General features: G+C 39.9%; 2 protein-coding genes, 2 long non-coding RNA genes and 2 pseudogenes across 12 annotated transcripts in view; 3 read left to right on the plus strand and 3 right to left on the minus strand.

Annotated features, from left to right (window-relative positions):
- The window catches only part of Pign (phosphatidylinositol glycan anchor biosynthesis class N), a 236883-nt gene extending 229146 nt beyond the window's left edge, over positions 1-7737 (plus strand). The window contains exon 30 of the mRNA XM_087191856.1: positions 7704-7737. Within this exon, the coding sequence (XP_087047982.1) occupies positions 7704-7722 (19 nt within the window). The 3' untranslated portion in view covers positions 7723-7737. The remainder of the gene's footprint in view (positions 1-7703) is intronic.
- A 13142-nt stretch (positions 7738-20879) lies between these two features.
- On the plus strand, positions 20880-24255 carry LOC101717710 (importin subunit alpha-1 pseudogene; annotated as a pseudogene).
- A 52197-nt stretch (positions 24256-76452) lies between these two features.
- On the plus strand, positions 76453-200073 carry Rnf152 (ring finger protein 152). Of its 9 annotated transcripts, XM_087191879.1 has the most exons (4): positions 111167-111456; positions 112587-112694; positions 114215-114833; positions 192089-200073. In XM_087191879.1, the coding sequence occupies exon 4, from the start codon at positions 192241-192243 to the stop codon at positions 192850-192852; it is 612 nt and encodes a 203-aa protein (XP_087048005.1). In that variant the 5' UTR covers positions 111167-111456; positions 112587-112694; positions 114215-114833; positions 192089-192240; the 3' UTR covers positions 192853-200073. The 9 variants fall into 9 exon arrangements, with proteins under 9 accessions (XP_087048025.1, XP_087048031.1, XP_087048020.1 ...); XM_087191899.1 differs by lacking the exons at positions 111167-111456; positions 112587-112694; positions 114215-114833 and adding exons at positions 76453-76760; positions 77251-77332; XM_087191905.1 differs by lacking the exons at positions 111167-111456; positions 112587-112694; positions 114215-114833 and adding exons at positions 76453-76760; positions 77254-77332.
- Positions 168636-185743, minus strand: LOC110344625 (uncharacterized). Its single transcript, XR_002387295.2, has 4 exons — positions 185580-185743; positions 184538-184887; positions 181450-181829; positions 168636-168858 (listed from the first exon to the last, which is right to left on the minus strand). It is a non-coding gene; the product is annotated as an uncharacterized LOC110344625 (long non-coding RNA).
- Positions 200074-203296: 3223 nt separating the features above from the next.
- Positions 203297-226090, minus strand: LOC147830049 (uncharacterized). Its single transcript, XR_015443275.1, has 4 exons — positions 225547-226090; positions 217533-217633; positions 204344-204366; positions 203297-203535 (listed from the first exon to the last, which is right to left on the minus strand). It is a non-coding gene; the product is annotated as an uncharacterized LOC147830049 (long non-coding RNA).
- A 12041-nt stretch (positions 226091-238131) lies between these two features.
- Positions 238132-239163, minus strand: LOC101717373 (ribulose-phosphate 3-epimerase-like; annotated as a pseudogene).
- Between the last annotated feature and the right edge of the window lie 25825 nt (positions 239164-264988).

Raw genomic sequence — 264988 nt, forward strand, 5'->3', positions numbered from 1 at the left:
AGGAGCAGGAGAAGGACAAGGAGGAGGAGGACAAGGAGGAGGAGGAGGACAAGGAGGAGGAGGAGGAGGACAAGGAGAAGGAGGAGGACAAGGAGGAGGAGGAGGGGAAGAAGAAGTTTTCCATTTTGCCTTGGAGGAGAAACTCCAGTTTTTGCTTTTGCCTTTGCACATTTGTTTCCAGTTTCTTCAGCCTTCCAATGCAGACCCTTTGGCTTCTTGACACAGACTAGCACTGAACTCTGAAGTGAGCTCCAGGCCTTTGACTTTTAACTGGATCCTCCAACTCTCCAGTGCATAAACAGCCATTTTGCATTCAGCCCCAATTCCACAGACAGCTATTGTAAGCCTAGTTAGTAAATCCTTTATATAGTCATACTGTGTTTCCCTGAAAATAATACCTAACCAGAAAATAAGCTCTAATCATTACCTTGGTGATGATCAGTGTCATGCAGAAGATTATACCTCACTATCCTCTTGCTTGGTGACTACTCTGTAATGGTAGGTAAGGCAAGGTGATTAGGGCTGGCATTTTTATCTCAGTTTTCAAGGCTGATTATTTTCTGGTTAAGTCTTATTTGGGGGGAAACAAGATCTATATAATGAAATTCATTCCTCTAGTGAACCCTAACTGATACACTCCAGTACCTTTGACTTTAGTCCCATGGCTTCATACACTGGCCCCTTAGGCCTTCCTTTGAAATCTGGATGGAAGCCTCCCTTACCCCACAACTCTTGTATCTTGTTTGATGATAAAAATCAACATTCTGTGGACCATACCAAGGTCTGCTGTCAACAAGAGCAGTAGCCAGGCCCCCTTGGACCATGGAAGCAATGGCCATTTAAGTGACTGGATGACTGAGAACAGTGAAATGAATCCCAGGGAACCAATTCCGTACAAGGCCCTTCTGGAGCAGGGGTTCCAGGGTCTCTCTTCTCAAATGAAAGGTTTGTACTTTTGCACCCTTGAACCTGCATTAATGGAGTCTTGCTGATTTCTGAGATGACCTTTCAAAGCAACTTTCTTTGTGTTCCTATGAAAAATACTTGGCTTCTTTTAAATGGCACTAATCTCTTCAGCAGCCATACTTCCTTTGACCCCAACTTTACACATACCTCCTTCTGGGTCAAATTTTAAGATTTTAAAATTTTTTCTGTTCTGCCTTTGTCCCTAATTTTCACAATAAATCTGGCTAAAAACATCCAGCAGTATTCATGCCACAGTTTGAATGCTGGCCTGTCTTGAAATTTCTTCTACCAGATTAATTAGTCCACTACCCTTAATCTCGGCTTCCTGAAAGTCTCAGAGCACAGACAAAATGTGGAAAAATTTCCTGCCAGAGTATAACACACATGACTTCTAGTCTAATTGCCAATGAAATCCTTATTTGTAACTGAAACCTGAGTTTGGCCTTTACTGTATGAATTACTATCAGCATTCTGGTCTTGAGTCCAAAAGCTTCTAAACCACGTGGTCAGGAACAGTCACAGCAACTATCCTACTTCTTTTCTCTGTTAGTCAGCTTTTCTCTTGCTGAGATACAATATCTGATACACACAACATAAAAGGAAGAAGTTTAATTTGGTTCAGGGTTTCAGGAAATTCAATCTGTCCCCAAGGTTGGCTGTCTCCAAGATGGAACATCATGGCAGAAAGGCATGGCAGAGGAAAGCGGCTTGGTTCACAGTTGCCAGGAAGTAGAGCAAGAGAAGAGAGAGGAAGAGGTGAGAGAAAAGACAAAGACCCCAGGTCACACCTATATGATATACCTAGAAGTGTGCCTCACCAATTCTTCAGACCAATCCCAATTTCAGTCAAGTTGATACTCTACCCTAATTGCCACAGCTAAATTTTATGTCATTACATTTTGCTACAATAAACAAATTTAAAAAACCAAATAAATAAATGCAAAGAAGCAAGAAAGAGCAAAAAAACCCCCAAAAAACAAAAACCAAAGAGAAGCAAAATTAATGATAAGCACATAATAAGAGAGATTTAATTATCAATACATACAATAGCCTAAATGTTTCAGTTAAAAGAAAAAGATTATCAAACAGGACTTAAAAGAAAAAAGAAAATCCAATTACAAGGTGTTTTCAAGGGACTCCAGAGGATATAGATAGAAAAATAAGCCATGTAAATAATGAACAAACAACAAAATCTAGGATAAATGTGAATATATAGCAAAGTATACTCAATATGCAAAGTAAAATTTGAAAAACTTTAAAAAGTAAGTTATCCATAATCATAGATGTAAATCTTTAGAAAAAAACCTCTTTCTAAGAGACAAAGGCTGAAACTGAAGAATTAATCACCCATCTCAAGAAGTTAGAAAGTATAAATAACATAGAAGCAACAAGAGCAGAAAGCAATAAAGCAGAAAGCAAATATATAATAAAGGAGACCAACAAAGCCAGAGTTGATTCTCAAAGACTCATAAAATTTAAATCCCCTTGTAATATGGGTCTATTATAAAAAGAGAGAAGGCACATATAACCAACAGTGGGTCATCATTACCTATCAAATAGGCTTTAAAATGATAAGACAACACTATCAATATTACATATAATAAACTTGAATATTTAGATGAAGTAGATAAATTCCTAGAAATATACAACTTACCAAAGCTGAAATGATGATATAGAGAACCTGCATATTTCTGAGCATTAAAAAAATTGAATCCGTTATTAACATCAGCACAAAGAAAACATTAAGCTCTGGTGGATTTACTTGTGAGTTCTATCACCTATTAGGGAAGAAATGAAAACAATCTTTTGTAAAAAATACGTAAAGCAAGAAGACTTCCTAATGTATTTTATGAGGCAAGTGTAAGCTGGGGGTGCATTTACTGGGGACTGAACCTAGGGTTCACTACATTTCCTATCCTTTGTATTTTGAGACAGGGTCTTGCTAATCCATCAAGTTGCCTAAGCGGGGCTCAAAAACTTGTGATCCTCCTGCTTCAGTCTCCTAGAGGGTGAGATTACAGGTGTGCACCACCACCCTGATGAAACAAACACAATCTTGATATCAAAATTCTATAGACTTAACAACAACAGAAAGGAAAATTACAGACCCATTTCACTATGAACATACATGCAAGCAATATAAATAAAATGCCAGCTAAGTCTAGCAACATGTAAAGAATGACACATCACAACAAAGTAAGATTTATTCTATAATTGCAAGGTTTGTTTACCAAACAAAAATTAACAATGTAATTGGCTTACTAACCGAGTAGAGAAGAAAAGTGACCATCTAAAGAGATGCAAAAATGGTATTTTATGAAACACCCATTCATGATAAAAAGCTCATCTCTGTGCATTGTCCAGTTGGAGAAATTATTTTTTACAAATTCACATTGCATTGTATCTCAGCTTCCTTTTCTTTCCACTGGGTTATGCTAAACTGGGTTCTTGTGCTGCTTTTAAATCTTATCCTTTCAATTTGTCTATCTGTTGTTCTCTAAGGATGAGCCCCAGTCTTTATAGTCCTTTTTTTTTTTTTTGGTACCAGGAATCAAACTCGGGTCCTTGCACCGCAGGCAGTGAAACCACTGAGCTAAATCCCCTGCCCCAGTCTTTATAGTTCTTTGTGGTTGAGTCTAAGGGACTCAACCTTGGGGTCTTGACCACAAGAGCAGATGTGTTATCAGTTTGTTTCTCCTTTTATCTTGCTCACCTGTAAGATCACATTTATCAATTTAAGTCTTTTCTGGTTTCTTCTTTTTCCTCTCCACACCGCTCCTCCTCCTTGTCTTCCTGCTCCTCTTCCTCTCCCTCCTCTTCCTCCTCTTCTTCCACTTCCTTCTCCTCCTCCCATTCTTCATTTTTGTCTTCATCCTTGTTTTCTTCTGTCTTGTGTTTGGTTCTCCACAGACTGAAAGGGGCCATTCTGCTGATTGCTTAAGAAGAAATCAGTCGCTTATAGCAAAAGTGCTGCCAGGAAAGCTTACCCAGTAGAAGCAACAGGCCCCTTTCTCTGGCCCACAGTTGCTGGGCCTGGGACAAAATGGCCATTTTTAATGTGCAGACGCTGCAGGTCACCCCTCTAATGGCAGCTGTCCCAGCAGAAAAGCTCTTTATAGCACCATTAAATGGTTTGGCTTCTTTCCTTCTCACTATGTGTAGATTACTTTTGTGCTTCCAAAAATCCTTAATGAAAACACTCTTAGCCTTGGTAACAAAAAAATCAACACAATTGATCATTTTGGCAGATTTTATTGGCCAACTTTTAAAGTTCAAACATTCCTGATGAGAGGAGCATCCTTCAGTTGAGAAAATGCACACATGCTGGTGATTAAGCTCAGTGGTTCCGGTGCCTGCCTCACAAGCAAAAGGTCCAGAGTTCGATCACTGGTACCAAAAAAAAAAAAAAATGCACACATCGTTAAGAACTAAGGCATCAGAATGAGAACTCTCCTCATTTTTAGGTCAACATTCTCAAATTTTAGCATGCATTTGCATGGTGTGGAGGGGTTGCTAATGCAGTTTTATCTGGGCTCTCCCTCAGTGCTTCTAATTCAATAGATGCTATGGACTATTGTGTGCCCCCAAATTCATATGCTGGAGTTTTAACCCCTGTCTTAGTTATTTTTCTTGTTGCTGAGACAAAATGTCTGATACCCAGAGTTAAAGAGGGAAAAGTTTATTTGGCTTACAGTTTGCAGAGGTTTCAGTCCATAATTGGCTGGCTCTGAGGCAGGGAGACAGAGGGGCAACAACAGTTCATGGTGGTAGAAGACAACAAAAGCAACTAGGGAATTTAACAGGTCTTTCTGGCCCTTTTATCTTATCCAGACTACTTAGGGAGGGCAGCACTCACGCCCTTAATCCTAGTGCCCTTGATCCTAGCATTGTACCATGAATCAATTCCAGCATCACACACTCTAGATCCAGCCACCTCTGCAAAAGCCCCACCTATGACCACATGAGGCTTTGAGGGGACAGACACAAACCATAGCAACCCCAAAGTCATAGATATCTGAAGGTAGGGCTTTTAAGGATGTCATTAAAGTTAAATGAGGGGCAAGGATTTAGCTCAGTGGTGCCGCTGCCTGCCTTGAAAGTGCAAGGTCCTGAGTTCGATCCTGCTACCAAAAAAAAAGTTAAATGAGGTCATAAGGGTAGATCTTCATCCAGTAGGAATCACATCCTTATAAAAAGAGAAAGGGACACCAGATCCCCTTCTCTCTCTCTCTCTCACAGAACAAAGGCCAAATGAGGCCACAGTGAAAAGCTGACTCTCTACAACCCAGCAAGAAAAGCCTCACCAGAAACCAATCCTGATGGTGACTTGATCTTGGCCTTCCAGCCTCTAGAACAATGAGAAAATACATTTCTGATGTTTTAACAACACTGTGTGTAATATTCTCTTTGGCAACCCCACCAGAATAAGCAGTCAGTCTAGGGTAGAGCCTGAGGGTTTGCATTTGTAACAGATTGTGTTACAGATTGTGTGATGTTTCTCTACTGTGGCTTGGCTACAGCTGATTCAGGAATCACACTTTGAGAGCCACTTTTCAGATCTGACTGGCTGTCACCTTGATAGCCTTTAGTTGTAGTTTAGATGTCTTTAAAAAAAAGTAACTTCTTCTATTTCATCCCTTTGGAATTTAAGAACCAACAGACTGGGCCAGGTTCTGCTGCCTGCCTCGCAAGCACAAGGACCCGAGTTCGATCCCTGATACCAAAAAAAAAAGAACCAGTGGACTTGTTCCCCATTCTCTGTCTCTTGACAATACATCCCCTTTCTTGTCTCCTTCCTCCTGGATGTCAAGAGAAGAGCCCATAGGATTTGGGTGTCCTGTTGTTTAGATACAGAGTTGACAGTGAAAGCAAAAAAAATTGATATTATACATTTTTGTGATTTGCAATAGAGAATTTGGGTTTCTTATCTGGACATGGGCCACAGGTAATTTTTAAATTATATAAAATTTTATACACGCAGACACACACACGCACATGCACACAAGCACACATTCTGTCAGTAGAAAAGAAAAATGCTGCTCAAAGCTGGAATAGGACATCAGATCATAATTCATACCTGACTGTTATGTCTGGTTTTAGTTCTAACTCTCAAAATTTTAGATTTTGCTCTGTCAAATGGATGTGATACATCTGTTTAAACTCTGCCATCTCTGGTACCTACCTCTACTCTGTGACCATCTTTGCTCACAATTTGCTCTCTCATCTCTCATGACCTTAAAGGGAAGAGAAAAGTAGTGTGTGTGATCAGAGAAGAGGAATTATGGGCATCAGAAGCTGTTGAACTTAAAACCTTTTTTTCCAGACAGGTTGACAAACTGAATTGCTTAAATATGTTGAATCTCCTTACATTATGCCACCAAAGCAATATTTTCACAGATATTTTAAATAATTTGAAACCTAGAGTGGGGTTCAGTAATACATATGTTAGTAGAGTAAAAGAGGAGCATCCAGTTGCCCTCCTCTTGTGTTTTGTCTAATTTATTTCAATATTAATAATATGCACATCATATTCCCAAAGGCCACACATTTATGTATGAGCTGATTTGGGGTTACCTTTTTTTTTTTTTTTTTCTTTTTTGGTACCAGGGATTGAACTTGGGTCCCTGCGCTTGCCCAGCAGGCACCGAAACCGCTGAGCTAAATCCCTGGCCCTGGGGTTACCTTTTAAAAGATCTCCTGTTTCCTTTTCTAAAAGATGAATTAAAGACATCCTTTCTGAGGCAGGAGTAAGTAGTCATTAAACTGACTCAAACTGACCAATTCTTTTAACAGGGATACTTCTAAGAAAATAGATACTAATATTTTCTTCAAGTAATTATTATTGAAATTATTTTCTGAAATTCAGTGCCTTCTAAAAGACTGTCAGCAAATACCACATCATGTCTGGAAATCATAAAAGTAGAGAGCATACTGGTTACCAGGGCCTGGCAAAGTGAATGGGGGAAGGGAGACATTAGTCAACTGGTACTTAGTTTTAACTACATAGGACAAATAAATTCAACTGATATATTGCACAGCAGGGTAACTACAGTTAATACTAATGTACTGGATATTTTTAAATTTCTGAAAGAGTAGATTTCAATTGTTCTTACCATAAAGAAAGGACAAGGATGTGCGGTGATAAGTAGGTTAATTAGCTTAATTCAATCATTCCACAATGTATATATGTATCATAACATCACATTGCACCCCATAAATGTATACAGTTGTCAATTAAAATTTTTTTAAATGTAAAAGTAAGTCTTAGGATTCAGTGAATTTAAATTAATATTTTTAAACGAAAATATCTGGACTAATAATACTTAGAGAAACCTAGGGGTGGGAAATCGCCCAAGACATTTAGCTGTAGCTCAGTGATAGAGCACTTAACCTGGCATGTGCAAGGCCCTGGATTTGATCCCTAGTACTGCAAAACAAAACAAAACACCAGTCTTTTGAAAAATGTTATTTTCCAAAACACCAAAACACACACACACACACACACACACACACACACACACACCCTCTAAGTCTCTTTGAGGAAACTTCTGCTAAGTCTTCTGAGCAGAAAGATAATTTACAAAAAATCCCTTTTCTCAATGTTTCCTGTGCTTCCTGCTCCTCCTGTATGTGTCTGTTGATTGCTCTTTTGTGCCATCCTGTACGTTTTTGTTCTTCTTTCCCAAATTCCTCTCCCATCTTGCCTTCTGACTCACAACTCTCTCTTCTGTTTTCAGCCTTCCAGAAACACTTTAGAGATAAACTAGCAATGATGAGTGTCTTCCAAAGGGAAGGATGTACAATACGAAAGGAACATTTGGAGTGTGTGATGGGTGGATAAAAGGTAAGAAAGAGGGGAGCACAATAGCTCAGAGGTGAAACAACGTATTTCTGTCAACAGTTGAATGGATAAATGAATTGCAATATATCTGTGGCCTGGAATACTACTCAGTTATAAAAAAGGAATGAAGAACTAATACATGTCATAATATAGATGAATCTCAAAAATATTACACTTTAAGTTAAAGAAGCCAGGCACGAAAGATCACATCTTTTATGATTTTATAATAATTATCCCAAATAGATAAATCCATAGTGACAGAAGAAAGATTGAGTTTCCATTGTCAGAAGGATGAAGGGAAGGAAAGATAACTGCTTAATAGGTATAAGTTTTACTTTGGAGCACTGGAAATATTGGAACTAGATAGAGGTGATGTTTCTACAACATTATGAATGTCCTAAATAACACTAAATTGTTCACTATAAGATGGTTAATATTATGTAAATGAGTCTTACTTCAAAATTTTAAAAAAATTTGTAAAGATGGAAAATGATTCATCAAAATTTCTAATCCCACTTTTGTTAGATGTTATAAGCCTCATATGCACTTTTCTCTTTAGTTGTATCTCAAAGTTCTATAGTTAATTTAGATACTATACCTCAAAGAATGGTCCTGTGTTGGCCTCCAAATTTTATTAAGTATTGTATGAGTCTTTAATAAAATAGCCCTAATAACAATGGGAATAATAAAATCATCCTATGAGTCAGTGATAAAACTAGGAATGGATCCCAAGGAGCATTACCTTTTAATCTCTTCTAAATTCTGTTGATATCTCTCCCTGTCCCTGAAACTTCTGACATAATTGAAGATGACTTATCAAATGATGTCATGCACTCAACCAGGAGAAAGAGCACAGAGGGGCCTTGAATGTAGGTTGTGAATCGCCATGTTCTCTGAGGCTGCTGTATCAGACTCAGTGTTGCACTTGGCAAAACTGTGAAGCAACGTAAAATTTGTCTGAGCTGCTCTTAACTCCCTCTTTTCAGTATGCCTTGGGCCCTCTCCACAATTGTCCTATCCTTTAGGCATCTAAAGAGAGCTTCTGTACCTAACCTGCTGCTTTTCATCCGTAGTCATCACTATTTTTAAAAGCTGACATCATATCTCCCTGAGAGTAAATTTTGCATAAGTATTTCCGAACAATATCGTTGGCAATCTCTTCCTTTTGATATCAGCCCTGGATACTTTCACAGTGTTGCTGGGTGCTCTGAGGGTCCACAGTCCACTTGGTGCTTGAGGGAGGACATGCTGGAGTGATCCACCATTGCAAATCACCATCAGATTGAAGGTCTAGGTAACACTAAGGAGAAGTACTTAAACATAGTCAGGGTAGCCTAGCAAGTAAACCAATGAACAGACTAAATTGCAAATGAGAAAGGTCTATGAAAGTGACTAAGATTCTAGCTTGAACTTTGGCCAGAGGAAAATTGCTGAGTTTCTGCATCTAAAAGAATAAAGAATTGTGAGCCAGTTTGGACTACATCCACTTAAACTCTAAAACAGTTCATTCTCAGGGAGTTTATGAGCCACTCCTGTATCCTCTTCCCCATACCACATGGTATTCTCCTATAACATGAACCCACATTATCCACACTTATGAAGATCACGAAGGTGGGGCACCAGACAATGAATAGATAGCCAAGGTAGAATCAGAAAAGTGGATCTCTGTGTTTGCAAATAATCTTCACTTTGTTGGTCCAACCTCTTTTTACAACTTCAAAGACAGGAAGCATACCCCAGTTCCAAGCCTTGCACCTCTGGCAGTCCTCACTTTCTAAGAACACAAAGTGTTCAGTGTTGGATGATCTCGTCAGTGAGAAGTTAGCTGCGGAAAGCAATTCTAGGTAACAGAGACATGGCAGGGGGTATCACAACCCCCAACCTGCAACTGTACTACAAAGCTACTGTGATAAAAACAGCATGGTACTGGCAAAGAAACAGGCTTGAGGACCAGTGGAACAGATTAGAAGATGCAGAAACAATGCCAGACACACTCAGCCATCTCATCTTCGACAAAGGAGCCAAACACCCTCACTGGAGGAAAGATAGCCTCTTTAATAAATGGTGCTGGAAAAATGGGGCTTCAACTTGCCAAAGATTAAAACTAGACCTGTATCTCTGACCATGCACTAAACTAAAATCAAAATGGATTCAAGATCTAAATATTAAAATAGAAACTCTGAACCAGTTGGAACAGAGGTTAGGTAGAACCCTTGAAGACATCGGTGTAGGAAAAGATTTTATGAACAAAACCTCAGTTGCCCGTGAACTAGCACAAACAATCAACAAATGGGATCTCTTCTTATTAAAAAGCTTCTTCACAGCAAGAGAAACCACCAGCAGTGTGAAGAGACAACCCACAATGTGGGAAAAAATCTTCACCTGCTCTTCCTCAGACAAAAGTCTACTATCTCGAATCTATAAAGAACTTAAAAAGATCAGACCTCCCAAATTTAAAGACCCAATCCAAAAATGGGCATCTGAAATGAACAGACATTTCTCAGACAAAGAAGTAGAAATAGCAAATAAATACATGAAAAAATGTTCAACGTCACTGGTCATTCGAGAGATGCAAATGAAAACAACGCTGACATTCCACCTCACTCCAGAAAGAATGGCTGCTATCATGAGATCAACCAATAACAAGTGCTGGCGGGGCTGTGGGGAAAGAGGAACCCTGCTCCACTGCTGGTGGGAGTGTAGACTGGTGCAAGCACTGTGGAAATCAGTATGGAGATACCTCAAAGAACTAGGACTGGAAGTCCCATTTGACCTCGTTATTCCACTGCTGGGGATCTTCCCCCCAAAATTAAAAGAGTCATACCACAGTGATATATGTGCACCCATGTTCATAGCAGCGCAGTTTGTAATAGCTAAAACTTGGAAACAGCCCAAATGCCCATCAACTGGAGACTGGATAAAGAAAATGTGTTTTTTTTAATAAAATGGAGTACTACTCAGCCATAAAAAATGAGAAATTAGAGACATTTATAGCTAAGTGGATGCACATTGAGGCAATACTCTTAAGTGAAATAAATAGGACACAGATGTGTAAATACTGAATAGTTTCTCTGGTGTGAGAAACTGAAAGTGTAAATAAGGACTAAATGTATAATAGGTCATGTGAAATAGGAAGAAAAGGGGCAAAGGGGAAGGAAGTGGGAGGGCTAAGGGAAAGGATAGAAGGGAATGGGATTAATATGAGAAAAAGAAAAAATGGAAACAAAGTCTTTGTAGATAGGGAGGGCTGGAGGGGTTGAAGGGAGGGCTGGGCAAGGGTGAAAAACAAGAACCAAGAGAGACTATGTAAAGGTGCAAATTTCCAATGATGAATGTCATTATATTGTATACCTAAAATGTACCAATGATTAGAATGAATAATCGATAATGTAAAATAGGAAGAAAAGGTCCAAAGGGGTAGGGGTAGTGGGAGGGGCAGGAGAAAGGAAAGAAGGGAAAGGAAAAAATGATGAGAAATGGAAAAAATGGAAATAAAGTCTTTGTAAATAGGGAAGGGTGGAGGGGGTGAAGGGAGAGCTAGGAATGGGGAAAAAATAAGAACCAAGATGCATTATATAAAGGTACAATTCCCAATGAGAAATGTAATTGTGTTGTATACCTACAATGTACCAATAAAAGAATTTAATACAAAAAAATAAATAATAAGAAGAAGAAGTTAGCTGCGGGTCAGCCAAAGATGACCTTGGAGCTTTGTCAGCTCTGGGTTGCTTCTCAGGCACTTCGGCTTGCATCATGCTCTGCCCATTCCTGTCAGATCCCGACTATGACCCAAAGAGAAGTTGGAGCAAAAATATACAGGCCTACCTCTTACTCCTCATTTTCCTGTGTTTTAAAGCCAAAATAGGAAAATGTCCAAAAAATGTGGACAAAGTAGTTATGTAAACATATCTTCCTGAACTCCTTTCAGGTTCCTATCCCTTTAATGCAACTTACAACACTCTTCTCTGTATTTTCCTAGTATTTCATCTTGAATACTTGGCATTGATTTTTTAAAATCTTCTTTGGGGATAAGGACTATGTTTTTCCCCTTCTTATTTTCAATATTTATTTTTCTATGTGAAGTTCAATCTTTTGGGGAAAGTTTCTTGGTCTGTGTTTGGGAAAATTACTTTTGGGGCTGGTGCCAAAACTCTGGGTGACTTTGAAGTCCAGACAGCACCAAACTAAACATGGTCACAGCCCTATTGCTGCTGTTTGTGGAAGTGTTGGTTACAGTCAGTGCCTCTAAGCAGGTGCAGGGACTCTTCGGAAATTAGATTAGTCCTAGTGAGTAACTCAACAATATCACATGAATAAGATGATTTTGAATACTCTGAGATGAGCATTTGTAAATATGTTTTAAATTTATAAAATAGCATACACTAAAGAAGTGAAGTAAATTTTTTTCAATTTTTTATATCATTTCAGGATAATTTAGGGGTCCAACTTATAACAGTTTGGGTGGATAAATTTTGTAGAATTTTTGGTAAGGAAAATTATTTGATATTGTTCAGGGTGCAGTGGTGCTGGTACTTGAGAATGATTTGCTTTGGGGGCAATTTAGTTCCTTTGCCAGATTCTTAAGACATTATTTTGAGAACTTATTAAGGAAACTTATCTATAACATGGATAAAAAGAAAAATTAAGAAATGCACTACTCTTTCTGAATTTGTTAAACAATTTTCCTTATATTTGTTTCTACTCTCCTGCACTTGTCATGTAGAATGGTACTGCTACTGTACCTCACAACCCAAATCCTGGCATAGTTAAGGCCTGAAAGAATAAAATATCTTCAGACTTAATAGAGGACAATGACTGAATTAGTATGGTTACATCCAGGTTTTCAGAGAAAATAAGTTTGTGTAATCTTCCTCATGTTTCTGAGCTGTGATCATCAGTGATTTAGGTTTAATATTATACCTGGTGACTTCCTTATCTATTGCTGCATAACAAATTGCCCCAAATTTAGCAACTTAAAACATGTATCCCATCACAGATTTTGTGGATTAGGAACCATGTCTCTCTCATGAGATTGTACTTGTCAGCCAGGCTGCAGTCGCCTGAAGGCTCGACTGGGGCTGGAGAATCCACTTCTGAGCAAACTCACCTTCAAGGGTGGCAAGTTGATGCCAGTTGTTGGCAGAAAGCCTCCATTCCTTATCCTGCAGACTTCTCCATAGGGCAGTTTGAGTGTCCTCCCATCATGGCAGCTGGGTTCTCCCAAAGTAATTGATTCAAGAATAACAGAAATGCAATGTCATTCAGGTCACAGACCATCAGCCCTGCCATCCTCTGCATTGCACAGGCCAGCCCTATCCATGTTGGGGACAGATACACACAGAAGGATGTAAGCACCAGGAGGCAGGTCCATTGGGGGCCATCTTAGACACTGGCTACCTGGTCTCATTACTTTGTGTCAGGTAAAAGGTCGAAGACCAAGACCAGACCAGGCCACAACAAGCCTTTATTAGGGGAACAAATCTGCCGGGCTGTCTCTGACCAAAGGAGAGACAAAAGCAATATGGCAGGGAGTCTTTTACAGAGACTGGGGTGGGGTTTGTAGGGCCTGAGGTGAGGATGAGTGAGGTAGTGACTAGGGAATGGAGGAGCCGGTGACATCACTAGGTGGTAGGAGGTGAGCAAGTATTAGGTTACTCTCTAGGCAGGAACAGGGGCATGCTGGGAAGAAGGGTTTGTTCTTAGGTGGGAGCAACCATCTTGGCATGACATCACACAGGGGAGGGGGCAAGGCACCATAGGAAGAGGGCAGCTACTATACCTAATAGCTGCTGAGGTAGTAGGAGACATATCACCTTGGAGTAGTTAAAAACTTAAGAAAGCATCTATTTTGTGGGTTTCTTTGTGGACAATAGACTTGTTCCCAAGGGCCTAGTAATGTCTCTGAATGGCTTCCTGGGTTTTTCCCCAAGCCTCTGAAAAGTCCTTCTATGGCTGGACTCCAGCACTGAAACTCCCCAGAATCAGAACATGACAAAGTTGGAAAGGTCAAAAATGGTCTGTCTATGTCTCCCTCCTTTTGTAATAAAGAACTACCATTATTTTCAAGGCCAATCTAAGATATTTCTTAGGCTAGTTACCTATGATAGCCTATAACCTGTAGATCAAAGTGAGGGGGCTCTGGAAATTTCCTTTAGTGACTTGGACTACTAAGATCCAGAAGGTTGAGAGTTCAAGAGTTACCTTCACACCCCTTCATTTTTTATTTTAAAGATTTGTTGATATTTGCAACACTGCATACTCTGCATGCCCAGGCCCTGACGTAGAGAATCAGCTTTGAATAAGGAGATAGCAAAATGCCAGGTGGTCTTTGATGCCAGGACTGTAGAGGTGGTGAAGCACTAGAGGTGGGCTTATTCCACAGTTTAGCCCCACATGTGCTCCTCCAACTATTTCTACAGGGTTGTCAATCATACCACTGGCTGGTGGAAGAATGGACCAAATCTCTCTTGCTCAAATCTATCCTTCCTCAGGCTCTCCCTGTCAATTTTCTAAACCAGCTGTCTTGTCTACACAGAGTCCATGGATCCTGTGTTCCTTAGCTCAGAGCTGTCCATTCATGCATGACTTTCAGCAAGGTCAGCTGAATAGAAAAGGAACTCACTTCTTTAGGTTTGAACAAATAGTGTAAAGCTAAACGGTGAGTAATTGTATTTGTTGAAAGAGTGCGACTTTAGCAAAGTATCAGACCTAAGATATAAAGCTTTTAGCTTTCCTTTTTTGGTTTTCTTTTCTGTTTGCTTTTTCTTGGTGCTGGAACCCAGGGCCTTGAACATGCTAAGTGTGTGCTTTACCACTGAGCTACACCATCAGTTGAAGGTTTTCTTTTTTAGAATAATATTTGACTTGTTTTGCCCTTTCTCCTCAGCCTATACTTTGCAGTTATATATGTTAATTCTGTACTGAATGTTGACATACTGTCCACCTTATGGAAAAACTACAGCTCCTACTGTTGAGGCACTAATCTATTGACTAATGATACTACCTATGTATGTTCTGCTTGGGCCAACTGCAGAAAAGTTTAAGCCTGTGTTGTTTCAGGAGAAGAGCTATTAAATTGCTAGAATAGATGATTTATAGTTGGAATTCATTAAACTTGTTTCTCCTTCAATATCTAAGCTAAACAGATATTTTTGACCATGTTTTGCTGGCATTTTCCCATCCATTTGGATATGGGCCATAGGTATCCCCTCTTATAAAGAACTTTGAAAATATGACTTGAAATAATGCAGACTTGCATCATTTTTAGCTGTTTGGCAAAGTAACCTGACAAATGTGAGACTTGAAGATTTCAAACTGTTGGCAATAATAAGACCTTCTGTTTTCAGGAACACTGTCAGACTTTAGGTCTTGTTGTTCTGCTTAAATTATACCAGATACTAGCAATATTTCTAAGAGTAGCTCCTAAGTGGTATCTGATGATGTGTGTGTGTGTGTGTGTGTGTGTGTGTGTGAGAGAGAGAGAGAAAGAGAGAGAGAGAGAGAGAAATAGAGACAGAGAAAAAGGAAGACAGAGACAGACTTACAGAAAGAAATAGAAATGTAAGAGATACAGAGAAACACAAGGAGACAGACACACAGAGAAAAATATATATGGAGAGAGATAGGAGAGAGAGGGGACAGAGTAGGAGTTGACTGCAACTCATGGAAGACTTTGGAATTCTTAAAAGCAAATGATACTTATTGTCTGATCATTAAGAAGTTGTTTGAGGGGATGGGGATTTAGCTCAGTGGTTCCGCCGCCTGCCTCACAAGTGCAAGGACCTGAGTTCAATCCCCAGTACCAAAAAAAAAAAAAAAAGAAGTTGTTGTTAATGTCAGAGAAGGCCATAGAACAGCGGCAGTGAACCTATGGCAAGCATGCCAAATCAGGTTGTTTGTATCATTGAAAGCTGTAAAAGGTTTGCCATCACTGCTATAGAATGAAAAGTAAATGTCAACATTGAAAGGTCATAGGATAAAGGGAAGGCAACATCCTTACTAAAAACAAAAAGATTCTCAGAAAATCTGCTTGGTGGTCAAGAGTTTCTGGCAGCCAGAGACTAGAGAATGTACACTTCCCAGGAGAGGCAGCGTTGGCTTGGGAGGCGAGGGGCTGGGAGGTGTTCCTGAAGGATATGGTCTTGTGCCCTGACACCCTCCACCCCACCCCAGCTGAGGAGTTTCTCTGTAGTGGAGGTGAAATGTGCTCCCAGCAAACACCTTGTAGCTTTTCACTCACCCAGTGGGAACAAAAATAAGCCCTGAAAACCCAGATGAGCTGATGAAGTGGGGTCACATTCACAATGGGCTTGGGAATGAGAAAACAAAAGCTAGCCAAAGGGAAAAGATCCAGGAGATATTACAGAACCAAGAAACAGAGGGAGTGAATCAATAAATGTTGGTGGATGCTGTCAGTAAAAAATGAAGATGACAATATTTGCTTCATCTCAGATTGAAAAAGACTATAAAATGACATGAGATGACATACACTTTTGTACTTTTTTTTTCTGAGCTGGGGATTGAATCCAGGGTCTTGTGTATGCTTGGCAAGTGCCCTCAGTGAGCTACATCTACAGCCCTTTTTATTTTATTTTTTTGGTACCGGGGATCGAATTTGGGTCCTTGCTCTTTCGAGGCAGGGGGTGGAGCCACTGAGCTAAATCCCCGCCCCTCCAACCCTTTTTGTTTTTATTTTTATTTTACTTTGAGATAGGGTCTTGCTAAATTGCCTCCCATGAACTTGCCATCCTCCTGCCTCAGCTTCCCAAGTGACTGGGATTATAAGTGTGCATCACTGTGCACAGCTTGTAACATGAATTTAATTTTAACTTTCTACAGGGGCTTAAGGTCTTTGTAGAAGTAAACATGTGACAGAAGGATGAGAATTTGCAAATGCCTGATTGACAAGCCATTTGCAGCACAGACCCTATGCCTTGCTGCCTCTGCACCATGGGCAATGAGACTTGGAGATTGCAAACAGTTACCTTGTTCCTAATCCCATATTTGATTTTCCTGGGATAGTGAGTGACTGAGTAATAGAAAAACTTGAAAATTTCATAGACCCTATGATTTCAGGGGTAGGTGAAGCGAAGATTTTCAAAGAGAAGAAAACATTGAGAAGTCATTACCAGCACTGCCTGCTTTATATAGTGGCTCCATTGCCCCCCCAGTTTTGTTCCCTGGGATACCCTGAATGTATTGGTTGATTAAAAATCACAACAATGACAGTTTGTTGCAGATGTGTCTTCTAGATGGAGATGTGACAAGCTATTAGTCACTCATATATTAGCAAGAGGTAGATTATGCAGACCAACTGGAAGATATTGATTACACTGAAGCGATGGATGTATGTTTTGGAATCCCCTGAGGAGCAGATGTGTGACTGGAGCATGGATCATTTTGGGGAGATGAGACAACCCTGGGTAGATCCTGAAGTAGGAGTCGTATGGAAGCTCAAGAACCTGGAGATTAGATTTGAGGTAGAATGGCAAAAAGGCAAACAGTCTCAAGAAACTTCTCCAGGTCACCCTTAGAAATATTTTCGATGTCACTCTTACTCTAAATACAAGAAAGGAATTCACTCCCTTCTATACTCTTCTGGTTCTGCTAGTCTCTTTCCTGGGACCCACAGTTCAGAATGCCCCATGCTGTAGGTACTAATTTTCCTTCACTGAAAATGCTCAAACCTGCCCAGCATGTCCTTCCAGCTTTCTTTCTTTCTTTTTTTTTTTTTTTTTCGGTACTGGAGATCAAACTTAGGACCTTGCACTTGCCAGGCAGGAGCAGCACCACTGAGCTAAATCCCTGGCCCAGCTTTATTTCTTATATACCTCTCAAAGCTATTCAATTCCTCCACCTCTAACACAGTTCTCTGTGAGTACTCTTCCTTTAATGTCTCCTAGGAGGTCTGCCCATATCAACTCAAACCCCGTCTGGTCCACTCTCTATGTTGTGGTCACTATTTGAAAGACAAATCTAGTTGTATCACCATCACCTAGCACTCCCACCCTCCCCACTTTAATGTTTTCTTATTTTTCTTACAATATAGCCTAAAATCTTATTAAGGCTTGAAAGGTCTCGTCTTGCCTATGTTTTGTACTTCTCATAAATGCTATTATTTGGTCTCTGCACTCCAGCCACATTGGCTTTCTTCAATTCCTGACTCTGTTGCCATCTGTCCCAGAGCCTTAGCACATGGTACCCTCCTTGCCTTTTGCCTTTGTCCTCAGATCAAGTCATTTCCTTAGGCAGTGCTTCTCTGTTCCTGCTGCTTGTACCATGTACCTCTCCCTTGTACTTACTATGTACATTTGTATTTATTTCTGTGCTTGTGTGATCAGTGTCTGTGTTCTGCAACATAGTGGATAGAACTTGGTCAAATGTTCTATAAGGGTTTGCTGTCTTTTTTTTTTTTGGTACCGGGGATCGAACTTGGGTCCTTGCACTTGTGCAACAGGTGGCGAAAGGGTTTGCTGTCTTTACCTGTTGTTAGATCCCAAATGCTCAGCATACTACCTGCCTTAGCATGAGAAGCTCTCAATAAATGTAAGGAAACCAATCTGATAATACTATTTTATTCCACAGCATGAATAATGATAGTACCTTAATCCCCTTAGAGTACAGGTTCTTGCTTGAGGTTCTTGTAGCTTATAAACTTCCAGAAAATGTGCACAAACATTTCTGCAGTTAGAATTTTCTGAGAGAAAACAGGCATACCTTTTAACATATCCTCAGAGGGGTCTATGAACTTGTGCTCTTCCTCCCAAAAAGTTATTAACAATAAGCCTGGAGTTACTTGGATTTTTAAAGGAATTCCCCCCCTACCCAATGAACCTTAAGTAACAGATATGTGTCAAGCACACACAAGACAAGGAGCGGCCAAGGCCGAGGGCTGACTGATTAGACTCATAAATACACAAGGACACACTCTCAGTTTTCTAGTTACATGGAGGATGAGAGGAAGATTAACCACTTTTAGTTTCTCATGGTCCTTACCCTGTACACAAAAGAGGATGATACTGAAACAGAGCAGTGCCCTGTTGCCGACCACTCAATCCTTCCTACCCAGCATCTCAGTGGATTTATAGTCTGCAGGAGGGAACCCTCAGACCTCTTCAGAAGCGGGGAGGTGATGAGAAATTGTCTCAATACAGCTTCCCAGGAGGATGGGGGTGTGGGTGGGGGAGTGAGGGGATGGAAGTGAATTCCCAAGGTGGACCCTAAGGCACTTTGCCAAGACTCAGAGTAGCTCATTGTCTCTAGGACACAAAAGGGAACCTATTTCTTTCCAATATGTTAACAATGGAGAGTGAATGTTCCTAGGCAAGGTGAGAGTGGATAGGCTATTTCTAACTGTGCTTCTCCCATGTAGTCAACTGCTTACTTTTCATTTCTTTAAACATTTAGAATCTCTAAAAAATTCAAATGTTCTTTATTGTTTTTGACCCCGTAATGGTTCTCAGGACAGTAGCAGTGAACCAGAGCCACGTAGTTGTAAGAATAAAACTTTTCTGGATCCAGGGCTGGCACTATTAGGGAGGGGGACTGCAGGGAGGAATGGTGCATTTCTAACAGTTGCTTTAAAATGAACTTTTCAAAAGTGGAAAGTTGTTTGTGTTTAAGAGACAGCCCTGGGGTAGGGGAAGCAGACTGGTTTTGCTGTTGATTCTGTACAGTGGTGATGATTCATGGGTCCATGGATGAAAATTCTGCCTCTTCCCTGGCTCTGGTGGGCTCAATGAAACAAGGCTTCCTGAGAAGCAGTGGAGCTTGGAGAAGATGCAAATTGAGTTCTCTTACAGTAAATGGACTTAGCCCCAGGTTATAAGCAGCCCACACTCTGATTTAATAAGCTGGAAAGTTGGTACTTCTTAGTGATGAGCAGACTTCTAAGGAAATGAAACCAATTCATGAGTTTTACTTCATTTGTTCTATAGCAGAAAACACCCTGACTAGTGATCAGAATAGTGGTGGGTAATGTCTTGGAACCAAGTGACAAGTTAAAAAAAAAAAAAAGACTTAGGAATCAGACTAATTCTCTACCCTACATTTTAGCTGATCGAATCTTGGTCTCTCTCTTCACAGGACAGTGTGTGAGCCCTTACCTAATCGAGAAAGAAGGTGACTGGGAGAGGGATATAGCTTAGTGGCACAGTGCTTGCCTGGCAAGTGCAAGGTCCTGAGTGCGATCCCCGGTAACAAAAAAGAAGAAAGGTGACTGGCTGCTCCATGAAATGCATCTCTCTCTGAGGAGCGTAATCAGTTCCTCCTTTATCAGGAGGCATGGTTCATGTTTAAAGACATTAGGAATGTTATTAGTAACAAACCTAGAAGTATTTTTTGAATATTCATTGTAAGATTTTTTTTTTATGGGAACTCAGCAGACTTTCTCCAGTAGAAATAAATGCCCATGCATTTTTGACCAAATGCCCCATGTCTATCAGGTTTAACCATATACAAAAGCTATAGAAAGTATTGTGAAGTATCATATTTTCTTGGATAATAGGTAAATGGCAAAAAGAATTAACTTGTGGTACTGAAGAAGAACCTAAAGCACAAATCTGTTGAGTGCTTAAGGCAGTGTCACCATGTCCCTAGGATGCTGGTGATGGGGCTGGTCAAGCTCTTTAGGGCCTTCTATCCAGAAACCTAAAGGCTCTCATAAAGGAATCTGGGCTTCTACAGAGTCAGTTGAGTGACTTTCTCAATAACGCTTCTGGTTAAAAAAAATAATAATAATGCTTCTGGTGAGAAAGCAATGGACGTTTTTTAATTTTTTTTGAGACAGGGTCTTGCTATGCAGTTCAGGCTGGGCTCGAACTCGCTATGTAGCCAGGCTGGCCTCAAATTCATGATGATCCTGCTGCCTCAGCCTCCCAAGTGCTGGGGTTACAAGCATGCACCATCATGTCTGGCTGAAAGCAATGGATATTAAACCAAAAGATTGTTTAAAATTTAAGAATGATGATATAACAATGACCACCCCCGGGTGACTTGTTCTTTAATTCTCCCTCCCTTTGCCTGGTATTCTAAATTGTAAAGAAAAGTCACACCCAAATGATTAAGATGTTAACTGCTTGACCCACTCTTGGCTCTTCTTGGAGTTCCTGATATGTCATCTTTAGCAGGTAGTTACTTAAGTAATCTTACCAGGACACTTTCAAACCTCTGCCCCAACAAGAATCCTGCACCCCCGTTAGATGCTGTTGAGCAAATTCTTCCTACTTTGGTTTGTCTCCTGCATCACAATGATCTGGAAGTATTAACAGATACTTGCTGGGCTATTTCTTATCTTATGGATGGTCCAAATGAACGCATTGAAATGGTTGTAAAAATGGGGACTGTGCCCCATCTGATGAAGCTTCTAGGATCAAATGAATTGCCAATTATGACTCCCGCACTAAGAGCCATAGGGAATATTGCCACTGGAACAGATGAACAGACTCAGATTGTGATAGATGCAGGAGCACTTGCTGTCTTTCCCAGCCTGCTCACCCACCCCAAAACCAGTATTCAGAAGGAAGCTACCTGGACAATGTCAAACATCACAGCTGGCTGTCAGGACCAGATACAGCAAGTTGTGAATCATGGATTAATCCCATTCATCATCAGTGTCCTCTCTAAGGCAGACTTAAGACACAAAAGGACGCTGTGTGGGCTGTGACCAACTACACAAGTGGTGGGACAGTTGAACAGATTGTCTGTCTCGTTCACTGTGGTATAATAGAACCATTGGTGAACCTCTTAACTGCAAAGATACGAAAATTATTCTGGTTATTCTGGATGCCATTTCAAATATCTTCCAGGCTGCTGAGAAACTAAGTGAAACTGAGAAGCTTAGTATAATGATTGAAGAATGTGGTGGCTTGGACAAAATTGAAGCTCTACAGAACCATGAAAATGAGTCTGTGTACAAGGCCTCATTAAACTTGATTGAGAAGTATTTCTCAGCAGACGAAGAAGAAGATCAAAATGTTGTGCCAGAAACGACCTCTGAAGGCTATACCTTCCAAGTTCAGGATGGGGCTTCTGGTACCTTTAACTTCTAGATGGTGCAGCTGAGGAAGGCATCAAATTTTTGTTGTGTACTATGTTTGGTATAAGTTTGTCTTCTGTTTCTCTACTAAGGACTCTTTTAAAATTTTTTTTTTTTGGTACCGGGGATCAAACTCAGGACCTTGCGCTTGCAATGCAGGCAGCAGAACAACTGAGCTAAATCCCCAGCCCAGAACTCTTTTTAAATGTGGTTTGTTATTGTAGAATTTTGTACAATGAAACTATACTTGAACAGTTCCAAACTGTACATACTGTATGAAGCTTATCCTCTGAAGGGGTTTCTTATTTCTATGTGGAATTTCATATTTTGCAGTGTCCTGTAAATAAAGATTAAATTCCAAAAAAAAGGATGTTAACTGCTAAGTAATCTTTCTTTAGATTTACAGAACCCAGAACATCTGGTGACCTTTAGATAACATCAGAATGTGTAAAACCCTTCCTTATTCTCTACCCTGTGCATCAGCTAACAAAGCATGTAAACTGCTGTGATGTTTAATTTCCAGAAAATTGTTTAAAGAATTACAGGAACTAGCCCCAGGAGATCAAGGTAAATTGCAATGTTCCAACTAGAGTAAAATTTAAAAAAACATGCCCTGGATGTTGAAGACCCTGCTCAACATTTCCTGCACTTTGTCCCTTGTATCTCCTTTCACTCCTCTCACGCCTAATGCCAGTGCTCCTATAAAAGCCTTTTTTGGGTACCTGAGTTACTAAAATGGTGCGTGTGTGTGTGTGTGTGTGTGTGTGTGTGTGTGTGTAGTGCGTGTGATAGCATCCATATACTCAAGGTGCAACCCCTTGAATACATCTGATTTCTTTCCCACCAACTCTCTTTTTTTGAGTATTGGCTTTCAAGCGGTGACCAGACAGACTAGGTTTGAAAACTGATAGCTCCCCGGCCACGAAAAGGGCCCCAGCAGTTCTATTTACTCAAAATGGCCCCTCAAACTCAAAATGAGTCTTGTCGGGGAATCGAAAGTAACTCCTAACAGGAAAAGGAAACTTACTGCACCCCGCCTCCTTTACATCAGAAAGTTTTCCCGCCTCAAAATTTAAACCTGCCAATCAGTTCCACCTTCGTCACTAGCACCCACCTATTCCCCCCCCCCCCATGCTCTTCCAAACCCTTATAAACCTCACCCCTACCGGGTTCACTCTCTCGACATTGTTCGAGGCAGGCTGGCAGCTCTTTCCCACCAATAAAGCTTTACCTCAGGTGCTCCTGTTTCCAGCTCATTTTCTTTGAAAAACAATGACATGAATTGGAAACTCAAGCCCTGGGTTCTTAAATGCTTTCTAAGATACAACCTTGTCTTCTGTTTTTTTACCTGTTAAATGGGAATATAATTCTTCTGTCTTTCAAAGATGTGATAGAGCCAAATAATTAATATAAATCATTTTTGCAAATATAAAACTGATGTAAAGAAAGAATACTATTACTAACGTTGCATAGCCTGTGAAGAGAATTAATGTGGAAAAAGAAAGCTATTATATTTAAATGGTTAAAAATGAGTAGCACTTCCTTTCTGTCTGGATTTTAATTTAAGCCTGGGGATTTATAAGAGAAAACATCTGACTGAGCATGGACAAGGACAATTATTTGGAGAGAAAAAATATGATTTTGAAATGAATGCCCAATGCCCATGCTCCAAAGGCACAGCTAGGTTGAGAGAACACCATCTGGTCTCCAGGGAGGACAAATGCTGAGCTTTCCTTGCTACTGATCTATTGCATGAGGCAAAAATAAAACACAGGTGACTGTTTCCCTCAGATATTAGGGATATTGTAAGGGATCTTGCCAGTAGAAGGAAACTGATAGAAAAAAATTCCTCTGCTCACATTAAAAAATGCTGCCCACTGAAGTGAATATCCATAGCAGTTACCTCAGTACAGCCTTGCACATAAGCTTACCAAAGGATATCTTTAAATTCTCCCCTTTTCCATTTTAAGCCTCCCAATTCTACTGCCTAACGCAGAGACAGCATCCCTGTACTCATATGTGCACACAGACTCAGACTAAAACTTAATAATTGAAAACCCAAATCGAATAGGAGAGCATGAGTCACTGGCCCGGCAGGGTGGATCTATGGGAAGAAACAAGCACAAGAGATGCGTCTGCAGCCGGGGATAACTCTGAGACCAGAGTCTGACCCCCTCCTCCCCGCTGTGATTTCTTTGGCTCAAGGGTTTTGCATTTCTGTTCCAATTCAGGTTCCATCATGTTCAGTGACTCATGAACGCTTCACAAATTAGTGCATGGATATTAATCAAGGAAAAGGAACTGAATAAAAAATAAAGCAGATGGCAAACTAGGCGGGGCCTCTTCCAAGGGCTGCTGCAGAGTCGTAGCAGCAGGGTCTGCAGGTCACATGCCATTGGGCTGGGCAAGTGATTCCAGATGGGGATGGTGAGAGGGACAGGGGGGATGGGCAGGGGGATGGGCAGGGAAATGCCAGACCACATCTGCTGTCTCGATGGCAATCATGCTGTAGTGTTGTGGTCACAACAGGGAGAGAAAAACCACAGACCAGCTGGGTGGACGTAGGAATTGTGCACTCTGGCTGTGTCCCAGCACTTTTGATATAGGTGGAAGAGATGTAACTCTCAAACCTGATAGTTATCTGAAACTAGAGTTTGTGTTCTCTAAAATCAAAGAATGAATTCTAGGAACAATGGAAGTTAAGAGTAGGAAAAATTTATTGAGAGAAAGAAAGCTTCTGTCTAAGAGAAACAGAAAGGGGACTGGAAAGTGAGTTGCCTGCTCACCCAACTTCTCAAAGGTGTTTTATGGGACAAAGCCACAAGGTGAGGTGGATTCAAGGTGGGACAAAACTAGTCAACTGGTAAAATTACAAGTACAGTTGCTTAGGTAATGTTGATTAAATGGGGATTCAATGAGGAAATAAGTCACATACCAAACGTACATTTTCGGTGGTAAGGAGTGGGTCAGGGATCTTTCTTGGAAGATCTCGGTCCCCCACCCAGGTTATTGATACCTATTTAGAATATCAATCACTGCTATTTATCCTATATGGGTGTGGTAATTTCTCTCCTTTTACAGTGCTGGCCTAAAGTGAATGTGTCTTGATTGTCCTCTATGCTGGCTCTTTGACTGTTCTCCATGTTGGCTCCTTGAGGCCCAGCCCTGTCCAACTGCCTACAAGATATCTAATTAACTTACTTATCTGCAATATTTCCATGGGGGGATACAGGTGGATGGACAGGGGATCAGCCATCACCTGGGAGAGGCTGCAGCAGCCTTGGGTAATCTTGGGTCTATTCACTGAGCCTTGTGGCCAGGGAGGGAGACCCCCACCCACTCTGAGAGATAATTTAGAGCTAATGTGTGTGGGTAATAGGCTTCTAAAATCCATTTAAAAGATGTAACTTCTATAGGTAAAGGTCTGCACAGTAACAGTTGATAAATTTTTGCATATGCATACACCTCTGTAAACAACCATTCTCTGACCCCACACCCCTCATCTCCCCTCCGTCCATAAGAGCATCCAGAGTCCATCCCTTCCTGGTGTTTGCCATCACAGACTAATTTTGCCTGTCTTTGACTTTCATGTAAATGGATTTCATATACTTAACAATACATACTCATTGGGTCTGCCTTTTTCACTCAGCATTACTTACTTGAGATGTGTCCTTGCTGATGGACACACTAGTAAATAATAATCTGAAGGCATGCTCTTCCCTTCCTTTGGTACTTATTTCACTTTGAGGTTGATGCTATGTGTTAAGAGGATAGGTGTCATAATATGTAAATCCTAAGCTGAAAGACAAGAAGCTCTGTATAACAAATATCTGACAGTGCGCCCCTAAGGGTAGAACAATCCAGGATCATGTCACAATTGAGCCGACCTCTTTTTCTTGCGTAGTTTTTATTGTGTGTGCTTCTCGGCCACCTGCCACAGCATGTAGCTTTCCTCCAGCCTAGCAAAGGTGGCCTTTTGTTCCCAAAGAGTCAGAGCTGCTACTGGCTAAATCACAGGGTGGTTAAGGCTGTGATTGAAATTTAGGAGACAGCATTCAATGTCACCTTTGATGATCTAAAATTGCATACAAGGTAAACTGGAGCTCCTCCATTTAGATGGCACACAGAGGCTCATTTTTGGATTGTGTTCTCCTAGGGTCTCGCTGCAGTTGACTGATGTTATTAAACTTTAAGGACCCCTCTCAGAAGAATGTTTTGCTCTGAATAGCAGTGTTCTCGGGGAGATGGTGACCTGATGACCTCCCACAATTGAATCTCTTTTATTTTATAGAGAATCTGAAGTGCTCATCATTAAGCTGACCAAGAATAGCTGCCTGGATTTTTCCTTTTCTACTTTAGCACATTCCAGGGAACTGGGGACTATGCTTCCTGAGCATAACCGGGACATGAGCTTCTGGCATTGTAATGAGATGAAGGATGCACAGAGCAAAACTCACAGGTGCTGCCCAAGGAGAAATGCTGCATCCTTAAGCATGTTGCACTGAGAGTTCCTTTACTTTGTGTCAGGTAAAAGGGCCGAAGACCAAGACCAGACCAGGCCACAACATCTGCCGGGCTATCTCTGAACAAAGGAGAGACAAAAGCAATACGGCTGGGGGCACGGAGAGTCTTTTAAAGAGACAGGGGTGGGGTTTGTAGGGGCTGAGGTGGGGTTGAGTGAGGTAGTGATCAGGGAGTGGAGGAGCCGGTGACGTCACTAGGTGGTAGGAGGTGAGCAAGTATTAGGTTACTTTCTAGGCAGGAACAGGGGCATGCTGGGAAGAAGGGTTTATTCCTTGGTGGGAGCAACCATCTTGGCATGATGTCACACAGGGGAGGGGGCAAGGCACCATAGGAAGAGGGCAGCTACTATACATAATAGCTGCTGAGGTGGTGGGAGACCTATCAATTTGTAAGTATAAAATAAACATCCTCTAAATCACCATGGGGAAAAGAGTATCAAAATAAATGGAAGGCAGTGTATGTCATTACAGTTAAATAGGTAAATTGTTTAAAGCAAAAAAAAAACAGATCTGCTTTTGCAGGATCCTGCACCTGCATACCAGCCACCCTAAAGACCCAATTAACCCCCAAGTGCCGTTAACAACCCCTGTGTGCTCCCTCCAAAGACAGCACTGGCTCAAGCCTGTGGCTTTAAGGCCCTGGGGCGGGGGTGGGGGCAGCAGCCACAACAAGGACATTGCAACAAGGACTTGTGGAAAGTGCCGAGTGAGGTATTCGCAGCTACAGAAGGGTCGAGTTTGAATGTCTATTTATTAAAGTGTGGCGAGTCTCTGCAAATTTCAATAAACTAACAGATACAAGTATTTTGAAAAAACAAGGAAAAGTAAACTTGAAAAAAGGTAAAGGTATTGTAGAATCGGTGAGTTAATTAGATATCTTATAGGCAGTTGGACAGGGCTGGGCCTCAAGGAGCCAACATGGAGAACAGTCAAAGAGCCAGCATGGAGAACAATCAAGATACATTCACCAAAGGCCAGCACTGTAAAAAGGGAGAAATTACCACACCTATGTAGGATAAATACCAGCGATTGATATTCTAAATAGGTATCGATCACTTGGGTGGGGGACCAAAATCTTCCAAGAAAGATCCCTGACCCACTCCTTACAACCAAAAATCCTTGCTCATTCCTTATACACTTGCTACATGACTTGTTTCCCCATTGGATCCCCATTTAATCAATATTACCTAAGCAACTGTACATGTAATCTTACCAGTTGACTATAGTTTTGTCCCACCTTGAACCTACCTCATCTTGTGGCTTTGTCCCATAAAACACCTTTGAGAAGCAGGGTGAGCTGGCAACCCATTTTCCAGTACCTTTTCTGCTTCTCTTAGACAGAAGCTATCTTTTGGTACTGGGAATTGAACTCAGGACCTTGCCCTTGCCAGGCAGAAGTGGCACCACTGAGCTACACAGCCCAGTGAGCTATCTTTCTCTCAATAAATTTTTGCTACTCTTAACCTCCTTTGTTCCTAGAATTCATTCTTCGATTTTAGAGAACATGAATTCGCATTTTAGATATCTAGCAGGTTTGGGAGTTGCATCTATTCCCCCTATATCAAAGGGAATCAGATACTGACCTTCCATGTAAAAAAATAATAAAGGAAGAAAAGTTTCAGATTAAAGTTGATCAAATTATGCCAGGCATGATGGCACATGCCTGTAATCCCAGAATGATCACTGCAAGTTTGAGGCCAGCCTGGGGTACATAGCAAGACTGGCTTCAAAATAAATAAATAAATAAATAAATAAATAAAAATAAAGTTGATCAAATTACATCACTGTACTTTGTTCTTGGTGGAAACTGACTTTTTCACAGGATCATCATACCCACATATGGCACTTAGGCATTTTGAAAGTCAGAGATAAAGCCATCTTTTGTTTAGGGAGTAAGCAGGGTTAAAGAAATTATTCAAGCCTTTATTATATTGGGAACCAGACAAAGAAGGACCCCAATATTTTTGGTTTATGTCAGGGAGCAAACTTTTTTTCTTTTTCATTTTCACAATTGTGCTATGTCGTATCCTTAGTCATAATGGAGACAGAACGAAGTATCAGTTTTGCTTCTCTAAAGCCTTTCTAGTCCAAGTCTCTGCTCCTAAGGTCAGATTTGACCACATAAAATGCTTGGTGATTTTCTGATTCAGTGTCATCAATTCAATGTTTTGTTTTATTTGATGAGTTTTATTTTCATAAAAGTAATGAGTTTAAAAGAAGAGTACTTTTACCAATAAACTTAATGAAAAAAAAAAACAATTACAGAGGAGTAGATAGGCATACAGATTGCTTCTTGAGTGATATGGCATTATGTCTACTGTTCTGATATTTTGCTATAGGAATCTACTCCATTTTCTACAAATAAAGCACTTCTCTTGTTACATTAAAAAAAAAAAAAAAAAGAGTTGGGACTGTCCAGAGGCCTTCTTAAACCTCTAGGGCTTAAGACCTTTATGTCTCAGAGACATTTCGTTTTCCCTGTCAGTTTGTTCACTGAGATCAGGAACTGAGAACGTTCATTTCCTTTCCACCTGGCTTTACCCAACACACTTCTAATTGGTGGGTGTAACCAAGGCCTGACCTTTCCCTGACATTGGCTTGTCTGTCAGGTTCGTGAGCTGCCTCGGAGGTAGGAGTTCATGAGCAATGGGGCTGATGGCAGGCTAGATTCAAGGAAAGACACTCAAGGCCTTATTTCCATATATATTAAGGCATCCTTGGGCTTGTCTCACCTAATTAGATGAGATTTCTGGCATGTCATGGCCATAATTTAATTTACTCAATTACACCCTGGTTGGAAAAAAACATATTCTTTAACTTATGCAAATAGTATTATGGTTATAGAGGGTGAATGACTAATAGAGGCACTTTCATAATATTTAACCATTGCTATGATGTCTTGCCTTATAAATTTTTTTTGTAAAAATCACCATTTTTACGTTTCCCATTATGATTTAACTTACATGCTATATTAAGATCTCTCGTAGAATTCCCTCCCCGACAAATCCAGAGGATTCATTTGGAGCAAGATACCATTTAAAGAGGGTTTTCATATGAGTTTGAAGACATGTTACCTGTTAAATTGAGAGTCAGTGCTAAATTAAAAAGAAATAAAAGAGGGCCAGAGATTTAGCTCAGTGGCACCGTGCCTGCCTGGCAAGCACAAGGTCCTGAGTTAGATTCCTGATACGGGGGGGGGGGGGATAAAAGGGTTTCCCCTCATATATCTATTTAAAATAGAACACCAAGTGATATAGGAGATAGGGCTGGCAAAGCTGGCTGGGAAAATGAGCAGGACCTGTCAATTACAAGATCCCAGGACAATGCCAGGACTCGTATTTGGAACTTCTGAGCTCCCAGCGATGTGGATGGCATAAAAGAAGACCAGACACCACAGGAAGCTTGCTATTGTGACTTCCCATGATAGTCCACCCTGCAATGCAGCGTGTACTTTAATTTTTGCTTTTTCCTTATTTTTCTCTTGTTTGGCCCAAGTTTGTTCTGCAGTGGTAATTTCTACCATGCCCACTCACCCATCCCTTTTCAAATAAACTTTTAGCACTGTTTTTGGCTTGTCTCGTCAAATTCTTTGTTTGAGGCAAAAGGACCTGCGATACTTTTGATTGTGAACCATTTCTTTTTTGGGGGGTTCCGGGGATCGAATTCAGGTCCTTGTGCTTCCAAGGCAGGTGGCGGAACCACTGAACTAAATCTGCAGCCCTGGAAACCATTTCTAAAGGCACAATAACACAATAACTCAACAACACAAGCAGAATTAAATCAATTCATTTTACTCACCTAGTCCTTGGGAATTAATTTGTATTTTGTTGATCTTAGACTAAATAGTCTTTCCACAAAGTTAGCTGCTTTTGTTTTGTTTTGTTTTTTTGGTACTGGGGATCGAACTCGGATCCTTGTGCTTGTGAGGCAGGCGCCAGGACCACTGAGCTAAATCCCCGGCCAAAGTTATCTGCTTCTGTGGGAGAAAGTTTCTGGTCCTGATTTGGCTTTTATTCTGGTGCCACAGTTTGTGAATACAGTCAGCTTATAGTAGGGAGTTGGTCCTGTGAGTATTCATTGTAGGCTCAGCTGTCAAGGGTATCTGGTTCAGTCCTTTACTGTGATAGGGAAAAGTTTTAGATAACTTAGTAGACTGAATATTAAGGTAGTTGTAGAAGCAAAATAAGTAATGTGTTCCTTTAAGATTTGCTTTTTGGGTAACTCTCTTTGTTTAAGGTGACAGTAATCTGACTCTTTAACCAGTAACTTCATTAACCTAACAAAGTTGCAATAGCTGGGTGAATTTACAATGTTTATATGCCTATCTTGTGTCTGGGACTTGTAAATAGGAATTGAAATTATATTTACATATCAAAGACCACTAGGGATGAGATAATGGCTAAAAAAAGGATATAAAAAGGGAAATGCTGAACAAAGGGGTGTGGATACTAACCAAATCTGTTTCTGGTGGTCCCACCCACTTGCAAGTAGAACTTTTATTATTTTACCTGAATTCTGTGTCTCCATCTATTTCTTTCCTAGATTTCTGGAACAACTGAGGCTTTTCTGATATTTTTTTCAGTTCTTTCAGTTTCTGATTTGTTCTTATGACACAGATCATTAAGTGAGTACAGGAAAAGCAGAAAATAGTTTGGCTAATGAGACGCAAAAAGTTCTGGTTAATTTGCTGTAATAATCATAATGTCAAAATGTACAGCCGGGGATTTAGCTCAGTGGTTTTGCTGCCTGCTGCGCAAGCATTAAGGACCCGAGTTCAATCCCTGGTACCAAAAAAAAAAAAAAAAAAAAAAAATGTACAGAGGTAAAACTTTCTATGACAGTGATGGCAAAACTTTTAGAAACATAGTGCCCAAACTGCAGCCCCAGACCCACACACTGCAATTAAACCTGAATACTGAGGTTTCAGTTTAGAAAAAAACAACTTATATAACTTGTGATATTGCAGAGAGGGTTCTGGGTACCCTCTGCATGCAGCACATGAGCTGTAGGTTTGCCATCATGGCTCTAAGAGGTGCAATAGCAATTGATATATAAGGATTTAGCTAATGCTTACTCTGGCATAGGAACATATAAACAATGAGAATACTGTCAAATATCCAGGGTCTTTATACCTGTGTGTCCTGATGGTTATGGATTGACAAGTGTTTACAGAGAAAATCAAAATGTTGTTTAAAATTATCCTATTTAAGGACAGGCACTCCTATTTTTGAACTTAGCATGAACATGAGATGTTTCTGACATAAAACTATAATTACTTAAACATTTATCTTAATATCATTTAATTTATATATAATTAATGTAGAGAGGATTAGGTTCTGTTTTTAACTTGCTGGCTTTTCATATTGTGGATATCTGTTGAATTTATTAAAATGGGACAATGCCAGATTATTTGTATCATCTCTTCTTTTAATAAGATGAGAAATTAAATTTTTGTGATACCCAGTAAACATCTGGATAACTCCAAAGGTAAATGATAGATAATTTTACAATTTTGACATTCTGATTTTGAGTTTTGAATGTAGAGAACATAATAACAGAAGGAGTTGTCAGAGCGGATATGAGCATTTGTCATAGATGCCTGAAGACAAGAAATGTTTTCAAGCAATATTTAAAGAAGGCACAGCAATAAGTAAACTTGATTATTAGGAACTTTCAAAACTGGAGACCTGTTAGAATGAATTAAAAAGTATGACAAAAACAAGTCACAGAATATTTTCTTAAGAAAAGAACTACTAATACATGTGGGCACAGAATGTTTTTAGCTGTTTGCTTTTTTCATTCTTTCTTTGAAAAAAAATTAATATATTTCTTGTCTTTTTTGAGCTCATCATAACAGGTATTTTAATCCCTGCTCTGGCTAGTAAGTTTATGCATCCATTTATTTATTTATTTTGGCTGTATTTATTAATTTAAATTAATTTTTAAAAATTAGTACATAGGGCCGGGGATTTAGCTCAGTGGTTTTGTTGCCTGCTGCACAAGCACAAGGACCCAAGTTCGATCCCTGGTACAAAAAAAAAAAAAAAATTAGTACATATTTGTCACGCATAACAAACACATTCATCATAGAGAATTTTAACCTGTATTAATATATCTTGATTCTTCTTTTTTTCCTATTCCTCTCTCCTCCCTTCAGCCCTTCTTCCCCTCTCCATTTACAAAAGCTTTGTTTTCATTTTTTCCCATCCATTCTCTTTTTTTTTACCTTTTACCTTCCTTTCCTCCCTTCTCCCCCCCCCCTTGCTCCCATTCTCATTGGAACATTTTTATTTATTTATTTTTTTGGTTCAGGGGATCGAACTTAGGTCCTTGTGCTTGCACAGCAGGCGGCAAAACCACTGAGCTAAATCCCCCGCCCTGAACATTTTTATTTTTGCTTTCTAAACTTGCAATATAATCTCAGATTGTCTTCTATATCCTTTTTTCCATGTTCTGGTCCAACCAATTCTTTCTTATATTTAAAATTTTTTATTAGTACATGTTTGCGGTATATAATGATTACATTCCTCATGGAGAATTTGTGCATGTACATAACATATTTTAATTATTTTTTGTCCCTTTCTCCTTCCTTCCCTCCAACCTTTCTTTCCCTCCCCATTTACAAAAGCTCTATTTTTATTATTTTTCCTTCAATTGTTTTTTTTCTTTAAATCCTTTCCTTCCCTCCTCCTCACATCTCTTGTTCCCTTCCCATTTGAACAAGTTCTTCCTACTTCTTAATATCTATCCTCCATTTTGCTGCTTATTTATATGTTGGGTTCTCACACAAGAGAAACAATTAAACTTGTTTGTCTGATTTATTTCACTTAAGATTACATCCATTTACCTAAAACTGTCTCAAGTTTATCCTTCTTAATGGCACATTAGTACTCCATTGTATATAAATACCACATTTTCTTTATCCATTCATCTGTTGATGGGCATATGAGCTGTTTCTGAAATTTAGCTATTACAAATTGTACTGCTATAAACACGGGCATGCATGTATCACTGCAGTATGATGACTTTAGTTTTTGGAAAGATACCTAGAAGAAGAATACCTGGGTCAAATAGAACTTCTAGTTTTAGTTTTTTTGAGGAATCTCCATATCGATTGTACTAATTTACACTCCCACCAGCAGTGAAGAAAGGTTCTCTTTTCCCCACAGCCTTGCCAGTATTTGTTATCGGTTGATTTCTTGATGATAGCCATTCTTTCTGGCATGAGATAAAATCACAGTGTTTTAATTTACATTTCTTGATTGAATGTAATGATGAGCATTTTTTCATGTATTTATTGGCCATTTGTCTATCTTCATCTGGAGAAGTATTTATTTCAGATGTCTAGTTTTAAATTATGTCTGTAAATTTGGGAGATCTAATATTTTTGAGTTATTTATATATTCCAAATATTAGTCCTCTGTCTGAGGAGTAGATAACAAAACAATTTTTTTTTTTTTTTGGTACCGGGGATTGAACTCGGGTCCTTGCTCTTGCACAGAAGGCGGCAAAACCACTGAGCTAAATCCCCATCCCCGGCCTGCAAAAAAATTTTTTCCTATTCTTTAGGTTATCTTTTAACTCTGCTGTTGGTCTCCTTTACTGGGCAAATGCTTTTTTTATGTACCAGGGATCGAACTCAGGACCTTGTGCTTTTGAGGCAGGCTTGGTAGCACTGAGCTAAATCCGACCTCTGTGCAGATACTTTTTAATTTGATATGACCCCATTTGTTGATTCTTTGTAATATTTTCTGTGCAAGCAGGGTTTTGGCACAACTAATTTTATTTAAGACAAAAATAAAATGGGACTGGGGATTTAGCTCAGTGGCACCACGCCTGCCTCAAAACCACATGGTCCTGAGTTCAGTCCCTGGTACTGTAAATAATTAATTAATTAATTAATTAAAACGTACCCATTGTCTCAAATAAGTATCTCCCTATAATTAGCTAAATCTTTGAAAAGCTTCTTAGAGTAATAAATTTATACTTTCAAACTTTTCTTTTTTTGTGGCACTGGGAATTAAAGCCAAGGCTTTCAGATTGCTCTACATCATCAGTCCCACTCATGTTTTTGAAAAATTTTAAGAGAGTCTCACCAAGCTACCCAGACTGGGCTTAAACTTATGATTCTCTTATCTTGGTCTCCCAGATATATACCAATTTTTAACACGCTAACTGATAGTAAGAGTATATGAAGAGCGTTTCAGGTAGGCAAGATAGATAATAATAAATTAATTTACTATTACTTCAAATCCTTAAAGTTCACTTCTGATTCTAGAAATGCTTTTTGAAGTACATATTGCAGAGAAATAAATTTGTCAGATAACTAATTAATGAAGAAATGATTTTTTTAACACATGAACCTGGAAGCCACGCATGGTGGTGCAGACCAGTAATCCCAGCATTTGGGAGGCTAAGGTAGAAGGATCGCCATGAGTTTGAGGCCAGCCTGGGCCATAGTGAGTTCAAGGCTGGCTTGAACTACATACCAAGACACTGTCTCAAAAAACAAAAACAAAAACAAAACAAAAAAAACCCAAAACAAACAAACAAACCAAAAAAGCAGGAACAATTGGATATTTACATGCAAAAACATGAAGCTGGATCCATATTTCACACCATATACAAAAAATTAATCCCTAATCAACCAGCAACATAAATATGAGTCAAAATTATAAAATTCTTAGGAAAAAAATGTAGGAGTAAATCTCTGTGACCTAGGATTTGGCAATGGGTTCTTATTGATATGACATTGAAAGTATAAGCACCAGAAAACAAAATAGATACTCTGGATTTTATCAAAATTAAAAATATTTGTCAAAAACTTCTGGGAAGATGGTGGAGCAGCAACAAATAAGCCTCTCTGAGATGTGGAATTTAGGTGCTGGAATATAACAACTCTGGGAAGAAAAGAAGGAGGGGGATAGATCGCCAGGATGCAGGAAGGGAATACTGGAGCCCACAGAGAAAGTGAAGAGATAGACCTCGATGCAGAAAAAGGAAGTAGCCAACTGCACTTTCTCCCTGATGCCTAGCTTGTGGTATGAGACAGGAGGCTCAAATCTACAGAGACATAGTGAGGGCAGGGACTCCAGAGGCTTCCAGGGAGAAACACACCAGTGGATAAAGGGCACATAGAAAGAGTTACTCAGAGTCATGTGACCAAAGTGTGACCTCTGTAGGTGCTGGGCTCGAAGAGGACTGGCTACCCTCTAAGAGTCTGTCCATGAGGGAAAAAACACCTTAATCTGAACTATTTGGTACAAGGACTCTGCCCTGGCTCCTAGCCAAATCTGAGTGCTGACTCTAAGACACATATGCCTTATTGGCATGAGGCCACCTTTGTGTAACATGCTACATAAGATAGCAAGGAAAAAGGATCCAAGTTTGATCCCCGCCCCCCAGGAAAAAAAGAAAAAAAAAGATAGCAAGGAAAAAGTGCACTTTGGGAGACTCTTAGAACTGCATGCAGGGATTCTGCCTAATGGGATCCTGACCAGCCACGGTCTTGGGATTTCCCAGTTGTCCTCGGGTATTGAGCTGAGTTGCTACCCAGACTGGTGATATATTAGAATTGTATACAGGACTTCTTTGCCCAGCAGATCCTGACCAACTGCCCTTTCGGGGCTCCCCTAGTTGTCCTCGGGTGTTGAGCCAAGTTGCTAGCCCAGCTGGTAATGTATTACTTCTATCTGTCATACTTTCTTCTTACTATTCTTATTGCTTAACCTTGTAGTAAAGCTATCTTTACTTTTGCTTTTGTGTGGCATGATGTGACTTTTGTCATGGATCAAACTTCAATCTAACTAAGTGGTGCACTCAAGTAGCTTGTTATTGACCCTTGCTACAACAGTGGAACAGAGCAGTGGATGCTGTGAGCTACAATAGCTGGTGGGTGACTTCAGGGAGGGTGCTTGGCCAAATGCCATTTTAGAGAGGGTCAGCTGAACCTGGGACTTGGAACAGCTATGGGTTCATTTCATCTCAGGGCTCCCAGTGACTGGGTGAGGGACAATTGTGGGAGATGTCCAGGGTCAGGGAGCAGAGCACAGGCCAGCAAGAGACACCCAGAGTGTGGTAGACTGAACAACTCAGGCTCCAATCCCACAACCAGAGGCTAAGCTCAGCCTGGACTTCTGTGGAGTTGAAAGCACAAGAATCAGCACCCTGCACTATTCGTACTGCAGGCTTGATGAGATCATCCAGCATGGACCTGGGCTCTGTCTGCCTCCTTTGTCTGCCAGTGACAGCAGAGAGGGGCTCTGAATTGGACACTAACACAAAACCATAGTCCCAGAAGGTAATGGCAGGCTTGAAAACACAGAGAAATTTATTTTTTTTGCTTTTGGTTTTTTTTTTCTTCCATGATTGTTTCTTTCTGTTTTTTTCATGAGTGTGAACATTGTTTTTCATTTCTTAATTTTGTTTTGTTCTTGTTTTTTCCTTCTTTCTTCTCCCCTATCTTCTTCACCATTTTATCAAAGCTTGATCAACCTTCCTTTGTCCTTCAGCCTTATTTCTAATTCTGTCTCTTCTTTTATTTCTCTATTTTCTCCTCTTATCCCTTTTAAATTTTCTTCTTTTGGGGGGGGGGATCACTGTATTGAGGGGATACTTACTGTATCTAATTTTCTGATTTGTTTTACATTTTGTGATATAACTATAAATCTTGTGCCAGTGGTTAAAGGTGGCAAATTAAAAGTTATCACAGTTGGTCATTTTCTAGACTGTGCTTGATGTTATTGTTATTACTGATTATACTACTTTAGCCAAGGTGACATAGTTGCTGTGATCAATTGTTCTTCTTTGTACATCAATATTAAGATTATGTGGGGATCATAAACATCATAGTCTAGTGTCAAAAAGCAGGTGCCAGGCCAAATAGGCAGCAATCTCTCATTCCTAATAAATTGAAGATGCAGGCTCTTGGGACAGACTCAAAAGTCAAAAGCTAGCTACACCTAGAAGATATCTCTAAAAAGTAGTCATTTCCTACAGAGGTGTTGTTATTAGTAATAAAGCTACCTGCTATAAGCAGTTTAAAAGCATTAACAGAGAAAACAAATTTAAAAAATAAAAAATGAGAAAACATGGAAGCAAGATGCAGTCCTAGACCTCCAGCTTTACCAAGGCAAATTCATGGGGCACTGAGGTGGAGGAAAACAAAAGGCACCCATCTGAATTTTCTGATATAGTTTCAGTGGAAATAACAAAGCAGATGAGTGAGTCCCTAAAAAGAAAAATCAAAAATAATTAAACAGATAACTAAAGCAATTGGAAAGAACTGGATTCCACAAAACAGATTCAAACAGATATCCAGGAGATTAAAAATTCTACTGAATGCCTCCATCCCAGGCTCCTAGGTTTTTGGGTGTGTTTTTTTTTTTTTTGGTACCAGGGATCGAACTTGGGCCCTTACCTTGCGAGGCAGGCGGTAGAACCACTGAGCTAAATCCCCGGCCCTGTCCCAGGCTCCTAGGGCAGAGAAGCTCAGCCGGTCCCAGCACCTGAAAGGAACCTCCTCTGCTGCCATCCCAGGCTCCTAGGGCAGAGAAGCTGAGCCGCGTGGGCTTCAGAAGCCTCCCCCCCCCCGTGGAAATGAGAAGACACATAAACAAGCCTCAAAAACAGACTTCCAGATCACCTACAGCAACCCCAAAGGGAAACGAGATGAAACACTATGATACTCAACCACCTGGACTCTCTGAACTGGCAACAAAAGAGGACCTGGGAAAAATGAAATCAGAAATAATTACTCAGATAACAGCAAAGATTTTGCTCATGGTGCAAGACATGATTAATAAATCTAGAGAGGACACAGATAAAAAAAATTGAGGATCTGAGGAACATGATGGAATCCCAACATAGGAAACAAATGGAATCCATAAAACAGATACAGATTTCCAAGAGATTAAAAACTCTATTGAAAGTCTGTGCGGCAGAATGAACCAATGTGAGGACAGAATTTCACATATAGAAGATAAGATTGCAATTAGTAAGGAGGAAAAGAAAAATTGCTTTAAAATTGTGAGGGAACATGAGAAATCAATCCAGCAGCTGCTGGACGATGCCAAGAAGAATAACATAAGACTGATTGGAGTCAATGAAGAAAGAGGAGAGAGTGCAGATGACATAAAAAAACTCTTCACAGAAGTGATGAAAGAAAACTTCCCAAGCAGGGGAAAAGAACTTGACATACAGATAAGTGAGGCATATAGGAATCCAGCTAGCCTTAATCAAAAAAAAATCTACACATAGGCATATAATATTAGGATTCCAGAAATCCAACAGAAGAACAAAATTCTACAAGCAGTGAGAGAAAAGAAACAAATCACATACAAAGGAAAGCCCATCAGAATCACAGCAGACTTCTCAATGCAAACCCTCAAGGCAAGAAGAGCTTGGAGTGATGTATTTCAAGCCCTAAAGGAAAACAACCTCCAATCCAGATTGATGTACCCTGCAAAACTATCTTCCAAAATTGATGGAGAAATAAGATACTTTCATGATAAAGAGCACTTCAGGAACTTCATGAATACCAAACCGGCACTCCAAAAAATTTTAGACAATACCCTAGGGAAAGACAATGAGGATCACAACCCCAGGAAACCCAGCAGAATGAATCCATTGGGCATGACAAATTAAATGCAAAGGGAGAGAATCCAACAAAAAGAAAAAGTCACAGCAAGGCTTTTAAAACTTTTAACTTCATCTTCCTAATGATTGTATAATTCATTCTTATTATTGTACTGATTAGTCTTTTTCTGATTCTAGAGTTGCACATCATTCCTTGTGCTACATTGGCTATTTATCATCTTATGTCTACATTTTAATTGGGTTGTCTATTAATGAGCTCTAAGAATTCTTTATATATTCTGGTCATAGGTTATATGTATTGTAAATATGGTCTGTTTAAGGACTACTTTTCATTTTAATGATGTCATTTAAAGACCTAAATTTTGATGGAATCTCATTTATCAATTTTTTTCTTTTATACATCATTGATTTTTGTATCCTAGGTAGTTCTTGCCTACCCTGAATTCATAAATATTTTCCCTTATAATTTCTTCTTAAGGGCCAGGGGTTTAGCTCAGTGGTTCTGGTGCCTGCCTCACAAGCGCAAGGTCCCGAGTTCAATCCCCAGTACCAAAAAAAAAAAACCCCCGAAAATCAATAATTTCTTCTTCAAGTTTTATACTTTTAGGCTTTCTTATTTAGGTTCATAGATCCCTTCAAGTTATTTTAGTGTATGGAAAAAAAGGGTTGAGGTTAATTTTTTATATACGGATACCAGGTGTTCTAGTGCCATTTGCTGAAAACACTATTTCTTCCTTGGTTCTTGAATTGAGTTTATATTCTATAAAATGCTAATGTTAAATAATCTTTCAAAAGATTATTGTTATTATTATATATTATTATTATTATAATGTTAATAATCTTTCAGTGGACCATATATGTGTGGTTCTATTTCTAGATTCTCTGTTTTATTCAAGTGATCTATATGTCTTTCCTTACACCAACACTGCCTTGATTACTGTAGCTTTAGAAGTCTTAAAATTAGGTACTAAATGTCTTCCAACACTGTTTTTGTTTTTTTTTAAACTTTTCTAGGTCCTTTGTACTCCTACATAACTTTTAAATTTCAATATCCAATTCTTCATTTATAGCAAGTATACACAGACCTGAATTTTTTATATATACCTTGTGTTTTCTAATCCTGCTAAATTCAAGTACAAGTTCTAGGGGCTCCTAGAGATTTCTTAGTATTTTCTCTGTAGATGATCATTTCATCTACATATAAAGATTTTGCTTCTGCCATGTCAATCCTATCCTAGTTGTGTCATTTTATTGCCAGACTATTTTGGTGGGGACTAGGTTTCAAAGTTTAATGGACAGATAAAGAGTAAGCATATCTGCCCTTGTTCCCCACCTTAAGGAGAAAGCATTGTATCTTCTCCATTCATATAAGGCGTTCTCGCTGGAAGTATGGAGTACATGTCTTTAATCTGTTGAGAAGGTTCTGTTCTACTTCTAGTCTCCTGATAGCTTTTACCATGAACAGCTGTGGAATTCAGTCCAATACTTTTTCTCCAACTAGTGACAGGATCATATGGCTTTTTGCTTTCCTCTGTTAAAATGATGACTTTTGGGGGTGGATCTTCCAATGCTGAACCAACACTGCCATCCCTATAACAAAACCACTTTCTACATCCTGCCAGATCTGACTTCCAATAGTTTGTTTTGTTAAACAAATTTCTATCCCTGTTCATACTTTTTTCTTCTATTATCTTTATCCAGTTTTAGGATTAACACAATGTTGAGTTCCTAAAATGAGGGGAGAAGTGTTCCTTCTTTTTTCTGCTTTAATTGTTTGATATAATTTATCAGTTAAAATGTTTATGAGCCTGCTGTTGTCATATAGGTAGGTTATCCAGCTAGGAATATACTTTCTTTAATAGGAGCTATTCCAATTTTATATTTCCTCCAGAGTTAGTTTCATTAATTTGTCTCCCAAGTTATTTCTTAGAAGTTGTCAAATTGCTGGGGATTTAGCTCAGTGGTTTCGCTGCCTGCTGTGCAAGCGCAAAGACCCGAGTTCGATCCCTGGTACCAAAAAAAAAAAAAAAAAAGAAGTTGTCAAATTTATTTCAAAAAAGATTTGTGTAATATGCTTTCTGTATCCTTTTAAATTCTGTAAAATCTGTGGTAATGTCTCCTAGATCTTAATATTGTAATTTAAAAATGTATAACTGATATTGTGTAACAGGAAGAAAAGGTCTAAAAGAGCAGGGGAATTGGGAGGGGTAGGGGAAGGGAAAAAAAGGAAAGGAAAAAATATGAGAAGAGGAAAAAAATGGAAACAAGGTCTTTGCAAATAGGGAAGGGTGGAGCGGGTGAAGGGAGGGCAAGGGAAGGGGAAAAAATAAGAACCAAGAGACTCATGTAATAGTATAAGATCCCAATGATGAATGTAACTGTATTTTATACCTAAAATGTACCAATAAAGTTAATGGGGGGGGGGAGAAAAAAATTCTACTGAAAGTATATGCAGTGGGATCATCCAATGAGAATACAGAATATCAGACCTAGAGGATAGGTTTAGGGTTAGCGATCATTAAATGAAAAACTTCTTAAAAATAGCAAAGGCCAGGAGTGATCGTTCATCCTTGAAATCCCAGAATTTGGGAGGCTGAGGCAGGAGGATCACCATGAGTTCAAGGCCAGCTTCAACTACATAGGAAGACCTTATTTCAAAAAACCAAACCAGGGCTGGGGATTTAGCTCAGTGGTTTCGCCACCTGGTGCGCAAGTGCAAGGACCTGAGTTTGATCCCCAGTACCAAAAAACCCCCCAAAACACAAAAACCAAAAAAACCCCAAACAAAACACCCCAAAACAAAACAAAACAAAAAAAACAGAAAGGAAATAAAAGGGACCAACAGTAGGAAATTAACATGACAAGGATGTGTCGATACATATCAATTATAACCATCAATGTAAATGGTCTCTATTCACCAATAAAAAGAAACAGTTTGGCAGAATGGATTTTAAAAGATCCAATAAAATGCTGCATACAAGAAACACATTTAACTCAAAAAGAAATTTATAGACTGAAAGTTAAAGGATGCAAAACAGTATTCCATGTGACAGGAACCTGGAAAAAAACAAGAGTAGCTGTTATTTACAGGCAAAGTGGATTTCAAGCCAAGACTGATCAGAAGATACAAAAAAGTGCCACGAGCCAAGCCTAAAGATGGCCCTTTGTCTCCTCCCTGCTCCCTTTCTCTTCCATAGATTAGAGAGTCAGGCACACTCATATTGTAGACCCTGGATGGCACAGCCCTGGGAGACAGTTACATCGTATCCTTCCCTGTTCCCTTCCTGCGCATGCCCCCATCAGGAAACAATCACACTATGTTCTGCCTAGACCACAAAGGCCACATAGCTCTATTTGCCCTGCCTTCTCTTCCTGTTTGCCTTCCACTATAAATAAAGAGCGCCTGGCGCTCCAAGTGGCCATTAGCTCCTGACAAGCAAGCTATGGTTCCACCTGGTCCCAAACTTCAAGAATACTTGTAGTTTCTTCATTTCTTCTTCATCTCCCACTGCTCTCCCCGGCTTTGGACCCTCTGCTGTGCAGGTCGTGGCAAAAAAGATCATTTCATACTTGTTAAGGGACAATTGAAGAGGAAGAGATAACAATCATAATATATATGCACCAAGTACTGATGCACCCAACTATATAAAACAAACACTAATTGATGTGAAAAATTAGATGAGCACCAATGCAGTTATAATGGAGGAACTCAATACCCCATTTTCACAAATAGACAGATCAGCTAGACAAAAAAATCAACAAAGAAATATCAGAAGCGAACCCAATCTTTGAACAAATGGACTTAGTACATATCTACAGAGTGTTCCACCCCACAACAACAGAATACACATTCCTCTCAGCGGCGGATGGGACTTTCTCCAAAACAGACCACACACTAACTCATAGAACAGGCTTAAGTAAATGCAAAAAAATTGAAATTATACCATGCATATTATTGATCATAGTGCAGTGAAATTGGAAATAAGTGGCAAAAGGAACCACAAAAACTACATAAACACAGGGAAATTAAATAACATCCTCCTGAACAACAAATGAGTCACAGAAAAAATTAAAGAAGAAATTAGACAGTTTCTACAATTAAATGGTAATACCAATACAACATATCAGAATTTATGGGATGCAATGAAAACGGTCCTACAAGGGAAATTTATAGCAGTGAATTCCTATATCAGAAAAACAGAGCAAGATCAAATAAACATAAATAAATAAACAAATGAACAACATAAATAATCAAATAAACAAATAAATAACCTAATGTTAAGCTTCTAGAAAAAGAAGAGCAAGTCAAGCCCAAAGCTCATATGAGGGAGGAAATTATAAAGATCAGAGCAGAAATTAATGCATGCAGACTAAGAAAACAATACAAGAATCAATAAATTGATGAGTTGGTTCTTTGAAAGATTAAATAAAATTGACAAACTTTTAGGCAATCTTACTAAAAAAAATTTAAAAAGGAAACAAAAGGGGCCGGGGATTTAACTCAGTGGTTTCGCCGCCTGCTGCGCAAGTGCAAGGACCCGAGTTTGATCCCCAGTACTAAAAAAAAAAAAAAAATCAATAGCATTCCCATACATGAATAGCAAACTCATTGAGAAATTAGGGAAACAACACCTTTCACTATAGCATCCAAAAAAATGAAATACTTAGGAATCAATCTAATGAAGCGAAAGACCCATATACTGAAAAACTACACTACTCTGAAAAAAGAGGTCAAAGAGGATGTCAGTAAATTGAAACATATCTCCTATTCTCGGATATGCAGAACCAATTTGGTGCAAATGGCCATACTGCCAAAACTATTATGCAGCTTTAATGCAGTCCCAATCAAAATACCAATAGTGTACCTCACAGAACTAGAGAAAAGAATCCTAAAATTCATATGGAATCAGAAGAGACCTATAATAGTAAAAGAAATTATGGACAACAAAGGCCTCACAATCCTTGATTTGAAGTCATATTACAAAGCTACTGTGATTAAAAACAGCATGGTGAGGCAGGAGATTTAGCTCAGTGGTGCCATGACTGCCTTGCAAGTGCAAGATACTGAATTTGATCCCTGGTACTGCTAAATAAATAAATAAATAAGTTAATTAATTAATTAAAAACAGCATGGTATTGGCAAAAAAACAGACCTGAAGACCAATGGAAGAGAATAGAAGATGCAGAGAGAACTCCAACACTCAGCTACTTTATCTTTGACAAAGGGGCCAAACAACTTCACTGGAAGAAAGAAAGCCTCTTTAATAAATGGTGCTAGGGAAACTGACTTCCTACATGCTAAAGATTAAACCTAGATCCATTTCTCTCACCATGCAGTAAACTAAAATCAAAATGGATAGAAGACCTAAATATTAAAACAGAAACACTTAATCTGCTAGAAGTCAGAATAGGTAGAACTCTTGAAAACATAGGTATAGCCAAAGATTTTGTGAAAAAAACCCTGATCACACAGGAAATATTACAAAGAATCAACAACTAGGATCACATCATTCTAAAGGGCTTTTGTACAACAAAAGAAACCACCAGCATAGTAAAGAGAAAACATGCAGAATGGGAAAAAAATTTTTACCAGCTGTTTCTTAGATAAAAGATCAATATCTAGACTATAAAGAACTCAAAAAAATCAGACCCTCCCAAGTTTAAAGACCCAATCAAAAATGGGCAGGGATGGGGATTTAGCTCAGTGGTTCTGGTGCCTGCCTAGCAAGTGCAAGGTCCCGAGTTCGATCCCTGGTACCCATAAAAAGAAAAAAAGGGCATCTAAAATGAATAGACACTTCTCAGATGAAGAAGTACAAACCATAAATAAATATATAAAAAATGTTCAACCTCTGATCATTTGAGAAATGCAAATTAAAACAACACTGTGATCCCATCCCACTCTGAAAAGAACGGCTATTTTCAAATCACCCAATAACAAACGCTGGAGAATCTGTGGGAAAAAGAAACCTTTTTCCACAGTTGGTTGGAGTGTAAATTGGTACAACCAATATGGATATCAGTATGGATATTCCTCAAAAAACTAAAACTAGAGGTTCCATTTGACCCAGCAATTCCCCTTCTAGGTATCTTCCTTAAAGAATTAAAAGCATCATACCACAGCTATATATACACACCCAAGTTTATAGCAGCACAATTTATAATAGCCAAATCTTGGAAACAGACCAGGTGCCTATCAATGGATGAATGGATAAATAAAATGTGATATTTATATACAATGGAATACCATTCTACCATAAAGAATTATAAATTTGAGATATTTTTAGGTAAATGGATGCACCTTGAGAAGATAATTTTAAATGAAATAAATTGAGCACACATGTTTAAATATCAGATTGTTTCTCTTATGTAAGAAATACAAAGGGTAAAATATTGGAAAGTAGGAAGAAAATGTTCAAATGGGAAAGGGAATGAGGGAGGAAGAGAGGGAAGAGAAGGGAGGGAATAGGAATAAAATATTTAAAAAGAATGGAAGGAAAACAACAAAAACAAAGTTTTGTAAAGGGAGAGGGGAAGAAAGATTAAAAAGAAGAGCAGAATGAGAAAAAAAAGAATTAGGCTATATTATATACATGTATAAATTCTGTATGATGAATGTGATCATTATGTATGTCAAAAGTGTATCAACACAATTAATTTTTAAAATTGCACATCAAAGTATATTATCTAGGACGTGAAAAGACAATCTACAGAATGGGAGAAAATATTTGTAATCATTTATTTGCTTACTGTAGTATCCAAGAAATTAAAAAAATGTTCAGAACTCAACAACAACAGAGAACCCAATTAAAGAATACACTGAGCTACATCATCAGTCCCACCCCCCCTTTCTGAAAAATTTTAAGACAGAGTCTCACCAAGTTGCCCAGGCTGGGCTTAAAATTATGATCCTCTCGCCTAACCTCCCAGATATACATCAAAACTATGAGACTTGAAATAGACATTTAAAGATATACAAATGGCCAAAAACAACAACAACAAAAAACACATGAAAAGAAGCTAAACAGGGGCAGAGGATTTATTTCAGTGGAACTGCACCTGCCTTGCAAGAGCAAAGTACTGTGTTCGACCTCCAAAACCACACACACACACACAAAAAAGAAGCTAAATATTATTAGTCGTTAAGGAAATGTGAATCAAAACCACAGTATGATACTACCTTATACCTACTAGGATAGCTAAATAAGAGGACGGGAAAAAACATAGAAAATAATAAATATTGGCAAGCATATGTTGAAATTAGAATCCTTGTACTTTGCTAGTGAGAATATAAAATGGTGGGGCCATTATGAAAAACAATTTGTGTTACCTGATAAAGTCAAACACAGAATTACCATATGTCTCAACAGTTCTACTTCTGGGTATACACTCCAAAAGTTGCAAACAAGCACTCAAACAAATACTTGTACATGAGCCAGGGATTTAGCTCAGTGGTTCTGGCACCTGGTCTCAAGCACAAGGTCCCGAGTTTGATCCTCGGTACCAAAAACGAAAACAAAACGAACAAAAAAATACTTGTAGCTTGTAAATGAAGCTTTGCAACAACACTCTTCACAATAACCAAAGGGTGGAAATAATGCAAATGTTACTTGGGAGGAACAGAAGTGGCTGTATACACATTTTCTTTTTTGGCCGGGGATTTAGCTCAGTGGTTTCGCTGCCTGCTGCGCAAGCACAAGGACCCGAGTTCGATCCCCAGTACCAAAAAAAAAAAAATACACATTTTCTTTTTGGGGGTGATGGAAGTCCCATTTATTTTGGAACTACATAAGGAGGCGCTTGTACAGCATTGTGAATGTAATAAATACCAATGAATTTTATACTTTAAAATGATTAATTTTATATTGTGAATTTTACCTCAATTAAAAATATAGGGCTTTTGGGCCGGGGATTTAGCTCAGTGGTTCCAGTGCCTGCCTTGCAAGCACAAGGTCCAGAGTTCAATCCCCCGTACCCGCCCCCCAAAATATATAGGGCTTTCATACACATGTGTATCTGTATATCTATCTCCTACGTATGTGTTCCCATATATTTTTTACTAAGTTTTAACATAAATAAACCTCTTTATTTATTTTTTGTTAAATTACCTTTTAATATAGTATATTATAGGGCCGGGGCTTTAGCTCAGTGGCTCTGCTACCTGCCTCAAAAGCGCAAGGACCCAAGTTCGATCCCCGGTGCCAAAAAAAAAAAAAAAAGAAAAGAAAAACAAAAAATATAGTATATTATCTACAACAAGGTAATCTTAGGGGTCCGTCCCTCCCCTCACCCGTACCAGGGATTGAACTCAGGATCCCGCCAGGCAGGTGTGGTGCCACTGAGCTAAATCCCTGGCCCAATCTTAGGGGTCTTAAGACTTATTTCTCTCTCTACTACTTGATAATCTAACTAGTGAGATGTATATTTCTGAAGTTGATAAACTAAAATATATTCTTGCTGGCTGCAAATTAGAATTGAAGATTTAGCTCAGTGTTTGCCTAGCATGTACAGGGCCCTTAATTCAATCCCCAGCACTGCCCCGACACTTCATCTTCAGTGGTAAGTAAAAATGAATAAAAACATTTTTAAGGGCCAGGGATTTAGCTCAGTGGTTCCGCTGCCTGTCTCACAAGTGCAAGGTCCTGAGTTAGATCCCCGGTACCAAAAAAGAAAAAAAAAATTTTCAGTGACCTTTTTTCTAGTTGTATAGTGTTTCATTTCAGGTATGATATGATGCATCTTACTGTTTATCTATGATTCTCTCTTAGTCTTGCTGTTCTTGTTGGAAAGCTTAGCTTCCTATGAAACCAGTTCCATGTTTAGATGGCCGTTGTTCTAGAAACTCCAGTTGAGGTAGCAGTGTCCAGCCTGGCCTTTGCAACTGTGACGCGAGCAGAGGGATTTCCTGGCCAGCCTGCAAAGCTCTTCTTCCTGTTCTGCTCATATGCGAGCAACTTCAGAGATGATGTGTAGGTTGCCTATAGGAGCCACTTCAAGTTTTGCGTCTCTTCTCAATCGACCTGCTCTTGCTGGCTTTTTAGAGTTCTCAGTTCTTTGTGTTTCTCCAGACATTTCAGTCATTGTAAGCAGGAGACATAGCTGGGCATGGTGGGAAACTCCTGTAACCCCAGTAACTCAGGAGGCTGAGGCAGGAGGATCGCTGAGAGTTCAAGGCAAGCCTGGACTACATAGCAAAATTCTTTAGCTCCTGCAGCGCCTGGCTCTGTGCCTGTCTCTACATGCGCATCACAGCTGCCTAAATAAACCTCTTTAAAGGACATTAGCCACTATAATTCATTCAGTTGAACAAATAACTTTATATTTTATAATATTGATAACTTTCCTGACTCATAAAACTTCAAAGCACCAAGACTAATTAGGCTTTTCTTGAGAAACAAACTCAATATTTGTAGAAATTAGAATATTACTTTTCATTTGTGATAAAATTGGGAAGAAATACAATTGCTTTAAATTAAAATTTGCCCCATACATAAGACTATATCTTAAGCTTTTAAAATAGATTTGTACTTTACTACTATCTTTACAAACAAAAAATGTATTGAAAATTCCTTCAAAATTTTTTTTTCAGCACTAGAGATTGAACCCAGTGCCTTCTCATGAGCTACATCTCAGGCCTTCTTTTTTTCTATTTTTTTTTTTTTTATGTTCATTTTGTGACAGGGTCTCACTAAGTTGCTAAATTGCCTGGATTGGGCTTGAATTTGCAATCCTCCTGTCTCAGCTTCCCAGAGTGCTGAGAATTCAGGCATGTGCCATCACACCTAGTACTATTAAAATTTTTTTAAATTTTGTTTTCAGTTCCTTCACAACCCTTTGCTTTTTGTTCTGTAACCCCCTTTTTTTTTGGTACTGGGGATCAAACTCAGAACCTTGTAAGGCAGGTGCATTGTTACAGAGCTAAATCTCTGGTCCTATCCCTATAGCCTTTTAACATGACCATTATTTTTTTTCTTTGAGTTACTCTTTTTTGTTCCTTTGAGGTATAGCTTCAGCAAGCTTCTGAAGTTTTTTTTCTTAAAGACCCATCACATTAAAAGTATTAAATTTATTCTCCACCTTCTTTTGTAACTATTTTAAAATTTAAGTCTTTAAAATTATCATTTTAAACTATATATATAATTGTCTTAGTTTCTTGATGCCAATCCAGACAAGTGCTCTGCTAAATATAAGTAACTCTATAATGTAAGTTACTGACTTTTCTTTCTGATAACATATCTGACTGAACTAGTTGTCTCTCAGAATACATACAAAATGAAAGATCTTCAGAATCAATCTCTGAAAGTTCTTTGAGAGGAGAGGAGAGAGAAAAAGAAGAGATGGGGTAGCCAATAAATGCAGAATGGAGTGAACTATAAGAGTGATTAATTACTTTTGTTTTACAAGAAAAGAAAAAAATTTTTTTCATGCACAAAGAAAATAGCAGCTTCGGTCTTCTACCTTCATTAGAGCTCAAATTAAGCACGTAACATAAAGCTTACAGGTTCAGCCACTGCAGATCTCACAAGGCCATTTGCTTTCCTAGGAGACCAAGGAATTTTCTTGTGTGACTTGAGCTTGCAGGACAGGTCACTTTGGTGTGATAGCCACAGCCCAGTTTCCCCAGAGAATGAAAGATTTGCCTAGGCAAGTCTGTCCCCAGGTAGTCTTCATTTGGGTACCAGGGATCGAACTCGGGTCCTTGGGCTTGCTGGGCAGGCAGTGGAACCACTGAGCTAAATCCCTGGCCAGGGTAGTCTTCATTTGACACTTGAAAATTAGCTTGTTACAAGTTAGACACTTTTTTGTACACGGCCTGATGGTTCTTTATATATCAAATCTTTTTTTTTTTTTTTTGGTACTAGGGATCGAACTCGGGACCTTGTGCTTGTAAGGCAGGTGCCAGAATATATATCAAATCTTTTTTTTATATATCAAATCTTAATGCCACCTTAGAATATTTTAAAAACGTGTCTAAAATGTTTGTACTAACATTTCAACAACAGAAGGTAACAGAATCTCCAAATCAAATAGACAAACAAAAAAGACAGACAAGCCAGATGCTCTGTTATTTGCCACCTGATAGAGACCAGAATGTAGATTTTTCACCTTTTAGCCATTAATGGAGAATCAGTTATTTCCCTTGTCAAACTACAACTTAAACCATCCTCCATCCAGAAATAGAAATAGCTACAAAACCAGAGTTAGGAGGAAAATCAAATACAGAAAACGGCAATGATAGTACAGCTCTATTGCTGCATTAAATTTATTTTGGAAATGAAAATTTAACAAAACGGTTCTTGTTTTAAACAGCAGATGATGTAAGCACAGCTCTTAGGTGGAGTATTTTAGTTAGCTCAGGTGAAAATGAGAGTAAAAGAAATTTGATTTTAGAAAATTAAGATAGTAAATATGCTCATGTTTATTATCTTGAGGGCTATAACTAGGCAGAGTGACTATTATTTTTGGCTTTCTTCATCGCACAAGGGTTTCTTTTTTCCTGTATTATGTCAAGTATTTAACTAAGATGGAAGAAAGAGAATGACAGATTTGTGGAGATGACAGTATGCACAGTTTCATCTTGCAAGTTCCCCAAAGGACTGGCAAGTTCAGAAATTGAGGCAGTGCAGCAGGTAGCTATTGTGACTCAACTGGATCTTTTTGGGCAGTGCTTCCCAGTCCTGATGGTGCATTAAAATTCCCAAGAAATGTTTAGAAAATAACACTTCTCAGGCCTCAGCTCTGGAGAATGTGATTTGATTTGTCTGGGGTGAGGCCTGAATATTAGTGTATTTTTTTAAGCTTCCCGATCAATTTTCCATGCAGCCAGGTTTCAGTACCAGCCTCTACTGCCCCAAGTTTGCACAGGATTACCAGTCCACCTAGAGGTGGTTTAGCTAAGCTTCTGGGTTATAGTGTATGCTCTTTAACCTGCATCAACATATTTTCCCAGTCTTGCTGGAGACACAGGAAACCAAATTACTGTTCTCATTTATAAACTTAAACTGGGATACCCTAAGGGAAGTGGAAAGAGTCTAGCCCTCTGAGCTGGAGAAATTTGTTTGGCTACACATTTTATTTTATTTTATTATTTTATATTTTATTTTATTTTATTTTGAGGCAAGTTCTAGCTATGTAGCTCAGGCTGGCCTTGAACTCATTATGTAGCCCAGGGGGACCTCAAAAGTGTGTCGATCCTCCTGTCTCAGCCTCTCGAGTGCTAGGATTAGAGGCATGTGCCACCGTGCCTGGCTGGCTACACATATTTAAACTAGGAAAAATCATTTCTCAAAATCCACCAACCATTTTTTCCTGAGCTTTGAAATGGATTTCTACCTTTCTGCAGGAACTTCGTATTTGCTCATTGAGACCCACACACATGTTTGGTTATCTATTCTGTATCACTTGTATTGAGGCTTATATCTTCCTTCTGGAGGAGAATATGGAAAGAGATGAGCCTTGGGAAAGCTTGAATGCCACACTTCTCAGAACATGTGCCATGGCACAGTTGTCCATTGAAAAAAGAAATCCGCATTTAGCTAACTCCGAGAGATATTGTATATGGCTCTTCTAGAGATTCATTATGCACCTTAACATTTTCTGGGGTCTGAAAAATCCTACATGAATGAAATCAGCAATTAGCAAGAATTCTCCTTTCCTTCCTTGCTTCCCTTCCCTTCCTTCCTTTCTTCCTTCCTTCCTTCTGATGTACAAGATGAAATACTGATGCTAGCTTAGAATATTTCTGAAACATGTCTCACTTCATTTTACAGGATGTTTGTACTAACATTTCACAGTGAAACATTTTCAGTGTTTTTTGGGGGTTTTTTTTTGGTACCAGGGACCGAACTCGGAATCTTGCGCTTTCAAGGCAGGCGCTGGAAACACTGAGCTAAATCCCTGGCTTCAGTGTATTGTTTTTTTTTTTTTTGATACCAGGGATTGAACTTGGGTCCTTGAGGTTGCGAGGCAGGCAGTGTTACCAGTGAGCTAAATCCCCAGCCCATTTCAGTGTATTGTTGAAATTACTTTTATCTTCTAAATCATTTTGGTGACAAATGGCTTGCAAGATTATAAATGTATCATGAGATAGTAATGTCCAGACAACAGCAACCTTAAACAAAATTCATAATATGTTCTGGAAAAAGTCAGCCAGTTATGGCTTGCATCTAGCTGTGCCCGAAAAGCCTCATGCTGTCTTTTTCAGAGGTGGCTGGATCTAGAGTATTTGACTGATTCATGATGTCCTGCTGGGATTAAGGGTGTGTGATTACTAAATCAGTCCACTGACTGGTTTGGAACCACCCTAATCCCAGTAGCCTAGATAGAGTATAAAAGGGGCAGAAAAAAGCTGTGAAGGCCCCTTGTGGCTTTTGCTACCTTCTGGCTGCCATGAACTATTTCTCCTTTCCAAGGCCTATCTGCCATAACACCATCCCTTAAAGGCAGCCATTAAGGACTGAAACCTCAACAAACTGGGGGCTAAATAAACCTTTCCGCCTTTAATTTTGAGTGTTGGGTGTTTTGTTTCAGCAATGAGAGAAAAGTAACTAAGACACCAGAGACACGGACTTGAAGAAATGCTATTGTGAGTATTATCGTTATTGCAAGTGATTTTTATTAAACCACTATCTTCATACTTTTGACATTTGTCCAAAGAATTAATTGTTGTGAGTTAATTAGTCTCCATGCATTCATTCACTGAGTGCTTTCTGAGTGCAAAAACCTACACTAGAGGATAAAATAATGAGCAAAATCATTCCCGCTCTTAAAGTCTCCAGTCTAGTTAGTAAGAGTGCATACAAACAGGAGCAGTAAACATATAGAAAAACAACTGAGCTAAGTGATCGAGGCTATGATACTTTGTGTTTTAGGCCTGCAGACCAAAGAAGGAGTCATAGGAAGGTGTGTCAATCAGAAAAGAGAAAAGATGAGGCCTGCTCCCCTTGCCCTTTCTTTTTGTGATGCTACGGATGGAACCTAGGGCTTTGCACGTGCTAAACAAGTGCTCTACTGCTGAGCTATACCATCAACCCCCAAAAGATGAATTTTTAAAGATAAACAGTGGCATTTACAGATAAGATAAATAAACATCTATGGAACAGGGATCATGGTTTCTGTCCTATTATCTAAGAGAAAGGAATAAAAACACTGGGCTCCTAAATGGCAGTACACAGCCCAAACCTGCATTTCTTTATGAAACTCATATGGGAGGCAAGTATTTTTCTACAGGCTCAGGATATAATGCACCAGAACTAGGAAGCAGTTTAAAGACCATAACAAGGAAATTGAATTGGAGCACTCTCTAACCCTTTCAAGATGTTGATAACTTCCTAATTTAGTATGAAGAAGGTGAAATTGTCATAGGTGAGAGAAGGGCTCACTCTTTCCTGGCTCCTGAAATGTCTATAGTCAATGTGTTTGGGAGCAAGTTTGATGTTTGAGTGAAGAAAAATAGTGGCAAACACCTGTGCAGTGAGCAGGGCATGGGGAGAGGAGAGGGAGAATTAGGAGAAAGGGAAAAAGTTTTCCTATTTGCATCCTTATGTCATCACAATTCTGGTCCAAAGGAAAATTCAGGAAGGACTTGTGAGCTCTTAATGTATTGGTTTTTCCAAGCAGTTTCACATGTGAGATGCTAAAAAATTGCTATGCTGTTCTCAACAAAAGATGTTGAATCAGATGAAGAAAAGAATTATAAGCTGCTGTTGGGTCATTATTAGGAAGAGAATGGAGACAGCAGATTACTGAGAGCTTAGTCTTTCTGTTTCTTTGAAGAAGATTTCCCCAAAATCACAGACAACAGGACAAAATGATACTTAAAAAATCAGTTTGTAAATTATTCTAAGACTCCTCTTAGTGCCCAGTATACTAAATCCTTCATCAAGGCTATGGTAAATTCAGATTTTGGGACCACCTTAATTCATTCCCTGGAGCTTTCTCTTTGAACAGCTTCAATGCTGGAAAATCTTCCTCCTTTAAAGAGTTAGTCTGAGAATTAAAGGGGATAATATTTCTAAAGCACTTCATGCTATTCCTGGCCTCAAAGAAGTAGAAAGCCCTGTGGTTTCTTGACAAGTATTAACATTAGATTTGAGTTTTTGCAAGCATTGAAAAGTAATTTAGAGGAAGTCTGATGAATAAGGAGGGAGTGAAGCCAATACATGGCATTTGGAGATTGACATGCAGGCAAAAATGGTGAGGTTATTTCATGTGGCTCATAAACTGAATGTGAAAGGTTATATTTCACTGAATGATGCTCAATGGATAAAAGAAAGCTTTGAAAATATCTCAAGAAAATACTTCTGTATGCTCAGGTAACAAGATTCATGTTTATGTGTACATTCTGGTGGACTTTCTGCAAAGTATCACCTGGTATTTAAGTGGGAATCCAGGGACTTGGAGTGTCACTCAGTGGCAGAACTCTTGCTTAGCATGTGCAAGGCCCTAGGTTTGATCCCCAGCTCCACAAAAAAAAGAAAACAAAATTTGTTTAATTTTAAAAGGGGGAAAAAATTTAAAAGGAGAATCCATAAAAGTCAGAGAAGTTCTCTGTTGCTGAGAGGAGTTGGAGTGGGGATAAGGGTTAGACTGGAGAAACCAAACAATAAAACCTCAGGATGAGCTTGGTGCTGAGGCTGTAGTTGCAACAGGTGCATTAATTCTCCTTGCTTCTCCCTGGAGCCTTTTGGGAATACAGAACAATGTTGCCTTCTCTGATGAACAAGACCAGGGTAACTGCCTCCAAAGGCAGCCTCTCTTTTACCTTTGAGGGGTAAGTAGTATGGGGTGTGAGACACACCTGGACTTTTGTTCTGGCTCTACCATATCCTAGCAACTGGGCAATTATTTAGTCATTTTGGATTCATTTATCTTTCCTAAAAATTAGAGTAGTTAACACATTCTTCAAAGGACTTACTGATTTTGTTTTCACTTTTTATTATGAAAATTTTAAACATTTCAAAACAAAAGAGAATAGTATATATGATGTATTCTCATGTATTCTCAATCCTGCCTCAACCCCTAGATACCTTGAGCTGATATTTTTTTTCTATATTCTGCTCATCACCCCCCCCCTCTGGATTATTATAAATTAAATCTCAGACAGCATGTCATTTAATCCACGAATGTTTCAGTGTGAATTCTAAAACATAGGTCTCTTAAAAACTACTGTAACAATTCCTTTATCACACTAAAAATTTGATCGGATATCCAGTGTCAAATATTAGCTACTCAATGTTTACATTTCCCCAGTGGCTGCACATACTTTTTTTTTTTGGCACTGGGGATCAAACTCCGGTCCTTGCACTTGCAAGGCAGGCGGCAGAACCACTGAGCTAAATCCCCAGCCCTGCATATACTTTTAACAGTTGTTTAAAACTTTAGCACAATACTGGGCCAGGGATTTAGCTCAGTGGTGCTGCCACCTGCCTCACAAGCGCAAGGTCCTGAGTTCAGTTCCCAGAACCAAAAAAAAACAACCCTTTAACATAATACTTTTAACAATTGAAATAAAAAATGTAACAAAGTCCATAGATTGCAATTGGTTTATATTTCTTATGGCTTTTTTTTTTTTTTTGGTACCAGAGATCGAACTCAGGACCTTGCGCTTGCAAGGCAGGTGGCGGAACCACTGAACTAAATCCCCGGCTCTTATGGCTTTTTTTAGCTAAAGGTTTCCTCTCCCTCTTGTTTCATCTTCTTGCAATTTCTTTCTTTCTTTTTTTTAAATTGAGTAAATCCTTCTAAAGTTTGTCATTTTTCTTGTAGTTTCCCACATCAGGATGTTTTAGAATATAATTTTATTTTTAAATAAATAATTTTTAAATTTTAGTATAAGTGCTGCCGAACCGAGCACATAAATAATTTTTTAAAATTATTGCTTAGGTGTGATGAGGCCAACAGATGAAGAGACCACTCCCTGGAAAGATGGTTTTTCCTCATAGTTCACAAGAGGAAGGAAGCAACAAGGAAGCACAGCGTCAGGCAGGAGGTGGAGAGTGTGTGAGGGAAACATGGGCCAGGACTTCACTGTGGTTTCCAGGAGAAAGGCAGGGCAGATTAAGCATGCTTAAGATTGGCTGGCTTGGATAATTTATTGGGCTCTGGGGCGATATCTCTAGTGTTTGGTACCTGGCCTTGGGGTAATTAGGGCAGGAGAATATTGGCTTGGTAAGAAAGCCCAAAGGAAGATATGTGCCTCTCTCTCTCTCTCTCTCTCTCTCTCTCTGTGTGTGTGTGTGTGTGTGTGTGTGTGTGTGTGTGTGTGTGTGAGTAGATACAGCTCTGGATTATTGGTTTACATGTAAAATGCATGCTTCAAAGCAAGTTGTTTACTGTCTCTAGGAATTGAGTAACCCTGGGACGGACTATCACCTATGATCAGTAAAGATCCAGATATCAAAAGATCAGCTTTTGCCTATTGCATCCCAATGATGCTATTTTATATCTTTCTTTGTCAGCTGTATTTTTTTTTTTTTTTGGTACCGGAGATTGAACTCGGGTCCTTGGGCTTGCACAGCAGGCGGTGAAACCACTGAGCTAAATCCCCAGCCCTGTCAGCTGTATTTTTTATAAATTGATAATAAAATACACAGGCCTGATTGAAGTCAAGTTCTATTTTTTGTAACTCTCCTCACAAAGAATGTAATAACCAATCATCAGTGAGCAATGACTAGGTTCGTTATTTGCTTAGAAATTGCAAAAGAATGATATTGTATTGTATCATTCCTTCTTTATAAGCAGGGTAATTTTTTTCTGTAAAGAGAAATTTGTCCCTATCTAATTTTGGAAACCTAGAGAAATAGTTTATATAGTAAATGTAGGTCAAATGCTTTATTCTTTCCTTTTGCTTAAATGTTTAAAAAAATTATGTGTTGAAATATACCTTCTCTGAAAGTGACCAGTGGGTTTGTTTCATAGGCTTAAACATATTTGTTCTATCTCATCTATTACAGTTATTACTCTTGTTAATGATGAAATTGTATCATTTTTGGCCACTGGGAGCTTGAGTTTGCTCTTGACTCAATTTGCTATGATAGCAGTGGTCTGATAATGGTCTGTTTTGGGATGAGAATGATTCCAGGTTCATATCATACATTTCCAATCCAAGATCTAGAATCAGCCATATCTCCAAGAGGACTTGATCCTTCTATTTTTTATGACCCTTAGGCAATCTCAGTCTTGACATACAGGAAGAACAACTGATTAACACAATCATGTCACCTTGGCTAAAGTAGTACAATCAACGATAACAATAGTATCAAATACAGCCTAGAGGGCCTGGGATTTAGCTTAGAGGTTCTGCACCCTGCCTCACAAGTGCAAGCCTAAGGTCCGAGTTAGATCTCTCATACCAAATCAAAAACAAACAAACAAACAAAACAGCCTAGAAAATGACAAATTTTGTTAACTATTAGTTTGCCACCTTTAACTGTATGAACTACATTTGTGATTATGTAACAAAATCTAAAATGAACCAGAAAATTATATGCAATAAATAGGCCCTTAATATTGTGATTTTTACCCTTAGGGGAGAAGATTTAAAAGGGGTTGGGGGAAAAATAGAGAAATAGAAGAAGAGGGCCAGGGATTTAGTTCAGTGGTTCTGGTACCTGCCTCGAATGCGCAAGGTCCCGAGTTCGATCCCCAGTACCAAAAAAAAAAAAAAAAAAGAAGAAATAGAAGAAGAGGAAGAGATTAGAAGCAAGGCTGCAGGACAAATAAAGATCATATAAACTTTGGGAAACTGGTCAAGAAGACAGGAAGGAAAGAGCAAGGAAGAAATAAAAACAAGAACAGAACAGAACAACAACAACAAAAAAACTAAAAACCTGTTCCATAAAGAAAAAAACAAGAACAAGAACCAGAAAAGAGGAAAAAAAAGAAAAGGAAAAAGAAAAAGAAAAAAGTCAACTTCAAGGCATGTCTCTGTTGTCACTGGTAGACCACATGGGTAGACAGAGTCCAGGGCCAAATTGATTAATCCCAGCAAGCCAGCTGTAGCTTTGTGCTGGGGTGGTAGATGATCCCAGCCAGCCTGCACCTGTAGCTTCACTGAAGTTCAGGCTGGTTTCTGGCCCTGAGGCTGGAACTGGATTTTTTGAGCCTGCAACAGTCCCTGTGTCTCCTGCTGGCTTGAACTTGTCTCTCTGTCAATTTGAACTCTGCTCCCTGACCTCCTGAACTCAGTACCCTTACCAAGACACTGGGAGTCACTAAATGGAGTTGGCACATAGCAGTTAGGAGTTCTGAGCTCAGCTGGCCCCTCTCTCTAAGATGGCTATCAGCCAATTATCCTCTTCTGGGTAATGTCTGAACCTGAATAATTCACCAGCCACTGCAGTCTGCTGTGTAGGCCTCTGCAGCTGTGAGTATTTACCATACAACTGCAGGTTCGACCTGACGTTCCCACACTGAGTCCAGGCTCTCGGAGAAAGTGCTGCTTGCTATCTCCCTCCTCTTCTTAAAGTCTCTTTTCTCACTCTCTCCATGGACTTCATTTCTCGCTTCGGATCTTTCCTGGGTCCCGGAATCCCACTCCCTGCTTCTTCTCCTCATGCCACTGTATTCCAGGATCAGCACACCAAATCTTGGAGAGACTTTCTCTGCAGCTCATCACTCTGCCATCTTCTTATTTTGTTGTTGTTGTTTGGTTTTTTGAGACAGAGTTTTACTATAACTTGAACTCACTATGTAGCCCAGGCTGGCTTCAAACTCATGGCAATCCTCCTGCCTCAGCCTCCCCAGTGATGGAATTACAGGTATGAGCCACCACACCCAGCTTCTTCCTATTTTTTATTAGGTTTATTTATTGGTACATGTTTGTAGCACATAACGATTATGTTCACTGTGGGTAGCTGGTTCATGTACATGACCTTTCTTAATTCTTTTTTAAAATCACATTTCCTTTTCTTTCCTTCCCTCCCCCTCCCTGCATCTCTTGGACACTTTCACTCAAATATAAAGGGCCGGAGATTGAGCTCAGTGGTTCTGCCACGTACCTCACAAGTACAAGCTCCCGAGTTCAATCCCTGATACCAAAAACAAAACAAAACAAAACAAAAACCCCAAAAAATCATATACACACACACACACACACACACACATATATATGGTATACATACATATATATATGTATATATGTATGTATACATCCTCCCTGCCATGAAAATACCTTATTCCTCTATCAATTTTGAAGGAAAGTTTTGCAGGGTACATAAATTGGGATTGGAAGTCATTATCTTTTCGCGCTTGAAACATTTTACCCCAAGCCCTCCTAGCTTTTAAGGCTTGCTTTACAAAGTCTTTTGTACTTCTAATGGGTTTACTCTTCATGTGATTCATTGCATTTCTCTAACAACTTTTAAGATTTTGTCTCTGTGGGCCAGGGATTTAGCTCAGTGTTTCTGATGCCTGCATTGCAAGCACAAGGTCCGGAGTTCAATCCCTGGTACCAAAAAAAAAAAAAAAGATTTTTGTCTCTGTGATAAACTTCTGGTACTTTGATTATAATGTAGCATGGAGAGGTGTTTTTTTGTTTTTGCTTTTTGTCATGGTTATTTGGACTTCTATATGCCTCATTTATCTGTATGTTTATTTCTTTCCCTATGCTTGGGAAGTTTTTTGCTATTACTTCTGTAGACAGGTTTTTTAAAATGCCATTTGTCCTACCTTCTGATTTTCACTTATTCCAGTTATTCTAAGTCTTTACATTGTCTAGTAACTGTTAGATTCATTTTCATGTTGCCTTATTGCTTTTCAGGTGTCTTTGAGTAGTTGATCTTTGAAAGCATCCCTGTGTTCTGATCCTGAAATTCTTTCCTAACACTGGTTGCTTCTGCTGATCATACTTTCAATAAATTTTTAATTTCCTGGATTTCTGATTGAAATTTTCATAGATTCTAATTCTTTGCTAAACTGGTCATTCATGTCTTATATCATTTTGTTTAGGTCAACTAGCTTTTTATTAATGACTTCTGAAAGCTCCTGGATCATTTTGGTTAATACTTCCAGTATATGTTTAATTATATTTTCTGTGATCCCACTGAGCACTTCTTTGATTTGTTTTCTGACCTCTGTTATCTTTTCAAGTAATTCGCGTGTGTAGCTTATGCTATTCTTCCCCATGATCCCTTCTAGATTCTCTTTGGGAGTTTTGGGAGGCATTTTGTTGCCTCGTCTTCTCATGGTTCTGTTGTTTTTTCTTTCTTTGTTTTGTGCTGAAGTTTGTGCACAGAAGTGCTATAAAGTGGAAAGACTTTTTTTTTTTTGGTACTAGGGATGGAATTTGGGTCCTTGCACTTTCGAGGCAGGTGGTGGCACCACTGAGCTAAATCCCCAGCAGAATGATTTTGTTGCTAGTATAAAGATCACTAGTTAGTCTGCTAGTCAGTGGTGTACTTTGGGGATGGTTAACTATAGGCTTTTTTCTCGGCCTCAAGATTCAACCACTTTGGTTAATTTGGGAGGGGAGAATGCAGCGTAACTGGCCCCACACTTAGTTTTCTGGAAATGTACCCCAGTATTGTTAATGTCACAAAAGGCTATCTGGGTGTTGCTATCCAGAGAAAATCATTAATAATAACAATTATGTGATGGACAGTATCAAGCAAATCAGCTGCAGTAGTATCATCCAAGAAAAACTGTATATTGTGTGTGTTGTTTTGGTTTTTTTTGGTACCGGGGATCAAACTCGGGACCTTGTGCTTTGGAGGCAGGCGCCAGAACCACTGAGCTAAATTCTCAGCAAGAAAAACTGTATATTAACATACCATAATAACTAATTATATACTACCCTAAACCCTAGAGAAGAGATCCACAATTACAATGCAAACACTAAGACAATACAGGCATTGAGTTACAGCTAATATATAAATGCAATAGCTAAATAAATGCAGGAGCTGTATCTCTGATAATGGTAGAAAAGAATTCGGCCATAATTTTATAGACTTTACTATCTAAAGATTAATGAAACTTATTAGTCTGTTCTTTTTTTTTTTTTTTTTTTGGTACCAGGGATTGAACTCAGGTCCTTGCGCATGCACAGCAGGCAGCTAAATCACTGAGCTAAATCCCCGGCCCAAGATTAATAAAACTTAATGGTTACACTATTAAAGATATAGGGGTTTGGGAATGGTGGAAGTCAAAAAGAAAAATTTGAAACCTTAAGCTATAGGATATGAGAAGGAGGAGAATGAAATGGGACAAAGGCTCCTTTGGAAATAGAAGGATGTTTATAGCATTAGGTAAAGGTAACACAAAAAAGGTAAGATAAAAATAAGAGAGAAAATTAAACATAAAAATTAGAAGGAAGAAGAGGAAAAAAGAAAGAAAAAAGAGATAGCAAAAAAAGCAAGGAACCATTCCCACTTGGCAAGTGCAAGGTCTTGAGTTCAATTCCCAATACCAGGGGGGGGAAAAAAAGGAAGGAAAAGGACAAAGGAAAATATCACAAACCTCAATAAATTAGTGAAAGAGAAAGAGAAAATGAAAGGAGGGGGAAAGAAATTTCTCTGTGATTTTGAATATGTGATTTTCTTCCAGTATTTGCAGTTTTGGGATCTTGCAATTATCTGTTTTCTCCAAGGCTCCTCTGATTTTCCCATGCTGTGGCAGTATCCAAGTCCAGATGTGTCCCTGTTCACGGTGGTAGATATAGAAGGCATCCAGACCTTAGCTACAGGAGCCACCAGGAGCTAGGGTGAGGGCTCAAATACTCAATGTTGAGCCTTTCAAATTTAGAGCAAGTCAGGCTGTGTCTGAGCCACAGGGTGTGGAATCAAGTTCAGCTCAAAACTTCACATGGGTCTCTTTCCAGCCGGTTTCCTGACCACGGCTGTCTCATATGGCTATCTGTTACCCAGACATTGTGGGAGGTAACACTGGGAACCCTGAAGTGAAGTTGACCTGTGACTGCTCTGAGTTTCAGGTTCAAACACTTAATCCTTTCCTGGAAGGATGCCCGAGCCTATGCTCTCTCCAGGGACATAGTGGGCACCTGGACTGGGATGACTCAACTACCACTGCCTGTGGAAGGCCTCCCATGGGAGCAGAAGTCTGTGCTATCCTTACAGATCACAGCAGCCACTGGTCTGTTCCACTGCCATGTTTCTGCCTAGGGCCCACTGGAGTCCCCAGCATTTGTTTCTGCAAGTTCAGTCTCCCTTTCGGGAAAGCCACAAGTTTGGCAATGGGGAGAAAGTCCAGACGATTTTGTTCCCTTTTCTTTGTAGTGTTTTGTCGCTTCAATTTCTCTCTAGCTTTTTTTGGTTGATTTCTTGGTAGCAGCCATTCTTTCTGGGGTGAGGTGGAATCTCAGTGTTGTTTTCATCTGCATCTCTCGAATGACCAGTGATGTTGAACATTTTTTCATATACTTATTTGCTGCTTTTACTTCTTTGTCTGAGAAATGTTTGTTCATTTCAGATGCCCATTTTTGAATTGGGTCTTTGAATTTGGGAGGTCTAATTTTTTTCACTTCTTTATATATTCTAGATAGTAGTCCTTTGTCTGAGGAACAGCTGCTAACAATTTTTTCCCACATTGTAGGTTGTCTCTTAGCTCTGTTGCTGGTTTCTCTTGCAGAAGCTTTTTAATAAGATGAGATCCTAGTTGTTGATTTTTTGTGCTAGTTCCCGTGCTACTGAGGTTTTATTCATAATCTCTTTAGCTTTTAATTTTCCTGTCAGTACCTTCCCAGTTCTTGTGGAGCTACTTCTTCTTCTTCTTCTTTTTTTCCTTCTTTCTCAGGTTATTATTTACTAGTGTCAGAATTCTGAATCTCAGAGAGGCTGAGCTGCTGCCCATCAACCACTCCACCATTTTCCAAGCCAAGGGGCCTTGTTCCTTTTAATGGAAGGTGTAACCATACCATAACTTTATTGCTTTTCAGTGCTGATTGCTTCTTAGTTGGTCATTGTTTTAATGTCTTTTTGGTGGACTGAGAAAAAAAGGTTTGTAAACAATGGCTTGACATCTTCATTAGGTTTCTGACTTTTTCTTCTTTCCTCAGATATTTTTTCCTTTCGATGTGGTTGTTGAATTCATACAGATACTTTCAACTCAAATTCTCAGCTATTTTTCTTCGCTTCTTCAATTATACCTCTGATCACCTTTTTTGGTGCTAAAAATCATGGTTCCCAACTCAACCCACATATTTACTCATTTTTTAAATCTCAAAATATACAAACAGTCTTGGAATAATAATTGCAATACTACTGCCAACAAGGTGATAACTGAAAACAGTTTAATTTTTAACAGTTTTTTTTGTCTTGAGGTTATATTTTACTAAAATCTGTTCATTTAAATTTTGGACTCACTGAAATAATCCTTTTCTGTGTGTTCATGCTGCTAGCTTGATTCCCCACTAACTAGCTCATTCATTTGCTTCATTTTGCTTTATCTTTCAAAGATTACATACTTTTAAAATCTAGGTTTGGTATATAGTCAAGGTATATTCAGAGAAGTTTAGCTTTTATTTTTATCCCAGCCTTTTTCACTCTGTTCCCTCTGTTTTCATTGTCTTAGTTTTTGGTTTATTTTTACTCTTTGTTTGTTTCTTTTTTTTTTTTTTTAGTATCGGTAGGTTTTAAAAATATAAGCAAATATTCAATCCCTTCTCCTCTTCTAAGATAAAGGTAACATACTATATACATTGCTTCTTTTTATCTTGTGTATGCTAAAGAACACTTCACAGGAATATTCAACTTATGAAATAAAATAGGGGTTCCTTATCCATAATTCCCAAATCCTCAAAGCTTTGGAAACCCACAAGTTTATTATAACTTGCAGCAAACTCATTTAGAAAAAAATCAGATATAAACATAAAATTATTCATCTATATTTTTACTTATTTTTATTATGTTTCTGATGCTGAGATGTTTAATAAATATTTTATACATACTGTTACCAGTTTTGGGGTGGAATGTTACCAGGTTTTGAGGTATTGGAGTCTCCTTCTGGAAGTGGTGTCTAGGTTCTTTTCGTCCTGAGAAAATAATTGGTCAATACAAGCACAAACAGTAGGAAAGGTTTATTAATGATAGGAAAAGATATAGGGTCTGCAGAGAGAGTTTGGGCTAAGTAAAAGTAGAAAAAGAAGTATACCCTACAGCGTGAGGGTGGACTACCATGCAAGAAAGAACACAGGGGCCAAAACTCAATGTGGACCGTCCTTTTTGTATCACCCACTCTTTAGGCTGATGCCAGGTCTAGGCCATCCTATTAAAAACTTCCTTGAATTTGTGAGAAATCCAAATGCAGGGCTTTGGGAACTGTTGTGTGCATGTATCCTGGGATTTTGTAATTAACAGGTCAGACCTACTTTACCAGTCAGCTTTGTCATACCTTAATCTCCTATCTCAGTACCTCTATGGAAGTGTTAAATATAGCAGCCAGGTGTGCACAGTGGCACATGTTTGTCATCCCAGAATTGCTATGAGTTCGAGGCCAGCTTGGCTTACATAGTGAATGCAAGGCCAGCCTGAATTACAAAGAAGCTATATATATATATATCACCATTCAAAACTTGAAAATGATGTTTGGAAACATATTTGGCTCCAAGAATTTCAGATAAAGCATTCTGAACCTGATATATACATATATATATATATATGTAAAATTCATCAGTACATTTCAGTCACCTTCTCCCACCTCTTGCTTTCAGAGTTTTTAAAAATTTTTTTGGTACTGGGGATCGAACTTGGGTCCTTGCGCTTGTGCAGCAGGCAGGGAAACCACTGAGCTAAATCCCTGGCCCTCTTTCAGAAGTTCTTTTATTTTTCCATATAATTTATTTTATTTTATTTTTTTCCCCATTAAGTTTATTGGTACATTTTCAGTATAAAATACAGTTACATTCATCATTGGGATCTTGCACCATTACATGAGTATCTTGGTTCTTATTTTTTTCCCCATTCCCCTGCTCTCCCTTCACCCCCTCCATCCTTCCCTATTTGCAAAGATTTTGTTTCCATTCTTTTTCTTTTCTCATATGTTTTCCTTTCCCTTTTTTCCTTTCCCCTACTGCTCCCACTTCCCCTGCACCTTTAGACCTTTTCTTCCTGTTACACAATTTCAATTATACATTTTTTAAATTGCAATGTCAAGATCTAGGAGACATTACTACAGATTTTACAGAATTTAAAAGGATATAGAAAGCATATTTCAAAAATCTGTTTTGAAACAAATTTGACAACTTCTAAGAAGTACCTTGGAAGACAAATTAATGAAACTAACTCTGGAGGAAATATAAAATTGGAATAGCACCTATTAAAGAAAGTATATTCCTAGCTGGAAAACCTACCTATATGACAACAGCAGGCTCATAAACATTTTAACTGATAAATTATATCAAACAATTAAAGCAGAAAAAAGAAGGAACACTTCTCCCCTCATTTTAGGAACTCAACATTGTGTTAATCCTAAAACTGGATAAAGATAATAGAAGAAAAAAGTATGAACAGGGATAGAAATTTGTTTAACAAAACAAACTATTGGAAGTCAGATCTGGCAGGATGTAGAAAGTGGTTTTGTTATAGGGATGGCAGTGTTGGTTCAGCATTGGAAGATCCACCCCCAAAAGTCATCATTTTAACAGAGGACAGGAAAAAGCCATATGATCCTTGTTGTGCCCAGATCGCGAAGTCCCAAAGACCACCAGGAAGCCAATTCCTATGTAAACACACGAGGGCCATTTATTCAAGCTTGAGCAGGGGCTCCCAACCATCACTGATGCAGCGGATCAGAATTGAGAGCCCCGAATTTCAAATTAGTGGGGTTTTTATTGTGGTTACAGCGAGGTTTGGAGATTTTCCACTTAGCAGTTACATGATTGGTTGGCATTTAGCAAGCATGAAGTGTATATTTCTGATTGGCTAGGCCCATCGAGGGTTTGAGGGGCGGTTACATGTAGGTTTTACGGGGGAAAAGAGGGACAAAGGTTAGTGGTTGACTGTCACGTACTGATGGTCAGCACATTGACAGATTGTTCTATAGATAGTGGGCCTGGAACGTTCATTTCCTGGGCACACAGATGGTTGAGTAATTAACTTAGGAACTTTGCTTCATTACAGATTGTGTCTTTTGTCCCAGAGCAAGCACATTTTAACCATTAATTTGTGAGGACAATAGAGACTAGGGGAAGAGTGGATTTTAGCAAAATGGAGTCACTTTGGTCTCACATTCCCCCCTTCTCATGATGCTATAGAGGGCCAATCATGGGCCTCTGGGGGTTAATTCTATTAGGTCTGTAGAGACTAGCTGGTATTGGGACCTGAGTACCATCAGCTGTACAGTGTTAATGCGTTCTCTGATGAACGAGACTAATCTATTGAGTATACACGTTCCAAGCGTTAACAGTAGTAACAGAATAAGCAAGGGGCCCAGTAGCGTAGAGATCAGAGTAGTCAGCCATGGGGAGGATTTAAACCAGGATTCAAACCAATTTTGAGTTTGTTCTCGTCCTCCCTCTGGACAGATGTAGAATGGGGTGACTTGTAAAACGGCTCTTTGGACTGGGTGACTACACCTGGGGGCAGAGGAGGTCAGCATTTTTATATCACAATCATTGATATTTTTTCCACATTCAGGTTTTCCCTTTGATTTTGCTTCCCAATCCCTGATATCCCATGTTCCTGCTGCTAGTAGGCACACCTTCTGTCAATGTCTCCGGACAAAGACCCAGTCTCCTGGTTGATAGCGATGGGGCTCGGGAGGTGGTCCGGACTCATACAGGGCCTTTAATTTAGGCCAGATGTCCTCGTGAACATGCTGGAGGCTTTTTAAGGAAAATAACAGTTTTTGATCATCGAGCTCAGTGAGCACTTTGGACTGAGGATTAGGGATAATGGGAGGGGGTACACCAAACATGATTTCAAAGGGAGTCAGTCCCATCTTATAGGGAGAATTGTGTACCCTATAGAGGGCAAAAGGTAGGAGAGCCACCCAGTCACCACCAGTCTCTAAGGTTAATTTAGTTAAGGTCTCTTTTAGGGTCCTGTTCATTCTCTCTACCTGTCCTGAACTCTGGGGCCTGTATGCCCAATGTAATTTCCAGTCTGCCCCCAGTACCCGTGCTAAACCTTGACTCACCTTGGAGATGAAGGTGGGTCCATTGTCTGACCCTAACATTACTGGGAAACCATACCTTGGCAAGATGTCTTCTAGTAACTTCTTAGCCACAACTTGTGCCATCTCATGTTTGATGGGGAAGGCCTCTGTCCATCCTGAAAAAGTATCTACAAAAACTAGCAGATACTTGTAACCATATCTCCCAGGTTTTACCTCAGTAAAGTCCAATTCCCAGTATGCTCCAGGTCGGTTTCCTCTCAGCCTATTGCCTGGGTTGGCTTTATTGTGGGTAGCATTTGTCAATTGATAGGCTTTGCAGGTGGCAACGATATGCTCAATTTTGGAGTTAGCATCTCGAATCTTTATTTCAGCATGTCTCAGGAGGTCTTGCATTTTTCGAGTGCCCATGTGGGTGGCCCAGTGCATTTTGGAGAGAACTTGTTCTCCTAGTGCTTCAGGCAGGATGACTTTACAATCAGAGGATTTCCACCACCCATTGAGGCACTGGGGCATAGGTAATTGTTTCATCCACCTTAAGTCTTCTTCAGTATACTGGAGTTTTTCTGGCAAGGCAGCACTTCCTGGATCAGGCAGCTGATTGGTTAGGGTTAAATCAGCCTCTAGGGCTACCTTTCGGGCTGTCTGATCAGCTAGGTTATTTCCTCTAGCAACTGGAGTGTCGCCTTTTTGGTGCCCTGGGCAATGAATAATGGCCAATTTCTTTGGTAGCCAGAGGGCCGTCAAAAGGGCAAGGATCTCTTCTTGTTTTTGATAGTCCTTCCCTCTGCCGTCGATAGTCCTCTCTCCCTGTAGATGGCCCCATGGATGTGCGCGGTGGCAAAGGCATACCGGCTGTCTGTATATATGTTTAGCTTTTGGCCCTGCCCCAGAGTCAATGCTTTGGTCAGAGCTATGAGCTCCGCCCATTGTGCCGAGGTCCCGGTGGGCAATGGTTCCGCCCAAATGACCTCAGTCTCTGTCACCACAGCTGCCCCGGTGTACCTGCAGCCATCCTGAACAAAGCTGTTCCCATCAGTATACCAGGTATTTTCAGCATCTGGCCATGGCTGGTCTCTCAGATCAGCTCAAGTCCCATGTACCTGAGCCAGGATGTCAGCACAGTCGTGGAGTGGAGTTTCTAAGTCCGGGTCTGGCAACAGTGTAGCTGGATTCAAGGCAGCCGGGGTCTGAAAAACAACTTGGGCTGGGTTTAGGACTAAACTCTGGTAGTGGGTCAGGCGGGCGTTACTGAGCTATCGATCCGGAGGCTGTTTTAGGACTCCCTCAATAGCGTGGGGGGTGGTCACGTACAGTTCTTGGCCCAGTGTCAACTTGTCAGCATCTTTGACCATCAGGGCCACTCCCGCGGTCATCCTCAAACATGGGGGCCATCCGGACGCAACTGGATCGAGTTTTTTTGATAGGTACGCCACTGGGCGGCACCATGGCCCTAGGTATTGGACTAATACCACTTTAGCGACGCCTTTGTTCTCATCAACATACAGGTGAAAGGGCTTGGTTATATCCGGCAGGCCCAGAGCAGGCGCCGACAGCAAGGAGGTCTTTATCTGATCAAATGATTTCTGTAGTTTTTCAGTCCATTGGAAGGTCTGATTGTCTTTAGTTACCTCATAAAGGGATCTTGCCAGTTCTGCGAACCTCAGTATCCATAAGTGGCAGAAGCCAGCTGACCCCAAGAATTCTCTGACTTTTCGAGGGGAGTTGGACGCAGGTATTTTAAGAACTGTCTCTTTTCTGGTGCCAGACAGCCATCTCTGTCCCTTTTTAAGTATGTAACCCAAGTAGCTCACTTCAGACTTGCAGATTTGGGCCTTTTTGGCTGACGCCTGGTACCTCAACTTTCCGATGGTGGCCAGGAGTCCTTTAGTTCCCTCAAGGCAGACCTCCTGGGTTTCAGCTGCTATGAGAAGATCATCTACATATTGTAACAAGGTTAGCTGGGGGTTTTGAAGGTGGAACTCACCCAAGTCTTCATGTAGAGCCTCGTCAAAGACGGTGGGGGAATTTTTGAACCCCTGAGGCAGTCGAGTCCAAGTTAGCTGTCCATTGAGGCCTTGTTCAGGATCCCTCCACTCAAAGGTGAAGATGTGTTGGCTCTTGGGCACCAACAGAAGGCTGAAGAAGGCATCTTTCAGGTCTAGGACTGTATACCATTGATGACTCGGTGGCAGGGAACTCAAAAGGGTATAAGGGTCAGGTACCGTGGGGTGAATGTCCATAGCCCTCTTATTCACTTCATGGAGGTCCTGTACTGGTCGGTAGTCATTTGAGTGTGGCTTCTGCACCAGTAACAAGGGGGTATTCCAGGCCAATTGACAAGGCCTTAGTATCCCTTGTGCTAGTAACCTCCTAATGTGTGGGGTTATTCCCTGTCGGGCTTCTAGGGACATAGGATATTGGCAGACATGGACAGGGTCTGTTCCTGGCTTTAAGTCTATATATATAGGTGGTCTGTGTACAGCCAGCCCCATGCCCCCAGTTTCAGCCCAGGCTTGCGGGAACATTGCAAGCCATTTGTCCATCTCAGGGCTTGGTGGAGATGGCCCTTGATGTAACCGATATTCATCTTCTATGCTTACAGTTAACACTTGGATTGGTTTGCCTTCTTGATTAAGGACTTCTGTACCCCCTGGTTGGAAATGAATTTGGGCTCCCAACTTAGTGAGCAAATCTCTCCTGAGTAATGGGTACGGGCAATCGGGAATGATCATGAACGAGTGGGTTACCTGGCCCACTCCCAAGTCTACCGTTCTTTGGGTAGTCCATGAATATTTTTTCATGCCTGTGGCTCCTTGAACCCAGGAATTTTTATCAGAAACATGGCCATGAGGTTCAAGTAGGACCGAATGTTGAGCTCCTGTATCCACTAGGAACTCAACAGGTCTCCCCTCCACTTTTAGGGTTACCCTGGGCTTGTGGAGGGGTGCTGAACCCCATCTCCCCTAGTCACTCAGTTCATCTATAACCAGGATGGGGGCCTTGGGGTGACTTCCCGGCTTTTTAGGGCATTCTCTGGCCCAATGGCCTTCCTCTTTGCAATAAGCACACTGGTTCTTTCCCAATCGGGGGCGATCTCTATATTCCCCCTTACCTTGTCCTTCTGTTGCAATCTTTCTCAGATGACGTTCACCTTCCTTTGGCTCTCCCACAGTGGTAGCAAGAAGGATCTGAGCTAGGTTCCTAGTTTGCCGATCACCAGCCTTTGCCTGTTTTTCTTCTGCAGTCTCTCTATTGTTATATACTCTATCTGCCACTGCCACTAAGTCCTGAATACTTTTTTTTCTCCTAATCTGTCTACTTTTTGTAACTTTCTCCTGATATCTGGTCCAGCTTGCTTGACAAAATGCATAATGACAGCCACCTTAGCCTCCACGGCTTCTGGATCCATGGGAGTAAATCTGCTGAAGGCCTCTAGGATCCTCTCTAGAAAGGCTGCTGGACTTTCATCTTTGCCCTGCTGAACATCTCCTACTTTGACCAAATTGGTGGGCTTCCGAGCAGCCACTTTGAGACCTCCCAGCAGAGTCTGGCAGTAAACCCGGAGTCTCTCTTTACCTTCTGCCGTATTGAAGTCCCATTCGGGTCGGGACAAGGGAAAGGAAGTGTTGATGGTGTCAACATTGGTGGTGGGTTGACCATTGTCACCAGGAACCAATTTCCTGGCTTCATTTTGGATTCTTTCTCGCTCCTCTGTGGTAAACAGGATCTGGAGGAGCTGTTGACAATCATCCCAGGTGGGCTGATGGGTGAACAAGACAGTTTCTAACAATTGGATTAGATCTCTGGGATTATCAGAAAACTTGGCATGCTGGGTATGCCAGTTATAAAGGTCACTAGTGGCAAAGGGCCAATATTGGAGAGGCTGATTGCCATGCTCATCAGGGGGTCCAATCGTCCTCAATGGGAGGATGGTGGAATCCGCTGGTCCTGCCGGAGAGGCCACGCGGTGGTTACGGGTGTTTTGGGCAGGGCCGTCTCCACCAGCGGCTCCCGCTGGAGCTTGTATCTCCTCACCCACCGCCACTGCCGGGGCTTCTCCCTCCGCCCTCGCTGGCATGGTGGGAGCGGAGGAGAGGGTTGTGGGTAGTAGGGAGGGGGAAAAAGAAGATCTTCGTTGGTTCCCCCTTGAAGAACTGGGTAAAGCAGCGCAGTGGGTTTGGTTTGTCTTTTCCAGTCATCTCCTTGGGTGATTTTCTCACGCACCGCTAGGACTACTGTTGCAGGCAGCTGTTTCTGTGGCGACAAAAAGGGCTTGACCCAAGAGGGTGGGTCCTGTACCAAGTTTTCCCAGGTAACGATGTATAGTACCTGGTCAGAATGTCCTGTTCGGGAATGAAAAATAATCTCTTTGACTTTTCTGATCATTTCTAGATCAAATGTACCCTCCAGTGGCCAGTTTATTTTAAGGGCTGGCCATTCTAAGCTACAAAGAGTGGCTAATTTTCCCTTTTTAACCTCTAGACTCAAATTATGTTCTCATTTTCTAACTTCTCTGAAATGACCTGTTATCAAGGAAAGGGAGGTAGTCACAGTCTGTCCCATGTCTCTCAGTCAGATAACAATAAAACACAATAGACAAGCAACCGAGCCAAGTAGATAAACAGAAAGCAAGACAAAAAAGTCCTCCACTCGATCGGAGGCAAAACTCTCGGGGCACTCCATCCCCTTCAGGAGGGTCTGGAACGTCTTCCAAGCCCGGGTTGGCGGCCTGCCAGTGCGTCCGCTTAGACCTTTTGCCGACCTATTCAGAAAATGGGCCCCAAATTACCGATCATAGGCAATTTATGGACACAGAGACACTTAACAGCTGGCGTTGACCCTCCGGTTTGGGGGTCCTAGGGGTCTTGGGGATCCCGGACGAGCCCCCAAATGTTGTGCCCAGATCACGAAGTCCCAAAGACCACCAGGAAGCCGATTCCAATGTAAGCACACGAGGGCCGTTTATTCAAGCTAGAGCAGGGGATCCCAACAGTCACCGACGCAGCAGATCAGAATTGAGAGCCCCGAATTTCAAATTAGTGGGGTTTTTATTGTGGTTACAGTGAGGTTTGGAGATTTTCCACTTAGCAGTTACATGATTGGTTGGCATTTAGCAAGCATGAAGTGTATATTTCTGATTGGCTAGGCCCATCGAGGGTTTGAGGGGCGGTTACATGTAGGTTTTACGGGGGAAAAGAGGGACAAAGGTTAGTGGTCAACTGTCACGTACTGATGGTCAGCACATTGACAGATTGTTCTATAGATAGTGGACCTGGAACGTTCATTTCCTGGGCAAACAGATGGTTGAGTAATTAACTTAGGAACTTTGCTTCATTACAGATTGTGTCTTTTGTCCCAGAGCAAGCACATTTTAACCATTAATTTGTGAGGACAATAGAGACTAGGGGAAGAGTGGATTTTAGCAAAATGGAGTCGCTTTGGTCTCACAATCCTGTCACTAGTTGGAGAAAAAGTATTGGACTAAATTCTACAGCTGTTCATGGTAAAAGCTATCAGGAGACTAGAAGTAGAACAGAAACTTCTCAACAGATTAAAGACATGTACTCCATACTTCCAGTGAGAACACCTTATACAAATGGAGACTTCTCCTTAAGGTGAGGAACAAGGGCAGATATGCTTACTCTTTATCTGTCCATTAAACTTTGAAACCTAGTCCCCACCAAAATAGTCTGGCAATGAAATGACACAATTAGGATAGGATTGGCAGGGTAGATGCAAAATCTTTTGTTTTTTTTGGTACCAGGGATCGAACTCAGGTCCTTGCACTTGCACAGCAGGCAGCAAAACCACTGAGCTAAATCCCTGGCCCAAGAAGCAAAATCTTTATATGTAGATCATCTACAGGGAAAATACTAAGAAATCTCTAGGAGGCCCTAGAATTTGTATTTGAATTTAGCAGGATTAGAAAACACAAGGTATATATAAAAATTCAGGTCTGTGTATACTTGCTATAAATGAAGAATTGGATATTGAAATTTAAAAGTTATGTAGGATTTAGCTCAGTGGTTCCATTGCCTGCCTTACAGGTGCAAGGTCCCGAGTTTGATCCCAGGTACCAAAAAAAAAAAAAAGTTGTGTAGGAGTACAAAGGATTTAGAAAAGTTTAAAAAAAAACAAAAACAGTGTTGGAAGACATTTAGTACCTAATTTTAAGACTTCTTCTAAAGCTACAGTAATCAAGGCAGTGTTGGAGTAAGGAAAGACATATAGATCATCTTTCAGGGTTTTTAAAAGAATTGTGACTAAATTCTCAGCCTCTTGTTTCAGTATATCTAGGTAAATAATCTGATTCTTACAATACTATTTGGATGGGAACCAAAAATACTTGGGTTTTCCTGGTTCAGACAATGTTGGGTGGGGTTCTAAAACTTCCTGCTAGGTGAGGAGATTTCAAGGGCAGCATTTGTTTTTTTTTGTTGTTTTTTTTTTTGTTTTGGTACCAGGGATGGAACTCGGGTCTTTGGGTCTTTGCGCTTGCATAGCAGGTGGTAAAACCACTGAGCTAAATCCCCAGCCCTCAAGGGCAGCATTTCTGGTTCAAGATTTAGAAGATTTATATTAATATTTTTCAATTTTAAAATAACGATGAAGAATGGCATTACAATTTTTAATTTTTATTGGTACCAATTTGCATTATAGAATGATTACATGTCCCATGGAGTGTTGGTACACATACAGCACATCCTCAGTCCTTTTTTCATCCCCTACCCTCTCCTCTCTTCCCTACCCTCCATCTCTTCCTCCCCTTCTTTTTGCAAACATCTATGTCCCTATTTCCTTTTATCTAACTTTAATTTTGCTTTTTTTTTTTTTGGTACCCAGGATCGAACTCGGGTCCTTGCGCTTGCGAGGCAGGCGACGGAACCACTGGGCTAAATCCCCAGCCCAAATTTTGCTTTTTAATTAGTCATGCATTGGGTTTCTTATAGGAATTTTAAAGAAAAACCTGCATTTTTTTTAAGAGACATGAGAAGGATTTATTAGAGATAGACAATAAGACACACTCAAGAACAGAGTGTGGTGCTCAGAGACAGGACACAGTTGGGAATTTGTGTCTTTGGGTGAGGAAATCTGTGGCATTTGATAATCTATAGTCTTAATCTTACCTAGTGGGTGGTAGGGGCTGGCCCACTTATAGTGAGATAATGGTCCATTCATATGGGGAAATCCTAAAAAGTGGTCTATTTACAGGTGAATGAGCAACCTTTCCAAGTAAAAAGAGAACAGCAAACCCCTTTGTGGAAGGGTAAAAAAGAGTTGCCCAGGTTTACTAAATTTTGGAAGAAGAGAAAGAGAAAGAAAAAACAAATAACAAGCAACAAACAAACCAAAACTTGGCTTGTGTCTTGAAGCTGCAGTTTCTATATTTTCACAGAAATCCCAGACTTTGTCAACCTCATGGAATTTCTACTGGAAAGATCATAGAATCATTGGTGACAAACATGTGGTGCGTGAGCCCCAGCTGGCTGTTTATATCATTGAAAGCTCTAGAAGTTTCACCATCCCTGTATAGGTCATTGCTGGCAAATGTCTTTCAGAAAATCCAGATTAACCGGGACTTAACAAGAATGTTTTGCTAACTTTGCCTGTCACTTTGATGAGGAACCATTAGTTTTATGGTGTATATAGCAGGCAAGTATGAACTGTAATTACTACACTGCCCTTTTTTATTGAAAAGTGGTTTTCAGAATTATTGCATTATAAGCTTTATTTGAGAAGCAACAGCAGACTGAATCTTCTTCCTGTGATGCTTGTTCACTCTTATAATACTCGCTGCCTCTACTGTGTAAGAACGATGTGTCTGTGTCCTTTTGACAGAACCATTAGACTAGCTCTGGATAATAAACTGTGAGTAGAGATGACATGGGCCTCTTACGGGAACAAGCCTGAATAGAGTTTATCATTTTCTATGTGCTCTTTTTTGTCTGCCAAAAGACTGGCCAGGACTAAGATAGAAACTTCTCCCCTCGTCTGGGTAGTAGGGTGAGGATGATGTGGCATAATGCCATGGCTACTCTGTGAGGGACATACGGCCTGAGAGAGAAATAAGCCACTGAGGTTTGGGGGTGTGTAGGGTACCACAGCATAACCTAATCTACTGACTGATGACCTTGCTAGACTCACACAGCCAGCGGTTTGCTGCCACAAGGAGCTCCAGTTTTTACTAGGAGAAAACAATTATCCTTTCTGATTTCCTAAAGCTCACTTTTACTACCTATTCTAATTTTCAAAAAACTTACAACCCTTCATTAATGTTCATGAAGTTCTTCCGGATCCTACGTATATCACAAATATTAAGTACTTAAGCACTAGTATCTTCAGATATAGCAAATTTGAAGTATTATAAATATTCTCACCATGAGAACAGGTGGCTGAGAGTTTAGTAATCTAGGAAGTAGAAGAAAAATGAAAAGGAGGCAAGAAGCATATCATGGTGGATGAATTTGTTGGGTATTTTAATTTCTTTTGCTCTGATCTGACAGGGAGGACTTTTGAAAGAAAGATGCTTCCATCAATCTCTTCCATTTCTTCACCAGAATAAAAAAAAAAATAGGGGCTGGGGAATTAGCTCAGTGGTTCTGCCACCTGTCTTGCAAGCGCAAGGTCCCGAGTTCGATCCCCAGTACCAAAAAAAAAAAAAAAAAATAGGAAAGTTTCATCTCATGGAAAAAAGGAAAAGACCATTCTCAGGATGGAATTTTTAAAAGATTAGTTTGGGCATGACATCTTTTTGTTCTCATATGTTCATTTGAATAAATTGAGTATGAGGGTTGAAGCCCCCACCCTTTCCTTCTCCTTTTTGTTTCTTTCCTTTCTTTAAAAGAAAACTTCTAGGGCTAAGCTATCATGCTACAGTCCAAGACCATAGATGAGGTATGTTATAAAGGCCTTTGTAGCTCAGGGAGTGACAACTCTTTGAATTCTAAAGCCTCATGGATCAAGTAACTGTAGGGCTCCTGCATATTTGTTCTAGTATCTGTGATTCTTTGAGGAAATCAGTTAAGCACTGGAGATGGTGTGATAATCAGTAATATAGTTTAGAGTCCTCTGTTATCAAAAAGACATTGATTCAGTGTGTCACATGCCAGGAACATTTTGCTTCTGTTTTGTATTGAGAAATACCCTCAGTTAAAATAAAATTGTATATATGTCAACAGGATTCAATAAATACTTATTGAGCGCCTATTTTATATATATGCCAGACTTTAACACTCATCATCAAAATAAGCAGTTTAGAGTAGCTGTAGGTTTGGCTCAAGGGTCTTGGACCCAACCTATAATTACAGAACAATGGAAGAGATTGGAATAAACTGTTGAAAAGCCTTGCTGGGTGTGGTGGTGCTGAGGCAGGAGGATTGTAGAGAGTTGAGGGCCAGCCAGGGCTACATAATTAGTTCCAGGGCAGCTTGAACTGAATTTATGCCGTGAGATCCTGTCTTAAACAAACAAACAAACAACCTATTAATTTGGGTTGGCTTAAAAATCTGAATTTAAAATGTGAAATGGAGAAGCAAAAAGACCCATAGGGAAGAATCCAAATAGAAGAGGGTCAAACTGTGCACTAGGGTGGTGGCTTCTGGATCTTCAGAAAGTTTTGGATGATTTATCAGTTTGGGAGCAGCAAAGAGGTACAGAGGATCAGAGGTACGGACCCACCCGCTGAGATCTCCTGAACTCACTAACTCTCCTTGAGAACTTTTATTACCAGGTAAAACATGCATTTCTTTTGAAGGATAATTATAGTACAGTGCCAATAATGAGTCATATTCTAATTGATGTGGAAGCTCCAAATAATGCAGAGAAAAAAATTTAAAGGATATAGAGCATATACATTTAAACTAACCACCAGCATTCTATTCCATTCTGTAGTTCTGTAGGAAAAAAATATCTTTGATTCTTTCCTAGTGTCAGTATGAATTCAATTTCTTAGTCACCTATAATTTGAGGATGGCAAAGTATCCTTTCCTTTCCATCAGCTTTTCTCAGCTTGTAGATGTTTGAACGAGTATGAAGAAATAAATTCTGGCAAGCAATAACTTGCAACTGCAGCTGTTTCCGTTGTTTGGGGAAAAAAGAAAACAGCGTAAATTCAGTCCACCACGAGGAGAAGCCTATTGGCTGTTGTTAGGAAAGCAGGATTGAGGAGCAAAGACTGGCTCTCCACCCAGCCTAATCTACTGTTTTATTACTTCCCGAAGCAGTATTGGGTTTGTTTCTGACGCTTTTGCTCACAGAGCACCGAAGACAGGAAGGCATTTTCATGGACAACAACCAAATCAGGTAAGTTTTGCATATTATTATTATTACAAGGTCATTTAGGGAAGGGGCTGGGAAAAGAAAAACAAAAAAGATCATTAATGAAAAGATATCAGAATAAAGCCTTAACTGCCTCTGCCTTCCATTTCAAGTAAGGTTGTATAGCTCTTGAGGACAAGGTCTCAGAGAGCTGTTATTGATGAGGTTTATGTCCTGGTAAGCATGGCTATAAGCAGGCTCAGATGGCACTTACCTTGCTGAGATTTGAGGTGAGGTGAGGTAGGTTAAATCACATACAATTCAAGGAACAGTAATGGAAAGTTCTTGATAAATGATTTAGAATTTTATTAAGAACAGAAGAAAACAGACTTTGGGGAGGAAAAAAAAAGTCACAGGGAAGAATCCTGCCACTTTCAGGTAAAAAGCTGCCAATCTGTGGTGATCTCACAAGACCAAGTGGTCTTGCATGCATTAGTTACCAATTATTGTGAGACTAATCACAACACAGCACCTTAGAAAACCCCAAACATCTGCCAACAGTGTCCAAGGGTTAGGAACTCAGATGTGGCTTTGCTGGTGGTTTAGGCTCAAGGAATCTCCTGAGATTGCCATCCAGAGGCCACCAGGTCCCTGGTCCTGAGTGGGAGGACCTGCTTTTAATTTTAAGGTCACTCTCTCACATAGCTCTGTGCAGGAGGCCTGAGCTCTTGCCATGTGGGTTTCTCCACAGGCAGCTGGAGTGTCTCACTGCATGGCAGCCAGCTCTCCCGAAAAGGCCTGATCCCAGAGAGTGAGTGAGGCCACAGGCCCTTTATGATCCTATTCTTGGAAATCTCATGGGGTCACTCTGTTGAAGTACATACACAAGAGAGGAAAATTAGGCTCAATATTCTGAAGGCAGGACTACCAAACAATGCCTGGACATATTTGAAAATGACTACAGTAATGCATCACAGGAAAATAATTTTTGTCATTTTATGGCAAAAAGCTGTTTTTGATTATTTAACAGGAATAATTGTCCATTTATTGTCTGTAATTTAGCCTTAGGTCAATCTTCCTTTGCTTATATAACAGGTTACCAAAGAAGAACCTTCTTTTAGGCAAAAAGTGACTATGAAAGAGTGAATGTGTCTGGCATTTTAAAAGAAATTGGGATTTCTCAGTGGATTTACCTAAGCTGCCTTAGAGCAGCACCATGCCTACTCCTTCTGCTTTCAGGCTAAATCTGATTATGCTTATGTTAACCTTCTACCTTTGATCAAGGATAGTACCTGTTCTGTGTTGTGTGTGTACTTTCTGGGACTAGAAATTTAGAGAGAAGTGCTGTCATGTTCAATGTTAAGAAAACAAAACCCACTCATCAGATAATGAGGTTGGATGTGACCTGTAGTTGGGCTGGCTGAGCTGTGGGCAGAACTCTGGAGAACCTAGAGCATTAGATGTGGAGAATGCATTGCCTGTATTCCCATGGGCCTCACCAGTGCAGTGCAGGCTAGCTGATTTCCTGCTGTCAGTTTCTGCATCTCTTTACTTGATGGCTTTCTTTAGAAGCTGAGCCTGGTCTGCCAGTGCATATTCATGCTCCTCACAGAGGCCCTCAACATAACTGATGGGGGTGAGTGTGTAAGTCCCCAGCTCCCTCATCCCCAGGGGAGCTAACTCAGAGCCATGTGAGTTCTTGACTTCTCAAAGTTTCCCAGAAGAATTGTGCTGCAGCTGCCCATGATAGTAACTGGGTTGACAATACAGACTTTACTGGCTGCCTTTCCTTCACTCTCTATTCTCTATTTCCTTACTGGTGTTTTCTAGTACCACCTTTCAAACTGCTGTGTTTGAACAAATCTTTCAGAATCAGCTCCTTAGGGAACCCAAATTAAGACAGTGGATGATGGGCCAGGGATTTCGCTCAGTGGTGCTGCCACCTGCCTCACAAGCTCAAGGTTCCGAGTTTGATTCCCCATATCAAAAAAAAAAAAAAAGACAATGGATGACATGACCACTGTCATGGATGTTCGCCTTGTGGAAGAATGATTAGATTTATTACTCAAAAGGGAGACTTAAGAGCCTGGTGTGGTGACCCACAGCTATAATCCTAGGACCTGGCAGGCTGAGACCAGAAGATTGCTGTGAGTTCGAGGCCAACCTGGGCTACATAGTGAGACCTTGTCTCAAAAAACCAAAAAACTAGGCCGGGGATTTAGCTCAGTGGTGCTGCCGCCTGCCTCGCAAACGCAAGGTCCCAAGTTCCATCCCCAGTACAACCCACCCCCCGCAAAAACCCCTAAAAAAACAAAATGGGCCGGGGATTTAGCTCAGTGGTTCCAGCACCTGCCTGGCAAGTGCAAGGTCCTGAGTTCGATCCTGGTACCAAAAAACAAAACAAAACAAAACAAAACAAAAAAACCACAAAGAAAGGGAGACTTACGATCAACAAATTATAATTATTAGGAGACTGTAATTTAGCCTGTGAAAGAATTCTATAAAAATCCAAGTTTCCTAAAAATGGAATGAGCTGCCTTGGGAATCAATACAATGTCACAGTCACTGGGTGTGTTTGTGTAGACTGATTAACCACTAGGGATGTGTGTTTGATACAGAGCCTAAACTAACTGACTTCCAAGATCAGAGGTGGATTTACTGTCAAGCTAATTTTTGGTCTGCTCTTACCCAGTATCTTTCCTTTTTAGTTCCTAGCAATGTGTTTGTAAGGCAGGGCATTTCTGTAATTCGAACATCTTTGAACCACAGTTGATTAAGACTACTGTCTGTTTCCTCTCCAATTTAATTTTATTTATCAGAATTTTAGAGTTTGTAGTTAACACTTGTGTGGCAATGCTGGGTATGAATATATCTGCGTGAAGTTGCGTGTTTTTCTGTATCCTGACACATTGGATTGAATTTTAGCATATCTGACACATTTTGTCAAGTGTGGTGATTCCAGATGAAACGGCATGCAAAAGTGCCACCAACACAGCACATTTGCTTGCAAAATCAAGTGACAATAACAAAAAAGAAGCTTTGGTAACAAAGCTCATACAGAGAGAGTAATTTGACAGCACAATTATGTCACTATATACAATGTAACAGCAATTATGAAAGTATTTTAACTTAACTTTTTATGTTTCTGAATTTTAAGCTTCATTTTTAATATTTTTAAGTAATTATGAACTGACCAAAAAATTTAAATATGACAGGAAGGAATTATCTTAGTGGCAACACAAACCATCAACCAAAAGATAAGTGTTGTAGCATTCTCAGCTTTTACTGATATGTCTATAGGCAGAGTAAATGAGGAGGGAATAAAAATGATCAAAATGTGATATGTATGTACCAATTCCCCTAAATGCAGGTAATATTATGTGTCACTGACATATACTAATGAAAAGTTTTAAAAAGAAAATATATAACCTGCTTGGAATTCTCACTGGAAATACTCATTTTGCATTCATAATTTACATTAATAATGGGACCTTTCTATTTCTTTTACTTAACAGAACCCATATATAATAAGAATCTATTTCTGCCTGGTTCTTTTTGATTCTGAGGTTCTGCGTCATGAATCCTTCTAAAAGCTGCATGGCAACCATGTTTTTTAGCTTTTTGATTCGAAATATTTGGTAGAGTAGAATAATGAAAAGTGTGACCTTTTAGCTCGTAAATGGAGAGAAAATTCCCAGTCACTCTTAAAATAGAAAGTCAAGGCTGGAGAGCCCCTCTATCTCTCTATGTTTTCATTCCCTTGTCAACCTAGAGGGACAATTGTTTTGAATGCCTACATACACATTCTACAAAGAATTTTATAAACTAAATGAACTCTATAAGTGTGTTGCCAGTAAAAGTGAAAGTAAATGGTTAAACTATTCTTTTGAATGCTTTCTAAGTTGTAAAATTGTCCCAAGCATGCAACACAATTGATGATCATACAAGTACATATGTTGATATTAATCCGAATGATCAGCATGAGGAGAAAACTGAACAGAAAGACAAAATTAAAATTAGCCAGTTACAAAATGGATTAAACATTCCCTGATTTCAAAGGCATAAGATTATGTTAGTCTATTGGAAGAGTCAGCAAACTATGGCTGTCAGCCATATCTGTTCTTATTTCATTTTGTAAATAAAGCATTATTAAAACAACCATACTCATACTTATTTACACATTATCTATTGTCTATGGCTGTTTCATGGTACAACTGCAGAGTTGGAATGACAGACTGTGTATTCCGTGAAGCCTCAAATATCTGGCCCCTATATAGAAAAGTTTCCCAACCCTCAGGTTAGAGAAAATCTTTGGACTGCATAGGTCTCTGGAAGTTCGTGACGAGGATAAATAAAGGGGGAAAATCCTTTTTCTATTAAAAAAAAATATTGAAATGCCACTCATTTATTCCAAAAATCTGGCTGTGGAGAACAGTTAACAAAATTCATTTTGTCTTCCCTGGATGCTTGGGAAATGTGTACCTCTGTCTCAGTTTCCTGTTTCTGAGGTTCCATTCTCTCTCTCTTTTTTTTTTTGGTACTGGGGATCGAACTCGAGTCCTTCTGCTTGCGAGGCAGGTGGTGGCAACACTGAGCTAAATCCCTGGCCCCTTTCCTGTATCTCTGTCCAAATTCTTCTTAAGGACATTAGTCATTGGACTAGGGCCCAACCTAGGCAGTATGACCTCATCTTAACTTGACTGCATCTACAAAGACCCTATTTTCCAAATCAAGTCACATTATCAGGTATTGAGAGCTGAAAATTGAGCTTAACTTTTTAGGGTACACAATTCAACTCACAGCAGTGACCATGAGCATATTTTGGGGTGGTGACAGGGAGGATATGCTTCTCTAAACAAACCTGCTCTGACCTTAGACAAGTGATTGAGCATCTTTTATCAGTTCCCTTGTCTGCACCATCTGTAAAATGAGGAAATTGGGCAAAATGCTTGCTTAGATCCCTCAGCCTTCACATTTGATGATTTCATAGCATACATCACACTGCAGATTGGCAGAAGTGGAATTCACAAAGTCTTCCTGTGATTTGTAACTGACATAATGAAAGGACTTACAGCACCTGGCTTGCAAAGGTGGAGATCACCAGGGTGGGTTTGCTCTCTGAGCTCCCCTGTTCCAGGGATAGCTCCCCCATAACAACCTTCAGTGGTGGGGAACCTTTTCATATCAAAATGGTTCCCTCTTTCTTTCATCCCTAAATCACTGATGTTAAATTTTATTTTCATTTCTACAAAAATTGCCTCCATCTTAGTAGATCGCTTTAGGGTCCATCTTTATTTCAATACCTACTTTTAACAACTTTTTTTTTTCTATTTCTTTTGGTACCGAGGATCAAACTCGGTCCTTGCGCTTGCTGGGCAGGCAGCAGAACCATTGAGCTAAATTCCTAGCCCGACAACTTTTTTTTCCTTAAATTCCTTTATTGGTACATTTTAGGTAAACAATACATTTACATTTATCATTGGGTGCTTGTACCTGTACATGATGTATCTTGGTTCTTATTTTTTCCCCATTACCTGTGTGCCCTTCACCCCCTCCACCCTTCCCTATTTACATAGATTTCATTTCCATTTTTTTTCTTTTCTCATAATTTTTCCTTTCCCTCCTTCCCTTTCCCCTTCCCCTCCCACCATCCCTACCCCTTTGGACCTTTTCTTCCTATTTCAAATTATCAGTTATTCATTTTAATCATTTTAATTCTAATTTACACTTTCAGCTTCTCACACTAGAGAAACTATTTGGTATTTACACATGTGTGTTGTATTTATTTCACTTAAGATTATGGCCTCAATATGTATTCATTTAGTTATAAATGTCTCTAGTTCCTCATTCTTTATGGCTAAGCAGTACTCCATTTTATAAAAAAACCCCACATCTTCTTTATCCAGTTTCCAGTTGATGGGCACTTGGGCTTCTTCCAAGCTTTAGCTATTACAAACTGTGCTGCTATAAACATGGGTGCACATATATCACTGTGGTATGATTCTTTTAATTCTTTTGGGAAGATACCCAGCAGGGGAATAGCTGGGTTAAATGGACCTCTAGTCCTAGTTCTTTGAGGTGTCTCCATAGTGATTTCCACAGTGGTTGCACCAGTCTACACTCCCACCAACAATGGAGAAGGGTTCCTTTCTCCCCACACCCCTGCTAGCATTTGTTATTGGTTGATTTCTTGATAGCAGCCATTCTTTCTGGGGTGAGGTGGAATCTCAGTGTTGTTTTCATCTCCATTTCTCGAATGACCAGTGATGTTGAACATTTTTTCATATATTTATTTGCTGCTCTTAATTCTTTGTCTGAGAAATGTCTGTTCATTTCAGATGCCCATTTTTGAATTGGGTTTTTGAGTTTGGGGGTCTGATTTTTTTCAGTTCTTTATATATTCCAGATAGTAGTCCTTTGTCTAAGGTACAGCTGCTAAAATTTTTTCCCACATTGTAGGTGGTCTCTTAGCTCTGTTGGTGATTTCTCTTGCAGTGCAGAAGCTTTTTAATAAGATGATATCCCAGTTGTTGATTCTTAGTGCTAGTTCATGTGCTACTGAGGTTCTGTTCATAAAGTCTTTTCCTATGCCAATGTCTTCAAGAGTTCTACCTTGGGTCGGGGATTTAGCTCAGTGGTTTTGCTGCCTGCTGCGCAAGCACAAGGACCCGAGTTTGATCCCCGGTACCAAACAACAACAACAACAACAACAACAAAGAGTTCTACCTAACTTATCTTCCAGCAGGTTTCATGTTTCTGTGTTAATCTTTAGATCTTTTTTTTTTTTTGGATGATACCAAAGTATTTGTTGTAAATGTAGTGGCAAATATACTGAGAGTTATCGTTAAAAAGGAACTAGAAAATTACACATGTTGAAAGTATGTGCTTCTTTCCTGCCACCTTTAGGTTATGGCTAGTACCAACATTTTAGGTAAAACACTTAATGGAATGGTCCATTTTCACATAATTTCATGACTGTATCTTCATCTTAATTTTAAAGCAGTTGACCATAGATTTCAGTATCAATTATTATTCTGTCTTTATCAATTCTGTAATGATCTGTAGAATCTTGTCATTTTCAAGGGACACCTTTGGATTTTCAAGCTTTTTTCTTAAAACAGAGTCAATGAGAGAGAACTCTTAGCTGCTTGAAAATGACAGCTATCTTTACAGGGGCCTAATATTTAGATCTTTAATCCACTTCGATCTTAGTTTAGTGCATGGTGATAGGTATGGGTCTAGTTCTAATCTTTGGCAGGTTGAAATCCCCGACAACTTTTTTTTAATAAACTGGATCCTGTTATGTAGTTCAGGCTGGCCTTGAACTCACTATGTAGCCAGGCTGGCCTCAAACTCACAGAAATCCTTCTGTCTCAGCCTTCCATGTGCTGAGACTGCATACATGTGACATCAAAACCAACTTTTTGACAACTTTTGAACTCTGTTAAAAGCCAGGATAGGGCTGGGAATTTGGCTCAGTGGTTGGGCTGCCTGCCTCGCAAGCGCAAGGACCCGAGTTCGATCCCTGGTACCAAAAAAAAAAGCCAGGATAAAACAGTTTGCTGCTTTTTTGTTGTTGTTATTTTACGGGAAAGCCTGCACAGAGGGCTTTGGATATGTTTGCATTTATCCTAAATCTTTAGAGAGCCAACACTTCCTGTGAGACTATTAATGTTCATGTAATTTATTGGCTAAAAATGGACCTAGAAGGTGGGTATGGTGGCACATGCCTGTAATTCCAGCTCTTAGGAGGCTGATGGAGGAGGATTACCTAGAGTTCAAGGCCAGCCTGGGCTACGTAGTGAGTTCAGGGCCAGCCTGAACTGCATAACAAGACCATGTCTCAAAAAACCCAATATGGGCTGGGGATTTAGCTCAGTGGTTTCGCAGCCTGCTTCACACATGCAAGGACCCGAGTTCGATCCCTGGTACCAAAAAAAAAAACCAACAAAAAAACCCCCGAATAAATAAATAAATAAATAAATAAATATTCACATCTTATTTGAACCTGAAATGTGTGTGTGGGGAATCCTTCACTCTAGCAAACACTTCACAAAGAAAAATATTTGTTTTATACTTACAGAGCAATAGAAACTATTTTATAGTCTGGAAAAAGCCTTAGGCCCTAAGGCTTAGGGTCTCCCTATAGCATTATTGTTAAATAACTTTTAAATGTTAGTGCTCTTGGATTCTTAGAAGTTGCAGTTTTTATTATGAATGATGCCATTACCTAGGAAAGAACCACCAGAAGCACATTCTTTGTGAGGATTATATTGAATATAGCACAAAAGTATAGATTTTTCTGTATACATGCATTAAACAACCTAAATTAGCCAAATTGGTTATGCACGTTTTGAAAAATAGCCAAATTAAGGAGTTTGCTGTATTAATATTTCTAGTATCTGTTCTCTGTATTATATATCCTAAGAACTACATTTTAGGGCCGGGGATTTAGCTCAGTGGTTCCGGCACCTGCATCGCAAGCGCAAGGTCCCGAGTTTGATCCCCAGTGCCAAAAAACACGAAGAGACCCAAACAACAACAACAACAACAACAACAACAAAAGGCTACATGGAAAAATGTTCAACATCACTGGTCATTCAAGAGATACAAATGAAAACAACACTGAGCTTCCACCTCACCCCAGAAAGAATGGCTGCTATCAAGAAATCAACCAACAGCAAATGCTGGTGAGGCTGTGGGGAAAGAGGAACCCTGCTCCACTGCTGGTGGGAGTGTAGACTGGTGCAAGCACTGTGGAAATCAGTACAGAGATACCTCAAAGAACTAGGACTGGAAGTCCCACTTGACCCTGCTATTCCCCTGCTGGGGATCTTCCCCAAAGAATTAAAAGAATCATACCACAGTGATATATGTGCACCCATGTTCATAGCAGCACAGTTTGTAATAGCTAAAACTTGGAAACAGCCCAAATGCCCATCAACTGGAGACTGGATAAAGAAAATGTGGTTTTTTAAATAAAATGGAGTACTACTCAGGCATAAAAAATGAGAAATTAGAGACATTTATAGCTAAATGGGTGCACATTGGGGTGATACTCTTAAGTGAAATAAATAGGACACACATGTGTAAATACCAAATAGTTTCTCTGGTGTGAGAAACTGAAAGTGTAAATAAGGACCAAAAGGTATAATAGATAATGTGAAATAGGATGAAAAGGGGCAAAGGGGAAGTGGGAGGGCTAGGGGAAAGGATAGAAGGGAATGGGATTAATATGAGAAAATGGAAAAATAGGAACAAAATCTTTGTAAATAGGGAGGAATGGAGGGGTTGAAGGGAAGGCTGGGCAAGGGTGAAAGATGGGAACCAAGAGAGACTATGTAAAGGTGCAAATTTCCAATGATGAATGTCATTATATTGTATACCTAAAATGTACCAATGATTAGAATGAATAATCGATAATGCAAAATAGGAAGAAAAGGTCCAAAGGGGTAGGGTTAGTGGTAGAGGCAGGGGAAAGGAAAGAAGGGAAAGGAAAAAATGATGAGAAATGGAAAAAATGGAAATAAAGTCTTTGTAAATAGGGAAGGGTGGAGGGGGTGAAGGGAGGGCTAGGAATGGGGAAAAAATAAGAACCAAGATGCATCATGTAAAGGTACAAGTTCCCAATGAGAAATGTAATTGTGTTGTATACCTAAAATGTACCAATAAAAGAATTTAAGAAAAAAAAAGGAACTACATTTTACCTTTCTTTTTGTAAGTGTGGCTTAATATAATACTAACAGTCAAAATAGAAATTTAGAATTTTAATTGAGTATAATAAAGTACCTGGGAACCCAATAATGAATAAAACTCATGACTGTTATTAACTTGATTTGTTAGGAAAGGGTTTGCAAAAGTAAAGTTCATAGTGTTTTCCCCTAATTTAACACTGATTATGAATTAGTGGCATCAGAATTAATGGGGTTTTATTTGGAGTGTAACTTTAGTTTTTTAAGAATTTATTTCATGAATATTAAAATTTTGTGGTTATACTCAGGATGTCTATGATAAGTGAAAATGCTCATTCACACTAACACTAACCCAAGGAATCCCTCTGAGGATTGTATTGTCCGGGGCATGGTTTTTACACACATGCCTAACTCTTTTATCATTTGAATCATTGTAGGTTATTTTCATGCCAAGTCAGTGGTTTGTCCTTCAGCAATCTGCTGCCTCATAATGGCTGGAAAACAGAGTGGTGCAAAGCAAAGAGCTGGCAACTGGTCACAGGCTTGTGTTCAATGTTATTTTCACAGTTTACTACCATAGCATGTAACCTTGGCTTTCTTTGAACTTCTCTAGCCTTGGGTTCTTCATCTGTAAAATGGGCCCATCTTTGCAGAAGTGTTAACAGGACCAAATGAAGAAGTAAAAATGATAAGGATGTGATATTTATATGCACTAATTCCTCATTATGATTGTCTTTATTATGTATATAAACATATACTGTACTGCTAATAAAGAGGGGAATATTTATTTATTCATTTTAAATACATTCTCATTTCTATTTATTTATTTATTTATTTATTTATTTATTTATTTATTTATGGTACCGGAGATCGAACTCGGGTCCTTGTGCTTGCAAGGCGGCAGAACCACTGAGTTAAATCCCCGGCCCCGGGGGATATATATATATATATATTTTTTTTTTTTTTTTGATACTAGGGATCAAACTCGAGACCTTGTGCTTTCGAGGTAGGCAGTGGCACCACTGAGCTAAATTCCCCGCCCAGCCCAGGGGATATTTAAATAAAGAAAATTAAATTTAAAAACAGAACTGAATGAGATAAAGCAGGAACAGCAGTCTTTAAGATATTGTGGGCATGTTAGTCCGTGGGATTAACTAGGTCCAGGCCTGACTCTCCTCCTTCTGGCAGTAGCTAGCACTCTTAACTATCCTATAGGAAATCTTTGCGGAACAAAACTGCACATTGTTATGTGCACTGGCGTTCATGGAGGAAAAGGAAATGGGCCTCATTTTATCTTACTTAGTTGGTTTGGATTAGATAAACTCAGAGCCTTTTGATTTGAGGTTTAATAGATGAACCTATGTAGTATTTGGTTTTTGCCAAGGTTACTGGCACAGAACTCCTAAAATTCTCAGAATTCCCTGAGTGATAAGACCCCTAGGAGCATCTCTTGCTATTCAGTGGAGGCTGAAAGTTTGGAACTTTGGAGCTTTTGGAACTTTCAGCCCCATTTCTGGACCCCAAAGGAAAGAGAAGGGCTGGAAACTGAATTCAATCACCAAGAGACAATGATTTAATCAGACATGCCTGTGTAATGAAACTTCCATTAAAATCTCTAAACAATGGAGTGCAGAAAGCTTCCAAGTGGGTGAATACATCCATATGTGGCATGGATGGTGCATTTCAATGCCACAAGGACAGAGGTGCTTGGACTAGGGACCCTTTCAGACCTTCCTCTATGCACCTCTTTATTTGGCTATTCATTTGTTTTCTTTGTAGTGTTCCCTGAGTTCTGCAAGTCATTCTAGAGAATTACTGAAACTGAAAGGAAGGGCCATGTAGTAAGCACATTGTAGTCAGGTTGGACTGAAGGGTGAGTATTGGAGGCATCTCATATGCCTCAGGTATGTGATGTGAGGTCAGTCTTGCTTTCAGGACTGAACCCTTCAACTTCTGGAGTCTGATGCTTGCCTCTAGGCAGTTAGTGTCAGAACTGAATCCAATGGTTGGATGCCCAGTTGGTGTTGAATAATCAAAGAATCTGACAGCCTATTGAGTTCATTTCTGGTAAGTTTTACAACTTATCAGGTCTAAGTGCCAGGAAGGGGTAGTGATGTGTTTCTTGCCAGAGATCTCTACAATGCATGTACAATGCCACTGGGGGCAGTGGACATCTTCCTCCTTTGGATTGTCATTGCCAGTATGGCCTAGATGAGCAACTATAGGGTCAAGAGTGGAGAAAATAGGGAAATTGGTTACTGTTGCCAAGGGGATCCCTTGAACTGCCAAAGGGAAGATATAAGACACATGCAATCACAGGTACAAAACTTAGCAGGACAGATTCTCAGATGTGTTCAAAACATTACCCAATCCAGTCTGAAAATATTCCCCTTGTCCCAGGATTTTCTCATTCACTGCAAATTCTTTTTTGAAGTTGTCAAGGTACATCAAACATATAAATAAGCAAATAAATACATCTCTTCTTTATTATCTTATATAATATCACTAGGATTAATCTCGTTCCAAGGAGCTTCCCTGCCCTCAAGAATCATTGTCAACTCCTGTAGTTCTTATTTTCAATTTTAAAATGCTTTTTCACAAGCCATTGTCTTTTAGGTGCTGGGTCTATGAAGCAAAATTAATTTATAGTATTTGCCTCCTTTTTGTGGCATCTGCTCAGCCCTGTAAAGTTGGATGTGAGGGGACATGTGTTGTTAGAATAGTCCCTGAGAACTAAAAATGTTTTCCAGCTTGTAAATTGCTTTTTGTTTATTTAATTATGTCTTTCACAGACTATATATTCAACATATGCCTCCTGGGACTTTTATACATTAACAATTCAAAAACCACTGACCTATAATCATATTAAAATTCCCATTTTATCTCCAGTTTACCCATAATAGAATCCTCTTACATGACTCAGGCAGAAGCCTTATGAATATATCATCTTGTCTCTACAATACTAGTGTTTTATGGAGAAGCTAGAGATGGTAAAATCAAATTGTAGTCATTTTATTATTGCAAATGCTTTCATTATCAAACATTTGCAAAACATTCCAAGTTTCATTAGTGCATCTATTAGCCATCAGCTGATTTTTTTTTCTTTTGGTCAGGATTACTGACCCTTTCAACACAAGAAAACAAATCCAGTGCACAGTGAAAGAAACTGTCCAGGTTCCTGGCAGGTGACGAATGAATCCTGAAGGTCTCAGTGATTCCAAATACAGAGCCCTTTCCACAGTAACCTAAAGGGGTGGCATGCATCATTTCACCAGTTTGTCCTCTCCAAAAGTGGTTTAAGCTTGAGACATTTGAAGTGTTTGCTGAAATTTGTTTCTCCAGCTAAACTTTGTCCTTATTAATCTTTGAGGTTAGTCTGTTGGCCTATCTCCAAGTGGAGAACTGAAAGCGTTTGTTTAAAACAACAATGACACTGTCTGCCAGGTTTTGATTATCCAAACAAGTCATATTGTCATGCTAATGACAGCATGATCTACATTTTATTCAGTTTTATTGGAAATTTTTTTTTAAAGAGAAAAAAGGGAGACATTTAAAGCTGCAGCTACATAGGGCCATTTTGGTCAGTCTCTGGGTGGCTATTTAGACTTTTCAACAGTTATTATGGTTGATTTTTGCACAATTATTTGGATCACCATGTGGTTAAGCCAGTTTAATCATTATAACTGCTGACAGGGTAGACCATGTAGCAGTACATTTATTTTGGCCATGTTCGGACAAATGAGGCTATGCTTTAAGGATAGATAATTAGGGGTGTTTTTGTCTGTTTGTTGGTTGGATTTTTTGTTTGTTTTGTATTTTGAGACAAGGTCTTGCTTTGTAGTGCAGGCTGACCTTGAACTCACTAAGTAGCCCAGGTTGGCCTCAAACTCGTGGTGATCCTTCTGCCTCAGCCTCCCTAGTGCTGGGATTATAGGAGTGTACCACCATGCCAGGTTTTTTTTTTTTAATGTAATAATCTCAGTGGATACAAACCAGACCTGGAGTTTTTTTTGTTTTGTTTTGTTTTGTTTTTTCCCTTCATGGCTTTGTTGATCTCTGCTCCTTGACCCATAATAGTACCTGGGGTAGGTCTCATGGTTTCCTAGTGCCTTTCAGTTATAAGAACAATCTCACTTAGGTAGCTATGACTTTCAGGAGTTAAAATGTTCCCTCTAGCCCACATCAAGACTTGTCTCCCATTCCACCCAGAGCTTCCTTTTACCCCACAATCAGCCACCCATGGTTAGGGACACAGCAGAAAGGCTGACCTCCTTTCTTTGTCCTCCACAGCTTCTGAAGACTCTCCTCAGCCTCTGGGAGAGGCTCTTCCGCCGGCCTCCACTTCTGGGCCGGAGGAAGCTCTTGCACTGCTACCAGGAATTTTCTCCAATTATCTTTCTCATTGGTTATATTTCTTAATAAGCTATAGGTAGATTTCAGGGGATTTTCTCTGGTTAGTTTCATCACTGGGGCTGTCCTCAAATCATATGAAGAACAGTCTCATTAAACATCTTTTTACAGATACATATGTCACGGCACAGGTAGATTTCAGTGTAGAAAGTTCACTTCATATGATCAGAGAGCTCTTCATAGACAAACATTATCCCTAAAAGTTCTTTACTGTAAAGAAAAGACTATGGAAAGTGAATAGAAAAGAATATTGAATATTGAGCTTTGAAAACTGTTATTTTTTCCCTTACATTGCCCACCCCCTGTTGGGAGCAATGCTACCTAATTCAAGGGAAAAATCATTTGAGTAGGCCTAGTTCTCCTGCCTACAGCCCAGCTAGGACATTCCAGACATACATGCATTTTGGCCTCGGATCACAACTGAGACCTCAGTGATCCCCGGATGCTGTAATGCTCCAGGACAAGACCACACCTGCGGGAGACGCCAGGGAGGAACCAAATCTTCATCTGCATAGTTCCTCCTTGTTCTTAGATTTCCACTGCCCCCCAGTCTTTTGTTACACCTTGTTTATCCCAAGGTGAAGTACTGAACTCTGCATTTCACTGGTTAGATTTGTTTCCCCATGTAGTAAATAAAAGGTGCTGCAAGCTAGGAGGTCTTTGTCTTTGCTGCCCAGAGCAGCACTGATCAGGCCCAAAGCTCAGCTTCTTGTCTCATTTGTCTATTCGCCGTGTGCTGCCGTGGCTGGCAGGAGACTAGGACTCACTACAGAGGTTCTAGTAACGTCCCCTTCCCCTGTTCCCTACACCCCCCCCCACCTTGAGAATTGAACCCAGGGCCTTTGCACTGAGCCCAGCCCTTTTTACATTTTTTCTTTTGAAGTAAGGTCTCTCTAAGTCTCTAAATTACACAGGCTCTGCTTGAATTTACAGACTTCCTGCCCCAGCTTCCAATAGGGCTGGGATTATAGGTGTGTGCCACGGCTTCCAGCTCTGTCTTCTTCTGAAGTTGTCTGCTTTATGCACATGGTGAGATGACACTGGTGTCTACATTGACCCTGGGTGGTTCCTACTCACTAGAGACAGGATTGGGGCCATGTCTCCTCTCTGGACCTGCCCTAGAGAGAGTGTGGTCTGAGTGATGTGAAGAGGAATCCTAAGCTTTGTATTCTCTCTCTTTTAATTTGTTTACATTTTCATTTAACCAGTCTGATGGGAACATTTAACGTGAATGATTTTTGAAGAATGTAATCTGGAAAATTCAATTAGTTAGTGCCTGGAAGGGTTTTGAAGATTAAAATGCTGCAGAGAAATGTGTTTATTATTAAAATTAAATACATGTTTTCTCTGTGCAATTAAATTGTATTGTCAAAAGGGTTTGTATAACTCTTCAAAACACATTTTGTGTTATTTTTGTTTCATCTTTTCCTAATTCCCCTAGGCAGAGTTAGATACTATTTTCCTCTGTTGCTCATATGACTGTTTCCTTACACCCTCATTTTAGATAGTTGTAATTTGGTTTGATTTCATTTCAAATAACATTTATAAAGTGAAACTAGGTGCTAGGTATTTTGCACGCGCGCATGTAAGGATGATCACCCATAAACTGTAATGCAATTAGTTCCACAATAAGAACAAAACTCAAAGGAGTCAGTTGTGAGGGGGACCCATCATTATTCCAGGTACTGAAGAGTTCAAGGAAGAATGACTTTGGGTGCATTTAAATTAACTATGAAAACTCTCAGCAAAACTGTCTTTTCTCTTCCTTTCCTTTCAGATCTTTGAGAAAGTGTCCTCCTCCTCATTCTCAGGGAAGAGAAATAACAAAAAACTGTAGTAGCAAAATTTTCCTTTCACTAGCTTTGCCCTTGAACTTGGTGAGCACAGTTCTGCAAATTGGCAATCTTTCGTAGGTTTCTAGGCTGCTCAAGTTTCCAGCAAGTGGGCCAAATGTGATGACAATCTTCTTCCTGTCAGTTTTCTTCACTTTGTCAGAACTCAGTTGTTTACTGAGGAGTTGATTCTGAATATCCAGCAGTTGATGTTCAAGGGGAAAAAATGGATGGTAAGGAACAGCACTCTCTTACACAGTCATTGCAAGTACAAGAACTAAAAAAAATCAAAGGTTTGACTTGTACTGTTGGGAGTGTTAGCAGAGATTTTAGGTACGTAGGTATGCATGTGTGTATGTGTGTATGTATGTGTATATGTGTATGTATGTAGTACTGGGGATTGAACCCAGGGCCTCTTGTATACTACACAAGCTCTCTACCACTTTTATTTTATATTTCGTACTGGGGATCGAACTCGGGTCCTTGCCAAGCGGTGAAACCCCTGAGCTAAATCCTCAGCTCTACCACTTTTAAATTAAAAAAAAAAAAAATTAAAGGATATTAAATTAAACTTAGCCAAAAAGTGTATATTATTATTGAAATATAGAGGGCAAGATGATAAAAACCCTTGTCTTTGTTAAAAATGCAGGATACATGAGGCATATTTATTATTGAAACTTTGGATTATGCACATGATGATGAAAATGTCTTTTTGTTTACTTATCTATAAACATTTCATAGCCTATTAAAAGCTCCTCAGAAACAGAAAGACTTTTTGAGCCATTTTGGTGAGGCAGCAAGTTTGCTACAATATGGGATTAACTCAGGGTAAAAGACCAATAAAATAAATAAATGATTAAAGAGGGAGAAAAGAAGGTGTAGAGAAGGACTACAACATGAGTGGAGTACTTTGCATTTCTAAATCATGCTCTAAGATAGTTATAGAAGTTACAAATTTTCATCCTTGAGAAACTGAAATCTATCAAGTTCTGGAGCCTTTTTTTGAGAACTAGATGTTTGATTTTTATTTTGTTGTTATTGCTGTAGTTATTTTTCCATTTCTGGTTTCAATTGTGGAAGTCTATCTTAGAAAATAAGCAGATTTTGAAATTTATTAGCATAGAGTTGAACATGATATAAGAATTACATACACAGGGCTGGGGATTTAGCTCAGTGGTTCCGGCGCCTGCCTCGCAAGCTCAAGGTCCTGAGTTCGATCCCCTGTACCAAAAAAAAAAAGAATTACATATACAGGTCTTTGTTAATCTATTTTTTTCCCCCTGGTACCAGGATGGAACTCAAGACCTTGTGCTCGCGAGACAGGCGCAGTGCCATTGAGCTAAATCTCCAGGGCTGTTAATCTATGTAATGTTCCTCCATAGTAGTTGTTGCATATTTTACCACTACTAATTTGTGTAATTTCTGTTGATTTTCTTCATTTAATTTTTCAGACATGATTTACTTTGCTTATTTTTTCCTCTAATATAATGCTCTTAGATTCTTATTATATGAGGGATTTTTAAAACTTCTATTATTTTTTTCTTTTTTATTATAGGAGTCTTCTACAGCCAAATGATTAGTTTTGCTTGTTTTATTTTTTTATTTTTTTGAGACAGGGTCTCACTAAGTAGTTCAGGCTAGGGCCGGGGATTTAGTTCAGTGGTGTCACCACCTGCCTTGCAAGCGCAAGGTCCTGAGTTCAATCCTGCATCAGCCTCTAGTTTTGCTTTTTTAAACCTTTCTGGAATTACAATGAAAGCTTTTAAAGTTTAATTTGTTTCTAGGTTCAATTTTGGCCAAATTCCTTTTTATTTATTTATTTATTTAATTTAATTTAATTTAATTTTTTGGTACTGGGGATCGAACTCTGGTCCTTGCACTTGTGCAGCAGGCGGCGAAACCACTGAGCTAAATCCCTAGCACTTACTTTACATTTTTATAGTAGCATAATAGGATGTGTATTATGCTTACTTATACATATAAATATATGTGTGCTGGGCCAGGGATTGAGCTCAGTGGTTCCAGCGCCTGCCTTGCAAGCGCAAGGTCCTGAGTTCAATCCCTGGTACCAAAAAAAAAAAAAAAAATATATATATATATATATATATATATATATATATATATATATATATGTGTGTGCCTTTATATGTGTGTGTGTGTGTATATATATATATATATATATGCACATCCATTAGAGTTATATCTATTTCCACATATACCATTTATCCATGTCCATATATTTGTAACAATCCATTTGAATTAGTCAGATATTCCTAGACTTTTCTCAAAACTCTGTAGTTTCTTTCTCCTTTCCATGTACACATTTAGGTCTCCACTGGTCTTAAATACTCTTCTCTCCCAGCTGGTACTTCTTTGAGGCAGTCCTGCCTCTTACCTCACCTGCACAAAAGCATTTAGAAGTGACAGCTACAATCATAAGCTCTGGTACCTTGCTCTTTGCTTCCTCCTGACCTTCCTAAAATTCAAACCTTTAATCATTCACTGAGACTCACTCAGGCAGGCGGCAGAGAAATGATCCGATGAGATCCAAGATCTGAAGGAGTTGTGCTGAGGTTGAATTCCGAAGCTCACATGGAGGTTCTTTGACTTGGCTTGGAGAAGACAGCTCTGTCCCAAGGCTATTTCTGAGGCCTGGAGAACAAAGGCAGAGTAATGGATTTGGGAGCAAAGGCTTCATTATGCTCTGACCAAGAGGTGAGAGCAGGGAGGGGAAAGGGCAGCCTGACAAGTCTGAGCATTTCAGGCCTGGAGGGTGGAAGAATAGAGCAAGCCCGATCCCCCAGAGGCTGGAAGAGGGAAACTGCCGGAAACTTTAGTCCTTTGAGCCGGGACTACTTGGTACCCAAAGAAGGCTATCCAGAGGCTTGCCTGACAATGTGCAGCTGTCAGATTTTATACCCAGGGTCAAGGTCCTGTTTCCTTTCCACTTACTTGCAGGTTGCACAGCTGTTTCTGTGTACTCTGGCGATTCAGACAGTGAATCGGATTCAGGTGATTCGGATAGTGTTACAGAGTGTGCTTTTCTGTGAGTAATCTCTTCCTTCATGTGACACCAAATATTTTAAGTCAAAGATGTAATCCAAAGAGTTTTCTAATTTATAAGCAGCAAATACAGTAGTCAATATATACATTTATTTATTGTGCTCTCCTGCAGAAGAAATGGATAATTATAAAATGGGTCATGGATGGAATAAGTGGGGGTTTCTTCTGTAAAAACCGACCCCAGTACCCCACCTTCCCTCTGTTTGGAACTTAAGGCTTGCCCTTCCCTCTCACCTGTCCATCCCGGCAGCCTTGCTCTTGCTATTCATGCTAGGCTTCTCCCAGCCTCTAAAAGTCATGGCTCCATGTATTTGCACATTTGCCTCTTTCTTTCTGACATGCCCTTGAAGCCTGTCTACGTTGACATCTCAGAAACTGCAAGACCAAGCTCCATAGGACTTTTAAAAATAATCCTAGCATCACCGGGTGTGGTGGTGCATGCCTGTAATCCCAGCACTCAGAAGGCTGAGGCAGGAGGATCACCAGGCCAGCCTAGGGTCGAGGTAGTGAGAACCAAATAGTGAGTTTGAGGCCAGCCTGAACTATATAGCAAGACTCTGTCTCTAAAAACAAAACAAAACAAAAATATATATTTAAAAAAAATAATTCTGGCAGTCACAAGCTCAAACTAACTTTTAGCAAATGAAAGTAACTAAATTCAGAGGGGCTGTGACTTCAGAGAATACGAGAACTCAGGTGAAGTCACCAGGACGGGCTTCCCCTCTGCAGCTACTTCTTCTACTGGGATTTCCGTCTCTGTGTCATGGGCGAGATGGCCAGAGTTAGGCTCCCTCCAGGCTGGCTTGTTCATAATCTCAGGACAAAGGAACTCTTTTCTCTTGGTTCCAGAACAAATCTCCTAGGAATGATGCATATTACCCTAGCTTCTTGTTATAGACGGTATGCATGCATCCACTTGTTTAAACAGGCTTTTGAAAGAAAAGTTTATTGCAGTTAACAGAGACTAAAATCAGACAGATTCTAGCAGATAGCTGGGAAAATCAGAGTTTATTACATCCCTGTGTGGATGGGCTGACATTGGGAGCGAGATCCAATTACATGGTCAGAGAGACATGGCGTCCAGAGCTTGTCCCTGATTCCTTGGTGACAAGAAGAACTCATCTCTACCCAAACCATAAAAAGAGGAGCCGTGTTACTAGAAGACAGAAAATGATGTTGGGTAGACAGAAACAGCAAAGGCGAAACATTCCACATGAAACCTTTTTTGGCTCCTTATATTATTTCCATCCCTGCTCTCCTAGTGTGTTTCCTTCATTTCTCTAGTATGGTACCTAATACACTGTACAGCAACACCTGTCTATTTGTTTTCCTTTGCTATTTGTGGAATTAATTATTTTTATCTATTGTGTAATACCTGCACATCCTTACAGAATATAAAAATGAATTAAAGTGTAAAAGTTTGAGGGTAGGGAAGATTATGGTAAGTGCATGAGGCAGCAAATTAAATATATCCACAAAATTCTATAATACTCTTTCCATCAAAATGTAGAACTTAGAGGCCAGGAATGTAGCTCAGTGATAGAGCGTTTGTCTAGCATGCATGAGGCCTCTTTAACCCTCTCCTCAGATCAAGAAAAGTGGAAACTAATGTCTGTTTTTGGATATGGGCTATGTTAGTGACACACTTCTAGTGAACAGAATAAAAAGGAAATAAGGGTACGCAACTTAGGAAATTAGATATTCAAAAAAGCATGTGGCCTGCCTCTCTTTTTTTTTTCTGCCTCTCTTTCTCTGTCACTCAGGGGCAGTGGAGTGGAGGGGCTTATGTGACAAGGGGCTGAAGCCTTGTGCTTCAGAGCCAGTGAGGACCAGAGCCATCCTAACAGCTATGTGAGTGAGTCATCTCCAGTCCCAGTCAAACTTTCAGACCATGGCAGCCCCAGCTGATGTCTAGCAACCTCCTGAGAGGCCCTGAGCCAAACCACCTGGCCTCACCCACTCCTGTGTTCCTAACCCCAGGAGCTGCCAGAGATGATAAATGTTTGATTTTTTTTCAGCTGATAAATCAGAGGATGATTTGTTACACAGCAATAGATAACTGTTATAGCAAATAAGAGCTTTACAAATAAATGCACTGAGGGTTAAAGAAAGGAGAGATGACATCCACACAGGAGGAAGACAGTTGGAAAGTCTCCAAATGAGAGGCAGCATTGTGGATGTATCAGAGGATTGGACAAATACATGCATGTGCAGAAGAGAAGGAGTGTTGCAGGGAAAAGAACAAAGAGCCAGAACAGTGAAAGTCAAGTTCAGAGACCAAGGGCCGTCTTAGTTATTTGTATCTATGCTATGAGTATGAAACTCCTGTGGGAGAAGAGATAGGAAAAGTGGGTTGCACTGAAAAGCAGAGCCCCAGTGAGCTTCCTCTTTCTCACCCAAATCCCTAAGGACTGTTGTTTGCTACCATTTAGTCCTTGGACCACTGCTCTTTCTTTATGGAATTACTTTGTAAGCCAATCCACATCTAACATTTTAACCAGTTTCTACTGAATTCTTTAAGATCCAACCAGACCTAACTGGTGATTTCATCTCACCTTTCCAATTGCTTGCTGATTTCTGCCCGCACATGCTGCCAGTACCTCAAAAACTTTATTATCTCCTAAATTCATCTTACCCTCCATCCTCCCTTAACAGACCACCTTAAATCTCAACAATGGCCCTGCTACCATGGACACCATTCATGGACCATTCACCTGGGTATAGTTGTGCTAACCCAAGAAGAAAACAAATTTCACAGGATGTTTCCAAGCACAGAATTTCATAGCTCTGAATGGAAGTCAATGCATACTGCTATCTTTAGAGTTAGCTACCCCTCAACTCCCCCTGAAGGATATATATTTGTCACACACACATGTGCAAACGGGTTCCATATGTGGAATAATTGTTTTTGATCACAACTAAAATAGCAATTTTGGGGCCGGATTTAGCTCAGTGGTTCTGCCGCCTGCCTTGCAAGCACAAGGTCCCGAGTTCGATCCCCGGTTCCAAAAACAAAAACAAAAAAACTCTACTAAAATAGCAATTTTCCTTTTATTTCTATCCTGAATACAGCCATTCCCATGTGTACGTGTATTCACACTGGACCACAGAGATGAGATTATAGAGAAGCTTTGTCCCTCAGGCTAAAGACTATGTCATCATTTTGCAATTTCTCTGTAATTTGTTGTCAAGTCTCATCAATTTTTCGTCCCCATTGTCTGTTGTCTTCAGGACCTGCCTTATGGCCAAGTTGTGCTGCAACTAAAGGTGGTTAACCCAGCCACAAATTAGAACCCCCTAATTAGCTTTGAAAAACTCCCTCCTCTGGGCCTCACCCAAGACTAATTAAATTGGACCATCTGGGGTGGCGCCTAGACACCTCATTGTTTAAAAGTTTATCCAGTTTTACATACTGCTGTATAGTCAGGGTGGAGGAGAAGCGGCTTGCCTGTGCTGACCAGCACTCCCACCTGGGAAATCATTCACACTTTCTGAGAATCAATTTGTAATTCTATAAAATGTGATACTTCCCAAGTATTGAAGCAGTAAATGAAACCGTGTTGTGAAAGGGCAGGATGCATGTAAAGAGTGAGGCACTATCATTGTAATTATCGCACTTTTACAGCTACCAGTCTAATTCTAGTCCTAAATCACCTGTGCAGAGACTGGGGAGCTAGCTTTTTGAGGTGCATTTCTTGCCACCAGTATCTCCACTCTCCAATTAATCTGCATGAGACCCAAGTCAACTTTTCTAATTGTCCTTTTGTTAAAAAATTCTTCAGCTTTTCATTTCTACCAAATTGAGCCCACCAGCCTACACCTCCTCAAGTCAAAACCCAAACTACTTTTCTAACCTTACTTTCTGTTTCCTAAATATGCTGCATATCTTAGTCTGTTTTCTGTTGCCAAAACAGAATACCCGAGACTGGCTTATAGAAAAAAGTTTATTTTGGCTCATAGTTGTGGAGACTGGAAAGTCCAACATAAGGCAACTGCCTCTGATAAGGGCCTTGTGGTCCTTTACTCATGGCAGTGATAATTAATTGACTCCAGAAGAATTAAAGCAGTCCTGTAAGAGGGGCACTAATCCTTTTTAATGATCTAATCACCTTAAAAAGGCCTTGCTTCCCAACCCTGTTAGACTGGGGACCAAATTTCAACATGGATTTTGTAGGGGACAAACCACATCCAAATCATAATAGTCCATGTGCATCTATCCAATTACCATCAGCCAGCCAGCCAATAAACATTTGAGTTCCCATTGTGTGACAGCATCATGCTAGAACTGTGGGAAAAACAAAGATGAATCAAGAAATTGACTATCTTGAAGCTCATAGAATTGGTTAGTTTTAGTTAAATATAACCCCTAAGTCATCTTTAATTTCCCCATGTCTCCTCCTCTGTGCTCTTCTAATGTACAGATGGTTCTTAACTAAAAAAACTTTAAAAAATGAAAAGACAAAATACTTAATGGAAATAATCTTCCAGGCTTTTGAAGATTACAATAGTTGGCAGGGCTGGCTTTCATGGATGTGTGACCTATATGGTCTCACAGGGCTCCACACTCAAAGGAGCTAATGTTCGACTTAATGCTCTGCTGTTGGAAGTAGATAATATAAAGTTTAAGAGTAGCTTTTTAATGAAGCAAAACAAATATAAAGCTGGGAAGTTAAGGTGGAGCTGGAACTGAGTATACTGCATTAGAAAGCATGTCAGGATGTCCAATTTCCCTACTAAAAATTGCCCACAAATGTGATTTTAGGTTTCTAGCAGCCGTGGTTAGAAGGAAGGAATGAACAGTTGTAAGATATTAATCATGATCTGATCCGTGGTTAGAGAAAAGCACAAGTATCCCTGAGACAGAAATGTCTTTTGTGGGTCTTCACAATTGAGACGTGCTAAAATGTTCTTTAGGGACATTAGGTTCTATGCAATGAACCCAGCAACAAGTGTCACCAGGCCAGTTCTTTTAATATATCTCACACCAGGGACCGGGGATTTAGCTCAGTGGTGCCATTGCTTGCCTTATAAGCACAAGGTCCTGAGTTCAATCCCCAGTACCGCAAAAAAAAACCCCCTCAGAACAACAACAATAACAATATATCTCACACCAGTGGCCACACAGGATTTAGTAAAACTGCTTAGCACAGACTTGCACATGGGAAGGGCTCTGTAAATCTGTGTCAAATGCACAAATGAATGAATGACTATGGGGGTGGGGTGGGGAATGAGACTAGTGAATCTATATGGCTCTGACTTCTGACTTAATTCAGGGATAGCTTTTAGAGTATTTTGAAGTATGGACAGATTCCATATTTAGAGAATTCTCCCAAAGGAATGTTATTTATAAGCTGGGCACAGCAATGGATACCAATAATCCCAGCACTTGGGAGGCTGAAGCAGAAAGAATTCAAGGGCAGCCTGGGCTACACGGAAAGGGTCTGTCTAAAAACAAATCAAAACAAAACAACTTTTTATTTGCATATCAGAGGACAGTATCAACACAGTAAAAAAGCCTCATAAAAGGGGAGAAAATATTTGCAAAACACATATCTGATAACATATTAAAATCCAGGTTGTGTAAAAAAACTAAGACTCAATAAGAATGAAAACCACAACAAACAACTGACTCCAGAAAAGGGCAAATGTTTTGAATAGATATTTCTCCAAGGAATATATATAAATGGTTAATAAGCACACAGAAAGAAGTTCAATATCTACAATCATTACAGCAAATGAAAACAAAACCACAGTGAGATACCATTTCCTATCTATTGAGATGGCTATGATCTCTCTCTCTCTCTCCCTCTCTCTCCCTCTCTCTCTCTCTCTCCCTCTCTCTCTCCAGAAAAGAAGTACATGTATTGATGAGGATATGTAGAAACTGGAATTTGCGCAGTGTGGTGGGAATTTAAAATGGTATTGCTGGTGTAGAAAGCAGTATGGTAGTTCCTCAAAAATTTGAAAATAGAATTTCCGTATGGTCCAGCAATTCCTCTTCTATGTATAGAACCAAAAGAAATGAAGGCACAGACTCGAACACCCATGTGCAAAGCACCATTATTCATAAAAGCTGGTAATGGTAACTGAAATGCCCTTCAGTAGAGGAATGGATTTTAAAAATGGGCATATTGGGCTGGGGATGAAGCTCAGTGGTGGCACGCCTCTCTGGCAAGTGCAAGATCCTGAGTTCAATGCGGGGGCAGGGGGAGATGACGTGGTATATTAATGGAATATTATTCAGCCTTAAAATGGAAGGAATTCTGACAACTGCTACAACATGGGCCCTTAAAAACATTAGGCTAAATGAAACAAGACAAATGCAAAAGGGAAAGAACTGTACAAATTTAACTTATATGAGGTAGTTACAGAAATTAAATTCATACAGACAGACAGTAGAATAGTGGTTGTCAGGGTCAGGGAGAGGCACAAGGAATTGTTAAATAGATAGAGAGTTTCAAGTCGGGCATGGTGGCATGCTCCTGTAATGCCTTGGGAGGCCGAGGCATGCAGATTGCTATGGGTTTGAGGCCAGTGTGGTCTACATAGTGAGTTCAAGTCCAGCCTGAACTATAAAGCAAGACCTTGTCTCAAAACACACACACACACACACACACACACACACACACACAGATAGATACATAGATAGTTTCAATATGGGATGATGAAACAGTTCTGAGCTGGATAACAATTGAACAATAATGTGAATATACTTAACAAAAGTTGGACTAAATACTTAAAATAGTTAAAACAGTAACTTTTATGTATATTTTACCCAAATCTCAATAAAAAGAAAAACTAAATGCTGTTTCTGTGGAGCATTTGAAACTCTACATGGAAGTAAATTTGAAGTTATTAGTTTCTAACAATGTTATATCTAAATACATCTCTTACTGTGGAAAATCAAAGCATATTTGTAGAAGTGGCATATCAAGATCAGTTCAATTGCACATAGCAGAAAGCAATGTAAAATGGCTTAAACAAAAAAGGGATTTAATATCTTACAAAGTGAGAAAAAGAGGGAAAGCACTTTCTGAGTTGGTCAACTCAGGCCAACTGATGTCCTCAGTCTGGATTCTTCACTTTCCTCCTGTTAGAGTCCTCCTTATGGAGACACCCTCCTTGTTCAGAGATGGTCGCCACCGTTCTGGCATCATGTGCAGACTAGATAATATCCAGCTGTAGAAGAGCAGCTGCTACTTTGTCCATCTCCCTTTGACAGTGAAGACCCCTTCTCTGGAAAGCTTGCAGCCAACATCTTCTCATGCTTTATTGTCCAGAACTGGGTCACACTTTCATCCTTGTACCAACCAGTGACACAAAAAATGATGCCACCATTGGTGACCGTGTGACTAGTTAGGGTGGTCCAAAGTATGTAGGGTGGAGTGAACACTGGAACAAAAGAAGAAGTTTGCCACATGGAAGAACAAAATAGAATGATCAGTAGTTCATAGTCAAACCTTAAAGGTTATTAAAAATATGATGTACTGCACAACTTACATATATATCTCTGAGTTTCAATTCCCATAACTGTGACTTGAGAGTAGCAATATCCCTTCAACTGGTTGGCAGGGAAGATTAAATGAGATAAATACTTGCAACACATATAATATACTGACTTATACACATTACTGTACTGAACATTATTTCATTACTGACATACACAATTTATGCTTCATAAATGAGAGTTATTGCTATTTTTCTTCTCACAAATGTGTGAATGTGCCATTGTTTGGTTATCTTCTTTAGCTTACCCATTCAGATAAATATTCAGTGAATAAACAGCACCAAGATAATAAGCCACCATGGCTTATAGAATCCAATCCCTGTGAATAAGAGTCTTTACATGTATTAGATTGCTCAGATTGCCATAACAAAATTCCACAAGAATAGGTGACTTAAACGAGGTCTGAGATCAAGGTATTGGAAGGGTTGGTATCTCCTGAGGACTATGAGTAAAGGATATATTCTAGGTTTATAGATGGTTGTCTGTTTCCTTTGACTTTACATCATCTTCCCTCTGTATTTATGTCAATTTCCCCTTCTTGTATGAACATTAGTCATTTTGGATTAGGGCCCACCTTAATGGTCTTATTTTAACTTTATTCTGTAAAGACCCTATCTTCAACTATGGTCACATCCTGAGTACTAGAGGTTGGAACTTCAACATGTGAATTTTGAGGGCACCATTCAATCCATAACAAAGAGTATAAGGACCCTTTAAATAAGAACTGATATTGGGAAGTCTATATTTCTGTAAAGCCAGGGTAACAATTCTTATGTCAATCATATCTCTTTACCTTACCTATACCCACTTCCCTCTCTGACCTTTTTATTTTATTTAAGTGGATTTGGAAATAATCTCAAATCCCACTCTGGCTGATCTAGAGTAACTGAGTATAACAGATTTGTGAGGAAACAACTTAGAGATAATTTCTTTAAAGGAGCTGTAGGAAGCATGACCCTGGAAAGTGGAATGGAAAACCCTGATTGTAATCACAAGTGAACAATTATTAAGTACTTACTGTGTGCAGAGCAGGAGCACTCTATTTTGCAGTGATGCTGTGAGGTGGGTATGTGTTGGTAGATGAAGTGAACAAACTATAGTTCCAGCCTTTAGGAATTTACTTATACTACAGATGTGTGGACTGCTAACTATGATGTAAAGTAGCACAGGAAGTACAAACTGAAAGACTAAACAATGGGTCAGAAGGATGCAGAATGGTAAAAGTGACTATGATTGGAGAAATCCGAGTGATTTTTATTGGAGAGAAAGGTGAAAGACAGAGATGTAAATGTCTTTAGAAACTTTGAAAGTACTGGTTCTTTGAGGATTGACAATTATAAATGTAGGTTATGAAGCTGCATAGGAAAGGTACAGAAAATTTGAGGATAAGGAAGAGCAGATTTGTTTAAAATGTTGGAAGAGATTTGGGGCCCTGCAGTGTGACGAGCCACAGTGTTAGGCTTAGAAATTATGTGCTGAACCTCAGCTAAAATAAGAATAGCTTGGAAGGGACTGAGAGGCATTTTAGACCAAATCAAGTGGAACTGCCTGGATGCTGTGGTCTATAGAAGGTATGAGTGCAGCAATTAAGGGGAAGTGCTTTGGATTCAGAAGACCTGGGGTAAGACTATGTTCAATGTTTACTGGTCACAACTCAATGGGACAGTTGTTTATTTATTTATTTATTTATTTATGGTACCGGGGATCGAACTCAGAACCTTGTGCTTGCGAGGCAGGAGGCGGAACCACTGAGCTAAATCTCTAGCCCAATGGGACAGTTGTTTAAAGGGTCTAGATACTAGTGTCCTCATCTGTAAAGTAGAAATGTTCTTATTGTTTCTAAGGTTCTTGCAAGTACGTGAGGAAATGCTATAGGTCTGGTTAGCAACACAATCTGGTAACCAGACTCAAAAAATGTTCATCAATAAAAGAGCAGTTATTGTAATTTATTGATTCAGATATGGTTGAAATCCCGAAGTTTCTGTGTCCTGTAGAAGAATAATTTGTTTTTGTTTTTTTGACACAGGGCCTGGCTTTGTAATTCAGGCTGGCTGTGAACTCACTATGTAGCCCAGGCTGGCCTCAAACTCTCGGCAATCTTCCTGCCTCAGCCTCTTGAGTGCTGGGATTACAGGCGGGTGACACTATTCCCGGCTTGTAGAAGAATAATTTGTATTCTCAACAACAATCAAATATATGTACAAGCCAAACTGCTGCCAACATTAAAGAGTGACAGAGTCAGAAGGAGAAAGGTTGAAAGGTCTGTCTGTGTGTGTGGGTCTTCACCCTTGCCCAGCACTCTCCACCAACAAGGAAAGGAGGAAAGAAATAGCAGAGGGAGGAGATTAAGGCAAGAAAAGGGAGAGAGTGTGTGGAGTGTCCCACTAGGCATTGCTCTGCTCTGGATCTCTGTAAGGATCTGACCCGCGGCGGCCACAGCCAGTGGTTGCCACTTTTCCTCCTGACCACTAGAGGGTGCTCTGACCAGATCCTCTACAGTAGATAGAACAGTTGATAACGGATGGAATTCTGGCTGGAGCCAGGTCTGGACTTGGAGCAGGCACAGGAGCTCCAAGTCTGCTTTTGCTAAGCTCCAGGTTAAGAAGGGAGTACAGAAGATTGAGTCCTGCAGGGACTGCAGTCACCTTCTGGGGATCAGGCAGGGAAGGCATTGGATTCACATCTGGGTATTAAAAAATGGTGGTGGAACCTTCTGGTTCTTTTGTTTTCCACCTGACTCAGAGCAGTGCCACTGTACTCTGTGGAGTAGTGGACAAATGAAGGGAGGAGCCGTGTAGATGCCAGGAACCAATCAGCCGATGGAAAGGATTAAGGAGATAAGAGGAAACACCCGGGTGAACAAAAAGTAGGGGTACACCTAGAGCGGAGGTGACTAGGACAGATGATAATGTTGGGGGATAGTGGGGTGAGAGGGAAACTATACATTCCCTTCCCTGGCTGACCACATATGGTCACTCCAACTCACTAGGTAGTGAGAACAGTGTCTCACATTGATTATACTAGGAAAGAAGTTCTGCTTATGATGATTTCCCTCTACCATACATACAGAAGAGATACCAGGAATTATTGGTGGAAATGAGGATTTTATTCAACCTCAAACTGCATAAACATAAGAAAACAGCTATTGAGAAGAGTGTCCAGAAGAGTTGGGCATTATAGGCTAAGCTGGCATTTAGTCAAGATATTATAATGTCTAGGGGGCCGAGGATTTAGCTCGGTGGTTCTGGTGCCTGCTGTGCGAGCGCAGCGTCCAGAGGTCGATCCCCAGTACAAAAAAAAAAAAAAGATATTATAATGTCTATATGGGTTATATCATTATAAAAGATATTATAATATAAAATAAAAGATATAATATAATATAAAAGATATTATAATATTATAAATAATCTATATTTATATCATTATAAAAGATATTATAATGTCTATATGGGTTGTTTATGGTCAGCGTCTAAACCGATGGGTAGACCTTTATGTCTACTTATGGATAGACAACTCTGACCAGCTGCTTTGGAATGTGTGTTGTGCATGTCAAAGATGAGGCTAAAAGAATAGGAATGCTTTGTTCAATGCATCACTACTTTTAGAAAAGCAATCCAAGATATAGTTTCTATTGAAATCCTTTGGGATTGCTAAAATACTTCAGTATTTTGTCCCAGATGATATTTAATTGTCCTTAGCTAGCACTGGCTTCTAAATACTGTAAGTAAGAGGCAATATGTCAAACGTAGTACCTCTCTCACTCAGAACACCATACCAGAACAGCAAATCTGTTGGGACTGATGTACAGCCCTAAAATAAAAATGTTTTGACATGTGTGCTTTCTTTAGCAGTCATTTTTTTTTTTGGTACCGGGGATCGAACTCAGGTCCTTGCGCTTGCACAGCAGGCGGTGAAACCACTGAGCTAAATCCTGGGCCCTAGCAGTCATTATTAGTAAATTATCTTTGATCATATATGCTTAGAGACTTTTAAGAATTTTTTTAGATTATACATATTTTAAGGGAAAAATAAATTTGTAGCTCAATTTGGCTTAAATGTCTATTAGGAGGGATGACAATGTGATTGGTTAAAGACATTTCTTTGTCTTTTCATTAACAGCCTGCAAAAGCTGTCTAAACGTGAGCCCCCACTCTAATGTGTGTAATCAGTTTTACTGAGGTATCATTTACATACCATAAAACTCACTTGTTTTAAGTGTAGAATTTCTTGACTTTTAGTAGATTTACTGGGTTGTACAATTATCACCATAAATCAGTTTTATGATGCAATTTTAGCATGTAAAACCAAATATGTTGAACAGAAACTCAACCAGAGCATCAAGATGGATGTGCAGCACTGATCAGGGTTTGCTTGTTTCTTCCTCCCAATTCCTCTCCCTTTTTTCCTTCTTGCCTCCCACCCTTCTCCCTATTCTTAGTGTGGTGAGTGCTGAAGATACAGGTTGAAAGATGATCCCTGCCATCAAAGACCAGGAAAACAGTCACAAAAGCTATAGAAGGGATCATCACATTCTCTTGTGAAAAAGTCATCCCTGATAGAGGGATTGCCCTGGATATTATGTGATCACACTTTTCTCAGCCCAACCCTAGGTTCTCTGAGATTTAAGAGCTCAGCTCAGCTGGGCATGGGGGCAAACGCCTGTAATCCCAGTACCCGGGAGGCTAAGGCAGGAGGAAAGTTCCAGGCCAGCCTGGACTACATAGTGAGTTCAGGGCCAGCCTGAATTACGAAGAGAGACCCTGCCTCAAAAAAAAAAAAAAAAAAAAGAGCTCAGCTCAACAAACATTTATTGGGCATCTGGGCTCCACGCTGTGTGTGCAAAGATGAATAAGAATTCATCTTTGCACAGATGTAAGCAGCTTTGTAGCAACCTCAGGTGATTCAGCATCCATCCATCAATGTTATGGATCTGACTAACCTTGTGACCCAGTTCCAGTATCTGGACTCTGCCTGTAGCCAAATGCAAACTTGCTGGTACCATCTCTGATAATAGGAATGGTCTTTTCCTTATTTCTTGCAGTCTGTTACCTCCTTTCCTTCAGGTCTGACCTCCAAAGGTACCTTCTCGAGGTCTTTTCTGGCCACCCACCTAAAATACCCCTACAGATTTCATTTCCTCCTTCTCTGCTTTATTTTGCCCTTTACATTCTTCACTGTCCAACACACAATTTATTTTATGTATTTACTATGTCATGTACTGTTGCTTCTTCCATTAGAAGGTAAGTTCTGTGAGTGCAAGAATTTGAGTGTTTTCTTCTCTGTCCTGTCCCTCCCAGTCAGGACACAGTCTATACTCCATCGATATTGGTTGTAGGAATTTATGAATATTTGGAGCTTTATCTTGGTCTCCAGTGCTAGGAATCCCTTCTCATAACTAACTCGGTTCTTCCGGAGCTGGGGGACTGCCTTGATTCTGTCTCTCTTATATAGCAGTGGTGCCTCAGTCTGGAGGCTGATGGCAGCTTTTCTGAGCAATACTTTCCAGCTTGCAGCTCTGAGGATAGCCTGGTCCTAGCTGCCTTGTTCTGGAACTTTCTCCCTGAAGAATCTGTTGTGACATGTTCTAGCTTGTTCTTCCCTGACTCAAACTGTTGCTGCCTGCCTGGCCTCCAAGGAATCTTAAGAACTGGCCCATCCTGGTCTGCCCCAGTTAATTAACCTTCTCTGTGTGACAGCTTTACAAGACAGGACAGAAGGCAGAACACCCATGAATCCTCTGCGAATTAAAATACCAGCCAGTGAAAATGAATAAGGGTGGAGGTATTTACCCTACACATCCTTAATGCTTGTTACCCTCCCCCCCACAAAACTGTCTTTAAAAAACTGCTGAAAAAAGAGTTGAAACATTTTTGGAATAATTACTGAACCCTGAAATGAGCTTCTTAAAAGCAATCTTGAAAATTACTCTTATATAATCATAATATTTCTAGGCTGAACTTTCTGGTAAAATTTTGAGATATTATAACTCACCTTCCTCGTTCCAAGCTTGTGGTCAACACTTGAGTTGTTCAATACCTGGATTAACCTCATTAATTTTTCTTTCCTGCCCTAAACTTGAGACCTAAAAACAAGTCCTTGCAAACTTACCTTAGGATTCTAAGACATTCATATAGCTTTCATGCCTCTCTTATGTACAACAGAGGTTTTCTCTTGGTGTGGGGAGGAAAATACTTTAATTGAGATCCCAGAGAGCACTGATCCCTTCAAGTTTTATCTGTCTCCAGGTAGTGGTTTTGGGCATTTGCTTAATAAAAACCCATTTGGAAACATCATTAACAGGTTGTATTTGTGGGACAGGACAAGAAGGACCAGGTGAGAACATTATGAATTTTAGTAGGTTTCACTGTACTTGCAACCTAAAGGAAAGGGCTTCCTTGGCTACCAGAGGAGGGAACATGGGGACCCAGGATATCAGGACGGCTTCCTTCCACCTGCTGAGATGAGGCTCCCTGCTCTGTGGGATAAGGAGCTGAATCCTGGGGCCTTGGTGTGAGTCTGGGACCTAGGAAAGTGGGCAGGCTTAACTTAGCCAGAGTCAAGAGTTTTAGGTTTTCATTCTGTAAGGAAATCGGTTAGAAGGCATAAGAGGGTATGGAAACCATCTCCTACAAGATACTTTCCTCCTCCATTCCCCGATCACAGTTAACTAAAGAAGTAGGCTTCGTCTTTAAATTTTCTTAGTAGGGGGGAAACAAGACATTCTAAGCATGTCCCTAAGGCAGGTTTTGTTTTTGCAGTGCTGGAATCAAGTCCAAGGCCTTCAAGCGCTTTACCACTGAGCTACACTTCCAGCCCAGAAGTTAGGTTATAAGGTGAACCACAGGGTGGGTTCCGAGGTCTCAGTGGTTCTCGAAACCCCCAGGACATGCAAGTTTCTGCTCCCTTATTCTCGGTGCCCCAGCCCCCTGCGGGGTGCAGGCATGCAGTCGTCCATTCGGGCCTCTTCGGATGTATCCTCCCCTCCACAAAAGCTGAATCTCGCCCCGACTGGACCACGTGAACTTTTAGGGGTATCCAGAAGTGTCTGCAGTGACACGGACCCAGGGTAGTTTCTGGAAACGCGATGGCCACGACTCTTCCTCCTCCGTCCTGCCTCTCTAGCCCACCTCCTGCGCCTCCTTTCACACCTGGTTCCGGCTCGGGTCCTGCTCCCCAGTGGTGGTTAAAGCCGACCTCTAGGTGCACGTGTAGAGTGGGCCCTTGGGGGCAAGGCCGATGGGGAGCGCGAGGGTGGGAGCAGCTTCTCATCCCGGGAGGGGGGACGGACAGACAGAAGTGCGGGCCGAACGGAGGGAGGGGGTGGAGCCGCCGGAGAGGGGCGGTGCCGCGGGAGCCGAGCCCGGCCTTCCACCCCCACCCCCTTCGGTGCCTTATCCTCGGCGGTGACACAAAAAGCTCCCGCGCGGTGCCGAGCGCCTGGCGGCGGTGTCCGACCGGGGACACGGAGGGCAGAGGGCAGGTGGGAGCGCAGCCCGGAGGGCCGGGCCGGGAGCTGGGCTGCAAGCACCGCCCCGCAGCCCGAGACGGGAGGAGCAGGTGGCCGCTGGCCTGCGGCGAGCGTGGGGCTGAGCTGGGCGGGCGCCGGGACCCCCAGCGATGCTGCCGTCGCCCGTGTAGCGACCGCCGAGCTCGCTGCGGAGAAAGGTCGGTGACTTTCGATTTGTTGCCTTGCTCTGCACCCTCCCGGGTCTCGCGCTGAGGGAAGGGCGCAAAAGGGTTCGTGCGCCCTCGCGGCGCCTGCACCCAGGCAAGTGGGAAAGGGCTGCTGCCGCCTGCTGTATTTGGGGGTGTCTTGTGGACAGTGAGTGGGGTGCGGGGCCGCGGAAGCCCCGGGGAAGGCAGCGCGGGGCCTGGCGGGCCGCAGGGGCGGTGGTCCCGGGAGTTGCGTTTCTCCCGGGCGCTGGCGGAGTTGGGCGCGCGGCTGGGGCGGGGGAGCGGCGCTGCCGGCGGCTCCGCCGAGTCCTCGGATGCCCCCTGGAGCTCCGGCCCGAGGGAGCCTCCTCGTGCCCGCGCCGCGCGCGCCCCAGCTGCGCCCCGAGCCCGCACACGCCCCCGCCGGTCCCTTCCTAGTCCCCTAGTTTAGCACCTTCCCCACTCCTAGAAGTTGTCCCGGGACCCCTCCTGGGAAATGAGGGCGCAGTGGCCTCGGGGTCTTTGTGCGCACAGGCGCGCCTGGGGCGTTTGCTCCTGGAAGGACGGCTGCAGGACAAAGCCGGCTGGACTCGTGGGGCGCTGCTTGGACCACGGCGATCCTTGATACCGCCTGCAGTGGGGGTGTGGTGGGGGGAGTGCCGGGCGCTTTTGGAAGTAGGGAAATCGGCAAAACAGTGACAGCGACTTGATGAGGTGGCGGGCAGGAACAGAGGATGCTCCTGAATGCAGCGCTACTGTGTGTGTCTGGGCGGATGGCCAGGCGCCCGGCTTCCCATTTGACCGGGTTTACCTAGTGTATTTTGCTAGCGTTATCTTTGCCCCGAGATGGTTTTCTCCAGCCTGTCTGATTCCTTTCTGAGGGATTACTGTTGCTACCATAGAGGCTTTGCCACAGAGAACTTAGGGGCGGGGGAGACTGCGGAGGAGAGGAGATGTGGTTATTTATCCTAGAGAGACAATTAGGAGTCGTTACGCCCCTTCCTTGCTTCGCCACCCCTTCACACCTCAGCCCTTTCCTCCCAGTGGACCCACCCCGGCACCGCACCGCTGGTCTGGGAGGGTGCTTGGATTTCTTTCTGTGCTGCGTATAACTAACCCTTTCTGCATGTATTCCACTGCAGGCTGAACAAAGCTCAGTCTCAGTTGTGTTTCCTGCTTCGCAAATGCTTATCATTTCCACTTGATGTCATCATGCAGAAGGGGTGAAAGGGACTCAATGACAGATTCAGGTAACCCCCAGGAATCTGGGTAGCCGCCTGGGTGTCTCTGGGTCATTTGGGCCCACAGTGCTGGGGCTGCTTGGGTGGTTTCAGCATCAGCGTTATTCCCATCTGTGTGAAGGGGTGGGGGCTGCTGAAACCCCTGCGGCAGAGAAGAAATTGCAAATGACTTCAAACCTTCCTTTTGAAGAAGTCATTTGGGCAAGGTGTGGGCATTGGGGTTTGTATAAAGTACACCTGATTGACGGGAGTATTGATACGGTCAGTACACAGGCAGTTGGATGTGAATGTGGTTCTTATCTGTACTAATATTTTGACTTCAGTCTGTAGGTGGGGTATCATTTGTTGAAAGGTGTGGTAAGGCTGATATTGCAAGGCTGACTCTAAATTTGACCAGTACTTAATCAAGATATTGGTCAAATACAGTGACCTTCTTATGAAATAATGTTTCCCCCCATCCCTTAACTGTAATAGTGTTTATAATATCAAGAGAGCCGTGTTTGCAGTAAGTTGCTGGGAGGTGGCAGGGAGGACTGTTAGAAGAGCATAAAAAGAAGAGAGGAAAAAGAAGCTTTAGTTAAGTTTCCATTTAGATAGCCATGAACCATTAGACTCTCATTCTGCAATTTATCTTTAGGTTGTTCTTTAAAAAAACAAAACAAAAAACCAAAACACCTCTGGTCTGTTCTTTTTTTTCCAAGGATAGTTTTGATGTCCACCTAACCAGATCTGGGGTTATCTTCATAGAGTGCAATGCAAATGTAACCTTCAGACTTATCAGGACACCTTGGCATTGGGATTCTCTCCTAGAGGGCAGAGCCCTGCACATCCTACACAAATAGCAGGGAATGAGCATGGATATGGATATGGAAATGGACTCGGGCTTTTCTTAAAGGAAGACAGATTGCTGAGGTCCAAAGGTGATTAGAGCTCTTCTTTGCACTGCAGCAGCGGCAGTACAGTGAAGTATATGGCAAATTCACTTTACCATTTCCCCCAAATCTCTTGAAAAACAGTTTAAAAACTTGAAGGATTTGTTATTCACCTCTGGGGTAGTTTTGTTTTGAAAGGTGACTCTAAAAACAGAAGTGACACTAACATTTATCCTTCTACTGAAAGCATTCAGGAACCACTCAGAGAAGCAGATGAGTTATCAGGTCCCAGCTGAAACAAAGGCCAGTGCTTTGGAAAGATAAGATTAGCAATACGGTGGTAGGATATAGGTATTTTGACAACTGATTTTTATGTCAGCAATAATGCTGGGTGTGTACTGTTTTTGCTGCAAGAAGAAAGCCCATGTGATGGGATAATAGGGACTATAATAATGCAATAGAAACAAGGGTGTGGTTTTTTTCAAACAAAAAATAAATACCTCACACACAAAATTCCACATGGGAAAACAGCTGCCTGCACATGTAAATACACGTCCAAGAACAAAGATAGCCACAATGCACTGTTAGGTTTCAAATTGTGTCAGTGGTAAGTCATGGTATAAGTGTTGTATTGAGGCCTAATTTATTTTATTTCAGAAGGAGACTTCCCACTGCAAGATGACTGCAGCAGTATGTTTAGGTTTAGGTTGGATCAGCACTGGAGGTATTAGACTGACCTTTGGATCCAGTGCTTTTCTACATCGTTCATTCATTCAGCAGATGTTTGTCGGGCCCTGGATAGATGATGGACTCTGTGAGAGGTGCCAGGGGTTGGGAGCGTGGGGTAGAGGCACAAAAATGTATCACCTGCAGAGAACTTATACAGAAATGGAGAAACGGAGAGCTGCTCAGAATGATGTTCAGTGAAAGCTTCAGAGAGATGAACAGAGTGGGATTGGACCTCCGAAGAGGGGGAATGTGCTCATCCAGCATCTACTTGAATGCCTCTTCTACTGGGGAGCTCTTTACTACTTAAATGTCTGGGCCTATAATCAGGTGTCCTTTTCTTTACTGTCTTTGAATGCTTCAGCTGAATTCCACAGGAATGGTCAGGCTCCATCATTGTTGGGAGGTCATTCTCTTTCTGTCTATGGTGTCAATCAACACCCTCTCCTTTTTGTTTGGAACCAGAGATTGAACTCAGGACCTGGCGCTTTTGAGGCGGGTGCAGTTCCACTGAGCTAAATCCCCAGCCCTACAACCTCTACTTTTTAAGGTGTGGTTCAGTCCTTGCTGTACTTAAATTTTGAAATAAATTGTGCTTTTCTGTATTATCTAATTTAGAAAACAGATTGGGGTGAGGGCTTTTGTGGATTTCCCTTACTGTTTTTTAGACAGAGATATATTATCAAGATAGGGTAGATTATGCTGCAGTAACAACTATGGGCCTTGGCCATCTTGCAACCTTAGAAGGGAAATGCTGTGGGGTATCACTCTAGCAATTGTGGGTTTCTATCCAAAAGTGAATTATGTGGTTCCACCCCAAAAGCAATCATAGGACCACATAGCCACAGTTCATTATTCTTTTATAGGTACAGGTGAGCAGCACTAGGGACTTCCACAGTGATCTGGCCCTCAGAAAATTCTAAAGCGTGTCCAACAGGACCTGGCTTAGTGATTGGAAGTTTTGGGTATTCTACAAGCATTGATTAAATGAATGAATAATGATGATGTTAAAAATCTGGTCCTTTCCCAAATGCGAATTTGCCAATATGTTAATGTGGGATTTATTAACATGATTGCATACTGGTCATCAAATAAAGAAAGCTACAACCCTCTCTTTGCCTGTTTTGAGCACTGGTTTACTCTGAAACAATGGACCAGTAGGTATTTCCAAGGCCAATGCTAGGAGGTTGCATGCCCAGCATTATGTAATAGATGTAGCTTAAAGACTTTCTTTTCTTTACCATCTGCTTCTTGTCTTAGACTTCCTGAGTTTGTTGTAACAGCCCAGTGTAGAAGAAGAGTGGCAGGTGGGCCTAGCGTCACCCAGGAAACAACCTCTTGCAGCCAGGATGGGGGCTGGTGGTGGGGGTGGTTCAACAACCAAGACTAGAAGGGGCAGAAATAGGGTTAGGGTAATTGTAGGTCATCTTTTTATTAAGTAGAAAAAGCAGTTTAGACAAGAAGCTTCTTCTGGTCATAGGACTAATAGCACACTCAGAGAGGTCTAGAACATTCATGGTTCCATCAGCAACCAGGTTGGCTTCGAAGGTGGTAAGTTTTAAACCCTTCCTTGCCATACTCTTCCTGAAGACAACTGAAGGCTGTGGAATAGGTGTTGCAAGCAGGTGTGGGCCAAGCAGTTGACAACTTGTAGAGAGACATCATTTTGAAAAGAGCTGGTCACCTAAATATATTTATTCACATTAAGATAACTGCATGCACAGATTAGAATTTTAAAGTTTTGATAAGTACTTTAAGCATAACCATGGAATTTAACAAATTGCTTCTGGCTCAGTAATCACCTTGGCAAAAATAATTTTTATAGATATCTCTGTATATGGAAATGACACACAAACTAAGTTAGTCTCCAAGTCACGGTGGTTGAAAGGACACTGGTATTAGCCTGACAACCTAAAGGCCACTTTATGGTCCAACTTACTTTGAGTGGTAAGATATTGCACCCAAGGGCATTCTGATTAAAGAGATAAGCAGCTTCCAGAACAGATGTGGACCATCCAAGAACCAGTTCAAGGCCTGGGGTTGGGCTGGGAGTGAGCAGAGACTGAGCCAGAAAGAAAAGGAAGTCATGAAGGGCCAATCTTGAAGTATATTTGGGAAGCACCAAAATGCATTTCTATGTTTTGTGTGGCTTCTGAGTCTTTACCTCATAAATGTCATGCTAGAGCCAGCTGTTCATGGGGAGGACACTTGTGCTCTGAATGTGATCCCCTTGGCACTGCCTGTCACAATGTCACAGTAACTAGAAAAGCGGGAGGTGGTGGTTTTCCTGTTCTTTTTTGTGGCTTCTCCAGTTATGCTATGAGTGTCAGTAGTCTACCTCCACGATGGAAATCACAGTTCAGATGAAATAAATCCTTGTTTTGTGTTTCAGAATTTTTCTGTTTCTAATTGATCTACTGTCATGGTAGGATTTAAGGAGAGGCCTCAAGCAGGGTATACATGGCCCACATTTCTCTTGGATGATTCTTGCGGTCCATGGTTTCCTGGCCTAGACCACATAGGGATGCTGAGGTGCGGGCAGTGTGTTCTTTCTAGAGCTGTGGAAGCCACTTGTGATCTATTGGGAGTGGAAAGGATGAATTGGAAAAGATTCCTTATTTACCAGTTGACATATTGATTCCTGCATAAATAAAAGTCAGTGTAAACATTCTGCATGATAAAACTTGCTCTACTTTAAAACAATTTTTTACTTTTATCAGTACATGTTTGCGGTACATAATGATTACATTCATCAAGGGGAGTTGATGCGTATGTACACAACACATTTAATTCCTCTCTTATCCACTTCCCCTTCTCATCCCCCCATCTCTTGGTCCTCTTCCCATCTACCTAGGATCTATCCTTCTGTTTCCAATTACCTTTTATTTTTCTCTTTATTTATACTTAGGGTTTCTCTCTCTTTTAAAAAATAGTATGGGAGATTGAATGCAGTGCCTTAACTTCTGCTAGTCAAGCCCTCTACCACTGAGCTACATCTCCAGCCTGAAACTCCTCTAACATTGAACAGGCTTCCTGGGGTAGCAGACCTTCAAGCAGAGCAAGGCTGATCAAGTGAAGATGTACCCTACATAGTGGGGTCAAAGTGGTGACAAGGTGGACTCTCCAGGTGCTGTGTTTGTGCTTGTGTTTTCTTGTTCTACTCCTTCCTTCCCATCTCATTCCCACCTACCAAGAAAATATGACTTTATTGGCTCATTGATAAATGCAGATAACTGCACTCACTGATAATCACACTTCCCACTGAGGTTAGACGAGTTGATGAGGTTTTCATAACAGCTTTGATAGATACTGTGGAAATAGGGAGCTTTATTGTCATCAGCTACTCTCCTTGATAACAGCCCACACATTCCTTTAATTTCCATTCCCGCTGTTACATCCTAACCAGGAATCTTATTTATCCCTGGGCAGTTATCATGGGTACGTTCGCTTCGTGACTCTTGCACCTCCACTATTACCTGTCCTTTTAGACTAGAAGGCTGTTTTAATAGACATCCCCTCCCTAGATAACCTTTGGTTTACCAATTCTGGGGTTTTGTTTGTTTTTGTTTTTTTGAGGGGGAGGAATCTTATATAGTCTCTCTTTTAGAGTTTTCCGCATTGTGACCCCCTCCCCCCCAACTTCCTTTCCAATTTTGACTTTTATCCTGCTTGACTTTAAAACTCCATGTTAGTTAGGAAAGTTAATCCACTGTTCATCCAAGATGCTTTGCATAGCCTCATTCCTAGTTCTAGCACATTCTGTGGCCTGAAATGTCCTTGCCTTCTCATCCATGGTTAGAGGCTCTTAAGTCTTCTAAAACACTTAACTGGATCACTTTGGCCCCTAGCAATCCCTTATGACTTCAGAATTCTCTGCGAAAATTGCCTTCATCTCATCTCATGATCATGGTATTTCCCCAGCAAGGTAAGTATTCCATCTCATTTCATTCAACATTCTTTCATTTATGCCTATTTATTCATTCATTCTACAAAGAGCATTTATATTATCACCTAAGATTGAAATGTCTTTCTGATTAATTGCAAAGAACAGAAACTCACTCAAGCTAGTTCCCAGAACAGGAGCTGCATTGAAAAGGCATCCTAGGACATCTTCTGTCATAGAGCCACATATCCCTAGAGCCTGACTCTTTCAGCCATTGCTCAGCCCGGACATACCCTGCTATGGGAGAGAGATTCAGTTTTACCCCAGGAGTCCTTCAGGCCACAGATGTAGCAACTGTGAGCTGCAGGATGTCAGTTCCCTTGAAAGCTCCTTCCAAGATGAAGACTGGGTGAGGTTCAACCCCGTTTTGTACTTGCCACCATGTTAATGTATAGGAAAGGTTCAATAATCATTGATGAATCTTTGATAACAGAAAACCTTCTTCACTTACTCTGATAGAATTAAAGACACTATTGGCTTAAAGTCTTTAAAGTTAAGAAGACAAAAACTTTAAGAGCTTCCTGTTTGCATTAATAATGATTAAATGTTGGGTCAAATTTGAATTACCAGGCCGCTCTGTGCACACCAATTCAATGGTTGGGAGGTAAGCATTCTAACTGAATGTGATTCTAGCAAAATTAACAGAATTAGTTGTTATTGATAGTCTATTTTTCAGCTTCTTTTTGCTGCTACTTTACAAACACACAAAATGAAAAAGAAAGAAAGAAAATCCTTTTTTGTTGACATATAACAACTAGCATTAGGACTTCCCATGCCACCAAGCCACCTCACAGTTCTAATGGAGCAAGCTGTGATGAGAGTTTGACATTGCTGGATGACAATTGCTGTAACTGACTGTCACTTCTCACCCACAGTTACCTTGTGGGCATAAATACCTTTGTGAAACACACCTGTCCCATCTTGCCTCTTTTGATTTTCTACCATTCATTCACATGGTAGAAACTCTTTGACACTCAAAAAGCTTGATCATTATGGAGAATGTTACTATGAAAGGGGAATGTATTCAGCTGCTTGGAGAAATGATCAGCAATATATTAATGCTAAAAACATCCTCAGTTTGAATCATAGTGAATGGAGCTGAAATAAACAATTCTCAAAAACAGTCTTGGCCATGGTATCCTTTTTCAGTTGTCACTTTAGGGTAGGTTTGCAAATTGCTTCCCTAATAATATGAGATTAAAGTGGATAAATCTCTAAACTTTGGAGAATTTCCCCTTTGTTGCATGAGGCATAAGGATTACTGATATTTTAGGTGAGCAGTAGGTACTTCACCTATATAGGTAGAGGTAGTCTATGCTGGGGTGAATGCCCTTCCTTGCACTCCTGCTCCATGACACTGATGACACTACAGAAACCCACATAGGGACCATCTAGTCACCCATCATGGTGGGTAAAAGTGGTTTTGAAACAAGAGTGTCAGTGAATAAAGCAAATGTATTTATTATGTTGATTCAAATATTGAGTGCTTATTCTTTGTCAGGCACAGTTGTAGCCAAAATGTGCATCATGCAATAGCTGGATGTGTGTACCTAACACATAATTGATTTTATTTTTTTGTATTGGCCAGTCTAAAGTGGGAAGGAATAAATAAATGTACCTAAAACTTTTCTCTTAACTCTTGATTCCTTAATATATATCTTATTTGCTCCTAATTCAGTTGAGTGGTTAAAGAGATGGATGGCATTTTAAAAGTGAGGTGATTTTGGGTTCTTCCTCACCTCTGCCATATGATTGTGAGTAAATAAAGTCTGAGCATTGGTTTCTTTTTTTTTTTTTTTTTTGGTACCAAGGCTCGAACTCGGGTCCTTGCACTTGCGCAGCAGGCAGCTAAACCTCTGAGTTAAATCCCTGGCCCTGGTTTCTTTGGCTGTAAAATGGAGAATCAACCTCATTGAGTAGTTGCAAGAATAAGAGAAATAATTCATCCACTGTGCTTCATGTGTTACCCCACACATCATGCGCACTAAATAAATTGCTATTTATTAATTCTTGTTGTTTTCAGCATCTACTATCTGCAAGTCAATGCTCTCTTCTGGAAATAACAGTTCGAATAGGCCTAGTCTAACCTGAAGCAGCCCTTAAACTAGCTAAGAAGATAACTACATCTACATAATCACAGCCCTTGTTTATGTGAGGATTTCTTTTGTACCTCATTGTCACTAAAGCCTTTTCATTGGAAAATCTTCCAATGAAAGACTGAAACTTTGCTTAAACAGTTTGGAGTTTAGGGCTAGGGATTTAGCTCAGTGGCGCTGCGAGCAGTGTGAAGAGTTAACTTGAACCTGTCTTCAAAGATCCCAGAGTCTTCTGTGGCCTCACCCTACCCAGGCCAAGTGGAGGATGTCCTGCAATGGACTCCCCTTTCCTGGGGTCTGGTTTCTTGGAGGTAGGGTGATCCCTATATCGCCCCACAATTAGGAATACCAAGGTCATGGAATTTGAAAATCACGACAGTTCCAGGAAAACTGGCCACCCTACTTAGGGGTCCTGTCTTGTTCTGTGGTCATTGTGTCCAGGGACACAGGCATCCCATGGCCAGGCACGAGGAAATAGCATTAGGGGAAGAAGAAGAAGAGGGAAGGACACAGACTGACTTTGTAAATCTTTTGATTTATGAATCTGTGGGTTAGAGTGAGGTCTTTTTTTTTTTTTTTTTCCATTACTACTTTTTTTGGTACCAGGGATTGAACTCAGGACCTTGTGCTTGCAAGGCAGGCGGTGGTACCACTGAGCTAAATCCCTGGCTCAAGAAAAGAAATTTTAATAAAGACAAAGAAAGTAGACTATTCAATAAATACGAGTATACAGCATAATACGAAATTAACGAGATGTTTTAGAAATCCCTCTAAACATTTATCATTGCTGTGCTTGTCAAGGTTGTTGCACAGGCAGTGCTTGGTGCACAGCAGACATTCAGTGAAGACTTTCAGAATCAATTTATTCCTCAGAATTCCTTGATACTTGGAATGAACCCAGGGGTTTCATGCTGGCCTAGGTTTCCAACCCTTTTTTATTTTGAGACAGGGCCTCCCTGAGTCTCTTAAGTTGCCTAAGCTGAACTTGCAGTCCTCCTGTCTCAGTTTCCCAGAGTTCTGGGATTATAGACATGAGCCACTACAGTGGCTCAGAGGTAAGGTTGAAGCCTGCACAGGGAAGCTGGAGGAGCCCCTGGGACCTGTGTTTCAGTTTAGTCTGCAGTGCTGTTTTTTTTCAAGACAGGGTCTTGCTCTGTAGTTCAGGCTGGCCTTGACCTCACTGTGTAGCCCAGGTTGTGCTCAGACTTGTAGCCCTCCTCCTGACTCAGCCTCCCAAGTGCTGGGATTACAGGTGTGTACCACCATACCCAGCTAGTGATTTTTGAAGAGTTGTTGATTATTGTCTGGTTTGAACCAGTCTATGCTTTACTCTCTTTGAGCTCTTCTATAGTGGATCTGAAGATGCATATACCAAATACATTTTGGGTTTCTTCTTGCACTGATATCTGGAGTGCATTCATGTATGAACCTGTGCTCTTTTTTTCTTCTTGGAACCATATGATTCTTGCAGTTGAACTGCTTTGTCTTTTGTTTGCAGCCAGGATGCTTCTGGAACCCATTAGTATTGTAAACATGACAGGAGTCTGGGCTGGCCTGAAAGTACCACATACATAGTACCTAGGGCTTTCTTCCTAAATGTGCAAAGGGAGTTTGTGATGCGCCTGTCATACCAAGAGGAGGTAGGGAAGGGAATCAGGCTTGGCTCCATACTGTGGCAGAGATGTGGGATTGATGAAAGCTGATAAGGCCTTGGACATGTCTCAGAGTCTCCTAGTATTGCACTGATGCCTCAGATGTTCATCCTTTGTTTTCCTTTTCTCTTAGGAAGTTGAACTGTTTATCTAGGGTTGGGGGTTTTTGGCAACAGAACTGGCAGCAAATTGCCAGCAACAATAGTTTGTTGGTTGCCAGCTCTGAAACTCATGCACATAGCATGTGAAGGCAACTGTGAGACACTTATGTCATCTGTTTCCCATGTAATCATTATGCACACTGAGACACCATATTCACTGTGTTGCTGATGAGCTGGATTTCTTCATAGTCTATTACTTCACCTAAGAGAAAGGTAAATAGCTTCTTTATGGAAGGGGGATCTTTGAGGCACACAATGCATTTAATAAATTGCTTTTATTTCTATACACAGAATACTCAATATTAGTTTGAAGAGTTAGTATTTCTGTGCAATCAGTAATTTCCTTTTCTTTCCAGTGGGGGAGTCAGGTCTATTAAAATTAATTGTTCATATACCCTTGGGTTTATAACAAAATAATAAATAAAGTATTTGAGAATTGCATCTCAAGGCAGTCACCCTGCTCTACAACTTATTTGTTAATTTACAAGGAAAAAAATGTCTTCACTAAAAAGGGAAAAAGAGTGTCAGGTCTCAGAATCCATTTCATCTTATATGTGCAGCCTGTCGACAGAGATGCTAAACCCTTTTTCTACTGTGTTTCTTAGAATAAAATTCTCTTGAGGCCAGAGGCCAGACCTCCTATGCAATGGAAATTGAAAAAGAGATGCCATCCGGACGATTTAGAATTCCTTGTAAATTAGAAAGGCAGTGATAATCACTTTCCAAATGTAAACCTGACTCAGCCTAGCTCTAGTTGCCTCAGCTTTTATTTGACTCCCTGTCTCTTGCAAAGGGCAATGCTGCTGGGTTCCTTACCACTTTTAGTAAAGGTGAATATGGTTTCACTTACCCTGAAATCCTAAGGATGCATTGTCTGCCTGCTGTCCAGAATTCCTACCTCTCCATCCCGGGAAGCAGGTGTGAACCTCTTCGTTGTCCTGCAGGTTCTGAAGCCTGCTTCCCGCATTTATTTCTCTCTTGAGATTCTGACTTACAAAGAAACAATTTTTTTCCTTTTTGAGGCTTTTTAGTGAGAGGTGACTGTGTTGTTAGATATAATCTAGAGTACTTAAGGGCTGAATACACCTGGTTTCCCCTGAAGCTGACCAAAGTGAAAATAAGGGTGGAGAGACAATGGCTTGAGGGAGTGAGAGTGAAGAGATAGATGATTGGAGGTAAAGAATTATGTAGGACTATATGGTAACTTTAAATTCAAGTTTGATTTCAAAATCAAGGACAACTGCTGTTTACTTGGTGATGTTAGCTTCATAAGTAAACACATCTTGCTCAGAGCAAGTGGAAGTTGTTCACTAGTGATGTTCTATAAAATGACAGGGAAGGTTGCCAAATACGTTTCTTCCCAGTGTTGGATTCTATAACATGTTTCATAATAGCAGAAACAATGTTGGAGGGTGAGGAGAGAACTGTCGTACAGATCTAATAGTGTTTATTACATGCTTTAGGCATTTTGAGCTGAAACTGCTTTAAGCACATTGGGAGGTGGGGAACTGGGAAAGGCCAGGTAGATTGGCCCAGGTTACTGGGAGCGGGGTAGTTACGGTGGAGTGGGATGTGGCCCTGGCAGTGTGGTTTAGCCTGTCTCCTCACCTACTGCTGTGAGCTACACTCATCCAGGATAAAGGAGTGAAAGAAGCGGAAACTCTTTAAAAAAAAAGTTTAACAAAACATGAGGTATGGTCAGAAACTACAGTAAATGTTGAAAGCTTGAAAAAGATATTACTGTAAAAGACACATTGACATTAACCGCCCTCAAAATACTCCATCACTCTTTAAACACATCCCATCATTCTTGCCACTTTCTAAAGCAGTTCTGGACGTCCTCTTTCCTGTCTTTAGTTATGTTGTGGTGGCTGCCTCAGTGTCTTGAATTGTTTCAAAATACTCACCATTAGTGGTCATTTTGATTTTGGGAAGAGTCAGAAGTTGCAGAATATCATATCCAGTGAATAAGGTGAATGAAAGAAGGTACACTGTGATGATTTCATTTCATAGAAATTGCCATAAATGTTTGATCAATAGGAGGTGATCAAAAACTACAGGGATGTTTCAGTTTTAAAAAATTTATTACAGTTAAAGACACATTGCCTTTAATCCTCAAAATTCTCCAAATATTCCCCCTCACTTCAAACACACTTATCCAGCCCGTCATTCTTGGCAATGTATCTTATACTGTCATAGTTTTTTTTTTTTTAAACATTCATTGCATTCTGTCCCTTGTAGCATATGACAGGATCTGACTTCGTGAGCAAAGGTGGATGGTTTTGGTCACCCATCTGCCAGTGTTGTTTGAAAGGGTTGGTGTCGAGTCCTTTAGGGAGATTTATAGTGAGATTCCACTGAGTCTGAGCTTTGGCCTGTGCTGTCTGATGCTTTTTGTCTGAAGTCTTGGGTAGGAGTTGCTTCTGGAAGGTCACTGGACTGAAAGCCCGTGTATGTTGTGGAGTGAGAGATTCCATCAGAGGCTGGGAGCTATGACTTTCATGACTGTATTGCTAAAAAATTATATTTGAACAAAGAAGAATTTTTACAATCCTCCTCTTTTAATGACTGTTTTTCTGCATACCATAAAGTAGAATAAATCCTGCTTTTTTGCGGCTCCATTCCTTTGTTCACAGGGTTCACGTTTTCTGGAACATTGCATCTCCCTGCCCTGCCTTGGTCCCTTCCCTGAAGCACGTGTGGATGGAACCCTGTAGGTATGTGCCCCAGCAGAATTATTTTGTATCCATTTATTCTTTGAAATCCCACTTCCTCTGTGTGATAATTCTGTGTATGGTTGTCTCCCCTGATTCACTGTGAATTCATTGACTGTTGTTAAGACCTTGACTTTTTAAGCAGTTGTAATACATGAATGGAGAAAGGAATTAACAGACCAATGTAAAACTATTTTTTAGTTTATGTGCTGCCAAAGTGAGCACTGTAAAACTATTTTTTAAATAAAAAAATATTGACACATAGGTTTGCTGGAATTGATTAGTATGTATGTTAATGGAAAGTGATGATAGGCCTGAGTGTGAACATGTTATATGATTGTGTCAGAGACTGATGAGATGTTTAACAAAATCTTAGCATGTTGACATTTGGGGCTGGATAATTCTTTGTTGCAGGGAGACGGTCCTCTGCACTGTGGTATGTTTAGTAGCATCCTTGGACTCTGCCCATTAGATTCCAGTTGCTCTGGGTGTGACAATCAGAGATGTGTCCACACATTGCCAAATATTGCTTGGGAGGTGTAATCCTCACAGTTGATAAGCACTGTACTAGACCACTTCCTGAATATAGGTGAGGCCACATGATTGGTTGTTGCCTATGGAATGTATATGGACATTGGAGGAAGTACAGACTGGATGCCTTCCATGCTCACTCTCCTTCAAATCTGCTGGCCACTTTCAGGGGGTCAGGGGAGCTCTCTGAGGTCCTAGGGTATGATGGAGCCACAGATAGGAGGAGCCTGGAAAGGAAAAAACCCTAGCTGCCTTGGGATGCAATGTGAAGAAGAGATAAACCATTCATACGTTAGGCCACTGAGACATTGAGGTGTTTGTTTTGGTAGTCAGTCTACCCTAACCTTCCCTGACATTTGGGATGAAAGGATGTACCCAAAGCAGCCATGCCAGTTGATTCCATGTATAAGGAAAAATGGAGATTTCAGCCATCCATGGGAAGGACAGAGTTTTTTTGTTTGTACTTGTGTGCTTGTGTCAGCCTTATTGATATAATTCTTGCAATTCCTACATTTTATCTAAAAGTAAGATAATGATAAAATGTGAAGCTATTATTCCAACTACTCTAATAATTTCTTTTTTAAAAATTAATTTTATTGGTACATTTTAGGTATACAATATAATGGCATTCATCATTGGAAATTTGCACCTTTACATAATCCATCTTGGTTCTTATTTTTCCCCCTTCCCCTGCCCTCCCTTCAACCCCTCCAGCCCTCCCTATCTACAAAGAGTGTGTTTCCACTTTTTCATTTTCTCATATTAATTCCATTCCCTTCTTTCCTTTCCCCTACCCCTCCTACTTCCCCTTTCCCTTTGCATCTTTTCCTATTTCACATTATCTATCACACCTTTTAGTCCGTATTTACACTTTCATTTTCTGACACTAGAGAAACTATTCTGTATTTACACATGTGTGTCCTATTAATTTCACTTAAGAGTATAGCCTCAGTGTGCATCCATTTAGCTATAAATGTCGCTAGTTTCTTGTTCTTTATGGCTGAGTAATATTCCATTTTATAAAAAAAACACATTTTCTGTCCAGTCTCCAGTTGGGTTGCTTCCAAGTTTTAGCTATCACAACCTGTGCTGTTATGAACATGAGTGCACATATATCACTGTGCTATGATTCTTTTAATTCTTGAGAGATACCCAGCAAGGGAATAGCTGGGTTAAATGAGACCTCTTATCTTAGTTCTTTGAAGTATCTCCATACTGATTTCCACAGTGTTTGTGCCAGTCTACACTCCCACCAACAATGGAGAAGGGTTCCTTTTCCCCCACAGCCCTGCCAGCATTTGTTATTGGTTGATTTCTTGATAATAGCCATTCTTTCTGGGATGTGGTGGAATCTCAGTTTTGATTTCATTTGCATATCTCTAATGACCAATGATGTTGAATGTTTTTTCATGTTTATTTGCTCTTTCCACATCTTTATCTGAGAAATATCTGTTCATTTCAGATGCCCATTTTTGTATTGGGTCTTTAAATTTGGGAGGTCTGATTGTTTTTAACTTATTTATTTATTTATTTATTTGGTATTGGAGATCGAACTCAGGACCTTGCGCTTTCGAGCCAGGCGCTGGAACCACTGAGCTAAATCCCCAGCCCTTGTTGCTTATTTTTTGTCTAGTTGATCTAGCTATTTGTGACAGTGGGGTATTGAGGTCCCCCACTACTATTGTCTTAGTGCTTACATGATTTTTCACGTCTATTAGTATTTGTTTTATTAGTTGGGCACCTATGTTTGGTGCATATATATTTATGATTGTCATCTCTTCCTGTTGGATTTTCTCCTTTACAAGGATGCAGTGTCCTTCTTTGTCTTTCTTAATGAGTGTTGGTTTGAAATCCACTTGATCTGCAGAGGATAGCTACTCCTTCTTTTCAGTTTCCTGTCACATGGAGTATTGTTTTCCACCCTTTAAATTTCAGTCTATGAGTTTCTTTTTTTGAATTCAGTGTGTTTCTTGTATGCAGCATATTGTTGGATCTTGCTTCTTGACCCATTCTGTGAGTCTATTTCTTTTGATTGGTGAATTGAGACCATTAACATTGATGATTATAACTGATATGTATTGACTTATCCATGTCATGACTTTTTGTTTTTGTTGGATTCTCCCCCTTTGGGTTTAATTTCTTATCGTGCCCAATGGATTCATTTTGCAGGTCTTCCTGGGGTTGTGATCCTCATTGTCTTTTCCTAGGATATTGTCTAAAATTTTTTGGAGTGCTGGTTTGGTATTCATGAAGTTCCGCAGGTGCTCTTTGTCATGAAAGTATCTTCTTTCTCCATCAATTTTGAGAGATAGTTTTGCAGGGTACATCAATCTGGGTTGGAGGTTGTTGATTGTTTTCCTTTAGGGCTGGAAATACATCACTCCAAGCTCTTCTTGACTTGTGGATTTGAGCTGAGAAGTCTGCTGTGATTCTGATGGCCTTTCCTTTGTAAGTAATTTGTTTCTTTTCTCTAACTGCTTGTAGAATTTTGTTCTTCTGTTGTGTTTCTGGAATCTTAACTATTATATGCCTATGTGTAAATTTTTTTTGATCAAGGCTAGTTGGAGTCCTATATGCCTCACTTTTCTGTACATCAAGCTCTTATCTTTATGTCAAGTTCTTTTCCCCTATTTGGGAAGTTTTCTGCCATAACTTCTGTGAATAGTTTTTGTGTGTCATCTGCACTCTCTCCTCTTTCTTCATTGACTCCAATCAGTCTGATGTTATTCTTCCTTGCATCTAGCTTCAGGATGGATTTCTCGTGGTCCCTTACTACTTTTAAGAAATTTTTCTTTTCCTGGTCACTAATTGTCATCCTATCTTCTATATCTGAAATTCTATCCTTACATTGGCTCATTCTGCTGTGTACACTTTCAATGGAGTTTTTAATCTCCTGGAAATCTGTTTGCATCTGTTTTATGGATTCTATTTGTTTCCTTTATTGGGATTCCATCATGTCTCTCAGTTCCTCTATTTTTTAAAATTTTATCTGTGTCCACTCTAGATTTATTAATCATGTCTTGTACTATGGGCACAATCTCTGCTGTTATCTGAGCAGTTATTTCTAATTTCATTTTTTCCAGGTCCTCTTTCTTTGCCAGTTCAGAGAGTCCAAGTGGTTGAGAATCAGATTGTTCCATCTCGCTGCCCTTTGGGGTTGCCTTAGATGATCTGGATGTCTGGTTTTGAGACTTGTTTACGTGTCTTCTCATTTCAATAGATGCAGCCTGCTGTGCCTTTGTTGAGGCAACTTTTTGCTCACCCAGTGGTCTTGAATTCTCAGCAAGCCACTGAACAGCCTTTTACTCTGCTGCTCGCCAGTATGCCAGTTCCTGGGTTCAGAGTGCTGGCCTTCTGGATACCTGAGCTGACCTGTTTTCTGGGCGGGCTTTTGTCTGGGGCCTGTGTACATTTGGATGGTATCTAGGTGTGCCTTCTGCTGGGGCCCCTATGTAGCTGTTGTCTGGGAGGGGCTTTGGCTCCGACCTGTGCACCCCAATTCCTGTTGTCTGTGCAGGCTTTGGCTAGAGTCTCCACACACTTATCAATGGTATTGGTCAAGCCTCCTTGTATTGCTTGTGTGCCTGTGTAGCTGTGTTCCAGGCGAGTCCTTGGCTGTGGCCAATGGTATGGCAGGCCTCTGGCTGAAGCTTGTGCACCTGTGCAGCTCTTTTGTGGCTGGGCTTTGGCTTGCCTGGGAGTGCAGGAGCCTCTGAGATTGGGGCAGAGCCTGGCTGGGATCCGTCTGCAGCCATGCTGGTCTGGGCCTCACAGCTGCTTCCTGGGATCTGTGAGCTCTTATCAATGGTATGCCCTCTAAGAATCTGGATATGTGAATAACAAGCAGCTTTAAGCTATAAATACTTTTAGTAAAAAGTAATAAAACATCAAGTGTACTAGCAGTTTTTATTTCACTGTGTATATATATGTGTGTATCTGTAGCATAAGATGAGGTTGAGATATTTGTGACAATGTAGATTTAATGCATTTTAAACAGTTTTTGGGAAAAAATTTGACAGTGGTTGATAACCTGTAGTCACAGCAGTTCCCCACATCATTAATAAATAAATCACTGTATATTATGACAGTCTTTGAAATGGACTCTTACATGCTTAGCCCAGCTGAATGCTGTGGATTAGTGTCCTTTAAAAATCCCAAAGCCACCAGACCAAATGCAGTGGACATTTCTTTTGCAGCCGTTGTATTTGTGGTTATGCCTTCTCCACAGAACCACAGACCAAAAAGTGTAAGTCAAATGGTTTTCTTTGATATCCACCTGGATGATAACAGCAAAGTTGTTTGTGGGAGGTAGTGCCTATTTGTGGATGAGCTCTTCCGATGGCTGAAAAATTTGTGTTTGGCTCAGTGGTCTTACGTGACTGTTCTGTTTGGACAGGGTTTAGTCCATTGTGCAAAAGGACCATCACCTCAGTGAATTTTACCCTTACCTGTCTGTCAGTCAGAATCCCTGCCAGGAAACACAGTATTTCTGTCTTGATGATAAGATGGTAAAAGCTCTTTTTCTAGTAAAAATCCTGTGAGGCATCTTAACTGCCAAATGTCTGAGTATAGTAGTTTTTTTTCCTCCCACATAAAACATTTTCACAATAGTGAAAATAAGAATAGCTAACACTCATGGCACCAATTGTGTGTGAGGCTCTAAGTGTTTTGCATGCAGTATGTGCGTAATCCTCGTACCAACCCTACAGGGAAAGGCAGAGGTACTATTAATATCTATGTTGTGCAGGTGAAGAAAATGAGGCACAGAGAGGCAGAATGGCTCTGCCAAAGTCACAAATGAGCCCCAGAAGGGTGTAATGACTCTTCCAAGGTCAGAAAAGCCAGGGCTGGAATTAGAAGCCAACAACATGGCTCCAGAGCCAATGATAGAGACCTTTGCAGAATACGGCCTCGACCTTTTATTCTGTTAAAGAGACTCACTTTCTTGAGATTTCCTGTGTATTTTTATCACCTCAACTAACATCTGTATGTGATAATTAAAAAGGTCTTGGTATTATTGATTTATTTTTGTATGGGTTCCATATAATGTCCCAACTTAGCTATCAGCTGATGCTCTTGTATTGTCCATAACTCTTGACATAGCAATTAATGTCAGAACGAGCAAGTTAGCATGTTGATTTATTTTTCATACCAAGAGGTTACCTTGCAGGAGAAAGAGCTTGCACACAAAGGATGTAAATACCAGATGGTAAAGTATGAAATGGTATTGGAGTTTAGAGGGGCAAAGATTACTTCCTGCTAGAGGATTTAGAATGACTCCATGGAAAAGTAGCCTCTGACAACATCTGTAAGGAGAGATAGTAAATTACTGGGAAATATAGGCAGATAGGAATGAATTTCCAGTCTAGGAGTCAACTCAGCAACAGTGTGTTAGTAGGAGAGGGTAAGTCCTATCTTTCAACAACAAATAATGCTTTATAACTGAAGCATGGAGTATGGGAGTGGAAATGGTATGAGAAAGGATGGTAAAGACGGATGGGAAGGGGCCCTTGGGTTTGTTTGGGAGGAAGCCATTGATGGTTTGCGGCTTGAAGGAAGATGTGACTGAGTTAAGCTGTTTTTAGAAGCTTAATCCAGCAGTGATCAATATAGACTGGACCAGGAGGGGAGACCACAAGGATCCAGAGAAGGGTGCAGCAAAGACCGAGCCCAGGGCAGGGTGGCAAGAGTGAGAAGGGCAAAGGGATGCATGAGACATTCAGAGACAAAATTAGTAGAATTTTGGAGAGGTGAAGGTAAATAAATTTTTAAGTTTGAGGCATTGAGTGAATAATGTTAACAAATATGAAATTGCAGGGACAAGATCAATTTGGGAGAAATCAAGAGTTCACTTTGGAAAAGAGCATTGAGTAGAGTGGTTAGAGCTGCTCCTCAGAGAGTCCATGCCCAGATGGCTGTTAGGAATCTGAGGCCGAATCTCAGGTGCTGACAGGGAGAGAGACCCTCAAGAGAGCTGGGAGTGGAAGGACATAGGTTGAAAGGCCGGTAGCAGGAAAAAACAAAAAATTGCTTTTCAGAACAGAGGATACATGCATTGAAAATTAACAGTGGTGTGTTACTTAAAGTTATGGCATAGCTGAATTTATATCTATTATTCCAAAATTGCTTATGATTTCTCATGGAATTAAAATACCTTATGTGCACAGGGACTCTTCTAGATGGTGTCCTGCCTGGAACAGAGGGAATCTGGTTGCAAGACCCTCTTGCCATCCAAACTGGTTATCTCACCAGACTTCAGTGATGCCCAGGCTGTTGGCTCATTTAGAATGCCCACCTCCCCTTCTTCCTCTGTCGTCCCATTGAAATCTTCTTTCAATACTCCACTCTAAATCCCTGGTGATTTCCAGCTAACAATGACCTCTGTTGCTTTCAGTGTCTTGCAGATCATAGCCTGTTTCCTGGGCACAGCCAGCTGCTGACCTGGGATGGGCATGGGCTCTTTGAAGCCTGAGTCTACCTGATTCATATTTGCATTCCAGGCACCTAGCTTATTCTTTTCACTTTTAAATGTTGGCATGAATGATTATCTGTCTCCAGCTAGTTAGTTCTTAGTCACTTTGAGGATTGCACTTATGTAATGTTTTTTAATCTCCTGCACTATTTTGGATATAGTATCTTCAGTGGTACTGGTTAATTGAAAGCTGTATCATCAAAAAACTTTCTTAGCTGGGTGTAGTGGTACATGCCTATAATTTTAGTACTAAGAGGAGGCTAATGCAGGAGAATGAGGCCAGTCTGGGCTGCAGAGTGAGAACCTTTCACAAACAAATAAACAGACAATCAAGCACAACAAACAAATTCTCTTTCCTTTTTGTGTACAACAACTACATCTTGATAACTGAATCTTGTATCTGTAATCAGAAGTCTAACATTTTGGCTTAATTTATATGAACCAATATATATAATACAATTTTTGTTGGGACAGGGTCTCACTATGTAGTTCAGGCTGGCCTTGAGCTTACCATGTAGCCAGGCTAGCCTCAAATTTGCAGCAGTCCTCCTGCCTCAGCCTCCCAAGGAGTGCTGGAATTACAGAAATGTACCACCATCCCTGGCCTACTATTTGAGATATACTGACATTTTTCTTCTCATTGCTGGTGGTCAAATTCGAGGCCTTGATTATGCTAAGCAGTTGCTCTACTATTGAGTTGCACCCTAGCCCAATTATCTTGACTAATACTTCTCTTTGGTCAAAGTGCTGCTAAAATGTGACAGTAACGAAGTTGCAGTACTGGGGCAAATATCTATGTAGTTTTGCCTTTTTAAAGCTGTTAGGGGAAGTTTCAGGAATTGAAATAATGCTCAGCCTCTAACAGATATAACAGCAGTAAGTCTGACATTAGTTTTTTTATTTCTGAAATTAAGTTAATTAGACAAAATTCACTTAGTATAGTATAAGGAATAATGAATGAACAGAATGAAACAACATTTATTAAGACAGTTTAGGAAAATACTCTGGGGAATGCAGAGGCTTTAATTTTCCCTTTGTGAGATTTGTTTACTAATAAATTCTCAGCTCCATCAGCCTCATCAAACTCTCAGGGGCCAGCCTGTTTTCTTAGAAAATAAACATACTTTTCTTGGGTTACAGAGAAATACATTTTATTCCTTCAGAGACTGTATTAGACAGACTGCTGTTCAAAACTAACTTTTGAATAATCAAAGTGTATTTTGTTTTCAGAATAAGAAGCAAACGGCAGCAGTAAGTCTCAACCATGTTTTAAGAATGGAGATTGCAAAGTTCTGAGTAAAAATATACAGATTAAATATCTTTGGGATTTGTACTTTTTTTTTTGGTACTCGGGATCAAACGCAGGACCTTGTGCTTGCAAGGCAGGCGCAGTGCCACTGAGCTAAATCCCTTGCCCTGGGATTTGTACTTTTTTTTTTTCTGGTACCAGGGATAGAACTCAGTCCTTGCCGCTTGCACAGCAGGCAGTGAAACCACTGAGCTAAATCCCCGCCGGCGATTTGTACTTTTATAAGCTAACAAAACAATTGCTAGCAGGTACTTCGGAGCAGAAATTCCCAAACACTTTGTGAAGCCCTACTACGTAAGTTACCCAATTTAATTCTCACAATAATTTAAGAATGTATTCTGCCTTTATCCTTGTTTTCTGATTGGGTAGGTAGAAGGCAGAGTGAACTTTATTAGCCTGGTTAAAATTGCTCTAGTAAGTGGCAAAACCAGGTCAAAACTGCAAATGAGATCAGTAGTAGCATTGATACACAGCTCTTTGTAATACAGTGGTCTTTCAAAACTTTGTAGTGGTTATTAAAAAGTATCAATAAAAAGAAGTTGCTATGGAAACAAAATAAGCTAACAATAACCTTTAGTAATTATTTGCTTCAAGGTAATTATTGTTACAAAGATGAACATGGTATTTTAAAATGAGGTATTAAAAATTTTGGGAGTTTAGTTCTAGTCACTCATACTCTAGTAATAATAGAGCTGTAATTAATTATCTTATTGGCTATCTTGTTTCTACACCAGAAATTCATCTGGAAATTATAGTGCAACAAAGAGCTGCTAAAATCATGATGGTGGTAATTATAGCAATGACATAATTGTGGAAGTAGAAAATGAAGTTATTTTGAGGGACGTCTACTTCAGTAGAATGGCAAGTGCTTTTCCAATGTAGGGCAAGCCAGAAAGGAAAGAGGCCAAATTTGTGACATATCGTGGAAATGGGTGGGGTTTCTGGAATATATTGAAAATTAAAAATTCGTACTGTTCAGAGTTAATTCAGAGTTTTTATTATTGTCAAGACCACTAGCAATGTTTTTGGCTCTGATAATAAGTTTTCCCACAATGTTAGTCTCTCCATAGAATGAGGAGAGACTTCAGCCATCAGCTTTGCTACCCTACCCATCCTAATTCAGGATTGCTTCTCATGAGAGGGTTAACTTTTGCCTTGATCGTATCTAGGTGTGAGGGTCTTACCACCTATCTCCTGAGTACATTGTTTCCATTTTGTAGTTGGGAAACCCTGAGACTAAAAAAGGTCCCTCTGTAGACCAAGGTGTAACTCCAAGATGAGTCTTCAATTGTTTCTGATAGAATAAGCCATCCTGTTCAGGTTTTGGAAGTCCACCGGAGCTTCTAATAGCTTAGGGCCACCTGCTGACAAATCTGCTGTGCAAGTCCACCAGCATGCAGGGCATCCATGAGTTTACCATCAGAGATTCATGTCTTGCAGTGTGATAACAACATGAATTTTGTTCTTTTCTGGGCCCTGGGTGATATGGTTTCTCTGCTTCTTATCAGCCCTGTGATCCTGAGTAAATTACTTGGCCTTGCTGAGCCTCTGTGTGCTCATTTAAGACAAAGCACATCTAGGGAGGTCAAGGGAGATTAATACTGATAATGGACGTGCTGGAGCACTGGGAAGGTACCTGGTGCTGGTGTAAGTAAAGCCGGGGGGATAGGGGAATTTAGGCAGATAGGGCACTGGTCCTGAATAGTTAAGTAAACCAAAAGTCAGTGCCTAAGTAAATTAGCATGCCAAAACAGATTATCAGGGCCTAATGTAATGCAAGAGACAAAAGAGCAGGTACTTAACCAAATGGAAGACCTGGGAGGAAGTAAAATGCAAATTAAGCAGCTTGCTTTCTGGACATCAAAGGCCTACATGCACCCAGGAGCATCCCTGCTTTCTGCCATGTACACTGGTCCCCAAAACTGTATAAAAACCCAGTAGGTCTAAATAAACATCTATGACATCTGCTTTCTAGAACACTCCTCTCTGACTGTCAGAGATCTTCTCTTTCTTGCTTTGTATTAAAAACACATATGGCCATTCCCCTCCAGTTGCCATTTGCTGTTTTGTTGGCTTCAGTCTTTGTTGCCCCCAAAAAAGATCCGATATCCAGTTACACAAGTATTGTATACTTGTTATCTTATTGATTTTTTTTTTTTTTCCAGTACCAGGGATCAAACTCAGGACCTTGCACTTGTGAGGCAGGCATGGTGCAGCTGAGCTAAATCCCTGGCCATATTATTGAATTCGCAGAACAGTAGTTGGAGGTAGGAACCAGAGCAGGCCCAGAGAAATGCAATGGTGGTCTGAGGTCAGAAGCTGGTTTGTAGACAATTCAGTGGGAATCATCAGTTTCTTTTGGGCTTTATGTCCAGGTGCCCTGTGCTGAAATGACAGCGCTCTAATGAAGGGAAACATGCTCACTTCCAGGAGGTTGTAGGAATTAATTATTTGAATCTAGTGTTGAACAGCCCCTCTGAAAAGCAAGTACCAGGCCTTGGGATACCAAGACTCAGGATGGGGGCCAGGACTGTCTGATAGAGGGAACTGAGTAGGAACATAATCCCCCACGTGTGGGCTGGGTGAACCTCAGATGAACACATGGGCCCTGAAAGAAGGGTGGTGCTCAATGCCACCCAGACCATTTTGCCTTGGACTGGAGCTGGCCCCTTCCCCGGGCTTCACTTGTTTTGTTAGCCCTGAAGAAGTGAGGTCTACAGACTATGGGAGGAGAATAGGACTTCCTACCTTTTTCTTTCATGTTTAACTTTAAAAGAACTCTTCTCTTTCACTCCACATCTAAAAACAGGAGCAAAAAACAAAACAAAACAAAACAAAAAAAACCAGTCTCAGAACAAAACCTAAAAGGGGTAGGACTTGGGCCAACATAGAGACACTGTAGCAGATTTTGGAGTCCCTGAATTGGCGGGAGTTTGTTGTCTTAAGGCACAGACAGCCAGGGAGTGAAGTGACAGGCGTGGTCCCTCTCTTCCTGGGATGCAGGAAAACTACAGCCAGCATGGGTCCCAAGTTTAAAAAAAGCCATGTGGGAGATAAAGACAGGAAATGTATCAGACCTGAAGATTTACACAAATGCCATGCTTTGTATATTTACAGTAATAAATCCCACACGCAGATGCAGTTGCCAGCAAAGCCTGTTCCTCTTTGGAGTACACAGGCCACGTTGCAGCTGCTGTGGAATTTGACCTTCAAAGGCTTCTGCCCTACCGCACCGCAGCCTCTTTATTATAATCCTAAAAGCAGGGGATTAGTGATAAACGTGGGTTCAGTGAAATATTATTTCCTCGAAATTATTCTCTTTATTATTAAAAAGTGCTATTTCCATATTTTTAAATTATTTCTTCCCAAGAAAGGGTGAGATTTGGAAGAAATGGGAATACTTTTTCAGATATAGCAAGGAATATTGTGAGCTGGTGGACTGGTCCATGCTTTCCTCCGTGGATTGGACTCGGGGTGAACAAGCCTAACGAATAAACCTTTGTGAAAATGTTTCTAGTAAATCCTACTCATGCTGTTTCTCTTGTTTCCTATCCAAAGGACATCTGCTTATGAACTTCCTCATTTTGTCTTTATGGCATTGTTGTGCCGAGTGAGTGGAGGTGGAAGTAGTTGGTGGAAGTAGCTTGTCTGAAGTCTTAGCAATGACGAGTTTCAGATGTGGATGTGTGTAAAGTAAACCTGAACAAATGTTTATATAGATTTGTGAAGCAGGTTTCTGAATGCTTACTGTATGCTGTCCGTTGTGAAGGTGCCTGGGACATTCCACACTTAGTTCCTTCCAGTGACAGAGTCTGGTAAAGGTGAGGACACACTGTCCTATTCGCAAGCCACATTTATTCAAAGTAGGAGTCATTTTTTTTTTTTTTTTTTTGTATCCCAGAAGATAGATCTTTACTAAAGACAGAAACATTTGAGTTACTTGGAAGTATGAATAGAAGGCCCTGAATGCCTTTTGACCCTAACCTAGTTGTTGTGTGTAGAGTTAGCATCATTAAGTAGGGTTTTGTGATCATTGGAGTTATTAGGACCGGATATTAAGCTGGACATGGTGACACATCCCTCTACTCTTGGGCACTCTGGGAGACAGAAGCAAGGGAATCGCAAGTTTAAGCTTGGCCACTCAGTGATGCAGGAAGAGCATCCCCCCAAAAAGAAAAATTTAAAAAGGGCTGGGGACATAGCCCTTGGTTTTATCCCCAGTAGCCCCCCACCCCCACACACGGAAGAAAAAGGACTAGATGTTACTTTAGCTTGTCCTACTTCAAAAGAAATGGCAAGTTTAGGAAATTCATGGAACACACAAGATTACCTGCAAGACATTTTGAATATTCTAAATATCTTTTTTGATAACCTCAAGTGTTTATGAAAAACCTGAATGATGACTGTCTTAATTATTATATTTAATCATTAAAGTGGAACCCTGAGAACTTCAAGTGCAGGCAATTTGTTACTAATCCAATTTTCCAGCACATGTGAAGTTCATGGATGTTCTCGATCTTTTCATGATGTTGGCTTTGTCACACCTGTCCCTGACTGCTCTTTATCTTTGCTGTGTATACCTATAAGGCAAAATACTGATTTGTGCTTTGCATATGTTTACGGATGGCTTCAAAGTTCCATTTAAAGCCCATACTTAATCTGGTGACCTGCAGTGGCCTTCCTGGGTCCGTAAAACAAATATCATATTAAATCAGTTTTTCTCACCTTCTTAAAATATTATCAGCCTCCTAGGGGCAGTGTAGACACCTGGCTCCCTCCTTGCAACACCATTTGAGGTGACTCGGTCTTTCACAGAGCAAAGTTTTCTGTCACTCCTGTCACTCCTCAAAGCTAGCACACATGTACAGAACAAGTCACAGACTGCCGAGGCCTGGGCCTGTTGCAAGTGTTGTTATGGCCTTACAGCACACACCTGGGTTGGTGCCTGGGCTTTGCTCCCAGAGGAAAGCATTTTTGAAATGTTCCCGAATATTTCTCTTTCCTCTTGTTTATTCAGAGTCTTGAGAGTAGCTACAACTGGAGGTCACATGCCTGGTGTCACTCTCAGTGTCACTAGGAAGTAATGATAAAAGGATGAGGGTGTGCTATGGGAGCACACAGGGAGAAGGGACACCCAAGGGAGCTATGAGGACCTGAGGAGTAGCGACAGAGGGAATAGCATGTGCAAATAGTTTGGGAAAGCTACGGACAGGGCAGATGGAGGGTGTTATGGCTTGTATCTAGATGCCCCCTGAAGCCTCATGCAGTCAGAGGTGGAGTTCGAAGATGGCTAGATTAAGGTGTGTGAATGTGGATTAAGTGTGTGGTACTGGGTTTAAGGATGCGGATAATGGGAAGCCCCACCCTGGTGTGGGTGGCACCATCCAAAATAGTTTTAGCCTGGATGGTATAAAAGGGAAAAGGAGGCTTGCTGCTTACTGCTGATGATGCTGTTGCTGCTACTTGCTTCCTTCTGCCTGCCACACCATGAACTGTTTCTTATCTGTGATCCTCCTCTGCTATGCCATGTGGTCTTGGAGCCAGCCGACTGTGGACTGAAACCTCTACTAAGCAGAAATAAACCTTTCCTCTTTTAACTCTTTGTGTTTAGGTATTTTGTCCCAGCAATGAGAAAAATAACTTAAGACAGAGGTGTGGTCAGATGAGGCCAGCGGTGTAAAAAAGTCAAAAAGACCCACAGACCATGCAGGGGTATGTGGGACCACTCCATTGGTATAAAGAACCAGTAATCCCTGTGAAGCTGTGATGTGGCATCACCAGATAGAGAGGTGGGCAGAAGGTGTGCTGTGAATCTTTGCCGTTATTTGCTATCCCTTTGCTGCTAGCTCCTGACCTGCAATACAGAGATGATAAGGATGTTCCCTTGAGTTGTCCTGAGGCTAAACAATTCATGATATGTGAAGCACCAGGCATGGAATAGTGGTCCCTGAGGGCCACCCCGCTCTGACTTGTCACTTGGGAGCAGTCGACAGGATGATTGGAGTCTGGGAGAGCTTGGACACAAGGGACCCACTCTGTAGGGCTTTTGTGAGAGAGAATCTAGGCAGTGGTTCCCATGTTGGTAGCCCCTGTCACATGGACCTCAGAGCTCCTTGGGAGGAGGGGGCTGTGATCAGGAATGTCCTTGTTGCTCCTCCACCCCAGAGGCTGTGAACCCAGGCAGTGAGAGGAATGCATCTGGGAATCTTTAGAATAACCTGGGCTTGATGACATTTAGGGATTGTTGTATCATTTTTTGAAACATGGTTACTCTAGTGCATATTGGTTAAATAGAGATACGTAACTGAACCCAGCTAGCCAGACTCCCTTGAAAATCAAGAGAAAAATTGCCATATTTCTAGAGTTTTGGTAGGTTTCTTGGGGTATTTGCCTTCACCTTAAAACTCCTTTGGTTTGTTATGACTCAACTCTAATATTTGGAAAACTCTTTTGAGGCACAAACGTGTTCATTCTATATGACTCTTTGTGGGTAATAGAGACTAAGTACCAAAGTCCCCAATGGGATGGAGGCTGCTAGCCGGGGATTATCTAGGCCTTGCATTTAGCCAGTTTGCAAAACAATTCAACAAAGTCTATAAAGGCAGTGGGGGAAAATAGTACTGCTTTTTTGTGCTGCCAACCAGGTTTGTCACAAGGATTAGTAATTTAGATAGGAACAGCCATGAATCACTGCTTAGAGTTTTGCATTTAATTTTATCCTGGAAGCAATTTCCTTTCAAATTTTTGAGCTGTAGTTATCATTAATGAATTAAACATTATGAAACCCAGAGAACTACTAATTCATTCTGAAATAAGTAGACATTTAAATCTGAAAAAGAAACCTTAAATTTCTTCAGTGGTGTTTACTATTTTCAGGCTGACAAAATCTGGGATGGCATTTTGTAGATGTAGTTTTCCAGAAGGGCTAATGGTAGATACGGGGTATATGTGCCTGCAACTCGGCTGCAAGTTTTAGGTTATGATACTGTGACACAGTAAGACACATATATTTGTCTTCATCTCTAGTCCCTGGCACAGAACCCCTAAACCCCTTGTGATTTCCTGAGTGATAGAGGTAGCAGGAACATTTTTGATAATATGCTTGGTCTTTGTTCTTGACACAGATGTTCTAAAACTTATGAGATTTCCCAAGTTACAGGGATGAGAGGATCATCTTTTCTTATTCATCATAGACTCCTTTCAGGTATTCAAAGTTTAGAGTTTATGCTAATAGAGTAACTCTTGGTGGGCTCCTAAGTGGCTTCAGGATGGGTTGGTCACCAGAGGAAGCAGCCAACCATGTTATTAGAACCTTGCGACTTTCAGCTCCAACCCTGGGGCTGCTGGGAGGGTGGAAGGGCTAAAATTGAGTTAATTACCAGTGGCCAGTTGTTCAATCAGCTGTCCTATGTATTGGAACCTCCATAAAATTCCTAATGGTGGGGTTGGAAGGCTTCTAATTGGTGTAGATGCTGGGGGGGGGGGAGCATGCCACCTTGAGAGAGGGTGATAGGAACTCTGTGTGCCCCTCTCCTCCACACCTTACCTTTTGTATCTGTCCCATTTCACTGTTCTGGGTTCTATCCTGTATATTAAATCAGTAACAGTAAATAAACTATTCCTGAGCTCTTTGAGCCTTTGTTTTTTAGCAAATGATTGAACTTAGGGGGGAGTTGAGGGAAGCTCCAATTTATAGGCTGTAAGTCAGAAATATAGGGGGCCTGGGACTTGTGTTTAGTATCTGAATTAGAGACAGTCTTATGGAACTGAGGTTTACCCTGTGTGTCTGCAGTAACTCTGGGTAGTTAGTGTCACAATTGAGTTGAATCACTTGGATACCTTGTTTGGTGTCCAGGGAGTTGTTTGTGACAAAGTCTACATAGTGAGTGTCTGAGTATTATGGGGGTAGAAACAGATCACAGCAGTAAGGGTCATAAAACACGACTGGGTGTTTTTCAGATAGAGACAGATTAAAATATACAGAAAGGGTAGCTGACTAGAAGCAGAGCTCTCCACCCAGGTGTCTTACCTCTGGTGCTTTTCCACTTAACCCTTTCAGACCAGCTTGATCCTGGGGCCATTGCCAGTGTGCTCCTGTTCTGCCTCTTTGCAAACCCTTACCAAAGGTCACTTTGGGGAAAGAATTCATCTTGTCCTCAAGTATAATTGGGCACTTGCCAGTCAATACTTGTATTAGTTACTTTTCTCTCATTGCTGAGACAAAATACATGACATCCAAAATTTTTTTTTCCTGTTAAGTTTATTGGTACATTTTAGGTATAAAATACAGTGACATTCATCATTGGAATCTTGTACCATTACATGAGTATCTTGGTTCTTATTTTTTTCCCCATTCCCCTGCCCTCCCTTCACCCCCTTCACCTTTCCCTATTTGCAAAGATTTTGTTTCCATTTTTTCTTTTCTTAAATTTTTCTTTTCCTTTCTTTTCTTTCCCCTGCCTCTCCCACTTCCCCTGTTCCTTTAGACCCTTTCTTCCTATTGCACAGTATCATTTATACATTTTTAAAAGTACAATATCAAGATCTAGGAGACATTACCACAGATTTTACAGAATTTAAAAGGACATAGAAAGCATATTTCAAAAATATTTTTTGAAATAAATTTGACAACTTCTAAGAAGTACCTTGGAAGACAAATTAATGAAACTAACTCTGGAGGAAATATAAAATTGGAATAGCACCTATTAAAGAAAGTATATTCCTAGCTTGAAAACCTACCTTTATGACAACAACAGGCTCATATACATTTTAACTGATAAATTATATCAAACATTTAAAGCAGAAAAAAGAAGGAGCACTTTTCCCCTCATTTTAGGAAATCAACATTGTGCTAATACTAAAACTGGATAAAGATAATAGAAAAGTATGAACATAGATAGAAATTTGTTTAATAAAACAAACTATTAGAGGTCAGATCTGGCAGTATGTAGAAAGTGGTTTTATTATAGAGATGGCAGTATTGGTTCAGCATTGGAAGATCCATCCCCAAAAGTCATCATTTTAACAGAGGAAAGGAAAAAGCCATATGATCCTGTCAGTAATTGCAGAAAAAGTATTGAACTACATTCTACAGCTTTTCATGGTAAAAGCTATCAGGAGACTAGAAGTAGAACAGAACCTTCTCAACAGATCAAAGACATGTACTCCATACTTCCAGCAAAAATGCCTTATATGAATGGAGAAGATACAATGCTTTCTTCCTCAGGTAGGGAACAAGGGCAGATATACCTACTCTTCATCTGTCCATTAAACTTTGAAACCTAGGGCCAAACCAAAATAGTCTGGCAATAAAATGACACAATTAGGATAGGATTGGCAAGGTAGTAGTAAAATCTTTATATGTAGATGAAATGATCAACTACAGAGAAAATACTAAGAAATCTCTAGGAGCCTCTATAACTTGTATTTGAATTTAGTAGGATTAGAAAACACAAAGTATATATAAAAATTCAGGTCTGTGTATACTTGCTGTAAATGAAGAATTGGATATTGAAATTTAAAAGTTATATAGGAGTACAAAGGACCTAGAAAAGTAAAAAGAAAAAAAAAGTGTTGGAAGACATTTAGTACCTAATTTTAAGACTTCCTCTAAAGCTACAGTAATCAAGGCAGTGTTGGTGTAAGGAAAGACATATAGATCATTGGAATAAAACAGAGAATCTAAAAATAGAACCACACATATATGGTCCACTGAGTTTTGAAAGATTATTTAACATTAGCGTTTTATAAGAACATAAACTCAATTCAAGAGCAGAGGAAAAGATAGTGTTTTTAGCAAATGGTACTAGAACACCTGGTATCCATATGTAAAAAATTAACCTCAGCCCTTTATTTCCATACATAAAAATAACTAGAAAGGATCTTTGAACCTAAATATGAAAGACTAAAACTATAAAACTTTAAGAAGAAATTATAAGGGAAAATGTTTATGAATTTAGGGTAGGTAAGAATTTCCTAGGATATAAAAAACATGATGTATAAAAGAAAAAAATTGATAAATGAGATTCCATAAAAATTTAGAACTTTAAATGACATGGTTAAAATGAAAAGTAAGGCCAGGGATTTAGCTCAGTGGTTTTGCCGCCTGCTGCAAGGACCTGAGTTTGATCCCCAGTAACAAAAAAAAAAAGAAAAAAAGAAAAAGAAAAGTAGTTCTTAAGAAGACCACATTTATAATGCATATAACCTATGACCAGAATATATAAAGAACTCTTGCAGCTCATTAATAGACAAGCCAATTAAAGAGTAGACACAAGAAGATAATAAATAGCCAGTACAGCACAAGGAAGGGTATGCAGCACTAGAATCAGAAAAATACTAATCAGTACAATAACAAGACTGAACTATACACTCATTAGGGAGATAAAGTTAAAAGTTTTAAAAGAACAAATGTCAGCTTAGTTGTGAACCAGTTAGAACTTTCTAATACTGCTAATGTGAATGTAAAATGATAAAACCATTTTGGAAAACAATATAGAAATTTCTTGTATTACTGTTAAGAACCAACAGTCCTGTTCTTAAGTTTTTACTTGAGAGGAATGAAAACACATGTTCATGATAGATTTGTAAATAAAAGTTGACAATCCCTTCTCTGAAATTCTTGGGACCAGAGTGTTTCAGATTTTCATTTGAAATCCACTTGATCTGCAAAGAGGTTAGCTACTCCTTCTTTTTCCTTTGTGGGGGTGGTCCCTGTCACATGGAGTATTGTTTTCCACTCTTTAACTTTCAGACTATGAGTTTCTTTTTCAATTAAATGTGTTTCTTGTATGCAGCATATTGTTGGATCTTGCTTCTTGACCCATTCTGCCAGTCTATTTCTTTTGATTGCTAAATTGAGACCATTAACATTGATGGATATAACTCATAAATATTGAGTTATCATTGTCATGACTTTTTCTTTTTGTTGGATTCTCCCCCTTTGGGTTTAATTTCTTGTCGTACCCAACAGATTAATTCTGCTTGGGTTCCTGGGGTTGTGATCCTTATTGTCTTTTCCTAGGATATTGGCTAAAATTTTTTGGAGTGCTGGTTTGGTATTCATGAAGTTCCTAAGGTGCTCTTTGTCATGAAAGTATATTATTTCTCCACCAATTTTGAAAGATCGTTTTCCAGGGTGCATCAACCTGGGTTGGAGGCTGTTTTCTTTTCGGGCTTGAAAGACATCATTCCAAGCTCTTCTTGCCTTGAGGGGTTTGCATTGAGAAGTCTGCTGTGATTCTGATGGGCTTTCCTTTGAATGTGATTTTTTTCTTTTCTTTAACTGCTTGTAGAACTTTGTTCTCCTGTTCGGTTTTTGGAATCTTAACAATTATATGCCTATGTGTAGATTTTTTTTGATCAAGGCTAGTTGGAGTCCTATATGCCTCACTTATCTGTTTGTCAAGTTCTTTTCCCCTGCTTGGGAAGTTTTCTGCCATCACTTCTGTGAACAGTTTTTTTATGTCATCTGCACTCTCTCTTCTTTCTTCATTGACTCTGATCAGTCTTATGTTATTCTTTTTTGCATCGTCTAGCAGTTGCTGGATTGATTTCTCATGGTCCCTTACAATATTAAAGCAATTTTTCTTTTCCTGGTCACTAATTGCAATCTTTTCTTCTATATCTGAAATTCTATCCTCACATTGGTTCATTCTGCTATTCAGAGTTTTTAATCTCTTGGAAATCTGTATCTGTTTTATGGATTCCATTTGTGTCCTTTGTTGGGATTCCATCATGTTCCTCAGTTTCTCTATTTTTTTTATCTGTGTCTTCTCTAGATTTAGTAATCATATCTTGCACTATGGGCACAATCTCTGCTGTTATCTGAGAAATTATTTCTGATTTTATTTTTTCCAGATCCTCTTTCGTTGCCAGTTGAGGGAATCCAGGTGGTTGAGTATCAGAGTATTCCATCTCGTTTTCCTTTGGGGTTGCTTTAGGTGATCTGGAAGTCTGGTTTTGAGACTTATTTACGCGTCTTCTTATTTTGACGGAGGTAGGGGGGAGAATGTTGCTGGCACCCGTGGCTCACCTCCTGTGCGCTCGGGGAGGGGGTGTTATGGTGGCCCGCAAGCCTCCTCCTGGGTGCTGGGAGCAGCTCACCTCCTGTGTGCTCCTTCCTCTTTTATTTGAAACAATTGGTTTTAGCAGAAGTACTGAGGTAGAAATTTGATCATCCTCTGTCCTTCTGCTTGGTGAATGAGTACATAGTGACTTTTGATTAGTGGTGATGACTGGGACCACCAACACTTGTCTATAATATGGGTTATGGCTTCAGGACACCAAATGAGCCCCCTATGGGTTCGAAAGTGCCTCTTTTGCCCTCCTGGAGTAATTGACATCACCTGGTACATAAGAAACAGGGTTTCCTCAGATATGATCTATGAAGTAGGAAGAAAGGCAGGTGACTCTGGGGTTCATTTTGGTTTTGCCCTTGCCTTCCCCACTGAAGTTAACACACATTTTTTATTAAATTGGGATCTCAGCTTTCTCATCTCTGTGAAAATAGGGAAATTTGCTGTATCACGATGTCTGCAAGGAAATTAATAGGTTGCTGTATGCCAGCTGCTGGCAGACCTCAAGTAAATAGGGAGGGTGGTCATGAGAACAGCCACTCTCTAGCTTCATCCTCACAGGATCAAACAATGTCAGTTGCGATAGAGGGACTTAGTAAGGATAAAGTCTGCCTCGCAAGCACAAGGTCCTGAGTTCGATCCCCAGCACCAAAAAAAAAAGAGAATAAAGTCTGTCATGTCCAAGGTCCACTGAGGAGCTGCTGGTGTTGATCTCAGGGCTTAGGAAAGAATGTCAGAATCTTGCCTCGCAGGAGCCCTGGGTGGAACGTGGTCTGCTGGTCAAAAGGAGGAGAGTTTCGGTGTGCACATCCTTCCGGGTAGAAAGTTGCTAAAGTCTAGGGAGGGCTGAGGATTTGGCTCAGTGGTTTCCAGGCCTGCTGTGCAAGTGCAAGGACCTGAGTTTGATCCCCAGTAGCAAAAAAAAAAAAGACTCATTTGGGCTGGGGATTTAGCTCAGTGGCTCCAGCACTTGCCTTGCCAGCACAAGGTCCTGAGTTGGATCCCCAGTACCAAAAAATAATAAAAATAATAATAATAATAAAGTCTAGGGAGATGGCATAGGGGACTATTTCAAAAGGTGGCAATCTCAGGGACAGGCTCCTTGTCCTAGGGGACAGGGGTCCTGGCGAGACAGGTCCAGGTGGCTTGAGGACAGGAGGGGCTGGCAGGAGTCTGACGAGCTCCACACCTAGAGAGCAAGGAGCCAAGAAAGCACTCAAGTGCTGAGGAGCCTGGAGCAGGAGGTCACAGCTGAGCCAGAGTCGGTAGGACCCAGGTGCAATTCCACAGGACTATATCTAACTACCCAGATTCATCTGCTAACGTTAGTTCTGGAACCTGAGCTGGGTGGATATTCATGTGACCTCCACTTGTATTTCAGTCTGGGACTGGCACTTGTCTTTCCCAGTCCCTGGCAGTGGGTGGCTGGCTTCACTCATTTCAACAGGTTTAGTGGCACAGAAGACTCAAAAAATCAAGCTAAACTCATCCTCACTACTCTGGTATTGACTAGAAGTGTTTCTTGCTGATGCTGTTGTTGTTTTTGCCTGATTATTTAAAATACAAGGTAAATGCATTATTTTGGAAAACAGTCTTGAATGTAGAATGTAGATGTCTATCACAGATTTAGTTTAAATGACTTGATTAACATGGCTAAGGCTAAAGGTCTTCTGTGGCAGGCTGTCATCTGAAACAGTGAATGAAGGCCCACGGTCCCACTTCTGATGGCTGCTGGACCCAGAAGATGTGGAACTGCAGTGTAGGGTTATTTGTTCCTTCTGTACCCTGAGTGATCAGAACAGGGTCATGAAAGAAAAGGGTTGGTCATTGAAAAGAAGTGCCAGTAGATTAGGCGAAGCATTACACCAATAACAGTAGACTGTGGGGGAACATTCTCTTGCGTGTTGCTGATTGTAGAAAAAAATAACATTTTGTAACTATTGAACATTTGCTTCATTTTCCAGGATTTATACTAGAGTGTTCTGAAGCTGCAAGGGTTCAAAAGCAAGTCCCAGGCAAAACATCTGACAGCTTTTAGTATAAAAATAAATTTTAGCTTTAACATGAAAATAAAATCACAGGGTTCCAGTATGTGGTTGTCTTGGAGAAGGGATTGAAGTAAGCAATTTGTTGATCTGGATATTTGTGGTGACTTAACTTTGGTTATTTTGTTTTGTTTTTCGTTTTTGTTTTTTTTTGTTTTTTTGGTACCAGGGATTGAACTTGGGTTCTTGTACTGGCGAGGCAGGCGGCGGAACCAGTGAGCTAAATCCCTGTCCTGTTCTGTTTGTTTTTGAGACAGGGTCTCCCTATATAGTTCAGACTGGTCTTGAATTTACTATGTACCCCAGGCTGGCATTGAACTCAGCAGTGTCTCAGCCTCCCCAGTGCTAGGATTACAGGCATGTGCCACCACGCCAGGTTAAAATTTTATTTTGAGAGAGCGTCTTGCTAAGTTGCTCTGGCTGGCCTTGAGCTTGCAGTCCTTGACCAGCTGGGATTACAGATTTGCACCACCATGCCCAGCGTGTCTCTCAGTTTTATCAGCTGCATTACCGCTTACATTGCTGATGGTAATCATGACAATATTTGAAAATTGGCTTACCATATAACTGATAAGTAGGAATTGTCAGCACAAAGGTAAAAAGTTAGATTCTCCTTTATACCAATTCCCTTGCATCTATTTTAATTATATTCACTCCAGAGTTTTGAGTGAAAAATGCTGGTTTCTCCTTGTTTTATTACTTAATTAATGTAAAATGTTGTTCTGAGTGATAGCACTGTATGTAGATGAGGACTGTTAGGAGAGGAAGGATTGTGCGTAAGGGTGTTTGTAAATAATGCTTAGGGGACACACGAGATAATTATTACTATTTGAAGATGGGTTTTATAGCAAGTCCTCAATTTTCCTGTCACTTTTTTCCTGGGCTCTTCCACTTAAGCAAGCACATTTGTCACATCGAGCTAGCCGTTCAGGGAACTAAATCTCGAGAGAAGCCAGCCGCTCTGGGAATCCACATTGTGTTTTCAATACCTAACTTCTCTGATCCTCAAGGGTACAAAGATTGCTGTACATTCTTAGTGAGGACATGCAGCCAGGAGGATGGCAGGAGGAAGGCATAGCAAATCTCCCCAATGCACTACTTTTTTCTGACCCCTCTTGGCCAAATCCTATCCATGACTGTGTTGGATTTGAATCCCAGGATTGTCTGCCACCCCACGCATCCCTGCCAAGCCTATTCTCTGAAGCAGGTAGTGCTGAGGGTAGCATGTGTGAACAATCCTCTGCTACAGACCAGACACCCAGGGGGGTCTTGGAAGTAAACTCCTGGGATCCCCAGTCTTTGCAGCTTTCCCAGAAGAGAACCCCATTGTGTATCTCACCATGCTGTTTTCCAGCGTGTGTTCTCCAGCATTTAGTTTATAAAAGTATTGAACATTGGCTTTATTATCGCTTTACTCAGTGAGTCAATTAGAATCTAATTTCACATAGAAATCAGCCAGTGAATTTGGTTAATGGGTCTTTTGGAAGCTTTTAGAGTCATAATTGGAAAAGACGTTGGAAGGTCATTGTGTCCAACTCTCTCATTTTATGGATGGATATTAACCTAGACATCCAGAGAAGTTGAGTGACTGGTCCAGGGTTACACAGCAAGTTCATGGCAGAGCCAAGACTAGACCCAGGGCTCTTCACATAGGGAAACATTGAGTGGTCATATGAAGTATGTGTAATAATGAATTTTAGCAGGTGTTCTGTCTTTCAGTTTAGCCAGTTTATTTTTGTGCCTACTGTGATGCAAAACTAATGGATTAAAAGGACTGGAACATCCTGATTTTATTACAGTTTTCATGGTTGATTCCTGGTAAACCAGAATTCATAATGTTGCCACCATTATGGAAAAGCTTTAAGAAATACATTGAATTATTTTCTGAGTTAGTGATAATCGACTCTCTCTTCCTTAGATGTCAGGAAATCTTGCTGCCCCTTAAAATCATTTCACACACTGGTTATAATTGTATATGATGGTGGCTTCAGAGCATTGATTTGGCATGAACACAAGCCATACCTTCCAACAACTCTCTCTTTCCACCACCATTAACTTATTTCAAATATACTATTCTGGTTGTTTGGATTTTTCCAGATGACCTTTATATCTGCTGTTATTTTACAGTTTTAGAGACAGAGTCGATGAGTTATCTGTAGTCCAGGAAGATCGTGTAACTTGCTGCTGTTAAGCCAGTTGCATTCTGATGCGGCATTGATTTTCCCCCCACTATTTTCACATCAGATTAAACACAGACATAGGCAAAGCATCAGCTTGGCAATGAGACTTGCTTGGTGTGTTTACTTTCTCCCATTGTTAGGTGGCAATGATTTAGCACTGAGTTGCCCCCCCCCACCTCGTCATGAGCTAGTGAAAGGAGAAGGATGGGATCCCAAGTTATCAGTAGAAATTGAATATACTATATATAAATATATACAATAAATAGGTATGTAAAATACAAATATAATATATATAAATAGCATACATATAAATTGTATATAGTGTATATATAATTTATATATATAAATTGTGTATAGTATATATATAAATTGAATATACTATTATAACATATGTATGTAGAAAACTTGACTGGCTGCTCGTTACTCCACCTAAAATACTCCCTCTTCCAGAAGACACTACCCCGTTCCAGAGACTGCATGACCCCTTCTTTAGTTCCCTCGTTGAAGAGGAAGAGAGAAACAGTCATGGGAAATCGCTGAGGGGTCAGTTTCCTAAGTCATTCTGAGTAAGGTTGTGTTAAATGTGAGGAGAGCGATGTGACCTATTGTAAATTTATCCTTGAGTCTTTTACTGTGGATGTATGTGTCTGAGCAAGCTCAGATTGTTTTGCATTCCCAAGGCTGAGGGCTTGCTGTTTGCCACCCGAACCTTGCATGACTTGTGTCAGATGGACATTGGAGTCTGGATAGTGACTTGCTTGCCTCACTGGGCTTGCTGGCTCTGTTGGACCACGCAGAACAGCCTTGCTGGAGGGAGATTTACCAGTGGCGGGGTGTGGAACTGCTGGTTTCCATTTGGCATGTATTGGCTGAGGAGCAGAGATAATAACTGAGAGTGAAAAATGCTTCTTGTTTATAGCATGGTAAGAAGTTGGAAAAGGAGAAACTTATCACAAATACCACTGCTTTATCATGGGATGGCAACAAAGAACAACAGAAAGAAAGTGGGGCTTCAGTTGGGCATGGTGGTACATACCTGTAATCAGCATTCCAGGAGGCTGAGGCAGGAGGATTGCAAATTCAGGCCCAGCCTGGACAACTCAGCGACTTAGCAAGACCCTGCCTCAAAAATTAAAAGAGAAAAAAAAAAAAAAAAAGAGAGAGAGGGAGGTTTGGAGATTTAGCTCAGTATGAAGGCTCTGAGCTCAATCTTCAGTACTGCCAAACACTGCCAAAAAATAAAAAATAAAAAAATTAAAAAGGCAAAGAAAGTGAGACTTGGACTTGAGATTAGGTTTGTTTGTCCCTGACCTAGACAGCTGTAGGAACTGGGCAAGTCATGCAGCCCTGAGCCTGAGTTTCTTCAACTGGAGAATGGACCTCTTGGGCAAGGGGCTTGGGCACAGTGACAAGGGTGGTGATGTTGGTTTGCCTTCCTCTCTGATAGGCTGAATAATGGCCTCTAAAGATATTCTCAACCTAATTCCTAGGCTCTGTGACTATGAATACACAGTCGATGGCAAGAGAAGTTTTGGGGAAGCGATCAGATTAAATGTCTTTAAGGGGTGAGTTTGTCCTAGGTTATTTGGGTTAGCCAGGACAATCACGAGGTCTTTTTTTTTCATTTTTTTTGGCACCGGGGATCGAACTTGGTCCTCGTGCTTGCACAGCAGACAGCAAAACCACTGAGCTAAATCCCAGGCCCAACAATCACAGTGTCTTCACAGGAGGCAGGTAGGTGAGTCAAAGTGAGTGTAGGAGATGGGATAGAAGAAAGGGGTTGAAGTAAGAGCAGAAGGGCCCAGGAGGCCAGAATGCTGGCAGCCACAGGAAGCTAAAAAAAGGCCAGGGAACAGATGCTCTCTTCAGAGCCTCTAGAAGGAACCCTCCTGACTTTAGCCTGGGGAGACTAATTTTAGGGCCTTCAAATCTATAAGATAACAGACTCATGTTGTTTTAAGCCACTAAATTTGTTGCAATTTGTTACAGCAACAATAGGAACTAAGACATTTGCCTACCTATTCCACAGTTCTTATAATGGTTTTAAATGTAGCGCTGCATTCTCTTTATTTATAAATCAACAAGTGCCATGCTGATGTTATCACTTTGAAAATCAATATCTTATATTCATCTAGATTTCTGGGATAAAATGGTTAAATCAGGAAGACTAGAGAACAATAATATGGATTTCTTAGTGATGTAATGAACAGATTGTGTCTGAAAAATTTAAGCCCGTGGTACTGAATAATTCTTCATTGTGAAATTATTCCTGATCATTAGCACCTGTGAGGTTGTTTTTGACAGGAGCAGGCAGGTGGGTGTCGTGCTTTCTGTACCTGTGGGTGTCAATGTTTCTGCTCTAGAGGGTTACCTGGTGAGCTTTTAAAAGTCCTGATGTCCAGGTTGTAATTTCCTCTTGGATGATTAAATCAGAGCCTTGGGAGGTGGAAAAACAGCAGAATTTTTTAAGCCTCTACAGGTGTTAGCAGCGTGCAGCCGAGATTGAGATCCAGTGCTGCTCAGGGAGAGTAGCAACCAGCTCTCTTTGGAAACTGGCGATCTGCATGCTCTTTTGAGTTTGGGGGAAAATGCTCTGTTGAGGGCTCTGTCTCATCTTTCGGTGATATACACAGATCAGTTTATGAGCTATGGTGTCACCCAGGAAAGGAATATGAAAGTATGGGTCACTCACCACTTCTGATCTTGTTTAACAAAAGAATCCATGTGCCCTGATGGCAAATGCGATTTTAATCACCGAACACTTTTTTATTGCACAGAGGTTTACAGAAAGCATGAGTGAGGGAGAGGAAAGGAAAACAGGAGATTTTCTTCTCAAGTGGGTGAGTCTCTTGGGAATCGTTACATATTGCTTTTAGTTATTTCCTATGTTCATACGTCTACAGTTTGGAGGAGAAGAAAACTGCCATTGCTGCCCATCCAGGGTGTTTTGAGCTGTGCTGTGCTGCTGAGGTCAGCACCAGGCTGCCTGTCACGGAGAGCAGCCTGGCCTTTGACAGCAGGTGACATTGTCTGCCTTCTGCATGTCATAGGGAAGATATCATAGATAAAATTATTTGTATAAATGACAAGGTGCTGGACAGATGCTGCGGCTTCTAGGTTGCAGCTGGAAAGATGACACCCTATGGGATAAGTTTCCTGTTCGTGTATAAGAACAGATGGCGTCCTTATTGTTCAGGATTCTGAGAGAGTGACCAAGTTAGAGACACTGGCTCTGGAACTGTGTGACTTCTTATTAGTCATTTAATCTACTGGATTTCATTTTCTCTTCTGTAAATAGAAACATTAATGCTTTTAAAATGTTTTTTAAATGTAATTAAATCCCCCCTCTCTTTTGTGGTACTTGGGATTAAACCCTAGGGCCTTTGTATTGGAGAGAGCTACATATCTAGTTCTTTCTTATTTTGAGACAAGGTCTTGCTAAGTTGCTAAGTTGCCAGGCCAAGCTTGAACTTTTGATCCTCATGCCTCAGCCTCCCAGAATGAATGTTTTGGGTTTTAAAAGGTTGTGCTAGGTGAATCTGAATGTATGGGTAGTCTGGATTATATTGTCTCAGTTTAAATCTTGGCTCTGAAATTTACTGTCTGAGAAGCAGTTACATAGTTTCCTCATCTGTAAAATGAATGAATAAAGTTCCTTCCCAGAGGCCTATTGTGAAGGTAAGGCATCCTATCCTTGTTCTTCTGCCCTCCTACCGTTGAAGTGGGGGCAACTCAGGAGCTTGGACAAGTGCCCCTTTTCCCTCCTCCCTACTCCTTCCAACAAACATTTACTGGACTCCTACTCCTGGTAATAAGTACGCTCACTATAAATGCACCGTGCAAATGTAAATACACAGTTTGTGCAAGGTAGGCTTTCTTGTCAAGGGCTTTACTTGTTGGACATTTGATCTAATGTCATGGTACGTACAAAGAGGTGATAGGGAAGGAGGGATGAAGTGAGGCTGTCTGTTCTTCATAGGTCAGAAATGTAAGGTCTCAGATGGTTATTTGCACCAACCAGAGTCAGATCATGAGAAGTTTCTTAGAATTGTGGCTATCAGTAGATGGTCTGGGGAATGAAGCAGAGGAAGGCTTTTGGCATGTTGCTGTTGCACCAGGTGGTCCCCTGGGGAGTGATCATGGCTTTCTGATTTGATGGGCAGCGCACTCAATCATGTCCCATAGCGACTAGGACAAGTGGGCATTTCCATATGCCTAGCACTGTGCTAGCTGTCCCTGCCCAGGTGGCGCTTCCTGGGTATCTGGAGACTTCACGGACTCAGGGTGATGTATTTCCAGTGCAAATGCTTACATATTCCTTGTCCTCTAATCAAGTATATGCAGCTTGAGCCTGCCTTTTGGTGACTTGGGTTTTATTAATGATTTGAGCTAGTCACCAAATTTGATGGTGGTCAGGCTGCCATCTGACTTATTTTTAACTACTTTTCAAGACTCACTGAGAATTACTTAAGGATGTAGAATAATTCTATAAGATGCTCAAAGAAATTTTGTTCTTGCACCAGTTTCACTTAAAAGCACTTATGAGAAATGATGAGGGGGGATCATGATAATGATAGCATTTTTCTTTAAGTGGTTTTTCTGTGCCAGACAGTATGCCGTGGGCTTTGCACACATTTTCTCATTTCATCACCCAGCAACTGTACAAGGTGGTGTTTTTCTTAGGTCTCACATTTTACAGAGGAGGGGCATGAAGCCACAACAAGGTTAGATAACTTGCTGGAGTTCAAAAGGCTTGTCAGTGAAAGGCCTGCCATTTAATTCCAATGGCTCTGACTCTTGTGTGCTTCCAACACTATTGTATTATTGCCTCAGGCAAGATCCACAGCGAGGAGGTTGGGAGGAAAGGAGGAAGTATATGTTAGCTAATGCAGTCAGTATATCCCTGACAGGTTTGGATGAGGCATCATATTTAGATATCTTAGCTACAGGGATGCCGAGCACAGAGTTAACTCAGATCCCAAAAAGTACCTGTTAGGACTTAAGCCAGAAGCTAGGTGTGCCTCAGACTCATTTGGGGAAGATTTAAACTGCCCAGTTGGGCACTTCCAAATTAACTGATAAAGGAGAGGTCTGTTTTGTTTTGGGTAATCTGAAACCATAGGTTAAGAATTTCCAATTCAGGTTAAATTCTAAAGTTTATTTGTACATATTTCAGAAAACCTCGAAGACTTTGCTGTTAGCTTGCTGGTCACTTGGGCAGGTTACTACAATTTAGTAATTAATTCCTCCTTTGTGTGTGTCTGTTGGAAGGAATGGGTGCTAATGGCACCTAAAACTTTGTAGGTGTTCTCTGTAGTTGCCCTCTTATGACACATTTGACGTAATTTTAGAAAAGGGAGCCACGTTCTCAGAATTATAACCGTAGGTCCAAGGAAATCCCTCAAAATCAATTTCAATATAGCAAAATTGGAGATTTTTAATAAAAGGAAACTCTGGCCATACTCCACAGAACTGGGACCTAGTTTTTCCTGTGTTGGTGACCAGTGACCATTGGCCTTGGCCAAGAGTCTGAATTCAGTTGGTCCTTCGTACTCTCAGGTTCCACATTTCACAGAGTCAATCAACCTCAGATTGAAAACTATTAGAAAAGCTTGTGCTTGTATTTGTACTGAACATGTGAGTCCTGGAACCAATCCTTGTGAGATAATGAGGGACAGCTGTACTCAGGTTATGAGAGTGGATACCCCCATCCCTGCACCCCGGGTGGAACTGACCTGGTCCTCCGTCCATCTCCCTCAGCAGAATGAGGTAGGAGTTGAGGCAGCTTCCTGGCTTCAGGTTGGGTTTGGCCATTGACAGAAATTGGAGGAGTAGAAGAGAGGTCAGAAGGTCTCCTATGTCCCCCACTTCCTGTGCCCTCTCTGCTTGAGTCCACTTCCTGTCTACTCACTGGGAGAACCTATTCCATGGCTGCCAGCTTTTACTAGTTCCAATGCCAGCACCTATCTTGCCCCCCGAATCTTGAAGTTGGTAGGGGCTTTCCCCTGTTGCTTACCCCTTAACTCTGTGTGTGTGTTGTTTTTTATTTTTGGTACCGGGGATCGAACTTGGGACTTTGCACTTGCGAGGCAGGCCCTAGAACCACTGAGCTAAATCCCCGGCCCAGCTAACCCCTTAACTCTGTATAGACTTGAATTCAGTTCCCTCTGTGGGCTCTCTTCACATGCTTCTTAGGAATGTAACTGTCCAGTTCAGGTCACATACAGACTAGGTCATGCCCTTCTGTTTCTGACTTCCAGTTTTATTTGCAGGGAAATGATGGTAGCCAAGAGGATATTAATTTTTTTTTTTCTGACAGTGTTGGGAACTGAACCCAAGGGTTTGTATATTCTAAGCATATGCTCTACCATTGAGCTATAACCCCTCCCCCCCGCCTTTGTTTTAGTATACAGTGGTACCTAGATTCATGAACTTAACTTGTTCTACGATTTTGAAAAAGATAGTCATTTTTGTGTTTTTATGGGCAAGATGGCCACAGTCATGTTTGTCATTCAATGCGAACTTTGCAAACAAAAACAAAAATTTGCCAAACACTTCTGTTTGTGAACCAAATTGTTTGCAAACAAAAGCATTCGAACCAAGGTACCACTGTACTGTATTTGACAGATAAACTTAAAGCTTCTCTCTTAGGATGTGGAATTATTTAGACATGTGGTGTACTTGTTAATTGTTAGAGAAATTGTAGAAGTACTGATATCTTGCAAAAATATTAAGCAACAGAAAACGTTAAATGGTGTGGTGGGATGGAGGAGAAAGATAGGATAGACTTCTTAAGAGCTGCTCTTCCAGCCACCTCACGGGAGATAGCTGGATGATGGGAGCGAAGCCCAGAGACAGCTTTTTATTTGAGTGGTTCCTGTGTGCCATGTACAGTTCTTGATTCTGGGGACACAGCAGTGGCAAAACACGTGTGGCTGATGTTCCAGGGAGACAAGTAACTCCACACAAAGTGAAATAGGAAGATCACATAAGGTGTTAGAAAATTCTGTGTGACTGGAGAAAAATAACCAAAGAGAGGGGAGTGGGAGTGCTGCATTGCCATTTGTAAAAAGGCCACAGGGAGGGCCTGAAGAAAGCGCCATTTGAGCAGACTTGGAGGTAAAGAGGAAAGATACATCAGCAGAGAGAAAAGTGAGTAGGAAGGCTGGGCCTCATTGCTGGCCAGTAAGGATAGAGTGGAAGAAGCTGGGCAAGGCAGGTGGGGAGGCCTTGGGACAGGATGGCCAGATGGCTCGAGAGCTGTGCTGTGTACTTCCTGGGAGATGAGAGGCTGCTATGGGCCCAGGGGAGGGTAGTGAGTCTGACTTGGGTTGGGCCCCATCACTCTGCTGACTGTAGTAGCACAAGACTGTGGGGCATAGACGCCCGTAAACAGGATCCAGACCAGCCTATTGCCAATGTTCCCAGTGAGAGGAATGGTGCTTAGACCAGAGAGGAGTGGTTGGATTATTTAAGGTGGAGTCCACGGGGTAAGTTGAATATGAGATATGAGGGGGGAGTCTTGGATATGATTTGAGGATTTTGACCTGCATGACTGTAAGGGAGGTTGTTATTAACTGAACAGGAGGACTGGAAAGAACAGGTTTAGGGGTCGATTGGGAGGAAACCGATAACTCTATTTTGGACATCTTGACTTTTAGATGTCCATGAGAAACCCTGGTGGAGACCTCAAGTGTGTGAGCATTATTGGCGTTTGAATGGCACTTTTAAAAAATAATCATTTTTGGTGATAAATTTGGTTAATTATCATTACTTTTGGTTGATATTTGTTGATTTTTGGTTAAAAATATCACTCATGGTGGCTTCTTTTCTCTGAGGTGTGTTTTATGAAAAATAAATGCTTGTTTACATTGTGGATATAGCGGTGATTTTGAGAGTTAGCTTCAGAGCAGAATATGCAATGCCTATATCGCCCATTGATTCAAAACCAGCTCAGCATGGTTAAGAGTCCAGGATTCTTAGGGGGATTTTTTTTTCTTACTGAGCCAGGAGAGGAGAGACTTTTGACAGTTTTACCAGCTCTGACTGTAAGTACGCTAAACCTTTTAAGGACCAGAACTGAGTGTTCTGTCATTTTGCAGTGAAGGTTCCAAGTTGGTTTCAAAAGCACACCCCATGCAGATGGAGCAGTACATTCAGCACAGCGCCCCCCCCCCCGCCCCCCTTTTTCTCCTGGTACTAGGGATTGAACTCAGGAGCTTGTGCTTGTGAGGCAGGCGCAGTGCCACTGAGCTACATCCCTGGCCCACCACTGTATCTCTATGTAAAAGCTTTGATGCCTTTTTATAGGTGTACTTCTGCTTTCATTGATTAATTAATGGAACACAGGGCCTTACACATGCTAGGCAGGCACATTACCACTGAGCTACATCCTCAGCCCTATTTTTTGCTTTTCAATGTCATTCTGGTAACTCTTTGAATTTTCTTTTCTGTCCACTTTTTTCTTTTGGCTTATTCTTGAAAATTCTGTTTTCTTGATGGCTATACTGTAGTTGCTCCCAATAATGAAGTTATATGGTAAGCACAGGGAAAGAATCCCAGTGATTGTTAAAGCAGCTAGTATATGTGCTACTGGGCTGAATGAACACTTTGCTGGTTGTCCCTACTTTATCCTTGAACAATATTTTGAGGCAGGTAAGATTATCTCTGAATTACAGATGAGGAAACTAATAGTGTGGTTGTATGACTGCACTATGTAGCTAATTGGTCAGAGAGTTGAGACTTAGATCCAGACTAGAGCCTTAACTCTGGTCAAGCAAAGTTCTCTCTTTAGACAGTTGAGTGATTCTAGGTGTCAGTGCATTGCCTTGTCCAGCTTTCTTCTTAGTGAAGGAGGGGGAGGTAGTATTATTTCTGTGCCTGGTGCTTCCTTCACATATGTTTATAAGTTTTCTAGAATGTGTGCCAGGTATCTGTGCAGTGTTGGGGTAGGTAGCAGCAGTATATATGGGGCTTTTCACTCTAGCCAGCATTCCTTAGGGACCTACTGGGGGTACGAGTAGGGAGGAAGGCATAGATGCCTGGTGAGGCTACATCTGTATGTCTGGGATGACATACAGACATCTAAGCTGAAGAATTGTCCAGGCCAAGCAGGTGGAGAAAAAAGCTGTCAGCTGCAGGAGCAGAGGCCTGAGGAGAGAGTCATGAACAGGCCAGAAGCAATGAGGAGACTGAATTAGAGGAGGCTGCACAGGCATGGTGCTTAGAGGGAGTGAGGGGGAAGCTGATGCCTTGGCAGAAAATGACTCATGTGCCTTTGACTTTTTATCTCATGATGCCATAGCAGATTTCCAAGATAGTTTTTTAAAAAATAGGAAAAAGGCAAAAACAGGAAAGTGCCTCATTGGACTTAGAAAGTATGTGTCTTATTTCGTTTGGGGTGCTGTAACAAAATACCATAGACCGAATGGCTTATAAACAACAGAGATTTATTTCTCACAGTTCTGTAGGCTGGAGGCCCGAGATCAGGGCAGAATTGTCTAGTGAGGTCCCATTTCCTTCTTCACATGGGATGCATTCTAGCTGTGTCCAGACATGGCAGAAGGAGGTGAATAAACTCCCTTGGGTTTTATAAGACAACTGATCCCATTCACAAAAGCTTCACTCCCGTGATCTGATCACCTCCCAACGGCCCACTTCATAATACCTTCATGTTGGTGATTAGGTTGCAAAACATGCATTGTAGGTGCATATTGAGACTGTAGCAGTGTATATTGGCTTAACTTTTTTTTTTTCGTATCAGGAATTGAACTCAGGACCTTGCGCCTGTAGGCGTGGTGCCTCTGAGCTAAATCCCCAGCCCTGGCTAAACTTTTTTAACTCTTTTTTTTTTTTCCCCCCTTTGGTGGTAGGAACAAACCAGAGCTTTGTGGATCCTAGGTCAGCGGTGGTGACCCTATGGTACATGTGCTGCAGTGGGGTGTTTGTATCATTAAAAGCTCTAAAATGTTCACCACTGCTGTCCTAGGCAAATGCTCTACCATTGAGCTACATCCCAGTCCCTTGGCTAAACTTGTAAAGGGCTTATGGTGAAGTTCATCACATGAAAGTGATTACTGACAGGAGGTATTTATTTTTATCAGTACATGTTTATAGTACTTGTTTCCATTCCTTGTGAGGCATTGGTACACGCACATAACGCATCTGAATTCCTCTTTTCATCCCCTTTCCTTCCCCTCCCCTTCCATCTCTTTATCACCTTCCTTTTTGAGAAACCTCTATCTTCCTCCTTCATATTATCTATCTTTTACTTTGCCCTTTTTTATATTTTGGGTTTCTCATGTAAGAGAAACTATGTGATATTTTAGCTTGTGTGTCTGATTTATTTCACTTGATGTTATGGACTCAAAGTCTATCTATTTTCCTACAAAATGACTCAAGTTTCTCTTTCTTTATTTTAACTGGAAGTCTTGTCATCGTGGCAGTCTCTGGAAGAGGGGGAATTGTAAGTGCAATAGTAATCTATCGTCTTGTTTTGATAGAAGGTTGGTTTCACATAAACCCAGAAGTGTCTTACTCTGTGAATATATCTACCCATATGGAATGAACTGATGAAAGAACTTTCAGAATCTACTTCAAGGGAAGCAACCTTTTTGACTATAAACTTGACTTCAGCATCTATCTAGAAGAGAGATTGATGTTTTCCCGTACAAACACTGTTTGAGTGGAGGGCCTATGAGGCCCGTACTGGATGCCAAAGTAGCGTGGGCTGAGATGTACGCCTGGGAAGAGATCTGGCATTGTGAGCTGACTTCATTGTTTAATGAGGTTTTATCAGAGATCCTTAGCATTTCCCTTCTTATACAGTGCAGCCTGAAATGTCACCTCTACAAGTGAATAAGAAAATCGGCTTAACTCAGCCTCCCTACAGTGAAAATTCCACAGTGTTGCCATTTTCTGTTCTCAAGTCTGCTGACGGCCCTTGGGAGGAATAGGCAGAATAAAATGAATGAAATACTCTTTGTTACTTGCTCTACATACATTGCTAATCACTAGAGTGAGAAGGTGAATAAATGCCTTTTTTTGCAAGGCCATTGTGAGTATCTAAAGGCCATCAGAACCTTTGAAAATGAGGTTAAAATGCATTTTGCACAATACCTTGAGAATTCAAGTTCATTGCTCTCATTGGAGTTAGAGGTTTTAAGTACATATGACCTACAGATCTATGTTATTGTTACTTTTATTCTTTCATAACCCTTAGAGTTATTGGGTAGCCACAAGACAAATAATTCCTTAGCCTGTTTGTGAAAGTAAACCTTTTAGATAAGAAATGCTGCTGTCAATATTCTGTAGTCTGAAATAATTATAAATAATGCACAGACAACAATAATAAGCATGCAAATACTCAATTACAACTTCTTTCAGGTTACTTGTGCAACATTCTGTGAAAGTTTACTCATGAATTTAACTTTGGCTTTTGTACAGAATGAGGAGCACCGTTGGGCTTTCCAAAGTTTTAAACCGTGTGTCTTTAGACACCTATATACTGTAGGGGCCCACTTTCTTTATTATTTATTTACTTATTTAAACTTGTTTATTTTTATTGTGACAAAATACACATAACATAAAATTCCCATAACATAAAAAATTTAACTATTTTTACATGTATGGGTGAGTGGTATTAAAGACACTCATAATGTTATATGACCACCAGCACGCTACTCACCTCCAGAATGCTTCATTTTGTATCATTTAAATCTTGCACCCATTAAGCACTACCTCCTCACTCCCACATTCCTTCAGTCCCTGGCAACCACCATTCTACTTTCAGTCGTTCATGTTTTCAGTGCTGGGACCAAACTCAAGACCTCATATATACTAAGCAAGAACTCAACTACTGAGCTATATCAGGAACCTTATGGTTTTTGACTATTCTAATTACTTATTAGTGAAATCATATAGTATTTGTCTTTTTGTGACTGGCATATTTCATTCACTGTCATATCCTCAAGATTCATCCATATTTTAATGTGTCAGAATTTCCTTCCTTTTAAAGGCCAAATAATACCCCATTGTATGGATATGCCACATTTTGTTCATCTGTTCTGCCCAAGACAATTGGATTTTTCATGTTTTGATTATTATAAATAATACTACTATAAACATACATAGTAGTATGTTCATACTGCTTTTGATTCTTCTGGGTATATACCCAGGACTGGAATTATTGTATCCTATGATAATTCTGTTTATTAATTTTTTGAGGAACAGCCATACTGTTTTCTGTAGTGGCTGGTGTTATAGATTTTTAAACAATAGCCAACAATCCTGAAGAATGTTAATATCTAATTGGGTTTGAAGCACATCGGGCTAAGTCATTTCTAGGGAGAAATGGCTTTTCTGTAGAGTGTGAATGAGTTGAAAAGAAAATAGTTTTTGGAATCATTCAACAACCTTGCATGGGCATTTTAAAATCTTGTCACGTGGCCAGGCCTGAACTTGAAAATGCAGGACAGTTAGGGGAAACTCATCTAAACCATTTCCACTCTGGTTGCAGGAGCTGCTATCCAGTCATGTACAGGAAGAGATGCAGAGAAGCACCAGGAAGTGCTTTATAAGCAAGCACTGACCTGTCATGCAGGGAAGGGCCAAAGCGCCTTGTGCTGGGCCTAAGTTTTGTAAAAACAAGTCTCTAGGAAAAGGAAGCCCTAATGATTGCCTTGAGTGTGACAGCTGCCAGACTTGTTCAAGCGATGACAGCAGGCTCCAAAAGACAAATAGGTCCCTGGCAACGTGAAAGAATGTGTTCTGCTTTTTCTTTTGGTTTATGGTCAGCTGTCAATTAATAGAACTGTGCTAGAAAACAAGGCCACAAAGGGTCTTTCAGGAAATGTTTATAATGGGGAATTATTCTGACCCTCATTGTGTTGGTTAGAAAATGGAACAAGAGCTTGTTCATAACAAATTGTTCAGTAGGAAAAAAATGTAATAGTGGAATTGCTGTTTAAGAAAATAACAAAGTGAATATGATAAATGTGTTGAAAATAGATGAACCTCAAAAATAACTTAGAACGGAGTTTAGTTTTGTGGTTTGCTCTTGTATTCCTTGTGCTGGCTACATTTTATTTTGTGGTGCTGGGAATCAAACCCAGGGCTTATATGCTAAGCAAGTTCTTTCACCTCCAGCTCCTGTGCTAGCTTTAAGATGATATCTTTTAGTACAGCACTGAGGTCTTCCTGTCCCCCCCCCCCTTTTTGTAACATAATCATTTGCTTATCCGTTGTTTGTGGCAACTTTTTACTACAATGGCAGAGTAGTTGCAACAGAGACTCAAAACCTAAAATATTACCATTTATCCCTGAATGAAAAAGAGTATTGACTCCTATTCTAGATCTAGAACCTTCATTGGCCCATTCAAGTGTGAGAAGCACTGGATGGGCCCATTCTTCACTTGGGGCTTCAGTGACCAGGGTAATGATACACACAGTTGCGTTTGTGTGCAAATGTATATATCTTTTTGTACCTCCACCTTTTTAGGAATCTCCACCTCAGAGAAAGAGGGGTCTGTACCCCTCATCACTGTCTTAGCATGGTTTGCAACCCTCAAATTTAAGAATCTCTGGGCTAGAAAAGGGAGCTCTTGCCTCAGAACTGATTCCTATTTGAAAGGACAGTCAAAGAGATCTCAATATTCCATGCTAGGAATAGACTCGTCTTGTGCTTATTTATTTATTTATTTATTTATTTATTATCTTTAAATAAAGCATAAAGATTTGCAGCACAGCACAGCAGTGGAATATGTAATTTTTAACTGTTATTAATGGATAAGGGCCTGTTTCATGGATATTGGTTCCTTGAGTCATAATAGCTAGTGTCATATCCCATTGTGGGTCTGGAGATATTTATTATGTGCCTCTCCTATCTTGGAAAAATGAAAGCTCTAATGTCCACAGTTTTAGGCCTTCCTAGTGACTCTTTATGCATACCCACTAGACATCACTGCTAGTTAGCCTGACAGTGTTATTAAATATCCATCATGCATGGGAGCCCTATAGGAATTTCTAAAGCAAGAAGATGATGGGGCCAGGGATTTAGCTCAGGGGCACCGTGCCTGCCTTGCAGGCGCAAGGTCCTGAGTTTGATCCCTGGCACCAAAAAAAAAAAAAAAGATGAAATCTAAATGGGCTGTGCCTCACTTGTGATCACTCACAAGTTCCTATTCCATATACCTCATGAGTCTTTCTCCATACCAGTCTCTTGCATATAGTGAGAACCATATTTATGTGTGCCCTTTTGCTACCAGGGTGGTCAGATGCTTCTGGAGATGAAATTGGGAAGAACAGTAAAGGGAAGAACAGTGGAGCTTTTAGAAGACTTTGCTTTCAGGGGTACAGAAAGGAAAGAAGCTCAGAAATGTAGCACTAGCTGAAGAGGGTAGACCTTGGGATCAAATTATCACCCCCACCTCCAAGCCAGAGGTGAATGTCACTTTGCTGCACTATCAAAATATTTATTACAGAGATACGGAATATATGACTATCAGTATTAAAAATGGAATTCATTTTTTGTGCTACTTTTCAATGGGACAAGTCTCCTCTGGAACAAAAAGGTCCTAGGATGCTAGGCCTGCACCTTGCTGGGTCCTGAGATCTGGGTAGTGGGGTGGAAATTTGCAAGGGGCAGGACTAACCCCCAGGCTGCCTGGGATCCAGGGACTCTGAAAGTCCACCTATAAGGTCACGAGTTACAAGCAAACACACAGGGTAAGGCAGCAAGGATGACACAATTAGATGGAACTAGGTGCTTCCATCTGAGAGTGTTGAGTGTTTGGAAGAGGAAGAAGACCTCTTTGAGAGTCAGGACACCATCCTCCCCAACCCTTGCTGTGTAGTGACAGCCCTATAGTGACTCAGAGGTCAGGGCTTATGAAGAAAGGAACGGTCAGGATCCTACCAGATTTTACCGAGGTAGAGGCTTGCTTGGTGCATGGGAGGAAGTCTTAGTCTGTTTGGGTACCATAGAATGGATGGCTTATAAACAAAAATATATTTCTTATAATTCTGATGGCTAGAAGGCCAGGACCAAGGTGTGTGCAGGTTCAGTGTCTGGAGAAGGCCTGCTGCCTGCTTCACAGCACCTTCTAGTTGAGTTGTGTCATTACATGGAGGAAGCAATGAACAATCTTCCTTCAGCCTTCTTTTTTTTTTAAATTTTATTTTAAATAAGGGCACTGATCCCTTTGTGAGGCTGAGTGAGCCCTTATAACCTAATCATCTCCTAGTGCTATCCTTTTTTGGGTTGGGATTTCAACATGTGAATTTTGAAGGAACATAAGCATTCAGGCCACAGTGGACATCCCTAGAGGAGCTGTGAGTCACGTGTCTTTCTTAACTGTGTCCACCAACAGGCCTGAGCCAACAACATGAGGCACTCTTATTACCCAGGCCTTGGAATCTAAATGACATTTTCCATCAAAAAGAACCAGAGCTCCTTAGGGAAATGGCTAATTCTGGGCCTGGGGCAGGGAAGTACGAGGTGAGTCTGAAATACCTTTCTGTGCTACAAAATAAGGAAATGTTCAAAGAATGATGGGAACACGTCAAAAGGGCATAGGAGCCAGCCTGTTGGTGCTTATGCTGGCCAAACTTGGCACAGTTTCAGCATCAAAATAGAGTAGTAATAGAAGAGAATTCATTGAGTAATATAAAAACATGAGTTCATACCACTATAAATAAGTAAGAGAAAAATAAGACTTCTACCTGTAATGGAATGCTGGTTAATAAATGTGACAGAAAGGATGATATTTAAAAGTCATCATCATAGTTAATAATTAACTCAGGCAAGAAATTTCAAGAAATACTAAAATCAGTGGACCAAAATTCAGTGAGGAATAGGGTATTTGCATAGCTCAGAGTTACTCTACGAAATGCGTATTAACTACAAAGAGAAGGGGAGAAACCAGGGAGACACAAATGATCCAAACTGATATAATACAGCTACTTATAGGGCAATAACACATCAATCATGTCTCCCACCCCTGCCCCTAAAAACAAAAAATAACCCGAATATATTCATGGACAAAACCAAATGGAGGGAGAGTCTATAGAATGATTTCTGGTAATTTTCATAACTGTCAAGGTTATAAAAGTCAAAGAAAGGCCAAGGAATTGTTCCAGACTGAAGATGACTAAAGAAATGTGACAGATAAATGATCTTAGACTATTATTATCTCTTGCCTTATTGGAAAGACAGTGAAATTTGAATGGGATCTGCGGTAGTGTACCAAGGTTGATTTCCTGATATTATATTATCCTAGCAGTGCCAAGGTTATACTGCAATTATGTAGAAATGCTTTGTGCATACAGGGGTAATGGGACATTGGATCTGCAGTTTACCATCAGATGATTCCACAAGAGCAGCAGGAGTTTGTTTTTCGCAATAAGTGAGATCCAGTGGGCGATCATTATGTTTATGGAAGTGGAGGATGATGGCAGAATTCTGCTGGGATTCCAGAAGTGTGAGGAAGATGAGAGTGAATTGTCAGTTTCTAATATTTTCAGCAGAGAAGCAGGTTCCAACAGGGACAAGGAGGATGGGAGAACAGATGGGAAGTAGTCAGCTTAGGATGAAAGCGTGTCAAAATGGAGGGAGTAAGTGGAAGTCAGGGAGCTGAGTCATAAGAGAAGCTGGGTTAAGGTTCTGATAGGTCTAAGTGTGGAGGTAAGCACTGGGCCTGGGGTGGGCATTGAGTGACAGATGTGTGTCCATCCATGCGAGCTGCCCTTTGCCAGGCACTCAGTGCCATCCTGGCATCCTGCCATGCTGTCTCTTTCCAACCACAAGCATTAGTTCCATGTGGGGACAGTCGGTGGCTATCTGTGGAAGCCTGGAGGCCAAGTTGTAGGGGAGAGGGTTACCAGAGACTTCGGTGGGATTACCACAGTGCATTCTAGAAAAGGAGATTGGTTTAAGCCACTCCAAGGTCCATTTCATTTAATCTTGGTTCATCTCTGCTAATGCTTACAAACATCTGGCTGACTCAAAGTATAGGTCCAAAATGTGAGGATATAGGTATTACTCCTGTGTCTTTTGTTATGGAACTGGTCTTTGGAGTGTCTTGTGTTTGCTGCTGTGGTCCCTTGAACATGACAAAGAAAATGAAAAGCCACAAAAGGAGACTGAGATGAAATTATAGGATCATTTATGTTTCTCTTAACTTAATTCACTCTAGGTATGAATACTTAGCATGTGTTCAGAAGCTGTGCTTTACAAAGATGAGAGCATGTATTTCCTGCTCTAGAGGAAACAGTCTCGGTTGTGGGGAGACTCGTGAATGAACAAGTCATTATAACATAGCCCGGGAATCATTTTAATAGTGGCTGATAAAGGGTTGAGAAAGTGGGAAAGAAAGCACTGTCAACTGTGCAGCCCAAGAAGGAAGCCTTTGAATCAGAGGAATGGTGTGTGTGTTTCTTCAGAGAAAGGCACTGAGGGGTAAGCCAGGGGTCAGAGGACTGAGTTCCACCAGGGCCCCAGTCAGGGGCAGGTGTGGGGGTGGGAGATGGGACCCATCAGAGCTAGATGCCCAAGGACTTGTGTCTTGGGGCACAAGGCAAAGTCTGGAGGACAGAGTGTGTTTGGGCATCGTGACTCAGGAGTTCTGCTAGATGTTGGCCTGTGAAAAATAGAAGCTGAGTCAAAAAATCACCAAGTCGTGGACTTGGGTCCTCACACAGGTTGTTCAAAGAGCTGCTAGAATTTTCTGGATGTGTCAGAGGCTTGCTAACCCCATGTTAAGGTTTTCTTCTGCCTAGAATCTTAGAGAATAACTGAGCAGGTAGAATGGAGAACTGTATGAAGAATTTCGTTATGTGGAGATGCAGAGGAGTCTGTAGTAAATTTTTTGAACTTCATTTGGAAAAATTTCAAATCTACAAGCTTTTTTTTTTTGGTACTGGGGATCGAACTCGGGTCCTTGCACTTGCGAAAAAATTTCGAATCTATAGAAAAGTGGAGAGGATAGTCCAAAGTCACCAGTCTTAATGTTTTGCTGCATTTGTAAATATGACCCTTCACCCAAGAATATTTCCAGCCTGGGGCCAGGGATTTAGCTCAGTGGCGCAGCGCCTGCCCAGCAAGCGTGAGGTCCTGGGTTCAATTCCCGGTACCAAAAAAGAAAAGTGAAAAAAAAGACCCAAAAAAAAGCCCCTACAGAATATTTCCAGCCTGTATCCTGAGAATGAGGATATTGTCTTACATACTCACACCACCATTATCACACCCAAGAAATTCATCATTAACTCAATAATATCACCTCAATAATACAATTTACATTCAAAAATGTCTTGCTGTTGTGAGTTTTTTTCCCTTTGCAATATGGAACCTGATTGTGCTTCATGTATTATAATTGGTGTTCTTGTCTCCTTAGTCTCTTAAAATCTAGAATAGTCTCTTTTTTGTTTTCCTTCTGTGCCATTGACAGTTCTGAGAAGCAAATGCCAGTACTGCATATTCCATTCCCTCACAGTTAGGTGCAAGATGAACAATTTAGCACGATACCTACTAAGATGAAGATGAATGTTTTGGCACGACACCTCATAAGTGACGTGTTCTTCCATGGCATCACCTCAGGAAGTGTAATGTCAGTCTTTTCTATTATTGGCATGTTAACTTTGATATTTGATTAAGATGATATTTTCTAGATCCTCCATTATAAAGTTAACTTTTCTTTTTATCATCTAGTAAGCAATATGTGAGTTGATACTTTGACATATGTAAATATCTTGTCTTTCAATAACCCAATGATTTTTGCATCAATTGATGATCTTTGATCAGTCATTACTTTGGAGATGGCAGCATGGCAATGTTCAGAGTTTAATCAGTTGTTTTTCATGTATAAGCTAGCATTTGTCAACTTAAAAAGAAAAACATCTCTCTCCATCGCTGCTGTTTTTTTTGTTTTGTTTTGTTTTTGGTACCGGGGATCGAACTTGGGTCCTTGTGCTTGCGCAGCAGGCTGCGAAACCACTGAGCAAATCCCCAGTGCTATCGCTCCTTTTCTTTCCCCACTTTTTTTCTGTATTTTTTTTCTCTTGAGTGACATCATTAAGTTCTGGATTTTTTTGTTAATTCATTGTCTTATAAAGAATAACATCTATCTTAGCCACCTTGGGCTGCCATAACAGACACTATAGGCACTATAGACTAGATGGCTTTGACAGACATTTATTTCTCACAGTTCTACATGCTGGAAAGTCCAAGATCAAGGTGCTGGCATGGTCAGGTTCTGGTGAAGGGTCTCTTCCTGGTTTGTAGATGGCAGCTTCTTGCTATATGCTCCTTACTTGGTGGGAAAGATGGCTCTGATCCTTTGTTCTTCTTATAAGGGCGCTAATGCATCATGAAATTTCCTTCCTCAGACAAAGGACTAATATCTAGAATATATAAAGAACACACAAAAAATCAGACCCCCCCCAAATTTAAAAATCAATTCAAAAAATGGACATCTGAAATGAATAGACACTTCTGAGAAAAAGAAGTACGAATGGTTAATAAATGTATGAAAACATGTTCAACATAGTGATGTTGAACATTCAAGAGATGTTGGTCATTCAAGAGATACAAATTAAAACAACACTGAGATTCCATCTCACTCCAGAAAGAATAACAAATGCTGGTGAGGCTCTGGGGAAAAAGGAACCCTTCTCCACTGTTGGTGGGAGCATAAACTGGTACAATCAATATGGAAATCAGTACGGAAATTCCTCAAAAAACTAAAACTAGAGGTTCCATTTGACCCAGCTATTCGTCCTCTCGGTATCTTCTCTGAAGAGTTAAAAGCACCATACCACAGAGATATATGCACACCCATGTTTATAGCAGCATGATTTGTAATAGCTAAATCTTTTTTTTTGGTACTGGGGATCGCTTGCAAGGCAGGCGACAGAACCGCTGAGCTAAATCCCCGGCCCTGAGATAGCTAAATCTTGGAAACAGCTCAGATGCCTATCAACAGATGAATGGATAAAGAAGATGTGCTTTTTATATAAAGAAGGATAAACTTGAGACATTTTTAGATAAATGAATGCACTTTGAGACTATACTCTTAGGTGAAATAGTTTGGACACACATGTTTAAATACTGCATTGTTTTGGTTTTTTTTTGGTACCGGGGATCGAACTCAGGTCCTTGTGCTTGCACAGCAGGCGGTGAAACCACTGAGCTAAACCCCCGGCCCAAATACTGCATTGTTTCTCTGAGGTGAGAAACTGAAAGTGTAAATATACCAAAATGTATAATAGATATTGGGAAATGGGAAGAAAATGTTCAAATGCGAAGGAGAACAAAGGAGAGGGTAGAGGGAAAGGAAGAAAAGGACAAGAAAAAAAGAGTAGAAGGCCGCCCCCTGCCCTGCAAGTGCAAAGACCTGGGTTTGATACCTGGTACCAAAGAAAAAGAAAAGACAGGAGGAAAAAAATGGAAGCAAAGCTTTTGTAAATGGGGAGGGGAAGAAGGGTTGAAGGGAGGGGAGGGATATGAAGAAAAAAAGAAAAATCAAGATATAGCATGTACAGATACAAATAGGTGAATGTGGTCATTGTGTATATTAAGTGTTCCAATAAAATAAAATTAAAAAAACAAAAATAATTGTAATAATGAAAGGAAAAATAAACTTATGTTATATGTATGTACCAGTTTCCCAAAACACATCTCAGCATTCTGTGTCACTAATATGCACTGATACAAAAGTTAATGAAAAAAAAAAAAGAAAGCTCCTTGTCATAACCTCATCTAATCTTAATCACTATCAAGTGGAGGACTAACATTAAAACATACAAATATTTAGGGGACACAGACATTTATTCTGTAATATCGTTATTCCTTTTGATGTTTGTGTTGCCAGACTCGGTCAGTGCAGTGCAAACCCCTTCACCCTGCCTCCGGTGGCTCTTTGGTGTGTCCTTGTCATTCTTCATTCATGGCACAGTGGAATAGTTCAGGTTCTCATCATATTACCCTGCCTGAAATCAGCCATTTCTCAGAGATTTCAGGTACTTTTTAATGAGAGATAGTATTTATGAATTGAGGAACTGGGTGCACTCACTGTTGCTGGACTGCCTTTCAGTTAAAGTTTAGAAATATATGTTGGGAGCAATGCTACCTAATTCTAGGGAAAAATCATTTGAGTAGGCCTAGTTCTCTTGCTTACAGGCCAGGTATGGCATTCCAGACATAATTGCATTTTGGCCTCTGGTCACAACTGAGACCTCAGTGATCCCCGGATGCTGTAATGCTCCAGGACAAGACCACACCTGCGGGAGACGCCAGAGAGGAACCAAATCTTCATCTGCATAGTTCCTCATTGTTCTTAGATTTCCACTGCCCCCCAGTCTTTTGTTACACCTTGTTTATCCCAAGGTGAAGTACTGAACTTTGCATTTCACTTGTTAGATTTGTTTCCCCATGTACTGAATAAAAGGTGTGGTAAGCTGGGGGCTTTTGTCTTTGCTGCCCAGAGCAGCACTGATCAGACCCAAAGCTCAGCTTCTTCTCAGTCTCATTTTTCTACCTTTCTTGTAATTCGCCGTGTGCTGCCGTGGCTTGCAGGAGACTAGGACTCACTGCAGAGGTTCTAGTAACGTCCCCTGCCCCTGTTCCCTACAAATATATATTATTTTAAATCATGAGTGTTTGCTGATGTTTCCAGCTTAAATTGAATACAGCTGTGTTCTATCTCCCCTCTCATCCCAGTATTTTTATACCATTCTGCTCACAGTGAGAAAAACTTGTTTCCTGACAGTTTCAGTATAGGCTGTTGGTTTGTTTAGCAAATAATGTACATGAAATTGTTTCAGAATTACTGTACCAACACCAACAAGAAACCAAGTCAAGTCCAAGTTGTGTTGCGGTTTCCATTGTTAATAAAGAATGTAGCCCAGTGGGGCCGTGTGGCGTACTCATGTTCAAAAGCTACTTAAATGTTGTCCTGTTGTCAAGTTGAGCATAGTTTACTTGTTTGTATTTGCATTTAACTTTAGGGTTTGATTTTGTTCATCTTTTTGGATTTATTATCTTTATATTTAAAACATTTACGGGTGGCTCCAAAGTCACAGCTCCACAAAAGGCACACCGAGAGAGGTCTCCATGTCCTTCCTTTCCATTCCCATCTACTCCCACAGTGGTGACCATTTACATTACGTAGTTTATCCTTTGTGCATTTATTTTTGTAAAACTAAGCAAATATAGCTGGACATGGTGGTCCATGCCTCTAATCCTAGCACTCAGCGGCTGAGGCAGAAGGATCACCTCAAGTTCAAGGCCAGCTTGGGCTACATAAGGAGTTCAACTTGAACTAAATACTGAGACCCAGTCTCCAAAAAAAGAAAGAACAAAAAGCAAATGCCTATACTTATTTCTTTACTTTGCTCTTTTCCCTTTCCACTTAACAAGGTCACCTGGGTGTCAATCCGTTGCCCTTCATAGGCATCTTCCTCCTTTTTTTATGAATACATACTGCTCTACCAGGTAGCCATATTTGGATCAGTTTTCTCTGGATAGGAATTTAGATTTTTTTCCTCCAGAGTATTGGTATTGCAAATAATGGTGAAATTAATTACTTTGTGAATATGTTACTTTGTACTTATTTTCAGAGTCAATACTTACAAGTAGAACTGCTGAGAAAGAAGGTAAAATCATGTAGCTTTATTAATGCCACATTCCTCTCTTAGCATTTTGTCTTTCCAAGGGCAGGATTTGAGATTGCCTACACTGGGGTCACTTGTTACAAGTCTTTTCAGTTATGTTAGGGAATTATCAGTGGCTCTTAACCTTCAGTTGACATTGGAATCACCCAGGGAAACTTTTGTTTTTGCAAATCTTTACAATGGAACTTTATTCCAGATGCTGATTTATTAGGTTTTCAGTGGACCTCATGAACATGGATTCAAATTATTTTGTAGAAGTGCTGCTTTAGCATCTAAGTTTAGTAAATTACCCTGTAAGTCCTTCCTTTAATCATTATTTGAGGAGGTAAATAAAGTGTACTGAGAATGCGTGAATCCTGTACTTGTGATTTCTAAATTTCTTAAAATACTGGTAGCTATATATTTTTAATTTTTCAATAATGGCCTTATTTCAATTAGCTTTTATTCATTTCATAGGTATTTATGGAGTACTTATTTAAAGGCAATGGATTGACACTGAGGTTGTATTGTTAAGTGAAGAAATAAGAATAGATACTTGCTTTTTTTGAGACAGGGTCTTGCTATTCAATTCGAGCTGGTCTTGAACTCCTGAATGGTAATCAATGCCTAGGTACCAAGGAAAAAATACCGACAGACCAGATCCCTGTCTGAGGATCTTGTTTCTAGTTGATGGAGATGAAGATAAATCAGAGTTTACTGAGCATCTCAGTTGGCCAAATGCTGGATGCCAGTTTAAATTTCTGTTTGGATGGAATTCATTTCCCCCGGGGAGACACAAGTAAGCAGAATATGATCATTATGGGAAGGTGTCCTAGAAGAAAAGGAGTAAGGGAAGATTTCTTGGGGGAGATGATGGGCATTTGGGTGGAGTTTTTCCACATCCTAAAAGGGAAGGATGGCATTCCACACAATGGAAGTGAAAGGCTTAGAGATGAGAAAAGAGCATTAGAAAAGTACAAGTGATTCAGAGTGGCTGGAATGTGGGATTCAAAACAAAAGTAAGATTAGGTGACTAGCCAAGGGCGCATCTTTTGCTTCAGTGTCTGGTGCATAGTAGGGGCTTAATAAATTATTGGATGGCTGGTTGAATGAATGATGACTTGCTGATTTGTAGAAGAGAACAGTTGTACATAAGCTTTTTGCTAATCTCACATAACTGTGGGAGTTAGTATTTCCAGTGTATTTGCTATTTTATCTCATAAATAAAACTGTTTTGACACAAATGGCAGATTATGGAAGTGGCCATAAGACAGTGATGTACTGTCCTGTCCCATTCCAGATTTCTGGACAGAAAGAACAAAAAACATTCTAAATTGTCACAATGTTTTCTGTCTCTTTTTTTCTCCTGCTTATTATAATCCAGCTTCAGGGGTAGATGACGTTTGAAAAATGCATAGACTCTTTGGCGCTGAGAGTGCTTGAAATGTTTCCCATCAGCTAAAGGAAAGCAGATAAGGGTAACAGACAGCACTTGGCTTCAATGTTGTCAGCGCTGGAATCACGTCTGGAGGAAATTGTGTTTATGTGTGTGTGTCCATGGTTCTGTGGTCTCACTGATGCTCCATTAGATGGAAAAACACAGGAGCTATGACAATTAAAATGATCATTTGAAGGATGGGAGTTCTCAGTGGACTTGGGGATTGAGTTCACAGCCTTCACAATGGGGCACCTTAGATTTGAATTTCTTTGAGGCTTTGTTCTCTTCTCCCTCCTTCCATGTAGGTGAAATTTGACCTTGCTTTAAGTTGCTCAATAACTTGAGAGCATTAGAGAATTATTTTCTGAAATACACTAGCTGTCTCAAAAAAAACAATGCTTTTTGTGACCTATATCAGCTAATGGCTTATGAGTAATCTGTTTTCATTTAAATCTGTATTTATTGTTTAACTTATTATTGCTATAACTCTATGAAATGTGTCAGTATATGCATAATGTAGGGAAATCTTTTCTCTGTTGCCAAAAATCAGTGAAGTTAGTAGAAAGAATAGAATTGGAATGAAAGGAAGCAGGTTGCCGTTGCCTGGTTAGCACAGTGGCTTCATATATGCCTTGCTATTTCTTCTGCTTTGATAGGTATCTTGAAAGAAGCAGGGGGATCAGACATCACCTGGAGGGAGGTGGAGGATAGGGAACCCAATCAGATATTGAGAATGATCAGGAACTGAGCATGGGAGATTCTTTCTAAAATCACTTAGTAGGATTCTTTGCTAAAACTGGGTTTTACAAGGTAGTGCACAGATGGGCCTAGGAGAAAATTCAGAAACCTGGCTAAGGTTTGGCCAAGCAAAAAGTCTTTGTCATCCACCTTCCTCCTTCACTTTCCAGTCTTTCTCTATTTCCACCTAATCTCTAAGCCCTCTTTACTTGCTTTTCCCCATTCCCTCTATCCTCGTGCCTTCATTCTAGCTTTGCCCGTCTTTCCCCTCAGTCAACCCTTTGCCAGTTCAAGGGTGCTTCAAAAATGTAACACACCATTGAATATTACTAAGCCATAAAAAAGAAAGGAAAATTTTGCTATGTGCTATAACAGAGGTGCCATAATGACATGCTTAGTGTAATAAGCTAGACAAATATTACCATAGGACAGTATGAACAGATAAATAGCACATGATCGCACTTATGAGGTATCTAGAATACAAAGATTCATAGGGGAAAAGGTCAAATAGAAGTTAGCAAGGCTGGGGAGTAAAAAAAGGGAGCTAATGTCAAGTAGGTACAGATACCTCTCTTTGGGAAGACAAAAAAATTCTCGAAATGTTGATGAGGGTTACATGTTGAGGTTGCTTAACGCCACTGATTGTACACTTTCAGATGGATAGATGGTGATGATGATGATGATGATGATACAGTTATAACTCTTATAGTTCTCCCCTCCCCAGTCTTCATAAGTCCTTTGGCCTACAGGATAAAATCCAAACTTTGCCAAATGGGTTGGGGAGGACTGTTCTCTTCCATTTCTTAGATTCCTACTTCTCACAAAATAAGGACTTCATTTCTGGCCCCCTCTCCTGGAGGAGAATTAATTTCTCAATACCCTTTGAGTGGGACTAAGAAGAAGAGGATGAGGAACTGCTGTGTTGCATTCTTCCTTGCTCCCTTCCTCCTCCTCTTCAGTCCCTTCTCTCTTTCCTTCCCTTTCAAGCCCTTCACCTGCCTTCAGCCCTTGTTTTGGCCTTGGATCCGGGTATCCCACAGTGACCTTGCTCATCCCAGCCTGCAGGGAAAGAAAGCTGCTCTATCCTCAGGACCAGAACAGGAAGGAGGAGGTGCACTCTGGCTCCGGGGGTCCAGCTGTGTCACCCAGTTCAGACTTAGAGCAGTGTAGCTAAGGCCAGATGTGAACCTGGCTCTGTGTCTGCCTCTCCTTGCGGCGGGGTTGGTTGTTAGGACTGCATACACCTGCCTGGAAGGATCCCTCTCCATCTGGTAGTGATGTTTCCAGTCAGAGCTAACTACTCACCAGGTGCCACTCAGCTGCTTCCCATGGGTTAATGTTTGTCTGTCAAGCAGCCATGGGGGGGAGGCTTTTACATCACACTTTTAAGGGGTCGGAAAGTCCCTTATGTCAGCCACACTCCCTGTTCCTTACCCCTGCTGAACTGCCTCACCTTGGTCTTTTCCTGTGCTGAGGACTCATTCTTGAAGTTAAAGCGTTACCTTTTCATGAAAAAACTTTTCTGGCTTCCCTGGACAAGCCAGATTCACCTTCTTCTAGTTCTGTCTGTGACTCCTGCTGAAGCCCAGATCACCATGCACTGCAGTCATCCCTAGGTCTAGCATCATTGCCTGTATTTCCTGCCAGCCGTTTCTCTTCCAAATCTAGATCTTCCAAAAACCTAGAAGTGTGCCTTGTAGTTAATTCTGTTTATTAGTATTACAGTGGGTTGAAGACGCAGTCTAGTTGTAGGGTGCTTGCCTAGCACAATGAGGCCCTGTGTTCAATCCCCAGTGCTGCAAATAATAAATAAATATCTGATAGATAGATAGATAGATAGATAGATAGATAAATGTGTTATAGCATAGTGCTGAAGACTATTTCCAAAAACATGATGCTGGGTCATCTAAAACTGCACTTAATATATTGCCACTTTCCTCTGGGCCAATACCCATGGGTTAGGTTTTAAATACACACATGCAAAGGTGGAAAGCAGAGCAGTAGCTGAGGGGAAAGTGGTGAGGGCAGGAAGAACAGGAGAACTGACAGAGGCACAGGGTACCCTTTAGGGTGGTGGAGACATAGTGACTGTCATAGACGTTACATGAATGAGAACATTTGTCAGAATTCACCAAACAGTTCTTTATTGTTGATAAGTTTTGTTTTAAAGTTGACTTAAAAATACATTTAAGAAAGCAAGAGGAAAAATCTTTTGAAATTATTGTTCGGTTAGGAAAGACAGATTAATGAATGGGTATGTGTTTGCACCGCTGCTCAATATCTAGTTTCGGGGTTTGTACTTTTTTCTTTGCTTCTTACTTTGCCTAAAAGGAAAATTAGCACTCGTTGAGCTACTTCAGCTGGAAGTAAGAAAAAGCAGAAGTAATGAGCAAACTGACAGCTGATTCCCCCAGGGTGCTTAATTTTAGTACCAATGCCTTTAGGATTCTTTGCAACTTCACTTTGAGTCTTAACTCGTGCCGTGCGTCATCAATATTGAGAGTAGGTATGGAGACTGCGGCAATAAACACTCTCTCTGCTCAAAGAAAAGAATCTTATGAATGACTTTGGAACAGACTTATTTAAAGAGGTACCTGTAAAAACCCAACAGATGTTTAATTTGCCATCCTTTTCACCTGTTTAAATGTTCTTTGGGTAATTTAAAGGAATTCTAAGAAATACGTATGTTTTAAGAAATACATACACATATATGTTTAATGTGTGAATGTAAGGGAGTCTTAATAATTAGGTGGGTTTTGTTCTTGTTTGTTTTATAATTGAACCAAGACTTCCCCTCTCTGCGTCTCCTTCCAGTCTCAGGTTGCCTCAAATTAGGGAAGTTCTGGTTTTCATAAATCATATGTTCTTCAGCACTTTGAAGGAATGTGCTATGTGTTTGGGAATTTTACACAATCTCCCACTGCGTTAAAGTCCAGAGAAACAGAACCAATAGAGTGTGTGGGTATATATCACACTTATTAAAAGGAGGTTATTAGGGAATTGGCTAGTGGTGGCTGAGATGGTAAAGGTAAGACTAAGACTGTAAGATAGTGCTGTATAGACCTGAAATTAAAATCTAAAATTGTTCCACTTGCTTCCTGTCCTGTCCTGTCCTTTCCTTTCCTTTCCTTTCCTTTCCTTTCCTTTCCTTTCCTTTCCTTTCATTGGTGTTTTGTTTTGAGACAAGGTCTCACTATGTAGTACAGCTGGTCTTAATCTCACTATGTAGCCCGGGCTGACTTCAGACTTGCAGTGATCCTCCTGCCTCAGCCTCCTGAGTGCTGGGATTGCCAGTGTGCACCACCACACCTGGCTTTGTTCACCTATTTTCTAGCCTGCTATTACTATGCAAATAAACACAAGAATTGTGTCCACATCAGGAGGAACTTATCACCATGTCTTCATAAAGTTCCATCAGATGAGGAGTTGCCTTTAATCTGGAGCTATCATAATGACTTCTCACTGCCTATTTTAATGAATAGATCTGTGTTTCTAAGTAGGAAGCTGAGAGCCTTTATGTTCTCTTTAATGCTATTAGTATTTACTCTTGGTGGGTGTGATGGTTGATTTCAGGTGTTAACTTGACTGGATTAACAAATACTTAGAAATTGGGTAGAGCATTATTGTGTGCATGTGTGTGTGTGTGGGGGGGTGTTACAGAGAAAGACAGCCTATGAATCAGAGTAAACTAGGTGGGCCAGCATCATCCAGCCTGTAGTCCAGAGAGGACAAATACAGAAGGTGAATTAGTCACCCCTCCAACACCCACCCTCCCCAGGTCTGAGACACACTGGTCCCCTGCTGAGGACATCAACAGTTGAGGGCCTTTGGACTCCAGGACTTATGCACCAGCAGCCGGTGTGTTCTACGGCTTTCAGCCTTGAACTGAGAGTCACCACCCTCACCTTCTCTGGTTCTGAGGCCATGTGACTTGGACTGAGCCATGCTACCAAGATCATAGGGTCTCTAACCTGCAGGTGGCCTGTCACGAGACATTTTAGTTTCCATAATCACATGAGCCAATTCCCTAATAATGTCTCTGTCATGTGTCCATGTATGGAGCCTGCTAGTGCATACTCTTTGCAGAACTTTGACTAAGTGGGACAGGTGAGTGAGGGTCAGTGTCATTGTTCTGTGTTTTCTTTCCTGTTGTCTGGAAACAGTCATTTTAAAAAATGTTGCAGCTGTAAGGCTGTAATGTTGTCTCTCTGTAAGCCTTATTGTGTCCACTGAGTACAGAATAATTATACAAATACTTTGCATTTTATAGTTTGTCCCCCAAACTTAGGTAAGATAACTTGGGGTAGGTGTCTCCAGAGTGATATACTGAATTTAAAATGAGAAAAAGACGAGTGGGAAATGATATAGATCTAAAGTCAGTGAACAATGACCTGTTTTTGTAAATGTACTTTCATTGGAGCTGTTGGGAAGGAAAAATCTTCAATACAATCCTAGGTTTAGTGTCTGGAACCTGTGACTTAAACTGATAAAAGACAAATTATAGTAGAAAATGTTTACTTGCAAATGCAGCAGATACTAGGTAATGAGTAACTCAAAGGATTGGCTAGAATTGAGAGATTATATACCTAGGTTAGCAGGGGAATAGAAGAGGAGAGAAAAGGCTTATATGGGAAGAAAAATTCAAAATGTTTAGGAAAAACAATTAGCTTTGTAGGAGTACAAATAGGAGATAATGCTTATGATAATGTGTCATTATGCGGTCTTCATACTGGTCATGAGACTTCCCCAAAGGGATGTATGGAGGGTCTACTCCTGGTCTGCTTTCTGGGAAAAGACCATCCCCAAAGTAGGAATTTATGGCAGTCTCATTTCTCAAAAGCTTCTGCTTTTAGTCAGATAAGGAATGCTCCAACAAGGCCTCTTTCCACACCTGTTGACTCTCACATACCTTAGGCTTAAGGAATTCTTTATCACAACTCTGAGGTCCTGAGTGGGACCCCACAGAATATAGCCTTCTGGCTCCTTGACATTGTGTGTGTCTGCTTCACATTTTGGCACAGGTGAGTACAGCTGCTCCTTCCTTTACAGCAAACCCACCTTAAGTTGAAAATGCACTTTCATATACCTTACCTCCTGAACATTGTAGCTTAGTAACAGTACACTGTTGAGTATCGATTGTTTCTCCAATGTACTGAGAAAACATTAAAAGAATAAATTTGCTTCACATTTCAGTTCTTTGTGGAATTTGTGGTTGGATAAACAGTTAGAAGTGGGGAGACAGGCTTGGGGGCACATAATCCTAGCTACTTGGAAAGCTGAGGCAGAGGATTGCAAATTCCACACACACACGCACACACACAAAGAAGCAGAATTAGGAGTAGAGGGACACACATGGGTACTTCATTTTATAGAAGAAAACGTTTACATGTAGAGAGTGTACCCTGGAGACCTTCATACCCTGCACAGGAAGAGTAGGGCAGAGGAAGCCCACAGTGCAGAGATGTCCTTGCTTTCCGGGCCTTGCTCACAGCTGCCCACTGTGGCCTTGCTGTCCTCCATGTACAACTCCTGGTCCTCAATCCTTAGTCTCCAGCAGTCACTTCCTGTTTGTCCCTGGCATTGGGCTCTCTTCAGACTCTACCCTGAGGTGCTGCTTCAAACTAATCTTATCCTGAAGCTTGTGGGCTCAGAGCTCAGCTTGCTGCCTGGGAGGAGGTTGACAATTTCGCAGAGGTGCTTAACCACCTAAGGGAAGTATCAGCATCCTTCCCTCCATTACATCAGGCTCTGCAGTAGAAGGCAGAGAGGGCCAGCTGTAATCTTTAAGTCTGGTATCTTTTCTATTTCTGACAGCCAATGATACCTCTTTGTTTAATGGTTCTGGCCAGGCATTCCCTTTCTGTGATCAGTTGCATTTCTGTGATCAGTGAAAGAGGATTCTGATTCTCACGGGGGCTGGGGATTTAGTTCAGTGAGTGGTTCCAGCGCCTGCCTCGCAAGTGGAAGGTCCCAAGTTCGATCTCCAGTGACAAAAAAAAAAGAGAACTGATTCTCTGTCTACTTTTGTTGCTTTCTTGTGTTTATCTTGACAAGGTCCTTCCCTGACTTCTTGAGAACAGTATCTCTTGTTTGCCATGGTGTCTTGGCTAATGCTTGGCAAATGGTGGGTTCCCAGGAAATGCTTGTGTCCCTAAGACTACATGCTTTGTTTTAGTAAGCACCCAGCCATCAGTGAGACTTAGAATTATTGTTTGTTTTATGTCCCTTTGGATTTACTAGTGTGCAGGATTTGTAAGTTCAGCTCTGCTTAGAATTCTAGTAGACAGGGTAGTTGACTTCTTCATTTGTTCTGTCTGTCTGTCTGTCTGTCTGTCTGTCTATCTGAGGGCCTCTTTTTTCACTCCCTCTGTCCAGGGAGCCCAGGATCCCCTAAAAGTCTTTCATAGCTTTTCCCCACCTTCTGGCCATCAGCAACTTTTCCTTGACCATCACTGGGTGATAGGACAAGAGAAGATAAAGCAATGGGATTGGTGAATGCAGCATGGTCTCCAGAGTGAGCCACACAGCCATGAGGCATCCAGTAAGTTTGGTTGATAGGGCTGTCTTACAAGATGTAGGGAGGATATCAGTTACATAGAAAGTAATTTTTATTGGCTCAGAAAACTGAAATCGTGGCTGTTTCTGTGAGTGGTAGCTTGAGCTAGATGCATTTATTAAGTCAAAAGTATAAAAGGAAATTTTAATGTAAGCTGGCTCCCATTTAAATAGTTTGAATATCCCCTCCTCATCTCATGTAAATATATAATATTTGTGAGATAATATCTGTAAATTGTCTGTCAAGGTAAGAAGCCTAGAAAGAGCAGCCCAGCAGTACTGTCATGTTAAAAGTACAGCAATGTGTCATTGTTTTTATTAGACAGTATTTTGGGAGACCATTTAGTCCAGACTCAATTTGTTAAATGTAACCTATCTATTTAAAGGTAGTATTAGATCTGAAATACTTGTCTCCTGTTCTCAGTAATATTTATTGTTGGGTGGCTATTCAAACACCAGTGGTTATCACCACTTATTGCAATACTGAAATGTGGCTTTAACTCCTAAAATTGTCTGGATTCTAATATACTTGAATTTTCGGTTTGCAACACTAAAGTCCAGGTGGGCCAAATACATTCATCTTTTAGTAACTCATCTTAAGTGAAACGTACCTTGAGTAAGTAACATCTCTGGCAACGTTGGCTGCTTGGTCAGTTGGGTTTCTCAGTAACACTGTTGGTATGCATCACAGCAGCGTGCCCTTGGCTCTGTGGGACATACGGACAGATATGGCAAGTAGGCTGTGACCAGGCCTTTGATTGTGTGCTGAGTCCCCGGGGTGATGTTGGCACTGTAGCTGTTTGTTGCTTTTCTCATGTTCGACCACTGATATTCTCTCTCACTATGCCTTCCTCTCTTGCCTAGGATAGTTGATCTCCGGCACTATCAATATGCCCTATTCCATTTTCTTCCATCATTCAAGACATTTATTTAAATGCGGTTTTCACTTTGCAGATTGTGGCTTCAACAAATACAGCAAACCAGAATTCTCCTAGGAGAAAATGGTGCAAAGATTAGAGCTTGGGCCAGTGAAATGCACAATTAAGATTGGTCATTGTCCGGGTGCCCACTGCCCTGTTCCATCAAAGCAATGCCTATAGTTGTAGCAATTAGACTATGCAATTGTCCTGGAAGAATTGCCCTCTGCTACCAGAGAACCAAAAGTCCTTGACATATTTGTCACCAGGCCATTTCTATTCTTGTAACTAATTGGCATGTTTGCTAAAATCCAGTATAACTAAGTAGTCTTGCCAGCTGAAGTACCAGATGAAATGGAATTATAAGTATATTGTTTAATCTCATTTCAAATATTTATATTTTTTCAAGAATTAAGTAGCTGATTTGTATCAAAAATACATGCTATTTCAATAGAAAAAGAAAAATAATACAACGCCAAATTTAATCTCTGATTTTTGAGGGTTTTTTTTTTAACACAACCATTAAATTTTAAGGTTCTCACGTAGAACATCAAATGAGACAGTTCAAAGTCAGACAGATGTAATCAGTATCAGATCATACCATAGTTCGTTGGAGAAGGTTTGTAATTAATCCCATGGTTGAGAATATATGAAAAATTTTTATCAGAAGCAGAGTAAACCTATCTGGGTTATTTATCACCTTTTTAAAACCTTAGGTTCATATGCCTGGACTTCTAAAAGCAATGGGGATTATAAAAATTCAATGTTGGAGATTTTATTGCCCACTAAATTAACGGGAGTGCTTTATCACATCCACACTTTATGAAACCACATAAAATTATACAGTTCAAAAAAGGAATTTTATAAAAATATCTTGATATAATATATTATGGCTCCCAAACAACAGTAACACTCTTCTCCCTCCCTCCCCCTCTCTGATTTACCTTCATGTTGTGCAGTTGATATTGTTTGTGTAACAAAGTACTGTTTTATGAAACTATGTTTGAAAATACTATCTCGTAAGGCATAATTTTAAAAAATGCCTTTCCTTAGCTACTTTCTCATTTTGTGGTCTGTTTTCCTCTTTGATCATTACTTTAGGTTCTTTAAAAAAAAAAAACCAAAACAAATTGCAGTGACATTTAAAAAAATTGTTCCAATATATTTCAGTATATACTTGTTCTGGTGCATTCTATCAATGTATTCTTTGTTTTTAAAACTTAATGAATGTTTTGAGTATCACATCATGCTCTCAAAAAAACAAAAAAAGCAACAACTGACACAGGTTCCTAAAACAATTGTCAGTAGGTGCTTGTGCATAACACACTTAACAAGAAACTCTGAATTTCTTTTCTAGCCAACATGGACCTTGTCTCTATTTCCTTTCTTCTCTAGTTGACTTGCATCTTTCAGCTTTATGATGAAAGGAGCAAAGAATGTTTCATCATTAGCTTTGGGTGATAGTCTCGTAAATGTTCTTCTCTTTACCTAACTAATCATCATCATTACTAATTATGCTCCAGAAAATAAACTGGAATGCAGTACAGGCTGGCTTACCTATAGAACAATCAGTGTATAAATCAGTGCTGTCAAAATGGGTCTAAGTGGCTGAACATTGAAAATAGGTACTCTTTTCCTATTCTACGTTTTCTTTATTGTAAGGACTATAACTTACTTGGATAGAGTTGGAAATTGAGTATTGTAATCTAATTTTAAGGAAGCTTAACACAAAGTAAGTGAACATAACTCTGAGCATTCCTGAATAAAATTGCATGTTAGTTTTGTTGAGAAATGATGGTGTGGCAGGTCTTGGAGCAAAGCCAAGAATACTTGCATTTCCCTCCTGAGTGGTTCAAGATGGCAGCTCCTTGATAATCAGGAAGTGCCTCTGGGCAAATCACATACTGCACTGTGCCAAGTAGAAAGGTGAATTTACTTGACCTTCATCCACGACTTCATCATGTCTGCCTAGCCAATGAGGAAGCAGGCTCAGAGAAGACGTTAAGTATCATAGCTGGTTAGTGACAGAGCTGGAGTTTGATCCCCAAATTTTTAGAGGCTAAAGCCTCTGTTTTTCTCATTCTGCTAAAGTGCTTCTGGTGCTCACTTCGGGAGCACATATACTAAACTACTTCTTATACTATGACATTATTTAGAAAATAAGTTAAACAGTATGGAAAGAAGGAAGGTTAGTAAATTAATGCTCACTGTTTGTTTGTTTGTTTGTTTGCAGTACCGGGGATTGAACTTAGGACCTTGCACTTATGAGGCAGGTGTGGCACAACTGAGCTAAATCCCTGGCCCTAGTGCTCACTGTTTTGATATTGATATCACATAATACTTTTGTCCCTAGCATTAATGAGGAGTGTTTGTCCGGAGTGCCATCATTAAGGAAAATTCTCTCCAAATTCATGAAATTATAGGAATCTGCAATTTTTCTAATCTTCTTATTTCTGCCACCATGGCTCAAAGTGAACAGTCCTGCCCACATGCACATTCATGTCTCACCTAAGATGTTATGATTTGATCTCTGTCAGTGGGCTTTTAATATTAAGGGTAGACAAGAGCAAGATTCACCAACAAACCTTGTACTTTATTATTTTTTTATTTTTTATTTTTTTTGGTACCAGGGATCGAACTCAGGTCCTCGCACTTGCGAGGCAGGCGGTGGAGCCACCGAGCTAAACCCCCAGCCCTTTATTTTGTTTTTAAGAAAAAGTAAATTCATTATTATGAGTATAAAGTTTGAAGAATTGTTACCAGACCCAGTCCAGCTACTCACCACCTGAAACCCAGTACTTGAGAGAGGGAGTTGGTGGGAAGTGGTGGTGGTGGAAAGTTTTGTTCAAGGGCTGGGATCCTCAGAAGATGGAAGGGCTGTCTTCCCCAAAGCTCCATTTTCAGAAACTTAGGTACGTGGCAGGTCTTTTATAGGGAGGGAAAGGAGGTGCAGTGAGACAGTGGGGAAGAAGGGGTCTTTGTCATCCAGGGTGTATGTGTCTTCTTTTACGTAGTTCTTCTTTGGCCAGAACATTTCAATGGGCCTCAGCTTTATGGGGATAGTCGTTGTGGTTCTCTAGGCATAGTACTTCCATAGCAATTTACATTCTTGGTGTTAGTTGATGCACAGAACTAAAGAACAAGGGGGGGGGGCATTACATATTCTAATAAAACCTGGGTTTTGTAAATATACAGCAAGATTATTTAACAGTTAACATCTTAGTCATTTAGGTGTGGCTTCTGTTTAGAATTTAGAATGCTAGGCAGAAGGAGAAGTAAACTTGCAAAGGACAACTGCAAAGGAGTGGACACTGTTACAGAATTCTACACTACACATTGATGATTTTGCTTCCATTCCACGTTTCCTCACTAACTCCCTTTTGCACCTGTGGCTAGGGGTTACTATACTGAATGGCATAGACTAGACCATGTGGCTTTGAGCTCCTTAACCTGCATCACTTTCCCCTGTTTACCTAGTCTCTTTTTTGACAATAAAACAAGAAGTGTTTCTTGATTCTTTTCTCCAGAAGCTGCCATTTTGCCCCCACCGGGTAGGGAGAGTGTCTGATACATTTTAGCATCCCTTGAGACTCCATCATACCCCTGATGTCCTGCTTAAACTGTTCTAAAACACCAGTAATCTCATACTTATCAATCCCTGAGGTCCTCCCTCAGTGTTCAGTTTCCACCCCTGTGCTGCTCAGAACTCTTGCTGGGTGCTGGGGTGTATTGATGGGTCTGCTACTTCTGACCCAGAGGGCCTTTCTCCTATCTCTTTCCATGGTTTCTGGCTGCTAATCTGTTCCTTGTGAATGCCACCTGACCTCTTGTGTCCTTGTTGACTTTTCTTGACATCACCCCCGCATTTCCAGCTTCTTTTTTGACTTCTTAATGTCTTCCTGTATAACTTAAATGTCTTCCCAGCACCTCCAATGGAATATGTTCTAAGCAGAATGCATTACATTTCTCTTCGTGACTTCAGTTTCTCTCAGTGACATCATTCTCCTGTTAAGTCTTTATTTTGACCTCTTCCCCCTTGTGACATCATTGTGATGCACTACCTGAGCCTACTACACTAAGATCTCTTACCACTTTCCATCTCTTCATCCTATTTACCTCTTGTTTAATGTTATAATGTATATCATTATATATAATGTAATATATATCAGTCTCTATCTTGATCTATCTGACCTCTTATTTCTTCATCCTATTTACCTGTTGTCTAATTGTCTTTTATAATATTGTAATGTTTACTTCTCATTTAACAGGTCTTTCTGATCTGGCCTGAATAGGTGATTCTACTGCTGTTTGCCTTTTTGGTGTTTTGTGATTGCCCACTATAAAGCTCCAGGCCTTGGACCAGCACTTAAGACTGACCATGGTTCCAAGTCTGTTGGTTGTACCTGACTAAACCTATTTGTCTTTTCCCTGTGAATTCTGCCATTCTTTCTGAGTCTAGGGAAAAGTTCTTATACTGACCTATAGAACCTATTGTACATATAGGCTGAGAATTGCATTTCTTTAAAAGTCATCTGTATAAAGGCAGAAACATAAGAACTAAAGCTATTAAATGCTTAGAAAAGACATCTGTAAGTTATGCTAGTATTTGAAAAAATCTGCCAGCCAATGTCAGTGCTAGAATAGAGAAATAATTCTGTAATTGCTGACATCCTTTCCTTCATTCATGCTGATTTCCTAACATGAAAACAGCCTGTCCTCTGATTTTACACATCTGATTCCTATCCATAATCCCTATTTTCACTAAGACATCCCTGATTCCTCTAGCTCTTTATAACACTTTGTAGTCACATAAAAATTGTTTTAAGTTCTTAGATCTCCCACCTCTATTCTGGGACAGTGTATGGGCAGAGACAAAGTTTTAAGTAACAAGGGACAAATATAAATATCAAATGTTGTACACAGAAGTGCCTTGTGCATGATACTCAGACATTTCTTGAATTCATGTATAGATATGTAGGTGACTCTATATGGACTTTCTGCATGTTCTCTCACTATATTTTACTTTTAATAGTTTAGGTGCTTATAGCTAAAATATTTTAAAATATATTGCTGTCTTGTCACTTTTTGTCAGTGATTTTTTAGCTTATAAATTGGTTTGTTTTTTCTAATTAAAAATTTTGATTTTTACTAATTGTGTATCATGGGGTGGCTTTGCTAATTTCACAAAGGAAATTAGAAATATCGAGAAGACTTCTACCACTAGCTATAGGCAGGGCTCTAGATTAACAATTATTATTTCTCAACAGTGATATAACAGTTGTTTCCCAAATCATTATGACTCCATCCAGAGAAATATAATTTAGGTGGCTTCAACAGGATCAGAGGTGGACAGCTTTTGTTTTGCCTTTGTTGGAGACCTGCAGTAGGGAAAAGAGTCTCATTTAAATTCTCTTCTTTCTCCTTGATACCAGGAAGCCTAATATATTCATTTTTTTTTTCTTTTCTTTACAGTAAGGGAAGCCTGCCAGTCTTTTCTGCTTTCATTATATAGTATTTCATTATAATCAGGGAATTAATAGTATTTGGTTTTAGGGGTTGGGGGTGGAGTTCAGTGGTTGAGCAGTTGCCTAGAACATGTGAAGCCATAGGTTTGATCCCCAGCAGTAGCAAGAGCAACAAAAAGTATTTGTTTTTAGCTATGTTTTTTGATGCAAGCCCAAATAGTAATGAAATTAAAGGAACTGACTGGGAAATATCAGTGGAACCTTTATAGTGCCCCCTCCCTTTTGGTTCATTATTGTGTTGTTTTCCTTGGTTTGAGTTTTTTGTTTTGTTCTGTTTTTGTCTCTTTTAAAAGCAATTGATAAGAATTACTGGGTTTAGTGATTTAGTGGAAAAGATAAAAAGAAGACTTTGTGTGTTTCTGCCTGTGGTGTCACTTTAATTGCCTGTGAGAAATGAACAATCCTAATTCCTGTACAATGAGCAAGCCAGTTAAATGGGAAACACCTGTTTTTGTTGTGTTTTTTTTTTGGTACAATTTTTTAAAATTAATTTTATTGGTACATTTAAGGTATACAGTATAATGACATTCATCATTGGTAATTGGCACCTTTACATAATCCACCTTAGTTCTTATTTTTCCCATTCCCCTGCCCTCCCTTCAATCCCTCCACCCTTCCCTATCTACAAAGGCTTTGTTTCCATTTTATCTTTTTCTCATTAATTCCATTCCCTTCTTTCCTTTCCCCTACCCCTCCCACTTCCCCTTCCCCTTTGCCCCTTTTCTTCCTATTTCACATTATCTATTATACGTTTTAGTCCTTATTTACACTTTCAGTTTCTCACACTAGAGAAACTATTCAGTATTTCCACCTCTGTCCTATTTATTCCACTTAAGAGTATCGCCTCAATGTGCACCCATTTAGCTATAAATGTCTCTAGTTTCTCGTTCTTTATGGCTGAATAATACTCCATTTTATTAAAAAACACATTTTCTCCCCCCCCCCTTCTTTCTTTTGTACTGAGGATTGAACTCAGGTCCTTCTGCTTGCCAGGCAGGTGGCAGAACCACTGAGCTAAACCCCCCGCCCCCGAAAAACCACATTTTCTTTATCCAGTCTCCAGTTGATGGGTAATTGGGTTGTTTCCAAATTTTAGCTATCATGAATTGTGCTGCTATGAACATGGGTGCACATATGTCACTGTGGCATGAGTCTTTAATTCTTTGGGGAAGATACCCAGCAGCGGAATAGCTGGGTCAAATGGGACTTCCAATCCTAGTTCTTTGAGTTATCTCCATACTGATTTGCACAGTGGTTGCACCAGTCTACACTCCCGTCAGCAGTGGAGCAGTGTTCCTCTTTCCTCATAGCCCCGCCAGCATTTGTTATTGGTTGATTTTATGATGGCAGCCATTCTTTCTGGGGTGAGGTGGAATCTCGGCATAGTTTTCATTAGCATCTCTTGAATGACCAGTGATGTTGAACATTTTTTCATATGTTTATTTGCTGCTTTTAATTCCTTGTCTGAGAAATGTCTGTTCATTCCAGATGCCCATTTTTGGATTGGGTCTTTAAATTTGGGGGGTTCTGATTTTTTAAAGTTCTCTATAGATTCCAGATAGTAGACTTTTCTCTGAGGGACAGCTGATGAAAATTTTTTCCCCACGTTGTGGGTTGTCGCTTCACACTGTTGGTGGTTTCTCTTGCTGTGCAGAAGCTTTTCAATAAGAAGAGATCCTGAAAATGGGCATACTTCCAAAACTACTATATAGATTTAGTGCAATACTGATTGAAATTCCAACAATATACTTCACAGAACTAGAAGAAACAATCCAAAAATTCATTAGGAACCAGAAGAGACCTAGAATAGCAAAAGCAATTCTGGGCAACAGAGACATGGCTGGGGGGTATCACAATACTCAACTTGAAGCTATACTACAAAGCTACTATGATAAAAACAGCATGGTACTGGCAAAGAAACAGACCTGAGGATCAGTGGAATAGATTAGAAGACGCAGAAACAACTTCAGACATACTCAGCCACCTCATCTTTGACAAAGGAGCCAACCACCCTCATTGGAGGAAAGATAGCCTATTTAATAAATGGTGTTGGAAAAACTGGGTTTCAACCTGCCAAAGATTAAAACTAGACTCATATTTCTCACCATACATTAAACTAAGATCAAAGTAGATTAAAGATCTAAATATTAAGACAGAAACACTAAATTTGGTGGAAGATAAGTTAGGTAGAACTGTTGAAGATATTGACATAGGAAGACTTTATGAACAAAACCTCAATAGCACAGGAACTAGCAGAAAGAATCAACAACTGGGATCTCATCTTATTAAAAAGCTTCTGCACTGCAAGAGAAACCACCAACAGAGCTAAGAGACAACCTACAATATGGGAAAAAATTTTTAGCAGCTGTAACTCAGACAAAGGGCTACTATCTAGAATATATAAAGAACTGAAAAAAATTAGACCCCCCCCAAATTCAAAGACTCAATTCAAAAATGGGCATCTGAAATGAACAGACATTTCTCAAAGAAGTAAAAGCAGCAAATAAACATGAAAAAATGTTCAACATCACTGGTCATTTGAGACATGCAGATGAAAACAAAACTGAGATTCCACCTCACCCCAGAAAGAATGGCTGCTATCAAGACATCAGCTAATAACAAATGCTGGCGGGGGTGTGGAGAGAAAGGAACCCTTCTCCATTGTTGGTGGGAGTGTAGACTGGTGCAGCCACTGTGGAAATCAGTATGGAGATACCTCAAAGAACTAGGACTAGAGGTCCCATTTGACCCAGCTATTCCCCTGCTGGGTATCTTCCCCAAAGGATTAAAAGAATTATACCACAGTGATACATGTGCACCCATGTTCATAGCGGCACAGTTTGTAATAGCTAAAGCTTGGAAACAGCCCAAGTGCCCATCAACTGGAAACTGGATAAAGATGTGGCTTTTTTATAAAATGGAGTACTACTCAGCCATAAAGAATGAGAAACTAGAGTCATTTATAGATTAATGGATGCATATTGAGGCCATCCTCTTAAGTGAAATTAATAGGACACACATGTATAAATACTGAATAGTTTCTCTAATGTAAGAAACTGAGAGTGTAGATAAGGATTAAAAGGATTAATAACTAATAATTGATACTTTGAAATAAAAGGTCCAAAGGGGTAGGGGTGGTGGGAGGTGATGGGAAAAGGAAAGAATGGAAAGAAAAAAGTATGAGAAAAGAAAAAAAAAAATGGAAATGAAGTCTGTGTAAATAGGGAAGGGTGGAGGGCTGAAGGGCGCACAGGTAATGGGGAAAAAATAAGAACCAAAATACATCATGTACAGGTACAAGCACCCAATGATAAATGTAAATGTATTGTATACCTAAAATGTACCAAGAAAAGAATTTAAGCAAAAAAAAAAAAAAAAAGAAAAGAAAAAGAAAAGAGATCCCACTTGTTGATTGTGCTAGTTCATGGGCAACTAAAGATTTGTTCATAAAATCTTTTCATACACCAATGCCTTCAGAGTTCTACCTAACCTCTGTTTCAGCTGGTTCAGCATTTCTGCATTAATATTTAGATCTTTAATCTATTTTGATTTTAGTTTAGTGGATGGTGAGAGATACAGGTCTAGTTTTTTGTTTGTTTGTTTGTTTTGGTACCAGGGATTGAACTTGGCACCTTGCACTTTCAAGGTAGGAACCGGAACCACTGAGCTAAATCCCCGGCCCGTATAAGTCTAGTTTTAATCTTTGGCAAGTTGAAACCAAATCTTCCCAGCACCATTATTAAAGAGGCTATCTTTCCTCCAGTGAGGGTGTTTAGCTCCTTTATCAAAGATGAGGTGGCTGAGTGTGTCTGGAGTTGTTTCTGCATCTTCTAATCTGTTCCACTGGTCCTCAGGTCTGTTTCTTTGCCAGTACCGTGCTGTTTTTATCACAGTAGCTTTGTAGTATAGCTTCAAGTTGGGGATTGTGATATCCCCTACCTTGTCTTCATTGCCTAGTATTGCTTTTGCTATTTTGGGTCTCTTCTTGTTCCAAATGAATTTTTGGATTTTTTTTCTCCAGGTCTGTGAAGTATGCTGCTGGGATTTCATTTGGGATTGCATTGAATTTATATAGCAGTTTTGGAAGTATGGCCATTTTCACTATGTTGATTCTTCCTACCCAGGAGCAAGGGATGTCTTTTCATTTTCTGATAGCCTCTTCCATTTCTCTTTTCAGAGTGCTATAGTTTTCAGAATAGAGGTCTTTGATTTCTTTTGTTAGGTCGATTCCTAGGTATTTCAGTGTTTTGGATGCTATTGTGAAAAGAATTGATTGCCCCATTTCTCTCTCAGTGAGTGTGTTTTTTGTGTCCAGAAAAGCTATTGATTTTTGTGTGTCGGGAAACACCAAGGTTTTTGAAGTTGCCTGAATTTGGGAAATAATATAGGAGAGTAAGTAACAGCAGGAAAAGGTCAGATGATCCATGGAAAGAAATTTACTTCTGGGCAGTGCTACAAACTTAATGGAAGTGAGAATGTTTCTCCAGTGTTTTTTAGGATGTCCAGGGTCCACTGAAATGTACAGAATAGAACAAGAGTCCCTCTTTATGAAATAAGGGGGCACCATCTACAGCTGTTGGTAGTACTCATTTCTTTAGAAATAAGTGTTTATTTTGACATATGGTCTGAGAATATTCCTTTATCTTTCACTGGGTATTACAAGAATCTTCAAGTCTGACTGGTGGGAAACTTTCATGCTTATTATGCAGGCTGGACTTTGGAACTATGATGTAAATCTTTTAAGTTTATTGACATTGCAGCTTCTTTGAATGAATTAATTACTTTTTTGCATTATTTATCTCCCTCAGATATGAACACACCTGCTAATGCTAAATACCTGTGAACTCCATGATCCCCTCCTGACATTAGAAAGACCATCAGAAAGACACAGAGTGGTGGCCTCTGAGAACGAGCTCATTTCCTTTGGTCTTGGCCCTGCCCTTCCTGATCAAGGTCCACAATGGAGACCCTCTCCCAGGACTCTTTGCTGGAATGTCAGATCTGTTTCAATTATTACAGTCCTCGGCGAAGGCCCAAGTTGCTGGATTGCAAACACACCTGCTGCTCAGTGTGCCTCCAGCAGATGAGGACAAGCCAGAAGGATGTGAGGTGCCCCTGGTGTCGAGGCATCACCAAGCTGCCTCCAGGCTTCTCTGTTTCACAGCTCCCAGATGACCCTGAGGTCCTGGCCGTGATTGCCATTCCGCACACTTCTGAGCACACCCCTGTTTTCATCAAACTTCCCAGCAATGGGTGCTACATGCTGCCTCTGCCTATCTCTAAGGAGCGCACATTGCTGCCTGGAGACATGGGCTGCCGCCTGCTGCCTGGAAGCCAGCAGAAGTCTGTCACGGTGGTGACCATCCCTGCTGAACAGCAGCCCTTGCAAGGAGGGGCTCCCCAGGAGGTGGCGGAGGAGGAGCCAGATAGGCGGGGTGTGGTGAAAAGCTCCACCTGGTCTGGTGTGTGCACTGTCATCCTGGTGGCCTGCGTCTTGGTCTTCCTCCTGGGCATCGTGCTCCACAACATGTCTTGCATTTCTAAGCGTTTCACTGTGATATCCTGTGGCTGATGTGGGGTGCAAGGGAATTTCTTTTGGGTGCCAACTTAGAGGTTGAGCAGGTGTTGGTGACTGGATCCCGGTGAGAAAATGGGGGGGGTTGGCACTGACCATTTGGTGCCAAGTGCTGTCCTCTGGGTTGCCACTTGATTCACCAAAAGACTGATGCCAAGGGCGGAAGTTGCAGTCTCAACAAGATTCCAGGAGAATTGTTCTGAGAATTGATGGCAACAGCTTTGAAGATGATTGCATGCATCCTCATACTCATGTATAAAATGGGCTGTAATTTATGATTTTTTCAGGATCATGTTACAAGATAGACATATTCTACTTAGACCTTCAACTGTACACATGCGTACAATGTGATCTCTTAAAGCGGTAGATTAAAACAAAGATGCTGTGCATACAAGTAGAATTAAACCTTGAATCCATGTGAAAATTCAGTGAAGACATACAGTACTGGCTTCTTTGCTTTTTGTTTTTTTTAATGAAACCGAGTCTTCATTTAGTTAAGGCTTTATATACATTTTGAATGGCACCCAAATCAAAATAAGTGAAACAGACTGTTGTTTTTTCAGAGAAAATATTTGAACAAGTGTCTCCAGTGTGTTGTGTTTTGTCATGTACCTTCCTTTTTCTTCACTTGTGATTAGAGCTTGCTACATGTTTATTAAATGGAAAGCCCAACAGGGGAGCAATAAACCGAGAAATAATGAGAAATGCCTGATCCCACAGGAAACCTGTATGCCAATTTTTCTCAAGCCATCTCACAAAATAAGAATTTAAAATGTAAATATTGTGTATTTGTGTATATGTGTGTGAGTGTGTGTACTTTGATTTACCTCAGGTTGTTGAGTCTGTTTAGGAGAATCCTGGGATAAGACTTTGTGGGTGTGAATGTGTCACAGTGGTCACCTTGTGGGCACCTGTCCTTCCAGTGAGGTGCTTTTTTCCATGTCACCTCTAGCATTCACTCCTCTGCTTTATGTTAAGTCCTGTATTTTGTAAGGCACAATGGAGAGTGAGAGAAGAGCTTGGCTTTTCTTCAGTTGAGGTATTGTCAAAGCCATTGAGTGGTGTTAACCAGTGGCAAACCTGCAAGGGCATTTTAATCAACAGTCTGTGGTTATTTTTCAAAAACGTTGTTATAAGAGAGTTAAACGCTTTTTGAATTCCTGTTTCCTCTTGTTGGTACAAAGCAAGATCTTTTGTATTTCAAAATATGTTTTTATTGAGAAAAGTGACAAGATACATTAACAACTCACATTCCAATGTAAGTGGACCAGTTCCTCATGAATGCTCGGCTATTCTTATTTTAGTACATGTGCTGCCGAAGTGAGCACAAACTATTCTTAAATGTGTGATGGTATATGGATGCTCATGATGAAAGTCCTTCTAGCAGTAAATGGTAAATTCCTATCCCTGAGCACGTATGCATTCAGAAGTAGATATGTGCTATATAGTTTATTTTAATTCCTTTTGTGGAATTCAGGAAGCAAGTGCTATGTGTCAAGGACTCTACTCAAATAAATATATGTTAAGTTTCATTGAATCCCTGAAAATGGTGACAAAGGTGGTGGTGGTTGGGGGCAATAAGGGAAAGATAAGTAGCGACTAGTTATAAAAAAGCAAGGTTAGAAAATAGCCCCATAAAATTGAGACAACCTAATTATAAGCTATTATCTTTAAACAGCGGAATTAGTGTGAAATAAAACAACAACAACAAAAAACCCTAGAATACAGAGCTAAGACTTAATTGGCATGATAATTCAATTTAAATTATGAACTCTGTTTTTTCAAATCTTTCAAGTTTGTCATAAGACCTTTAGAAAATGTATTTGAAAGCTCAAACTAGAAATTAGGTTAAAATGCAATTTTATTGTGTAAGCTATTGGACATTATACAACAAATAACCTAAGATTTATTTGGTATTAATAATTTAGGTATATTAGCTGAATACTATCCTCTATTACGTAACATAATATACTGTTGGGTTAGTGTCAGTTTCTCAACTCCCAGGCTGCTGCAATGCACATCTGACCTAATTTCTATGTCTCTCGGAGGAAAAAAAATTCAGAGAAATGTTGTATTAAGGATGGTGCATTTCAGACAGACTTTACCTTTGCAATTTTAAGCCATGCCGTAGTCAAATTAATTTTGTGAATGATATCTGCATACATTTATGTACAGTATGAAATGACCGACCCTGTAGTATAGTATGTGATAGAATTCTACTTGTTTAGTAGGTTACATATAGACACTAATATGTGTGATGATACAGTGTCCTGTGTTTCTTAGTGCAAAGCTGTAAAGTAAAAATGTCCACTGAACTTTTACTTAAAAACTGTCCTGTGTTAGAGCTGCCGTTAAGCAGTACAAAATTAATGGCTCTCTGGTAGATTCCTGACCTTACAATTTAATAATAACAGCCCAAATCAGAATTTTCTGTGCAAGTTTTAATGCTGTATGACACATTATTTAAATTGTTTATGTGAATTCTGCTTGTAGTTTGTTGTCAGGATGTACATTCTTGTGTGGGGGTTGAGTAGAGGAGGGAGAGAGGGAGGGAGCTGTTTCAGCCTGCTGGAAAGAATTTTTTACATGCTTAATGATGTTTTGATGTTATTTGGCATCCCATTGCTTTGGCCTCTTCTGGCATGTTTCCACAACACTAACAACCTATCTCTCCCATGTGACAAAAGGCCAGTCACACAAATGGCCAGAATGCATAGTTTCATATGAGTGAAGTCACAATTGAAAAAAAAAAAGCACAAGATGTTAGAGCTGTGGGCAGCTTCTGTTGGTTTCATTTTTGTAGATGAGTCCATGGAGGCCAGAGAGGAGCATGGAAGATTGTAATTCTGTTGTAAAGGGGGTGGGGCCGAGAACTGTGCATTAATGTGCCCTCTTGTCCCTTCCTAGATCCATTGGCATTTCTGTCTGGATAGAATTCTTTTCAGGGTTGATGACTACCCTTTATTATGTCAACTATTGCTTAAAGGGTTGTTTTGTAGATCTTATTTCCTTATTTTAGTTAGCTATCTCTCTGAGAAATAAATGGAGATTGATTTAGGGATCAGTATAGATATCTAAAGAAAACTATCAAACCACGTGATGTGAATTTTTAAAATTGAAAAGCATTGGCCCATCCTCTCCCCCGTAAGTTAAAGACAATGAGTGTTATGTAAATAGTAAACTATATGAAGCATGAATTTTCATCCTTATTAATGATCCTGACATAAGCCAGAGAATCCTTAATATGTTAAGTAGAGCCACGTGTGGCCACCAAAAACATTGTCTTTAGAAAAATTCTGTATAATGACCTGGGGCCATAAGTTGTGATGAAAATCAAATTGGTTCTGAGTTCCAGTCATACTTCATGATCAGAAAGCTCTGATGTATTTTCTTTAAAAATAAAATTAAGTTTATTCTTGTGTATGACTTACAGAGTGGGTCCCTTGGAGGTTCAACTGTGTGCTGGTGCAGCCCTTGAGATTTTTTTAGATCAGTGCTATTCAGTAGAACTTTCTTGAATGATGAAAATATTCTATAACCAGTACTGTCCAATATCATAGTCATAAGCTACATTGGCTCTTAGGGAATTAAAGTCGGGACAATATAGCTGATGAGCTGGTGTCTAAATTTTATTTAATTAATTTAATAGTCCCATGTGGCTAATGGCTACCATAGTGGCTACTGGCCAAGGTGTTTGTAATATAACAGTGAGGCTAAGGAGAGAGCTTTTGAGCTAGGAACATGCAGTTTGCCAAAAGAAAAATTTCTTTCTGGGCTTACAAAGTATGGGATCAAGTACTACAGTAAACATTCAGAGATGGCCCTTTGGGGTTATTGATAACTTTGGACGAAGGAATAGTTGGTGAAACTTAACAACTGCTTTATTAAGCTCCTTTTCTGGGACCATTAGCTGCATGTGAACCTATTGTTCAAAAATAGTAGTTAGACAATAGCTGTAAAGTGTTTGACTTGCAAGCTGTGCATGCTCTGTACTGTGAAATTGTGTTTAGGGTCTTCTGGCCAGACAGTACTTGTTACTGGAAAAAAAAAAGTCCAATGAAAACCCTCTTCACTTCCAGTATTTTACCTAAACTTCATCGCTGCAATAGTAAGGTGCGAAATCTAAGAGCAAGCTTATTTTGCGGTGTTCAGAGTGTTTTTGTCTGCCCTTGAAGTCTGCTAGCTTGTCATTGTATTTGGTGTGGACATATTGGGCATCATTTTTCAGATGTCAGACTAAAATGTAGGTACTATTTTTAGAGTGGGATTTGACATTGTTTAGTATCTCTCTTTTTAATTTTAGTTATCACTAAAATATTTGAAGCACAAAGCACTTTAAAACATTTTTTTACAGTTAATAAACCATTGCCCAATGGAATTTAAAGAATGGGAGGTTATTAAGCTACAGGAACTGGTTTTTAAATGAGTAAAGGGAAGAAGAAAATCCAGTTTGAGACATTTTCATATCAGATTCTTATTGTTGTCTGGTATTTATTCCAGTCTAGATTTTGATTTAGAGATTTCTCATTTCTTGATTTAAAAATCTGGACTGTGTCAAAATTGATTTTCATTATTCCCCAAATGTAATATAAACCAAATACATTTGCTATACAACAGAAGTGGGATTTTTATTCTAGAACTTGTCAGTAGGCATGACTGTTCTTTTTAGCCTATCTTTAAGATTGCAGTTAAAATTTTTTTCAAAATGGTGGTTTTTCTTCAGACTTAATTAGAAATCCAAAGTTTATTTGTATGAGAGGAATGGTAGGCAAAAATACTGCAATTTCTACCTTCCCATAGAAAAGTGATGCTGCCTACCAGGCGTCATTTTGCTTCCACATGAAAATGTTGGTCAGTCGTTTTGTCATCCTTGACCTAAATGGAGAAGTTGTTCCTTGACATTTCCATCATTCTCAGTAAAGCATCATCCACAAGGTAATCCTTACCCATACAGAAACTAAAGAAGAATGAGGTCACCAAAATAATTCAGTGACTGCTTTGAAAGTAATAGTCTATTTCAAAAGCAATGATGCTCAGTTGCTAGATTTTGTTCAACATGAAATACTTCTCAAAAATAAGTTGAGATTCAATTGATTTTTCTGACACAATTGACTTACTATCCATATACAAACATATGATTTTGATATAATTGAGTTTAAAGTAAAAAATATTAGTTATGTTTCCCAATTTGTAGATTATGTAATATTGGATTTAGAGTTAATTTCTTCACAATTGCTATGAGTTGCTTACATTATGTCCAAGCAACTACCTTTGGGAATGTCTTTTTTAATTAAACTCTTCAGACTTCTTAAAGATAGGAAGAGGTGGGTTCTATTGCATACAGTTTGTGGGAAAGCCCTTGATTACTGAGAAGCATAAGCAAGTGGGGCATTTAATTTCTGTCTTCCAAATAGCTTACTTTTTGGCTCTGCTCGAGGAGTAGGGGGAGTGTACAAGTATTCTTAAATTTCTATAATATGGCTCCCATTTTTTCTACACAGGTTTCTTTGCTCAGTCTGGCCAATGATCTTTTGATTTTTCTGTATTCACTGCCTGGGGTATCCCACTGTGTAAATCTCACTGATGATGTAGTGGTGCTTGAAAACACTCATCTTATTAGCTAAATTTTATTCTAATCTAATGTTTTTGATAGTATTCATATCATGATATGTTTAAGGGACAATCAATAATTAGAGCAAAGTATTGAAGGTTCTCCTGTGATGTGCAACAGGGTGTATTTTCTTTGTTTTTGTGGAGATGTTCCCTTCTAACTGTCTCTATTCTTCAAGAACACTGTTCTAAATTCATCATCAAAAGATTTAGGGCTAGTGGCTCATGGGAAAGTCTTCTGTAATTTCCCTGAGGTGTGAGTTATTGGATTATTCTAACAAAAGTTTTCCCAAAGGATAGTTTTTATGTTGACATGCTTTGAGAATCCGGAACTAGGTGGTTGGATATGATGGCGGTAAGGGCGCACAAGAGGAAGAAAAAAGTTGTTGTATCTCTAAATAGTGAAAGCACACAGTAGCTGTTACCTTACACTGTGCTTCTGGCTGGATTGTCTGGGAGACAATCCAACCACTAAGTAGACCCTCTTTGGGAGAAGTAAGGACAGAGCCAGCAGTCTATATTGATAAGGCAGATATGCCCAGAGGGGGAGAATGTGCTTAACCAAGGACAATCTGTAAGGGATTATAGCTGCAAAACAAGCCGTGTGCATTGAGGTGAGTCATGGCTGAAGCCAGCTGAAGAAAGCAGCACAGGGTGGCTAGGATAACTTAGTCAAGCACAACTTGCCTTTCTCATATGGAAAACCAAATTTAGTTCAGGATTCTTAAACTGAAAGCATAGAACTGAAAATGTGCTCAGCTGATGAGTGGGTTTCAGGAGGCCCCATTTTCCTTGTTCAGCTATACTCTTTTGAGTTGGGTTTTCAGCACTCTAGACAATAACAGCTTGCTCTAGCTGGAATTGATGATAAATTCAGTACAAACTCTGGCATCTAAACTAGAATGCAATGCCTAGTTCTGTGTCTCTATCTTGAGTATGTTACTACTATTGGGAAATTAGTTGAATATTTTGGTTTATATACTGGTTGTTGTCATTTATTACATTTATTCATTCCACTATTTGTTTATGTTTGTCTCACTGTACAGTCACAGGTGTGGAGGCTGGTTTCAGCTTGGGGTGGTCACAAACTCTCAACATAAGCCATCTAGCTTCAGTCCAGGGTTCTTTCCATTCTTAACAGCTCCACCAGTGGATTCCCCAGCTCCCTGGATAACAAATATTCCAGACAAATGGCCAGATTAATGCTGCTCAGAGGCTGTTCGCTCAAGTCCTTGACATGTTTCATTTACAATTATGTGGATTATTTATTTTAGGAGCTTTTCTTTTAAAAGGCCAAATCACCCTACAGATAAATGAGCTGCTGGGCTGTGTAGAAAATATTGTCCAAATGTTGCCAAATATTGACTTCATAAAGGGGATATCAAGCTGCTGTTTATAAATCTGAATGTCTTGAAAGCATTCTAGCTTGCTCTCTCTGTTATAGATGGTGTCTTAGCCTGTCTTGAGTTTTTCCAATGAACCCAATTTTAATATATGGTATTTTTGTATGCCAAACTGGTGTCTTGTCCTTTGTATACGTGGTAATGTTGATTTTATGACTACTGTTCAAACACATTTGCTATGATTAAAATTCAATATGGTTTCAAATAGACTCATGCATTGGTTTTTTCCACCCCCTACCCCACAAATAAAAAAAAAGATTTGGCTGAGATTTTCATCACCTGTTTTCTTGAAGAATTTTAATTGACTCAGGTAATAAAGCAATAAGGAGCTCCTAAGCCAAGGGTTTTAAGTAGAGGTGACTTTCAAGTGACTCCTGAGAAACCAAAGAACAAATATGTAATGGGTAAACCCAGGCTTGCTTTGCAGCTTGGGTTCTCATGGCTTCTGATGGCTCTCCCTTTATTTTCCACTGTGTAGAGATGACACAGCATGCCCCACCAGACCCCAAGAGGGCCATTGCATTGTACTGTGTGCAGAACAACTTCATGCAGCTTCTGTCCTTGCCTCTTGACTCCAAGTCTGTAAAGGTGTCCTTCAATGCATGTTTTCTCAGTAGGACAGAGGGGTTCTGAAAGGCCCTTTTTCATAAAAAGCATCTCACCTTTCGATCACTGAATAACCTTAATGAATTTCAATTCAGTTTAACAGGTGGCCTTATACTAATTAAGGTGTTATCAATGACCTGATATGCCTGGGTGCTGGTTGTAAGCATGCTCTGGTTCCATCTGGAAAATTCTTTAAATAATCCCTATAGTTTTAAAGGTGAGATGTTACTTTGATCCAATACTCAATTTTTGTACCTGAACAAAACAAAATGAAAAGCAAGCTTTGTATTCAGTCTAGGTTTTTGAAAATGAAACTTATTTCACATATTTTTTACTTTATTTTTGTTGTTGTTTTTTTAACTTTCCATGATCTCAAGTAGTGTGGGGTCAGACAGGGAGGTGGAATGGGCAGGAATACTTCTTAGAGCTGCCTGATCAGGCTTGAACTTTTCTGTCCGCTACAGAAGTTAACTAGAAGATTATAGGGCATTTAGGCTGGGTGAATGCCTTGGTTTCTCCAGGGCTTGGCTCCCATTGCCAGAGAGGTGGTATCTTTAGTCTTACCTAGAGACTTACCTATAGGCCTGCTGGGAACAGGGCAAAAGAGAAGAGGTTACAGGGAACCCTACAGGTGCTTTGTGCTTAGGCATTTGTATGCACATTGGTAACCACTTCAAATGACACTGTTGGGTGGCAGAATTTTTCTGCATCTGCATGTAAGGCTGGAAGGAGAGGGAGGCTATGTCAGCTCTGGGACCCTTACCATTCTGGCCCCTCTGCAGAAGAGGAATGCACTTGAGTAGCTGAAGGTATGGGAGAGGGAAATGGAGAGTGTCACCAGGTCTGGCACCTTCATCTTCAGTCCTTGCACACACACTCCAAATATTTAGGTTCATTTTCTGAAATAAATCTTGTCTATCTGCCAATGCATTGTTTTTCTTAATGTTTTTCTTTCCAGTGATAATTCTTGGAAGAGAAATTCCTTTTCTGTGTACAAAATGTAGTGCTAAACTGAGGAAATGGCAGATGGGGAAAAAGGAACCAGTTCTAGAGTTAAGGCTGAGCCTCTGCTTTTCTTTTTATGATTTTAAAACTTTTGCTCAATTCTGCTTGACCCAGAAAGTGATACAGCTGTAATTGGCTCAGCCTTTCTCTCCAAACCTCCTACTCCCTGTATTCCTATCTCTCTCTACTGTTGTGCTTGGTACCTAATCATTTGTTTTTATTATTTTACTTTAGAGAGTAAATGAGTGGATAGCTGTATGAGTGTGCAAGCAAGTACACATGTGTGTATGTGTGTGTGCACGTGCTCATATACATGTGTACACAGAGCACGATCTCATGGGCCCTTGGCACAGATTTTTAAGTATGAAGACCTATAGAGATAGCAGAGTAGAGAAAAGCACTCTGATTTAGCTACAAAGGGATAATTTGCATGGAATCATGAGAAAAATTAGAAGGAAGAACCCTTCAATTCTTTATTCCTTCACTCAAGAGTTCCCATGGGTCCCCAGGCCCTAGGACTGCAGAGTTCATCTTGATCAAGATAGAAATAGCCCTTCTCATGTGGGCGAGAAAACTTTCTCTTCACCCATCACAAGGTTCAAGACAAGATGCATGTAATAAAAACAGATTAAGAAGAGAAAAGCATAACAGATTTGTGTAAAATAAGTTTTCAGACACAAGAGGCCTCAGAAATGAAGACACTGAAATATAGCTCAGAAATAGAGCACTTGCCTAGCATGATCAACACTCTGGGCTTGATCTCCAGAACTTAAAAAAAAAAAGGTGAAGAACAAAGACCTATGAAGGCTTTGTTTTTATGAACAGTTGTTAGACAACAGGATGATCTGATGGTTATAAACTACGGGGAGCTCGGCAGGTTCTATTTGCTCAGATTCCTCTTGGAGTCCCTGTGTGACATTTCTTTCCTCCCAGTATAAGGCAGGACACCTGTCAAAAGACATTCTATGAATTAATAGGCATTTGTGGAATGTCTATTAATGTCTGGTAGAACTAGTTGGGAGAGTATTGGAAAGAGGAAACATGGGAGAAGACTAGAGAGGCACCTTCCTAGGTTTTATGGCTCACTTCCAAGGAGAAAGGATCAGAGAAATTCTAGTTCTTATGGCCAGCTTAAGGAGAGGGAGTGGGAGTAGGTCAGAGAAACCATCCTGCTTCGGAGATTTTCTTCTTCAGCTTTGAACTTTCAGCATACTAAGGGGAAACATTTTTGTTTACTGAGCTCTGAGCCCCAACATTCACAGAGACATTTCAGTCTTGTAGGAATTGCAAGCATTGGTCAAAATAAATAATGCTTTAAATCCAGGGCAGAGGGCCAGGGTGTTTGAATTCATGTTACTGGGGAGGGGGAAGGCTTGCTGGGTTTGGGTAGGGGATATAGTCAGAAAAATATCTGGGCTTAGCAAAGACCATTTATTGAAACATATTCAAGGAAAGTAAGATAAAAAGGAGCCATGGGGTATCTGATCATTTTAGGCTCTGTGCTATCATGCATTGTTTTGTGCCAATGACACTGCAATTGATGGTATTTCAGTATGTCTCCTCAGTCCCCAGGGATTGCCATTTCAGTGGGCTGTATGTTCGTGATTATCCAAAATTCATGTGTTGAAATCCTTTGGGGATGTGATTAGAACACAAGGGCAGAGATCTCATGTATGAGATTAATGCCCTTATAAAACAGGCCCAAGGAACTGTGTTGTCCTCTTCTACCATGGGAGGAGGACACAGCTAGAAAGAGCCATCTGTGACCCAGGAAATGGACTTTCACTGGACACAGAGTCCACACACACCTTGGACTTCTCAGCTTCCATAAGGGAGATAAATAAATGTGTGTTTATAAGTCAACCAGTTTGGAATTTTGTTATAGGAACCCAAACAGACAAAGATATCCATAAGAGAACATTTTACAAAAAGAACAGCCATGGGGTTTATTTCATAATAGATATTTTTTCATAAGACATAACTACACATGAAACTGGCTCCAGAATGGACATCTTGCATCACTGTGTTCATATAACTTGTAGTTATTTTCTTCTGCCTATGCCACGTACAGAAAAAAAGAATGTGGGTAATTTTTATTCCAATACTTGTGTTATTAGTTTTGAATAAAACACATTCAGAGTCCAATGGTGCTAACATAAGCTACAGATAAATCTTTGTCTAAGGTATAGTTGAAGAAAAGTACTTTCCAAGCTGTTTTGAGATAATAGATATTATATAAAAAAGTGTTTTGTGGTTAAACTGGGAAAATACTGGATTAAACTGGGTGTATTTTAGTTGCAGAACTTTTCATGGCCTTTAATATGTATATTAGTTGGGTTTCTCTAGAAAAACAGTGGGGAGGTTGGTGAGAAAGAGAGAGAGAGAGAGAGAGAGAGAGAGAATTGGTTCATGAATCAGTTCATAGTATTATAGAGGATGTCAAGTCCAAAATCTTTACTGTAGGTTTAAATCTTCAACTATGGGGTTTATTTGGGGTTGAAGTGAATTGAGGAAGCTAGCAAGTCCAAATCTTCAGTATAAGTCAGCAGGACAACAGGCTGAAGACCCAAAGAAAAAGTGATGCTGTAGTTCAGGTCCAAAGACAGCCTGTTGGCAGAATTCTCTTTCCTTGAGTGAGGTTAGTCTTTTTTATCTTAAGGCTTTCAACTGATTACATGAGGGCCACCTACACTATAAAAAGTAATCTGGTTCACTCAAAGTCTGCTGATTTAAATGTTAGTTATATCTAAAAATACCTTTCAGATTAGTATTCAACCCAATATTTAGGCATCCTGGCCTAGCTATGTTGGTATAAAAAAGCCATCACGGGGGCTGGGAATGTAGCTCAGTGGTAGAGTGCTCACCTAGCATGCATAAGGTCCCGGCACTGCAAAACAAATGAACAAACATCAGAATGTGCTAAAAGGCGTAGCAAATCTATAAAAAGGAAACAATAACATGTATCACTTTCTCCCAATTTACTTGAATAAAGACTCCATTATTTGTAGAATATCTATTAAAGTCTGGTAGAACTAGTAGGGGAAATATTGACCTTGAATTCACAATTTTGACTTGCCCCATTTATTTCTATGTTGAAAAGATCATCAGAGCTTTGTCCCAAACAAAAAAAAACAAACAAAAATACATTAAGTGCTTATTTTTCATATAATAGAAACAAATTATTGGCTCATGTTTGCCTTTATATTTTAAAACAATATCATATAAACAAAATAATGCAATCATTATATTGGATTTATCTTGATGGTATATTATAATTTGTATGATAAGGTCGTGTACTATCAACATTACCAACAAAATATTCTCACATGAACAAATTATGGGGGAAATATGTGTACATCTGCTTTAGCAATAAGGGTATGGATGATTCATACTTGAACACATTGCATACATGTCAGAGTCTAGTTTTGGAAAATTATAGCTTAAAAATTCATAAATATTCATTACTACATATTGTGGGGTTAAAAACAATTCATAACAAACTAAACTGATAATGATGAGCAAAGCTGACAATAATTTGCTATTAAGCAAGAAGAGCAGCAACTAGAAAACATGATCAATTCAAAGCAGTACTGGTAATAAGTATCTTTCTCACAAATTGTAGGAATTTTAACTATTTGCATACACATTTGTGCAGTAGAAGTCTTATAACGTTAGTAAAATAATAAATTAGTAAAATACTGAACTGGAACTATCTCTAAATTCTATAAACTCTGAAAAACACTACAGTGGACCCTTGACTTATGAATTCAATTCGTTCGTAAAGGCTGATGGTAACTGAAGTTGGTAAATTGAAGGCTCAGGTTTCTCTACACAGACTTCAAAGTCTCTGACCTGTGTACGGGCTGATCTCAGTGTTCTTAGACATTGGCCCAGGATTTCTTAATTAACCCCATATAGGAAAGGATATAGTAATGTTCCTTCCAGAACTCTCTAAGGGTTAAATCTGTATTTGAGACCATCTGGAAGCACAAGTGGCCTGTATTCGGGTTGTAACTCAAGACTAGATATAAGTTGAAACTAAAATTCTGGTCATAACCTAAGTTGTTCCTATGTCAGGCTGGTTGTAACTCCTGGGTCCACTGTAATTTTAGTTTTAAAATGCCAAATTTAGCAAAACATGGAAGCAGTTATTTATCAGTTGATCTTACTCAAGCATTTGAGAAAAAGTTTGGTGATTGGTTGGCAATGATTAGGAAGAACTTCTAACCCACTCTGTGGGCAGAGGGTCCATGTTTTGAGAACCACTTCCTAGAGGATTAGGTGAACAAAGAATTTATGAACATGAACAAGGCATATAAAAAGGAAATAAGTTTTCATTTCATTTTTATAGAAATGGAAAATCATTTTAATAGAAATATAAATTTCATGGAATAAAATTATAGTTCTAATATTTACTTTCAAATATGTTCAATATATGGGTAACATATAGACTGTGCTTCTGCAAATTTCTATCACCTTTTATATATCTTCAGCACATGATCTCCCACCGTGCATCAGTTAAGTTTCTTCTTAAATTATGCACCCCACTCCCTCCATTTAGGACAAATCACACTTCCTTCCTAGCATTATGTCAGACAACCAAGAAATTGTTCCAGATTTTTTCCATACTATTGTGACTCACTCATCCTCTACCCTAAGGGAAGGTAAAATTCATCCCAAAGTAAAATGCTTGTACTTTCTTAGGTGTCAGCCCATCTCCCCTAGACTTGTGGAGAAGGTATTTAGTGGTTTTGATTTGTATGGAGATGGCTATTAACTTCAGAATGACTTCCATTTATATAAGATGCCATTTTGATTAAAAAAAAAAGGACAGATTGAATATGTAAATTTTGAAGAGCAGCAGAATTAGTGAATGTGGAATTCGATGAGGAAGTCTTCCTAGAAGATACTTTTGAACCAAGTGCCCCTGTTGGAGGGGTCCTGTTGCTTCTGGCTGGGATCCATCCCTGATAGACTGAGTCTGTCCACACTCTGCCCTCACCACTCCATCACGCTCAGTGAATACTTGCTGAATGGATGAGAGTGTGTGTCATCCTGCCTGCTGAGATAATTCAGGAACTTAAGGCTTCGGGCACACTGACAGTTTTGGAATACGTGCAGTGGTAGGGCCTCTCTGCTTTGCAGATCTCATCATTTTCTGCACTTAGATTCTTGCTTTTGCTGTGGGGAATAGCTCACTTTCTGCTTCCCGCCCATCAAACCTATTTTAACGACCGGCTCCTGTTCAGCTGTCTTCCTGCAATAAAGTCACATCCTCTTCCTCAGAATGTTCATGCTGAACCCTGACTGGCTGGGCAACTTCACTTGTTAATTAGAATTAACTGATGTGAAGATCCACTCGACCTCTTGTTTTGACAACCTACAGATACTGTGCATTTCCCTATGGTCCATTAATGTGAATACATTACCACAATCCATTCTGTTGTGTTCAATTAGGAAATGTATGGGATGGTCTAGGAGGGAGAAAGCAGAGCCTAGGCTAGGGTGAAGCAGGTAAGGTACCAGTGGGCACTGACCATCTGAGAGCTCCCTTATTCTTGACTTGTTGTGGGTTGAGGGGGCAGAAGGACGTGAATGAGAGTCGGCATGTTGGTTCTCACTGTAACTGGATAGAGTGAGATTAGATACATCTCACTGGTTTCCCCAACAATTGCCAACACAGTCTTACATACATAGTAGATGCTCTGTAAATACTGCATATGCTAAAGTTGCCAGGGAGATCTAAAAAAGAAAAAAAATAGGATTTAGACTAACTGAAGTCTAAATCAGACCAAAAGTGAATAGATACACTTCTGTAGACACAGATATCAAGTGTCTATTTTATTATTCATCTTGACTGTACAACACATTTAAAATCTATCAGATGACATCTTAGAATGTGAAAGTCATAATTTCTTCAAATTATAGTGAACCTAATTTATAGGATTGTTGGGAGGATTAAAGCACAAATGTGGGTGGATGTGGCTCAGTGGTAGAGCACATGCTTAGCATGCATGAGGACTTGGGTTCAATCTCCAGCAGCAAAATAAAGAAAAACTTAGGAAGTGCCTGGTACAAAGCATTGCTACCTGACACTGGAGTATGTGTGTGTGTGTGTTTCTAGGCCTTGTGTCTAACCAAAGTAGAACTTTGTTTATTCAAAGTATATGAACCTCATAATGGGAAATTTTCCCTCCTTCCCTCCCTCCCTCCCTTCCTTCCTCCCTTCTTTCCTCTGTGCTGAGGACTGAACCCAGGGCCCCAAGGGCTCTACCACTGAGCTACACCCTCAGCCCCAGAGATATACTATTTTGAGAGGGAAATAATCTTAGTTTCTCTTTGGGCATATATAGTATTTATCAAGCAACAAACTGCCACTGACTGCCTGAAAAGACCTGCATTCAAATCTCAATGGAAGGTTCTAGAGACATAAGCTGAATGGAGACTATGGAAAAAGGCAGTTAGGAGACACTTCCTCAAAAATAACAAAGCCAATTCTCTGTGCACACATGACTCTCTTCCTTGAATTTTTCATGCCTTTTTGAATGACTTTTTTCCATCTTCTGGCTTTTGCACAAATAAAAAGCCCATTTCTCATTTCATTAACATCTCCACTATCCTCTTCAAGACTGAGTGAATTTAGAAACATCTAATTCAACTGGATTTATTTCAGAGAGACAGAAACTAATTTATTTATTCCATTTATTTTTATAGCATACCCATTACCCAGGGATGATCTGCTTGGGACTGACAGACAAGAATTGGTGATAGATGGAGAGTAAGCAAACAGTCTAAAAACATTAGTCAAAAGACTTCCCCTCTGGAAATGCCTGGTTAAGCAGGTTGATCTTGCAATTTTCACAAGTCATGGCATTTTAGGGGCACACCTTGAGCCGTGTGTGTGTGTGTGTGTGTGTGTGTGTGTTACTGGGACCCATTAGTGCTCTCAGCCTTTTTATTTCTGTTTTGAGATAGGGTCTCACTCAGTCACCAGGCTGGCCTTGAACTTCAATCTCCTGCCTCAGTTTCCCAAGTAGCTAGGACTACAAGCATGAGCTACCTTATGGAACAACTGCTAGTAATTTTTTTTTTCTTTTTTGAGATAGGGTCTTGCTATGTAGCTCAGGCTGGCCTGGAACTCATAGTGATCCTCCTGCATCAGGCTCCCAAGTGCTAGGATTAGAGGCATGGGTCAGTACGCTGGGCTAGCTTTTTTATTGATACATACAAAAGAATCAGAGGAGCATTGCTAAGCCCCAGGGCCAGCCAGGTTGGAAAGGAAAATGTGCAACCCTGCGTAGGGCAAGGGCAACAGAAGATAAGGGGTGCCTGGCCCCCAGCTCAGGAAGGGCAACGACTCCTTCCCTGAAGGTATGTTCATTTTGTGATTTACCAAGGGGACCTTCTGGAACTAATGATTAAAAGTCCATGAAAGGTCTGTAGTAGTTTCAGGAAAAAGAAAAACCACTGAAGCTGTCTGTGGTGGCACACTCTTGAAGCTCAGCTACTTGGGAGGCTGGGTTTCAAAGGTAGCCTGGACAACTTAGGGAAAACCTGGCTGGAAAATAAAAGAGAAAGTGCTGGACCCCACTAGGGGGAGGTCAAGAAGGAACAAATCAAAGGGAAAGAGTTGAAGAGTTCTGCAGAATCCTACACAGGAGAAAATCACTAACAATGAAAGGATCAAAAGAACCTGAATACTGTTGCTGTTCCCAAGTCCCACCTAAACTAAACTTGGGGTTTCAGCACCCTCTTTCTCGGTGGTTTAAAAAACAAAATTGCCTCTTTAAGTCTGTCCCCTGTAGCAGGTGGGTCCAGTGGCTATCCTTTGGCCTCATGGTCAAAGTCATACGGGATAAAGTGGCTGGGTTTTAAAAGGCGACATCAAAACAATGTGGCTTTGAACAGGTCTCTCAGCCCAAAGTGCTCTCCAAATGGAAAATATTCTTACAGCAGGATTAATCTCTTTTTATGGGAGTAAAATTCAGACCCAGTCATGTAAGTACATGGGCAGAATCAGCCAGATTTAACTCTGAATGGAAAATGCTTTTTGGGCAAGTAGGTCTGGGAGCAACAAATAAATGATGTACTTAGCAAGAGGTGGAAGACGTGACCTTGGCTTTTTAGGAGGCACTCAAGTTTGGGAGGAAGGAGAATGGAGGCTCCACACAAAATTAGTGGATATTAATGAGCTGAGCAACAGTGTACATCTCAGCTCCCAGAGCTAGCAGAGGAGCCCAAAAGCAAATTAAGCCTAAATAGGTCACCAAATGCTTTTCGGTTTTCTTAGTGGTGGAGGCAGAGCATCACAGCACTATTAGCCTTTCCATCTAATGCACCAATTTTAGCCGCAGCAGGGAGGAGGCAAAGCCATTCTCAGCCACTTCCTTATTCACTGTGCCAGAGCTGTGCGTGTGTGTGTGTGTGTGTGTGTGTGTGTGTGTGTGTGTACAAGTGGATTCACTGCTTATTTAAAAACAAGCCAGAAACATTTCTGCATTGCTTCCTGTTTGCCAGGCCATTGTGTCCAGATCCATAACTCTGAGAATTCTGGTAGCTGCTAAAAATTTTGACTTTCTTTGAAAATTTCCATCCCAATGACTGATTGAGTGGTGTCAAGCCAATTTAACGTTTCCTGAGTTTTCATATAAGGAAATTGTTTTGAGCTAATGAAATCTTGGGCTGGAGTAAATATATTGGGGTCTAACCCTGTCTTTGCAGCTTGCTATCTGTTTAATCATGGGAAAAATGAGTTCACTTCTCAGAGCCTCAGTTTCTTCATCTGTAAAGCAGGGATAGTAGAATCTCCCCTTACCCCTTATATAGCTACACTGGGGATCAAAAAGATAATGAAACCCATGAAACTTAAAAGTTACACTAATGCAGTGCTTCAGTTAACAGTGGAATGCTTATGAACTACATATTAAATGAATGACTATATCTACCTACTTTTGTTTTTGGTACTGGGGATCGAACTCAGGACCTGCGCTTGTGAGGCAGGCAGCGGCACCACTGAGCTAAATCCCTGGTTAAATGAATGACTACAAAGACTAATAAAAGAATCACTGTATTGATTTTTCTTCTATGTCCCCTGAGGTAGATGTTCATCAGAAGTTTTCAGTTCCCTCCTGGCTAATGTCCCTGCCTCCTGTTCTATGTCTACCATCTATTTTTCACTAAGGCTGGAGTGATCTTTCAAAGTCCAGAGATCTCTGAGCATACTCTGTCCTGATTAAACCCTTTTCTGGCTCCCACTAGCAATATCTAGGTAGCTTAGCATAATGCCTAGAGTTCCTTACGAAACTCTTCCTTCATGCCTCTCCAGTTTTTTTCCCCCAGTGTTAAGGATCAAATCCAGGACCTCACACATGCTAGGGAAGTGCTTTACCATTAAGCCACATCTCCAGCCTTTTTATTTTTTATTTTTAAATTATTTTTGTCTGTGAATATAATCATTTATTTTTCTTTACAGTGATGATGGAAGAATGTACAGGTGTCCCCTTTCAATAAAGTATAAAAATCTGTTTATATACAGTGAAGTTACAATAATCTTTCAGTGGGAAATTTATTTGGTACTCATTTTGTTTATATTAAAACTGTGGGGGAAACAAATATTTCACATAAGTGCTACATTTCCAGTAGATTGCACCCTGCATGAAAAGCTCAGCTTCATTTTAAAGGTCCTTCTTGATATATTTTTAAATTTTGAAACAAGGTCTTACTAAGTTGCCCAACCTGGCCTTGAACTTGTGATCCTCTTGCCTCAGTCTTCTTGGTAGCTGGGATTATAAGTGTATACCACCATGTCTAACATCCAAGCTATTTTGAAGCAGTGTCAAAACATTTTAAAAGCAGTCAGGTGCTCAGACCTATAATCCCAGCACACTGGGAGGCTAAAACAGAAGGGGATATAACTCAGAGAGAAGGCTCTGGGTTCAATCTCCTGAACCACAGAAAGGAAGGAAGGAAGGAAGGAAGGAAGGAAGGAAGGAAGGAAGGAAGGAAAAATCAGGAAAGAGGGAAAGAAAGGAAAGAGGAAGAGAGAGAGAGTAAGAGAAAAAGCAAAGAAAAAATGGGGAGAGGGAGCTGAGGATATAGATCAGTGGTGGAGAGCCCCTAGGTTTGATACACACACACACACACACACACACACACACACACACACACACGCACGCACACGAGAGTATAAATTTTAAATGTTCCCGAATGCATTTGACTATACATGGAGAGTCCCTCCCTGTCTGTGTGTTCTGACCCACAAACTGCTACTCCATTTGTAAAATCCAGGGCAGATGTCTCATGTACCAGGAAGGTTTGCTGACCCAACTAGTTAAGTCTCAGATGTCCCTCCTCTGTGGTCCTTGGTATCCTAAGTACTTCCATCCTTGTGTTTATCACTTCATTTGCCTTTGTACCCCTTGTACAATGCTAAGCTGTTGAAAAGGTGTAGGCTCTTGTGGCCTGGGGTGGGGTGTGTGGCAGGATTTCTGTGCTTACATGGAGCCACGATCTGCTGAGATTCCTCCTTTTTCCCCCCTCCTCCCTCTGTTCATTCCTATGCTTTTTATTCCAAATATTTCCCTCTGCTTCCTTTGGTAGTGGTACTGTGACCCTGCTGTGTGATGAGGGCTCTGCTTCCAGTCTCCAGAGTGAGGATGAGGCCATTGTGCATCCTCCAGTTAAACATGCCCAGCTTCTGGCCACTCTTTCTACCACATGTGGTCCTTTCCTCCAGTCAGTTTCTGATTAGTAAATAGTGCTTATTGAATAACAAGGGATTATTTCAATGAATTATTTTGTTTATTTAAAATACTTATACATTTAAATAGATGCATAGTTCTTTATTATATAACCAGTCCCTGAAATGAAAGCACTCAAAGTTTTCTGAGTAAGTGGGAGCTGCTATGTGCATGTCTGTGCAAACATATCAGCATTCCTAAGAGTTATTGCTATTCTGGTTTTTCAGATGAGAATGCGAAGGCCCAGAAAAGTTAAATCATTTTCCTAGAGCCAAGCAGGTAGCTAATGACCGTGCCAAGTTTCAAGTGTAAACAGTCTGAAAATCATAGGTTTGGATAAACCAGAATCCTTTCCTCTTAAGAGAATTGAAGCTTGAATGATGTATAATTAAGGAGTTTTAGTGCTAAAAATATTATTTTTTGGTGTATCTTCATAACTAAAATAGAGAAGAGGATGAAGGAAACATGAGGGAAGGGAAGGGAAAACCAGCAAAAGCTTGTGTGATAAATGCTACTGACATAGATGACCTTGAAGATATAATGCTGAAGGAAAGAGGCCAGACACAGGAGGGCAAATGTTGAATGATTCTGTGTGATAGTTAAGGTGGATCATCAATTTGATCAGCTTAGAAACAGGTCAGGGGCTCAGTAAGGAACACTTACGAGTATGTCTAGGTGGATTATGGAGGTCTGACCTTGGGGTCCACATCTGCTCTCTGGCCCCTTCCTCTCTGGCTTTATTCCCTTTCTCTACTTCCTGGTTGTCATGAACTAAGCATCTTTGCTTCACCTTACCTTTCTACCATAATGTTTCTGCCTTGGGGCCAACTGACCAGGGACTGAATACCCTGAAACCATGAGCCAAGTTAATCATCTGAATTGTGGGTGTCGGGTATTGTGTCTCAGCGAAGGGAAAGTTACTAATATATTCCACTTATATGAGATACCTAGAATAAGCAAATTAGAAAGAAAGAAAGAAAGAAAGAAAGAAAGAAAGAAAGAAAGAAAGAAGAGAAGAATTAAAGCCAGGCACTGTGGTGCCTTCCTATAATCCCAGCTACTCAAGAGGCTGTGGCAGGAGGATAGCAAGATCAAGTCAACCTGGGCAACTTAGTGAGATCCTGTCTCAAAATAAAAAAAGACTAGGAATGTAGCATAGTATGAATACCCTGGGTTCTAACCCCAATACAAAGAGAGAGAAAGGGAAAGGGATGGGGGGAGAGAGAGAACACTAGGGGAGAGAGAAATGGAGTGTTCTTGTATAATGCATACCAAGTTTCCATTTGGAATAAAGAAAAAGTCTGGAAATAGATAATGGTGATGGGGGTCTCACAATACCGTGAAGGTACTTGATGCCACCGAATTGTACTCTCAAAACCAGGTAAATGCGAAATAGTATGTACATTTTTCTACAGTAAAAATAAAATAAAAAGTAAGTAAGGAGGAATGCTTTTTTATAGTAGAAGTTTTGCAATCCCAGACCCGAGCTTCCTCCTGAGGCGGCAGAAGAGGCATGAAGTGTGATTGAGGGCCCTGCCATTTGCTCTCAGCAAACAGGGTTTAATTAATCAGGGCCAACTGCTCTTCCATGACTCTCACTAGGGTGCCAGAGGCTCAGGACAATTACTGTTGACAGAGCGAATCATGTGGCGGGGGGGGGGGGACAAATATCTTAAACTTCCTCTTCAAAATTAAGGAATTATGCAAAGTAAAGGCACTCTATCTAATATCACTTTAAGTGGGGTTAAGTATATTCTGCATCCAGTAAACCTAGAGGCATTTGATATGCAAAGGTTTGGGTGACAGAGGAAAAGAAAGAATGGTCCTCCAGCTGCCATCTCTGACCTTGCCGGTGACCTAGGTCAGAGCTGCAAAGAGGTGGTCCAACCCAGCCAGAAGGTGGAGTTACTTGACCTGCAGCAGTGTTTACCTTTGTTGCCAACATTGAAAAATCTGGCTATTTCTTATGAATGTCTGGATTTCTAACTTTTCTTGAAAAATCAGATGGTCTATATTACCATAGACCTTTCCTCCTCCTACTAGAAGATGGGTATGGTTACCCCATCCATAGTGGACATGTATAATTAATATTTTGATCCTGCAGTTACTCTCATTCATTGGTGTTCTCTCCCTGGTCCCTGGGGATATTTGAGTTTCCTATGTCTGGTGTAAGCCTTAACTTTCCTTTATCTCACCTCCTCAGGATGACTTTTCCCAGTCTCCCAACCTCTAGTCTTGAGAACTCTTCATTCCTGTAGCACTCGTTATGTTTATACCATTGTATTAGCCACTTTCCCATTTCTAAGACAAGATACCTGACACCCACAACTTATAGGAGGAGAGGTTTATTGGCTCCTAGTTCCCAGTGGGTACAGTCCAAAGTTGGCTGGCTCCAAGGTAGAAACAGCATGGTGGAAGGGCCTGGTGAGGAAAGCTGCTTATGTAATGGCAGGCAGGAAGCAGAGAAAAGGAGAGAGAGAGAGAGAGAGAGACAGAGGTGGGGATGAGAATCTACCCTTCCAGGGACTCCCGCAGAGACCCAACTGCAATCAGAGCCCACCACCTAATAGCACATTTTGATATGAACTCATCAAAGATATTCACTGCTGAGTGTAGCACCCCATTATCCATTCACCTTCCAAACACAGGAGACATTTTAAGGGACATTTTATATCTAAACTCCAACAACATTCTTGGAATGTAATGTAATAAAGGCAGGACAGAAAATGTAGTTACTTTGTCCTACCTTCTCTTTATTTCTTCATAAGACATAATCACTCAATAGATCTGTTTCATGACCTCAACTAGACTGTAAGACTCTCAGGTGCACAGACTAAATCTTACAGCATTTGATTTTCTTTGACTGAGCACAGGTTGGGTTGGTGTCAATAATGAATCAGTAGATTTGATAAAAAATAACTTTTGGGATGTAGCTCAGTGTGAAGGTCCTGGGTTCAATTCCCAGTATGGTTAAATAAATAAATAAATAGTTGCCACTGTGCATTTCTAATCACACTCTCAGTTTTATAACAAAATTGTCTGGTAAATATTCCAGTTGTTCTCCATAAGCCTAGCTTTGAGGTGTCAACAATAAGTGTCACTTTGTTTAGAAATTGCAATGCTCTGAATATGTTCCCCCTCCAAAAAAAAATTCACGTTGAAACTTAATTGCCAATGTGGGTACTATTGGAAAGCCGGACCTTTGGGAGGAGGTTAGGAGGAATCAATGCTGTTATAAATGACGCTTCGTAGAGTGGCTTTTGCCCTTCTGCCATGAGACAATGCAGAAATGAGGCATGATCTCAGGAGCAGAGAATGAACCTTCAACAGTCACTGAATCTGCCAGTGCTTTCATCTTGGGCTTCCTAGCTTCTAGAACTATGAGAAGTAAATTTCTTTCATTTGTAAATTACCCAAAATACCTGTGGTATCTTGCTATAGCAGCCCAAATTTACAAAGGGATGCAACTCAGAAGAGTGAAGGAAAAATCCCCATCCATCCATCCATCCAATATTTGTTTAATTCCTGATCTATACAAGGAATTGATCTAAATGCTAGGGTTCAGCAATAATCAAAACATGCGGGAGAGTCCCTACCTCTCAAGCATGTATATTGGTAAGAATATAGATGATAAAACAAATCACAAAACAATAGATATATATTGTAATTTCAGATGATAATTAAGTATCATTTTTAAAAAGGCCTGGGAAGAGATTTTGGGTGCTGGGATGGGCTGGAGCCATTTTAGATAGATTGTTAAGGGAAGGCCAAGAAGAGTGTGGTTTTTCTAATAAAAGGCTTTTTTCCTCCCATTCAAAATGTTTTTGAGTACTAATGCATGGAATTCACTGTGGGGAGTGGGAGTAGGTGAGATTATGATATAGATTTTTTTCCTACAAAGGATTTTATGATGGAAAAAGAGGCTGGAGGATATACAAAAGGAATATAACACAAATTAAATGAGATTTTAAAAAAATGAGTTAATGCTTAGTGACTATCAGCTCTGTGCCAGGCTCTAGCCCATTGGTGGTGAACCTATGGCACACATGTTATTACATTTTTTTCTTTTAAGACAAAAGATATTAATGTAGAGTTGTTTTTTCTGAACTGAAACCTCAGTATTCAGGTTTGATTTCAGTGTTAGCACTTTGGGATAAATAAGTGGGTTTTGGTTTCAGTTTAGCACTCAGTCTCTAAAAGGTTTGGCATCTGCTCTGGGCTGAGTACCTTTCATGATTTAGCTTTTTTAACTTTCACAAACCAATGAATACCTCATTTTTCATGACAGATAATCACTATCTGTGGTTTAGAAAGGGTAAGTGATTTGTTCAAGGCAACACAGCTAGAAAGCAGCTGATCTGGGTCTCAAATCCTGTCTTTACCTCCAAAGCCAGTGTGCCCTGTTAACATACCTAAATGTGATAAATATCACAGCAGAGGTATAACTGAAAGGCCAGAGTCTAGTTGTGCTTACAAGAAGGGGAAATTAAAGAAGACTCCTTGGAGGAAATGGTATTTGACCTTGGTCTGGATTAATTGGTGGGACTCAATGATGGAGCATGTAAAGAGCTTCTAGAGGAATCAAAACAGTTTGGAAATTTGTGTTTGGCTGGAACTCGTGGGTAGAACCAATGAGAATACATTTGGAAAGAAAATTTGAGGTCATAGCATGAGAAGGTTTTAAATGCCGTAGGAGTTTAAACTTTGTTGAAAAAAAGTAATAATTCAGTGATAAGTAGAGTGAGGAGAGGCTGTGTGTTACCATAATAAAACTGGCCAGCTAGCTGTGTGGAGGGTGGATTGGATCAGGACAGTCTTGGCAGAGACTGATTAGTATCCCTGAAAAAGGCAGTGGCAGTGGGATGGAAATAGAGGAGCTGAGCAGCCCTGTGCCAGAGGTAGAATGGCCAGCATCTGTAATGAATGTGGGTGGGGAGGGTCCTCAAAAAGGGAGGGAAGCATAAAAGATAAGTCAACACGGTAAAAAGTCTGGATATTCTTGATTTTCCTATAATTTGCACTTTGTTTCCACTTTAACATTTATCTTTGATCCCCAGACAGGAGTCAAATGGGATTTTTACTGCAGACTCTTTGTGAGAGCCAGTGAATGCCAATGGAACAAAGCTCCTTAAATTATAAGCTGTAAACATGTGAATATCTTCTCCCAATGAAAATCTCATTAGCCTGCCATTTGAAAAGTAGCACATTCAAATTTGACTTTGTTTGACTTGCACATTTGATCCCTTTAAAGTGATAGTTTTTCAGAAGTGTGGCAGGAAGTCTGAAATTTCAATTAGATAAGCCAGAGGTTTACCTGTTGGAAGGGAGACAGTATTATCTTCCTGTTGCTAGGTGATTCGTCTCCAAAGCAATAGTTCAGTCTTAAAGGATCAGAGCTCTTTATGAATTCCTTTCCTTTTGAAAACAAACATCAGTTTAAAGCTAACCCCAAGTGCCCTGCTCTGGTTCTATAAAGAATAAGACAACCTGTCTGCCATGACCACCAGACCTGCTCACCCCATATTTTCATAGGCAAACACTCTTTCCTGCATCTTCAGGGCTTGGGTGATAATGGTGACTTAGACTAACACTAGGAGCCATTCTCATGCCTGAGTAACAGTGCTGCATTACAATTCTATGATGTGGGTACTACTTTTCTTTCCTTTAATGAATGGTGTGGTAGTTAATCTTATGTGTCTTAGTCTATGGTACCCAGTTGTTTGGTCAAACACTATTCTGCATGTTGCTGTGAAGGTATTCTGTGGATATGATTAGCATTTAATTGAGTGCATTTAGAGTAATGTGGAGTTATTCCCCAGAATGTGGATATGATTTATCCAATCAGTTGAAGGCATTAGGAATAAAGACTGAAGTTACCCAAAGAAGAAAACATTCTTCTCAAACTGCAATATGGAAACCCTTCCTGAGTTTCCAGACTGCTGTCCTGTAAAACTCAGATACAACACATTGCAACATCAACTCATCTGAATTTGTCACCTGCTGGCTGGTCTTACAGATTTTAGCCTTGGTAGGCCCTACAATTTTGGAACCAGTTCCTTAAAATCCCTCTCTTCTCTTGTCTCTGTTTCTCTGGAGAACACTAATATGGATAGAGAGGTCTATGTAGGTTTAAGCTCAAGGTGGCACAGGGAATAAATCATGGAAGTAGGAATTCAGGGGTCTGTTGCTAAGAACCTGTTGTAACCATTAGATTCCATGGCTTTCTACATGAGCCTATGGAGTGATTTGTGGCAGTTATATTCAGATGAGATATCCAAAGCACATTATGGAATAATTTTATTAAATTCCAAACACAGACATGTAGATGCTGGAATCTTCTGATTACACTTTCTTTTTTTTTGGTACCAGGGATCGAACTCAGGACCTTGCTCTTTCAAGGCAGGCACTGGAATCCCCAGCCCTGATTACACTTTCTTGTCTCTAAGGGAAGACCTTCAATCTGAGTCTGCTCAAGAGGTATAACAAACCTCACTTAAATCAAGTATGTTAAAATTCTGCCATTTTGTTTAATTCCTAATTCTCCAGGTCACCTGGGAGTTTCTTCTGGAATGGCTTAGCTAATCCATCAGGGACTCTCACATGCTTTGGTCCCAGGTGGATGGGCTCTCTCACAGGACTGGCAGTTGGCAGATGGACAGGGTCCCAACTGGGACAGATCTCTGCTCCACGTGGCTTCCAGTGCTTCAGTAGTCTGGCCTGGGCTCGTTCACATTGCGGTCTCAGGGTTTGACAAAATAGAAGTTTTTCCTGAGCCTCTTCCTCTACCTGGTCCCCATGGATTCTGATTCTCTGATCTCCCACAAGTGATTGTGCTAGTGACTCGTTCACATTTCTGGCTCAAGAAGTAAGTTTGTGTATGAGTCCTGGGAGAGAGAGATTCACAACACAACACAAATATCTTTCCCTTAAATACCCAGGGGCTTGGTTCTGTTGGAGATTAGGGTACATATGAGAACTGTGAAGCTACTTTAAGGTAGGAAAGCCTAGCCCCTGGGTGAAACTCAACACAGTCTAGCAGAAACAAGTGGCGTGTACCTTTGATGTCAGCAGTGCAGGAAGGGCAATGATATGGTGCCACCTTTCCTAAGCTATCCTTACTGGGCATAATTAGAGCTGATCTTTTTTTTTTTTTTTACTTTATAATCCTGATCTAGTTTATTCATGCAAAGCAATAGAAAGATTCAATTTTGTAGCCAGGCCAAAGTGTTTGTAAGCATCTCTTATCTGGGAAGGGATAAAACCTTCTATACGACTTCTTTTTTTTTTTTAAATTCTTTTATTGGTACATTTTAGTTATACAATCCATTTACATTTATTATTGGGTGCTTGTACCTGTGCATGATGAATCCTGGTTCTGAGCTGATCTTAATGGGCATCAGGACTAATGTAGGAACTGTCCTTAAAAAATAACAACTTCTGAGAGATTCTTCCCTAGAAAACTGTGCTCTAGCAATGGGGTACTGGGCTGGCTGGTTTACACAAATGAGCCCAATAATTTCCTTCTCTGCACTCTTGTAGTTCTCTCCCACTCTGACTCTGGGCTCCACCATATGAATTGCTCTGATCAGTGGGACAATAGTGAGGTAGTGCTGAAGAAATAAAGATAAGTAGAAAAAGGACAAGGAAAAATGTAATTTAAAAATTTTATTTAAAAAAATCCCTGCAGCTTTAGGTCAAAGTTATTCAAGGTTATAGTGGGGTTTTTTTCATCCCTAAGTCTGTTGTTTTTCCCTTCCAAGGAACTCATTCCAAAAATTCCTAAGAGTCTTAAAAATACAATCAACCTGTAAACTGAGTCCATGCTTTTCATCTGTAAATTGAGCCTGTCAATTTTCCTCTGATACTATAGATTCACTAATTCCACAGTCTTCTACCTCAAGGAAACAGTACTATTAAGTGGGTACCATGTATCTAAACTTCAAACAGATGGAAATGGTTTGCATTCTAACCTAGTCCACTACCAGGTAGCTTGATAGACACCAAGAAAACACATCCCATCTGGTCTTGAAGACAGTCCCAACACCACATAAAAACCCCAGCCCCTGACCATTATGGGTTTCTCTCTTGAGGATCCAGACTCTATTTTTTTTCCGAGTGGGTACTTCCTTAATTCTGCCTAGTAAATCTATTTACGCCTCTCACTGAAGTATCCTGGAATACTTTTCTAGGAGAAGCCAAGAGCCTATTTTTCAGGAATGAGTTGAGGTCCCCATTTCCTGTTCTGGAGGGATCTCTTCAGACCTTGTCCAGAGACAACAGAGAATGTGACACAAGATAAGACTTGAAAAGTAGTTGAGCATTAGGACCTGCACTCTCTTTTTGGTTTTTGGAACCCTGGACAACCACTTGAAGAAGCTAGGCCTGTCTACTGGAGCATGGGAGGCCACATGAAGCTGAGAGGATCTGTCCTGACTGGGACCCTGTCCAATCCAGCTGCCAACTACCAGCCATGTGAGAGAGCCCATCCACCAGGACAGAAGCACATGAGGGTGCCTCACAGGAGTTAGCTGAGCCATTTAAGAAGAAACTCCCAGCTAACCTGCAGGATTTGAGCTAAATAAAATGGTGCTGTCTTAAGCTGTTTCATTTAAGGGATCTTTGTTATGCAGCAAAAGCTAATCGATAGATAGCAGTACCCTTCACTAAATAAAGATTTCATTTTTTTTCAGAAGTTTCTAAAACAAGTGGTTATCAACTTAAAGAGAACCAAAAAGTCCAGAAGGTATTAATCTTATGAAAAGAACTTTAATTTTTTATTTCTATATATTATATAATTTATACTTTAACAATGCAGCTGTTACAGCTCATCAATTTCAAAGCATATTAACTTTTTCTAAAGTCAAATTTAACAATTAAGACTACTTCATAGTGAATTTTGGAGATTCTTTTGTATTTTGCTATTGGTATGAGAAAGGCCATAGAGATGTCAATGTTTAGAATTTACATAATATTTCACATTTCCAAAAGTACCCAACTATTCTTAGACAATGTCAATGGTAACTTTAAAGTGAAAGAACAGTTATTGTAACATGTTGTCAGAGTAAAAGCCCTCTGACAGCAACCCTATTGCTTGTTTTGCTCCTGTTGAGCCATAGTACCCAGAATCTGGAACATAATAGGGACTGGATAAAAATTTTTGAATGAATAACAGGTGATGTGGACCCAAAGGTAAAATGTATATCTCTTTTTAAGGTACTATAAAACATTTTTCATATTTTCTATTCTTCATTAAATTAATTGCTGGCCTTCATTGTACTTAATTATCCATCCAGCACATCCAGCATATGTACTAATGTTAAAAATACCCCAAGAACTTCTTTTTAGAAATAACATGGTAATTTTCTTTAAATTCTGCAAATCATCAGCCATTCCAACTGAGCTCTAGACTGCCACTGCTTATATTATCTCTATTTATATTCCCTTTAATCTAACAAGGAAGAAAACCCTCCAAGACCTGTAATAACTGATAAGACCATTCATTATGCAGTCTGAAGGCACAGTCCACTGTGTTGAGTTCAGTCTTGTGCGTTCAAGTGAATGCCAATCATGTTCTGAAGCATGTGCTGTTACATTAAGAAAAAGAATTGAGAAAATTTGAGAGTTTGGGCTGTGATTTAATCAGAAATTATTTTTTAAAGGATTGTTGTGGTTCTGCTGCCTGCCTTGCAAGCGCAAGGTCCTGAGTTCGATCCCTGGTACCAAAAAAAAAAAAAAAGGATTGTTGGAGTCCAGCTGTGTAGGAACTGTCCAGTGGTTATGCTAAAACTGAGTTCTTAGCTTCACCTGTACATTTGAATCACTCAGGATTTTTTGAAAATTCTTCTATATGAAATTTAGGTATTATATATAGAAGAACTCTCTGTACTCTGTGCTTAATTTTTCTATAAGCCCAAATCTGCTCTATAGAATAAAGCCTACTATTTAAAGGATGAAACAAAAAAGGAAAAACAGAAAATGGAAAAAACAAAAGACCCCCCCCCCCACATACCTGGTTCCCACCCCAAATTCAAATGAATCAAAATTTCTGAAAGTGGCACCTGGTCATCAGAAGTTTTTAATGCTCCCCGTAGACTTCTCAGGTGAAGTCAGTTTTGAGAAAAATTGTGTTGAAGGAACTCCAGGTTCTTTGGTTAATGGAAGTAGCTGTTGGTGGCAAATGGTTAAAGGAGCTTGATTTTGCTTTTTAAAAATCTACTAGATGTTGAATGGATATGATGTATAGAGTTGATACAGGTCCAGAATTATGCTAATGTCTGGAAATAGAGAAGCTCTGTTAAGCAATACATTAATCACTATTGTGTTTACAGGGAGGCATCTAAGAAAAAGCACCATGGAAATCAGCGATCTCCTTATTTTATTAGAGACTGCCTGTCTGTGCAAGATAATGGGCTTGAATTTGGCAACTAGGAACACAATGGGTTCAAGGAGCCAGCTCCCTTCCCCCCATATGTTTACCATGAGGTAGTCTAAGGGTTGGCTCAGGACCCTAATTACAGTAATCACTGAGCATCCTTCACAATAAACTGCAGGCGGGATCCTAATTAATGAGCTCAGTTCATCTGAAGCAAAGCGTCCACCTACTGGGCAAGAGAGACGCATATCCATCAAGCCAGAGAGAGACATGGGGCCCGGAGAATGTGTTCTATTAATGCCATTTAACATCTTTTATCAGTATCTCTCAGAGCACTTTATAAACATTAACTTTCATTGCACTCTTGGGAAAGTTTCTGATAACACTCTGGCTTAGTCTTGAATCACCCTAGGGAATCCAGGTCCCCACAGGAGAGGGCTCAGAAACCTTAGGACTCTGCTCACAGCCCAGGCTGGAGGAGGCTGAGGAAAGATAAGCAGTGATTCATAGAGGAAGAGAAAGCCTGGGACATGACCATTCTTATCCGCTATTTGACTCATATTGGAACTCAATTTGAGACAGATCTTAGACTTTTAGCATCTCCATCGAGAAATAAAGCTGATGTCTCTTCCCATTTTCAAAGGGCACTCTGGCCATTCAGGCATTTTTACTGTGGTTTCCCCCAGGCATTACAATATTACAGTAAAGACTACATGAGTTAACTAGAACTGGGTTCAAATTGTAGCTGTGTGGCCTCAGGTGAATGACTCAACTTCTCTGGGCTACTGCCTCTCTGCCCCAAATGAGGTTTACTATGCTACTCATTGCATAGGGCTCTTGTGAAGAGTAAGGTAAAAGAGATTAGGATCTTCACTGGGATTCTGTCTGCACTTTACACACTGTGCTAAATTGTTTAAGGCAGTGTCAGGAGCGTAGTTCTCACTAAATGTGACTGTTACAAAGTTAAGCTCTCCCCTTTTCTGGTGTGAGACTGGAGCAGGGAGACCAGGCAGGAGACCACTACAGAAGGCAGGCAAGATGTAAGGAGGCCTATTTAGGAGAAGCAAGTGGGTCTGAGAGCTCTAAGAGAGCAGTGTCAGTTTAATCTGTGGTGAGGGTTTTATAGGTCTGTGTGTCTTTCAGCTCCCATTTCTGTCCTTCCTAGGAATGCTCTGTTGTGTTTTATTCCTGGGGCTGCTGTAGAAAAGCCCCATAGACAGGGTGGCTTAGAACAAACAGAAATGTATTGTCTCACAGTTGTAGAGGCAAAAGTTCCAAATCAAGGCTTCCTTTGAGGTTCCATGGAAGCGTCTGTTTTGGGCTTCTCTCCTAGCTTCTAGTAGCGTCTGGCGCTTCCCAGCATTCCTTGGCTTGTAGACAGATAGTTCAGACCCCTCTAATCCCTGCCTTGGTCTTTGCACAGCTTTCTTTGTGTGTCTCTGAGTCCAAGTTTGTCTCTTCTTATACGGGTACCAGTCACTACGTTTGGACTTACTTTACACCAGTGTGGCCTCCTCTTAACCTAATTACAGATCCTCTTTCCAAATAAGGTCACATTTACAGGACATAGAAGTTAGGGATTGGACATCTTTGAGGGGAACACAGATCAACCACCATACCCTTTTAAGAGGTTTGATTTATGGCAAAAACAATTCAGTAGCCAATGGTATTTTGCTTTCATGAAATTTATTGCCACAAATAGGCTTGAAAGCAGGATCTTGGCAGGTAAGATGATGCAACCCTCCTTGGGAGGCTCTGGGTGAGCCAAGTTTTTACACAAAAAAAGGACTCTGAAAATCAGAATCAGCCTCCAACAGACACCTTAATACCCTTTAACCAACCTTACAGGCTACCTCCAGCTGGCTATACCCTTACTACTTTATCAGGGCTTTGGGGCTTTAAAACTGATGATTTATCACCAAGTAGCAGATGTTACTCCTAGGGCTTCTAGAACTAACTTACCACATTCACCAGTATTAAATCCACATTTTTGCAACAAATGTAATTCAGTGCTTCAAAAGCAGACTTCCAAGAATATATTCAATACCGGTATTATTGTATCAGTAAACCCATTTGAATATTTAAATTCTTTTTCCTAATATACAGATTATTAAAAAATTTCCTTTTTGTATACTGATAAGCTTATCAATGATCTCCCAGATGAGCAGAGCATTAAAAAGTTTCTTCTCAGAAAGCCTAACTGGGGATTTTTTAATCCTGGAAGAAGTATAATTAACATGATTATAATTGATGAGAAATTGGAGAGAGAGAGAGAGAGAGGGAGGACAGAGACAGAGAGAGAGAGACAGAGAAGTAGAAGATGAGGTGGGCTTTCTGGTGTGGCTATTCATGGTACTTTTGCCATTCAACAAATGGCATATTGGAGGAGGAGTTGGTACATGTTTACTTGGGGCAGGGGTAAGCAAAATAGATTCAAGTTTGAACAGGTTGAGTTTGAAATATATGTGGGATATCCAAGTGGAGAGGCCCAGGAAGCAGTGAATTGAGTCTAAAATTCTGAAGTGAGATCTCTTCTGTAGATGTTGTCTTAGTCCAATGAGTGGATACGATCCCACAGAAGTGTGCAGAGCAAGAAAAAAATTGAACCCAGGATGGAACCGGGGGTACAGGTGGATAGCAGCACTTACACTCAGAAGATCAATCTCCATGAAGAGAATTCAGGGCTGGGGAAGTGAGATCAAGGGGTAGGAGACAAACCAGGGGTTCTATGGGACAGAAGAGGACAGAAACAATTAGCTATTTAAGGAAGGAAGGAAGAGGAGTTGGACAAGAACTGCAGCTCCCTTGTCTAGCCAGGTAAGAACTAAAAGCATTTGTTGAATTTTAGAAGAAGGAAGTACTTGGCAGAGCAGAGACAGCTTGGTAGCTGAAGAGTGAAAAAAGTAAATTATACAACATATAGAAAACTACTCGAGCTGGGCATGGTGGCACATACCTGTAATCTCAGTACTTGATAGGCTGAGGCAGGAGGATTGCTACGGGTCCAAGGCCAGCCTGGGCTGCATAGTAGGTCAAGCCCAACCTGAACTACATAGTGAAATCCTATCTCAAAAAACAAAAGAAAAAGAAAATTACTTGAACAAAACTGGCTGGAGGAGAAAAAGAAATAGGAGGCGGGGGAGGAAGAGGAGAATACTGAAAGTAGATGTGGAATTTTCTTGTCAGGTTTGCGCATTTTTGTAAGCACATGGGAGAAAACCAGGAGGGAAGGCAAGCTCAAAGGTCCACTGGTGAGAGAACTAGTTAAGATATAAATGGGGTGAAGTTCCCGATAAGCCTAGAGATAAAGGTATCAGAAACCTTGGACTAAGAAAGGTCATTCCTGTTTTCATAAAAAGGTGTGTCCCAGAGCCAGGCTCAGCCTGACAACTCTTCCACACTCACACCTCACTTCCTAAACCACCTCAGTGTTTGCAAAGAGGTCTTCTCTTTCCCTCTTCCCCTCCTCTTTTCTGTTCTGATCCTGTTCGACCTTATTATTCTCTTCCCTCTCTATAAGGCTTCACCATATCTCCCATGTGCTCTAGAATTCCAAATACCTGCCTGTATTGAATATGAACTCTTTATTTTTCGATGTTTTCATGATCAGGTTCATTATTGTCTTTCCAGTCAGTCTTATACCCCAAGGCTCATCTTTTTCTCCATACAAGTAAGTTACTTCAGAAGATGTGCTTGGCTTTGCTTCCCTGATTCCGTACTTGTCTCCCACTTTAAAATAATCTCACTTATGCCCCAGGTCAAGCAAGCCTTGCCTATCCTAGATGAGCCAATTCAAGTGTCATCCAAGCTCTGCTTAAAGTTTTTCCCAACAATGTCACCCCTTTCTGCTCCCTAATCATCTACTATCTTCAGCACTGCACAAATTGGTTCTTGCTTTGCTATGGGTGAGGATCATCTGACCTATGGGTTGGGTTATAAAGTCCCAGGCCTTTTGATACCTGCATTTTGTACCATACCCCTAATAGCTGTGGACAATGGGAAGTAGGTTGTTTTAGTCTAAACAAGTGCATAATAGGGAAAAGGTTGAGGCTGAAAAGGATGAGTTCTATGTCAGTCCAGAAAAGTGAAGAAATTTACTCAAGATCTTGTAATTACTTAGTGACAGAGCTAGGAATTGAACTCAAAACTCCTAGCTTTTGGTTCAATGCTTTTCTCTTTTAACCAACTCCTGTACCAGTGTTGGTGAACCTATGGCATGTGTGCCTCAGTGGGCACTCTCTGTGGGCACATGAGCCACGTGCATGAGTTGTTTATTCTAAACTAAAACCTCAACATTCAGGTCTAATTGCAGTATTGGCACTTTGCGATAAATAAGTGGGGTTTGGGTTGCCATTTGGGCATTCGGTCTCTAAAAGTTTCACCGTTGTTGTTCTATACCATATTGGTGGGTATTTTGCTAGCAATAGCAGCAATTTCAGGCTAAATTTGCTTCAATTTGACATAGAAATTCACAACTCTGATTGCTCTTTGTATCCCACATTCTCACATTCTCCAGTGACTTGAATATCTCTAACTCTAGTTTCTTGTCATATGCACCTTTGCTCAGGAAGTAAGATCTTGAAGGTATCCCTAGGGACCCTCAGCTCCTTTTTGCTTTTTGCTTTCTTTGGTACTGGGAACAGAACTCAGGACCTTGCATTTGCCAGGCAGGCGTGGCACCACTGAGCTGAATCCCCAGCCTCAGCTCCTTCTTGAATATTCCCAACACGAAGCAGCTCATCCTCCCCACGAAGCAGGTAAAACTGTGTACTACTTTCTTAATAATGATAAAGCTACCAGTAAGGTTTGAATTAGAAAATCTTGTAAGACCTTGTTTTAGGAATGTGGTAAGCACCGAATGTGCTTTAATCATTTTTTTTGAAATGTATCAGTTTCCAACATTACTAGATTAAACTTTTTGTTATTTGAAACCTAGTTCATCCACAACCACCTCCTCTTGGAGAACCTGCCTGTTAGAGTTTGCAGATGAATAAGCCAACCTAGGTGATCATGACAGGTTTCTATATTTGTTCAATGCTTTGTTAACATTAAAGGGTAACAGAAGTCACCACTGTGGATACAACATGAAATATAAAATCAAACACAAACTTCTGAAAGTATATAATGCTAAGCCTACATTTGATTTAATTCCTTTGAACAAATGATGATTCTCCTTATTTTCATATTGCCTCCTTTTTCAAATGTTCAACATTTTTCAGTGTCCTATATCACCACTGTACTTTCCTTACTTTAAAGCAGTTCCACATCTGAATCATCATTATAACTGCTTATTTAAAGCAGCCTTGCAGTTCATGTAAGTAAGCAAAAATTTTTCAGTCCTCCCCAAGAAAAAATATTATCAATATTAAAATTCTCTAGAAAACAGATAACCTGCTATAAAATAAAAATTTGGCATCACTCACTACTGGGATGAGATCATTGTATATCACATAGTAAATAATGTATATCCTTATTTATTTCCAATTCCTTTTCTTTCACCAAATTATTATAAAATCTTGGTTTTCTCATGGAAAGTTGTCAAAATTCTGCTGCTATTGACACTGCCCCTCAAATTATAATATAATGCACGCATTCTAATCCCATCACTTATAAATTTGATGCTACAAATTATGTGTAGACAATAATTCATTTCTAGAAATTGTTGTCATAAAGGGCCTGTTATAAAGCAAGCTATATTTTCTCATGGGAATTGTGCTGAAATTGGAGGTTGTGTTTCTGATCCAGAATGCATTATCGAATAAATAATAGATATGTGAAATACGTGCCATAAAATAAAATATACAAAACTATTAACCTCTTCAGTTAATTAAAATAGTAAGGCCTATAAACTGGGCATAAATCTAGTGTGCACATTATACGGCAGGCTCCCAGTGGGCTATAAAGTGCGCAAATAGCACACAGAAATTATGAGTGGCCAAATCAAAGATGTGACCTAAAATAGAAGCTGAAGTTCACTTTAAATCATAAATTAACACTACTTTTCTGTTTTATTAGGCTATTGGAAAAGTTCCTTTGGGTGGATGTTTGCACTACACAATTGTGAAGATAATTTCAGAGAACATGACTTGTGCTGTGTGACTGATGCTATGAGAAAAGGGGCTTGGAGCAAGAGATGGATCCAGGCCACATGAGTTAAACCCAGTGGCTTGGCTTCCTATGAGCAAGGCAATCTACAAGGTGCAGATTTAGCTCCAGCTGAGGTATTAGGATTTTAGCTTCCTTGGCTATGCAATGAAATAATGGAGTGATCTCTAGCTCTAAACCTCCAGAATTCTGTAACCAAGAAGGCCTCATGAAGATGCTTTGAATAGCTAGGTTTCTTGAAAAGCTATCTAAAAAAGCTTAGGCTAAATATTAATTTTTTTTCTTTCTTGTTCTTTTTTTTTTGGTACTGAGGATTGAACTCAGGACCTTGTGCTTGTGAGGTAGGCACGGTGCCACTGAGCTAAATCCCCAGCCCTATATTTTCTAGATAAATTCAACTTTAGTAATGCAGAGAGATTTCAAGTCATTCTGTCCATGTTAGGGGTGTCAAAAGTATTTTAATAGTCCCTCTGCATGGAAATCAACATGGGATGAAGTTAAGGAGTGGTATCTTACAGGAAAGTTTACTTACTATGACAAGAAAGCACTATCAACTTCCCAATTACCTTTTATATCTCCTTGACTTAAAGCTCACATGCAGTTGCTTAAATCAAACTATATATGGACCACTGAAAAATAATAAGACTTTAAATTATTTTACTGGACACCTGATTTAACATTCTTTAATTCATACTTCATGAATTTCAAAAGAAGCCTTTCCATTTCTGGTGGCACATTGGACTTGACACCATACTGCCACTGCCTCTGAAATTATTTAAAAATTATTTAAAAATGCATTGATGAACTAACAAGAAGGCAGGGATACTGAAATACTGAAAGATAAGGAAAAGTTTTAATTTATGCAAGAAGGTGGAAGATGGAATCAACCTTTCACCTTGAATATATTGATTGAAGCACAATGAACTGAAGCTTGGTGTCAGCCTTGTAAGGCTGGAGACATTTGACAAACCCAAGAGCCACCCTCGGAATCTAGGGCTAGAGGTCTTATACACAAAGTGAGACTCAAAGAGCTATGCCCTGGGGTAATGTTGAGTTGAAGAAGGAGAATCCACAAATGCCCACCTTGAATTTGGTGATGAATAGAGGGAGAGTGATTTTCTTGATAATTTAGATGCTAGGTTACTTTCTTATATCCTTGATGCCAAAATTTGTATCTGTTGATTCCAAAAACCTTAAGATAGAGTAGGTTAGTCAACGGTTGATTGGTGCCCAGGCATCTGGCAGAAGAAATAGAAATGCTCTCTCTGGAGGAATATGTCCTTAACATAAGACTGAAAGAATTCCCAAAGATAAAATTCTAAGGCATATGAATGCACAGTCAAAAGTACAAAATACCATGGAAAATATTATGTAAGTCAGTAGAAATGAGGGATGGTAGAGGCTGATATTAAACTACATCAGTTGTTAGGATGATCAGATGGATCATTCTAACATGTGAAGTAGTAGAAGTTTACTGTATAAAGAAATTAAAAAATGAATTGAAAATATCTACAAAGACTAAGAAATTAGAAATTAAAAAGAGGGCCAAAAATGGTGGTACATGCCTATAATCCCAGCTACTCAGTAGGGTGAGGCAGGAGGATCAGAAGTTTGAGGTTAGCCTGGGCAACTTACCAAGACCTTGTCTCAAAATAAGATAAACAAAAAAGGCTGGGAATGTAGTGAAAGCTCCTGGATTCAATCCCCAGTGCCACAAAATATAAATGAATGAATGAATAGATGAATGAACAAATAAATAAACTTTAGAGATGTAAATGCTCATAGGTAAAAAAAAGCTATGAATTGCGTAGCAATGTAAACACAACTGAAGAGGCAATTGTGAACTGGAAGAAAAACTCAAGAATTTGTTTAAAATATAGCAGAGAGAGGGCCAGGGATTTTGCTCAGTGGTTCTGGTGCCTGCCTTGCAAGTGCAAGGTCCTGAGTTTGATCCCCAGTACCAAAATAAATAAATAAAATAAAATAAAATATAGCAGAGAAAGGTACAGAAAACTGGTAAAAGAAGTGAAGATAATAAAAATGAAAGTAGGAAGTAAGGTATAATAAAAAATGGTGAAGTCAGGCTGGGGATTTAGCTCAGTGGTTCTGGCGCCTGCCTCGAAAGCGCAAGGTCCTGATTCGATCCCCAGTACCAAAAAAAAAAAAAAAAAAAAGGTGAAGTTTTAAAATAATTTATTATAGTAAAAGACAATTGCCATTAATCCCCCTCTTAAGGCTCCCCTCTCTTGGAACACACTTATCCTGTCTTTCTTGCCACTTTCTATAGCAGTTCTGGAAGTCTTTCATGTCTTTAGTTACACTGCTGTGGCTGCCTCAGTATTCTGAATCAATTCAAAACATTTACTTTTCACAGTCATTTTGTCTTTGGAGAAAAGCCAGATGTCACATGGTGCCAGATCCAATGAGTAAGATGGACAAGGAACACCATAATGTTTTTATGAGTCTGCCTTTCCATTGGATGGCACTCAGCAGCAGCCTTCACCATACTTTTAAAATCACATCTTGTAAAGACATGAAAGAGGACTTCCAGAATTGCTTATAAAGTGGTAAGAACAATGATACAAGTATGTTTAAAGCCAGAGGAATGTTTTGAAGGGGAATAATGACAATATGTCTTTTATTATAATAATTTTAAAAAATTGAAACACACATTGTATGTTTTGATCACCCATTATACATCTCATTTGAGTTTCTGAAAAGGAGTTGGAAAAAAAAAAGAGACAGGAAATATTTGAGAAAGTAACATCTGAGAATCTTTTGTGGCAGTTTGCTTTCAAACAAGAAGGGTCAAAAGGCAGCCCAAAATGGAAGCCACAGTGTTTTTTGTAATGTAGTTACAAAACCTTGTACAGAGGTGATATCCCATCAGTTGTGTAGTATTCTATTCATTACAAGCAAGTCATTAAGTCTAGTCCCTTATAGAAGGGTATGAATATAAGAGGTAAGGGATCATTGAGGGTGATCTTAGAAGCTATTTATATTAGTTATCAAGAAAGTATAAATTAAAACCAAAATGAGGTCTCACCTACAACTTAAAATTATATTACAAAGCAAAACATCATGGTACCAGCAAAAACAAACAAACAAACAAACAAAATACAACAAAAAAACAGACCTGACTAAAAATGGAACAGACTAGAAGATGCAGAAACAACTCCACCTTTTCTTTGATAAAGGGGCCAAAAATCCTCACTGGAAGAGATAGCCTCTAATAAATGGTGCTGAAAAAACTGGCTTAAAAAACCCCCCCAAAAAACTGACTTAACTCATGCCAAAGATTAAACCTAGACCCATATCTCTCACCATGCAGTAAAGTAAAATCAAACTGGATCAAAGATCTAAATATCAAAATAAAAACACTTAGTCTTCTGGAAGATAGACTAGGTAGAACTCTTGAAGACATTAGTGTAGGCAAAGGCTTTATGAACAAAACCCTGATCACACAGGAAATATTACAAAGAATCAACAACTGGCATCTCATCTTATTAAAAAGCTTTTGCACAGCAAAAGAAACCACCAACAGAGTGAAGAGACAATCGAAAGAGTGGGAAAAAATTTTTGCCAGCTGTTCCTCAGACAGAGGACTAATACGTAGAATATATAAAGAACTAAAAAAAAAATCAGACCCTGCAAATTTAAAGACCTAATCAAAAAATGGGCACCTGAAATGAAGACACTTCTCAGATAGAAATACAAATAGCAAATAAATATATGAAAAAATGTACACCCCACTAGTCATTTGAGAGATGAAAATTAAAACAACACTCACTCCAGAAAGAATGGCTTTTTATCAAGAAATCAACCAATAACAAACACTGAAGAGGCTGTGGGGAAAAATGAACCCTTCTCCATTGTTGGGAGTATAGACTGGTGCAACCACTGTGGAAATCAGTGTGGAGATTTCTCAAAAAACTAGAGCTAGAGGTTCCATTTGACCCAGCTCTTTCCCTTCTTGTAATCTTCCCAAAAGAATTTAAAGCATCATAGAACAGCAATATATGTGCACAGATGTATATAGTAGCAGAATTTGTAATAGCTAAATCTTGGAAACAGCCCAAATGCCCATCAGTGGATGAATGGATAAAGAAGGTGTGGTTTTTGTATACAATGGAGTACTACCCTGCCATAAAGAAGGATTAAGTTGAGACATTTCTAGTTAATTAGATGCACCTTGAAGCTGTATTCTTAAGTGAAATAAATTGGACACACATGTTTAAATAAATGTTGAAATAAATTGGACACACATTGGCATTTTGGTGCTGGGGATCAAGCTCCCAGAAGAAGGTTGGACACTAAGAAGTTCCTCAAATATTATCCTAAATAGGTTGAAGAAGGGTATAAACATAAAATATAACCAAACTCAAGGACACATCAGAGGGAGACAGAATCTAACTAAAGAGACCTCCACAGTGGTAACAATTTCTCTACCCTAGCCGGGCATGGTGGTGCATGCCTGTAATCCCAGCGTACAGGAGGCTGAGGCAGGATGATCACTGTGAGTTCGAGGATAGCCTCAGCTATATAGTGAATTCAAGGCCAGACTGAGCTGCATAGTGAGACTGTCTCAAAAAAACAAAAAAGAAAAGAAAGAAAGAAAGAAAGAAAGAAAGAAAGAAAGAACAAGAATTTCTCTACCCTAACTGATCTTCAACTTAGAGAACAAAAACAATAGAAACACGAGAAAGCAAAACAGCAAGATGCTCTCCAAACCCTCTAACTCCTCAAAAGCTGATCTCACAGACTCTGAAGTAGAGGAAGCTATTGGCAAGAAATCAAAACCAAGTGGTGAAAATGTTTGAAAATATAAAATAAGAAATGCCTAAGATGTTTAACAACCTTAAATGACTTAATTAAATAAAAAATTATTTTACTACGGGCTGGGGATTTAGCTCAGTGGTTTCACCGCCTGCTGCGCAAGTGCAAGGACCCGAGTTCGATCCCAGGTACCAAAAAAAAAAAAAAAAAAAAAAATTTATCAATAAAATAGTTGATGAGCTTAAAGAAGAGACAAAAAATAATCTAATTGAACTAAGCAAAATAATACAAGACATGACGTTCACTTTGGAATAGAATTAGAAAGTATGAAAAGCAAGCAGAGATAAACGATATGAAAAAGGCAATGGAAAGCATAAACAGCAGACTTCACCAGTGTGAGGACAAAGTGTCAGAAATAGAAGACAGTTTGGCTATAGTAGATCATAAACTCAATGATACCCTGAAAATGACAAGATACCATGAAGGCTGCAACCAACAGCTGTTAGATGACAAAAACAAAAACAAAAATCCAACCTCAGTTATAAAAGAAGGAATTATTAATAAAGGAAAAATTAGAAAACTACAGAAAAATTTTCAAGTCTAGGGAAAAAAAATTCAATATTCAAGTATAAGAGCCATATAGAAATCCAAATAGGCATAGCACATCATAATGATGCAAAGATAGAATTCAATAAACATCTTACAGTAATAGTTCTCAGTATCAATGGCATCAACTCCCAATCAAAGACATAGATTGGCAGATTAGATTAAAAAACAAAATGAAACTATATATTGCCAACAGGAGACATACCTCATCCAAGGAAGTACAAAACTGAAACTGAAAGGATAAGAAATGATACTCCATTCAACTAGAGCCTGAGAATAAGTAGGAGTAGTTATGCTTTAAGCTCAGAAGACTTCAAATCTAAATTGATCAGAAGGGATAAAGATGGCCATACTGGTAGAGGGAACAATTCAACAGAAAGAGATTCTGATTGTAAATAGCTGTGCTTCAGATGTAAGCACATCCAACTTCATAAAACAAAACTACTGGACTTAAAAGGACAGATAGTCATTATCACAGTCACAGTAGGGAACTTTCATACCCCACTGTCACAGATCAACCAGACAAAAAAATCAACCTCAAAGAAATATCAGAGTTAAACCATACTATTGAATCAAATATCTATAGAATGTTTCATCCAACAACAAGAGAATACACATTTTTCTCAACAGCACTTGGAAATTTTTCCAAAATAGACCATATCTTAGGCCATAAAACATGCTTAAATAAATACAAAAAATTGAAATAATCTCCTGCATACTGTTGGATTATAGCAGAATGAAGGTAGAAATCAACAGCAGAAAAAGCCACAGAAACTATGTAAACACATGGAGAGTAAATAATAAATTATTAATTAATCAATGGATCAGTGAAGAAATCAAGATAGAAATAAAAAAATTCTTAGAATCAAATGACAGTGGAAGTCCAACATACCCATACCTATAGGATACAATGAAAGATGTTCTAAGAGGGAAGTGTATAGCTGTAAATCCACACATAAAAAGAATTGAGAGAGTTGTGCTTTTGAAATATTGGTGGTCCCAGCATCTATTTATCTACCCAAAGACCTGCATTTTAGCTTTTTTTTTTTTTTTTAACATTCCCTTAATCTGACAGTCTAAACCCCTTTCCCCAACTGAATTCTGCCTTTTTTCCCATTAACTTTATTGGTACATTTTAGGTATAAAATACAGTTACATTTATCATTGGGATCTTGTACCTTTACATGAGTCTCTTGGTTCTTATTTTTTTTCCCCTTCCCCTGCCCTCCCTTCACCCCCTCCACTCTTCCCTATTTGCAAAGACTTTGTTTCCATTTTTTTCCTTTTCTCATATTTTTCTTTTCCCTTCTTTCCTTTCCCCTACCCCTCCCACTTCCCCTACTCCTTTAGGCCTTTTCTTCCTATTACACAGTATCATTCATACATTTTTAAAATTACAATATCAAAATCTAGAAGACATTACCACAGATTTTACAGAATTTAAAAGGATATAGAAAGCATATTTCAAAAATCCTTTTTGAAATAAATTTGACAACTTCTAAGAAGTACCTTGGAAGACAGATTAATGAAACTGACTCTGGAGGAAATATAAAGTTTGAATAGCACCTATTAAAGAAAGTATATTCCTAGCTTGAAAACCTACCTATATGACAACAACAGGCTCATATACATTTTAACTGATAAATTATATCAAACATTTAAAGCAGAAAAAAGAAGGAACACTTCTCATCTCATTTTAATTTTTTAATTTTTTTTTTTTTTGGTACTGGGGATCAAACTCGGGACCTTGCGCTTGCAAGGCAGGCACTGGGACCACTGAGCTAAATCCCTGGCCCTTCTCACCTCATTTTAGGAAATCAATATTGTGCTAATACTAAAACTGGATAAAAGTAATAGAAGAGAGAAGTATGCACATAGATAGAAATTTGTTTAACAAAACAAACTATTAGAAGTCAGATCTGGCAGGATGTAGAAAGTGGTTTTATTATAGGGATGGCAGTATTGGTTCAGCATTGCAAGATCCACCTCCAAAAGTCATCATTTTAACAGAGGAAAGGAAAAAGCCATATGATCCTGTCACTAGTTGGAGAAAAAGTATTGGACTAAATTCCACAGCTGTTCATGGTAAAAGCTATCAGTAGACTAGAAGTAGAACAGAACCTTCTCAACAGATTAAAGACATGTACTCCATACTTCCAGCGAGAACGCCTTATATGAATGGAGAAGATACAATGCTTTCTCCTTAAGGTGGGGAACAAGGGCAGATATGCTTACTCTTCATCTGTCCATCAAACTTTGAAACCTAGTCCCCACCAAAATAGTCTGGCAAGAAAATGACACAACTAGGATAGGATTGACATGGCAGAAGCAAAATCTTTATATGTAGATGAGATGATCATCTACAGAGAAAATACTAAGAAATCTCTAGGAGCCCCTAGAACTTGTACTTGAATTTAGCAGGATTAGAAAACACAAGGTATATATAAAAATTCAGGTCTGTGTATACTTGCTATAAATGAAGAATTGGATATTGAAATTTACTCTACATTTATTTTTAAGAAAAAGAAAGCTAGAACCAGACAAATCCAAGTTGTCCTGGTAAATAAATTCAAATCTTCGTCATGTCTGATATTATATAATCTTCTATGTATGTTTTTAAATTAAAGTTATTCGTATATGCCTTATGTGATAGAATTAAATGCTAACTATTCATAGCACATGTTCCTCCTAAACCAAAATTAAGACAATACTAAGAAACACATTTTTACTCACAGTGTAGAAAAAAACCTAACCAAGTTCTATTCCATCCCTAATAAGGTAAATGTTTTGAATTTTATCTCCTAAGAAATTTAATACTGGTCCTGTTACTTCTTGCCATATTTATCACAGAATATTTAGAAAAATACAGTTTGTGATACATATCTGTAATTTCTATATAACTGGGAACACAGCTCAAAGTAATTTAGATCATGGATGAACTTTGTAGCCTGTCATCTGTTTGCCTAGCTGGTCTTTCTTGGGATAAAATACATATTCTTGAGGTCAAGATCCATAGTTCCAGGATATTCTCAGCCACTTGATGCTGTTACAGGATAAAGTTAGACTGAAAATAAGACAATGTTCTTAAGTAAAACAAGCTTCTTTTTTGTCTAACTCTCTTAAAGGCTCTATTTGTTTAAAAGGGGAGGACAGAACCCCAGATCCTACCCCACTAGATCCTTCCCATCATGCCACCCTACTGCTGAGCTTTACTTTCTTCATTTTTAAAATGGAACAAAAATACCTGTCCTACCACTTACAGGAATAATTTATAGGTTTAATGAGATTATATAAAAATACTTTATAACCAACAAAACATAAACGTATGTAATGTTAGCCACTTTATGTTAAGTATCCTCTAAATTCTACAAATAATGTTGGAAGCTTTCCACACCTCATTTCATCCTCAACACAACCTGCATGGTTGTTACAGTTACTGTACATTCAACATATAAGTGAGTTAGAAGTGCAAAAAGGATGGATGATCTGCTAAGGGCAAACAGCTAGAAAGGAACAGAGTCAGAATTCATTCAACACAATGGAAATTCCAAATGAAGGCTTTACTTTTCCTTTCTGTACAGAGCTAACAAACACAGCACCATTCGGCAATCTCAAGAATGGTGGGTGAGATGAAGAAAACCGGGAACTGGAAGGAATCACCTGCTTTGAGAATGGAAACACCTTGATAAAACCCACACTTGCATTTTAGAATCCCTGGGCTTCATATATTGCTTTTATCATTTTTAATGAATTGAGTAGAAGGTGAAAGTGAAAAATCTTCCATGCAAGACTGGTTTGCCATCCCACCCAAACTTGTATTTTTTAGTTCTATTCTACTCATATCATCAAGCTTATAAACAAATCAGAAATATAGTAATATGAATTAGGAAAAACAAAGATTCCCTTTGCTTTTGCAGAACAGCTGATAAACAATAGAACATTCTTTTTAAAAACACAGAAAAAATTTTTTTTTCTACTATGAGGGCTAATATGCCCTCCTTAGGCAGTAAGACACATTTCTGTTTGTAATCTTATCAGCCATATTTTCATGCTATAAAATATCAATTCTCCCATTAAAAACAAAGTAGTTCACTCTAATCTTTAAATTGCATCTCTAAAATGTTGTTACTACACACCAATTTCTAACCTCTTAGAACATTCTGTAGAAAAGATTTTAATCACTGGAATAATTGCTCAGGAAAGCAGCACTGCCTCGATTGCAATGTGATCTGGTAGTCTATGTTCTTGTTTTCCAGTGAAAAGATTTCATGAACACAAACACTGGGTTTCTTGTGGTCTTGTCGATCAAGAGAACATTTCTGAGTAGCTTCTGAGCAAACATTTCTTAGTAAGTTGATCACAGATCTGGGATCTTCACTCCTCATAATGGCGCTGCCAGACACAATCATGTTAGCTCCTGCCTCTGCACACTTATGGACAGTGTCAGGACCTATGCCACCACTGACCTCTATATCCAGAGATGGAAACTGGATCCTCAACCAATGAACCTTTGGCATCATGTCTTCCATGAATTTCTGTCCTCCAAACCCAGGTTCTACCGTCATGACCAAGGCCATATCCATTTGATTAGCCCATGGTGCCAAATACTTAACCACAGTTCCTGGTTTGATGGCAAAGCCAACCTTCATCCCATTCTCTTGGATATCCTTGATCAAAGCCCCTGGGTTGTCAGTGGCCTCAAGATGAAAGGTCTATTGATTGGCTCCTGCTACAGCCATTGGCTTCACCCACTGTTCTGGCCTGGCCAACATCATGTGCATGTCAAAGAAAGGGTCCAGGCCTACCTGCTTTCAGAGGCTTTCTACCACAGGGTGACCAAAGGTGATGTTGGGAATAAAATGCCCATCCATCACATCCAGGTGCAGATAATTGGCCCCAGAGTCTAGCATCCGGAGACACTCAGCCCCTGAGCTGGCCAGGCCGCTGTTAAGGATAGACAGGTCAATCTTGCACTCGGACGCCATGGTGTTGGTTCCCTAAAACAAGTTACCCCAGGACGGCATAGGCAAGAAATCTCGCCCAAATTGGGCTCACAGTTTGGACCTGCCCCTTCCCTGTAGTGTCTTCAGGCTGGATATTGAAATTTAAAAGTTAAGTAGGAGTACAAAGGACCTAGAAAAGTAAAAAGAAAAAAAAAAACAGTGTCTGAAGATATTTAGTACTTAATTTTAAGACTTCTGCTAAAGCTACAGTAATCAAGACAGTGTTGGTGTAAGGAAAGACATATAGATCATTGGAATAAAACAGAGAATCTAGAAGTAGAACCACACATATATGGTCCACGGAGTTTTGAAAGATTATTTAACATTAACATTTTATAGAACACAAACTCAATTCAAGAGCAGAGGAAAAGATAGTGTTTTCAGCAAATGGCACTGGGACATCTGGTATCTGTATATAAAAAAAAAACCTCAACCTTTTATTTCCATACATAAAAATAATTTGAAAGGATCTATGAACCTAAATATGAAAGACTAAATTATAAAACTTTAAGAAGAAATTATAAGGGAAAATGTTTATGAATTTAGGGTAGGCAAGAATTTCCTAGGATATAAAAAACATGATGTATAAAAGAAAAAAATTGATAAATGAGATTCCATCAAAATTTAGAACTTTAAATGACATCATTAAGAAAATGAAAAGTAGTTCTTAAACAGACCATATTTATAATGCATTTAACCTATGACCAGAATATATAAAGAACTCTCACAGCTCATTAATAGACAACCCAATTAAAAAGTAGACACAAGAAGATGATAAATAGCCAGTACAGCACAAGGAAAGGTGTGCAACACTAGAATCAGAAAAATACTAATCAGTACAATAACAAGATTGAATTATACACTCATTAGGGAGATGAAGTTAAAAGTTTTAAAAGAACAAATGTCAGCTTAGGTGTGAACTAGTTAGAACTTTCTAATAATGCTAATGTGAATGTAAAATGATAAAACCATTTTGGAAAACAATATAGAAATTTCTTGTATTACTGTTAAGAACCAACAGTCCTGTTCTTAAATTTTTACTTGAGAGGAATGAAAACACATGTTCACAATAGATTTGTAAATACAAGTTGACTATTCCTTCTCTGAAATTCTTGGGACCAGAGTATTTCAGATTTTCATTTGAAATCCACTTGATCTGCAAAGAGGATAGCTACTCCTGATTTTTTTTTTCGGGTACCTGTCACATGGAGTATTATTTTCCACCCTTTAACTTTCAGACTATGAGTTTCTTTTTCAATTAAATGTGTTTCTTGTATGCAGCATATTGTTGGATCTTGCTTCTTGACCCATTCTGCTAGTCTATTTCTTTTGATTGGTGAATTGAGATCATTAACATTGATGGTATAACTCATACATATTGACTTATCATTGTCATGACTTTTTCTGTTTGTTGGATTCTCCCCCTTTGTGTTTAATTTCTTGTCGCGCCCGATGGATTCATTCTTCTGGGCTTCCTGGGGTTGTGATCCTCATTGTCTTTTCCTAGGATATTGTCTAAATTTTTTTTGAGTGTTGGTTTGGTATTCATGAAGTTCCTAAGGTGCCCTTGAATTCCGACTTTCATAGTCTGAGAAAATATCCCACAGGACTAGACCTTCCTTAACCATCCATCTTCCTTCTAATCTATGTAAATTTCTTCAGTGGCTATCTTATGTAAAATACAGTAAAAATTTATTGTACATAGTTTCTATTAAATATTAAAGAAAACATACAGAAAGAATAGAGCAATCCCAAAATGATGCATCTCAAAGTCCTAGAAAGACAAGAATAATCCAAATCTGAAACTAACAGAAGGAAAGAAATTATATAGATTATATAGATTAGAGCAAAAATTAATGAAATTGAGACATTAAAAACAATACAAAGGTTCAGTAAATCAAAGAGTTCATTCATTGAAAGAATGGAAAGTGGGTGTGAGGATGGGAGGGAGATGGGAGAAGGTGGGGAACAGGAAGTAAAAAGGATCAATATGGGTATGTATTTGTACCCCTATGATAAGTGTATTTACTATGCATCACAAACATACTAATAAAAACCTGAGGGGAAAAAACACAAAAATGACAGAATGTTGATAATTGTTGAACTATATTCTGAGTCCATGGAGATTTATTATGCAAGTCTATTTGGGGAATCTTTTAAGATATTCAAAATGAAATTAAAAATAAATTGTCCATATTTATAAAATAACCTAAATCTGATAAATCAGAGCGTATATAGAATTGAACTGTAATTCTGTCAGACATCAGAATTTGTTGCCTTTGTTACTTAGAGGGAAAGTTTTTAGCTTCATACACTTATGTTAGAAGAAAGACACATTAACATTAACAAGCTGGGTATGTAATATAAGAAGTAGGAAAAGATTAATAGAATAAATCCCAAGAAAATACATGAAAAGTACAATAAAGAGAACATGGAAGAGTAAGCTAGATGCACAAAGGAGGAGATTATAAAAAAGTAATCAAATTGAACACCTGCTTGTTAGGAATACACCCCAGACTCAGTTTGTTGGTGCAAATAATGAAGCACTCAGACACCTAGAAATCTCAACAAGGCAAGTTTACTTCTGCAAAAGGGTGCACAACACCACTAAGGGGAGGTTGCAAGCACACACAGAAGTTATGGCAGGCAGGCTAGTTTTTTTATCCCTAGCAGGTGAGAAGTAGCTGAACTTTTTCCCCACTGGCTGGGTTGAAGGCTCACGATCTATCCCAATTGGCTAGTCTAAGTGGCGCAAGGGGAGGTCCTGAAGGGTTGCTGGTCAGTGTTGTTAAAAGGGGGTGTGGGAGTATGGGGAACTGAAAGTCCTTGGCTGTGTTCCTGGGATCCAAGCTAAGCAGAAGTGTCTTGTAATTGTAACAACTGTAACCCTGGTATAAGGGGGCAGGCAGCCTAGGGCGAATTGCAGTTTAACATGGAAGCATTGCTCTTTATATCCTTTGATAGAAAAGACTTTGTTTGTTACATGCTGGAAAGATTGGTTATGGTAGGGGGAATGAAGGCCATTGCTCCAATGTCATGAAGTGCTTCAGGTGGGGACATTTTGCCCCTGCTATTCTGTGGTCTTGTAATTTCAAGTTTGAGAAAAACTTTGGTGAGCAGTTAACAGAAGACTTGGGATGGGCGGTCTGCATGAGGGGTCACCTAAGAACAACAGCAGTTCACATCCATGACTTTCTGAGAAGTAGGATTTGGCTTGCTGGGGAAGGGGACTCTGGAAATTGAGGCTTGGTATATATAGTAATATCTCCTGGGTGAGTAGGAGCTCCTTCTGTACAGCTTCTATTGCCAGTTAATGAGCTACTGGGTCCTTTCTGGATTGTCTAATTCAAAATGTCATTTTCTGCATTGATTGAGGATAAAAAATGATAAAAGTCACAAGCATAGTAATAGGAATATGAAAGGAGGCATCACTATAAGTTTTTCAAAGATTTAAAACATAAGAAAATAAAGACCTTTTCCTACTACATTTGAAAATTTAAATAAAATTCACATGTTCTTAGGAGAATGTGGCTACACAGAAATTGCCTAAGACACTTATCTAGCACATGTATTTTTCTTGCTAAGGCACATTACAGCCTTCTTGCACTTAGGAGCATTTCAGCACTATGCTTAGGACTATTTTAAACAATAGATCACCAGTAAAAAGCACAAAAATGTGGAAAACACGGCATTGAATGGACCTTGAAGCGGATACTTGCAGTGTGAGTGGTGGAACAAAGCAGAGGTCACTGTGTTTGCCCTCAGCTCGAAAACTGCCTGTCAGACGACTCTAATTTCCCCTTCACTCTGCTTCTGCCCATGTGCACAGAGGAGTCCCGAAGTATTGATTCAGAAGTTCCAAATAAGTTGTATCCAGTAGGTGAATTTGCAAAGACAGAATTATAAATGATGAGAATTGACTGAATTCCCTTGAAGATCAGAAGGAGGACAATGGTAAAGGCCTTTGTTAAAACAGAGAGATTTGGAAAAGAAAAGACATAATTTTCATTTATGCAGATGGAGACTATGTACACGGGAAACCCAAGACAAACCTATCATAAAATTATTGTGATTAATTGGAAGTTAGAAATATTGCCTTATAAAAAATCAGTATACAAAACAATCAATTTTTATTCACTGGCCATAAACATTTAGAAAATATAATTTAATAAAATATCATTTATGATAGCAGTAAAATATATAAAGATTCTAGACAGAAAATTCTCAAAGGAAGTAAAAGATCTTTATGAAAAAATTATTAAACTTTTATTGAAATACATTTAAGAAGATGCTCGTTTTTTGAGGAATCTCCACACTGATTTCTGAAGTGGTTGTACTGAAGCACCTGTTCATTTCAGTTGCCTGTTTTTTTGTTTTGTTTCTTTTTTTTTTTTTTTGGTAGGTACCAGGGATCGAACTCAGGACCTTGCACTTTCAAGGCAAGCACAGTGTCATTAAGCTAAATCCCTGGGCCCATTTGCCTGGTTGTTTTAATTGGGTCTTTAAAAAAAAAATTCTTTTATTGGTACATTTTAGATATATAATATGTTTACATTTATCATTGGGTGCTTGTACCTGTACATGATGTATCTTGGTTCTTATTTTTTCCCCATTACTTGTGAGCCCTTCACCCCATCCACCCTTTCCTATTTACATAGATTTCGTTTCCATTTTTTTCTTTTCTCATAATTTTTCCTTTCCCTTCTTCCCTTTCCCCTTCCCCTCCCACCACCCCTACACCTTTGGACCTTTATTGGGTCTTTTATGAGGGAGCTCTAATTTTTTTTGAGTTCTTTATATATTCTGCATAATAGTCCTATGTCCAAGGTGTAGCTAGCAAATTTTTTTTTCCCATTCTGTAGGTTTTCTCTTCGACCTTTTTGGTTATTCCTTTACTGTGCTTTCCTTTGCTGAAGCTTTTTAAATTTGATATAATTCCATGTGTTAATTCTTTGTTTCTTTTTTTTTTTTTTTTGGTACCCAGGATCAAACTCAGGACCTTATGCTTGTGAGACAGGTGCAGCACCACTGAGCTAAATCCCCAGCAGGATCTCTTAATTCTTACCTGTGCAGTTGAGATTCTGTTCAGGAAGTCTTTACCTACACCTATGACTTCAAGAGTTTGATCTATTTTATCTTCCAGCAGGTTGTGTTTATGTTTTAATATTTAGTTCAGTACATGGTGAGAGATATTTAAAAATAGAAAAGAAAATACCAAAAAGAAAAAGAAAAAGAAGATGGTAGTAAATGAAGAATATATTGTGTCAATGAATAAGAAAAAACCAAGTTAGCAAAGAGATCATTTATCCCAAATTTATAAACAGATAATGTAATTCTATGTTTTGGGTTGTTTTGTTTTGTTTGAACATGATCAGCTGATTTGAAAACATATCAAAGAGCAAAAGACCAACCAAGACTAGCCAACACATTGCTAAAGAGGAAGTTGGACACTTTGCCTTTCCAGAAACATAACAAGAATTATGACATGCTGGCATGTTTTGGATGGAAACACTCACTGGTGGAACTAAATCAAGTGTCCTGAGATGGACCCAGTTACAGAAGTTTTAGGCGTTGTTGGTTAGTGGGTAAAAGAATAGACTATTTGAGATGGAACTAGAGAAACTGTGATAAGAGAGAGAGGGAGAAGGACAGGGAGAGGGAGAACTTGTATCTTACATAACATAACAATCCTTTCTAGCTAAATACATATGAAAGACAAAATCATAAAATATCCAGAAAACAAAATATTTTTAATGACCTTATTACAAGATTTCTTAGACAAGACAAAGGTCAAATTTTGATGAGGATATAGGACAACTTGAACCTTTTGCATGTATACTGTTGGTGCATATATACATTCTTATAACTACATTAGAAAATAACACAAGGTTTAGTAAATTTGAAAATGAGTATATCTAGTAATCCAGCCATTCTACTCTTGAGTATCTCCCTAAGAGAAAATTTCACATGAGTGTACCAGGAAACACATAACATTGTTCATAGAAATCCTGTAATACAGAAGGGAAAGAAAGAAGAAAGGAAAGAAAAGAAAAGAATGAAAGAAAGAAAAGAAAGAGCATTTCTTTGAACAGAATGATTAAGTAAATTGTGGTATATATGTATAACAGAATACATAGCGACAGGAAATGAATTATAGTTACACACAACAATATGATGACTTCTAATGGAAAAAGAAAACCTCAGAATAACCACAGTGTGATTACATTAATATGATATTTTAAAGTGATAATTTAGATACGTTGCTTAGAGATACAAATACTGAATACAATTACAGGTATAAACAAAAAAACAAAAGAGTGATTCCCAAATTAAAAGTAATCCTTTATCTGGGAGGATATTCAAAATGTTTCACAGATAATGGTAACTCTTCTTAAAGTGGTTCATGAGTTGCTCTGTTGTGTACACTGAAGGTATTTAATTAAACAACTAAGGTATTTAATATAAGGTATTTAATTAAACAACTCAAAATAAAATCAAACAATAAAAACAAGATCTTTCAAATAATTGCCAACACAGGCACTCTAACTAGAGGTCTTGATGGTAAGGAGGCTAACTACCCTTAACGTGCTGAGCTTGTTTTGGTATTTTGACATATATTGTTATATTAAATCCTTATAACATTCCCGTAAGATAAGTCTTATTAATCCTATTTTATAGCAGAGACATTGAAACATAGAGAGGTTATGAAACTTGATGGGGATAAGTAGTTGAAGATGGAATGGGAATTCAAATCCATCTCTCTTGTTTTTCAGACTTGTACTGTTGTTAAAGGTTGAATCAATTGGGTGGGAAAAATTAAGGTATGGATCTTGTCTGGGCATTGGAGAATGGGTTCTCTCTTTAATCAAAAGAGAGGCCAGGCGCATACATTGTTACTCTGAATGGCAACTTGCCAAGAGAGAGAGACTATTGTACCTAATTCCATTTCAGTCCAAAAAGAAACTTACAGGGCCCTAAGAAGGGAGATCCTGTGGAAGAAACAAATAGAATATAGCACAATCTGCAAGCCAGGAAGCAAACATTCAGTAAGTGTCCTGTGCAACTTCCAAGGTAAGTAATGGGAGTTAGGCTGTTTCATGGGCCCCCTGTAAGGTGGCAGAGGCAGTCGCAGGGAAAACAAAGCTGACGCTGCAAAGGCACAGACTACAAATTTTGCCAGCTGTCCCAGGAGGCTGCTCTCTGCAGATAAGGCCGTTCATCAGTGCCTGCATCCCCCTTGCTTCCAGAGGCTGGCAATTAACATTACTCATTGAGAAGAAGCCTCTTCCCATAATTTCATTTTGCCAGTAGTGAACTGGGATGAAAACAGCTTAGCAGGGGTGATTCAAGGCATCAGAATTCAGAGGAGCTTTCTGATAGGATGTGTTTACTAGGAACAGTGGATATGCTTTTTCCTTTGAGCAGGCCTTACTTTGTGTGAAATGTAAGAAATCTGCAGTTTCTACTTTCCTTCCCCCTGTGGCCAATTTTACTTCTAATAACCACCTCTTCTAAACTTGGTGTTAAGAGTGAAGGTGCAACATTTCACAAAATCATAGCCCTAACACACTTATGTTTTGAAACAGAGACTTGAGAAATATTCAGTGCTAAATCTTCCAAGCAGCCAGTTGCCTACATTAGCCTGGCAGCAAAACCTTACATTCTATGTTTAGTTGAATTCCTTGGATTTCATTTCTATTATCTGTTGAAATTTCCTTCAGAGAAAAATAACCCTTTTATCCTCTAGATCTAGGGTGGTAGTCAGTGACATTCTCAGTTATTTAGTCTGTGGATCATCCTCCTTCTGTTCTTCTTGCTTCCCCCAACAAACAAACAAACAAGCAAACAACAAAAAACACGCCCAAAACCAACTTGGCTTCCCTCACTATCATCCCCTGGATAGAAAACGCTGTTCTTCACTTTGCTTCACACTTTATAATTGAATGTTCTGGATGAGAAGTTGCACCTCAGATGTTTAGCTGTGGTTTTCACAGTCAATAAATGAATAAATTGAAGAGCTTGCTAACAGATGTGGTTTCTGAGGCTAGGAATTATTTTGTTTTGGTCACATGACTTCGTTTCCCATCTCTCCCTTCTAAGACTGAGGTAAACTTGAAGGGTAAATCCAGTTTCCTTGCTTTCTGTTAGAATTTGAAAAATTCATCATTATGGTCAATCAATCAAAAATAATTTTATCATAGTAACAATTTTCATCCTTACAGAATTTAGAGAGTTAGAAATCAATGAAACTACATGCCCAGATCCTCATTTTTTAAAAATGAGTTAAATATACATAACACAAAATGTGCCTTTTTAACTATTTTTAAGTGGCATTAAGTACATTTACTTTTTTCAACCATTACCACAATGCACTTCCAGAACTTTCTCATCATTCCAAGCAAACTCTATTCCCACTGAAAAATAACAACCCATTCTCTTTCCTCCCAGTCATTGGCTACAACATCCTACTTTTCACCTAAAAATTTGATTATTCTAGGTTCCTCAGACAAGTGGTATCATAATATTGTCCTTTTGTCTCTGGGTTATTTTATTTAGTATAAGGTTTTCAAAGGTTGATGATATGTGGAATGTATCAGAATTTCATTTTAATTGATGAATAATGTTCCATTGTGTGTGTATAATCTATTTGGTTTATGCATTTGTTATAGTTTAGGTCTAAAATGTCCCCCAAATGTCTTGTGTGTTCAGAGGTAGAGTTTTTGGAAGGTGATTGGATTATGGGGCACTTACGTTCATTAATAGATTAGTCCTTTGATGAGTTCACAGCTATCTGTCGTGTTAAGAGGTGGGGTCTTGTTGGAGGAGATGGGCCACTGGGGACTTGACCTGGCAGGGTATATTTTGTCCTTGACCCTTCTTCTCTCTCTGGCTGTCTTGTTGTCTCTCCTCTTCCAGTCTTCCTTTCATGCCAGTATGCCTTGGAGCCAGCTGACCATAGACTGAAACCTGTCAAACCATAAACAAAAATGAACCTTTTCTCTTTTAAGTTGTGTATGTATTTGGTGCCAGAAACAAAAAGCTGACTAATATATCTTTCATCTGTAATGGATACTTAGGTAGCTACCATCTTTTTCTTTTTAAATTTAATTTTATTGCTACATTTTAGGTATACAATATAATGACATTCATCATTGGAAATTTGCACCTTTACATAATCTCTCTTGATTCTTACTTTTCCCCCTTCCCGTGCCCTCCCTTCAACCCCTCCATCCCTCCCAATTTACAAAGACTTTGCTTCCATTTTTTCATTTTCTCATATTAATTCCATTCCCTTCTTTCCTTTCCCCTACCCCTCGCACTTCCCCTTCCCCTTTGCCCCTTTTCTCCCTATTTCACATTATCTATTATACCTTTTAGTCCTTATTTACACTTTCAGTTTCTCACACTAGAGAAATTATTTTGTATTTACACATGTGTGTCCTATTTATTTCACTTAAGAGTATTGCCTCAATGTGCATCCATTTAGCAATAAATGTCTCTAATTTCTCACTTTTGATGGCTGAGTAGTACTCCATTTTATTAAAAAAACACATTTTCTATATCCAGTCTCCAGTTGATAGGCATTTGGGCTGTTTCCAAGTTTTAGCTGTTACAAACTGTGCTTCTAGGAACATGAGTGCACATATATCACTGTGGTATGATTCTTTTACTTCTTTGGGGAAGATCCCCAGCAGGGGAATAGCTGGGTCAAATGGGACTTCCAGTCCTAGTTCTTTGAGGTATCTCCATACTGATTTCCACAGTGCTTGCACTAGTCTACACTCCCACCAGCAGTGGAGCAGGGTTCCTCTTTCTCCACAGCCCTGCCAGAATTTCTTATTGCTTGATTTCATGATAGCAGCCATTCTTTCTGGGATGAAGTGGAATCTCAGCGTTGTTTTCATTTGCATCTCTCGAATGACCAGTGATGTTGAACATTTTTTCATGTATCTATTTGCTATTTCTACTTCTTTGTCTGAGAAATGTCTATTCATTTCAGATGCCCATTTTTGGATTGGGTCTTTAAATTTGGGAGGTCTGATTTTTTAAAGTTCTTTATAGATTCTAGATAGACCTTTTCCTGAGGAAGAGCAGGTGAAAATTTTGTTCCATATTGTGGGTTGTCTGTTCACTCTGTTGGTGGTTTCTCTTGCTGTGTGGAAGCTTTTCAATAGGAAGAGATCCCACTTCTTGATTGTGCTAGTTCATGGGCAACTGAGGTTTTGTTCATAAAATCTTTTCCTACACCAATGCCTTCAAGAATTCTACCTAACCTCTGTTCCAGTGGGTTCAGCATTTCTGTTTTAATATTCAGATCTTTAATCCATTTTGATTTTAGTTTAGTGCATGGTGAGAGATATAGGTCTAGTTCTAATCTTTGGCAAGTTGAAACCCAATTTTTCCAGCACCACTTAAATAAGAGGCTATCTTTCTTCCAGTGAGGGTGTTTGGCTCCTTTGTCAAAAATGAGGTGGCTGAGTATGTCTGGCATTGTTTCTGCATCTTCTAATCTGTTCCACTGGTCCTCAGGTCTGTTTCTTTGCCAGAACCATTCTGTTTTTATTGCAGTAGCTTTGTAGTATAGTTTCAAGTTGGGGGTTGTAATACCCCCTGCCATGTCTCTGTTACCTAGAATTGCTTATGCTATTCTGGGTCTCTTCTTGTTCCACATGAATTTTTGGATTGTTTTCTCCAGGTCTGTGAAGCATGCTGCTGGGATTTCAGTTGGGATTGCACTGAATCTGTATAGCAGTTTTGGAACCATGGTCATTTTCACTATGTTGATCCTTCCTACCCAGGAGCAGGGAATGTCTTTCCTTTTTCTGATAGCATCTTCCATCTCTCTTTTCAGAGTGCTATAGTTTTCAGAGAAGAGGTCTTTGATTTCTTTTGTTAGGTTGAGAACTAGGTATTTCAGTTTCTTGGATGCTATTGTGAAAGGAATCATTTGCCCTATTTCTGTCTCAGTGAGTCTGTCATTCGTGTAGAGGAACAAGAGTTGCAATAGTGGACCTCCTTGTCTTGTTCCTGATTTTAGTGTGAGGGATTTCAGTTTTTGACCATTTAGTATGATATTGGCTGTTGGTTTTTCGTAGGTGGCTTTTATCAGATTGAGTAGAGACCATCTATTCCAATTTTTTGTAAGGTTTTATCATAAATGCATATTGGATTTTGTCAAATGCTTTTTCTGCATCTATTGAGATGATCAAATGATTTTTGTCCTTGGCTCTATTGATATACTGTATTACATTTATTGACTTTTGTATGTTGAACCATCTCTACATCCCTGGGATGAATCCCACTTGGTCAGGGTGTATGATCTTCTGCATTCTATTGCCAGTATCTTATTAAGGATTTTTGCATCTATGTTCATTAGTGAGATTGGCCTATAGTTCTCTTTTTCGGTTGGGTCTTTTTCTGTTTTTGGGATCAAGGTGATGCTTGCTTCCAGGAATGAATTCAGGAGTATTGCTTCCCTTTCAATTTCCTTGAAGAGTTTAAATAGTAGTGGCAGTAGTTCTTTTCTAAATGTCTTGTAGAATTCAGTGGTGAAGCCATCAGGACCCATGCTTTTCTTAGTTGGTAAGTTTTTAATTACATTTTCAATTTCATTGATTGATATTGGGTTGTTTAGAATTTTTATGTCTTCTTCCTTCAACTTTGGTAATTCATATGAATCTAGGAATCTGTCCATTTCTTATGTGTTTTCCATCTTATTGGTGTATAGGTTCTCCAAGTAGATATTGATGATCCTCTGGATTTCTGCTGGGTCTGTTGTAATTTCACCCTTTTCATTCCTAATTGCATGGATTTGTGCCTTTTCTTTCCTTTTCCTGATAAGGTTGGCTAAGGGTTTGTCAATTTTGTTTATTCTTTTGAAGAATCAATTCTTGGCTTCATTTATTTTTTGTATCATTCTCTTAGTCTCCATTGCATTGATTTCTGCTGTAATCTTTATACTATCCTCCCTGGGTTTGTCCTGCTCTTCTTTTTCTAGAAGCTTGAGGTTTATCATCAGGCTGTTTAATTGGGCTCACTCTGTTTTCCTAATGTAAGTATTCACTGCTATGAATTTCCCTCGTAAGACTGTTTTCATTGTGACCCATAGATTCCGATATGTTGTATTGTCATTGTCATTTAATTGAAGGAACTATCTGATTTCTTCTCTAATTTTCTCTGTAACCCATTGGTTATTCATAAGTGTTTTGTTCAATTTCCATGTATTTATGAAATTCTTGCAGTTTCTTTTGCTATTGGTCTGGAATTTCATCACACTATGGTCTGATAATATAATATACAGGGGATAACTTCAATTCCTTTGACCTTACTTGAACATGTTCTATGAGCCAGTATGTGATCTATTTTGAAAAGTGACCCATGTGCAGCTGAAAAGAATGAGTATTCTGATATTGTGGGGTGGAACACTTTGTAAACATCTGTTAAATTCATTTGTTCAGGAGTTTGATTGAGTTCTAGTATTTCATTGCTTATTTTTTGTCTAGTTGATCTATCTGTTTGTGACAGTGGGGTAGTGAGGTCCCCTACTCCTATTGTATTAGTGCATATTTGATTTTTCATATCTGTTCGTATTTGTTTTATATAGTTGGGCACCTGTATTTGGTGCATATAGATTTACGATAGTCACCTCTTCCTCTTGGATTGTTCCCTTTATAAGGATGCACTGTCTTTCTTTGTCTCTCTTAATGAGTGTTGGTTTGAAATCCACTTGATCTGCAAAGAGAATAGCTATTCCTGCTTTTTTTCGGGTTCCTGTCTCATGGAGCATTGTTTTCCACCCTTTAGCTTTCAGTCCATGAGTTTATTTTTGAATTCAGTGTGTTTTTTGTATGCAGCATATTGTTGGATCTTGCTTCTTGACCCATTCTGCCAGTCTATTTCTTTTGATTGGTGAATTGAGACCATTAACATTGAAGGTTATAATTGATACACATTGACTTATCATTGTCATGACTTTTTCTTTTTGTTGGATTCTCCCCCTTTGGGTTTAATCTCTTGTGCCCAATGGATTCATTCTGCTGGGCTTTCTGGGGTTGTGATCCTCATTGTCTTTTCCTAGGATATTGTCTAAAATTTTTTGGAGTACTGATTTGGTATTCATGAAGTTCTCTTTGTCATGAAAGTATCTTATTTCTCCATCAATTTTGAAAGATTGTTTTTCAGGGTACATCAATCTGGGTTGGAGATGTTTTCCTTTAGGGCTTGAAATATGTCACTCCAAGCTTTTCTTGTTTTGAGGGTTTTTGTTGAGAAGTCTGGTGTGATTCTGATGGGCTTTCCTTTGTATGTGATTTGTTTCTTTTCTCTAACTGCTCGTAGAACTTTGTTCTTCTATTGGGTTTCTGGAATCTTAATTATTATATGCCTAGGTGTAGATTTTTTTGATAAGGGCTAGTTGGAGTCCTATATGCCTCACTTATCTGTATGTCAAGTTCTTTTTCCCTGCTTGGGAAGTTTTCCGCCATCACTTCTGTGAACAGATTTTTTTATGTCATCTGCACTCTCTCCTGTTTCTTCATTGACTCTGATCAGTCTTATGTTATTCTTCTTTGGATTGTCTAGCAGGTGCTGGATTGATTTCTCATGGTCCCTTACAATTTTAAAGCAATTTTTCTGTTCCTGATCACTAATTGCAATCCCATCTTCTATATCTGAAATTCTGTCTGCACATTGGGTCATTCTGCTGTGTAGACTTTCAATGGAGTTTTTAATCTCCTGGAAATCTGTTTGCATCTGTTTTGTGGATTCCATTTGTTTCTTATGTTGGGATTCCATCTTGTTCCTCAGATCCTCTATTTTTTATCTGTGTCCTCTCTAGATTTATTAATCAATCATGTCTTGCACTATGAGCACAATCTCTGCTGTTATCTGAGAAATTATTTCTGATTTCATTTTTTCCAGATCCTCTTTCATTGCCAGTTCAGGGAGTCCTGATGGTTGAGTATTAGAGCATTCCATCCGGTTTCCCTTTGGGGTTGCTTTAGGTGATCTGGAAGTCTGGTTTTGAGGCTTATTTATGGTTCTTCTCATTTTGACAGGGGGGTGGGGAAGTGGGGTGCTGCTGGTGCCTGCATGGCTCACCTCCTCTGTGCTGGGAGAGGTGGTATGGCAGCCGAGAAGCCTCTTCCTCTGCGCTGGGAATGGTGCTCATGTGAGTACCATCTTTTACCTATTTTGAATAATGCTGCTATGTAAGTTAGTGTACAAGAATAAGTCCTTGATTTCAAATATTTGGGTATATACCTAGAAGTGGAATTGCTATTCCCTTATTTTAAAACTCATAAGCTGAGATGCTGGCTATTTACATTGAATGATGTCAGACAGGTAGTGCCTTAACCTCTAAAAATGAATCTCTTTACTGCAGGGGATTTTAAAAGCCTGGGAAAGCTAGTGAGAATAAAAACGTTCTCCTTTTTTTCCCCTACAAATGACTCAAGTTTATATTTCACTATGGCAGGAGAGAACTCTATTGTTTAGAAATACATTTTCTTCGAGACCATAATGTTAAGTGAAGTAAATCAGGCACATAAGCTTAAATATCACATGGTTTTTCTTACAGTATATGAAAAACCCAAAATAAAAATAAAGGACAAAATAAAAGACAGATAATAGGAAACAGGGAGATAAATCTTTTTCAAGTGGGAAGGGGACTTAGAAATCGGGGTGTGTGGGAGAGGATGAAGAAAGAGTTGAGCTGTGTTATGTATTTTCCTATGAAGAATGTGATCATTATGTACTGCAAATATGTATGAATAAAAAATTTAAAAAAGAAAGTATTCCTTTTGTGACTTGACTTGAAGAAAGAAATTCAAATACCTGTAGTCCCTACTTTTTCCATTTGCAGTTAAAAGTGGTCTCCTAAGCTGAGCACAATCAGAATCAGAAACTATTGTAATTATCTCTGGAATGATATATCCAGCTCTTTTGTTTAAATTTGGTAAGTTTAGATATAATCAAAATAATAATCTAGTTTGAGGAGATATCCACAATTCCACAGGCAACAAATGGAAGATCTCAAATTCCATCACTTTTTCTGGTGGTTCTACTCAGTCTCCTGACCAACAGGAAGAAAAATATGACAAGAACAAATACATGATGTCATGGTTCCCAAATTTTTCAACTCCATACATACTTTTGGAAACTCGAGTTTAAAAATCTTAAGGTGGGAAGCACTGAACAAGGTGTGTCTTATAAATATTGAGACTTGCCATGATTCATCTTGTGGATGCTATGTAAACTAATAAAACAGAACATCTGAATGTTTTGAGACAAACCATTTCTACATATACTTACAGAGCATGGCTATGTGCTATGTGACCAATACTATTTGACACCCTGGAGGTATAAAGATGAATGAGATTTGTTCCTTTCCAGAAGCTTATGTCATAGGTCAGTTGAGACCAGTGCCACATCTCTTTAACTGTGTTGGACAAATTACTTACTGTATAATGATATACACTGCCCCTAAGTGAGAATATGTATTGTCGACTATATTATAATTAATGAAATAAACTAATCATTGATGGAATATAAATAATTGATTTATGGTATAAACCTGATGCACTATGATAAGAGAAATTTAAGAGAAGGAAAAACAAATATTTATGGACCAGGAGCTTGATGGGTATCATTTCATTTAATCACAAAGTATACAATAACGACCCCTCTTAGAGACAGAAACCAAGATTTGGTGAGATAAAGGAACTTGCCTACACAACCAGTAAAAGCAAGGCTGGTGTAGGAATGCACCATTCAGCTCTCCAGAAACTATTGAGTTCCACTATACCGTGCTGCTCTATAATGCTTCCAAACACAAGAACTCACCCACAAATTAATCTAATCCTTGTTGTGCTACCACAGTTCTTCTAGATAGGACATTGATATAATTTAATTAAGTGATGAACATATAGAAAAAGGCTTCTTATGCATTTTTTTTGGCCTGTTTTAAGTGAAACTGATAAGATTTTGTTCTGAATCATCATAGGAGAGATTGGGACTTTTGTGTGTCAGTGAGGCTTTTGCTCCATCGAATCACCACTCTGACCTTAAAAAGTCACAGTTACAATAATCATTTATTATAATTGAGGAAGAGATAAAGCTAATAGTCACTGCTATGACTCTATATGAGTAAATAGATACAATATGTTTCTACTGCAGTGATTCCTATTTTTTAACACTTCTAGGCCACTCATCTTCTCGCTCATTTCAAAATGTGTTACAAAATCTGACAGCTGTCAGCCCCATAGCAGTAAGAGGTGGCTAGATTGTAGCTCATATCCAATAGTTTTTATTTAATTGTGTGCCTAAGTGCCACAAACTATGATAGTTACTTCATCACTTCTTTGGAGATTTAATCTTCACAGTATCCCCAAGTACTTATAGGTTCTCATTTTTTCTTAAAGAAATGAAGTTCAAAGAGATGCCTAGAGTTTACAAATGGCAGACCTGAGATTGCACATCATCCATCCTCTGATGATACTACTCACTGCTCTACCAAAGAGGGGTTGAAATAAGTCCTAAAGTCCAGAAAGCCCAAAGGAATTGGTTGTCCATGGACAGCTCCCCCAAAGTACAGTGGGACAGATGTTAATTGCACATAAATGTATTTGTTTGTCAATTATTGCCCCTGCCAAGTAGACCTCTGTGTTCCTTCTCCAAAGGAGGTGGTCACCTTTGATAATAGGCCCCACTCTTGCTCCCTCTGCTTTCACAGTGTTTTCTACATGTGAGGTGGCCCTTCAGATTAAAGGAAAGATGCTCCTGTAGAGATCTTGTGTCTTCCCTACAAGCCCCTTGCAGCAGCTACTTAAATTTTCTTTCCTTCCTGTCATTTTTCTTGCACCTACTCTATGTCAGGCCCTCAAGGATCTTATGGTCAAAGGAGAAGGACAGGCATTTAGATAATTCTGTGTAATGTGCCTTACAAAGCTATAGTCACCCACAGATTTAGTACATAGTTGGCCCTTGATATCATAAGGGAATTGGTTCCAGAACCCCTGAGTATACCAACATCTGTGGTTGCTGAAGTCTCTTCTGTAAGATGGTGTGGCATTTGCATATAACCTCATATATCTTTCTCTGTACTTTAAATCATCTGTAGATTACTTTTAATACTGGATACAGTGTAAATAGTTGCTATACTATATTGTTTAGGGAATAATGGCAAGAAAAAAAGTCTGCACATATTCAGCAAAGACCAACCATTGTAAGCCTCACTACATTTCAAATCATGGTTGGTTTAACTGAAAATGCAGAACCTGCAAATACGAAGGTCCAAGTGTGTGGTTTGGAACAGTTCAATGTTGATAGAATCTTTCATGATTATAGCACAACCCCCCAGAATACTGTTTTTTACCTCTCTGATAGTATTCTGGCTAGTCAGAAAAAATGAATCTTTTCCTGAAATTCATCACAAGTTATTTACTACTTTTTATTTCCAGTAACAAATTGTCTGCTCTGACACTTCACGCTCCAAGTAGCTCTGGTGGCAGTGAAGCTGGATTACCCTTTCTTGGTGGTAGGGGTCAATGGTGTTGCCATTCTTGGTGTTTTAGAAAGGAGATTCAGAATGAGGGAAGCCACATATAAATAAGCTTGAGCTTTATTTGTAGCTTTGCTTAACATTTAAGTGTAATGCTCAGGGCTTTAAGCAACATGAAAAGCATCTTTAGATTCCTGGAAGCAACAATATTTTCAGTCATAGTCCCTGGAAAATTCATGTGGTTTGTGATGGATTTGTGAGTGGTAGGGAAATACAGCTGCTGGGCAGAGAAGTGGCTCAGCAATAAGCTCATCTTTCCACTTTCCCCTGCAACATTCTAAGTGGTGGTGCACTATTTTCATCAGAAGCATGGAGCTGAGGCCATGGGTGTTAGTGACAGAATTGAGTGGGTATTGGTCAAATGATCCCCATACCCTATTTCATCTAAATATGGAGGCTGTTTTACACAGAAGCTGGAATTTAACAATGAAATTTACTGAATAAATTCCATCAGCAGTCTACATACTAAGACACAAGGCAATGGCGAATATCCATTCTTGTTGTTCTTTCCAGAAGAAGGAAAAAATAAAAACATAGTCTGCTAGCAGAAAAGCGGTTATATTATTTGTAATCCAAGGTCAAGTTTTCTTGGAAACAGCATAGCTTTGGGAACCCCTAGGCCTAGGGTGTGGGGTAGCCAACCAAGCAGGCAGGCTGTGCCGCAGCTCCTTTAGTTGCCATATGCTTCTTTCTTATTAGGAGAATTTATGATTAATAATAAAATTTCTAGAAAGTTCTTAAAGCTCCTAGGAGAAAGATCTTGTTTAAATGAATCTCAGTACAGTTGAAGACTAAAGTTTCATATCTTCCCAGTGTCTGGATTGATTCATCTCCCTTGACATGTTTCCTTTAAGAATTATATAAACTCTTAGTATCAAAATAATGCAATTGGGACACTTTAGTGAACTGTGGAATTCATTCATTCATTCATTTATTCAATAAACAATTTTTGGACATCTGTTGTATGCCAGCTACTATATTAGCCAGGGAAATTATTAAGAGCTCTGAAGTGGCTCCTGGGCACAGAAGTTCTTGAAATAGAATGTTTGCACGTGAAATGTTACATTTATCCTCACAGCAGCATGGGGGAAGTAGATGTCCTTATAGACTCTATTTTACTGATGAAGAAACCAAGGCTCAGGGATGTCAAATGCTGAGCCCAAGGACTTCATGTAAAGCTTACCTCCAAATTTCATTTTATTTCCAATGCTCTTTACCGCGTTCTCACTTTATGTAAACTTTGGTTACCAGATTTTAATGAAAATAGATCAACCAATGTAAATATATAAACTAGAACCTTGACGTTTGTAGATTTAACTTCTGTGGCTATGACTATTTGCTAGACTATTCTTCGGCACCATTAGCAAATGGCCTAGAAGAGTCATGACTGAAGAGTTTAATTTTCCAAGACATGATCTGAAATCTCTTGCCCTAAGAGGCTGGGGAGTGTGAAGTTTACTTGGTATCTGCTTCTTTACATGACTCTGTTTTCTCCTGTTGTCCTTCATGTGTTTTATTGGGAAAATGCTATCATAGCCTCCCCATTATCAAGTGTGTTGGAAATAGGAATTTTTAGAGAAAATTTCAGGAGTCATCCACTGTGAATTCCAATATATTAAAAATTGCTAACATGGAAATGATCAAGTTTAATTTGGGAATTTGGAGACGAAATTTGATAATCCATTGAGTCATAAATCCTCAGCTATTTAGCTCATGACAATCTCCTTTAGTGCCATCTCCTCTGTATAGGAATGGTGTGCGGGACTCTAGCTTGGGTCACTTTGAATGGAAACTACAGAAATTGTGCCCTGTGTTGTGCATAGCCTTCCAATAAATTTTTCAGGGCCTTAAAGACTCCACGGCTTCCAGTGATTGCTTCTTCATTATTCAGAATGGTTAGTTGGGGTGGGTATTGTAAGGAATAGAGTTGCAATAGTTTTTAAAAATAATTAGAGATTATTTTGGACCTTAGAGATTTGCAATAGTTTTTAAAAATAATTATCTATGTATCATGAGATTAGTAGACTGAGCAAGTCATTCTCAGATAGATCTGTATTTTCATCTACTCTGGTCCTTATCACTACTAAGAGTCTAATCCAGAAGGCAGTCCCTGACTCTCACAGCTTCATCAAGTGCCCCATTTCCATAAAGGGCTCCCTTTGAAAGAATTTTGATGAAATGAAATAATCCTAACATTGAACTTCAGGAGTTTCTTTTTAGAATAAGAATTAGTAAATAAAACACTCTGTATCAGCTAAGGGCAGTTTTAGCAGAGTAGAAAAAAAAGAGAAATGAAGTTTGCAGCAATCAGCTCCAGAATCATAAAGCAAAGTATGGAATATTGGATTGGAAGCAGAGAAGTAATAGCTCAATAGCCAACACAGTCATTTCCAGAAACTATTCCAATGAGTGGGATTCACAGCCTCTGTGATTCAACAGTGTCATATGCTCTGCCAAAAAGAGTAGTTTTGAAAAAAACAATCTTTTTTTTTTTTTTACTATTAGTCACCAATGACTTTAAATATTAAGTCAAGATTCTATGAAGGTATCTTTACTTACCATATGCTAATATTTTGTAACTATGGAGTTTTTATTTAACTAAACATAGATATGATCCTTGTTGGTTATAAGTAAACATGGCACTTTGGTTTACTTATCTTGAAATGACCTACTTTGCTATTCTTTCCTATTATATGTAAGAATTGAAAAATGCTTTTCAGAGGTCAAGAGCAAGTCTGTGTCATCACCTGGCAAAAACCATGGACTAAATAACTTCTGTTCAGCTCCTTCTTTGCCCACGAGAAGGGAAATCAGAACCAAGTGAAAAACAAAACAAAATACATCTTGGTTTTGTGTGGGACTGGCCTTGTTCTCAGAGCATTCCAGAGTTTCAATGCTGGGTCTGAGTGTTATCAAAAATTCTTTAAGTGCAAATAAAAATGCTGCTTCTGCAAATATGAACACCTAAATATTAATCAAAGCTTTGCTACAGTCCTGAGGAAATGCATAATGAGATTTCTTAGCTGTCAATCATTGTAATTCTGACAGCTATAATGAGATTCTGGTTTAATGTGTACTTCTCAATGATTTGGGGCCTAGAGCAGGTGTAGTCCTCTTTAAAAGATGACTTGAACACCATTAGCCAATTTCTTTCCATCTGGAAGGATGGAAAGCATCCTATAAAGTGGTCTAGCAAGAGTGAGTCCTCTTAGGACCTGGGACAGCTAAGGTGCTAAATTCTCCTCTTTCCTACCTCCACCCATTCTTCAAAGGAATGATGAGTTCTAATTATGAGTGGTCATAAAGAGAGACCACTTAGTTCCAGATCATCTAATAAGGAAAGACAGAGTGTTTAACTTGGAAGTTTTACTCAAATTCCAAGGGGAATCTCTCCAGTAAGAGATATCAGTTATATGCCTGTTCTCAGGAACAGAACATACTTACTGCCATCTCTTTTGAGATAATGAAATAGTCTTTAAATTACTCTCTCTCCTTAGTAAATCTGAACAGAAAATAGACTCTGTTTCTAATCATTTTGCAGAACTTGAAGCCATATATAGTCACCACTTAAATTCCTGCTAGGGAAGAACAGCAGGTAGGAAGCTATTTGGGATTTATAGTGCCACTTCTATAAGTGAAACCAGAATCATAAAAAAGGGAGAAAGTCTGAGTTCGATCCCTGGTACCAAAAAAAAAAAAAAAAAAAGAAGAGAAAAAGGAAGAAAGTAATAAAGGAAAACACTTTAAAATTCTGATTTTTATTACTCAAGCCTAAATAAGATGCCTTCACTCATTGCTGGAAAGCTGAACTTCAGCCTTTCTCCGGGGCCATTGTTCAGTCAAATATTTAGTCAGAGGACTAAATATCTCCATGGAGCTCAGGTAGCTTGGGTGTCTTCTCTCCCTGACTCAGGGCACTGATTTCACGTGTAAGTGTGCTATTGGGAGGTAGGGTCTAGCTGGTCACTGAAGGAGTGTCTTTGGAAAGGTATACCTATCTATCTTATCCTTGGCCCTTCCTCTTTGGCTCTTTCCCTTGATCTCTGCTTCTCGGCTCCCATAGAATGAGCAACTTTCCTATGCCATTATTATACTCCGATGATGCTCTTCTCAGCTCAGGCCCAAAGTAATGGAACCACAGGACCATAAACGGAAATCTCAAAAACCATGCACCAAAATAAACCTTTCCTCTCTTAAGCCAACTTTCTCAAGAATTCTGTCACAGTGACAGGAAGCTGACTAACACATTTAATAATACAAAGTGTCATCCTGGAGCTTTAAAGTTCTGTAATGATGACCAAAACTTACTCTCGTGGAAGATATATTAAAAACAAAAATGTAATGTTCTTTTCAAGTTTTTCTTACCCAAGTAGCCCCAGATTATGGCCCTCTCTTTTTTCATCTTTCCCTCCCTCCTTTCTTACTGACTTTATCTAGGCCATCAAAGGCTAGCTGAAAGAAAGAGAAAGGAATGAACGTCAAATCAGTAATATCTGAGCCTTTTCTGGCAACCTTGGCCATGACTCAACAAATAAGCCCCAGGAAAACCTCACTGTTTGCTCCTATTAGACAACAGGCCAGTTGGAGGCAGTGGGAAGGTCCAAGGAGGAAGCTGTTTATAGCCCAATCCACATGGAGAAGGATTGCTGTTTTTTACCTCACTCCCATCCTTCCCTCTCAACCCTGGGAAAGACAAGCCTTGCTCTTGATTTTGTCCTTCTTCTTGACTTTGGGGTCACTCCTCTTCCACTTGTTACTAGCTCCTTGGACTCCCTGACACACACGTGGCTCTCTCTTGAGAGAAAATCAAAACCACTTGCTGCAATTTGCTACCCCTTCAAGACAACTGCATTGCTATCTTTGTCATGTAGTGCAGAACCAGGCATGTCAGTAAAAGCATAGCCACATGAGCCTCCAATCTTGGATTTCTCTTTAGCTGTATCTGGGGATATGATTTACTCTGCCTCCCCTCAGCTGTAATAGCAACAAGACAGTGACTCCTGCAAGAGATGTGAGGCCAACATTACACTCCAGTTCCCAGGAAAACGCCTGGCAGGAGATAGCAAGAATTTGCCCTTCTCTCCTTGACTGCCCACTTGCTGCTTATGCCTTTGAAAGGGTTGCCTTCTTTGTTGACTTTCTGGTCTGTGTTACAAAGGTAAACACTGCCTCTCTCTAGCAACCTTGCCCTTGCCATTTTCCATGACACAGCATTACCCCATGCAGTTGACAAAACAGCTCACAGAATTCCTCTTAAAATTCAAGTCAAAATAGACAGCCAGTGTTTTGCCTTCAATACAGAATCAATGCTTCTTCAGGGTCCCTGAAGTCTTGGGTTTGAATCCCCAGAACTCTAAAGAACTGTATTTTTGGGAGTGTTCTTGAGTAGCTTTTATTTCAGTGCTAGGGGAATGTGCTGTAGAAATCTTGGTCTAATCTTCAGAGTTGAATTTTGTAAAGTTGTCTCTGTTACTTTGGAGGTGAATGCATCAAACATGAGGTTGATGGAAAGTGTATTTGGTGTCCCCTGTCTCCCGTTTTTACTAACTTGGAGGCTGTTCCCACCTTTGAGTGCCCTGTTTCATTTTTTACTGGAGAGACTGACGTGCAGGGCAGGGCAGTCACATCAGCCCAGCAGCAGCACAGTTGGTAAAAACATGAGCTTCCTGACTCACTCTGGAGCTGGCTCTGCAACACATGCAGCCTGGGGACAGTTTGTCTGTAGACAGGAGGCCAAACTCTGTGTTCTATATAAACAAAGGTGTTTATGGAGGAAAGCCAGAAAATAGAGTGCTTAGGCTGACTGGCAGTTCTACAATGGGTAGAAAGAGACTGGAAATCTGGTTGTGTAGGTAAGAGATGAGAGACTAGAAAGTAAAAATAAATACAGAGCACAGAAAGACTGGTCCAGGAAGGAGCCTGCCTAAATGCATGTGATGGGTTAGCTGTTCAATGAACACTGGGTCAGGAGGGAGCTGGGGGATCTGTGTGCACATAGAGATCACTTACTCTATGGTTCTACCTACCATCGAGTAAGGGTCTGGAATATTGGAGAAAAACTTTGCCAACTCTAAGACTCAAGAGTAGGATTGAGAGGGAGGTGGGGCAGGCGGTGGTGGGTCTCCAATCTGAGGAAGAACCAGAGCAAATATTAGAGGCGAAACAGATTTGAAGACCACTAACCCTGAGACAGTGTGTGTAAGTGAACACCTTTACAAATGAGGAGTCTGTAGCCCAGGGAAGTTAAATTCTATCTCAGAAGGTTGCTGAGTGTTTGTAGAAATCACACTGGGAAATCCTCATTTATCCAAGTGTCATATATGAGTAGTGTTCCTCTAAGACATATATTCTTAACTTCCAGAATCTGTGAATGAATGAGACTTTGTTTGGCAATAGGATCTTTGTAGATACCCTCAAATTCAGATCATACTGGAGTGGCTGGCCTTTAATCTGATGTGACTGGTGTGCTTATAAGAGGGTAAGAGACACAGGCACACAGGAAGAGGTTATACGAAGATGGCAGAAGAGATTAGAGTGATGCTTTGATGAACCAAAGAATGCCAAGGAGTGCTGGCAGCCACCAGAGCTGGGGATCAGTAGGGAACAGATCCTTCCCTCTGAATCTCCAAAAGAAACCAGCCCTGCTTACACTTTGATTTTGGACTCCTACACAGAATAAATTTCTGTTGTTTTAAGCTATCCAGGTGTGGTCCTTTGTTATAGTCATCCTAGCAGATTAATACGTCAGGCTGAGGGGCCGGGGATTTAGCTCAGTGATGCCACTGCCTGCCTTGTAAGCACAAGGTCCCGAGTTCAATCCCTGGTACCAATCCCCCCCTCCCCCCCACCCCAAAACCAAAATACCTCAGGCTGAGGAACATATGTCTGGGTAAAGTGTAGGATCTCCTCAGTAGTACAGCACAGGCACATCCACATTTGCTGGCTTCCTGTACAGTCTGAATCCATAGATACACTCACCTTCTATAAGCTCTAGGCTGTGTGGCCTGTGCAAATGTGGAGAGGTGACAAGGGACTTAGGGAACAGGGCGGAGAGAGCCAGGACCAGGAGAGATCCTGTTTCTGCCTCCCTTTACAGGGACTGTATCTGAGTTACCAGGCTCCTTGCTCAGTGATGCTTCTGATCTGAGTCATAGCTCTTGGAGATGTACCGCACCAGTGCAACACCCCTGAAGTTACAGGAGCTTCTGCCCCATTGCACTGTCTGATCTCCCACACTGGTGGACTAAACAGGGGTTGCTCTATGGGGCCACTGGCTTTGCTGGCCCACCAGTCCATGATGCCATCTATAGTTCTCGGGCCACAGCTTGACCAACCATTGCTCGGCACAACTGTCTTCTTACCTGTGGAAGCCACTCAGCAGCATCCCTCCACATGACTATGTTATCTGGGACAAAAGAGGTATCACTTTTTATGTTGGAAGCTGTGCCTACCTTGGAGAGGGAGAAAAGAAGACGAAGAAATAATACAACTTTCCCCCCACACACTTTCTCTGAGTATATCCCACTACATCATCTGTCATTGCTCACTCAAATCCACTTCCCTACTCCAGAAGGGAGGACAAGGAGATCATTCATACTACAAGAGCAGCAGAGGAGGGATGCATTAGAAATGCTCTGGCCGCTCTTGCTGCCTATCACCCCTGCACACAAAGGTCCACTCTTCCAGGTAGTGCCACAGCTGAGGACTGAGACTCCACCCCTGGATCAAGTCTTGACGGATGCTGTTGGATGCTTCTGGGTGTATGGTGTCCGGTAAGGCTGTCATGCCCATATCCTCCCTTTGGCATGGGGACCTGAGGTGTGTTTTCTTATTCCTTAAGAGAGGAAATCCAACTGAAATGCAAAGAGGGACAGTCTCTTGCCCCTTTTAACTTACTTTCAATAGTTGCTTTGATTCTGGCCATTGGCAACTAAAATTCGAACACTTGCCAAGTTATATTTAGAACTCTGCAAAGAGAATTGTATGCTGGGTTTAAAATTCATGTTTTGTTTTAATTTCACATGTCCATCGTGCTGACAGGAGTCTCTCTAGGATTTCTTGGCTAAGACATAAAAAGGTGAACAAGGTAGAAAGCGTCTTATTTCATTCTATTCAACCTGTTGAGTGAAATTTGAATTCTGTATGATATCATTGTTTAGTTATGTAGAGGGAAAAGAGTGTCATTGTTAAGGGCATGGACCCTAAAGACAGATTGGGTTTGAATCCTGACCTCATGAGTTTTGGCAGCTGGATAGCCCTCTCTGTGCCTCAATTTCCTCATCCCTGAAATAGGACTAGTATAGGATTTATTCCATAGGGTTTTTGTGAAGGTTAAATGAGTTAACAGG

This window comes from Heterocephalus glaber, unplaced genomic scaffold (genome assembly GCF_053883595.1).
Source record: "Heterocephalus glaber isolate CG9 unplaced genomic scaffold, H.glaber_assembly_v1.0 deba00000331, whole genome shotgun sequence".
NCBI classification, from domain to species: domain Eukaryota; kingdom Metazoa; phylum Chordata; class Mammalia; order Rodentia; family Bathyergidae; genus Heterocephalus; species Heterocephalus glaber.

Coding starts and splice junctions, on each gene's coding strand:
- Rnf152 (XM_087191899.1), top strand. CDS start 192,241: ATGGAGACCCTCTCCCAGGACTCTTTGCTGGAATGTCAGATCTGTTTC.